The sequence below is a fragment of the Psittacula echo genome (genome assembly GCF_963264785.1).
Source record: "Psittacula echo genome assembly, chromosome: 3".
In the NCBI taxonomy this organism is placed as follows: Eukaryota; Metazoa; Chordata; class Aves; order Psittaciformes; family Psittacidae; genus Psittacula; species Psittacula echo.
This window is the reverse complement of record NC_137736.1, coordinates 111,930,358-112,218,715: the sequence shown is the minus strand read 5'-3', so window position 1 is coordinate 112,218,715 and position 288,358 is coordinate 111,930,358. Positions and strand designations below refer to the sequence as shown.

Below are 288,358 nucleotides of genomic sequence, written 5' to 3'. Positions count from 1 at the left end.
ACACTGGCATTTTTCTTCTAGCATCTGAAATCATCTGTTACCATGTAATACATATAATATGCGGCTAGATTTGCACATTGTCAAGCAGTACAACTGGAAGTATGTCATCTGCCATGCTGATACATTTGTCTGTGCTTTCAGATATTCAGATACTACCTTTTCTTATGAGGTCCTGATCATGGACTAAATATGGGAGTGTTCTTTCATGGTTACTGTCCAGATACTTAAAGTCAAGCTTGAATGTATGCATCTTCTGGACCAAACATGAGTTCATACACTTCTTGTGCCCTATTGTGACTAATTCATGTGGTCTACAGTACAAGGTTAAAAAGCCAAGTTTAAGCTTAAAATAAACAACTAAAATGCATTCCACATTAGTTTCTTTCTCTTATATGAGGTCTTATAGTTCTGAGAAGCACTGCCAAACTCTGTGACCATTTAAAAATAGGAATGTAGCAAGCATTGCACCAGAGAATTCCCTAGCATTTGGTGCAAAAACCAAAATGACATATAATTTTGAATGAAAGAGAAGGGTTAAGACCATTTCCACCTCTAATTCTGCTTTCAAGTCAAATTGCAGCTAAAAATCTGATGAGATTTAATAATAGTGGAAACTGACAGTAACTGCTCTCACAGTTTTGTTTTATAACAACTACTAACTAAATTGTGCTGCTGTTTAATGAGTTGGCTACAAGCCCGAACTTCAGCAGTATTGTTCCAGAAGTTGCCTTATCTCTTCATGAAACGGTAACATCAGTAAGATGTCTAATCATTATCCCCATTCTTAAATTGGTTTCTTTCCCAGTCCCACTCTGTAAGTCAGAGTGCGTTTTGTTGCTCAACGCTATAGATTTTGCTATTGAGCAAGGATGATGGATTTTATTTCTGAAGGTGAAAAGCACATATAGTGTAGAAAGGAAGAAAGAGAGAGGAAAATAACAGAATGGCGTTTCAAAAGTAAGTAACTCTAGCACTCTCAGCTAGTCTCCAATCAACCAGTGAGGGAGAAACATCTTTCCAACTCTTTATCTCAACTTGCAAGAACTGCTCATTTCTGCACCCCACTCTGCTCTGCACTCTCACTGATATGACCTCTATCACATCTCCTCCCTCTCACACTTCCAATTTCATTTAAAAGCTATTTAGCCATAGCTCTGCCTAGTTACTTCAGTCTGTTTCCATTATCTGTAACTACATTCCTTTGGCAGCAGTCTGAGCTGCTTGCTTGAAAGGCAGACTGAAGAGATGGGTAGGGTTGTTAGGGTCACCAAGCACCTCTCATCATCATTAGCCAAGTTATTAAATCAATGTTGATGAATCCATCTATACATTGAACAGCCCATGGAAGGTTTTATAGGGAAAGTACCTTCTCTCAACAGAACGCTAACAAACGGCATTTATTTCTGGCATGCTTTAAAATCACGTTTGCTGAGGCTACTCCATGTGTCATAGTATTTGTTCTTGGATTTTTCCATATTGTTTTTGCTTTACACTTGTTGTAAAAAAAAAAGAAAAAAAATCCCCATCACATTCTCTATTGTTTTCATTTGTATATTTATTGGTATTCTGTTATTTGACATTATTTACTATACACTTCTTGGCACTATGTGTCTGCTAGCATGGCTAAAGGCAGCTTTTGCGTGATATATTTCTTTGTGGGGCTGACAAAAATCCATGCACTTATCTAGAATTTTACTCTCAGTCAGAATCATAGAATCATAGAATAGTTAGGGTTGGAAAGGACCTTAAGATCATCTAGTTACAACCCCCCTGCCATGAGTAGGGACACCCCACACTAAACCATGCCACTCAAGACCTCATCCAACCTGGCCTTGAACACCGCCAAGGATGGAGCATTCACAACCTCGCTGGGCAACCCATTCCAGTGCCTCACCACCCTCTCAGTAAAGAATTTCTTCCTTAGATCCAATCTAAACTTCCCCTGTTTAAGTTTGAACCCGTTACCCCTTGTCCTGTCACTACAGTCCCTAATGAAGAGTCCATCCCCAGCATCCTTGTAGGCCCCCTTCAGATACTGGACGGCTGCTATGATATACTTCGCTCCTCAATTTTATCAGTTAGCCTCATGAAAGTTACTCAGAAATTTTTGCAATCTGTTGCTCTTACTGGTTTTATCTTGACTTAGTATATGAATTAAGAGGTGAAATAATTTAGCCATGAAGGCAGTTTCCTGATCTTAGCTTCTGTCCTAGTTGGTGTGCAGTGATAGCATATGTAAGAGAAGCCCCATCAGAAGTTTATAACATAATATACATTCACCTACTTTTCCAGACAGAAGGCTGCAGATCATCACAGCGTTTTCCAGCCTGAGGATGAATGAATGAATAAAAGCCCACACAGAAGTGAAATAGACAATGTCCAGTAAAGAATGTCCTGAGTGCCAACTGCAGTTTTAATATGGACTGGCCTTAATTTCAAGTGACATGCTGCAGCATGCTCAGAAAGAAAACTAACATATTCTGTGATAACTGGAGAATTGAAATTAAAATTATTTTCAAGAATGCTTTTTATATATTGTATCCCTAATTTAAGATTATTGGTAATTAATTGTTTATGGTACGGCTCCCACTGTGTTTGCTTGCCTGATATGGACAGTTGTGTTCAAGTTGGACAGCTGGTAAGTGAGACTGCTCTTCATCTAGTTCAACATCTTAGTTAGCCATCTTAGTTAAAAAAGGCTAATCCAGGAAAAAGATAGGTAACTGCAGCAGGATGGCTAAGCAAGTTAATACGCATAAAATGAATTGTTCTCTTGAATTGTCTGTTTCTCTCCAGGAGCCATGATGGTAGTGTTGGATATTATTAAATGTGTAAGGAAGTAGCTACAGGGTTTTCTTTTCTCTAAAGGCCTCAAGCACTTGTACAGAAAAAATGAATATATAGTAAAAGAACTTCAGAAAGAGGCTTTAGAAACATTCCTTATCTCCCAGTATCTCAGTATCTGCAGAGATTTACACTGAATAGTCTGGAGTTTGATTTTTTTCTGCAGATTTATTGATAGCTTTTAATGGTTGATGGAAAAGGTCATCTATGATTTCAGTGAATGTGGCTCAAACATTCAGTGACTTCTATGAGCTTGTTACATCTGAACACTCTTCGTAGCCCTTGTTGCCCTGAAATGGTCATCAGCAGAGCTCTGAAAGTCTTACCTTGATTCGGCCAGAATAAACTAGGACTTCTTCAGGTACAAATGAAACGCATGGGAAGTTTTCTTGTCCTTTGAAGATAATCTGAAAATTAAAGTATTTTTCATCTTTTGCCCGTTAAATAGCAGAAATCACTCTTAGCTTCCTGAGTTCTTATATGCGGTTGAGTGTGTGACCTGCCGCATCTCTGTCATTTTGCGAAAAACAAATGGCAGTTGGACCCAAGCTCTGATTGGAGTTGCCTCCTTCAGAGGAGATATGCTGCTCTCTTCTAGGGCTGGCAATACATGCTTACGCAGTTGGCAGTGTCACCTGCCAGACAACCTGTGAGGATGATCAGGGAAAGATAGAGCTCAATTTATCTCTTCTTTAAGTAGATATCTGAAAAGAGAAAGAAGATAGCCTGTGTCCTAGAAGTGCAAGTTCCTCTCTATGAGCTGTGCAAAAAGCTTATAGTGTTGTCAAACATGCCAGCATGGCTGGCACTGAAAGTTAAATGAGCTGAATCCCAGCATGACTGTGATTTGGCTATAGCCAGCTGCGAACAGACCTCTGGATATTTTTCCTTGAAATGCTCCTCTTATGCCAAGGTCAGAGTATTTATTACATTCTACCAATACTCTAAATTAATTTTACTTCTGCTAAAGTTGCACATACAAGATAACACAGCAGCTCAGTGTTTGTTGCCAGCTCTTTCTGAGACACACTTATTTGTTTTTTTTCCTGTTTGGAGGTGCCTGTGAAGCCTGGAGCTGTCTAGATTTGACATTAATTCTAGCACCTGAGACATTCCTGCCTGTGGTGTCAAATTAGATTGTGTTTATAATATGTCACTGTCTTCTTGAAGATGGATTCTCATAAACATTTGCTGGTAATCTTGGAAGCCATCAGGTATATAACACTAGAATAAAAGGAGAGGAGAAATTAGGCTTCACCTAGCATTACCATCTTAATCTAAAATAAAACCAAACGGTTAAGAAAGGATGGACCAGATTCAAAGTACTTCTGACTAAGAACTGTGTTATTTTACTGTTACTATGAGATTGAATCATCATCATAAGACATACAGTCCTTTTATTGTGGTAAGCCAGCATCCTAATGGGGGATCAAGGACTGTCTGTGCCTGACACTGTACATGTATGTACAAAAAAAGTCCACAAAGACTAGGCTGTCTGCCACTTAACATAAGTGTAATTGTACATACTTAAGGAGTAATTGTGTTGAAACATAGCTAATCATCATAGCATTTTAAATATGATTAATTTAATAGGTTGTCTCATGACATTTGTAAGGTATTTTGGGGAAGGCATTATCCCCTCATATGGTTAGCTGACCAGCCAGTCTTGCTACTCCTGAATGCTACTTCTTACTTGACCTTTGAGAAACTGTGATCAGTGCTGTAAATGCAGATGATCTGTTGGTGGAGAACAGGAGGAGCACTGATGAAGTGCTGTAGGGTTAAAGGTCAAAGTGAATAACCAGTTTCTTCAAAAAGTGAAAAGACAGGAAATGCAAGAATCTATAGGCTAATTAATGAAGAAATTAACTGATAGATAAGGAGAGAAAAGAGACTGAATACTTGGCATTAGCCATTAACCAGTACCGTATAAATCTGCTATCCTTTTTGTTCAGCACAGAATTGCACTTGGTGATAGGAACATATTGATGATTTCCATTAGATATGAAAGGCCAATAATAGGAATGTAGGGCTGAATTTCACAGTGTTTTGTAGCTATATTTGCCATTATCCTTCTGGTTCCTGCATGATGGGTAAATCTGTTTTAAATTACTTTCGTTATTCTAGACCTCATTAAGATGACACACTGTTTTGGTAAGAATAATACAGTGGAATTAGTTGTGAATTTTCAGACTTTCTGCTTCAACAAACTTCTAGGTGTCCATTTGAAGCTGATAGAGAATAAAAGCCACTTAGCTATAGGCATTTGCATTGGGGTTGGTAGACTGGGTTTCAGAGAAGCCTTGCAAGTGGCTCCTCAGGGGACAACCTCACATTCAGCAGAGTTTACAGCTGTCTCAAACCACCAAGAAAAAAAGAAAGAAAAAGAAAGTGCTAATTGTGATACTGACAGAAATAGAATATATTTTAAGAGAGGGTAAACTGGCTGATCAAGCATATTTGTTAGAAAAATGGGATCTGGTCTTACTTTCTCCAGGAATCTAACAGCCTAAGGGCAATACTGATGATAAATGTACTGAAACTGTCCCTTTCCCAGTTGTCAAGTTGCTGTCATAGAACTGCAGCCAGAAGATCCAATTTAATGAGCTCATGGGAGAAAACTAACCCTAATCTTCATTTTTGATTTAAACACTCGCCTACCTCTCCCCATTCATTTCTGGATGTAATTCAAGTTTCTGACTCACTTTGTTATCTGTGGCACAGGGCTATAATGAGAATGTCTTTTGGGGGCTTGATATCATTAGGAATGTTGATGTGACATTTGGGGTTCTTTTATACCATCCTATCTACTGTGATGAGCAGCCATGCAAATGCCTTTTATTTATTTGGACTTTTTTTTTTTTCATTTTGCTTGTTTAAAAGAAAATATTTCTTCTAAATAGGAAATATTCCTCAATATAATAGTAGTTTCAGATAAAAAAGTGCACCAGCCTGCCCTGGTGTCTGAGATTATTCTTCCCCAAGTGCAGTTCTTGACATTTCCCTTTGTTGAACTTCATGAGGACTCACCTTTTCAGAAACACGGTTGCCTAGCTAACAGATGCAGCAGCTTGTACAGAGCAGGGTATAGAAGTGTCCCAAAAACTGCATAGGAGAGCAAGTGGCTCCTGAACAGCCATGGACATGTCAAAGGGCATTGTCCACATCATCAGGTGGAGAAGCTACCTCTTTCAGGGGCATCAACTGTGTAGGAGGTTCAGAGGGAAGATATGGCCACCCAAGACTCAAGCTACAGAGCGTGGTTGGTGGAAGAATTTTAGAGAAAACAGGCGGCAGTGAAGTCTTAGGCATCTAAGCAGGCTGGGAACTGTGTTTATAGACTGCCCTGTTAGAATAAGGTATCTGTATTTCACCAAGTTTTATGCACCTAACACCTATTTTAAGACACGGTAGCACTGATCACAGCATGCTGTCATTCAGACATTTCTTTCCCATGTGTGGCCAAAGAAAGTTGGTCAGACTGGTCATGTTGGTTGTGCAAGACATGCTTCCTGAAAAGAGCTCTGTATTTCTCAAGCATACAAATGAAAAGATGTTCTCATAAAATGAAGCCTATATGCTAAAGGTCAAGTCATGTCCTCTTCCTTGGCTTTCCAACGCAAAGCCAAATGAATCTCATGAAAAAACATAATGTATTTTTGGGGGGTTTAGGGTTGAAGAATGTGACTTTGCTATCAGTGCAGCCATGAGCAGAATGTACACAAACCCTGGGAACATCTCAGAGAACAGAATTTATCAAGGGAACATAGGAGTCATAACAACTCCCACAGGAGCACCAGTCACCATTGAAGTGTTCATGTTGTGACTGGCGAGTGCTGATGATAGAGTATAAGCTTTTGTTTTTCCCATCCAAAATTTAAAGCCCTTTTAAACTAAATCAGTCCCTATATGTGCCACAGGAATATTTCCTTTAATTTGCTTTATTAGCTTACCATTCTTCCCTGGAATGTTGTACATTGTAAACTCATAGTTTCTCTGTAACCATATAAGCTCTGTTTTCTTGAAAGCGATGCGGAAAATTACACAGATGGTTTATCTCTTCCTAGCACATCCCTTTCATAAGATGATACTAAGTAGGAAAAACTGATAGAGATGGAAAAACTGATAGAGTCGTCTTCTGCCCTATCTGGATCTTATCCAGCATTCTGTGAAGTGAATGGAAAGATTCCCATCACCTTTCAGGGTACTTGGACTGTTACAAGAGCTGTGAGGGAGGTGGACCACTCTCAGACTTGGTCTGCTCTTCTCATAGCAAATGCAAAGCCAGATTTCTGTGAATGCTGTGCATACTGTACAGACTCTGTGAGCCCCTTTGAGTCCATTGCTGTTTATAACAGCTGATGATTATACTTCATTTTTCAGCCTGATGGTCTCAAAGGACATTGCAAACATCTGGCTGAACAGCAATCCCTAGATCAGCAACTGTTGCAATCCAGCTGCTACCAACTAAGACACCACAACTGCTTAGCACTCAGAGGCAGGAAAAACTATGGCATCTTTAATCATCAAGCCTCTATTTACTGCTGCTGTGTCCAGTACATTTTGCAGAATTTCCAATACATTTTCCAGGATTTCAGACATCAGAGAGCTCAGCTGGAGCAGTAGTTCCAAAAATCAAAACATCAAAAAGTCACAGAAGAATGGCTGCTCTGCATCAAGAACCCAAAATGAGGATCTACACATGGGCAGGCATTTTATCACTGGTCATCTGTTCACCTGGGTAATTCTAGGGAGAGAGATCCTGAAGTATCCACCCGGGTGGACCTGCCCCTCCTTGTTGGGGTGGCCTTATTGTCACCATTGAATTCTCTGATCTTTTATGTGACTAAGAATTCTATCCAGTAACTCTTGTATTTATCTCAGACAGCATTTAGAAAGCTGTCCTGTGTTGCTTTCAAGTCCCATTGATGAGAAACACTCCACAGTGGCTGATGTGTTGTCCCAGTAATTTATTATATTGTCTTTTAAAAAGCACAGCTCATTCTCGCACTAAATTTTGTTAATGTCTTCTTTGAGTTATGAGTGCACTGAATACACAGTTTTCACCGTAAATTTGCTGCAGTAATAAACTGATATTTGGTTTGCTTTATCTAAGGAAGAGATTATAAATGTTTTTTATTTTAATTTATAATCTGTTCTTGGAGTCATGGTCTTAAATAGGTTTAACACTTTGAAAAAGGGGATCTTTCCTAACTAATTTGATTAACTTGTGCCCATGACATATTTGAACAGATTTATGGCATCTTTGGCTATGTCTATGTAAGTCTATGTCTATATAAGTAAACTGAAGAACGCCTGTCCTTGGACTCAAGCACATTATATGACCACACGTGCTGTTAGACATTTGGCACTCTCCATTGCATGGGTTTGGCCTGAACAAACTGATTTTCCCTCTGAATAGGCTGGAGAATACTGATATTTCAAAAACACAAGGGAGGGCACAGGGAGAACATTCATAGTGTGTGTTTGTTTTGGAAGTCACTGAGATGCCCAGCAAGCTATTAGGCTTACTCAGAAGGAAGTGAAGGGCCTGAACACCTTTCCCATGGTGTGTGAATACCTGCAGCCCATCCAGAACTGCTGGTGAACATCTGACTGGGATGTGTGGTAGATAGGCCGTAGATGCATGGTTTATTTTTCCTGCTGAATGAATAGTTTTGTGCCTCTAGGACAGATCAAGCTTTCCAGCTGTGTACTCAGTGTGCTTCATGCTTCTATCTAGATGGGAAACCCCAGCTGTGTATGCAGTAGCCATAGGGATGCGTGCAGTTGTTACTGTCTGTCATGTGTGTTGACAGGATCAGTCAAAACATCCATTATGTTTCAGCGTTATGTTTTATATATAACACTCTACCCAGCTAAGTGCAGAAGACATATCCACAGAGGTATGTAGGTGCTTCACCATTTTTAGAAGCCAAACTCCCCCAGTTTCATAGGGAATAGATACCTAAATGCCTTTGTAGAGTGAGTAAAGAGCCCTAGAGGGAAAGTGCTTTTACTTTTTTTTTTAATCTTCCTACTTTCTCTTTGTTCTTTGTTTCCCTATTCCTATTGCATTGTTCTTACATGTAGCAACATTAACGTTTTTCTAAATTTGAATGAGTATGTATATAATGTTACTGTTGTATAACATTATTGCTATAGAGATTACTTTGGCAAGTAAAATTGCCCTCTACATACTGTAATGAAAGTCTAGAACATTTTAGCATTCACATGAATCAGATTTAAATTCCTAACAAGTTATACATTTAAAAAAAAGGTATTTCATAAAGAATCAACATAGTGCTTATTCAATCATCTGTTGCAAACATTTGCTGCTGATAAATTGTTTTGATTTATCATCCTTAGCCTGTTAAGTTCTGATCCTGTCCCCAAGGAAGTCAACTGCAATTTTATTATTCCCATCCACTCAAAGAAAGATAGAGACTTCGTTCAACTTAGTACTCAATTTAAGTTATAATATAATCTTCTTCCACTAGCGTGCAGTTAAGAGTTTAGTTTCTACACCAATGGTATTGTGATAATGTATTTTTTACGAAGTTCTATTCGAACATAACATCCCTGTCACGAACATTTTTCAGTCTCCTATTGGCTAATGATACTTTAGAATATAGAAGAAAAAATAGCACTTATGTACAAAAGTGTCTTGAAAGGTGTTGAATTACAGGCAACGACCTCTTTCAGGTGTCACTTATTTGGTACATCAGCCACGAGGTTCCTTAATATTTTTTTCTCAGTCAAATTTTTTTTCTTAAAGAGGTATAGTTAGTTTACATTCATGTAGTTTTCCTTAAGTATACTACCATCTTTTGTGTTCTTATGTTATATAAAACAACTATATATTACACAGTAATTTGAGTTTCTAGTTGCTACCTTAAAAATGTATCTGTGATGTCTACTTGAACTGCAATATTTTCCTTTAATCTTGTTTTAAAATCTAAATCTGTCTGCAGCCTATAATTAGAAATTAAAACCTTTTGTTTGCAAGCAGATCCTGTCCAGATATTTCAGATGAGATGCTTCAAGATTAGCTGATGATCTTTCTAATAAACCAACAGCAGGATATTTTCTACTTAAATATTTTAAAAATACTCATATGCACATACCCTTGTTCTATAGAAAGAATTATTTTCAAAAAGAATACAATACTGCTTTAGCTCTTCACTTATATGCGTGAATCCAGCCATATTATAGACATAAACACACACCTGCCTGAACAGATGTTATCATTAAATGTCTAGATAAATATTTTAATTTTGACAGCAGTGCATATTTTTCCATAAAGTATATAAGAAAAAGGGACGCCTCCTGCCTTCAGGGACAGCTTTTGAGGGATCTAACTTGAAAGAGGGCATGATGAAAACAAAGCTAAATGTATTAAAAAAAAGCATTAAGGCATTCATCTACTCCTTGCAATATTAAAAATTACTGAGTCTTCAGTATGTCACACCTTCCTACAGTGGGAAAAAGGAAGTTGATAGCTGTGCATAAATTAATGGTTATTTAAGTAAGTTTTGTAATGTACACACAGAAATTGGCTGTGGTTTATGATCTAAAGCACAGTCTAAGGGTATGTGACTAAAGCTGCTGTTGTCTCAAGCGAAAGTCCGTGTGTTAGCCCTAGCCTGGATCACACTAGTAACTGTGTATTTAGTGGTCATGACGAAACTACAGAGCTGATCTTGAGTGACAGAAGCTGAACACAGCAGGTTACATTTAGTGTTTGTAAAGTCCTTGGAAAGAAGGTGTCCTACAGCGAAGAAGATGCATCTGAGTTACTGTAAGAAAAGACATTATCCAACAGTGAGATTCAGGGATTTCATGGAACCTGCTCAGTAACTGCATTTATTGTGCTTAGGCAGACATTCAGTCTGCACTTCCAACCCTGACCTCTCCCTGGGCAAAGTGTATGTATAAGTAAAATAATTATAATGAAGTATTTCCACTCTGAAGGGAAACTAAATGGAAATAAAAGTTATCATGATTCCTGAGTGTGCTGATGAATCCAGATGAGGGTCACTGAGCAGAGGAAGAAGCTGCTTTTTCATTCTTTACAAGTTTTCTGCCCATTCTTTCCCATATTTTCTCCATCTCAAAAATTGATATTTTTATTTACTTTTCCAAGCAAGCAGTTTAAAATATATTAGTCTGTTAAAAAAAAAATAAACCAAACCTTGCCTGTTCCTTCTAGACAGGAACCTCCTCTCCACTTAATAGAAAGAGAAAACTGATGATCAGGTTAAGTCTGCCAGCCCCAAAGATCTACATATCACAGTATCACAGTATGTTAGAGATTGGAAGGGACCTCAAAAGATCACCTAGTCCAATCCCGCTGCCGGAGCAGGAACACCTAGATGAGGTTACACAGGAATGTGTCCAGGCGGGTTTTGAATGTCTCCAGAGAAGGAGACTCCACAACCTCCCTGGGCAGCCTGTTCCAGTGTTCCGTCACCCTCACTGAGAAGAAGTTTCTTCTCAAGTTTAAGTGGAACCTCTTGTGTTCCAGTTTGTACCCATTACCCCTTGTCCTATCATTGTTTGCCACTGAGAAGAGCCTGGCTCCATCCTCGTGACACTCCCCCTTTATATATTTGTATACACTAATAAGGTCACCCCTCAGTCTCCTCTTCTCCAAACTATAGAGACCCAGCTCCCTCAGCCTTTCCTCATAAGGGAGATGCTCCACTCCCTTAATCATCTTTGTCGCCCTGCGCTGGACTCTCTCCAGCAGGTCCCTGTCCTTCTTGAACTGAGGGGCCCAGAACTGGACACAATATTCCAGATGCGGTCTCACCAGGGCAGAGTAGAGGGGGAGGAGGACCTCTCTCGACCTACTAACCACCCCCCTTCTAAGACACCCCAGGATGCCATTGGCCTTCTTGGCCACAAGGGCACAGTGTTGGCTCATGGTCATCCTGCCATCCACTAGGACCCCCAGGTCCCTCTCCCCTACACTACTCTCTAACAGGTCGTTCCCCAACCTATATTGGAACCTGGGGTTGTTCCTGCCCAGATGCAGGACTCTACACTTTCCCTTGTTATATTTCATCAAGTTTCTCCCTGCCCAACTCTCCAGCCTGTCCAGGTCTCGCTGGATGGCAGCACAGCCTTCTGGCGTGTCAGCCACTCCTCCCAGCTTAGTGTCATCAGCAAACTTGCTGACAGTACACTCAATTCCCTCATCTAAGTCGTTGATGAATATATTAAATAATACTGGTCCCAGTACTGACCCTTGAGGCACTCCACTAGATACAGGCCTCCAACTAGACTCCGCCCCACAGACTACAACTCTCTGGCTTCTGTCCTTCAGCCAGTTCACAGTCCACCTCACTACCTGATCATCCACACCACACTTCCTCAATTTAGCTATGAGGATGCTGTGGGAGACTGTGTCAAATGCTTTGCTGAAGTCAAGGTAGACCACATCCACTGCTCTGCCATCATCCATCCACAATGTTATTTCCTCATAAAAGGCTATGAGGTTGGTCAAGCATGACTTCCCCTACATCTTCACAGAGTGTGAAACTAAAGTATGACACTTATTGCCACAGGTTGTTGGAGATGCTACCTGTTTAATTAGGATGGCAAAAGTTGCTGGAGGCATTATTGCAGGAAAACATACTTTAAAGTTGATCAATACAAAGATACAATTTTGACTCAGGAAGCCTCAAACCCGAAGTGTGCTGGAAACTGGAAGTGCATATAGGGTAGGTGTGCATCCACTAACTGCGTTTTCCCCTGGGCACAAATTTCTGTCCCCTTGGAGCATATTTCTGAGAACAGATGAGAGAGGAAGACGACTGGGAACAGTCAGCATGGGTTTGCCAGGATAAATCATGTCTGACCAATCTGATTGTCTCCTGCAAAAATATGTCTGGATTTACAAATAAGGAGAGAACACGGGATGCCTTTCACCTTGACTTTGGCAAGATTTTTGGTACTGTCACCCACTAGAGTCAGGCTGAGTGAGTAACCAGATGGGTAAAAAAATGGATAGGCAAGCTCACCAATACTGTAACAAAAGGTAGAGAAAATAATAGTGGTGGTTATTTCTTCAGGTCTTTCTTCCTTTTATTTTCATACTAGGACATCAAACTGGTGGAGACTGGGGCAGTCGCTCTCTAAGAAGAGGCTGGGGCAGCTGGACTTGTACAGCTTGGAGCAAAGATGGATTTTGGGGGGAACCTAACAGTAGCCACCAGTGCCTATGTGGAGGTCATCAACAGTATGTAGCTGGGTTCATCACAGCCATGTACACTGTAAGGACAAGGGACAATGAGCATTAACCGAAGCAGGAGAGGTTCACCCTTGATATAAGGAAAAACTTCTTTCCTAAGACAACAGGCAGAGGCACAGATTTTGCACTTCTTGTCCTTGGAGGTTTTCAAGCATCCACTGGATGAAGCCCTGAGCCGCCTGGTCTGACCTCAGACCTGATCCTGCTGTGAGCAGGAGGTTGAATTAGAGGTCTCCTGAGGTCCCTTTCACCCTGAAATATCCTGTGATGGAAGTTATCGTGTGATTCTATGACTCTCCACTGTTTGAAATAAAGAGCAAGGCAAAAGTGAGCTTTTGTCTGACACAACACAATTATTCCACTATTCTTCACTAACAGGTGAAGTAATGAGCAAATAAACATAAAGGTAGCTTTTTGAAAGTCATTTGTTTTCCTTGTTGGTTCCCCAATCTATGTTTCTTACTTCACAGCATTCTACCAAAATGTAGAAAAATATGAGGAAATGTATTTTGTGTCAATCACAAAGTCTCAAAACAAAAGTGAATTCTTATTGTGTGGTTTTCTTACACATCCTGAGAGGTGCTTACTATTTAGCCTAAGAAACACTATTAATAAGAATTCTTACAGAATTTTAAGAATGTTTTTATTTTTCTCATGAAAATAAATATATGCATCTCTTCCAAACTGCCTGAGTAGCAACAAGTATGTAATAATGATTTATCTGAATAAAATATATGGTACCAATAAGAGGCTGAGATACAGATTTGAGCAACACACCCTTCTTCTGATATCTTTAATCAGAAGTTTTAAGCTTTTTTGAGATCTTTTTATGCCCTCCTTGGAATAAAAGAAGAAAAAGTCCTTCAGGCTTAACAAAGTCACATGCTTGCTGCTTGAATAAAAAATGTAATTAGAATTTAGCCATTGTGGATGAAGAGGACAGGAAGACTTGAAGCCTCAGATTGCTATTTCAAATGTCAGGAAAGGCTGAGTGACTCTGAACTTTGGACACATTAGGTATGTGAGACCTGGGGATTGTTTAAGTTAGACAGTGGGAGCTATAATGAGTTCTAATGTAAGTGGGTGTAATTTCATTTCTGTAAATGAAGCCAGAGTTGTACTTAGCTCTGTATCACACTCACCTCTATATTATAGGCTATGTTAAATTAATGTGCTGCTTTTTATTTCCTGTTTTCTCTATGACCTTTGACAAGTACTTCACCTTTGTAGATTGCATTTATTTCACCTCATTTTGGCTTTTAACAGTTAGACTCCTCTCACAAACTGCACTCATAGACAGTGGAGACTGTAACTTGAGCAACTGCTTTTTGCCCAAGCACTTAACTCACCTGCTGGGATTGTTAACCCTTGGAGAGCAGCAAGGACTCAAGCAAGCCACCACAGACCTTCTGGTCTGACCCACTTCCACAGGGTAGTCACACTAGAAGTTCCTGGGTGACCTCACCTCTTTGCCAGCCATTCCACACACTGAAGTTTCAGTTCTCAGCAAGAATGCTGGCAGCACTGATGGTTAAATCAGTTTCCAGCTTCTTCTGTCTCTCAGCCCATGGGAGATCTTTCAACAGCTTTTCCACTGACTTTCTCCTCCCCTTAGTGCCCAGGCTCCAGCTTTTGCTTTCTGAAAGTATTATCTTGTTCCAGAGACTTTTATAAATAGTTAGGCTTATACTTCAAAGCACCATTACAGTCGGAAACTTTCTCCACTTAAGCGTAGAATCATAGAATAATTTGAGTTGGAAAGGACCTTTGATGGCCACCTAGTTCAACCCAGTTGCCATGGGCAGGGACATTTTCAACTACATCAGGTTGCTCAGAGCCCCATGTGACCTGGCCTTGAACGCTGCCAGGGATGGGTCATTTACCACCTCTCTGGGCAACTTGCTCCAGTGTTTAACCACCTTTTTGTAAAAAAATTCTTCTCTATATCTGGCCTGAATCTTCCTTCTTTTACTTTAAAACTATTACCCCATGTCCCATCACAGCAGGCACTCTTAAAAATTCTGTACCCATCCTTCTTATAAGTCCCCTTTTTATATGTGTTATTCCTAATTTAATAGGAAAACACCTGATGGGAAGGTACAGAGAAGGCTTCTCAGAGTGAAGGAGGAGAGACAAGAGAAACACATGACAAGAGAAATTTCAGTCAGATACAAGGGAAAACGAGCCTTTGCAATGGGGTGGTCCAACACTGTCATAGATTTCCAAGGGAGGCCATGGAGTTTCCATCCTTGGAGATATTTAGAACTTGATATAATAAAATATGAAATACTATACACATAATTTCAGAGGTAAATAATTTTGCACTGGACAAACAGCATTGAGTGGTTTGAAAATCATCTGGTAGAATTGTAATAAGTCTGATAATAGTCAATGGGACAATATTCAGATGATAACTAGTATCCAAGAGAAATGTGTTAACATCATTGAAATCTGGGTTGAAAGGGACACAGAGTTGTTCCTACCAGCCACTTCAAAGTAGAATCCACTTCACTAGGATTAGTCAGTGTGTAGGATAATCCGAGGCAGTCATTTCACTGTAAATCACTGCCTTTTGTCATTAGCAAAGCATTTAACAAGGCTGAGAGGCATCGGCCTTTCTCTAAGTATAGCACTTCTCTCCTTGCAGTGTAATGCAATCACACAGTGATGCAGTTATTAATGTCACAAACCCTTCTCTGAGTCAGAGACTGTCTTTTTCTTCATATTTATACAGTAACTATCAGTGTCAGATACCAGCCTGCTTGCATCTATGGGACATCATAGATGTGTACTACATATATGTACCATACCATGATTATAAGGTCAAACGTTTCTTCCTCCAAACATTTTTAATCTATGTTGCAAGCATTTTTTTTTTCCTTTCATGTTGTTTTTGTGATTTATGAATTTAGAAGTATGAAAAATCATATATATATGTTTTTATCATAAATATTTTCCAGGAAAATATATTTTAAAATATAAAAAAATGCAGTGTACCATTAGTCTCTCTTTGTGCATTACAATTTGCTCATTTTAAGTGTACTTTCACACTGATTGAAGTTAATGATTGAATCTTCTGTTTTAATTACATGTGTCAGAAGTAATTTATCATCGGAGAAGTAATTAATATGTGCTTTAATAAGCAATACCTCCTATGATCTGTAAAACAATTTTTAATCTGCTTTTCTGGCCCTTGGAAATCCCAAGGATATTTTAAATGAGATTAAGAGAGAACTGCATTTTCTTAAGTTATTCATGATCAGCTGTTTTTAGCTGTAGCTTTTTAAAAGAAATATGGTAGGAAATCAAGGCATTTTGATAGAAATCACGTATAGATTTTATTCATCAAAACACCAAAAAAAGGGGTTTAAACCTCTGAATACCCAGCTATTCATCAAGTTTTCAGCAGAGCAATTTTATATACAAAACCACAAACAGCACTGGTGCTATAGACATCTTTGTTCATAGAAGTGAAATAAGAAAGACATCTCCTGAAATTTGAGAAGACTGTTCCAAGCTATAGGTTGGTCCGATCCATTCATAAGATTAATGATAACATTACATTGAAGATGTCACTCACAAGGCTTTCAATGAAAGCCAATAAAATGACAAAGTTTTGCATGATTATAGCTTTGTTAACCAACAACAAATAGGACTTTTATATTGTAAAAGAGCAATAAATTAAGGATTGCTATAACACACATATGCCTCTACAATAGAATAGTATCCTGCTAGGAAATTCAATAGGGTTGCCTAATAACTAACTGCAATGAATAAATCAGGGATAATGAGTAATACTCATTCTGTTGCATGGCTCTGCAAAACAGAAAATGTATTTCTTAGAACAGCAGCCTACTTATTTGCTTAAATATTTTAGTGTTACCTTAAAATAAAACCTTAGATCTGACTAAAGGACTATTTTGACAAAGCATTTCTAACGCTGAGCAAAACTATATAACATTGTTTTATACCATTTGCTTGCAAGAAACACTTGCAAAACATGCCTTCCTTGCATTTTCTTGTCAAAATATGATATTGAAATTTAAAGGGCACTCATTGACTGGACATCTGTGAAAGAAAGATGATGATGATGGAAAGCAAGTTTGGAAATCATAGAATAGTAAGGGTTGGAAAGGACCTTAAGATCATCCAGTTCCACCTTCCCTGCCATGGGCAGGGACACCTCCACACTAAACCTAGCATTATACCACCACTTTGGTTCATTTTTTCACACACTTTGAAAAGGAAAGAACATGTAACATGAAGAACAATATAAAGCTTCATGCATATTTAAGAAAGAGCAAGCAGTCCTTAGATAAACTGTCCTCTCCCATTTACTGCCTATGACTTTTGTACCACAAGACTGCAAACTGCTACTTTAGGAAAGATGACCATTCATCCTAGCCAGACTTAGACATGGTTAATTTGTGACAGACTTTTACACATCCTTACATTATAAACTTCACTCAATTTTATGATACATTTTCCTTTTCAATAGAAATATAATTCAAAGTTGATTTAAAATATATGCAAACTGAACATCTTTTTAGCATACGTATTCATTTATTTCCTTTCTCTCTTCTTCTTTCCATGAGATTTTAATGGACTAAACATCTGAAGGCTCCCCTTCTCATTGAGACTACTAGGAATACTGCTTAAGGGAAGGATGTCTCCTTTTTTAAGCTGGAGGCTAACAGAAGAAATAGAAAAACAGACTGTGAGGAATAAAGAGAAGATTATCACATGAAGACTAGAGAGAATAGAAAGAGAAGCAGAGGACAAGAGCGACTGGAATCATGAACTGAGAGAGATCTTAGGAAGAAATAGAAGGAAAAAATTAGTTGGAAGGTGGATTTTAATTATCAGCTCAGACTCAAAGCTGCTGTGGAGCAAAGGCAAATCAGTTTAATGAGTGAGATGGGAAGAGAGTAAAAGTGAGTTTTTCAGCTGTGGGAAGAAGAAAAGGAAAGGGATTAGGAGGGAGATTTAACATGTTGGAGGTGGGGAGGGATTCAGAGCTGTCTCTAGGATGTCGAAAGAGCTAGGATTTGAATAAGAACTCTGAGATAGTGGAGGGACCAGGAAACACCTGGAGCAGGGGGAGAAGAGCAGGGTGCATTGGTGGAGGGCTGCACAGCAAAAGTGATGAGCTGGGAAGAGGTATGGGGCTGAAAAGAGCGATATTCAAAGAGTGTAAGGCAGGAGAGGGGTGATCAAGGCAGGCATAGACATGTGTTTCATTAATACAAATTGCATTTGTACCACTTTCAAAGAGTGTATGTTTGTATATTGTGGACCCTGCTTTTGTTCTTGTCTTCTTTTTTATGCTCATTAAAATAAATTTTAAATTACACGTAATTAATGAGAGAAAATAGCTCCACATTTTAGAAGATATGTTGTCTTATAAAAATAGAAAGAAATAAACAAGGACTATCTGTCTTACGTAGACAATATTTTGCAATCCAGAGCTGGTTGCTCTGGTAACTTTAAAAGATACTTTTTCCTCCTGAACTGAGAAACAAGCTGATTTCTAAAGCTGCTCAGCCAAGTAGTTCAAGCAGATGGTGAGTGACCCCAGCAAACAGAAAAATGAATGGATTATTGCAATTGTTTCTATTCGGTCTACAATATCTGTCTTCCAAGGGGCGTTTCTGAAGTATTTGTTTTATACCATTCAGTTTTCCTCCTAAGTCTGTGAATTAGGTCAGAGACAAAGGATCCTTCAACATCTTCTTGAAATGCTCTTAACTCAAATATCTGACAGAATCACTTGGCAATTTCTCTATATGGTACAACCTCTTGTTTCCACATTTGTGAATACAACAGAGAGTTAGTTTTGCTCTGAGATTTATAGAGCAGAACAGGGTTAAAACTTAAACAGGGGAAGTATAGATTGGATATAAGGAAGAAATTCTTTCCTGTGAGGGTGGTGAGGCACTGGAATGGGTTGCCCAGGGAGGTTGTGAATGCTTCATCCTTGGCAGTGTTCAAGGCCAGGTAAGACGAAGCCTTGGGTGGCATGGTTTAGTGTGAAGTGTCCCTGCCCATGGCAGGGGGGTTGGAACTAGATGATCTTAAGGTCCTTTCCAACCCTAACTATTCTATGATTCTATGATTCTAAGTAGAACAGAGTGTTACATGTATTTTGAAGAAGATAGAAGGAGACAAAATGATTCCTCATGTAGCTCCAGTGTGTTCCTAAGAGTTGCATCAAGGAAGATGGATAATACCCAGTGCATTTTGTTTTCATGTAAATGAACATTAAAATCCTACGAAAGACAAAGCCAAATTGAAAAGAAAAAAAGTTTTGTATTTACAATTAATGGAGATGGAGATCTGTGAAAAAATATTAAATACTATTTCTATGACGCTTATTTAATAAACATACAGAAAAGATAGACAAATACATGTTCTTCTTTAGGTAACTGTCAGATTCCCCTTATGCCTTGGCATTCAGGCTTTCGTTAAGGGAATTTTAATTGCCACAGCTGCTGTATTTTCCAGTGCATTTCTAAATGCTACATGAAGGGTGGTGAGAATGGTTAGTGCTTCATCTTTCCTTTCCATTTTGATGTCTCTACCTGGGGATTATATGGAAGATCATGTATCGCAGAAGTAAATCAGTATAGGCATGTGCTTGCATAAAACATGGATCTTTCTCTCAAACCATATTCTGTTGCTGTATTGGGTCTAGCTGAGATGGAGTTAATTTTTCCCTCCCCACAGAAGCCCTCATAGCGCTGTGCTTTGTACTGGTAGCTACAAAGGTGTTGGTAACACACCAGTGCTTTGGTTAGTGCTGAGCAGTGCTCACACAGCATTGAGGCTGTCCCTCCAACATTCCCCCTCACCAATAGGCTGGGGGTAGGTGAGATCTTGGGAGGGGACACAGTCAGGACAGCTGACCCAAACTGACCAAAGGGATATTGCACACCCCCAAACTGACCAAAAGGATATTCCACACCGTATGACACCTGCTCAGCAATAAAAGCTAAGAGAAAGGAGGGGGGCATTTATTATTGCAACGTTTGTCTTCCAAAGCAACCACTATGCATCCTGAAGCCCTGCTTCCTTGGAAGTGGCTGGATATCATCTGCTCATGGGAAGTTATGAATAAATCTTTTGTTTTCCTTCGCATCCATGCATGACTTTTGCTTTTACTGAATTAAATTGCCTTTATCTTGACCTACAATGTTTTCTTCCATCTTATTTTCTCCTCTTTCCTGTCCTGCTGAGGAGGGCAGTGATGGAGTGTCTTCATGGGCACCTGACCAAGGTCAGCCCATGACATCAGCAAAAAGGTCAGTAATGCAGAAACAGGGAAAATTCTTCCTGTTATGCTTCCCCCGCTGGTACCTGTTTCTCTTTCTTCTTCATCACCAAACTACTACTTTTGACCCAAGCATTCAAAAGCACAACAGTTATACCCCCATAAGTGGCAGTAGTTATGGCACCTCAGTAACCATAAGAATAAATTGGACATTCCTCTTAAGAACTTCTGATGGTTCCTGGATCAGGAATGGCCTATCAACCAACTGAAATGTACAGTACTTTCTTCTATGTATCAGATGCTTCCCTGTAGGGATTGACTATTTTATTAACTGTTCCTCACTACAGGCAGTTGCAGGATTTTTTCTGATGTTTACTTTATGCTCAAGCAGCTTCAGTTTTCTTGCATCTGACAATTACAGGTTTTGAGTTTATTCTTAAGAATCCTTTATGTCTGAAGTTTGCATTGGATTATAAAATCGAAAATGTACTCTTTGTTCTCTTGAAGAATATTACTCTGACTAGAAAGCTGCACAGACTATTGCTGGCAAGCAACATTTCCCTAGGAAAGAGGAATGACTTGTTTCTCACCTATATCTACATTTCTGTTAGCTTGCAATCATGGCTGTCATATGTGACTGATGATTTTAGTCCACATTTAACTTTTTCACCAGAAATGCTTTGAAGTGGTCTGATCGTGCCACTGTGTTAATTCACCTGCTGAAAATCAATCTCCTGTAGGTTACTCTAAGTAGGAGATTTCAAGAGAGCACTTCTGAAATACCATCTAATTTTGAGTATGTCTACAGTAGCACTGCAGTTGGGATCAGGGGTGTGATCTGGAAGCAAGTAGCCTTTCGTTCCAACTTTGGTTTGTGATCTTAACAGCACACAGACTGATTCTTCTAGCTAAGGCTAAACCAGAAGAGGAGCCCACCTCGGTGCAATTAGTGAGCCCTGAACTCACATGACCAGACCAGAGAAAGGTAAGTACAGGACAAACTGCTTTGGAAACACAAAGACAGTATTGATTTTGGGTCCTCAAATATGCTTTCTTCTCCAAATGGTTCCCATTATGTTGCAGGACTTCCTGGCCTTTGCTTGGCTTTTGACAACTTCCAGAATCTTAAAGAGTTTGAAGGAGTACTCCTTTCGGCAGGAAGGGAAAGAAAAGTTTAAAACCAAGGGCCTAAGCTTGCTCCTGAAGACTTATCCTTATCCTAGTTTTGACTATGAGGTGCTTTCAGGCATGATTCTCTGATGGCTAACTCGAATCTGAGAGGACCTGAATCATTTCCCAGCTCCCAGCTGTTTGCATGACTGGGAGCACCAACACTGTAAGACACACACAGCCTTTAGACACATTGTCTAAAAAGATGCAGCTTTGTGGGCATGTATACATTTCCCACTGACACCAGCATATTGACATCACTACAGTTAGCTTGATGGGCTACCCAAGTGTGAATGTGCAGTCAGTAGCTATTAGCATGTTTTGCATACAGGTATTTGACATGTTGTTAAATACTGGCAGCAGTTCCATGTCAGTCTACTGAAGGAATTCAAACACTGCTAATGTCACTGGTGCTGCTCCAATGTCAGTGAGAACAGGGAACTTGACCTTAAATAAATACTACCCCAAGTAGTCCTTGAAGATTTTCATAGTGCAGTGCAATTAGCTAAGTGCAATCTGACTGTCACTGTGGGATGTGTGACTCTTCCACAGACAGAACTGACCTGCTGCAGACCTAGCCCAGGGAATTATCCTTTTCTCTGCAGAGGCTTGTGCTTTTCTGTGGACATCCCTCATTCCTGTTTCAGTCTTTGATGGAAATAAAAATAATGGTTGTTATCTTGTCAACTGTAAGGTCAACATTCAGAAGTGGTGTAAATTATACTGCTGTAAATCAGTCCAAGAGAGTGTCAGATGTGTTTTGATAAAAATTGCACATTAGAGAAGTAAAAAGGTGGAAGTGAAGAAAAGGAATTGAGCAAAGTAAGATAAGTGGACTGTTATCCCAGAGAAGACTATACATCCTTGAATAAAGACTACAACGTGTAGCCAGAAAATTTTCTCCTGAGCAATCACTTGATTATTAATGCAGAAACAGGTAGTCATTATTAAGTTGAACCTTTTGCCATCCAACTTTTCTTCATATTCTCTTTTGAGGACAAAAGTGTAATTATGGAGTAAACTTTTTATTAATCATTTCCTTCCATACAGCTGCTGCTGACCCCTCTGTATTCAATTGTAACTCTTTAATATTGTTAAAAAAATAAATGCTGGCTTGCATCTGCATTCTCATATAATGTTTTACCATACAAAAGAGAATAATAAAATTAAGTTTTCTCAAAAATATATCAAAAGAGAAGTAGCTGTTATAGGTAGGTTTGCTCTGAAGAGTTTGTACTGGAGAAAAATATTCATCCCAATTGCCCAGTAGCATCAGGCTAACCAGGACTGTGAGAGCTATTTGTACATCTTTCTTGCTGTGTAGAATAGTCAAAAAGTGCAGGCAAGAAAAGCAGAGAGAGCTCTAGATGTCACATTAGACTGAACAATCAAATTCAAATCTGCACCACAGCTTTGTATTTTGTTCTCTGAATCTTCCAAGTGAGAGCATTCTCTGGAGCAGGTTAATTAAAATTTCCGAGCCACATGTGTGCACATTTGGATATGTTACTTAGATACCCAGCTGTTGGCATATAACACCCAGGGCTTCCAGTGATGTTTGTTTGTGCTTTGAAAGGGAAAAAAATGATCCTATCGTAACCATCTCACCACATATATTTAGCTTAGCTCAGTACCTCAGACCTGCAGCATTGGATGTTTGTTTTCTCCAGTGGAATTCTGACAAATCCTGATTGACAGAGTGAAATCCTGAGGAAAAGCACCAAAAAAAAAACCTGAATGAAAATTTTACAAAATTTATAAATATTTCTTCTGCAGAGAAAACTCATTGCAAGGTTACTTTATACACAGGGCAGAGCTGTATCTTTGGGCTTCATTTCCTGTTCTAGGTCATACAGACAATTTGTAGAATGTAAATAGAAGAGCTTGACACTATACAGGTTTACACTTTTTAATCACCTAAAAATGGAAGGAATAAATATTGTCTGAATATTATATTTGTTGCATAAAATATATTATACATATTTAATTCTTGTTATTTAAAAAGTTTTAACTAAAATGGATGTTCATGATCATAATTAGCTGTAAATATTCAAGAAGGAAAGTTGTTAGTACTTTACAAGTGGCTTTCCTAAGGAATTTTTTGTTTCAGAAGTAATTTTATAAATCAAAATGCAGCATTGTGCAAGGAATTTCAATAGGAAAATTTCCTTGTTGGTCTCATTTAGATTGCAAGCATACCTCATGCCTTTTGCATATGCAGCATTTATTGACCTTATCAAACATCATGGCAAGCATCATTTTCTACTATTGTACTAATTCATGTCTGCGAAGTTTGCTACTGTGCCTACAGACACATTAATATAAAATTCATGTAGTGGCTATGCTTCCAATTTTTTCCTCCAAACAATCAGAAAAAGACACAACATATTTTATATCCAGGCTGTATGGGCAATTTTGGAGTCCCAGGTTTCATTAAAAGCTTCTTGAAGTCTAAATGATTTTTATTTTACCTGTAAAGGTGCTGACAGAGGTTTGAGTGTCTCACTTGACTTCACATCCTTACTGAAATGGTATTAGATAAGCTCCTTTAATGTTTTAACTACATATATGGACAGAAGGTGATAAAACTTCTACTGCATATAAATTGCTTTTGACTTGAGGGAAGTAGATGACCAAACACAAAATTCTGGTCAGAAACTTTTTCCACTGTGGAGAGGTTTGTCATCCCTTCAGTCAGGGAACTGCTGCACTGGAGAACATCAGAGAACTGGAGATTAGAGGAGCTGTGAGGTAATGTCTGGGGTCCCTCCATGCACGAGCTTGTTGATTGAAGAAGTTAGTTTTGCTCATCTTTGTTTTTATTTCTGATCGTGCCTAGTAAGTTCAAGTGTCTACAATTAGAGTTTTCCAGCCAGCAGGTGCTGAATGTTATACTGAAATGTACCAGAGTGGGGAGAAATTGCTCTAAAATTTGCTTTGAAGTTGCTGAAGAAATCATCTGCCTCCTATTATATTGGTTAAGTGTAGCTTTGTAATGCAGCTTTAGTTGCCAGATGTCTGTACGATGGACTTTCAGTGTCAAGAGAAGCACTGAAAAAAAGAATAAAAGGTTTACTTACCACCATCATATGATGATAATTTTTTCTGGGTGAGTTCGAAGTCTGATTTGTGGTGTGAATCACAAGGCTCTACCAAGAGATGAGACACCTATCGTGTGACCCACTCTTTTAGCCTCAGCTCACCCAGCAATAGTTGTGAGCAGGAAGCTTGGAAGATCTCATTTTGGTTTAGTGTTGGGTATTTTTTTCTTTCCTAGACAGCAAGGAGCTTTCTGTTTCAAAATACAGTAAGTGTTCATTGTTTTAAAGTTCCACCTCTTGAAATTTATGCCTGAATTGTGGCAAGTGAAGATGATGGGTTAGCTTTCAGTCATTTGAATTTCTCTCCAAGAGAAATGCAGGGAAAAGGAGACTTAAAGTCATCTCATGTTCTGTTAGTAAGCTACAAATGAGCTCATTCTAGCTGAAGATCTGGATCCTCTTTTGGAATTATCTATACCAGAGAGAAGAAAGCAGACTTTTAGGAGTTCACATGAAAAACTGAGGACTGGAAAAGTCAAATTTGTTTTCAGACTGGAGTAAAGGAGCATGCAAAGCCAAGAGCTTGCAGGCTCCTAAAAAAAGACTTCTGGAAGTCTGACCTTGGTACCAATGAATGGATTAAATAATGTCATGATCTACAAATGACAAGAAGACATTTGTCCAGGAATGAGATAAGCACAGTCAGAAACGTGCCTCTGAGCAGAGCCCTGGGGCTGCACCCTCACAGAATAATAGGTCCTGCAATGCTAACTTCCTACGTATCACAAACTACCTCCTACGTAAACATGCTGATCCCTCAGCTCTGGTCATATTAATCAGCATAAGGAAATAGTAATTTATTTCCTACAAGAGACCTGCCTGGCATACTCGTTACAGTGTGATCCAGGAGGGAAGAATGATTCACATGATGAATTCATTGTATGCAAAATATAACTCTATGTCTCAGCTGGTGTTCAACAGCAGTTGGAAACAAAAAAAAAACAAAACAAACAAACAGCCATAGCTTTTGTGGTTTATATACTGGTCTAACAGATGTTCACAGCCCCTCTGCCTTTTTAATCTCACTTGAATTTCTGTACCACCACATCGTAATTTGTCATGGCATGTGTAGTCCAGTGGCTGGCCAAAAGGAAATACTACCACTATTCAAGATTCCTAACTTCTATTATAAATAACACATGACTATTTCTATTTTTAGTGGTAGCTGGGACTGTTACACAGGGACTACTGCACTACACAAACCAGATCTACTGCATTAAGACACCAGAGGAAAAAGCCACACTGACAGTCCTGCTATGTATAGTGCTGGCAGGTGATAATGTCAGATAGATGAATAAATAAATGTTGGTCAGAAGGTGGGAAGATTTGCATAAATGAGTTGAAACAGTACAGATGTCATGTTCTGCAGTAGTTCATTCCCTCTAGGAAATCATGCTTCTTCACATTGCCGAGTCCCATCTTTCAGTGGCACATATTATATCTGCACATTTACAGAAATGCTAAATGCAACTTCTGTATTATCTCACAACAGTTTCAGTTCTGAAGCATCTTCATTCATTAGAAACATGCTGGATTTCATCCCTCCTTATATCCCACTCTCACACACAAAATCATTCTCATTTCTGTAGCTCTAAAGTAAAAAGTTGCCTCCATCCTAGCAAAGATGAGAGTATTTTCCCAAGATAATTTTTACTGCAAAACTGACTTAAGCAACAAAGAAATGTAAATGAGCAAGCGTGTACAAAAGTGTTCCCCAAGACCTCTGATCTTCTTTTCTGACATCAAAGCAAAGAAACTAGAAGATGAAGGCTATTCCTGACAACCCACAGCAGATATCATGATCTGAATTGTTACTGTCCAGCTACAGGAAAAATCAGTGGCATAGGCACAAGTGTACTCTCAGTGCAGCCTAGGCTGAAGTCCAGAGGCATTCAGCTGCAGTGGCGACAGAAAATTTGCATTATTACATGGCTGTCAGGCGAACACGACAATCCAGAGTCCTTTCTCATGTGGCCCTAGAGGTGTGTGCCACAGGTTACCTGGGATTTGTAAACAGCTTGATCTTTATACAGTTTGGTAAGGGAGTGACTGGTGATTTAGATACCAAGGATTCATGGGTCTGTATGTGGGAGCATGCTAAGATATGGACTAAGGTGTGTCTGACCTGTGTTCCCAAAGGCAGTGCAGGGATAGCATTGAAGTTAGTTCCTCATTCAAACCGATTCATTTAGAGTAATATATTTTTCTTGAATGGTAATGGTTAAAACCAGCATTAAAGTAATAATTAAACATTTGTAACTCAGATGCAGACATTAAGGCTGAGGGAGGCCACCTTTTATGTTTCCTGTGGTTTGCCTCAGAGCCCACAGTACCACCATACTGAGATTTTGTTAAATGAGTTTGACTAAAGCTCACTTTCTACACAAAAGACTTTGAGTGATATGAATCATCATCACTTAGCTCCTTTCATAACATTATGTTAAATTAAACAAAGAAGAACAATGAACTAGATTAGACTTCAGGGACCACTGAATCGAGTCTCCTACTTTTGCAGATGAGAGTTTAGATGAGCTGCTCTGTCTTAATATAAACTAGTGAGGAGATAAACAACAAAAAAGATAACTTCTAAATCTTTTTAAAAAGGAATATTATTATACAAGAAAAAATCTCAGTGACTATAATAATGCAGTTGCAATTGTTATCCACATATTTATATGGGTGTATACAGCACCCCTTTTCCTGGTGCTATGGTCATGCTACAACTGCTCCTCTGACTCACACGTCAGCTTCAGTCTGGCGGGGAAGAGGAGTGGTGATGATTTCTCTTTATTCACTCTAGTATTTACTTGAGGTCATTTTCATATGATTTTTATCTCACCCACAGACTTTTTTCTTCATTGGTATACGGTGCCATGTTACGTGTAAATTTACTGTATATGTTGCATTTTACATATGGAAGGTTCTTGTTCTTTGTTACCCCGAAACTCAGTTTTGTTCAGCTTTACATCTGCAGTTCTTTAAATAACAATTGGTGACAGACTCCATTGCATAGTGTCAGCCATGGTGTCTCTAGTGCTAAGCTTGTACTCCATCCCTTAGAATCTCATGCTTGCAATCCTCTCTACTCCATCTGCAAACCCATTTTTCCAGGTTTGTGCTATCTGACAGACTGGAATTTCTCCACACCACATTATTAAATTATAATCATAAAGATTTCATTCTACACAGAATGCCTACTTGGTACTACTACTTATATAGAAATGAGAGTTTTACCGTATACAGGTAACCAACATAAAACCAAGTCAGACATGACTAGAAAAATTGCTGTTGTGATTAAATGAAAACAAAGCTTTAGGCAAGTCAAGAAAAGTTCAGACAAAGCCTTGCCAACTCAGTACAAACTTTGTGCCCCCTTACTAGTAATAGCAGTATTGTATAACTAGGCTTCAGGGCTACAGATGAGAAAATCATAATGATTGGGTCTGGAGCTTTTATTCTTTTGCCATTTTGGATAATTGCACTGTTCTTCAGCTGTTAACACTTTGGTTGCTTTTTTACATTGATCTAATTCTTGGTGTGGTATTGGGTTTTGTTTTCTTTTTATAGCATTTCAGATATACTTATGTGTATATGTAAAATGAATAGCAGAGTAATGGAAGGGTTTTTAAAGTGGGACCAAATGAATCCATTGTCAATGAAAGAGTTACACTAGTAAAGAATTTTGCTGCAGAGGTTTTAATTTCAGAACAAATTATTTTGTATTAAGTCCCACTAGAAATAATATTAAAATGAAAATGGAGTAATAGATCTTGTAGAAAGATCTAGGAGAGGACTAAAATTGAATTAAAAACAAATTAGTCAGTCCAGCTTCAATGAACACATGGATTTAATGTGATGAGTAAAGATCAGTGGGCTAATTCAATGCTCTCATTTGAGAGTTAGAGAAAGGTTTCAAGCTATATTACATGCAAGTCAATCCACTCTGCTTATGAAAAAAAGTATGAAAATGTTATCCCATTCTGTCTGTTTCCCTGAAGGAATAGATCTTGAAACTATTTAGTGTATATGTACATCTCAAGACTTAAACAGAGAATGGAAAATGTGGATAAGCAATTTATCTGGGTGCAGGCGGTTAAGTATGCTATTTATAGAAGGAGGAAGAAGAAAGAGGATGAGTAGAGATTTTTTGTCTCTGCTTCTGAGCCTTTGACCTGAAAGGGTGAAAGCCCACTCTTTGTGGGCATGTCAGGAGGAGATAGAGAAGCAGATCTGCTAGATTGTTCCTAGCACCGACTGATAGTCACCTCAGGGTTCAGTGCTTTCTATGACCTGCAGTAAAAATGTTGGTATTCAAGCTATAGCAGCATACTTAGAAGTAAGCATAAAAGAACTCAGAAAGTTCCTATTAAAAAAAAAAAAAAGGACGTGGTATATCTTTACCAGATTGCCTCAAGTCATAGTGCAGATAGAGATTCTGTAATGAAATATGGATGTGCTCCAAAAAGTGACTCCTAATAGACAACAAACTCTTCAGCAGCCTCATCCTTATTTCAGTTGACAGTTGTCCAAATAAATAATCAAAATCTGGGTTTTGTTACTGCTGGCAGAGTAGGCTGTGGTCTTGTATTTTCATAGCCATCCACTGAACATGGAATCATTTTACTGTAAAAGGTACCCATATTGGTTAGGCATGGTTTAACCTTGGCAAATCCATGCTGACTGTTCCAAATTATCTTTTTGTCCTCCATGTGCTCAGCAATGTCCCCCAGGAGGGCTTATTCTATGATTTACTCATGGACTAAAGTGAGGCAGACCAACCTGTAGTTCCTGAGATTGATCTGTTGGCCTGTTCTGCACATAAATGCAACATCTGCCTTCCTTTTGTCATTGGAAAACCTTCTCCCATCTCCATGACCTTTCAGAGATGATAGAGAGCAGCCTTGCAAGGACTTTACCATCTCTCTCAGCACCCTTGGCTGCAGCCTATTGAATGCAATGGACCCATGTGACTGAAGTCCTTGCAAGCATTCCCTGACTCAGTCTTCATCTGCTACTGATCATTCTCCTCTCTGAAACTCTACACAGTAAGCTTTGGAGAAACTGAGGCAAAGAAAACATTGAGTACTTCAGCTTTAACAAGATATTTAAAAGTCTACTGCAAAGTTGTTGTGTGCTCCACTGCACACAATTCCTGTTAGTTGTGAGAACATCAGTAAACATCATCTTCTCAAGACAATCAACTTGTAAGATGTTAGTTCATGCATACAAATTGTATAGATTTTTCACTGCCTGGCAGAAGAACGGATAGTGAGTTTGAAAGAAGCATTGCAAGGTACAGGTATATCAGTCACTATTACCCATTTTCTTGGACACATATTTTATAGCAAAATAAATAAGAATCATAGAATCACAGAATGGTTGAAATTGAAAGGCCCCCATAGTGATGATCTAGTCCAACAGCCCTGCTCAAAATAAGGCCTTTTAGCGCAGGTTGCTCCGGGCTATGTCCAGTCACACTTTGAATGTGTCCTAGGATGGAGACTCCACAGCCTCTCTGGAAAGGCTGTTCCACTGTTTGATCACTCTTGGGATAAAAAGGTTTTTTCTTATGTTCAGATGAAAAAAATCAGGTTGAATTATCTTTAGTCTTATTTTATGGGATTCTTCGCAGCTAATTTTACTCTGTGAGAGTTGAATGTCAATGTAAGATGCATTTGACCTACCACAGAATAAAATGAATCTTCTTTTAAATATCCTTCTTTCCACTGATTATGGAGTGTTACAGACAGATGACTTTAAAAATATAATGCAGATGACATGAATCCTAGGAATGATAATTTTTCCTCCATAACACCACACAAAGTCAAAAATGAAAAAAATCTAATAAACATGACACCCAAATAAAAAAATACTCTGGATTGGAAAGAACAATTTCCAATAGCTAGGATTAAAAATATGTAGCTATTCTGCTTTGTTTCTTTGCTTTGTTATGCTATGGCCAGTCAGCGTACTTGTAATTCCAATTTAGCTACAGGACATGATAGTTTCTTGTCTTGAAAATGGAAAGCAGAGAGAGAACACAGTGATAAGGGAATGACATGGGTATAAAGGGAACAAAAGAGATATTGGCATGTGATAAACTAGATGGTATCACAGGTATTCAAGGAATACAGAGAACCTGAGGATACTGCAGAAGGAGAAGTTGGGCAAGGATATAAGGCATAATATATGAGAAGTGAATTTCAGTAGTTCCACATTAATCCACACAGTACCTCATCTAGTTAGGAACTGAAATGCAATTGGCCAGGCTTCAGCCTGACAGAAAATGCCCTAATAGTCAGTTTCTGCTCTCAGTAATAGTGCTATAAAACTGGAATAACTCCCCCGTTTGTTATTTCATTCCTAGTTATCACAAGGTGACCCATCTGTTTACAGTTTCTCATGCAAAGCATGGTTATGGCAAATTGAAATTCCTATCAAATCACAATACTTTGCATATATTTAGCAGCATCTAAGAAACCAAGAGTTTCACAATGTCATATTCCTACTTGTCAAATAGAAGACTACCATCTGATTAACATTTTAAGTGTCAGAGTTGCTTGGATGACACACGCAGCAAGATGTGGAATAACTTCAGCCATATGCCTCAAAATACTATAAGAGAGAAAGGAGAATTAGCCATAAGTAGGAACCTAATTTATGGCCAAAATAAAAAGGGTGGGTATTTACATTTAGGTTCTGAAATCTGTAACCTGCAGCTTTCTCAAATTAATTAGTTTTTGAAAGAACTGGCAAACCCACACTACTCCAGATCCTCACATCTGCAACTGCAATGCAATGAAAGCAACCTGATTTGGGATCAGAATTCTTTCTTGAATTAATTTGGCTGGTGCTGACACATGGAACCCTGGTGTAATCCCTATGCTTTTCATCAGACAAGAGAGAAAAGTGCTTCATCAATCCTTCCCCCTAACAAGTCACCCATGCCACACAGCTTGGTGTCATCAGCAAACATGTTGAGGGTGCATTCAATCTCTCAGCATGTTGATGGCAAATAGGTTAAACAGTGACATCCCAATACTGAGCCCCGAGGAGCACTCCTTGTACCCCATCAAGCATTGGACATAGAGCCATTTACTGAAACTCTTTGAGTGCAACCATCCAGCCAATTTTTTTATCCACTGAGTTGTCCGTCCATCAAATCCATGCCTTTCCAGTTTAGAGTCAAGGATGTTGTACAGGACAGTGTCAAATGCTTTGCACAATTCCAGGTAGACGATGTCATTTGCTGTCCAGGTGGGCTTGGGCTTTCCTAACCTTGTCTGTGCACTCTTGGGCTGTGTCTCTATGTCCCTTCTGCGTCACTTCTTCCTACTTCCACATATTTCACGCTTTCTTTTTTGTATTTGGGTTTTGTCAAGAGATCTCTGTTCATTCACACGGTCCCACTGCTGTCTTTGCTTGACGTTGTACACACTGGGGTAAATCGAACTTGACCTTGGGGAAGAGAGTCTTTGAAAATCAACCAGCTGTTCAGGCCTGTCTTCTCCCCAGGGTCATATACCAATGGACTCTTCCAAAAAGATCCCCAAACAGACCAAAGTCTTCTCTTCTTAAGGGCAGAGTTGTGATCCTGCTATTTGGTTTGTTTCTTCATCTTGGAATCCTGAACTCCACCACTCACGCTAACTGAAGCCAAGGCTACCTCTGACCTTCATATTCCTGACCAGCCCTCCCTTGTTTGTAAGCATGTGGCCCATCTCCTCTTGTTAGATTCTCTACCACCTGTGTCAGGACGTTGTCATTAATGCTGTCCAGCAAGTTCCTGGATTGTTTATGCCCTGCTGTATTCTCCCTCCAGCAAATAACGAGGTGTTTAAAGCCCCCCATGAGGACCAGGGCCTGCAAATATGAGGCCCCAGCTACTTCTTGTTCAGGCAGTCTGTAGTGGATTTCTACCACACCATAACCCATGTCACTCTACCCTTTAAACCTGATCTATGAGTTAGTGTGTCATCTATCTCAGTCCAGGTCTGTTCTTCTAGTGCTGATGCATGGGACATACCTATAGCATAAAATATGTTATTTCATTAAATTCAAATTTGTTTTCTGCCACAGAGTCAGTCAGAGATACTATGTGGATGAGAGATGGAAAGAAAAGCCATACAGAAGAGCAACCTCTACTTTAACAGTATGACTGATGTGCACATATTTAAATTGCAATAAAAGGGAGTAAGGTAGCAGATTGGGGTGCTGCTTTCAGTTCATATTCACTTTGGAGGGGAAAACCTAACAGCTACTTTATATCAAGTTCTTACTGTTATCTCAAATGATAGCATAGTATCATGTCCAAGGAACTATATGGCCTCCCTCTGGGTTGATGGCTAAAATACTATCTCACAGACAACATCTGGCAGAACGACACAAGTTCCCTTCAGCCTCCTGCACTTAGAGAGAGCAGACTGCAAGTGCTCTCTAGACTTGCAAAGAGTTTAGCTAAAAAAAGCTTCAAAAGACATCTTATAAAACATGGTCTATTGGTCATTTGCCTCATTTCCCTATGAAAAGGGCTACCAATTTTTCTATCAGTTTTGGGAAGAGATGGTTGTGACATAATCAGGAAAGGTTGGAATCTGAAATATTTTGTAATAAAGAATTTAGCTGAGTTAAAGCTGAACCAGTCACCAAGATAATTAAGGTTGCGTTAAATAAGGCTGTTTTAGCTAAGATGTGGTAACATCTTTGGGCATAAGGACATAGTGAGGCATGAAACTTGTCTCTGCTGTGTGTGTAAATGTTAATTTCATCACACTCTGAAGTCCAGTGCCAGACTGAGGCCACAATAAAGTTTCCACCTTCTCTTTTCTTGACTGCCAGCTCTGCTTGCAGCTGTCAAATCTAAATCCAGCTCTGTTCAGTTGATAAAAGCTGCATTGATTCAAGTGGGAATATTCAAATGAAGAAGTCTGCTTGTATGAGCAAAGGTTCAAAGAAGCAGATTTCCACTTAGAAAACAGGGATTATATCATTATTTTCAGAAAAGTATTCTGTACATTTGTGATGCTTGACAAATTAGGCAATTTTGTTACTTGAACAGTGCTTCCCTCTTTGTTTCTTTAAATTACAATGTTTGTTTCATTTGTATCGAGCTTACTTTCACCTTGGAGACACTGCATCCAAGCTGGCTGAAGAGGGGCTAGATCTATGGCTAGTTCCATGGCCAGCATAACATCACACCCTTCAACATCTATTCCTCCTGTTAGAGAAAGACACAGCACTGCTACCATTCTTCCCAGTAGTTACATGCAGCTAAGCAAGAAACTGAACTCAGGCATTCATTATTTCCTAGGGACTTAGCAATCCAGTCATGTCTGATCAGGTTTGTTGAGCTCTTTGGAAAATAAATGCATAAATCTGATCACATACTCATGTAATACCTAGGAAAATGTTTCAGTGTTTCAGTATAAGTCCAATAGCATATTTGACTGTTATTTCTGCGGATGTAAGTATGCTTTTTCAGGCATTTGAGCAATAATATCCATTACAGCATTCTTCAGAGTTTTACAAGGTTGCGCTTATTCTTTTTCTTTCTGCTGTCATGTATTTAAGTGTCCTTAACTGTAATAGGCATGTTGCACCATATTACCAATATTTCACATCATTATTTAATAAACTGCCAAAAAAGAATTGTCAGCAGGATAATTATACTTTCACATTTCACTGTGCCAGTGAGGAACAATTACACTGCAATCCAATAAATAAAAAGTGCTGCAACAAAGAGTTGAAACTAAAACGTGTCAGCCTAGAAAAAAATGTACTGCTTTTCTACAGATAGTATAGAATCACAGAATCATTTGGGTTTCAAAATACTTTTAAGATCATCAAGTCCAACCTTTATCTTAGCATTGGCATGTCCCTAACCGCCTCATTGACACATCTTTTAAATACCTCAAAGGATGATGACTCCACCACTTCCCTGGGCAGCCTCTTCCAATCCTTCAGACCCTTTCAATGAAAAAAAAATCCTACTATATAATCTAAATCTCTTCTGGTGCAACTTGAGGCCATTTCCTCTTGTCCTATCACTCTTTACTTGGGAAAAGAGACCAACCAGCACCACATTACAACCTCCTTTCAGGTAGCTGTAGAAAGTGATCAGGTATTCCCTCAGCCTCCTTTTCTCCAGGATGAACAATCCCAGTTCCCTCAACTGCTCCTCATGTCTTATGCTCTAGGTCCTTCACCAGCTTTGCTGATCTCCCTTGGATGTGGTCAGGGTTGGAAAGGACCTTAAGGTCATCAAGTTTCAAATCCCCTGCCATGGTCAGGGACACCTCACACTAAACCATGTCACCCAAGGCTCTGTCCAACCTGGCCTTGCACACTGCCAAGGATGGAGCATTCACAACTTCCTTGGGCAACCCATTCCAGTGCCTCCCCACCCTGACAGTAAAGAACTTCTTCCTTATATCCAACCTAAACTTGCCTTGTTTAAATTGGAACCAGTTACCCTTTTCCTATCACTACAGTCACTAACGAAGATTCCCTTTCCGGGATCCTTATAAACCCCCTTCAGATACTGGAAGGTTGCTATGAGGTCTCCACTCAGCCTGCTCTTCTCTAGGTTGAACAGCTCCAACTCTTTCAGACAGTAGTGCAGATTTTGCTTTTAAAAACACAGTGGAAATTTCTATTTTTCAAAAAAAATATAAAATTTAGTTGCATCAGAGATCCGAAAGGGAGAGTTAAATCTGTAAGCAAAGTTCATCTTCAGGAAATAGCAGTTGACATTAAAACTGATATGTGTCTCTTCTCTGGGAGAAGCAAAGTGAGCCCTGTGGGTAGATGGGGGAAAAAAAAACAAAGAACAGACCAGTAAGAATCAGGTTAAAAAAGAAAACAGAAAAAGTGTCTGAATGCTTTACAATTGGAAGGCAGAAAGAATGAAAATAATAAAGGGCAATTGAGGTCATAATTTATTCACCTGGTAAAGAAGAGATCCAGGGGAAGAACAGAGACAAAGCAGGACAGTTCCACAAATATTCGCATAAACGTAAGTGCAAAGAAGCAATGAATTTTGCAATTATGAAAGAAACATCTAGGATTTGTTCACCCTTTTTTTGTTGACTCTTCAGTTTTGCATATATACAGATCTACTTACAGCTCCGGTTTATGTAGGTAATAACTGTCTGAAACTGGGACTCTCTGATGTTACCAAAATCCTTTACTTATGCTCAGGATAAAATGGTGTATACTGCAGGGAAAAGTGCTTTTTATAATAATTTATGTCAGCATGTTTATTATTGCATAAATAAATGTCAAACACATTGCAGATGATTACTAAATTCAGGAGATTTATCTAAAGGTTTAGGTACCTAAATTTAGGTATCTGTACGAGTCAGAAATTTAACTTTTGATGGTAGCCAATGGAGACCTGGCCAGTAAAGATATGGGCTCTGAAGAGCTATTTGTCTCCTTTAACAGCAAACACCTACATTTGGTCAGGTAAATAGCTCTCTACATTCTGTTGGCTGACTTGATTAAATCTCCCTTGATTATAGTAGGAGCTTAGATGCCTGGCTCAGAGGTTAATGGTGTTAATAGCAGTGTTCATATTATAATTAGAGAGAAGCCATTGTATGTGGCAGAACTGGAATATGCTAAGTTGCTTTAACAGCTTTTCTAATATGGCCCCCAGCTGGACTGGCACATATCTGTAGATATCTGAACCTTTATCTGAATCCTACCCTTAAATACAGAAATGAATGAGAACATTGCTCAATTCCTCATTTAAAAGAAAAAAAAAAAAAAAAAAGGAATTTTTATCTTATAATTTCAAAATCAAATAAAAAATCACACCTCCAATCCATTATGATCATGACTAACAGTAAGAACTTCTGGCAAAAGGAGAAAGCGAAAGTGAAAATAAACAGTGATAAAGACTTTTTTAGATCCAAGGCTATTATCAGACTTGATAACGAAAAATCATCCTTCCGTGAGGATTTTGATTATTTTTTTTCTTATTATTCACCAGTTGTATCCATTTTTTTATGTCTCCCCTAACCAGAACCTTATATGAAGCTTTCAATGCACAAGATGCTAATAACTGCCATAATTTTGTTCATTAACTAGAGGTATGGCTGACAGCATAGTTTGATTGGAGCTCAGCAAAGGCATACATGTAAACAAGATACAAAAAATACACACAATGCCAGTCCAGCTGCATATTACTTCAGAAAAGCTAGTAAAGCAACTCAGAACTGTTTGACATGCTATGAAGTGTCTTCTTCCTTAATTGTAATGCAAAGACTGCTGTGAATTTCTTTCCATTTCGTGAGTCAACTAGAAAATTTTTTAAAGTAATCTCTGCTTTAAAGTAACTTTTAATAAATTGCTATAATTATTTTTCTAGCTGAAACAATTAGTTAATAATTGAAAATTCCTTTTTGACGCCTTTCATCATTTCAATTATAAATTCATAAATGCACTGTTAGTTCTGGCAGCTTATGGTTCTTTTTTCCTCCTTTCTCCCTAAAATGGTTAGTGCTCTAATAGGCATTGCATGTTAGTCAGGTGTGAGCAATCAAGACTACTAATTTGTCAAAAAGTAGAATATATGAGTATGGGGGGCTCTCAGTATTTACTAGTGGTGTGAAAAAACAAGGATCTAAGGATCTAAGGTAAATCTTTTCTCTGGCTCATCACAAGCTAGATGCTATTTGAGTCAGGCCCAGCTTCATCAGAAGACATTCTGGTCATCAGATTTTGTCACTGCATGTCAAGCAGTCATATGAATAAAATCACAAGGTAGTGGTACCATCACAGCTGTGACATAACTGCAATCATGTCAAACTGAATACTATTATTTGAGGTAAAGGACCTCCTTGCATACCAAGCTGAATTTTGTCAAGTTGTTTTCACTACCCAGAATACTGTTTGCTTTCTTGTTCAAACAGATACATTAAGAAGTTTCAGAAAATTATTTCTAGCATGTTTTCAGAAAGAGAAGGTAGAGGTAGGCAGGTAGGCAGATAGGTAGGTAGGTACATGAAGTAGACATTCATCTAGGAAACAAGATTTTGTTGACAGTTAAAATTAAGAAAAAAGTATGGCACTTTCATACTTTGAATAAGCTTTTTAAACTCAGCCTTGTAACAACTCTGGAGTGGAACAATAATTTATCTAGGGATTTTGATTTTAACAATAGGGCTGTGAGATCTAGGTCCAGCTTGCATACCGAAAGTTTGGTATTCAATATGACTGCAGAAATCCCTCTGCTCATAAATAAATCAGGCTATTGGAGCCTATGGCTTGCCACATCAAAGGTAAGAAATTGCTCCCTGAAAGTACTTTCTTTCCTGGGTTTATGCAGCAACTCAGAGAGAATCAGAAATATTTGGACCTCCTGACCAATACTTCTGGATCTAAAGATACCTTGTTTTGAAAGTCAGAGGAAATACTTAGAAAAAAATCCCTATCAAGCACAACTGCATTGAAGGCATAAATGTTACTACAAAAATATCAATTAAAAGGGTATTTTACTGTCTCTTTTTATGTGCCTGTCTTCTCTGTTCCTCCCAATAGTGGAAGAACTCATAAAATTAAGGAAACTCTTTTCACACTATTTTTAAACAAGACACAACTAGAAAATCCTAGGAATCAAAGGAAAAAGCTTCTCCCAGCTCAGCAGATGCATAAGTTTTAAATCACCAAGGATAAGCACTCAGAAAACATCAACATCTTAACCTAAATGGGTATTGCCCAAGCTTCATGTTACTGAGATATTGGCACATTTCTTTATCTTATCTTCAGGAAGACAAACATTTTAGTGTTGTCATTTCCAGTTTTTTACTGAGTTCATAACCTTTTTGTCATAAAAAAACACATAGCCATAAATAAAGCTTACTCTTGTTACATATATATTTTAATATTTATTTCCCCACAGCTTTTCCAGTCTAGGTAAGGTCAATGTCATCACTCAACTTAAGCTAAAGTTACCAACTCAGAGCAAATATTAAGTAGACAAATCAATGACACTTAATTATTAAAGAAAAGCTGATGCGGCTGGATCTATGTCTTCCAATCTCCTTTCCACAACATGGAGATTGACATTTTCGAAACAATCCACATACATTATTCTCGGGTAACCTTGGGCTCTGGTTAGCTGGCATTTCCTTCCCAAAAAAACTCTCAGCCAGGCAGCCTCACAAGTGTGCAACTCGTGTCTCCTGTGCAATGTAGGAGGCAGCTCCATTACTGGTAGCCAATCCAAAAGATTCCTAAAGCGTGACTCATTAGTTCTTCCTTCCAAGTTTTATAGAATCAGATTGCCTTTCCATATGTACAAAACAGTACCTTCTTATCCATGCTGCAAACATTCCTGTAGGCTGCTTTTTTGGTAGGGAATCTTAGGAGGATCTCTGAAGTAGCTGAAGAACAAAGAGCTACAAGAAAGGGAGCTGCAACTTTCTTTATACAATAAAAAGAGTTTTTTAAAAACCTTTAAAAAAGGTTTTGCCAATTTCCCTGCTGTTTTCAAGATATCCAAGAGAAAGTAGGGCATAGTAGGGCACCAAGGAGAAGCTAGTTCAGAAGATCATCAGAAGGCATTTAGGGAAGGTGCCTACTAGTGCCTCCTGTCAGCCTTTTCCTCTGACCGATGGAAGAGAGTCTTGATTGATCAAAGAGACACGGTCTTGCAGAGGTGTATAGTGCTAATCAACACAGCTTGTTATAAGGGCTGTCTTCTGATCTGAAGGCTATCCTTGTCAGCTCCACTTTGACTGGTACTTGTTCCTCCTGGAAACTTTTATTATGTGTCTGAGAATGGGCACAGTGCCACCCAACAGATGGTCATAAGTGTAGGCATGCTGGAAACCTAATATGTACAGATCTAAAGCCAGATTTCTCCTCCAAATAGAAAAATTGTGTAAAGCTTCTCTAGCTAAAGTCATCTCTAAATATCCCCAAATATTTTCCAGCACAGTCAGAGTGACTTTTGGGCTCTAGTATAGAAAGATAAATTATTCCTGAGGGTGAGGGATGTGTCTGTGCAACAAAATGAGTCCCTATATAATGTGCATTGTTAAGTGGAAAATTAAGTTTTCTGTGGTTTTATAGTTCCTTCACAGGATAAGTATGCATAGAGGGGATGAAGAGTCAAATTCAGTCACGTGAAAAACTTCACATTTATCTCAAGATTTCATCCCTGTCATAATTATTCCACTTCTCTCCCTCTTGCTATAGGTCAGGAGGCTTTTTCCTCTCAGAACAAGTTACGATATTAAACAGATTTTTGTTATGCATAGCTCAGAAGCTGGAATCTAATTTATACAATGCGTACAAAAGAAAAAAAAATACTGTTAGTTTCCAACCAAATAAAAACTATACACCATTTTCTTTCAATACAAACAGCTATTTCAGGGCAGTTCATGCATCTTCTCCACTGCTAACATTTTGCTTAGAAAGAAACATTTTCTAAGAAACTAAGCTAAACTTTTTCCTTATTTCCCTGGACTTGGTTTCACTTTTTCCTCAGCAACTTATAGCTCAGAAAGTGATTTTCCTGTTCAATGCGTACTGCCATGAGTCTTGGGTCTTTTATCGCTTTTTTTTTTATCTCCCTATTTCAGTACCAGTATAACATAGCTGCTTCAGCAGCAATCACAGGTTCTACATGCCTTACAGGTTTTGTTTTCAGTCAGAATGCCCTTTTTGTTCTGCTAGCTGTCTACACTTCACGCCACACATTGCCTTTTTCTCAGATAGAGCTCTGTGATTTGATTTCCTCTGCTTTGCCACTCTTCTTTGTAGCTGGTCTAATCTAATGTCAGGTTCTCTTGGTGTAAAATTGATCTTGCCAGGCTGCTTTGTGGCTTTCAAGAGGCTCTGAAGAAACAAGCATGATCAAAAAGGGTGATAGAGGAAGTCAGTACTTCCAAACATTTGAATCCCAAATTGCTGGTTCATACCGTTTTAAAGGAGAAGAGATGGAGCTTCTGCTCCTTATGGGAGGGTCAGATTTCCATGGCCAGGGTTTAATACCTGCTATTGAAAGTATGTTTTCAACTGTCAGCTGATCTACATAAATGAGGGCACAGCAAAGATACTTTCTTGTCTCCCTCAACCATCATTCCCAGCTCCCTGATCTCTTCAGTGTCTGAAGCTTCTGGACAGTGTGATCAAAAAGAAAGCAGAAGGTGTCCTTTAAAGGTACTTCTAGAAAGTGTTAAAAATCCTAACCTGACTACCATCAGGTGAGGCTAGTAACAGCCAATTTCAGCAGCAAGTCATCTGGCTGAGCAAACAGAGAAAAGTTCTCTATCATTTAGCACAAAAAGAATCACGTCCTGGAGCCTTGAAAATTAAGTTTCTTTCAGGCTGACTAATGGGCCCAGTCATCCAGTCCCTCTGAATCTGCAACTCTTGTGGGCTGGCAACTTCTTGGACAGACACAACTTCAAAATAGAAATGGTTGCACAGCTGCACATGACATATAAAAAGATATAAAGTCACACAAAAAGGTAAAGCCCTCTTACCTCCCGCAGCATATCCATGACTAGAAACTCTTATAATGTCTCTACACAAAGGCCTGTGATACCTAGCACCAGGCATAGGGCACTCAGATGCAAAGTATAATATATGGAAGATTATGTCTTTTTTTTGTGAAGAGGTTATGCATGGCAGTTTTGCATTTGAATATAATCACTGAGTGAACTGAAAATCATGTAGATTGTGAGAACTATTCTCTATTGGCAAGTATGTGATTGTTAGATGTCAAGTTTGTTGACGTTACAGAGAGGGACTCTGTGGTGGGCTTGACCATGGTTGGCTGACAGACCCTCACCCAGCTGCTCCATCACACATCAACAGGACAGAAAGAGAAAATAGATGAAAAATCTTGTGAGTCAAAATAAAGACCGATTACTGTCATAGGCCAAACAAGCAGAATCTGGGGAAATTAATGTAATTTCCTGTCAGTTACTGAAAGGTCCCAAAACTTGCAGCAAACCTGCCCCAGTGTGGGCTCTTCTGTCCACGGGGCCACAGGTCCTGCCAGAAGCCTACTCCAGCATGGGCTTCCCATGTGGTGACAGCCTCCTTCAGGCATCCCCCTTCTCCCACATGGGGTCCTCCATGTGCTGCAGGTGCATATCTGCTTCAACGTGGACCTCCATGGGGATATTTTAAAATCTTTCCACCATTTTAAAAAAAAAAAAAAAATACAACTGAATTTTTATGATCTTAAGATACTGCATAGTACATATAAAATTATTATAACTGCAGCTGCTGTTTTTAAAAAAATGTTACTTTTCTTTCCCTCCTTCTCTTAAGGCCACACTGATGAGCTTCTGCTGCACCATGGATCAACAATTCTGAAAGTATAAACAGTTGAATATGGTGCTTGAAAAATTTTCTGCACTGAGATCCTCAGACCTAACTTCCATTTGACATTGCCTAGATTTTCAGGAAAGCATTGTAGCTCCACATCTACTTCAAGCCTCCTTCTGTAGAGAGGACCATAGGGATGTTTTCTCGTGAAAGCTAGCTACACTATGCCTGCTAGAAGAGACACTATAGTACTTATTGCAGCAGGTCTGAGACATGCTGTATGGGTTCAAAGGGAACCCAGACTCCCCCAGTCTAGAGTTTCTGTTCTCAAGTTTTACAGTGATGGGCAGTGGTGTCACACAGTATCTTTTAGGTGTTATCCCTATACACACAAATTCAGATATGGGGAATGGTAGAGCCATGGTAGCATGATGTTTGTTATATGGCCCTGCTTCCCAGTCTGAGAGGAAGGCTGCACTGATACCATTGTCCTGCTTTCCAGCAATGAGCTAGCTCCATTATCAAAACAATACACTACCATATCACCATGTATTTCTTCTCCCATGAGTATTTTAATCTAAGAGCATGGGAGAAGGAAGAAATGTAAGTCTCTCACTAAGTCTTCTTCCATATTGCCGGGCATATGAAAGAGGAGACCTCCACAACTAGCAGGTGAGTTCTTGTTTCTTTTTTTTGTAAACTACAGATATCAATAAAAAAAATTATGGGTTTGGTTTTTTTTTTTCAGTTTATAAGTTATACTTTAAAATTATTAAAGTCCCAGTATGCTGGCAGTGTCTTTGAATGGGCTGCTCACTACCAAAACATTTTTCAGAATATTCATTAACACTAGGGGTAAAATTCTAAACTTTAAAAACCTTCACAAACTTCAATTGAGTCTTTGCTGGTTTTCTGTATGGTAGGAGGGGAGCAGGAATGGAGAACAGATGCTTTTCACAGACAAGTCCTGAATTAAGTATTCTGCATGATAAACTGAATATGCAAAGGACTGAGCTGGAAATCCATTTGGTTCTTTTCTTTTATTCCTTTTCTTTCTCTATCTATGGCTTGTATTATTTGTGAGTGAATCTGTGGAAAACAGGAATTTGGTAGGTTTGCTTTCTTTAGGAGGAATAAAACATTCCCAGCACAAGGAAACAAAATTTAAGTCTCACTAAGCATAAAAAAAATGCATAAGAGAGTGATTGTGTATCATATTGCTCCATGCATTATCATGGAACAAGAACGGTACAAAAGAACTGGCAGAATTCTACCTACAAAATCTGTTCCCAAAATCTGAAATATGATAAAGTCATTTAGGCTATTCATGACATAAAAATAGAAAAACTTTAGACTGCAGAAAAGACGGTATTTGGACAACTGAAATGTAAAGTTGGTATGTACAGAAAAACCCATAAAACTACTTTTGCTTCAACAGTTGAATCAGAAGTCTGTTAGTTTTATCATCTAAGGAAAAGAAGCTGCATATCATTACAGATAGATTACTAGAACCTCTACTTAATGCATCACAGTGATGGGAAAAACCAAATGATATGTCAGGCTACATAAAAAAATCAATGGGGGAGAATACAGCAAAAGTAGCGCAATTATGTTGCTAGTTCTACAATATCAGCCAGAGTTTTCCAAGAAAAATTGCACAGAATTATTGAAGGCTTGAGAGAAGGGCATAATTATTAAGAACACAGAATAACACAGATTGAAAAGAGTAAAATTGTTTCCTTTTGAAAGGAGATGAATAAGAGGAGATGAGAAGTAACTATACTAAATAAAGAAGTGTGGTAGGAAAGGTAAATGGGGAACTTCTGTTTCCTCTCTCTTGCAATGTAAGAACAAGAAGGTATGCTAACAAAACTGAAAGCTGCCAAAATGAAAACTGATAAAATCCATTCCCCACAGCAGATAATTAGGCTGTGGAGCAAATACATTGATAGAGGTGCAGTTGGGGTCAAGGATTCTGCAAGGTTGAATGAAATTTGAATGGCTATATGAATTAAAGCCAGCAGGAATATCAGAAAGAATATAAAGCCTCAGTTTCCAGGGCTAACCCCAGTTTGTAACTTCTAGCAACAGGTAGAAGGCTCTCAGTATCAGGCTTAATTTTTCATATAAACTGTATTTCTCACTGCTATTAGTAAGATTCCCATAGTACGGTCAGTAGAATTTCTCACATAAGCCTATTTTGCAGTGTTGCTTGGATTGCATTTTAGGTCTGTTCACAGTAACATGACAGCATTGCAGATGGTGTAAAAGCCCATCTCCAAAAAAACAATCCAGTCATCACTTCCATTTCCAAAATCCAGAGATGAGTCATTTCCCTCCTACAGGTAAATGTATCTGTATGAACATCAAGCTCTACAAACTTCTATGTATATCCTCAAAGTGAAAAAGGGCCCGCAACCAAAGAGCAGAGTCCTTCTCTGTATTGATAAAATTCAGGTTTCAGCCCACTCTTAACCACTCTCCAGTTTAGCAGGTGCCCTGTCAAGTAGATGTATCTGAGTACCAAAATTGGTACAACACTGCAACACTAGATTACGGTAAAGGGAATATAAGAAGAAAAGGTTTGTAAGTAAAGGAATTAAAAAAGAGTTCCTTGAAGGCAGATAGCAGCCTTGCAGAGAGTTGCCACACTTCTTAGAGGACCACAGGATCACAAGGTGATTCAGGTAGTGAGGAAAATTAACAGTTTCTGGTCCAACCTCCCGCCCACATCAGGTCAGCTTTAAGGTCAGACCAGGCTGCTCAAGGCTTCATCCAGTTGGGACTTGGAGCAGATTCTCCTGGAAGGCATGCTAAGGCACATGAAAAACAACAAGGTGCTTGGTGACAGCCAGCATGGCTTCACTAAGGGGAAATCCTGCCTGACCAATTTGGTGGCCTTCTATGGTGGGGCTACGAAACTGATGGACAGGGGCAGAGCAGTTGATGTCATCTACCTGGACTTGTGTAAAGCCTTTGACACTGTCCCACATGACATCCTTCTCTCTAAATTGGAGAGACATCAATTTGATGGGTGGACCACTCAGTGGATAAAGAACTGGCTGGATGGCCGCACACAAAGAGTTGTGGTCAATGGCTCAATGTCCAGCTGGAGACTGGTAACGAGTGGTGTCCCTCAGGGATCGGTGTTGGGACCAGTCTTGTTCAACATCTTTGTCGGTGACATGGACAGTGGGATTGAGTGCGCCCTCAGCAAGTTTGCCGATGACACCAAGCTGTGTGGTTCGGTTGATACGCTGGAGGGAAGGGATGCCATCTAGAGGGACCTCGACACACTTGTGAGGTGGGCTGATGCCAACCTGATGAAGTTTAACCATGCCAAGTGCAAGGTCCTACACCTGGGTCGGAGCAATCCCAGGCACAGCTACAGGTTGGGCAGAGAAGAGATTCAGAGCAGCTCTGCAGAGAAGGACTTCAAGGTGTTGGTTGATGAGAAAATGAACATGAGCCGGCTTCAGTGTGCGCTCGCAGCCCACAAAGCCAACCGTATCCTGGGCTGCATCAAAAGAAGCGTGACCAGCAGGTTGAAGGAGTTGTTCCTGCCCCTCTACTCTGCTCTTGTGAGACCTCCCTTGGAGTATTGTGTGCAGTTCTGGTGTCCTCAACATAAAAAGGACATGGAACTGTCGGGACAAGTGCAGAGGAGGGCCACGAGGATGATCAGGGGACTGGAGCACCTCCTGTATGAAGACAGGCTGAGAAAGTTGGGGCTGTTCAACCTGGAGAAGAGAAGCCTGCGTGGAGACTTCCTAGCAACCTTCCAGTATCTGAACAGGGCCTACAAGGATGCTGGAGAGGGACTCTTTATTAGGGACTGTAGTGACAGGACAAGGGGTAATGGGTTAAAACTTAAACAGGGAAAGTTTAGATTGGATATAAGGGAGAAGTTCAGGTGGTGAGGCAGTGGAATGGGTTGCCCAGGGAGGTTGTGAATGCTCCATCCTTGGCAGTGTTCAAGGCCAGGTTGGATGAGGCCTTGGGTGACATGGTTTAGTGTGAGGTGTCCCTGCCCATAGCAGGGGGGTTGGAACTAGATGATCTTAAGGTCCTTTCCAACCCTAACTATTCTATGATTCTATGATTCTGTGACTTGAAAACCTCTGAGGACAGAGACTGCACAATCTCTCTGGGCAGCCCATGCCACTGACTAACTGTCATCACAGGGATGAAATGTCTCCTTATATCCAGCCTGATGGTCTGAACAGGACAGCTGTTTCACTTTAAGCCTGTTGTCCGTGCTATGTCTGTATGCTCCTGTGAGGCTGGTGAGACACTGGCACAGGCTGCCCGGAGAAGCTGTGGCTGCGCCATCCCTGACAGTGTTCAAGGCCAGGTTGGACACAGTCTTGAGTGACATGGTTTAGTGTGAGGCAACCCTGCCCGTGGCAGGGTGGTTAGAAGTAGATCTTAAGGTCCTTTCCAACCCTAACTATTCTATGGTTCTATAATTAATAGTTAGGCTTAGTAGGGAACTATGTCTGTGCTGTAAAACTACAGAATCATTTATCAGCCTGTGAGGAAGGAAAGTGTCTACTATTGTTTACTAATACTTTTAAAATGAACTATTTTAACATTATTATTACATCTCTCAAAGATATCAGTTATTTTTAGGGCTCCGCCATAAAAACTTTTTTAATTTTCTATATGTGAAGATAAGGCTTCTGCCATAGTGGTGCAGACACTGACAGAGAATGCTTTTTAGATAAACTGGTTTACTGAGATCTCTACATAGAATAAAACTCACAAGGGAAATTGAATCTCTCACATGGGATGATCAGCTGCTGTCTGGTTGGTGATGTGGGTCTGCAAGAGTCATTGCAGCAGCATCTTCAGCTAGATTAGGTGAGACACTCCAAACTCTAGTCATGGGGATTTTTTATATTCAGCTGTGCTATGGTCCTGCATGTTCACACTCACAAGCAAGATCCATTGCTATTGATTTTCTTCAACCATGTAAAAGCTTTTCCAATCTTAAGTGTGTACAAAGGACTTTCCTATGTGACCATTCCAGATGTGATCATCTGCAGAACCAGTTTCTACTGACCATAGAGGTATCTTGTACAGTTTGGTCAATTTTGATGCAGGAACAACCTCAGAGCATCTCTGGAAAGACCTGAGCTGCTACCTAGGATGTTACTCAGCATGCTGAGGTGAAGCAGGTGAAGCAGTTGTGTCTATCAGTTGGTCTATGCACAGCAGCAGCTGCCCAGGGGGAATCTGCAGATCTGTTCAAAATCCCCCCTGGAAAGCAGCTGTCAAAATTGGTCAAATGCTTCATAGCAAAGTCAGTAGGAGTTCAGCTTAGCACTTTGTTGCTCATCAGCTCATTGAACCAAGCCAGTCCCATGTCTCATATATGCAGAGACTGGCTGGGGAGTTCCTGGAACCCCCAGGGAATGAGTGACTGGGAAACGCATGCAAGCAAATCCATGCTATCACAGTTATAACTACAGGGCAAACTGCAATCTCATTTTTATATCAGACTAACAAGTTAAATCTTAACTTTTGCCACAGTGGATGTATTTGGTAACCAGAACTTCAAAGGAAGGACTGAGATCAATACTTGAGTCTTCTGTCAGATGCAATCTACTAAATTACTGATGCAAAGGAGAATCAAATAAATACCTCACGGTTTTCATGACAATATAAGGTTCTGTTTATTTCCCTGCATATTAAATCGCTACTTCTTTTCTCTCTACTTTTATTTACCTTGTTTCTTTTGTTCTACAGCTCATGCATAATTTCACACCTGCGTAATTTCTGAAGAACTAGGATTTTGCTTATCAATTTAAACAATAAAGACAGACCACTCCAAGAAACACACAGACAGCCACTTCACAGGCTGACCTGAAGGGGCCTGGGCTGTTTATGCCAGCAGAGACTTCCTTTTTGCAGCCTACTGACAAGCCTCGTACTCTTAATAATAATGTTAAAAGACTCAGAAAGCTAAAATCAAGTGTATAAAATTCCAAAAGAGATAAGAGAAAAAGTACAAAAAATTTAATTTGTTAGAGAAGCACAAACTGTGAACAGATCCTGTGATGAGTACCAGGCAGTTTGAAGCAAAGTGCTCTTCTAAGAAGTCCTTCAAGGGCATGTGTGATGCCTGTTTTCACGAGTCAAGTCTGCACACTGTACGGAGCTGATGCCCAGTCAGACATAGCATGGGCTACATGCAGACCTTCCTGATCAGATCCTACCAAGATGCCCAGTAGTAGTACTTTGGGAAAGCAGCCAATATACAAACATGGAAGACAAGCTTTCTCTGTTTCTCATGACACTGGCAAGCAAGTCCTGGTGCACATCCAGTGATGTTGATAGATGATGGTAGATGGTTAGGAGATTCAAAGGAGAAGGATCACTCACAGAGAGTGAAAAAGGGAGCCCTGCAGTCTCTCCAAAGATTTAATATTACATAAAGAGTCAAACATGTGCTGTTACCTTCCCTTTATCAGAAATAGGGATTATGTTGCTAAAACAGGCATTGTCCCAGACTGAATATAGGGTGCATCTGTCCACCTCAGTTCTGGAAAATTGTATTTTGGGGAGGTACTAGGGAAAAGGGGTCTGAAGCAGGAAAATGATACTAGGAAGCAGGGAAGAAAGGATGCTACAAAAAGCAGCTGTGGTCCCAGAAATCAGCTAACTTGACATTTGCCTAAGAGCTTGCTCATATTATGCGTTGTGTGCAAGACCATGCTTTTCAGTTTCCAGCTGAGTATATTTGATGCAGTGCCGTTTCTTCAAGGGCTCATGCCATCTCCAGGAACTGAGTTTACTCCCCCAGATTCAGGGCTATTGCTAAAAGGTGTTAAACATTTAAGCATCTTTGGACAGAAAAGCATAGCCTTTCAGACACTCTCCTGTCTATCAATCTTGTAAAGCCGTCTAGACTGTCCCGGGAGAGGGGGTGGAAGTGTAAATCAGATATATGTATAAATCTCGAAGTGTAAATCAGATTCTATAAGCATGCCTATGCAATATGACGTAGGGAAAAATTCACACAACTTTACCAAGGCAAAACCCCAACAACCCTCTTGGAGCTGTAGTAAGAAATTATTCTTTCTTTCTTTGGAACTCAATAATTGGCTGAAATCTTCTAGGATATGTGTTCAACAGTTCTGTGGCTTTGATACAGTGCAGCTTATACAGTGCTGAAGTAACAGCACAGCTCACCACATGAGGATAGGTCACACTATTGCAAAATAATTTATGCGAGGAGAAGCACTGGCTGGTACCACGGGCGTAATAATGTTTATTACCTGTGAGCCCATGGTGGTGGCAAACGTGCACTGCAATAGCTGTATCTCACCAACACAGGAGACACCCGCACTGCTGATACAGTCATGGTCATTTTAGGAATTACAGCAAAGTAATATCAGAGAAAGCCATAAAACATGTTCAAGTAACAGTACCTGGTGCATGGTTTCAATATTCTATTATTTATTATTTTATTTTCTTGAAATAAAAAGCCTGAAACATCATTTCCCTACCAAGGTTCAGCTGTGCCTGTCTTTACTGTGGTCCTGCAAGAGAAGACAATTAAACTTTCCAGTTTCACACTTGACTGATCTGAGTGCTGTTCTCTGTGTTGAAACCACAGACCGGCTGCAATTTTTTATTTTGAACCTTTTTTCAGACATCCAGTGTCATCTTGCAGTTCAGACAGTGCAGAAATTAGCCAGATGGACTACAGCTTTGGGATTGTTGTGGTTAAGTTGGTGCTTTCTAGAAAAATGCAGTTGAACCTGCAGAGCTCCATGCCAGTGGCTTTAAACCAAGCCTAGTTTGCTGTAAGGGGTTTTCTACTGAGAAGGGAAATATGATCCTGATGAAAAAATTATTAGATAAGGGGTTTTTTTACAGTTATGAAGGTCAGACTAAGTGATATGTATTCCTCTGGGGCTAGAATCAATAGGATGTAAAAGCATGTGCTGTTTTGGGGCTGCGTTCACATCTCCTGCTGCTGCAGCCACCCACCAGGCAGGGCTGCTTCTCAGCCTCCTGGCAAACAGCAGGCAGTAAACAGGCAGGGTAAGGAATTACAAAGAGCCCAGATATGGTTCCAGAGCAGATAACTTCCCTGCTGGTCTAGTGGCAATGCCAAAGGGACAAATAAGTCTGTTCCCAAGGCATCAAAACCTGTGATGCCTCTTGGTACACGTTAGAAAGTGAATTTGTGTCCTGGACCTTATTTTGTTTAAGATATTTTCCTGTTATGCGATTCAGCTCTTTGGACAAAATTTCATGAAGTGCTGCACCAAACTCCAGATCACCTGCAAGGCCTTTAAATCAATAGCCTGTTTGGCACCTTCTGACTTGCAATACTATTTTGAAAGCAATCAGTTGTGATGGAAATCTGTTTTCCTTTTTTTTCTCTTCACATAGTGATGTGATTTGCTCCTCATTGCTCAGTTATCTGTGGGGGCTTGTGTTATATGGCACTTATATTTTCACTGGCAGAAGACATATCTGTTTGGATCTTATTCTCTAGTTCTTTTTCACTTCATCCAATTACTTCCCCTGTATCTCTTTCTTTCAGACTCTGAGTATGCCAAGAAATTAACCTTTATGTTTTACCATTGTGAAAACAAGTTATATATGGCAAACTTTCTTTGTAACAGAAATGGCCACCAAATGTGTTGAACTAAAATATGGCACTCATAAGACATTAAAAAAAAGATATCAAGGATGTTCTTGGTCTGATTGTTCAGTAAATAATCAAGAAGTCAACATCTAAATAATAATAAAAATAATGTATATATCTGGTGGAAGTTGTTTCAGAGAAATTTGAAGAAAATTCAGCTCAACCCAATCAGGACCATGCAGAGAAAAGGAAAAAAAAAAAGGAGCTAAATTATGAACTGCGTTTTTCTGTGTGAAATGGCAAGTGAAGCTGCATTAAAAAAGAATGAATCTACACAAAAGATAGGAGCACATTTCCTTCCACTAGGAGGGCAGCCTTTCCTGTCTTTATTTCATCCTCACCATTTTCAGGCTGATGTGACAACGGGCTAGTCTCAACATGGAACAGGCTTTTCCTCACTGACTGTATTTCTCCCTGTCACCTGTTGCTTTCCTTAACCCTCTAATAGATGCTATTACAATAGCTCTGAACAGTTCTGTATACTTTAACCTTGGTTAACTGGATCCCTCTTTCTTCTTTTTTCCACAAATGCTTTGTTTTCCTAGCCTTTACATAAATATTTACTTCTTATTGCATTTCTCCACCACATTTCTCCTTCAAAGAATATTTTCTTCTAAGTCTATTTCTCCATTTACACCATACCATCTACTGAGGTGTGTGGGGAGGGCGGAGGCATTCACAAGCATGCCTGAAGTGCAATCAATGAGTCATTTCACTCTTCAATTAATTTATGAGTGAGATCCCACATTTTTCAAAATTAAGTATGTTGGAGCCTAATTAAGGAATTAAGTTCCTAACTGTATGGAGTGACATTGAAAATTGCAGCACACAAATTAAAGAAGTAATGCATTTTCATGGCATTAATTATTTACATAAGGAAAGAAAAGAGCAAGGATACTGCTATGATTAAGGCAGAGAAGTTCTCACTGGGCAGTGAGATGGGTGGTGAAATCCACCACTGTATTTCACTGAGTAGTAGCTCCTTGAATTCTCTTTAATCAAACAAATGCTGTAGCATTAACCATTTGTTAGAGAGGAGGAAAGTGGAGCGAAAAGTGGTTTTCAGGAAGAAAAGATCTGTTTTTTTTCTCAGTGATTATTTTCAGTGACTGCTTTTGCACCCAGAAGGAGCAGCGCAACACAGTGCTGCCTGGGAGCAAGCAAGCAACACATCACATTGCCTGTGCTTCTCCTGCATTACTTACCTGTCCTACTGGTGTGTGTTGCAATGTCCTCGAGGTCTTTCTAAAGCCCTAACGGGTCTCTGGGGCTTGTGGGGCTTGTGACTCTGCTAGGTGCTCTGAGCAGGCAGATATGAACAGCTTTTCTGAGTCAGCCTGGAGGTTTGTGTGGAAAGTACTCTGCTCAGAGACATGCCATGTACCCAGCTGTGGTGGGTTGACCTTGGCCGGACACCAGATAGCCACCAGAGCTGCTCTGTCACTGTCCTCCTCAGCTGGACAGAAGAAAGAAATAACTCATGGGTCAAGATAAAGGCAGATTAATTAAACAAAATCAAAGGTTGTGCTTCAAAGCAAAGGAAAACATAAGATTTATTCTCTACTTCTACTCAGCAGGCAATGTCCAGCCACTTCCTGGGAAGCATGGCTTCGGTACACATAGTGCTTGTTCTGGAAGGCAAACATTGTGATAGCGAATGCTCCTCTCCTTAGCTGTTGTACAGTGTGCAATATCCCTTTGGTCAGTTTGAGTCAGCTGTCCTGGTTGTGTCCCCTCCCAAGATCTCACCCACCCCAAGAGGTGGCTATGGGGAAAATAAATTAACTCCATCTCAGCCAAACCCAATACATGTTGTGGTTTAAGCCCAGGCCATAAATTAGAACCACGCAGTCTACTTCCCCCCCCAACCTTTCTTTCCCCCGTTCCTGGAGGGATGGGGAGGAGAATCGAAAGAGTGCAGCTCCCACGGGTTGAGATAAGAACAGCCCAGTAACTAAGGTATAACACAAATCACTACTGCTACCACCAATAATAATAATAATAAAGGAAATAACAAGGGAAGAGAATACAACACCTCACCACCCGCCGACCGATAACTCCCCCACCCAGCAGTGATCCAGCCCTTCCAGGGACCCTCAGTTCTACATCCTGGGCATGACGTGCTGTGGTATGGAATACCTCTTTGGCTAGTTTGGGTCAGGTGTCCTGTCTCTGCTTCCTCCCAGCTTCCCCTCCTCCCTGGCAGAGCATGAGACTCACAAAGTCCTTGGTCAGGGTAAACATTCTGACCAGCAACTGAAAACATCGGCTTTATCAGTATTATTCCCAGGCCGAAAGTCAAAACCACAGCGCTGCACCAGCTACTAAGAAGGAGAAAAGGTGACTGCTGCTGCTGAACCCAGGGCAATACAGCAATAGAATAAAGTTTGAGAGAAAGATCCATGTTTTATGCAAGCACATGCCTATACTGATTTACTTCTGCGATACATGATCTTCCATATAATCCCCAGGTAGAGACATCAAAATGGAAAGGAAAGATGAAGCACTAACCATTCTCACCACCCTTCATGTAGCATTTAGCAATGCACTTGAAATCATTGCACCTGTGTCAAACAAAACTCTCTTAATGGAAGTACGAAACTTATTTTTTAAATGAATTGCATGTTACTACTACTATCCCAGTTTGAGCATCATAAATTCTCCTTTTTGGGGCTGCTCCACACCTCAAAAAACCTGGAAAGAGACCTAAACCTGACAAATAAAGAATAAACAGATAACTCCAGCTGATGTTTCTTCCTGATGGAGAAGCTATCACTAGTCACAGCCCGCCACTGCCACAGAGGGATGAGAGCAGGAGTGGGCACCACCACAGCCTGCTACCTAGCCCCTCTCTGGGGCAAAGCTATAACCACTTTGTTGGCTTTGACATTCTACAGGGTATTTATCTTTGTCGACACTGATCACTCACCTTCTCATACTATTCACCACCTTCCCCTTCCCTGTGCTCCACAGAGCAGCCTGCCGTTGCCATGTAAATGTATAGCAATGCACAATGGAGCCACTCATCAGCAGGTGAACACCATGTGTGGCTGTTATCAGAGGCTGCAGTTGGTGATTAGCTGGTCATTTTAAGACTCCAGCAGGCATTTTCTCTTGCAGGCTTTGTTCTGCAAGGAAATTGCAATGTCCTCAGGGATGAGGATATCGATCAGTGTCGCCAGGGTCTCTGCCATGTTAACACTTAGAGCATGGTGGCTAGTGGGTCTGACAAAAAAACCCTTACAAAGTCTCCGCCAGGAATGTCCTAGTTAAATAAGCAGCATGGGAAAATCTCTAATGGATTTTTCTAATGATTTGCAGACAGTGAATTTATCAATGAACTAGTTAATCTTTTATAAATTAAGCTAAAGCTAAATATGTCATCCTTCCCTGACTACTGTATATTTGCCTCAAGAAACTGTAATTAAGATGATATTGATTTACCGTACACTTCTAGTGTCACAGATCAGTTATGCCACTGACATTTACACAAGCTCCTTTTGAGCTGAAGCATTCAGCAAATACTCAGCCAAGTGTCACAGATGATCTATATTACACTTCCTGTAGGTAGTGATCTGCTATATACAATTAAAATTGATTAGGTCTTGATTTTCCAGAGTATCTGAGAAATTCATAGCTTTTTCTGAGATAGTGAGAATTTTGCCTGATTGCAATATAAAATAAATCTGAGCCTAAAATGAAGAATAATCCTTCCCTTTTATGTCAATAATCTTCTATTTACTGGCAGAAAAAATTGTCTTCCTTCCTTGAATGCCAGCAAAGACATCAAGAGACAATTATTTTCTCTTTCTAAACTACAGTCTCCAATACTCAATCTTATTTTAAACCCCCACTTATCCTGGAATTCAAGGTTATTATTACTGCTATTGATGGGTTTTCAACAGCATATTTGTATAATGGGCTGTAGTATTATTCTTTCATGATTTAAACAGAATCTCAGCACCAATAAGTAATGGATTTCTGAACAGTTTTCTAAAGATAACAGCAGCATCTCTGCTCTTTTGCCCTTAGGAAGACATATCTAGCTTAATTTATACTCCATCTCATTCCATCTTCCATTTATTTCAAGACCTATTTCAGATGGATTTGTGTTCATTTCAGTTTGAGCTCAGATTCAGTTCTAGAAACTACCTCTGAACTAATGAACTCTAGCTTGAATTCATAGAATCATAGTATGATTTGGGTTGGAAGGGGCCTTGAAGATCATTCAGTTCCAGCCACCCTTCCCTGGGCAAGGACACTTTCCACTAGATCAGGCTGCTCAAAGCCCCATCCAGCCTGGCCTTGAACACTACTAGAGATGGGACAGCCACAGCTTCTCTAAGCAACCTGTTGCAGTGTCTCACCACCCTCACAGTAAAGAACTTCTTCTCAATATTTAACTTAAATCTACCCTCTGTTAGTTTAAAGCTATTCCCCCTTGCCCTGTCTCTATATGCCCTTGTAAAAAGTCCCTGTCTGGATTTCTTGTAGGCCCCTTTAGGTACCAGAAGGGTGCTCTAAGGTCTCCCTGGAGCCTTCTCTTCTCCAGGCTGAATAAGCCCAGCTCTCTCAGCCTGTCTCCATAGGAAAGCTGCTCCAGCCCTCTGAGCATCTTCGTGGTCTCCTCTGGGCTTGCTCCAACACGGCCATGTTCTTCTTATGTTGAGGATCCCAGAGCTGGATGCAGAACTGCAGGTGGGGTCACAAGCGCAGACTAGAGGGGGAGAATAACCTCCCTCCACTTGCTGGCTGTGAAGTTTTTGATGCAACCCAGCACACGGTTGGTTTCTGGGCTGCAAGCACACACTGCCGGGTCATGTTGAGCTTCTCGTCAGTCAATATCCCCAAGTCCTTCTCCTCAGGACTGCTCTCAATCTGTTTTCTGCTCAGCCTGTGTTTGTGCTTGGGGTTGCCCCAACTCGTGTGGCACCTTCCATTTGGCCCTTTTGAGCTTCATGAGGTTTGCAGCAGCCTGCATCTTGAGCCTACCAGGGTCCTTCTGGAAGTCAACCCTTCCTTCTAGCGTGTCACCCATGACGTACAGCTTGGTGCCATGTCAAACATGCTGAGAGTGCACTCAATCCCACTGTCTGTGTCACTGACAAATATGTTAAACAGCCTAGTCCAAGTACCGAGCTCTGAGGATCACCACTCATCACTGGTCTCCACTTAGATATAGAGCCATTGACTACAACTCCTTGAGTGCAACCATCTAGCCAATTCCTTATGCCCCAAGTGGTCTATCTGTCACATCCATGCCTCTCTAGTTTAGAGACAAGGGAGTCATGCTTAACAGTGTCAGTGCCTTGCACAAGTCCAAGCAGACTTTGAAACATGATACATGATACATTTAACGCACCATTCTTGGAAGACATTGTTATTTGGCCATATACTGCTTTGTATATAGACATAATGAGCAATAAATCAAGCCTCGTATGTAATGCAGCACACAGACCTGCAAATTTAAATTTGACACATCTGCATGTTTGCATTGCATAGCAAAAATTTACTGTGTAGGCTTCTCAAAGACTTCAGCCATCCCAGTGTTTTCTAAAGTCCTTTGAAATGGAGATATTGGGTATTTGTACTGCCTATGGCTTCAGTATACTTAAGTTTTATAAATGAAAACCTGAAACTCTTCTATGGGGAACTTACTGTATATGTACTACTTGTAAGAATATCTCATTTGGAAAAAAATGCAATTGAAATAATACAGTATAAGAGCAAAATACAGCTCAGTTAGGCAATATGCTTTTAAAAACAAAGGCTTAACACAGCATGTAAAAATACAAGTGTCCATGTCATCCAAAACAGGACAGTTGCTGTTTTGAACATATAGTCAAGGATTGTAATGGGAAGTCTTGTCCATCAAAATAGCCAGGTGCAATATATGAAGTTCTTACGAAATTTCCTTTACAAATGCTGACAGCTGACCACAAGTTTGCAATGAAGGAGACAAATCATAGTATGGAAGAGGGGATCAGCCTGCAATCTGAAAAGGTATTAATGTGAGACAAAGATGTGGCTCTGACTCCAAACTGGGTTCTCTCACCTCACATGGTGATGTTTCTATTGTTGGAGAAGAAGCAGTGTTAAATTTCAGAGCTTTTTCCCAAGGCATTGGTCATTTTTGACTGTTTATGTGTGTTAGTGAGAGAGCTGGAGAACCTCTGAATCCATTTGGGGGATTATTAGAGTCCAGCATATCTAGCACAAGATGTTTAGTTGGTATCCTGATAACAGAGTGCTTAGTAATGTAAATGGAAAATCAACTTCTCTAACACTGCTGTCTTCAGATCTGAAATAACTGGACAGGTCAGAAACTGTAAATGCATTTGGCACTCAGGAAAGAGAGGTGAGAAATGAAGCTAAGCACTTTGTCATAACTCATTATCCAGCTTAGCATTTCCCAAGGCAAATACCCGAGAGGAAACAAAAATAAAAGACAGAAAGAGATATGCAGTATTCTGTCCCAAAACTGGAAAGAAGTATTTATAGGTGTATTGGAACAAATAAATAGTATCAGTAACAACCTGTATGGCCAGTCCTGTAATGACCCTGGTGTGCGACAGCAGGTCTACTTCCTACCTGACACATTGCCAGGCTGCTGTCACTACTCAGGGACTATCTAAGATTTAAGAAACTCAGAGCTGAGCAGACACACACTGCCAATCACAGGGCTTTGTGACAGGAAATTGAAGATTGCCAATAACGTAGTCAAAAGTCTTTTCGGCTGAAGAGCCTTGCACTCGTCTTCTCATGTTGCTGCAAGAGTGTCTGAATACCACCACTGTCATGCGCAGCGTAATAGACTCTGACAGCTCCAGACAGACAACTCAAAGGCAGTATTTGTTCTTTCACCGTCACCATGGGGCAAGCGGTCTATCTAGATCTGTGCACTGTAGGATTATATTGATTTTCTGAAAGTAATTACAATGAAGCATGTTATACAAGAAATAACAGCTAGAGCAAGGGACTACTAATAGCAGAAATGAGATAGGAGGAAAAGATGCAAATTATATAATATTAATGGACTTAAAGAAACATTTTCAGGGTCAAATGAAATAAAGCAAATCACAGTTCTGTTTTACTTGCTTATACAAGTCCTCAATTCATTATATTACCATGTTCAGTATATTATTAAAACTCCTTTTAATATTTCTCTGGACCACATTCAAAGCTTTATTTCAGCATTTGTGAATGAACTTTAGTAAAAATCATCTTGTATGCTGATTAAATGAAGAACTCTGATATTAGTCTGGTTAGCTAGTTTTCCCTTCAAACAATGTGATTTTCTTTTTTTTCTTGGAAATCAATGATAACCTCAGCATGATGTAATTAATGCAGTTGCCTGAATACAGTGTCGTTTTATGTCATCTAAGAGATTGATGTGGCATCAGTGAATATGGTCCAGGATCCACAGAAGTGCTTCAGCCACTGAGGAGCCAGAGGCCAAGCAATGTGAACTAGGCATCTCAAATTCCTGTATTTGGGAAACTGAATCAACACCCTTTGCACAAATATTGATATGTAACTTTCACTCCTGGATGGATGGCCAAGTCCAAAAAGTGTTGGTGGAATCCAGTTAAATCCAGTCAGAGGCCAGTCATAAGTAGTTTCCTCAGTGCTTAGTACCGGGGCCAGTTCTGTTTAATACTTTTATCAATGATCTGGACTACGGAATCAAGTGCACCCTTAGTAAGCTTGCAAACAACATGAAGTTGTTTGGAATGTTGATCTGCTTGAGTGTAGGAAGGCTCTGCAGAGGGATCTGAACAGGCTGGATTGATGGATCAATGGATTGAGACCAATTGCATGGGGTTCAACAAGGCAAAGTGCCAGGTCCTACATTTGGGCCACAACAGCCCCATGCAACACTACAGGCTTGTGGTAGAGTGGCTGGGAAGGTGCCCAGAGGAAAAGGATTTGGGGGTGTTGGTCAACAGGCAGATGAACATGACCCATCTTGTGCCCATGTGGCCAAGAAGGCCAATGGCATCCTGGCTTGTATCAGAGATAGTGTGGCCAGCAGGACTAGGAAGGAGATTGTCTCCTGTACTGGGCATTGGTGAGGCTGCACCTTGAATCCTGTGTTCAGTTCTGGGCCTCCCACTTAAAAGGCATTGAGATGCTGAAGTGTGTCCAGAGAACAGCAACGAAACTGGTGAAAGATCTGGAGCACAAGTCTCATGAGGAGTGACTGAGGGAACAGGGGTTGTCTAGCCTGGAGAAAAGGAGGCTCAGGGGAAATCTTATTGCTCACTATAACTACCTGAAAGGAGGATGGAACAAGGTGCGGGTTGGTCCCTTTTCCCAAGTAACATGTGATAGAATAAGAAGGAATGGCCTCAAGTTGCATCAGGGGAGATTTAGATTACAGATTAGGGAAAAATTCTTCACCAAAACAGTTGTTGAGCATTGGAACAGACTGCCCAGGGAAGTGGTGGAGCCACCATCCCTGGAGGTATTTAAAAGACGTGTAGATGTGGCACTTAGGGGCATGGTTTAGTGGTGGACTTGGCAATAACGGGTTAACAGTTGGACTCAATGATCTTAAGTCTTTTCCAACATAAATGATTGCATGATTCTCACATTTTAAGAAAAGTACTGGAGATGGCTGAAGGTCCTTCACCTGGTGACATCACATAAAACGGGAAAAGGTACAGAGAATCACAACCTGAATCTGTCAAAAGATACACTAGATGGCAACTCAGCCTTTTGCATCTCCTGGCTGTATTCTTAAGCTGCATTACATTCTATCTCCTTAGTCTAACAGAGCAGCAAGTAATATGAGCAATTTGAAAATTTGATGATGCTATATTCATCACTCAAAGAAATATTATCACATCAGACACACTTAAAATGTTTTTATATATGCTTTTTAAAATATGCATGGTCCTCTGTAAAAGAAACAGGTTAATTAAATAATTATATTTTCCTTAGACTTTACCTTGCTGTCAGTCAAGGAATACACTAATTCCCTGAACACAAATAATCAGAATTACACACAGTATTCCAGATTTGATCCCACAAGTACCTTATACAATGACATTGATATTTTCCCATGCCTATCACAAACATCTCTCTTGTGGTTACATTTGACTTTTTCATACGACATTAGTAGCTATAATCATACACTTCTCAGACAGTACTCCTCCATTTCTCTTTCTTCTTCTGTCATTTCTAAATTATGAGCTTCCAGGTATTACAGGCATACCTGCAATTAATCCTGGCACACATTACTTATCTTATCATCCTACTTCTGTTTTATGTGGTCTGAAGACCACTCCATTCTTCCCTTATTTCATTTGGCTCTTGCTGTGCTGATAATAACTCCCAGTTCTGTGCCATTAGCAGATACCATTTCTTCACCTCTGCACTAAGGTCTGTATTGAAAACATGGAATCAAAATGGTCCTCAAGTTCAGTTTCTGTTCCACCTTGTTTGTGCATCCCACACATGCTTACTTCTTAGGAAGCTAGTAAAGTAGAACTGAAGTATGTGATATGTTCATATACAGAGTAGGGAAAATAACTGGGCTGTGTAGACCTACAGAGCTAGCTCCTTTATTCAGTACTATTATCTAATTTTCTCATCTCTGCACTGAAAGGAGAAATATTGCATGTTAGAAAACTTGATACTTTTTGCCTAAAGCTGTCACTGATAACGTCGCAGACTTAATCCTGCAATGCCTATGCTCCAGGTACTCAGAATCAACATACAAGGGACTGTTTTCCCCATCAAGATGCTGAAAGACCCACAAGTCTTTCTTGTAATACCAATTTTGGCCCATTGCTGGGTCTTCATTTATTTCCTTGGTCCACATGTTCTTTTTTTCCCGTAGGAATGGGGAAAGTTCAGTGAAAGATGAAACTTGTTTGTGCTGAGACATTTCAGCAGAAATCTACTTTTTTAATTTGTCCCCTGGCGAAGAATCACTAGATGGGCTTTCCTGCTCTGGCCAATATCCTTTTCAGTCTAAAATCCTTACCATGTATGCTTGCTCCTAGAAGACAGCCAACCTCTTTTACCCCTGAAAAACTCTGATGTCCAGCCTATTTCCACTGCATTACACTGTCTCCTCCTGATTCTCCCCTCACCCTTCAGATTGTCCTGGAATCTCTTCTTCCAGTGTCTCCCATATAAGCCTATAAACCCAGACCTTTTCTGGACAGATCCATGTATCCCAACACCTCATCTGCAACAACATCCACAGGGAATACTACACAGGGGAGAGCATAAAAAAGTGTTAAGAGATCTCTGGCTGGTACACTCTCTCAGACTCCAGCAGGAAAGGATCGGTGGTTTCCTCAGCTGACAACAGCATGCAGTTCAACTTGTTTAAAATCAGCTGATAAATCTCCCCTCCATCAGCTTTTCTAATTGCTTCTATTTTAGTCTCTGAAATGTTCTGTTGGCACTGAGAACCACAATTTGACTACACACTCTATAAAAAAAGAACGTACTTTCTCTTGCATTACTTGTTTTTAATCTGCTGCCTGTAACTTCATTACATGCCCTTAAATCTGCCATTGTAAGAAACACAGAATAATAATTCTCTATCCCCTTTCACCATGGTATTCAGAGATCATTATCATAGCAATGTCATTTCAAATCTGGCAATTCTTGTCTATTTATTTTCTTGAAGATATGCAACGGTTTTCATAATTGTTATCCTTCTATGTACCTTCTTTTATTCCTGTTGTATCTTTCTGTGATTGAATTATCTGAACTGCATATGGGTGTTAAGCTGAAGGCATTCCTACATCCATACAGTCACATAAATAAGCTTTATTGGGCAAAGTGAGATCTCAAAATGTAATGTTGTTTTAGTAGAAGAGTAACTCTCCCAGCTCAAGAGACTCCAAGAATTGTCTTTATCACAATTTCCTGGTCGGCATACAGTATTCCCAAATCTATTGTGGACCAGAACTATCATATTCCAGAATTATTCAAATTTCCATCTAAAAATTCTGGAATAATCTTCTGGAATAATTTTGAAGACAGGAATAGACAAAATATCAATCTCTTGCTTGGAAAGTGTTCACTAGCCTGAAAGCCAGCTGTGGGAATGGGAAAAATCCCAAAAATTTTAGGATAGGCTAGACCTTGCTTGGATTTAGCTCTAGCCACTTAAAGGCAAACACATTCTGTACTGAAATGCCAGAATCAAACTCTCCTACCAACATTCTGAATTAATTGAAATTCCATTTTCTTCCAGTAACACATTCCACAGAAAAATACTGTAACCAATTCTAGTTAATGGGCTTCTGTAAAAAACAGCAGAGCAGAATGAGTCATGTTCTCTGTTGGGGATATGGAAAAGATGAAGAAGGCACAAAAAAATGGGCAACACAAGCAGCATTTGCAAGGCTGACAACGTTACAGCATGCCAGCTCCTTTTGTTTTTGCATTGGTAGCAATGAGCTAGTATCCCGATTTCATTGTAATGTCATCTGTTTTGTAACTCTGCTCTCCAGGACTGAAATCTGGTTCTGCTCTGTTGTTCTACAGAACCAAGAACTGAACAATCACTGGAAGAAACTGGCCATTATAGTATCATTGAAAGCAGATGTTTTCTTTCCAGCAATCTGTTAAATTTAAGCAGCTCTGCCTCAAAACTCCAAAAGTTGAGTCAAGAACAAAGGCTTTAGTAAGGTTTTTACACGGCAACAGCTATGAAAACCAAAGCTTACATATCAAGGAATATATACACAACGCATATTTAAGCACCTAGCCTTTGGTTGTAACATATTTTACTAGTTTATTTTTAACAATGCTTTTGGATTTGTGGTATAAGTTGACATTTGAGAGCTAGGAGTGAAAAAAGGCTCTTTTCCACAAAGAACTTCATTGACTTTCCAGACTGTTTCACTGAATGGGGTTTTAGGATATTTTAATTCAGTTATCCATAGGTAAGTTTTCCACAGAAAAAGAGGAAATTTAAATGATTCATCATGACTTTTGATAGACTTTTGCATGATTTATTGATGCAAATATACTGGAAATAACTGGTTGGACATTAAAGGGCAAATGAACTGTTTTTCTTTAACAGACAATTTGGAAATGAACAGTATAAATAGAACATAATCATCACCACTTCATTTTATGTCATTCCAAAATACTGTCAATTTCTTTTCATATACAAATTCAACTTTTTGTACTCTTGAATACCTAGAAGTCTTGTATAATGAAATATGTTATTTACACTGTGTATGGCTCACAAATAATTACAAATAAAAAGTATATAAAATGATTAAAATGTATCATTACATGAAAAGCAAGGAAGATATAGTAGGTGTTCTGATTAACTATAAATGCTTACATCTTTGTACATATATTTCTAATCTGAAATTGCTAGATGATATATCCAGTGATTTTGATCAGGAATACTGGTTCTTATGCCTGCACTACTGGAGAGGAAGCAATACTTTCAGACATAATGAGCCACTTATTGAAGAAACATTAATGAAACTGCATAGGGTGAAAAGTAGTCATTTTAGAAAACAAAAATAAAATATTTAACATTGCAAAATATAAGCAATTTGGTTCATGCCATACAGGTACATTGTATATTAAACCAATACTGTAAGATGGCATTGCAAATAAACCATAGCAGAGCTATAACTTTTAAAAAATAAGCAATTCACATGACATTTGTTTCATAAAATAGCAGACGTAGAGTATTATTTACATTGCAAACTGAAGAGATAGCAACCCCATGAAACTGCAGCAAACAAATTGTTCAAAACATTAATCACAGACCTGATTCATAAAATATGTAGGAATGTGTGTAGAATGTGTGGAAAAATAAGTCCTTAGATATCTGAAATGCTGCATTAGATACTGGGTGTGAGACTCCCATCTAAAACCACCCGATGAGGTATGGCCACAGTCCACCACCTTTGCCCACATTTGCAGAAGGCCTGCCCAATGCACACTTTGTGTGAGGCCCCTGCACCTTTTAAATTACGTGTTCGCCAGACCAAATGCAGGACTGCAGCCTAATGGCCCATGTAACTAAGCTTTAAATCCAAATGCAGGTCAGGGGAAAGTGCTGTGTTTTTCCTACTTGTTACACATCAATGTGTTAGACTGTAGTTCTGTTTACAGACTGAGCGTTACCCAGCAAATGGAACTGTTGCAGAATCAGACCACAGATGGTTTTGTATAGCAGGGAGTGTAGGATATGGTTTCAATGCTCTTTGAAGACTTCTGGCCCCAACAAGGACTCTTATTAGGTATAATAAAAGTCACACTGTTTTACTTTGCAAGGATTATCAAAGCCTGTAACTGTTCAGAACGCTGAGTTTCTGGCATAGCAATACCAAGGTTTTGACTGTGCTGCAAAAGCCTACTTTATTTGTGAAGGCTTAGGGCTGCCACTGATCATTCCTGATTCACAAGAACATTCAAAATTCCTATCACAAAACCTTGTTGGAAAGTGAACCTTACTTGCCAAGTCCCAACAGTGTATTTGGATATTGACCATTTCAGCAACAAATATTTAAACAATGGTTATTAAAAAGGCTAGTCATCTCCTGCCCCATGGCAGTATTATAGCTACTCAGAATTAAATTTACCTATGGAAATTCATATACAACTCCTACGAGACAGATGATAAGTGTTGACCACTGTAATTGAATGGTGCTAGTTCCATATGTGACAATGGTAAAGAAGGTTTAAGAGAACATTAAATTTGATAAATGAGCTCTATCTCACAATCCTCCTCATTTATCTTTATTTTTCTTTTTTCTTCTTTTCTTACGCTCCAGATAGTTTTCATGACACAAGAGAGTAGGTGGTACAAATCATGTACTCCTGCTAACATCTGAAATTCCAAATGCTGCAACTTCCATGTTTTCCTCAGAATTTGCCAGACTGAAATGCATGACCATGTGTCTGCATCACTGAGCAATGTGTCAACATATGTTGTGCTACACACATCAACCCTTCAGCATGAGTCCAGTGCACTTGTAAAGCTGATCTGCGTTTACCAGTAAACCAAACATATCCATAGGAAGCTCTTCTCACCTGAAATACAGAATTATTCTGTACGTGTTTAGTGTGGCTTTTTATCCAGGTTTTCCAGACATTGGGCAGCCCACTTTAAGCTACTGACATGGCTGAAGAAATGTTAAAATATTCCAGACAGACCAACAAAGGTATCACGAAAGGATAAAACAGCTGTTTCTTCATGGGAAAGCAAGTCTGCCACATGCTACCAGATGCAGTCTTCACATAGGAGAACTCAAATAATGCAAAGACACAGACTTAACCTATTTTTTTATCTTTTTAAATGATGGAAGAAGAGTAATAAATACAGTCTGGATGGTATCTTCAGCACCCAGGAGTGTAATTGAACTGGTACATTTCATGTCATGTTATTGCAGCGTTTAGAAAACCAAGATCTATCAATGACTCTCAGTGACTTAGCTAAATTAGTGAAAGTCTGGACAGACTTGGCAGCTGGAATGTATTTACTAAGTAATCCATTGAGATAAAGCAGGGAACATTTTTATTTTGAAGCTCTATTGGCTTAAAGTGAGAGAACGTGAGGAAAGAAATAAGTATTTTACGAGAAACTGTTACATATATAAGCACAGTTTAATGACAGAAAAAAACCCAAAACTTAATTACTTCGCTATTGTATAATTTTTTAAACCAAATAAACATATTTATCATGTAAAATTTCTGAATTTGTCTTCATATTCTGTCTTTTTTTATCAGCTCTTCAGTGAATTAGCTCTGAAGTAGAGTTATCCTGGACACAATCAGGAACAAAATGTTCTTCAGTGGAATTTTTCTGAGGAAACATTTTTTCTGGATATTGTGTTAACAATATAACAAAATATAATTGATGTGAGCTACCTACAGAGGACTTCATCAGATAAGGTGAGAACTGTTTTGAAGGGAACCTGTAAAACTATTATTTTCATTTTTAATCCAGATAATTTCTTCATTACAAGTAGACTTCCAGATAAAATGGGAAGCAAAAATTAGAACAATTTTTGATGAAGGCTGGTGCCAGTGTCTATGCAAAAGCTTCATTAAATACGTCCATTACAATGACTCAAGAATCTTTGCGAAACTGAATAAGCAATGCAAGATCTTCAGAACTAACTCAGCTGAACCTCAAAGTGGTTTTGTTGTTTTGCTGATCACTAACAACTCATAAATGATATTTTGGATATATTAATCTTTATGAATCAGGTACTGTGCAAAGGTCATGAACTGAAATAGCTCATTACTTTTCCCTTTCGAATGTATTAATGGGGAATCAGAGTATGATGGATCCCATCACACGTTAATTAGAAGCATGAGCAAAGATTATTTGTTGAATAGAAAGGTTACTGTTAGTATTTAGACAACTGTTAGTATTTAGACAAGGCAAAACTTCTTTGCTTGGTCTTGTGAAGAACAATATAACCTGTATTTTGATTATAAACATTTATATGAATACTAGCCTAAAACTAGAGGCATTGAAATAGAAGATGCTGAGTATATTGTATATTGCTTTTCTTATAGAGTGTACCTTATGTTTGTAATATGGTGACAAACAAGTAAAATCTTTAAGGACAAACTAAAAGGATCTCATTGTAACAAACACCACTAGAGCAGGTTGCACTATGAAAGCAAGATATCAAGTCACAATGCAGTTCAAGCATGCCATTAAAAGATAATTTGGAGTACTCTTAAGAAGGAGGGTTTATCCTTCTGCTATCTGTTAACAGCATGCCTGCATGAGTTTTGTAAAGTTTTTTCTTCTTGTTTGAGGCCTTCAGTGGCTTTAAAATAGGAAAACTATTTGACCACAGTTACACTTTGCAAGAGTCATATCACCAAAATCTACTCAAAAGGAGGCAGAAATGGAAAATTAAGAAGTAGCAATAAAAGCTGGACAGAACAAGGACATTTAACAAATGATTTATTTCTTCTGAAGGTGGCCCAGGCTATTGGCACTGTTTGCATTTGCTAAAAAAAGGAAGCAGTTTAGAAGGAGATTCAGTAAACGGCTTCACTGATCTCTCCAGCCTGCAAGATTTACAGATGGCATCTGCTTTCCCATCTCCCAGCAACACATGGAGAAAGACCCCTTGCTGTATGGAGGCCTATGTAAACAGTAACTCACAAAACAGTGATTTTAAAACAAGAAGAATAAACTTTAGATATTTTTTTTCCAGAAGCTTATAGGGTCACAGCTATCAAGATACACATTCTGTTGTAAGAAGAGCAGTACAAATGTTAAAAGCTTTTAAGACCGCATGTAGTTCACTGCACGCACAATTTTTCCATGGCCTACACATATGGCACATCAATTTATTACATAGACTCATGCTCCCAGAGAGGGATTAATACTGAATTCTGCTGTGTTATACTGGTGCTGCAGCCTTGAATAACTTGCTCAATGACACAACACAGGCCTGGTTAGTACACATATTATGCACTTTAACTGCTCCCAGTCAGAGACATAAATAACAGAACCAAACTTTACTGTTTTGTTTTCAAGTAAGTCAGTCTTTGGTTAAGAATAAGTTCAGTTGGCTTGGGGAAGCAATCATAACTGAAATAGTAGTTTTCAATCAGAGGTACTTACTGCAACTTCCAGACCACTAAGACTGCCAAATGAATCCCCAGCTAAAAAAAACCAAAGTGCACCGTGTGATAGTTTGTACAGACTTTGCTTCTGTTGGCAGGTGGATTCCTCTGCTGAATAGCTAGGACAAGTAACCAGACTTTATTTTGCAATTACTCCCTTGGTTTCAGTGTGGGAAGACATTGATTTATATGCTTTGCTGAGCTTTTCTGTCCATGATAGCTCGCGATAAAACTGTAACCTGCAACATCCCTTCTCAGTAGATTGCAGGCTGGTGTTTTAAAATAATGTTCAGATTTACATAGCACTAAAATTAATCTTTTAACCATTATGTTCACAGAAATATCTAGGCACACCACCTTCCCTCCTCAGAGAAATACTAAAATGGAAATTAATTATCCTTGTATCTGCAAGAAATTTTATATTAACTGCTTCAGTTCACAAATATCACAGTGCTCTAAACCCTGATAGAGCTCTAGTATTATTTAATGACAACCAATATTAATACTAAGCATTCTTTGTTGATAATGCAAGGTTGTAATCTTATTACTTAGTGCAGAATGTTTGTACAAGTCTCTCCAGAGAACCTTTACAGGACACATTATAAGAGTACTACAGAATTACACAAACAGCATTTTCACTCAGGGGAGATAGATTGGTCCACTTCCACAGGAGTGCAGGCTATGAGGTGGGCAATATTCATATTTTAGGAATAGCAAAGATTTCTATCCAACTTGCGAACAGAGAAGTTTGAAACAAGACGCTCAGGAATTCCCAGCATTCATAAAGCTGAAATTAAAACTGCACTGCACTGAACTGCTCCTACCCTTTGTTCAGCTCTCAATAGATGACAGACCACTACTATGGGCTTGTAATTCCTACTAAAAATTGCCAATCCTAAAACAAAGCTGCATGAACTCAGGTGAACATCCATCTTCCTACAATAATACATGGTTTTGACTCATACCTAACATTTACCCTCACATATGTCTGACCCCATTATTGAAGCTCTTTTGTCACCATCTTAGACAGGAATCAAACTTCAGATTTTACATTGGCAACACTGAAATCAAAGGGAAAACTCCAAAGATACAACATTAAGGCATCAAAGATTAATCATCATCTACAGTTCTCTGCAGAGGAAATGAAGATGATCTGAATAAATTGCCAGTTAGATCACCAATTTCAGAATTGCAACAGGCTCCTGGAAGAAACTGTTAAACAAGTTTCAGCACTATGAGATTTTCTATTCATGGTTTCATGAATTTCATGGGGTTTTCCACTAGATGGGAGGGTCAGGATCACAGTGACAGACAACTGGACAATTGTTACCAGTTCTAGGTGAGATACTGCATGCAAAGTTCAATTTGCTCACAAAGGCTTTGGGAAAAGACTGAACTATGACTTCATGGGCTCAGACTCTGAAGTTCATGACAATAAAACTAGCTTGGTTTGCAAAAGTTTCTCCTAATAATGAATTTATCCCACTGAAACAAATATAAATGACCAGAATATTTTTAGTAACATTCAGTTTCTTTTTAAAGTTGGACACAGGAGCAGAGGAAAGTGGTATAGAGGATAAGGGCATTATGTGTGGCTATGAAACATGTGCTGGACTCTCTGGGATGGTGGTCTGAAACACCTTAACATTTGTGTGTTGCAGCAGTGGATTGCACAATCAGACTACACACAGCCTCTTCAAAATACTGTGGAAACCTGCAAAGATGAATTGCAGAATTCTAGTAAACTGGGAAAGATTAAAATCAAATCAAGAAGGATATGAAGTAAGTCCTAGCAGTGGAGCCCTGGGCTCTAATATAACTGAGTTGTAGTGACTACAGAGATAATAATGATCATGCCTCTCACTGAAGCAAGGATGGATGCCAAAGATGCATGATTTGATTCAATGCAATCCCAAGAATAGGTGACAATATATCCGTAATATCTCATGATAGCTATCAAACACAGCAGTGTCCACAGATTTTGTATTTTTTATTCCTAACTATTTTTCTACATATTTTACCAGTCATATTATGTTCTATAGATGTATGCCATGAAATGTGTACATAATGTGTAGGATATGCAAAGCAGATAACTGCTAGTGCTGTTCATCCTGATATTCCTATTTCACAAATGAACCTTAACACTGTAGTAATAATGGTGCATGGTGAATGACAGACAAATGGTATTGCAGCTAATTAAATCTCAAAATCAAGATTACTGTTGACCTTTCTTACAATGATAACCAAAGGCTTCTGCAAGAACTGAATACGCAAAAAAAGGACTCTATAAGATATCTGAAAGACAACAAGCATAAATAATTTACAAATGTTTTTCACAGTGATTAGATTTGCTGACAGTTATTATTTACACCCTACACTTGTCAATGCCTCAGATCTGAAATGCAGAGGCTTTATGAAAGATGCACAGAAAAGTCACACATTATAGAAAGAAATTCTAAAGAAAATGGTGAAGGTTATTCCTGAGTGATACGTAGGTCTGTTTCTGAATATAAAAGAAAAAAGAACTACTTAAAGTCTTAGTACAAACTGCATCCAGCTACTGACTTCAGCTTACAGAACTTTTCACCACAGAGGCTGAGGCTCCTTGTCTGTAGCGGAGTGCCATTCCTTCAAGGTCATACACAGTACAGCGGAATTGCTCTGCTATGGAAAATAAGTAACTGAAGAATAAAGAAGTGTTCTGTGTTTTTCTTTTTTTTTTTTTTTTTTAAGTTTAAGCAAGAAGTAATACAAATCCAGAAAAGGATGGCATAATAGGGAATTCTTTAAAATGCAGATGCTTGGTGTAATGAAAAATAATTACCCACTTTTTAGTAAACATATTCTGAGGTCTGGACACTTGTTTTTGCTGTAGCTCTGTTATTAGATTTGGTCTTTGGGAGTTTATTTTTTTTTTTCAGTTGAATAAGTTTAGCAATTATCCCTCTCCCTCCACTCCCCCGCTTGCAAAGAAGATTAAAATATTAAGCCAAAGACTCTTATTTTTCAGTATTAAGATAATGGCTTTAAAATAATGGCTCTCACTGCCTAACTAGAGGTACATGACTTTGAACAGAACTGTGGCCAAACTGACTCAGTCAATAAAGCAACAGCTGCAAGGTGGATCTGGAAGGCAAATAAAACAGAAACAAGACTAAACCCTGACATTCTTCCAGCTGGTGATTCAGATTATTTTTTTAATGTAATTTTACAGGTAACTTGCTTTGCGTTGAGCATTTTTTTGTTGCTCTTTCTTCAGATATTATGTTATTTTGATATACCTTCACCTTTGTTACTGAATTTATCCTTCTCTGGCAAGTGCATAATGGCTATTTTTAGCTCTATGAGCTACCAATCCAGTTTCTCTAACAACTGCAATTTGTTGGAAGAAATGACTAGTGTGACGTTGTCTCAGAGCTATGAGCCCATTTGAGAAATTAACTTCTTAGCTGACATTTAAAGTAAGTGAGAATAACGTGCCTGTGATTCCTCAGGGTTTGGATTTCTTTATCACAGCAGTGTGTATGAGACGGGATGCCCCTGCTGCTCAACTTTGCCTCTGTTTTGTTTTCCTGGTAATTATAGAAACTGTTTACTCTACATGGAAAATCTGCAAGTTTTCTCAGCTCTTGAGGACAATACTGTTTCTAATTCCTTTTCTCTGGAGAGAGTGACAGTTCACAGTGTGGAAGGACTGCATACTGTTGCTTCTTCCCGAGAAGAACTTTCCCACGGCCTTCCTAACCATGACTGTGGGGAAAAACACCACAGATTGGCAATTGCAAACAGAACAGAGAAGAATGAGAGCAGTATAGCAGAGTGGCTGCCCTCACCCTTTTTGGTTCAGAGCCCAACCCAAGATTCTGTAGGAGAATCTGGGTACTCTAAGTGAGTAACAACACAAGTACAATTTAGGACAGGTCAGACAGAAGCTGCAGTTACCATGACAGTGAGAGAACGTTCAGCCAGCATTTCCCCTTCTGTTCCCCTGCTCTTTCCCAAGTGATTGCAGAGACCAACCTATACGCTATTTCAGATAAAAAAGAAAGAGGTGAGGAAAAATGACCATGTCAGTGTTAAGAAAACCAGATATCTATTCTTGAGAGACATGGACTCCTCATGTAGCTTGCTGCCACTATTCTGAGAAGAAATGAAGTGGTAAATAATGTGAGATATGCTCAGATATGGTGAGATGGCTTTTGGTGGAGCCTGTAGGAGTAGCACACCAGTATTATCTTAGATCAGAAGTGGGAAGCTTGAAACAATCACAGATTGTTAGCTTTTAGTTGAAAGGAATGTTCTTTTAATTAGGAAGACACATTAGGAAGAGCATTTAAAGCCTTGCTTTGAGATGCAGTTTATCTCTTCATACAATCTAAAACAGCTGAGTTAAATCTATGCCTTACCTAGCATGATCTGCTTGGCATTTTTGCAGAAGGTGCTTGGTGCAATACTGCTTTCCCTGAAATTAACTATAAACAACTGCTGCTTGAATGTGCTTTGAAAACTCCATATATAGGACTGTATGAACTGTAGGTTGTATCATAGACTTAGTATCTTTTTGTTGTTATACAACAGGCTTCCAAGATTTCTTTCAGTTCAGGAATTTCTAAAAAATATTTACTCACAAAGCAGAAGACATTCAATTTTTTCTAAAGTGCTAACATTTAAGTGCTGTATCCCTATATACTTTTTAAAAGGCATTCTTACTATCCTCCAAATTTCTACCAGCTGGCCAAGTGCCTCACTTACACTTTTTCACATCTAATTTTGTATTGAGTATCAAAATTCCAGAAAAGTAAATGATAAAAAAGTGTGACATTCTTCTTTGCATTTTGCATTTAGAATTTTTAGACTTTCTCCCCCCTTCCCGATTTTTTTCTCCACAACTAGGCAGTCAACTTTAATTTAATATACAAAGCTTTCCCTCCTCTGAAAATAGTGCATTCTCACACAATTCCACTAAAACTCTAGATTATGGATTCTAAAGTTCATCCTAACGCCTTGAGAGTTCATGACATTACCTACAGCGCTTTCTTGTATTTTGCGTCATACCCAGAATACTCTCTGGGTCATCCAACTTTTAAATACACGAAAGCTGAAAATCAGCAGCATATCTGTGTACAGCAGCTCTCTCCTTCACACATACTTCACTTTCTTCAAATGCTTTCTCTCTGTTGGCTTCTTACCTATATACGTGCAGGACCTGTGAAAAGTGTCTGGAGGGGGATGCTTACACACTCAAACACTGGCAAACATGTGGGACTTGGCTTTGAGATGTAATGTAAAGAAAGTAAAACTTAGATGCAGCTTGACATTCCTTCAGTAGCTGATCTAATATGGATGGAGGTAGCTGGAGAGTGCTTTCTCACTTAGGATACTCCAGAAAGTGGAGTATCTTTACACCTTTATAAAGGTGGCCAATGAGTCTCATTCCTATTGAAGACCAGAACATTTATATGTTCACAGCAATGCATCTGGGACCATCACCTTGGAAAAAGGTGTAAAAACCTGCATAAATTAGATACAATTCCACATTTCATCATCCAGCACAGGTTAGCACTGTGAAAATGTACCTTTGCTGCTGGCTGGATATTTAGAATTCGCTTTTACACAGCATTTCAAGGGAATATAAGTAATATACATTATAACCCACACTTCCAAAAATTATTTAGGCATGCAGAACCTCAGGATCATTCTGCAAAGTTAGGTTCAACCCTCAGAAAGAGGTTGTGTTTAAGCAGAGAGAATGGGATTGAGAAGTTATGTCCCTTATTTTGAAAATTCTACCTCCTCCTTCTTAGCGAATACAAATAACCGAACCAGGCAGCTGTGAGCTTTGAATGTACAGTTTCAGAATGATTTCAAACAATCAGAAATGCCATATAAACTTTTAAAATAAATATACCTGTCCATACCTCTTTCTTTTTTCCGTATGGTGTTCTTTCAAGCAATGGCTCATTTTTAAAAGAACTCTCCATAATTATTTATTCATAACCATATTCTTCTCCAATAACTTCAGAAACTCTGATATTGATTTAGTAGAATGTTCCAGTCCCATTTAGGGAAGAAAAACCCAATCTCTTAGATGTACGCTGGTAATAAACAAATGCCAAAATGGATTAAACAGTATTCCTCATTACTGAGTATCAATTACTTTTACCATATATTTACTGTTATGTATAAAGCAGAAGTTATCCTTTATATATATCTGCCTGTTTTATGCCTCCTATTTATCTTGCATACATTACTGGTACTGCTGTTTCTAGGATGCTACTTCTACTGCTGCTTCTAGTCTTACTCAGTGGGCAGTCTTTAAAATACTCTGCTTATAACTAAAACTCTTTAATAATTCTGGTCTACAGTTCTGATTTTGATCTTCATTATTTAAGTCAGTAGCAACATATATTTTTAGAAAACTAACAGAAACACAACACCTCACAAAATCAAATTATTCCACTACATACTCTTCTTCCTACAGGGAACAGGATGGAAGGACTAACAATACGTGTCTTATTCTGCCATTTAATGTTCTGCTAAAAGGTGGTTTGTTAAGGTGATAGGTGTTTTACAACAATCTAAACAGAATAGATTAGCATGATTTATAGCTTCAAGAGTCATCATTAGTGAGTATTGCTATGGAATAATTATCTAGAAAACAAGCAGCTCAATGTGAGACTTCCTGCTAAAGGAAAGTTAATTTTGGGCTTACAAATTCACAAAAGTACAAAAATATATTTTAATGATAACCTGGCAACTATCTCTTTGCTCTTTAGAATTTATGTATTTTATTACCATCTTTGCTACAGGATAGCAAGGTTTATGTAGGCATTTCAGCATATAGTTCAGGTGAAGGTGGCACAGAGGTTTTGTATAACTGAGTTAGGAGCTCAAAGCTCAAAAGCTTTTCTAAATCCTAATGTCCTAATGGCATCCAGGAGTTACAAGGAAGAGGTTTCCAGAAGGAAAAGATTTCAAGAACTGCATCTGCCCCTGTTCTCAACAGCCCACGGCTACTCTGTAAATCCTGTATTTATTCTGGAATATGCTTATCTATCCTTGTGACACTTTGATTCAACTTATGTTGACCAATGCAAAACTCTGAAAAGCAGAAGGACTAGAAGATTTGAGACACAACACTCGGGCTGTTAAAAACTTAATTCAGTGGGATCAATCTCATTTATCTTGGCCATCTTGAAAAATAAATGTCTAATCTAATCCTTACATCCTGTTCCCCTGTCTAATCTAAGTTTGCCATCTGTGGTCACAGAGGAAGTTAAACAGTCAGGGATTTAGGCAGCCTCTTGCTATGTCTGGAGCAGAAGAAACAAGTGCCTGAAGCACTTACTGTCACTGCCTTCAGATGAAATTCTGTTCTTGGGATGCTTAAGCCAAGACAGCAGAAGGCAGAAGCAAGAACTGCTGCAGCTGAGGCAACCAGTGTGTTCTTGATGCCCTTTCACTCCACTACCTCCCTGCTATCCATAAAGCAGGGAAAACACTTGTTTCTCTGAAATTCATAAGAAGGACATGGAGCTGTTGAAGCAACGAGGAGGACCATGAGGATGATCAGGGGGCTGAAGCACTTCTCGTATGAAGACAGGCTGAGAAAGTTGGGGCTGTTCAGCCTGGAGAAGAGAAGGCTGCGTGGAGACCTCATAGCATCCTTCCAATATCTTAAGGGGGCCTACAAGGGTGCTGGAGAGGGACTCTTCATTAGCAACTGTAGTGACAGGACAAGGGGGAATGGGTTTAAACTTAAACAGGGGAAGTTCAGGTTAGATATAAGGAAGAAGTTCTTTAATGTAAGGATGGTGAGGCACTGGAACATGTTTCCAGAAGAAGTGATAAATGCTCCATCCCTGGTGGTGTTCAAGGCCAGATTGGACAGTCTTGAGTGACATGGTCCAGTGTGAGGGGTCCCTGCTTATGGTAGGGGTTTGGAACTAGATGATCTTAAGGTCCTTTCCAACCCTAACTATTCTATGATTCTATGATTCTCTTTTTGTCCAAAATAAAACACATTCAGCCTCACCCTGCCTTGGAAACTAAAATCCCAGGAGCAAACGGTTTAATATCTGCTTCCTTTGATCCTTTTGTTAAGGCTGCCAGCAAAGTTGCCACTTCGCATCACTAACTGTATTGGCCTCTCTAATGTGAACCCCATCCCACAGGGAAGAAGACTGAGACACCTGATGCTGTTTTTCAGAGGCCATTTTGTTGCTATAGTGACACAGTGATACTAACCTAGACCACAGATAACTGGAGGTGAACCCTTCCAAGCCACAGGAACGAGTATCTGCAGATTTGAGCTATCTGTTGCTTGTGACTGAGATGTTTCACTGTTTTGCTTGCTTTCCTGCATGATTAACAGCAAAGCCACAAAAGATCAGTCCTATATATGAGGATAAAGAGTTTACAGGTTTTTGTTATAAGGCTGTTCATGCATTGCAAATTAGTAACGTGGTTAAGGAGTAACTCCTAGCTGTACAGATAAATCTAGTGCTTGGGAAAGTTAAAAACATGCCATGGACTATTGTTTTACTGACTTCTCCACCCAAACCCACCAGTGACAGCTTGCATTATGGTCTTCCTCTCTAAGGATGTGTGTGCCTGCCATGTCAATGAAGCAGTTTTGTCTGTGCTGCAAAGAGAAAGATCAGCCCTTTAATCCCTGTTATTCTCTAGATATAAGCAGCCATGTCAACCACAAATGTTAGTAGGAACAATAACAGGAATTACTGTCTATGTCAATACAGGATGCTAAGAGTAGGAAAGTGGAGGTCGTTTGAAGAGCAGAAGCTTGACCTAGAGCAGGAAATAGAATGCAACACTAGCAGGAGACAATCAGCTCCTGCCTAACAAGTCTTCTGCACACTCAGAATCCTCAACCCTTCCACAGCCTCTACTGTCACTGGCACCCTAATCCCACTAAAGCACTATGGATAATGTATTATCCATTGAAAGAAGGGAACCAAATGTTTCTGAGATTGACAACTTATTTTATGCTTCTTTTATTGTCAGCATGTTGCTATTTCCAACACTACACATGTATAATTTTGCAAAAGATAACCAGAACTTCAAACAGAAGCCAGAAGCTCCAACACTGCATTAGGACAGGAAATTAGCTCTCCTCAGTGAGCTCTGAGCACTCAGCAGAGGTGAGGTAGTGGCAGGGGACTGGAACAGGAAAACCCAGAAAATGACATAAATTCATGATGCTGCTTTTGAATTACAGACTTTGTGACAGGACAGTTTTCATGCAGTCAGTGCCAGCTGAAGAATCTGAAAGCCATTCACCAGCTAAAGCTGCCCCAACAAATGGTGCAGGTTTCATAGTAATTTGTAATTCAACACAGCAGTTCTGGGTGTTTGGGTTTTCTTCCTTTTATTTTTAAAACATCTGGAAGAAGGATCTATTCAGTGTAAAAAATATACAATGTGAAATTGGTTGGACCAATTGAGTTTGAGCCTCAGCGCAGTGCTGATATTTTTAAACGCATGTAACATGTCATAGTTCTTCATTGCCTGCTTTATACAGAAAAAAATTAAAGAGGGATGTTAATGGAAAACAGATAAAAGGTAGTTATGCACCTCATACTGCTGTTGGGTTTCATAGGGAACACCATATGCACAAGAGGAGACAGCATTGTGAAATGGCATATGCACACACATGAGCTGCAGTAGGACTGGTTAATGACTCAAGTACAAAGATTTCTTTTTTGGAATATGCAATTTCCATACAAGATTTCCAAGGTTTTAAAAGCTTTAGCTTTCTGTTTGCAGAGGCATGTTTCCAGGCTCCAAAATGCCTTTCCAAACAGACTCAGTTCTGAAACTGGATGTGGGAATGAGTAGTGAAGCCAAAACCACAACCACAGTTAATGACTATTATCTCTTTGGAATTAAGAAATAAATATCCTGTGGGATCCTGCAAGAAAACCACATTTTGACAGTCCTGCTAGCAGCAATTCTCCCACGCATATGCTTTTGTCTTTGAATGGTAGATATTACCAGGGTGATGCAGAACAAGATTTATCTACCACTCTACCACTTCCATCACTATTTCCTTCTTGTTCTGGGTTCCTAACCTCTAGGCACTGTATCACAGAAGAGCCTGTGTGATGAGGAATTCAAGCAGATGGAAAAATCTGACACAAGATTTGTAAAAAGTGCTGGGGGGCAGGGTGAGACAGGGGGAATGACTGGTGCCTCTGTTTACTTAGGCATCATGACTTCTGTATGAGAAGTTGGCCACTGGGTCTGCATCTGTGGTCAGTCCATTGTGTCTAGTCTCTGCGAGCCTGGAGCAGAGAGAAGCTGCACAGAAAATGCCTGCAGCAAGAGACTGACGACCCCAGGTAGGGTCCTCACATCATCCTTCCTTTGCCTTGTACAGGTAATATACAGATCTCCTTCCTCCATCTTCAGAGAGGGTAGATTTGTCTTGTTCAAAAACTCAAGACAACAGATGCTGCTACTTCCAGATATGTGAAGAAACAGAGCAGTGTAAATTCTATATCAGAGGAACAAATGTGTTGCTCCCCTTCCAGTGATGAAACATGAACTTTGCTCCATTTATGATTCTTGCATTGTCTCACTGGTGTTCCCAGGAAAAAAATGCATGCTACATCCTGTGTAAATACAAACTAATGGCTATAGGCTAAAATGTGTCATCCTACACAGAAAATTCTCAGATCAGTAGTTTGGATGGAAATTCTGCAAACACAAGCTCAAACAGCTTTTGTTAAGTCATTTCTCAGATGGGCAGTAGAGTTGCAGATGTTTATCAAGGCAGATAAAAGATTAATTTCTCCAAACCCAAGGATGGACTAATATTGGTGGAAAAAATCTTTAACATCAGTGTTCCTTTAGAAAGTAAGGGAATTTCCATTCAAGTACATTCCTAGGCTAATTCCCATGCATCTACCCCCTTCAGGCAAGAAAAACACCACCCCTACATAATACGTTCAGATGTCCCCTACATGCTGAGGTCTGTATAGTTTCAAGAAAACGCTTTCTCATCCAGAAAGGCTTCAAGGAAAGGAAGCCTGAAACATGTTCAGCACAGGCTAGCAGTGTCATTCTGACTTGTTTCCATTCTGAAATAGGCTACTGCTCAAAGGGGAGAAATACAACACTGTCATTGCCTCCACAGAAAGGTATAACCAGATAATCTGGGCGTGGTGCAACTAATTTACTTATTTTCAAAAGATGCTTCAGGTTATGACTACTAAAGTTTCTGGTCTGGATTAAAGAAATGCAGATCTCATGCCTCCTAGTGCTGTTCAAAGCCTTACCTTAGATTTCAGTGAGCTTTGATCAGGCTCATGTAAAGCTAAGACACTTTGAAATCACTGCAAAAGTATTAGCTAACAGTCTGCAACAGCAGAACTACATTAGCCCACTTTAGAATGACCATAAGGATGAACGCCTGCAGAAGAAACCTGGCTGCTATTAGTTTTGCAAAGGAACACCTGAGAAATAAAAATGCCTGAAAATGTGCCTATTAGGGGACAGATCCACATCTTGTTTCAATTGAATTCATTGAAGAAAATAAAGCTGTATTAATTTTAAACAACAAAGAAATGGCTTCTCTTTTTTTTTTTTTTTTAATTGATATGGACTCATCTAAATCTTGAACTGCCATTTGGATGAAACCTTGGGAAGTGCTGCCTTCTCCTTTTCATTATTTTTTTGGTCTACATTAGATAAAATAGGGGACCATTCAGCCAATCCAGTAATAGAGGAAATTTCCAGATGAGCATTATTAATAAGATATGGGATTTTCAATTATTACTTTAATAGAAACACAAGTCCTATTAAAAAAAAATATGGAAAAACAGTATCCAGTGAGCTCTCAGTGACTGCTGGAATTCCTCAGAATAAGTTTTCACAAGGCTGGTTTTTTTAAAAAGTCCAGGAATTTTACCAAAATTCAATTTGGCCAATAATTTAGTGGGAAACAAGCTCGGAACACAACTTCTCTGTCAACACATTGACTTTCTACACTTTGCATTGTCCTGGAATGTCTGGACATACAGCACTGTAGGACAAATAGATACTGAATATTATTTTATATAAGCAAGACAATGCTCACCTAAAGCTTTTGCACAAACATCAGGTAAAGAGGCTTACCAAAGTGGTGGGGTTTTCTGTAAAATACTGGTATTTTTGCTGCCAAAAAAGTCAAAAAATGACTTTTCCCACTTGTATAACAATAAGGTTTGATAGGTAGAATGTATGAAATATACAGTAGCTTCTTCTGAAAGCTATCTAAGCTCAATCAGCTTACAGTATGTGGAATGTAATTATCCAGAAAGTGAAATATGTATAAAAATAGGTAAAATTACTACAATATTTGTATTGAATTATAATTCCTCCTGACAGGAAGGTTACAACAGGTCTACAGTATATGTATGAAATGTTTGCTCATAAAGTTAAAAAACATCATTACCTTACTGAAGAACACATTAAATGTAGGAATGCATAATCAGAACTGACTCTCAATTCTGCTTAGCTGGTGCAAATCTACAGAGAACCATCATCCTTTCTGCACAAAATAAAACCAACCTCTAATTTGAGAGTTGGGATTTTTCTTTGTTTTGTTTGTTGTTTGCCATAGAGGGGCCAGACTGAAGTTTATGAAAGAAATTCCTCTGGAAGTGGAAGTACGTTTAATTTTTTTTTCTCCCTATCTCCACTTTGTTACTGACAACGATCACCCACCTTTTTAAATGATTATTGCCTGACATTACATGGAGCTTTCACTGCTTGTTCAGAACATGGCAGTGAAACAGAAAGAACCTCCAACTCCCCTGTCATGACCCAGTTCTGGGCTTGTGCTTTTTTGACAAGTCTTTGATCTGCAGCAGGCCTCATAGGCTAGTCTCCCGGAGGAACATGGTGCCAATGTTGTAAGAAACCTTCCTCATTCTGGCAGATGAGATGGAGGGTTTTGGTGGCTTCTGACCACTTCTGACCTCGAGGAAGTAACAGATCCCAGGAATTTCCTTTGGAAAGTTTTCTGGAAGCTCTTCACGGGAACGAGGGATGAAAATAAAATTTTCTTCCTTTTTCAAAAGCCTGGAAAAAAACAACCAAACAAAAGGATATAAAACCTGTAAACCACAGTAAAGAAACATCTCTCTGGAAGAGACTGATCGTATGCATTCCTAAATAAAAAATGACTTGAAAGTATTATGTTACACCTAAAAAAGCCTCAGGATCCTTGGCCAATAGATATTAACTTAGCATCATCAACTTCAAGGACTTTGTTGACTGAGATCAGCTAAGGATATGGCTCAAATAACCACACTCTCTGAAAATCAGTGTCAGGATTCAGAAAGTCATATATCAGAAAGGGAATCAAATTCATAATTATTTTTATCCATAATGTGTCATTTGGCTCAGTTAAAACACGCCAGTCTTGGCTAGTTGTGCAGAAATCAACATTTCAGAGTGACGACTATCACCAAGTTTCCTGCTGGAAAGAGGGTATGAAGGTGATGGTCCTTGGAAGCTCTCACAGGGTGTCACTTTGTGCCCTTCTTGTACTCAGTAGTATTGTATTTCGTAAATTAGGTTCAAACACAGTAAATACTGCTTCAGTAAAACCCAGATTCAAATCTGACACTATTCATCAGAGGTACCCACAGGTTTAATCTGGGACTCCTGGTTGGGGTCAAAAAGGGATACAGGTTCACAGGAGCCATGAAGCAATGAAGTGTCTCGGTAGATCTGAAAGTTTAGGGCCTCTTTATCAAATATATTCCCTGAAACTTGTTGGACTTGTAAAAAAAACCCAGAATAACTCTATACATTTTCTTTTTGTTTCCAGTAAATTGAGTAGGCATATTCAATCCCTTGCAGCATTGAAAAGAGCAGTTTTGAGGTAATGGTAAATTCTGAGCACAGTTGGATATACCAAAATATTCTTCATATTTTCCATTCCCAAGACATTAATTCTTTCTCTAAATCAATTTGAAGATCAAAAACATCAGTGGGAAGATCTCTATTAGCTTCAGTGGATTTTGCAATAGGTTGCTTACTTAATGTCTCAAAAGATTACTTCTGGAAAGTAAATGAATGAATGAATCCTGTTGCCAGGCAAATTTTCCAGGATTCTCAGTGCATCTAAAGGCACTTCTTTACTGAGTGTTTTTCATGGGTTTTGGCTGAGACAATCTATGTGAGCTCATTGAAATATAAAGTCATTTTCTTCCCAGCCTTTAAATCATCAGTTAGTTACAAATCCAACAATGTTTCCGCCTTTGAAGTTCTGTGGCGATCTTTGATTAGCATGCAGTTTGAATGTCATAATCTATTTATGATCAAAATATTGTAATCTTTTCTAAATTGCATGAGAGTTTGTATAGGCCTCTACAGAGAAGCTTCTCTTATTTCTTCTCTGCAATACTTGCAGTAAATATTTTGAGTTTTAAAACTACAGGCTTAATAAACTGAAATAACTCTTTGATGCTTCCCAAACTAGTCTTCTGCAAGCAACAGTTGAACTTTTACAACTTTCTAAGTTAAATCTGCAAGCTTTTGCTGTAGTCATTCTTCCTCAAACTGAATCTTCGCTATGGAGCATCTAGCCTTGCTAAAAATCAATGGTTTCCTTTTCAGAGCCTAACATTACCTAATTGTAATGATAGTTATACAAGTCTGAAACCGTAAAATATAGATATATTCTTTGATTCGGTTCAGGGCTGGCACTGAGTTTAGTTGATACTTCACACTATTTTCCTCATGGAACAAAAGTGCAAGATATTAACTAAAGGTCTTATATTCACTTGTTTTGTGAATTGTAAGTTGGTTGCAATTAAATGTTCCAGGAGGGATGGGTGAGTAAGCAATTACTCCTTTGGAAATCCCTCCACTACTGTGACTTGCGATAGAATCCACATTCCTATATTAGGTATATTGTTTGAATCAGCCTCATACCATAAGAAATTGGCTAGTCAACCTTTACTGGGATAAGAAGCTACCAAGCAAGCATGACAAGAAACCTTCTCTACCAAATGCTAATGGAAGCTATTTGTGATCATACTCTGTCTTACTAACTTTAGCTCATAGTTTTAAGAAAAAAAAAATATTTGCTATCTCTTGTAATATAGCTATTAGAAAGACTTTAATCAGGACAAAAATGGCCTCTTGTTAACATTTTCTTAAAGAACAGGTTCTTCAGATTCCTTAAATATATTGGTCCTGACATTTGGTTTCCCAGGTTGAGAAAGAGGTAATGGTTCATATTTCTTATAGTTTTGTGTACACTACAGAAATAAGTTATCTGCTAATCTTCAGTGCATAGCAGTGAGGACATTTTTCTGCAGGAACCTTCCCTCCTAAATTTAGGCCAATTGTTAGGTTAAAAAAGAGAGTAGCAGCGGAAGGCCATGGCCCAGATCAACAGCCCTTGCTAAGTTTCTTGTTGTCCTTTTCATGGGTACGAAGAACCACAGATACTTCTGCCAAGGAGCTGAATGAATAATACACACTCTCAGTGAAGGCAAGGCTGAGCCACACAATCAGTTTTATCATTACCCCTCTGGCTCAGGGGAAGAGCCAGTACAAAACCTTCTGGTCTGGAAGGCTTCCTGGGTGGTGGCACCCAGTTCTGGCTGTCTGCCTCACCCTGTGGACCATTATCAGAATATTTTGTTGCGATGAAGTTGGATTGCTAGTTTTGAAAGTCTGAGACCGTAATCTATCCTTTACCTTGAGGAAATTTTATGGCAGCTTAAACTCTACATAATGTCCCCAGATTGTCCTATAGTTGTAAAGCTTAAATCGTAGTTACATAACCTCCACAGTTCAGCAATATGCATATAAAAACTATTCGGAAAATATTGCAATTTATCTCAGCTGTATTTCCTGCATCAGTTCTGTGGATTTCCCTTATAGCAGTATTGTAAAGGATATCCTTATAGTGGGTTATTCAAAGGCTGAAAATTCTGTGTTACAGTCAAGTGATTGGATATACAATTTACAATTCAGTGCTTAAATTGTCAGGATCGGGATACCTAAGCATTCCTATAAATTGCCTGGAACTATGTCTGCCCTCAGCTTGTCTTCTTTGTTGAAGTTTCAGGAGAAGAATTTCTTAAAGCTGATTTGTTGTTAACACCTTCCCTCCTAAGCCAAAATCTTCCAGAACTGTTTAAATTCTTGTTCTGCCACTTCCCTATTGGAAATGCTGAAGCTTTTAGACAAAAAGAAATTATATCTGAGAATTATCCCACTTCTTTCATCATTTTCAATTTGTTCATTTAAGAAAAAAACGAAAGTGTTCCTACAGAAACAGAAAATGTGGTTATTTTCTAGTGGAAAAAAGAATCATTTCAAGGTCAAGAGATCTGTGCATGAATGAAAATTGGGATCATAGTGGGAATCTTGAAGAAGCTTTTAAAAGCTGTAGCTCATTTTTGCATGGGTGATATGATGGGTAATTTTATTTCAAACTATTTTGGCAAGAAACAGTCACATCTACAACAGTGAGTTCCTGTATCAGAAAATGAACTAACAAAGACTTGTTACTGAAGAATAATTTATTGCAAGGACCTTTATGCTGAATGAATGCTTTCCACATGATTCTTGCTCTGTCTGTGCCCATTGGAAAGCAGTAAACCTCTTTATCTCTCCATCTCTCAGAGATGTCAGAACTTTGTACTTATCACTGGAAGCTGTGAAGATTAACTAAAACTCATACATAAAAAGTATTCTCAGACTCAGTAGAAAGGATGGCTGCAAATATTTTATGAATTCTTTTATGAAAGTGGGCTAACTTGCTCCATCTTTTCCCAAACAAGATGCAATCCCAAACTGGATCTGTTAAAAGGGAGGAATAAGACAGTAAGAGGAGCAGCTACTTAGCAGCCTGGAGTAGCAACTCCATTGGAAATACGAAAAAGACAATATAGTTTGAGAACTGTATTTTCACTAAATGATTACCACATGTGCTAACTCAGTTCTAGCACCAGTGCTGAGGAAGCATTCATCAAGCTTCAGCATGCTCCAATACCCTGAGTTACACCATGAGGGCTTCAGAGAACATGTTGCCTGAACAGTGCCTGGAAACCTTTGAAACCTCCTCCCCACTGCTGTGACTAATGGTTGCTGGACATGGCTACCACAGGTTGCCACACGCCAGCAAACTCTGCAAATCCCAGCAAATGAGATCAGGTTTCTCTGGCTGCAGAAGCCCAGCACAGTGTATAGTTTGGAGTGCTTAGGGGCCTGCCTTTTCTCTTGCCCTTAACACCAGGTTTGTTTTAAAAGCTACCTTCAGGCCATGCAGTCAGGCAAAATCTTTCCAGAATCAACTGATAGTAAGGAGCAAGCAACTGATCCCCGTGGTGATCCAGCCTGTCCTCAGCCAGGGCCCTCCTCTTGCTTGCCAACCTTGCCACTTGCTGTCACCTGACTGTAGGAGCAGTTCAGGAGCATCAGCTTCCCCTGAACAAAGTGAGGTATCTACATCTGCACAGGTTGCTCTCTTCTGTCTTCCTCAAGCCCTCCACAACATGTACCTTCCACCATAGTTCCTAAGTGCCATAAACTGATACATATATATGTATATAAAATATGTATTATATAATAAACTTCAAAACCATGTTCATATCTAATTAGATATGAGACCTGACAATTACAGCATTTGCTGCTTCAATAAACTGTGTAACATGAATATTATATTCAAGTAAGGTTTTAACAACAGCTAAATACTTATTGAGCGGTGTGTTTGCATATATACATTTTAACCTCTGTATAATGAAGTTCCACATACCTTAAATAATAGTCATGTTACCTTAAATAAGTCATTATTCCTGGGCTGCACCAAAAGGAGTGTGACCAGCAGGTCAAAGGAGGTGATCCTGCCCCTCTGCTCTCGTGAGACCTCACTTGGAGTATTGTGTGCAGTTCTGGTGTCCTCAACATAAAAAGGACATGGAACTGTTGGAAAAAGTCCAGAGGAGGGCCACAGGGATGATCAGGGGACTGCAGCACCTCCCATATGACGATAGGCTGAGAAAGTTGGGGCTGTTCAGCCTGGAGAACAGAAGGCTGCATGGAGACCTCATAGCAGCCGTCCAGTATCTGAAGGGGACCTACAAGGATGCTGGGGAGGGACTCTTCATCAGGGACTGTAGTGACAGGACAAGGGGTAATGGGTTAAAACTTAACCAGGGGAAGTTTAGATTGGATCTAAGGAAGAAATTCTTTACTGAGAGGGTGGTGAGGCACTGGAATGGGTTGCCCAGGGAGGTTGTGAATGCTCCATCCTTGGCGGTGGTCAAGGCCAGGTTAGATGAGGCCTTGGGTGACATGGTTTAGTGTGAGGTGTCCCTGCCCATGGCAGGGGGGTTGGAACTAGATGATCTTAAGGTCCTTTCCAACCCTAACTGTTCTATGATTCTATGATGGGATTTGGCAATTTGCTGAATCTGAGATAAAAAAGCACCCATTCAGAACTGAACTTCAATGCAAACTTTTTTCAGGAAAATTGTTTTCTATAGACAATTTGAACAATATTGCTGAAAGAAATACAATGCACTTCAATAAATGAGAACATGCATTGCCTTCTTAATTATTGTGTGCACCACTAAAAGCAAACTGGCCAGGTCAATCTTCTATAAATATTACCTTTCATAGGGATAGCTATCAACAGAAAAAAGTTTCTTTCCCCCCAACTCTTAAAGAACTGTGAAAACTGTAGCTAACCATGTTCACATACACCTATTCATTGGTAAAATTAGGGAAATTTAATGAATGGCTTCCCAGATGGGTTATACAAATTCTGTCTCCTGATGGACTGCTGAGCCCTTCCTCTGTGGCAACAAGCATTGGTCACTTCACCAGCTGGGTATTTGGTTTGATAGCATACAGCAGCTCATTTCTTTCCATATGAATTCAGGTTATAATTGTTATGGCATTCATTAGAAAAATTGGTAGGCTGCTCATAAAATACGCTGTATAAAGGTGCAAATATGCTATTGTAATGCCAAAAATCAGTGCACTTCTTTCTAAATCTAGTAGCTTTGAACTTTTCCCCTCAGTTTCAATACAAACTAGAAAGATCAGGAGACTGATAAAACCCCTGACTATGTCTCAATCTAATTAATATCAGATTGCACTTTACATTTTTTTAAAGTATGGAAATTCATATATTGGTGTTTTTCTTCATACATATCAATTGTAATAAGATTACAAATGGACTAGGTATGATATTTTTAATGCAATGCATTGTGTATCAAATGCAGCTCAGCACGGTGGATGTCGATCAGTGACTTTTAATACCTTTAATAAAACTTCTTCCATACAACAGTCTGTGAGATAACAGTTTAAAAACCTATTCAAAATTCTTCAGGTTTTAATCAATTTTGAAAGCTGAGGGGCAATTTTGGCAGATAAACCAGCACTGACTTCGCCCAGCTCAACAAGAAGGTACGCTTGGTTGCTTTCTCTCCTAAATCACATAAGGATATAGGACATAGGCTGTTCATTGTTGCCTAAGCTCAGGACCCAGGTTTATTGCCCAGAATGTAATAATGGAAAATATCTGCACCCAACACTTGATGCCAGAAGCACCTTCTCCACAAGGGAAATACATGCTGGAAAAGACCAGAGACGGAAAAAAGAAGAAAAAGAGAATTCATTTTAAATACAGTTACTTGACAAACAGCAACAATTGTGTTTACCTGCTTTTGATAACTGCTTGGAGATCCCAAGGCATTACGTTACAGGATGAATGTAGGTACATTATATTAATATCTGATAAAAGTCATTATTTAGGATGAAACAAATAATTTTAAAATATTTAATCTGTCTTCTGTGCTAAAGAATAGTCTCATGAATCTCACTGTCCTTACTTCCTGAGTACGAAAAATAGTGCAATTTTATTAAATTCAGATTAATTAAATAAACCTTGAGCTGGATTTGCCAGTTTGCTAAAGGAACAGAGAATGTTTTATTCTTCGGTTATTCCTTCCCAGCCACTTGTTTAAACTGGGACCAGTCTGAGATCCTCCACTCCCTCTCCAGTTTCCACATGTTTCAGTGGAAGTTTTATCAGTGCCGTTCCAGTGCTTTCATTTTACGATGCTCAGTGGTTCAAAGCAATTGGAGCTCTGTAATCCTTCAATCAAAAGACCTGATTCAAGAGAACTAGGTATTTTGAACCGAAGTCAGCTCTTATCCCCAACAGCTTCAAAGGCTACCTCTGTAAAAGGTGCTGTTTCACACCGCAGAGCTTTGCCCAGGCAGGTGTAACTAGAGCAAGGCTGCCCCAGGTTCACTGCTGCTGCTAGGCAACACCAAATCTTATATTTATAATTTTAGACTCTGATTCTTACATAGGCTGATTATGGGCTCACAGGGAAGTGTCTGAAACCAATAACAGGCATTCTGAAGCGCCATTATAATTTGAATGCTGATGACATTTTATAATGCATAATCTGCACTGTAAAATGAAAGCTGATAAGTATTAGATGTGTTGCCAGTATCTGCATGCTTTGTAAGCACAAAACTTTTTATCACAATTTGCATCGATGGCATAGTAGACACACATACTGATAAATGCCAATAGGTAATTGAAAATTCTGTCATTTCCATACTGATTGCAGAATTATCTACTTTGGAAAACACTGCTTCTTAGATAATAAAAATATTAACTGAGTACACAGCAGCACAGTATGATCAAATAGAAGCATTTGATGAAATATAACACATCTAAGTTTGCAATGAATCACTTTATTTATACACAGCAAATTATACACTCCTACAAATTATATGTAAGCAAAGTTATACACAGATGCATGAGATCCTCATTTATTTAGGTAGTACATGATGTTCAGACCCCCTAGATCACCTTCAGAAGCCCCGAATAATACCACAAAATAAAGCGCTTTGTAATTGCAGTCTCTCCTGACCACTATGTCAGCATGTCACCAGTGTCATTTCCTGACTTCTTCCCTGTCTGTTCTTATGCTTACAACCATGCCAGGAGGTACGGTTTGAAATAGCCTTTCTAAGTCTCCCTATGCACATTTATTTTATTTTCTTATATAAATTTTGAAGCATGCAAAATAAATTTGTTCCTTGCCTTTTCATCACTACTTTTAGCCATTCACAGAGTCATAGAATGGTTTAGGTTGGAATGGACCTTAAATATCATCTAGTTCCAACCTCCCTGCCATGGGCAGGGACACCTTCCTTGAGGCCAGGTTGCTCAAAGCCCCGTTCAACCTGGCCTTGAACACTGCCAGAGATGGGGCAGCCAAAACTGTGGGCAACCTGTGCCAGTGCCTCACCAGCCTCACAGTGAAGGATTTCTTCTTTATATCTAATCTAAACTACTCTCTTTCAGTTTAAATCCATTCCCCTTTTTCCTGTCCTGACATGCTCTTGTAAAAAGTCCCTCTCAGGATTTCTTGTAGGCCCATTTAGGCATGGGAAGCTGCTCTAAGATCTCTCCGGAGCCTTCTCTTCTCCAGGCTGAACAAGCCCAACTCTCAGCCTGTCTCCAAAGGAGGGTGCTCCAGCTCTTGGATCATCTTCATGGCCTCTTTGGACTCACTCCAAAAGGCCCACATCCTTCTTAGGGCCTAAGAGGCCCCTTAGGGGACCTATAAGGATGCTGGGGAAGGACTCTTCATTAGGGACTGTAGTGATAGGACAAGGGGTAACAGGTTCAAACTTAAACAGGGGAAGTTTATGTTGGATATAAGGCAGAAGTTCTTCACTGTAAGGGTGGTGAAGCACTGGCACAGGTTGCCCAGGGAATTTTTGAATGCTCCATCCCTGGCAGTGTTCAAGGCCAGGTTGGACAGAGCCTTGGGTGACATGGTTTAGTGGGAGGTGTCCCTGACCATGCAAGCAGGTTGGAACTAGATGATCTTAAGGTCCTTTCCAACCCTAACTATTCTATGATTCTATGATTCTTATGATGGGGACCCCATAGCTGGATGCAGGACTGCAGGTGGGGTCACAAGAGCAGAGTAGAGGGGGAGAATCACCTCCCTCAACCTGCCCAATACTGTGCTGGGTCAGTGTTTCTCTCACACGCTAACAGACAATTGTATAAATCTGTTTCTGCCCACTTCATGATTCAGTTTTTCTGCCTCTTGTTTAATCAGCTATACTTGCTCCTTTCTGTAAACCTGATCTCAAGTGAATGGCCCTTTCAGAAGAATGCAATTTTATTCACTAATTTGAATTACTTTTAACTTTAATTTCTGTCTCATTTATATTTTAGTGTATCAGACACTTCCATTCTCGGGTGAAGAAATTCCATTTAAAACTTTAATTTACATAGATTGGTATGGGGTTAAAATAAATACTGAGATTCACAGTTCTGTATAAGAAAAAAAAAAATAAGGAAAAGAGGTATTGTCTGAGCAATTGCATACAGATTAACACAGAGAAACAGTCTCGACACCTGAACAAAACCACACATCAGAAAATTACTTCAGATACAGAACACTGGAAAAAAGAGTAAGATTGAGATCTCCTGCCAAAAAAGTGAGTAAATCAGTAACAATGCAAGCAGCAGAAATTCTAATACTCAGGCTGTCAAATTTGAACAATAAGGAACACCTCTTTTTTATTTAGGAGGTGTTCCTCATAACCAGATTTAATCAAGCCTTATCTCTATTTGCATAATATCTTCAAAGATCTAGGGCTGGTGCTTTGCCATTTTTAGTCTTTTTTCCTACATTAAAAACATGCTTCTATCAAGTATCTCTTTACAGAGCTACATCAGAATTTTTTTTCAAGAATGCAAAAAAACTCTGAAAGCTTGGCTTCACTGGCAAAATTAAAGACTTTCTTCTGAGCCAATGGGAATATGCTTCCTTCCATGAACTGTGCCTAGCAAATGGAACTTAAATCATTAGGCTAAAGCCGTAATAATGCATAAAATTACGGTGCCTTGGGAGACATCTCCCTCTTCTTCCGTTACATGTTATTTTAGGCAGGAATGGTTGGCCTTCCTGTTATGTTTTCTTGCCTCACTGCCTGACACCTTTGAGTATTCTGATGCAAACCTGAGAACTGAAGACTGACAGTCCCATGCGACACCTCTTTCCAGTTGTCTTGGTGCCCTGATGACTTTCTATTGAATTTCATATGATGAGGACAGAGCAAGTTACGAGATCTAACTCAAAGCAGGTTGAAATAAAAAGAGTACGTAAAGGCTAAGAGGACTTACTGGTATGTGGTTGGACTGACATTGATGCGGCGTGGGTGACTTCCTGACTCAAACTTGCTTGCAAGGGTGACATTGTTCCCAAAGAGACAGTAACGTGGCATTCTTACACCAACGACACCAGCCAGCACTGATCCTGAGTGAATGCCTATCCTCATCTGGAAAAACATGAGAAGCCGTCAGTCTGTTTCTCTTGTGCTGCTCAGGGTAATGTCATTAGCGCTTATTGACAAGCCAGTCACAGCAACCCTTTCAAAGAAATAATTAACCAAACAAGAAAGATTGAAGGGGAAGAAAACATGCTCTTCCATTCGTCTAGCTTGGATCATATGCAGTTAAGAACAAAATATGGTTATCTTTTCACTAAAACTATTTGTTCTGTGCATGTTTGCTGAATACAAACAAAACAGGAATCATAAACAGAATAGGATAGGATCACTAAGAGTTACAGCAATATCAACCATCAAATTACAAAAATAGATACATTATAGGTGGGCATTTTTGCCACCTTTTCTAACACAGGCTTTAAAGTAAGATCCACATTTTCTCAAAATGGCAGAAAGAATAGCAAAGTGGAGTTAATGAATATGGTACTTTAATCTTCTTCATATTTTTTTTCTTCAAAATTACTCAAGGTCTAGTGTCTTTCTCACTTTGTCAGACTGAGATACTGCAATGGTAAAGACGCTGAAGATTAGGCAATAATTAATAAAATAATTGTATTGCCCTCAAAAGAAGGAGGAATAGATCCCAGCAAATTAAAAACAAAACAAAACAAAAAAACTCGAATGTGACTATTTAGCAATTATCCCCTGTAACTGTCTGAGATGTGGCGATTACATAGATGTGTAAAGCTTGGAGTCAGCAACCAATTTTCTTTCAGAGTGAATAAACAGAATTATTCTGAATACATTTTAGCAACCAATTGTGTTTGCCAAGAAAATCATTTTTATAAATAGGAAAGTCTTTTTTTCTTGGTAACTTTCAAACATTAAAAAAATGAAAGGAAAACATTTATACCTTCTGAGGATACTCTTACTCATAGCAACTGGACTGCTGCAAAATATGAAATTATGTAAAGAAAATAAATAGCAACTACTAAAACAGAGGGTCTGAAGGGGTCTGAATAAGTGACTTAACTAATATTATACTCAGTATTGTCACTTGAGTTAATTCACAGTTATTGCACTGCGCTTTTTGTCATTCAACCCCCATTTTTTAATAACACAATACATATTTACTCTAATACAATTTATTTTTTTTTTTAATGTTAAGACAAATGCCAGCATTTGATAACCTTGGTGTCCATAAAGTCATATAAACATGTGGGACCACACATCATTCCACTGACCAGATTTCTTCCCATGTGTTCAAGGTTTTTACCATGCAGCTAAGCACCCTTTTCATTTTGTTCCTCTATGTCATAATGGGTATAGCGTTATATCTGCTATACGCTAAGCCCATGTGTAACATAAGAGCATGTTCTGCGTTCAGTGTGATGCTATTTACAACATTCTCACAAGCAACATAAAATCTTCACAAAAATGCTGTTAATTACAGGCTAGGATTTTTTTCTTTTCTTTTTTTTTTTTTTAATTTGTAAATAAATAACACTTGAATTTAATTGAGCTTTTAAACTTTTACTACAATTTGGAAGGCAGCTACTGAAATCCTTCAAATACTCTATCCTGTTGGACTGAGAAGCACTCACAAACTTGCTTTGGCTGTGAACATCACACCTACATTATTTTGGTCATGTTTTGGGGCATGAAGATTTCCTGCTTTTGCTACAATGTACATTTACACACTATTGTTCATTTCAGTGAAAAAGGTGTTCCTGCAGTCAAGAAGTGATCAAGCAGCCCTTCTGCGTTTTGGTGAGGTCAGTATCTGCCCTCAGCAAAAGATTACAAAGAGAAGGTCTTGTTCACAGAAAAGCAAGTATGCTGTCAGCTTTTGATAAAGAACTTATTTACAATGCCTTGGTTTTGTGAGATGGGAGAAGGATCAGTTATTTTGTACACAATTTTAAGAACAGTTAATGTTATCTATTTGTTCCACTAATACTGCACATTAATTTAGGAATCATTAAAAAATCACTCCTGACCTCTTCTAAGGTACATTCAATGACATGTGTGTCATGGTTTAAGCCAGTCGGCGAATCAGCCACGCAGTTTCTACTCCCCCCCACCCCGGGAAGGATGGGGAGGAGAATCGAAAAAATGTAACTCCCACGGGTTGAGATAAAAACAGCCCAGAAACTAAGGTATAACACAAATCACTACTGCTGCCACCAATAATAATAATGATAAGGGAAATAACAAGGGAAGAGAATATGATACCACCCGCTGGAAATGAGCCCGACAGCAAAGAGGACGTGCCCTTCCGGGTAACTCCCAGTTACATCCCCGGGCATGACGTGCTGTGGTATGGAATACCTCTTTGGCTAGTTTGGGTCAGGTGTCCTGTCCCTGCTTCCTCCCGGCTTCCCCTCCTCCCTGGCAGAGCATGAGACTCACAAAGTCCTTGGTCAGGGTAAACATTCTGACCAGCAACTGAAAACATCGGCTTTACCAGTATTATCCCCAGGCCAAAAGTCAAAACCACAGCGCTGCACCAGCTACTAAGAAAGAGAAAAGGTGACTGCTGCTGCTGAACCCAGGACGATGTGAAGGCCAGATTGAAACTATAAAAAAAAAGCACTAGCTAAGTTTTGCTGTTGGAAAGTGGAAATGACACTGTACATTAGAGTGGAAGGAAAATCTGCTAGAAAAAATGTACTATGAAAATAAAATCTAATTCTGTCATATATGCAGTGAAAAGTAAAGTAGTTGCTTGCTTTTCTGCTTTCACTCCTGAAGTGCTTCTTTGTAAGTGTCTACATAGTTTTTTATCATTCAGTGTTTCAGTGGCAGAGGACTTCCCAAGGATTTCCAAATCCATGAGATTTTCCAAATTCTCTGTAGCAAAAGTTTAGGATCTCTTGAAGAACCCAAACCGCGCTCACTCAGTAAATACTTTCAAGACCTTTCCTCATGATTTTCTTAAAAAGACACCGGGGAAAGGCCCTTGTGGTTCAGACTTTTCAGGATGTGCCAAAGAAACTGAGACATTACACTGTCAGACTTGCTGAAAAAAAATACAATCTGATTTACCACCCTAACAGAAAATATTTTCCTTTGCAAGTTTAAGTGAATGAAGCTAAAGCCATGCCAGCTGCCATGGAAAAACTGAGGCTAGGAGCAAAAATAAATGGATATTTAAAATTTCATTCAGAAGTACATAGAATCATAGAATTAACTAGGTTGGAAAAGATCTTTAAGATCATCAAGTCCAATTATCTACATACATTAGGTCTTTTGCGAACTGAATGACTTTCAGTAGGAATAAGACAGCTTTTCTATTTAATATAGTGTGTATCTAAAGAGATTAAAAAAACCCCTTGGTTTGGCTGAGTACAGAACATTTTGTGTTCTGTAGTATTTTTGACTATTTTAAAAAACATTCTGCTACAATAAAAAATGCAGATGTTCTCACAAGCACAGGTTGAACTATGTACCACATACAGCTGCCAATGAGAGCGTCAAAACCTGAAGTTTTCATTGGGTACAAGAAAACTAATGTAGGTTTTCTCATTAAACCATAGCGTTAAATGTCTTATACAAGTCAAAATTGCACCACGAATGGCTTTCAATAAAGCCTCACTTCTGCTTCGTTATAGGGTTCTCTAAAAGAAAAAAGCCTGCAACAGTGGTGCTATTGCCATGAAGTATTCCATAGTGTGTTCTCTTATATTGAAAATAACCCTTATATTGGTTGTGTATTACTTTGAAGGGAAATATGCTTTTCATAAAAATGTCTTTTCAAGATTTCACTTCATCTGCAGATAAATTATTCTGCCTTTTTCCTCACTGAGTTAAAAAGTGTTGTGATAACAGTTTAAGGCCTTTTTTTTATGAAGTGAGAAAATGTGTGATCAAATTATTAACAAGACACTTACTGGGATACATCAGTCTCTCATATTTACTTTGCAGCAAAAGAAAATTTGCCTAGACAACTTGACTTAGAACAATAATAACAGTTACACACGTACACATACAGTTCCCAGGCTCTGTTGTATATGCAGCCCTTATCAATGTTTTCACAGAAAAGTTATCATTAAAGATTATTAATAACATATGAAATGCAAATTAGGTGGAACACTAGGGTGCATTCTTTGTCCATAATAGCTATATTTATTCATTTATGTTCTTTAAATACGTGTAACACATTATACATGTATTAACTATCTTAAATTGAGCAGTTTTATTAAAATTTATGCTCTTAATCTGTGACAATGGCTCCTTCATCTGCCCTTAGTTATTTGGCAAAATATAAAATGGCATCATATAACTGAGACGGAAAGTTCAGAGACATTACACATGCAAGTGGAAAGACAGCTCTTTGGAAACTATCACAAAGACAAAACTGCCATGGCAAAAATACCAACCAACCAAACCTAAAACAAAAAAACCCAGAAAATACAAGACCCCCATATTTACCAAACAGTGAAGAGATGGACAAAGGCAAATGATATTTCTAGAGCAGAATATCAGAAGTCACAATGGGAAATGAAACATGAAGCCACATGAATGAAAGGCTTTTTAGATAAAGAGGAACAACTTGAATTGGCTGCAACAGAAAGATTTAGAGTGGAAAATGACAGGGAGAATAGAGATTAATTAATTTCGTCTTTGCAGCAGCTGCGGTAATAGTAAGGTGGAGAAAAGCTGATGTGAGTGTCAGAGGCATAAAAGAAAAACAGCCTGCATTGATGAATGGAGGCCGAGAGGAAAGACATAGCTATGTGGAAAGGAAAAGAAGCTTCCAAAAATTTTAAAGAAAATGTAGCAGTATTTGGATATTGCCTATAGGATATGGCACAGGGAGCAGAAATGGCTAAAACCTGGGTGACAGGAAGGACAGTGGTTTTGTATAATAGTAATAGATAAAGAAGGTTCATAGGGAAAGATAAGGAGCACTGGAGCTATGGTCATCTTCTGATGGGGAAACGTGCCAGAAGTGGTATCAGTGAGAACTATAGTCCAGGCTGGGCTAAGACAGAAAAGTCAGAATGCTCCGTTCTGTTTTTCTGATGTACTGAATCTTAGAAGAGTTGTGTGTAACCCCTTTACACCTCCTTATTGCCAAAGCAATATTTTTAATTTTTATAAGTAAAAGTGCAAAGGTTTGTTTTTGCTGTGCAGTTTCCATCACTTCCAATAGTGGCTTCTTAGGCACAATATTGAAAACAGCATTCCTCCATCAAAATAAAGCCTAATCCAAGTGAGATGAAAGAAAATGCAACATTGAAAACTCACAACCCATCTACACTCACTTTACAATGGAGACGCAAAAATATTTTATAAGAAGTAAAGGAGCAAAGTGGTGTGCCTGAAGTAAATTTCATCTTTGCTAATATATTCCTCAACAGCTTTTTCTGTTAACCAGTATGTTCACAATAAGCAGATCCAGTAATTTGCTTTATCTTCAAAGCTCTTAAGCTTTTTTAGTTTTGAAACCCTCTTGAAAAATGCATTCTTATTTCCCCACATAATTTTCAAGGAAAAAACCTTTGACGTTAAAATGCAAGTGGCAAGGCACCATTCTGCAGTCTGAGAAGTAGCACTTGTCTCTTCAAGAAAATTTTATAAAATCTCCTCAAATCTAAGATTTTTGACCAAAATATGTCTGCATGTTGATAATCAACAGAACACATTAACACATTAAACCTCGTATTTCCCTTCAGTCAAAACTGAGACATTGCATTACAAGACTTAAAAATCTTCCTTTACTAGTTAGACAATAAAACAATGTTTCAAGCTGTAACAATTCCTCAAAGGAGAATTAACTTTTTTTTAATTACTCTTCAAGCTTCTTATGTACATGATGCTGTGCAAAAGTATCTGCAATTTTGTTCAAGGGCTTAGCAACTGATTTTTAAAAGCATAACCTGTGTTTAATTCAGAGAAATGACACATCAGAAACATCTTTCCTGATAGGTGACAGCATGAAGAATTGGAAAAGGACATGACAGTCAAGACTGATTTCTGAGCTGAACAGGCTCTTTGTGGACAGTATTGAAAGGTAGAGTTGGAGAAAGGAGTCTGTGGGTACCTCTCCTTTTGTCTTCCAGGAAAGAGTAGCTGATGTTACAACATGCAAGCAAACATTTCAATTCAAACCGAAGCTATGTGTAACCTGTGTTCTGGTAAGCACAGGGCAAAAATACATGCTCATTTTCAGAATTATTTCTGCCACTAGTAATTTTTAGTTCAGGGATTTCCTGAACCAAAAGAAACCCTTTTTGTAGAGGAAAGGTGTTTGTCCTCCTAAAGCTGTTGTCCCCATCCAGAACCGCTTTGCTGTCCTGCAGGGGGCTAAGAAGGAAGCACACTCACACCAGAAACAACCGGCTGATGAACTGGTAAAGAAGATCTCTACTGGTGCAGTGAGGAAAAAGAGGCGGGTCATAGTGGTAGGGGACTCTACTTTGAAAGGGACAGAAGCACTCATCTGTTGGCCTGACCCAGTCTCAAGGGAGGTGTGTTGCCTGCCTGGGACACGGATCACAGATGTTGCAGAGAGCCTGCCTGCTCTAGTAAGTCCCACAGACTATTACCCACTTCTAGTGATCCATGTGGGTGCTAGTGATGTTGATAGCAGTAGCCTGGTGAACATAAAGAAGGACTACAGAGCCCTGGGAGAGGTAGTTAGGGATGTCCCACACAACATCCTTGTCTCTAAATTGGAGAGACATCAATTTGATAGATGGACCACTCGGTGGATAAAGAACTGGCTGGATGGCCGCACGCAAAGAGTTGTGGTCAATGGCTCCATGTCCGGCTGGAGACCGATAACGAGTGGTGTCCCTCAGGGATCGGTGTTGGGACCAGTCTTGTTCAACATCTTTGTCGGTGACATGGACAGTGGGATTGAGTGCGCCCTCAGAAAGTTTGCTGATGACACCAAGCTGTGTGGTTCGGTTGATACACTGGAGGGAAGGGATGCCATCCAGAGGGACCTTGACATGCTTGTGAGGTGGGCTGATGCCAACCTGATGAAGTTTAACCATGCCAAGTGCAAGGTCCTACACCTGGGTCGGAGCAATCCCAGGCACAGCTACAGGTTGGGCAAAGAAGAGATTCAGAGCAGCCCTGCAGAGAAGGACTTGGGGGTGTTGGTCAATGAGAAATTTAACATGAGCCTGCAGTGTGAGCTCGCAGCCCAGAAAGCCAACTGTATCCTGGGCTGCATCAAAAGGAGCGTGACCAGCAGGTCGAAGGAAGCGATCCTGCCCCTCTACTCTGCTCTCGTGAGACCTCACTTGGAGTATTGTGTGCTGTTCTGGTGACCTCAACATAAAAAGGACATGGAACTGTTGGAACAGGTCCAGAGGAGGGCCACGAGGATGATCAGGGGATTGGAGCACATCCCATAGGAAGATGGGAAAGTTGGGGCTGTTCAGCCTGGAGCAGAGAAGGCTGCGTGGAGACCTCATAGCAGCCTTCCAGTATCTGAAGGGGGCCTACAAGAATGCTGGGGATGGACTCTTCATCAGGGACTGTAGTGACAGGACAAGGGGTAATGGGTTAAAACTTAACCAGGGGAAGTTTAGATTGGATCTAAGGAAGAAATTCTTTACTGTGAGGGTGGTGAGGCACTGGAATGGGTTGCCCAGGGAGGTTGTGAATGCTCCATCCTTGGCGGTGGTCAAGGCCAGGTTGGATGAGGCCTTGGGTGACATGGTTTAGTGTGAGGTGTCCCTGCCCATGGCAGGGGGGTTGGAACTAGATGATCTTAAGGTCCTTTCCAACCCTAACTATTCTATGATTCTATGATTCACAGCTCCTCCTGAAATATGAGCTATAGTAATATTTCATGGGAGTGGTAGTTGTACACATTCTTCACACTGCACACACAGAGAGAAGGTCCTTAGTAAACGGTTCTCAGACTCTGAAAAAAATACTCCCATGCTAGAAAGAGAAGTCTGATTGCTTCACAGGTTAACAGCATCCAGAGGGACTCGAAATTCATGATCACAGAAGTGCCTGCCTTACACAGATGTGAACTGAAGAAGTGAGGGCAGGCTGGGAATTAGGTGACAGTCTGGAAATCAGTTATGGGCAGAAGTAATGCCCCACTCAGCCAGCCTGGAGCTTCCCAAGCCTTAATAATGTGACTGACTGACAGAAGGTCAAGTCTTTGTGCTAAGCTAGTAGCAGAGCTCAGGGCTGACATGAAGTAGTAACTGTATGAAAATACTTCCAGACATATGGATGTCCCAGCAAAACATTTAAATACAATAGGAAGTGTTGTGGTGGATCAGGACTTTTGACATCAGTTTCAATAACGTACATGGATACCTGTACACTGCCATTTCTCAAATAAATGAAGCACCCCTCACTTTCTGCCCTAACATACCCAGTGACGGTCTGTGTTTCAATAAGGACCTTCTCCCTTCTGCCCTTGCAGTGTCCTTCAGAAAGAAAAAAGTCACCTCTCATGGCTGTCAGCCCATGACACACTGCCAGATCCTTTCAAAGAGAATGTGCCAAAGTCTGTACGATTTTATCTGCTTTAATATTTTATAGCAGCTTCTACAACAGTGCTATCTCTAAATCTCAACATACACAACACAGGAGCATTTATTTGTAAACTGTATTAAAGTAAAATAGACTCTACAGAGCTCAGAGGTCTGAAATCAGGGCCACACGCTGGTGAGACAATGTGCCTTTCTGCTCCTTCAAAGAACTGCAAGTTGACAGGACTGACAGCTTTGCCCTGACATATGCTTTAGTGTGTGGGTTATCTGTATTCTTAGATAGATTTATAAATATCACAGTGTCTTTCTGGAAGGGGACATATGACAGTACAGCTCACTACAGAATTGTTGCCAAGGAACAGACCTGCTCAGAGGAAAATATAGATCACTTTGAATTTCACAAGGTGTTCTACAGAACTAAACTACAGGATATATTTCCCCCATATTTGAACAGCATTCAGAGAAATGAACATTTAGCTTTTTTCTAATGAGAATTTCCTAGATTTCTTTCTCATAAACTTAGAATTATTCACCCTGTCTGAAGTAAAAAACTCAGCAAACTATACAAGTTCAATGAAAAATACAATAATAAACTAACAAACATTGAACTCCTTGCGACAGAGAAATAAATAAATAGTTATTCGGTAAAGCAATCATGTGGTTTGTGTAAAAGACATACAATTAAATCATAACCAATGTGATGAACATTGAATATGTACATCCCTGGACTATAGCCTTGGACTGCAGTCATCTCTCCTGAATGTGCAACAAGGTGCTACGAAGCATTTCTACATAAAGAAGCATCAAACTTGAAGGCTGAAATTCCTTTTCTATTTCCATTTATGTTCTTCCACTATGATCTAAGCTCTGATTTGAATAGTGGTTGGATTAGATGACCTCCAAAGGTGTCTTGCAAATTCTTTTATTCTGTGATTTTCTGATTTTATACCTCTGTGAGTCTTCATCAGCAAAAGGAAGTAGAATTAGATGAAGCAAAAATGAAAACAAAAAATTCAGACTAGTTTTCAATGCAAATTAAAGTTTATATTGGGGCAAGGTTTTGTGAGCCAGATTCTGCCCTGAGCATCACGTGAATTCACTTTGGCATTGCTCAGGGTCTAGGTTAGAAGAGAACATGTGTCATTTGTGAGAAAACATCCAACTTGAAGTGTTTTACTGGTGGGGGTTATAAACCATGTAAATAGGAATTTCTAGAGTTGCTGAATAGGAGAATAAGCACTGTACCCTTCCCCTAAGATTCCAGAGAAAGGATATTAATGTTAATGTACTTCTTCATAAACTGCTGCTCCCTCGCCAATAAAATATTGCATTTCGTTGCTGATGCAGCATTTAATGAAAACCATTTTTTTTATTGTTTTCTTTGAATAGTCATTGCCAAAGCAGGAATTTAATTACTGTGTGAATCTGTGTGTTCAGGCACTTTAAAAACAGCTAATCATTCAAGCAAACCCACATAGCAGTGGAGGATTTTTCCCAGCCTCCTCTCCAACTTACACACAAAAAAGAAAAAAAATCATCGGAAAGTTCTGTTTGATCCTCAGTGTAGGAGGACATCTTTGTCTCACAGTGCCATCATATGACATATACTGAATGGACTGGGTGATACTTTAACAAGGATAAACGACACATGTTCAAAATATTTAAGGGAACAAAAAAGCTGAATGCTAAAAAATAAGTTGGTCACAAGGGTTTTAATCCTAAGAAACAGTTTTAAATGTGTTTGCTAATTTAGTCATTTAAGGTAGATTTCGCCTAATTTCAACCACCCATAAGTTAAGCAGCTCATTAGAGCTGTTAGATTTCTAGACTTTTCTAAACCAAGAAGGTAGATAACATTAAAGCTGCAATTATTCACGTTCCAAAATTTGCACGTAGGAAGGGCTGGATCAATCACTACCAAAGGTGTCTTACCCTACTGGTGGAACAGAGAGGGACATTTAATGATAAGTTTAGCCTGGACATGTCATGCACAGACAGCTAAAGATAAGTGAGATTAATCCAACCGCTGGACTGGCAAAGTTGACACTCTTTTATCCTCTTGGCCTAAAAAGAGTGCGTAAATTACCAAAGAAACAGGTGTTGATGGATAGGACCCTGTCAGAAGATCATTCTATTTGTAGAACAGCAGAAATTTCTTCTGATATTTTAACATAATGGTCTTCGAATGTATCCTGCAAGCTTTGAAACTGTAAAATGAAATGACATTCCGCTTGAAAAGTCATACTTCATCTTTTGATCATAGTACATGCTTTTATATATAGATGAAATTCCTGTTGCTCTGGTTTGAGAACAGCTTGTCACTAATCAACAAGGATCTGCTGCCTAACAGCTTTAAAATCTACAGAAACCATTGACATACAAGAATCTTACAGTTTTACTATTAGAAGCAACCTTATCTAGCCTATATGCAATAACGATATATCTGTACATATCTGTATACACTGATAAGGAGACCTAAATTTTTGACTATGTCATTTAAATCTTTACCACTGCAAGATGCTTTAATACTTTTTGCACAGAGGAGATACATTTTAAGTGTGTAGTTTCTACTGGATGCCCCAGCTTCTTGCAATCAACACCAAGGCAAACATAATCAAGATAAAAAATAGATTAATCCACCTCCTTCATATGGACACAGTAGACATAACAAGCAAAACATTGGCCCAGAATTTGTAAATAGACCTGTTCATAAGTTTGGAGAAGTGGAGAGACTAGTTCCTATCACATTTCTCATTCTAACCATCAATATATCCGATTAAATATAGACAAATGCCAGAAACAAGTCAACATGGATCCTCTTTTGAAATATAGTAAATAAGGAATGACCACATGGAAAGATAAAAGGCTAAAAACATCACAATCTGTGCATAAGGAACTCAGTGTTGCAATTTATGATAGGTAAAAAATAGTTTGCTTCCTTGTGAAGAAAGGTAGGGCACTACTCCCATCATAGAGATTTGAATACTAAATGTCCAACATGACCACAACCACTGTTTCTAATGCTTAGCTTAACTAAAGAACAAATTAGCTTGTAAATTACAGAAAGTTTCCATATGACAGATGGGTGTACAGATAATTTATACTATGTATGTTCCAATGTTTGAACAGCTCACAGTATTAGACCATCCTTATACATCTCACTTATCTCTAAAATAGTAATGATGCTGTGTTGCTTTGCTTGTTCATCACTTCATTTTTAAGAATTTCAATTTCCATAGACTTAACATAAGACTATATAAGAGCTAGATGATGACAATGATTTTTATAGAATTTACCCTCCTCTAGAGTAAATCTCCACAAATCTAGAGCAAGTCTCCACAGCTAGTAGGCAATGGCAATTTCATGCAAAGAGAAAAGACGCTCTGTGATTGTATGGATCCTATAAGCAAGAGTGTAAGTCTTCAGCTTGGCTATAACTGGGAATGGGTTTATTGACACTCCTAACTGGCCTTTCTACTTCACTGTCACAGAGCTTCAGATATATACAGGGAAAGTGAATTTCCTCCTCAGTGAAATCAAAACACACATAATGATTTTTAGAAAGCCTTTCAGACAATCAAATCCATTGAGTAGAGAAAATCTACTTCATACAACAAAGTAAATGAACATGAAGAGAAAGGGTGATGTTTTGCATACTTTTTGAATAGTTAGAACTGAGGATTTTAGCAAAGCATTCACAGACTTTCATGATTTATGTATAGCCAGCACTTCAGCAAGTCAATCAAACTTTCTTGACACCACAAAACAAGTATAGCAAAAGCTAGCATCAGAACTCAAAGAGTATTCTGTACAGTTCTGTTGCCTTCACTGAAAATCCAGGTTAAAAAAGAGATTTGTAAATAAAATGGTTAATGAAAAAATCACTCTGTAACTCACATAAAATGTAACATTTTCTTTTCCTAGATTTAAGCTGCAAAATTGCAAGGAGTATCGAATCATTGCATGTTGGATGTGCCATTAATGCAAATGATATAGTATTTTACTTTTGTTTGAACTGCTTCAGATAAACTTAACTGCATTGCAGTTTTAAGAATATTTAGTATGAACTTGAATGGTTCAGTGTTTTCATGACTAGAGAGATTTCAACCTTATTTTCAAACCAATTAGCAAATCAAGACCTGATGATGTCAGGAATATGACAAAATCCAAACAGATGGAGACAAATTGCTCTCAGATGAAGGTGAATCACTTGTGGGAAGGAAAGAGTACAATGTTGAGTCTAACTGTTTTCCTTCACTTCATTCAGTGATCTCTGCCTCTGTGTCTCCCACTCATTCCCCTCTCAGAGACACACTGGTAAAGAACAAAGCATGGGAAGAGATACATCTGGTTTTAGCTTGTGCATTTTGTAAAAAATTGTAAATATATATATCTTAATTCCTTTTATATATATTATGCATTTTACAACCACAAAAATTCATACATGTTAATAGGCTTAGTTGAGTTTCCTTTGCCCATCTTCACAAGCTTTTACCTATTTATTTTTCTATAATCCACAAGCGTATACATATACAAATGAAAGCATATTTGTGCTTTTATTTGTGTGAGAGAGAAAGACCAGAAAAGAAAGAGACTTTAAGCTTCCATTATCCTTGCATGTTCTTTTGAAAATCACTAGACAAATTAAACACTAATTTAGCTTTGGATGAACTAGCTGATGACAGTATGGCATATCTATAACTTGATTGCCACTGCTGCCCAGCCAACCTTTAATACTGCTAATTGGTTGGATTTGGCAGCTGAAAAACCCAGATGCCTAGCCCTGGATTTTGCTTATCCAGCATTATCATTACTTGTCTCTTTCCTGCTGTTGTTCTTGTCCAATTGTGTTTTACTTGGAACTTGTCCAGTCAACTTCTTCACCTAAAGCCATCTCTCTTGGTTCAACCTTTGCTTACAGGAGCTCACAACTCCTTTACCTTTTAGTATGATTCTTTACCCCTTTCTTCAGAAATGCATTTTCATGGACAGAGTACCTCTATTACCTGGTGCACTATATTTTTCATATCCTAGATACATGTCATATATGTAATTGGTGTAACTGAAAACCAGGAGTAAAATACACAAATTCTTCTCCCCACAAATAAAAAGAGCAACAAACTCAACAATCCTTTTCCCTTAAATTGCTAACAAAACCCCCCACATATTTACCTTTAAAAGTTAATTCAAATTTTATTACGTGATATATGACCAAGTCCATGTGACAAAAGCAGAAAGAAACAGCAAACATTTGAATCACCTGAAATAAAATTTTTTCCTCACTGTAGAGAAACTGAGGGAAAAAAGGTAAGGGGAAAAGGATCTTTATATTAATGGGCTTTTTTAAATGAACATTAAAATTTATGATACTAATAAGGACTTTTTTCTAAGATGACATTTATTTAGTAGGTCATCTGTGGAGAGCATGCACCCAAGAAAAAAACCAAACAAATTAGCTACAGACCTTACTAATAAAATTATAGTTCTTTTAAAATCAATAAACAAGAGAAATTACACTGGAAAGCTACATATAGCTATGATTATCTACAGAGGGAAAACAATAATATTCTTGATATAATTGTTTCAAAGTCTATCTTGCAGCCTTAATAAATCAAGGGAAAACAGTTGGAGAGTAAGAAGTCATTAGACACCATCAGAAAATCTGGCTGTGGTTTTGTGAACATTTAAATCATGTCAATTTAATAATTTTTATTTGCATTTAACTTGCAATTAGATTAAATAGTAGATTAAATATTCCTGAAGTAGATTAAATATTCCTGAACTTCATTTCACCTATACTTGTACCTAGTAAATAAAAATAAATTATACTGAATTTTATTTACTGTGCTTGTTAATGAGCTGCAATAAACAACAGACTGCAATAAACAACAGCGCCAATAAACAACAGACATTTCAAGTTAACTCATCACACCAACTGAATACATCTAGAAATGCACTCCAAACTAAAAATACATGATTCAAGAGAAAAAAATTGAAAATTCTATGTAAGGTCTCCCGAATAAAGGCCAAAATGAACTTGAGTTAGCATGTGATCTGGTCACATAAAAAAGAAAAAAAAAAGTGCAATTTGGGGCTATGAACATCATATAACAGTCTAAGTCATTCCTTCTTACAGGATTCTACTTCAACTGCACCAAGAATATTAAGTTAAAATCTAGGTACTATCAACAGGAGTGATTTCTGAAAAGATTAACGATATGTTCAGATCCTTGAGAGAATTTGTTTAAGGGAGAAAATTAAGAAACAGTGCAAATATTCACACTTGGCTAAATATTACTCCATAGGGAGAACATGATAATAATCTACAAATATCTGTCAGGTGTCAAAGAGGGAGATATGGCAGATGGAAACACAACTAGAAATAATAAAATGGAAATAAAGACACAGACAAACATCTAGCTTCCCCAGGCCTAAACAGACTATACTAATGTCAGTGACAGACTCCTGAGGCAAGGTGCTAAGTTCCATCAGGAAAGTCTTTTCTTTAAGGTACTAGTAAAACACTTGAAAATATATTATAAGGATGTTGACAGAAAGGTGGACAGGATGCATTAATACATGTATGTCTTTTTCAAGTCTAACATCATACTGCATTTAAGGACAACTAATTAGAAAGTGGTGATACATTTGAGGGTTTCCAATGACTGCCAAAATGTCTGCCTTCCTGTTATCTTTAATAACACATGGGACAGGTGAAATATTTTTTGAAGTTCTGAAACCACCTAAAGAAACAGAACTTTAAACTTCTGTATTAAATTCAGGGGACCTATAAGGACGCTGGGGAGGGACTCTTCATTAGGGACTATAGTGATAGGACAAGGGGTAACAGGTTAAAACAGGGGAAGTTTAGATTGGATATAAGGAAGAAATTCTTTACTGTGAGGGTGGTGAGGCACTGGAATGGGTTGCCCAGGGAAGTTGTAAATGCTCCACCCCTGGCAGTGTTCAAGGCCAGGTTGGACAGAGCCTTGGGTGACATGGTTTAGTGTGAGGTGTCCCTGCCCATGGCAGGGGGGTTGGAGCTAGATGATCTTAAGGTCCTTTCCAACCCTAACTATTCTATGATTCTATGAGTCTAAATTAAGTAAAACTTGGTTCTCATTTCTTTAGAATTTTAGAAAATAAAGTTGGGCTGAATTGGATTTTAGCATTTTGAGAAGACATCCAAAAGAACTTTGAGAATCTGCCTTATCTTCTTGAACAAATCTATATAAATGAAGTTGTACTCTGCACCTACTACAAGCAACACTCAAAAGTAATTGAAAACAGTCACTGAGCTAGAGAGTTGTGTCCAATACTGAAATATCTATTTTGATGGTAATAGCAGGTGGGAGAAATAAATTTATGATTTTTAGCAAAATACAGGTCAGAAGATATTAAGAAATAATGATTCAAGTATTTTGGAAAGCAGAGGAGACCAGGATCCCAAACTCAGAAGCTTCAGCAGAATGAGCCCTCACAAGCTTTGTATCTTCTTAGGTCCTCATTGGGCAAAGGGTGTGGCTCCAGATACAGTGGGGAGCATCTGAGCTGGGTCTAAGAACACGGGAGCACAGCAGGGAGACTGGAGGCCTAAAACTTCCTCATACAAATGGGGATCTATAGACTTCAGATCTAATAGGTGAACTGAGGGTGATCAAAGGTTGTTAAATCCTAGAACATCAGGTGGTAACCACTGGGCATCAAGCAAGCTGTCATTAGAGTTCTTTAAACCTACATTTCCGGAAAACATCTTTGGTGTCATGGAATCAAAGCCCTGTTTTGTCAAAAAACTTCAGATGAGGGTATAAAATTAATCTAGTTGCTACAGGTGAAAAATTAAGAGTACAGCAATTGTGTTGAACCAATTTTACTTAAAATATAAACTGGGATTTTTAACCTTTTTTTTCATAATGTCACAATGATCTATGTCTAATGACATACTTTGCAGTATCAAGTACACCATGCATAGCAAATCAGTGCAGTCTTCACAGGGAGAAAAGTAATTTGATTTTTTTAGATAGTCATCCCTTAGGACTGTGACTGTCAGTTCTGTTAATATACTGCAATCACACACTGAACTAGTAATTTTATTTTGGCATTGGTCTGTTCCTCAACACAGATGATCACAGCTAAGTTTCTTGTGGATAACTATCAAAATAAACCCTTTCACAGGAAATACTTTGGCAATTGTACATTCAGCCTCCATGACGATGAGAAAAAGGATCACTTCACTAAAAGTGATCCAAATTAAAAAGAGGCCATGGGTTCAGAAACAGTGCAATTTTGAAGCACATACCCCAATTGTCCCTACTTATTCTACATTGCTTCACTTTGAAAAGTGGGTTTGGTCTGCATGAACTAGACCCCTGTCAGAGGAAATTAAAGAAGTAGCTGTGCTCAAGATGTACACCAAAGTCAAGGCATACTCTTATCAGCATAACAAGGTCCATATCAACATCTGGTCTTTCAGATCACATATGATGGAAGCATTTAAAATCAGTCCAAGTGAAAGCCTCAGAATGCATTAAGTGTAGATGTAAGGGGCTCAGCACAAACTCCATCAAGCCACTGATCCTTTTCTGTTGCACTGATCTACTTGATGAGCAGGCACATCTCTTGGATCATGAGTGACAGGCGTAAGAGAGCAAAACTGATTACCTAACATCAGCCAACCAAACCAACCAAAATTACTTTCTAAAATTCTAATCAGTGACTGATATTTTGTAACAATAAATTCATTAGTAAGTAAAAATGTTATGGCTGTATTAGAAATGTTCAGAATTGAAATGCAAAATGAAAACAATGACATCTTTAATTACAGCGGTAAGGCCCATAAAATTAAGAGATTCACTTACATAAAAATGCTGTAGATGATCCTTGAGTGAAATTAGTCAAAACACATTTAAGATTTTTCATTGCAAAAAATGTTTAATCCCAGAAGCTTCCTATATTAAGGTCTTGGCTTTCACACATTTCAAAGCTGTAGCACATTAAACTCCAACTACCTCATAAAAGGTAGGCAGTGCACGTACAAAAGGTACTTGCAACAATAGACTGCATTATGGTATGTCTCAAAGCTCGTTATAAAGCAGCTACTACAGTGGACTGTGTCTGATAACTCACCACAATTTTTCTTTGTTTAGTCTTACTTAGAAATTTATCTTGGTTTGTAAGCAAATTCCAAGAATCTTAATGCACTTCTAATAAACTCTATGGGAAAGATGAATAATGCCCTGACTACACGTTCCACAGATACTATTCCCCATTTTAAAAATGTGGGAAGAGTAATGAATACTCCTTTCCTCTTCTCTGAAGTCAATTCATTATTTTCTATATAAACAGGGGCTTTCTTCACATCAGCAAATTCACATAGCTGAACTTAAACAAATTTGAGCAAAGAGAAGCAAATCTTTGTTAAAACATGCATTTAATTAGTATCTGTCTAAATCACAGAACAGTGTACCTCAAAAAATGTGTATTTTTTTAAAAATTATGCCTATATGTGAAGAACCTGTTAACAAATTTCACTTTCGAATTAATCATGAGGAAATGTTGCCAAGTAAATGCAAGTTCTTTGTATCACTAATGATTGCCAAATGAAGAAAGGCTATTTTTCTATCTGAAATATCTTTAAAGATATTGCCTGCACTGTAAGTCTCAGTGAGGCACATAGACTCCAAGCTATGTTAAGATGAGCTTGCCCAGATCTGACCCAATATAGCCACAGAAGCACAGCACTGCTATTGGGCCATCCCAACGGTCCATAAGAACTACTGTCCTGACTCAAACCATAGCAGTTGTCAAAACCTATGAAAAATCATCAGAACATGACAAGTACAAAGCAATACCTTTCCAGCTTTCCTTGCTTCCAGCCACTTGTGACACTGGGTTTTCTGAGGTGAAAGATGCTCAGCCCCATGTTCGGTGATGCCCCCACTAGACTGCTACGGCTGCTTGAACTAACTGGTGTGAACCTGATGCAGGTAATTCCCATATTTGCCTCTACCTTAATTGTCAGCAGATTTCTGGTCTTCTTTCTTTGCTAGATTTTTCAAAGCTATGCAGTGGGTAGATTCATCAAAGATTCAGTTGGACTGAAGAGAGGCTTTTTTTGTAACCCTCAGCACTAATTAATGACAGCTTACTTGACTGCAGCTCCTTTTCCCTTTGTCTGCCCTCCTAGCTATTAAGATCAAGGTGATGATAAAACTGTCCTCTGTCTCAGCAGCAAGAATCTCTGTTCTCCTCTACAAATCCTTGAGTTTATTTGAGCAAACTAATTCATTAGAAAAATTAGCATACAGTAGATTTTAAAATATTTTTCATTGGAACAGGAAGAGTTCTGCTTAGCCTGGAGACATCTGGAAACTACCCCAAAAAATGATTTCTAAAAGTTTTGATATGTGTCATTTCTGTGGAAGTCACAAACGGTGCCTTTGACATAAGCTTAGTCCAATAGAGTTTGAAACAGAAGGTACCATCAAAGCACGTATTTTGGTTGACTGGATTTCCACCCAGTTTGCCCTATGTTGACAATAGCTTACAGCATGCCGCAGAAGGTCTGGATTACACAGAAAATAGTGTTTCAACCTTTTTAATGAACTGTCACTGACCCAAACTCTGCCTGAAAAAGGATTTGGGTCAAAAGCAAGGTAGGACTTCAGAGGGCAATGAAAGCTGGTGAGTCAGCAGTATGCTGTGGGATGGTTAGGATGCCTGGGTTTAGGAAGAACAGCTATTGGGAAGGAAACAGAGGGTTATAGCAGTTAAGAGCATGATACAAGATAAACTACAGTCCTCTTTCAGGGCATTTTTGGGAAGGATGACAATGCTGTTTATCCATATTAGTCCAAGGGGATTTTAAATGCTGTCACTACCAAATCCTAAAGACTACAACCAATATGCCTGGGCATAATCACATGGAGTAAATGAGAATCTTACTTCTAGAAAATGCCTTAAAAGTGAAATTCCAATAAAAGACAAAACAAAGGAATGGGAGAGGAGGGATGTGAAGAGAGGGGACCAGTGTAAATTAAGTTTTGATAGTGAGATACACCAGCAACGAAGGTGCCTATCAGGTTTTCATGCACAATTAAGATTTCCAGATGTGTCACAGCAAAAGTGGGAGAACTATAATTTCTGTAACAGCACTGGGCTATAATGGTATCATCTTCTGTTACTCCAAAGTAATGACAGAACACATGAGTCATGTTCTCATTTTGGAACCCTATCCCACTAAATTAGCAATACACTCAGGGAGTAGTTGTATCAGGATGTAAGGGCATTATTCCGAACATTGTCATTACTCTGCAAGACACATAAGGAGATGGACTTAGGAATGTTTGCAAGCAGAATTAATTAAAATGAATGCTTTATCTAGATAGCAAAATAAATTATATTCACGTCTGCATAACCCCTGCATCCTGCTGAGGAAACCACAAGTCCTGTTAAATATTTGCTTTTTTGCTGGTGTTCTTGGAAAGGACGCAGCAGAAAAACTGGTATCACAGCCCTCTCTCATGGAAATTTCCAAAAATTTCAGTGCTCATAAACCTGCTGTTTGGTTCTTAGGCACACAGATTTGCTGCTTAAAGGCGTACTATCACTTCTACCAATTTATTTGTATTGGATTTTTTTTTCTTCTTTTCTTTTTTTTGGGAAGGAGAAAGGGAGGATATGGAGAAGAACTTTTAGGAAGCTGTCAGGGTTCCATGTCATTTTCCTTTCTTCAGAAGACCAAACTAAAAGTAGTCATCTGTTGCAATTTGGTCGTAGCTCCAGAGGCATTTATAAAGTAACTGGGGGGAAGGGTCTACTAAATATAGACACAAGTCTAAAAAATGCATTTATTTCTCAATTTCTAGCTTCTTTAAAAAAACTTTTTGCTTCTTCTTACAAAACCTTGTGTAGAGCTTAGATTTCATTTTAATATTACTGTTATGTGGGCTGTGCATGATGATGCTTGTGTTAGCAGGAAAAACTTTCAGTTTTGTATAAACTGCAGGTCTTAAGCATCTTTTATGTGAAACAAAACTGAGATCCTTCAAAATATGAAATGAGAAAATGATGAGAGGCTCAAGAACAGCCATTGTGCTATTCTGGGCTTAATGGTACTCACTCACCTGGAGTGTGGGACGTTCACCTTTGTCTAATGTAACCCACAGAGACTAAGCAGGGTTTTCTACACTCCACTTAACCACTGGCTGCTATTAATGCCTTTTTATCTTTCCAGAAACACCATCCTAAACCATAGAACATTTTGTCCTACTAAAATGTCATTAAAACTGATGTATTTCACAAGAATTCTTGGTTTAATATATGCAAAACATTTCACCAAAAACAAAGAAAAAAGAAATCTCAGATAGGTCTACTTACAAAACTGTCAAAACCAACAAAAAGCAAGATATACCTGACACACACTTCTAAATCAGGTAAGCTGAGCAATATACTTCCACCATCCAGGATGAAATGGTCAGCCTCATGGAAAACTACTGGAAATTCTGCACTGTCTGCACTGAGATTGCAGTTTGTAGAATGTGGCTTCATAAGTTTGTGTAGACGTAAGTGGAGAGACAATTCTACTACAAGAATAACTTTTCTCTGTTCTGCAAAAGATACATTTGCAAACAATCATTTTGATTCTGAATGGTTGTTCATTTCTTTCTAGTCATGAACAATCAGACCAAAAAACTTACTGCATTCAATGGGAAACAGATCATTGCAAAATTAACCTCATCTCCTGTAAACAATAGTCTTCATGTATGAAAGAGTGTAGGCTTTATTATTTAGCTATTTGCCATTCATTCTCATGAATTAAAAGCTTTTCTTCTGTCCAGGAGCAAGAATGTCACATAATTTAGGTAACCAATGCACACAACACAACAAATGGCAATAATCAAGGAAGAGAAAAAGGGCTAAATATCGTTCAGCAAATGTTCAGAAATAATGACAGCTCTGAGAACAGAAGGATGTTCTGGTCTCCTCAATGTTTATAACTAACAATTTCACAAGCTCCCTCCAAGCCCATTGAAGAGGAAATGGCAGTGCATAAGCAAACCATGAGGACACAGTTTAATGGTGGATTTAGCAGTACTGGGTTAATGGCTGGAGACCTTAAAGTTTTTTTCCCAACCTAACCAATTCTATGATTCTGTGATTCTTTTTTATAAAATGTTGTAGAGTAACCAGGCTGAAATAGATACTATGACCTCAGCCATAGCAGACAGAATTTTTGCACTCCCTTTATTGTTCTTGTTATCTGAGCAATCCCAGCTATTAAATGTGCCATTCCCTCAGAAAAAGAAGTTTGACATTTAACTGCAAAGGTCTGTGACTCGAACAGGAAATAAATTAGACAAGAATGTAAGAACAACTGTACTGTATCACACCAAAAGACCATCTAACCCAGTACTGTGGCCCTGAAAGTAGACATACCCCTGCAACAGAGAGGCGAATATGCAAGGGATGGTGCCCTATATATTTGTCATTGCCACCAATATAGATTAGTCAAAAATCAGAACAGACTACTTTAAGGTAAGGTTTAGTAACAGTCTGCTTCTTTTGAATAAATCACATTGATGGTTCCAGCAGAAATGGTAACTCTAATTCTGCAAAGTGTTGTTCGTGGCTTGTGGCTACAGAGTGGGACCACCCTGCAGGACCACCCACCCTGCAGTAATAGCAGTAGTAAAACAGTAACGACAGCAGTCAGTTCTTTTCCCAAAGAACTTCAGAACTTATTTGTAGTTAAAAATATTCCTATTTTTAGGATTCTTTTTTTTCTGGTAAAGGGTTTTATTACTTTTTTTCCATCCATTTTCAAAATGTAGCACAAATGGACCTACTACAAAGTAAGCTGTCATAGAAAGAAAAACAAGTATTCTACACAAAAGTGACAGAAAAGAGACTTTTTTTTTAAAGGCACATAGGGATTTAATTACTCACTTTCCATTAACATTAATGTAAGAGGTGTTATGACTTCCACAGACAACGGAAAATTTACTCTTTTGTAGAGAACATGTTATGTCTCCCAGATGAACACCAAATATTAACAATACAAATATATCATCATATTACCTGGGTCAGAATAACTAAAGAGCCTGGTGCAGGCTAGGATCTGCGTGTCTGGGGAGCAGCCTTGCTGGATGGGGTCCCAGTGGACAACAAGCTGTGCAGGGGTCAGCAGCATGCCACTGCAGCAACAAAGGCAAATCCAATGCTGAGCTGCATCTGCAGGGGCATCACTATCAAAGATAAGAGATGTGAACATCTCACTCTACTCAGTGCTTGTCAGGCCATGCCTGGAATACTGTTCTAGTTCACACTTTTCAAGAAAGACATGGACAAAATGGAGACTGTCCAAAGGAGAGCCACGAAGATCATGAAGGGGCTGGAGGACCGGCCCTATGAGGAAAGGCTGAAGGAATTAGATTTATTCTCCTTGGAGAAGAAAAAGCTCAGTGGGACCTCACCACAGTACTCCAGTCCTTAAAGGGTAGCTACAGAGAGGACAGAGGTTCCCTCTCCACAAGGAGACACATGGAGACAAGGGGCTACAGGGACAATTTGCACTGAGAGAGGTTTCATGTTGAAAGAATTTTTTTTTAAACTAAGATCAATCAATCACTGGAACAACCTCCCCAGGGATGTGAATGACTTTTACCCTGGTTTAAATTTAAGGGAGACATTTGAACACAAAAGGCTGTCGCAAGTTTCTCTGAAGCATTGGCATTTTCTTCCCAAATACTCTATGTGTCATATGAAAGGAAGCTGAAATACCACTAAACATTTAGTTTATGGATTTATTTATGACAGGAAATGCACTCTTCCTCAGGGAACTAAACTATTCTGAAACAGTTGAACAATGTTGCTGAACTTGTCAGCTTCAAACAGAAGGCCAAGTATAATCTTCCAGCATCCGCCCCCAATCTGACCTGTTCACTCAAATATAGCACAGTGTAATGACTCACTGTTTAGCATAGAATAATGACAACAGTTATGTGATAGAGTTTTTAAAGTGATACTTAAAACTGCAGACTTTGACTTCTCAGAAGTGTGCATGTTGGAGGAAATGGGGAAGAAAAGTAGAGAATTGCCATTAACAAGTATACTTTCTTCTTCTTACTTTTGCAGAGGAGATGCTGGCAGCTGCTTCTAAAAATCCCATAACTGTGGATGCCAGAGGATGAAGCCAGATCTGCATAAAGGTTAATGTATCTACAAGATTACCCAGTAGGGCTGAGTAAGATGCTGTTCTCCATGAGACAATCCATAGGCAACTCTTCTAGAACTCTGCGCAAGGCTCTGTTTGCAATCCAGCGTCAGATAAGACAAGGGCTACTGAGGTGCTCTGCCTTGAAAAATAGAAAAGCTTTTGTGCCAAGGCACCTCTTTCCTCAAGTTAGCACAATCCACCCAGCAGAATTATATTAAAGGGACAATATGACTAATAGGTCACAGAGATGAGAGCTATGCCCTTTAAATATGTAACACAAGACATATAATATAAAAAAAATGCATGCAGCTCAGCTCTGGGTTTTTTTTGTTTGTTTGGGTTTTTTTTATTTTTATTTCCAGCACACCTTACCTAAAACTATTCACGAAGAAAAAAACAAGAGAGAAGGGAGAAGGAGGAGATGGTAATAAGCCTTTTCTTCAATCTTTCTCTCCAGCCTGCGTCAGAGCGAAAGAAGAGGGAGCTCTGCTAGCACTGTCACCAAGCGCATGAAGGCCCCAGTTGCATTATCCAGAAGGATCATAGAATCATAGAATAGTTAGGGTTGGAAAGGACCTTAAGATCATCTAGTTCCAACCCCCCTCCACACTGAAGGGCTCCTGAAGGCATACCACCATTTCTTTCTTATGGGGAAGAGTCAAATTAAAGGAGGAGGCAGATTTGCCCTATTCTATGATTCTATGATTCTATTTGCTGTCAAAAACTGCAATTTATGGAGTAATTATGCTCCCAGATAAAGTAAAATGTTTGGATTAGGAGACTTAACTGTTTGGACTCTTGGAAGTGAAAGAAAGAAAATGACGGGACAGGATTGATGTAACGGTGGTTCTGAAACAAACATATTGCCCAGTTTAGAAAAGAATGTCCATAACTGAGATGACAGTAATAAAATATCACTAGCACTGGACAGAAGAGGTTTCCTTCATTTCAGAGCAATCAGACTAAAAGGCAGGTGCAGACGGCTTGGTCACTGAAGGGGGAGGCAGATGCTGTAGCAATGCAGCACAGGGCAGCAGCTGCCTGGCAGCATCTCAGCAGCTGGAAACAGATGCTCAGGTAGCAACCACATCTACAGCTGCAAAGGGCAAGGCATTTTCCCCTCTAAATTCCACTCAGAGGCCTCTGGGATCATCTGTGCCTATTAATTCAGTGAGGTGGCAATTCAAGCATAGCAGCATTTTCTGTTCATGCTTATGTGGTCAGACTGCATAAAAGCCAATAAAGCACGATTTTAATGCAAAATCTGTGCTTGTTTATCAGTGCATTACTGCTTAACTTCTGTGAGTCCTTGTTGGTTTGTATTATCTCATATCACTATTTTTATTTATTTTTTGTTTAATGTTTTCCATCTCAGGAGATACGAAAAAATAGTCTTGTAGTTGACAGAAGAAACCTGACTTTTAATTTTCATATGACAGGAAGACACACTGAAGGAAGAAGAAAACAGGCATTTATGACTTAGGAGAAATGTTCATCACTCAGCTACCTTGAGTTCCCTAGCCTAATTCTTTAAACGTTCATGGATAACTTTAAAATATATGGCTTTATGTCCTTTTTATATAAATACACAACATCATTATACACATGGCAATTCTCACTTTCTAAAGATTTTAGTCCATTGTTCCCTTTGTAAAGAGTCATGTCAATGTCAACCTCCTGGAACTCCTGTGTACACCACAGATTTAATTATTTATTCACCTGGTGAGCTGTGTTGCTGTTGCTCTTGTTATTATTGCTTCCTTTTTGTCTGAATGCAGAGTCAAGTGCAACAACAACAATAGAAAATTTCAGCTTCAGCATGGAAGCTCTCCAGTGACTGGAACAGCCAGAACCAGAATGTGAAGTTCTGGCAGCTGCACAAAGTGCCCCAACGTAAGCCCTGGGGCAAAACAGTATCAGAGAATATCTTGCATCCTAGATAATTAAGAATGCAGGGTTTGGCGGGTTTGTGTTTTGTTTTCTTGTTTTGTTTTTTTGGGGGGTTTTTGGTGTGGGGTGGGTTTTTTGTTTGTTTTTTTTTTCCTAGGTGGCTGCCCTAGCAACTAATATATTAACTATTCTGGAGCAGGTTTTTCTTTGATCAGAAATTTACCAAAATCTGGTAAATTTGCTTGATGACAATGTGGCAAGACATTTCTATGGAAGTGTTTGGGTTCAAACATTCAGTGTTCTCAGCCATAAAGTGCTTTCCATGGAAAATTCCCAACCAGCTTTACTACTAGCCAGACATCTGGAGTATTACTTGAAGGCATTTGTGTCTGGAACAACTGCTGAATCGTGAGAATCAGAGTAGGGAGACATGTCACACCATGACCTTAAACCTAACCCCACCATCCAGCTGCACATCCTGTGGCCACAAATCCCATGCAGGAAATCAAGATCTTAAAACTCTTGCAACTTTTCCCTGTGCATGTATTTATATCACCTGGAGAGGGAATTGAAAGTATTTGCTCACTGCAAGGCATTAGTACAAAGTTACAAACTAGGTGCTGCCCTCATAGTAAGGTTATCTCTGCCTTAGGGAATAGAACATATGACTGCATTACAGAGGTGTTTCTATACTCAGCTAAATCTAAATACTGCGAGTCACTAAGAGTTCTGATCGTGTACTAGTCACTATGAACTTATAAACAGTGGAAAAGTCCACAGGGTGCCCTGAGTAACTACCTTGGTTTCTACAAACCTGCTTTATCTTTGCCATAAAGACAAGTACAGATAGAAAGGTGCTTGTGCTTCTTACTTGGCAGGACAATAATGTCAGAGAAAACATGGCATGAGAGGAGAATGGCCAGGTCCAAAGACAAAACCTCTTCCCAGTGGTCCTCAGATTATTAATTAGTTCTCTGCTTGTCTTTCAGGTATCTTCGTGCCAGCAGTCAGAAAAATAATATCTTCATAGCCTTCTAATTAATTCAAGTTGGGCTTACAGCAGGTGGCCAATCTTGATATCATGCCCCTGCCCTGCAATAGCGTGCACAACAGGCTGACCCTTATGTTGTAGCTGGTAACTTTGAAAATCTACCTTTATCATCTACCACAGACTTTACCTGAATACCGGACTAAAACAATAAATGCATGTTACCTGAAGGAACAACCAACTCTTTGGGAAACCTCCTTGTTTTCAGAATAAATATCAGTCTAATTTTTCAAACCAGCCTCTTCCACAAAGCTGCTGTTGTGCACCCACTAGTCATATTAAACCCCACTTACCCTTGTTATTTTAGCACAAACACAGTAATGCTGTCATACAGTGAGTGCAACATGTAACTGGATAAGAAAAAGCCCCTTCAAAAGAACAGAAGTTGAAAATCACGGGTGTGGTTTCGTCTTTTTAAAGCAATTGCTAATTATTGAAATCACACAAAAGGAAGCACTTGAGTAAAATGACTGGAGGGCTGAGGAAAGAAAATTTTCTCTTAGGGTAGTCTAACAAAACCTGCAGTTTCCCAAATGCCTTGGAAGCTGATCTTCAATACAGAACAGCTCCTCTCATTTCGCATTTCCAAAGGTACTGGGCTGAACTGAGGTATGAACTCTCCTCAAGTCCAGGGAGCCATCATCAAGGCTGACTTTAGCTCACCACCTCCCAGGCATGCTCTCAAGAAAAAGTACCAAACTTCCCCCTGAGACGTGCAGCTCTGAATGCTCTCCAAAGGACTTGTGCTGCCCTAATATTGCGCATGAAACTAAGAATTCTTGCACTGGTTTGTTGGTATTTTTTAGTAAAAAGTCTATTAATGTGTTTCTTTTGTGGAACTGTTCCTGATCTTTTAACACCAGGAAATTTCTAATTTGAAGTTATGCAGCTTGAAATACAATATTATATACATTCCAGAGTCCAATGTGGCTATTAAGTACAAGGCAAAGTTCTTAGGAGACTACAAATGGAGCAAGGAGCATTGCAGTAACTCGGCAGCTTGTCGCACAGGACTGCATCAGAAGTCAGCCTTTCACAATTTAAAACAAAGCAGACATCCTTTTACAGCTTACGTAAAGATATACATTTGGTGAGGACCACTAAACTGTTATAAAACCAACACACCACAATCTGAATTAGAAGCAATGCAAAAAACACTGATAAGGATTACAGAGATAACACTCACTAAACCATTCTTCCTCACTGTATGTTTGGGAATGGCCCCTTCATTTCAAAACTAAAAAACCCCATACATTCAAGCAAATTTGGGCACATTTATTCTACTTGTATTCTGGTCCCTGGGAATGGCCCCTTCATTTCAAAACTAAAAAACCCCATACATTCAAGCAAATTTGGGCACATTTATTCTACTTGTATTCTGGTCCCAAGTGCCACATTACTGTAATGCAAAGGGGAATACTTAATGAGTTGGCAGAAGATGCTACGTGCACTAAAATTCATCGCCTGTTTTCATGTTACTTAGAAAAGTGTGTCACTCTCAATTTGGACATGAGCCATTACAATCCACAGAGCCCTTTTGTCTCTTCTGTACCGTTACTCATGAGGCAAAGCCCATGCTTATTAAAATTTACCACTTGGCAAGCAGAGATTAGAGGTTTATTAAACGGGCTTTCATTGTCACAGTCATCAAGACTGCAGGTATTTAAATAAACAACAAACTGAAACTAATTCAGTTGCATGGCTGTAAAGTCACATGGGTGAGACATGTTACAGAAAAGGTTCCATTTGTAAAACATTATTTATCACTTATATATGGGAAGTTGAAGTATAGAAAGTCTGGATAACATCTAAAATAAAAATGAAAAGGCTGTGACTGAACAAAGATTTAAACCTGTATTTCAGTCCAGCTCCTTCCAGTATGATCATCCATCTGAGAGCTTATTAGCCTGTTCACCCTTGAGGTAGGACTTATCTGGCAAATATTCATTCAAATATTTCATTATAAAGTAGCCACTGAGAGCGTGTCAGATGAATACAGACTAAAATAGCTTTACTCTCTAGATTTAAAGAGGGAGCTACAGTAACAGCTTTAGATGTAGCTGTTCACACTGTCAGTGTTTGAAATTAGATGAGGTTAATCCCTCACATGAAGTGGTCCTTCTACCATGCCGTTCTTCCTCTAGCTGATAGATGAAGACCGGCTCTTGTGTTGATAGCGCTAATATCAGACTACACTGTTCGAATGCAGCTTATAAATCCAATAATAAAATAAGTTTAGCAATGCACATTTGAAAGGTAGAAGCTGCAAGTGCATCAAGCACTCTATGTTGATAATAAAGAAACAACTGAGCCGAGGACCAGGCTATGTGCCTTGCAGACACATAGCCAAGGACCTGACAAGGTCCCATCTAACTCAGCTGAGAATAAATTAACTGAATGTATATCACTTAGATATTCTCTGCACTACTGTTTAGACTATTTCATGACCTAGTCATTAGCAGGTGAGCAAAAAGAAAGGTGAGGGTATGTATTTGCTTGAGTTTTTGATTACAGTATTTATAGGCCTAATTCTAATGTCATTGTAACATAATCATTTAAAAGACACAGGACATCCTTCTGCTGCAGAGGAACATATTTTAAAACATGCTTTGAATTACTGTGGTAGGGCTCAATCATTATGTGTTAGACAGGATCACATTTACACAACAAATCTACATAATTGTAGTTAATTTCAGCAGCAGCTTCATGTAAAATGTTTACTTTTCTCCTGTGTATTCCCAACCCTGTATCACTTCACATCAGGGCACCTTCACGCACTATAAAAGTAAGCAGATAATCTTAAAGAACAACCTCTTGGGAAATCTCATTAGTCAAAACTAGGTATGCTCTGCCAGCACAGCCTTTTTAACAATAAACTGAAAAAGAAGCCTTTCTGTTTCTTTGAGATATATACTGCACATTAATTAGACAAGATTTGAAGCATGATAAAAAGTGATGCTGGCAATAATATCATGTGGGTTTTAGCACATCAAATGAGATCTACATGACCTTTATCTCTAAAGTTGAATGAGTTGAATGCTCTGGAGAATTCTTCTTACAGCATTATCTTTTGCTATTAAAATTAATGTACCTCCACTTTACATAAAAAAATGTAGTAAAATTGGAAGCATATCCTAAATTCAAGTAACACTCACTTAAATGTAGGAGGTAGTCTTAAATCAATATTTTCAAACTACAGTCATAGGGCAGTATGTATAATTATTTGTACAGAGCCTCAATCAAATGAGCACCTCTGGACTAAAGAGAGTTTCACTGAAAACATAGTCATAGAATCCTGGAATGCTTTGGGTTGGAAGGTACCTTAAAGCTCATCTAGTTCCAACCCCCTGCCACAGGCAGGGACACCTTCCACTAGACCAGGGTGCTCAAAACCCCATCCAACCTGGCCTTGAACAATGCCAGGGATGGAGCATTCACAACTTCCTCACGCAACATGTGCCAATGTCTCACCACCCTCACAGTAAAAAATTTCTTCCTTATATCTAACCTAAATCTCCCCTGTTTAAGTTTGAACCCATTACTCCTTGTCCTATTGCTACAGTCCCTGATGAAGAGTCCCTCTTCAGCATCCCTGTAGGTCCCTTCAGACACTGGAAGGCTGCTATATATATAAATGTACATAATATATATAAATGTACATCCAATTCTATTTGCACTGATAAGCCACAAGCCCTTCTTTTGTACTAAGGCCTTAGCTCATGCCAAAGTAATGGGATTTTGCCTCAAATAGAACTGAGTTTTAAAACATTCCTACAGAGACCCGAAGATTTCTCCATCACTCACAGAAGAATGATCAGCCCATTATCTGTTACAAATATTTCTTTTGAAAAGAGCAGACTGATGATAGAATTTGTGGAGGCTGCTATATCCTATAGCTCACTTTCTCTTTCTGCAAAACAATTTTTTCAGCACCTTGCAAATCACAGGCTATTCACACAAATATAAGGAGTGTAGTCTCGGTCTCCATTGTGTTTATGCTTTTCCGCTGCCTTTGGCTCTGCTGGAAGTGTCAAGTGCCTGAGTACATGTCAGCTGCAGACCATGGTGCTCCCAACAGCACACCGTGAGCTCTGACTCAGGGGTCAGGGGTATCACCTGGATATAAACCAGAGCTGCTTCATACACCTTGTTGCCATCCTGAGGTCCATCACTCTTCACTGGTCGCACAAGCATGGCTCTAAGGAGCAAATTTTTCATTAGGTGCACATGGTTGTACAAACAAGGTATTTTTGTGATTGCTAATGAACACTTTCAAATGATAACTCTGTACCCAGATAAAAATCTTAATTTGATCATCTGCAAATGCACTTGATAGGTGAAAATCTTACCCTAAATTCCCAGTTATGTGATATGGTATTTTTTAATTAGCTCATTTAAGTTTTTTTCCCGAGCTTTCTGAGTCACTAAGTGTCATTTAATAAGACATACATTGCTATCACAGGAATGAGCACATCAATAACTACAAAAAGTAAATAACTGCATTCTGGTGAATTTAGTCATGAGATGAGAACAAAATATATCCTAAATCCTATCCTAAATCTGAAGTAATTTAGAAAACACATATATTCCATAAACCATAATCATAAAGCTAGATACATCTAATTGAACAATCATCAAATACAAATCACTAAATTTCCTATTTGCAGTTAGGTTTCCCTAGAGCTGACGTCTGCAACCAGGAAAACTCAGATTCACTATGACATTGTCTAAAAAAATGTTCCCCCTACGTAATGAGCCTCTTAAACATGCATTGTATCAGTCACACGTCAAAAACCTAGGGAATAGCACTGAACTCGTGGTTTCCCTTGCTGACTTCAGAGAGCTTAAACAAGAGATATGCTTCTGGAAAAGAAATCATCTGCAAACACTAAGGAGAGTTTAGCATGTTTGCTTCGTAGTAGAAAACACAATCAGAAACAGAATAACTGCTGTAGCTATCAGCCTAATAAGAGAAATCAAACTTCAAATAACTGTGGTGTCATGTATTATATAAAATGGCTGATAATAATTTCTTCGTATTTAATCAGGGCTTATCAGCCAGTCTGGAAGAGAATGAGTAGAAGACAGAACCCATTTTTTCAGTCCTGAGATCAGAAAGTCCCTTATTTTCAGGAATTATGTTTTGAAAAATTGCCTCAGATTTACTGAAGTAATTGTCTTACTTTTCAAAATAGCTACTAGACTATCCTGAAGAATAAAGTTGGAATTTAGTCACAGCAGCTCATGAATGCTGTCAAAGATACCAAATCTTGGGCATGAGGAAAACTGCCCTCTGATTTCAAGTTCTTTTCAAATATTCAAATACTGATGCAGGGTTTTCAACACAAGAAAACAAAAGCTGTGTCAGCATTCTATATTCAACCTATTTGGCAAGGACTCAGGAAATATGACTTGTGCTTGTTTAACATGAATCACAGATAAGAATTAAGGTCAAAATATATTCAAAACACTGTGCTTGTTTTGTCATCCTATCAACAGGACCAGCCCAAAGTAACCATGTTATAGTACAATTTCATTGACTATTTAGAAGTCAGGCCACTTATAAATGTCTTACAGTCTACATTGTGCACTTTGCATCTAATGCTAATGAATATTTAAATATTTAATGGAAAGGCTCAATTGTAAAATGTGTTGCACAGTAAGTTCCTACTATTGGTCATGAGCTGAGTCCATACTAACTGTTATACATATATAGAGGTTCCTTAAACTTCAGGTAGTTTACAGAACCAAGTCCAACTCCTGACTTCATATAAGGCAACCCAAAAGTTAAATCACGTATCTAAGAGCATTGCCCAAACACTTAACACCAATCTGAACTGACACAGTTTGAGACATTATTATACACACCAAACATTTGTTAATGGGAATCTATGGCACAATGGGCATCTTCACATTTTTTTAAGTGAAAAGCTGGCAGCTAACAAAAATAGGGATCACTGAGATCTGAGGTAAAGTCATGCCACCTCAATTTAGAAATAATGCATATGTTTTGAACCACGACGATCATTGACATAACCACTAAGAAAAGCTATGCATTCTTTGCCATTTGTAGGAGGACTCATCTGACAAAGTGTAGAAGTTTATGCTGTAGACATCCACATTTAGGCTAAGTCCATAAACTTGCCTTACAGACAACTGATAAAACACATTTTTAGGGCATGATTCATCTCATCCTAGAGTAGACACCTAAACTAGGACGAATTGAAGTAGACTTCTCCAAAAGTCCTTATTTCAATTGTTTTACTGGGCAGACATACATGTGAGAGGAATACTAGACTTAATAGATTTTAAATCAAATCAAGATGCTGCTGTGAAAGACAAGCTTTTAAACACAATTTACCAGTCTAGGTACAAAAGTAACAACAGTCTATGATATCACCATCCCTTGCCCTGAAATCTATTGCACCTAAAATTGAAGACAGAACAATTAACACCCACTGAGGAGCTTCTCAGTACCTCTACTTTCAGCTTAAGTATGATGAACTGACGTTTTTCTTCTGAATTCTAAAAGAAGTTTATTAGTACTTTTGAAAATATTTGATTATTCTCAGCATTTTATTCTCTGCAGGCATTTTTCCTTTGAACTGTCCTGATAGTCTTTTTGTATAGGGTTTCTTATGCAGCCACTGAAATCAGGAGAAATTTTCTGAAAAGGTTACAGGTGGTAATGAAAACAGTCACAAACTGTGACTCTCAGAGTAAACCATACACCTTCAAAATTTCCCCATATTTGCAGCAATCACTCAAAAGAAAGTGAAAAGATGGAGAAGATCTGGAAGACAGCTCTTCCAGAATGTGACAGTGTAGCTTGAATGTATTAATCAGCTAGAGACACAGAAAAAATAGAGAAATCATCAAGCAATCTAGAAAATCTATGTAAATAGGATTAAATTAATACCAGCTTGAAAACACTATGCCTTCTTATCTTCAGATATTTGTCTTTTAATGCTTATTCTGTGTTTGATAAATGTCCACATGAAGCTTTAAAAAAAGTTTCTTCAAGATCCATAGTCTCAGACATTTTTCCGTAAGTTATTCTTTTGAATATGTGGACATTTTTTCAATAATCAATTAAGTATTTTATGTTGACATTAAAAATAATATCATCAGCAGCATTGATGTATAAAATAAAAATATTTCATCCAGAACTCAATATATTTGCATTTGAATATTTTGCTTCCATACTATACTTTATGGAATTTCTAGCTTGGTTGCCTTGCATCCACATTTTCCCTTCTGGGCAGCACAATTCATTTGGATTAAATATTTCTTAATTCATCATACATAAAGAATTCAAGGAATATAGTTCAAGATACGACCTAACTAATAGAAAGAGTTGGAATGCAGAATCTGATTGCTCAAGGAGCATCATAGTCACATCCCTGAATACATGTTTAAAAACTTTACCTTCTTTCTGTCTAGTTTTAAACCTTCAAAACAGTCTTTTAGTATTTGGAGAAAAAGAAAAAAAAAAAATCAGCAGCGTCCTCTTTTGTCAACAGACATGAGGAATATCAGTTTACAAAGTGCATTTCAACTATGGTGTAAATCATACGGGAAATCTGTCCAGCCTTCTCATCCATTCTCATACGGCTTTTGTTACAGGCTTTAGACAGTGCTGAATAATTGTTCCACATAATACCCACATTTTCTTTGAAAACAAAAGGGAAAAACAACTTAACCACAAATAGGAGTGAATACACTTAATGAAAACAATGTGTAAGCTAACTCTTGAAAAAGAAAGGCACATATATATCTCCATGGTTTTTCTTCTGTGATGAATCTCCATCTCTGACCTAAACAATACCAATTTCAAATACCAGAGGCTGCAAAGTTGATATAAGATTAAGAAAAGCAGAACACCAGTGGAACTTCAAAATGGCACAAAGGGACATGCTGTTTTCCACTTCCTGCTATATCCTATACCAGACTAGGAGAAGGAACTGGAGTAGCGTGGGAAGGAAGCACATTACAATTGAGAAAAAGCACCCAGTCTATACATTGTTCTTCTATACTGGTCAATAACTATTCAGAAAAGAGGCATGTGGTCCCTTAGAGCCACAAAACTCTGAGTGCCCCTACCCTAGTACTGAAGTTCAGTTCACTTCCAAACTGATTTCTCTATTGTCATTGTATACTGTATTTTGGCTTGTAGCACGGGACAGTCAAGGATCATGCAAATTTTCTTCTCCCACTAAACTGAATTGGAGGAAGAGCATCAGGAGTGCATTTAATACCCTCCAGCCACAAACAGGCATTCAACACATTTGACAAGGTGACAACTAGTCTGTGTGGTCTACTGGGCTTACTAAAGTAAGGCATATCTTACATGATTGTTGATGGGCACCAGTGAAATATATGTCCATAAAAAAGGACTGTGATATATTGATACAATTTTAAATTCTCCTAGCAGTAAACAAATTTCAACTGACAGAACATGACAGAATTAATCAGGTCTATGTACCTCTGACTACCTAAGAATAAAGAGCAAAGCTGTTACCTTAATAGGGCTCCCATCCGGAGTAAGAACCTCTTCTGAAAGCTCCATCATCTTCAGTGCCATGAGGGCAATGGCTTTAGCGTGACTAAGGCTTTTCTTATGGAGCCCTGCTGCAACACAGTACGCATCACCTATTGTTTCCACCTGCAGCAATCAGACAAATCAAATGTTCAAGTATGATAAAGAGAAGAAAACCCTATCATTACTTATCTGCAATCAAATATCATTGCTTAAAATGTGGGAGCAAAACATCCATAAAATAAGCAACTAGGCAATGGAGCATAATTACCTGAGTTTGCAAACAGGTGTAGTCAAAACCTGACATGTGATTGCATAGTGGTTCATCACCATTATAACCAAAGAAGATCATTACATCTAGAATAGTGTATGCCATCAGCTGAGAGATGACAACATTTTCCCATAGCAGTAATACAGAAAACTCTATTTTCCTAAATGAGAAACTGCTTACAGCTTTGACACCATCCTGGCTGATTTTGCTGTTGGGTAAGAATAGCACCATATGACTATAATTCATAATTATTGTTTGCTCTGCTCGAAAATTATATCAGGAAGAGAATTAGAAAAAGCAGAACATCACCATAAAAACCAGTGGAGAGTCTATGACTTCTCATTAGCAGGTAGGTTTTCTTTGTATAGGGATAATTTTCAAATAAATAGATGCTACTGCTACATACTTTTGACTGCACCTGTCTCTGTTATTTTCAAATAAGAATTGTGGCCTCTCTCTACTACGCAGGCTACCTGACTGAATTTCCTACCTTCAGGCATCAAGTTCAGTAGTATGATCCCTCTGGTCTTTTCAGACAGGCCTTATCTCTCTCTTATCCTTTATTTCCTTTTCCGTCAGGAGCAAGCGAAAGCAAAAGAAATTACAGAAGCCCACTGGATCCTGTTAAAGGCAACCTGAGAAATACTGAAGCCCTTAAGTTCTGCAGCTTTATTAGCAGCATTGTTTTGCACTCTGCTTGCCCACACAGTTGCAACATGCTCTGCACACAGTCTGTTAACACATGCCCAAGCAGACTCAGTCCTCACAGATTCATTTGGGTTTAGCTATGCAACTAATCTGGCTTTCACCCTGCCCACAGTGCTACAGGAATGCCAGTAAAGGCTTCAGCAAAGGCTTGCATGAGAAGAAAGCTTGCATGAGAAGAAAGCTTGCACTGAGGAAGGAGGAATAAATACAGCTTCTTCTTCTTTCTGCAGGGATTCTACTTATATTAGCAGATATAGGTCTTTTCAGAGTAATTTCCGGAACTGGAAATAGTATCCCAAAAACTAAGCATTACAGGTAAATGTACCCAGAGCATGAATCTAGAACAGCAATATGAGCAAGTACTTCCCATCATCAAACCTACAGAACCTGCTACAAGTCCATTGCCAAGTTTGGCACCTTATCCTTTCCTGCTGACGGTGCAGGAGGATATATATAAGAAGCTGAGGATTTCTCATGAGCTGAGAGCTGAGACAGCTGTTAGCACTCCCTCGTCACTTTTGGAAGCTCCTCACAGAAATCGTATATAGAAAAAAACATGTAGGAACAATCAATACTGCTGCCTGCCTCCAGTTTTATACATGGCATATCTCAGGATCTCTGGCCACAAGAAGTAGAGTTGCCAACTCCTGTAGTTTAGGAGGTTGTCTTTCCAAAGACAAGTGGATGGGCAAGTATATTGCAATGGCTGGTGAAAAATGTAGAACTAGGGAAGAAAATACACGGGCATAGTGAGAAAAATATCAGAAGTTAAAAAGACACTCTGTATGGCTAAGAAATTGTTGCTAAAAATATCTCTAAATCAGGAGGAATAATACTGGAAATCCATTGTCTTTCTTAAAAATTGTGGACAAATATAACCAGTTTGAATAGAAATAAAGCAGTTACTACAAAAAGTGCTGAATCTATGATGTGAAATACAAAAATTAAATACAAATGTTGAATAATTTAAATTCAGAATGACTTTTCCACTAGAGATAGTTGTATTACACCACTGTAAGCAAGTACAGATCTGGGACCATATCATGCTCCTGAAATGCTCATGCAAAAAAACTTATTTTCTTAGCTTATTCCCATTTCAAAATTTCCATAGCTGTGTAAACTAATTTAACAGCTAAATTGCATGCACTGAATGAGTTGCATGATTCAAGTTTCATTGTATGTATCACAGTATCACAGTATGTTAGAGATTGGAAGGGACCTCAAAAGATCATCTAGTCCAATCCCCCTGCCAGAGCAGGAACACCTAGATAAGGTTACACAGGAATGTGTCCAGGCGGGTTTTGAATGTCTCCAGAGAAGGAGACTCCACAACCTCCCTGGGCAGCCTGTTCCAGTGTTCTGTCACCCTCACTGAGAAGAAGTTTCTTCTCAAGTTTAAGAGGAACCTCTTGTGTTCCAGTTTGTACCCATTACCCCATGTATCTGTGTACTGCCAGAAAAATTGGACCTAAGCTGCCTCATGACATTAAAGTGCTTGTCCCTATGAAGTTCCTTTAGCACTAATACTGGACAACCAGGAGAATGGTTAGGACTGTTGCAACCAACCTGGTAGCTGAAACTGGATGTGATGACAGCTGATAAGGCTGTCTAATGATATATTATTCTGTGGCCCTGTTTTCAGTCATTACTAAGAATTTTCCCAACTAAGCATTTAAGCTGAAATTTCCATGCTGACTATCTATCAGACTTTAACCTTGGTTCAGTCCTCCTTTAAAATTAGATTTGACAAATTTTCCAATTTTTTCCACAACTACTTTTTGGGGTCTCTCTCCTCACCCTTCTTATAAGCCCATTTTATATATTGAAAGGCCACAATAAGGTCTTCCTGGAGCCTTCTCTTCTCCAGGTTTAACAATCCCAACCCTTAGCTTTCCCTCATAGAAGAGGTGCTCCATCCTGCTGATCAGTGCTGTGGGTCTCCTGTGGATCTACTCTTTCAGGTCCATGTCTTTTCTGCACTTCAGACCCAAGAGCTGGAAGCATCACTCCAAGTGGAGTCCTACCAGAGCAGAGTAGAGGGGGAGAATCACCTCCCTTAACCTGCTGGCCATATTTCTTTTTATGCAGTCCAGAATATGGCTGGCTTTCTGGGCTGCACGTGCACATTGCCAGCTCATGTCTAATTTTTTTATCTACCAATATCCACAGGTCCTTCTCTGCAGGGCTGCTCTCAACCCATTCATACCCGAATCTATATTAATTTTGGGATTACACTAACTGGGGTGCAGGACCTTGCACTCGGCCTTGTTGAACTTCATGAGGTTATATTAGGACATTAAAACAGAAACAGCAACGAGAGCAATATAGATTTTCATTGCATTTTAGAATTTCAGGCTGGGCCTGTCAAGTGAGTCAGATGTGCATGAGAAAGAAAGGGATTTCTCACGTCTTGGCTTAGGATCAAGAGTTGGACCACAAAAAAACAACACTGCTGATAGTTCATGCCCAGCTATCTTCTGGGTAGATCCTGGAATCCCTCTGCACACCGGAGAGCAACTTACTCTATAAATATTCAAGTAAATGTCAACAGAATTAAGAGAAAAAGAACATACTAACCAAGGTGGTTAAAAATAGCAACAGTCAGATCTGTTTGATGCTCTTCAAGATGATGATAGGCAGTAATGAAACTCGAGAGGAAATCTCTACCATGTGATAAACTAAATTCTGAGGGTTTGACATTGCAATGTGACTATTATAGTGCATTATTTATAATATATTTGATTTTTATATCCTTCCTAGATACATATGCAGGAAAATATATTTTGCACTAAGGTTGGAAAACATTATCCTGCTTCTTTTTAAAAATATATATTGTTTTGAATATTTCAGCCATTTTTGTATATGATTGACAGTTTAAACTTTATTAAGATTTAGTACATTTTTGTTCTAGTTAAATTATCGTTTCTTACTGCTCTTAATATTTCTAGCCACTCACTGATAGCCTGACATATTCTTACCTACTTTTCATCCCCTTTTGCTGATTTATCGTGTCCAGGTTCACTGGAGCTTTCATTAACTGGGAATTAATACATGCACTGTTGAACAGAAGTGAGGATGAACTTAGATTTTAAAATTAGAATAATCTATTGAAAAACATAGGATATAAGCTTTATTCTTCATTAACAAACAAGTCAGGAAACACTGCAGCTACTTACACTGCTATTAGAAAGGCCTTCTCTAAAGCCTTCTATAAACCCAGCTAAAGCCATTGGAAATGCCCAAAAGATTTTCAGTTAGGTCCTCAACAAATTGAATAGTTGTGTGTACTCTACAAATCAGAAAAAGCTTCTTGGTAGATATCCTGATGCTGCTGAATACTGTAAAGTGACAGTGCTTAAGACTTGCAGCAGGAAGCAAACAAAAATATCTTCTACTTTTGGGAAGTCATTTCCTACATATGCAGCTTCTGTTAGTCCTCAGTAGATACTATATGTCTCTTTTAGACATGAACAGTACTTATTATAGAATTTTAAATCTAAAGTTATTGTATTATAGACACATTCTTATTTATACCAATTTTAGGTGGAATATGATTTTCAGATGAATCTGTGTCCTGGGTTCAGCAGCAGCAGTCAGTTTTTCTCCTTCTTAGTAGCTGGTGCAGCACTGTGTTTTTGACTTTCAGCCTGGGGATAATACTGATAAAGCTGATGTTTTCAGTCGCTGGTCACAATGTTTATTCTGACCAAGGACTTTGTGAGTCTCATGCTCTGCCAGGGAGGAGGAGAAGCTGGGAAGAAGCAGGGACAGGACACCTGACCCAAACTAGCCAAAGAGGTATTCCATACCACAGCACGTCATGCCAGGGGATGTAACTGGGAGTTACCCAGAAGGGCACGTCCTCTTTTCGGTCGGGCTCATTTCCGGCGAGCGGTATCGTATTCTCTTCCCTTGTTATTTCTCTTATCATTGTTGTTGTTGGTGGCAGCAGTAGTGATTTGTGTTATACCTTAGTTACTGGACTGTTTTTATCTCAACCCGTGGGAGTTACATTCTTTCGATTCTCCTCCCCATCCCTCTGGGGGGGTGAGGGGGGAAGTAGACTGCGTGGTTCTAATTTATGGACTGGGCTTAAACCACGACAATCTGGTAGTCAGAATGCAATTTCTCCATTTCCAACGTGTCTAGAGAACAGAGGTTAATAAACTTTCCCCGGGCCTCTCCAACAGGTCTCTTCTAATTACCAGTAGCTAAACTTTGTGTTGTGCTATGTTACTTAACTGAGAAACTGGAAGTTGTAGCTCAATGATGTTATCCTGGTACAAAGTCAGGGTGTTGATTCAGTGACAGTTTAGAAGAGAAAATGTGGTGTATCAAAATAATATCACTGCTTCTTTACTCTTCCTTGTGAATGCATGAATATGCACCAGTCATTATGTATATGAACCTCTAGAAGCAATGAAGGAACTGAAGTGTCACACTTCATTTCTCAGGGTTGCACACATATGGGAAAGCACCAATTTGTAAGTGAAACCTGCAATGGCAAATTTAAAGATTTTTGTCGAAAAAGTTCAGGAATCCTAGAAGTCTCAGGAATCTTGCTAGCACCTTTTTCAAAGCACAGCTTGGAAATAAACATAAAAAAATGTAACCATGGGGGTCACTCTTGTGGCAATTCTAATCTGAAATTCTTACAGCAATAAGAAACATTACATCCACTGAAAGAAGTAGCTGGAGGGAGAACTGGCTCTAGTTTTAGCCCTGTCTCATTCAGCAGGGTTCCTGTAAAAGCCTGATACATAATTTGTGTTATAACTGTTACAGTGGAATACTCATTAGTATTACTTTTTTTTCCTTTTTTTTTCCACGTAAGAGCCATAAATGTGTTTATGGGTTGTTCCTTTTTTAACGGGTTAAATTATATTCATCTCAAGAAGGCTTCTTTGCTTATGATCAAAACTAAATACGTAAAAAAAAACTCCAAAGGGTCTAAAAATTTGAAAATTTATATCTTCCTTCAGGTAGAAAATCCACCCTTAACAGCAAGTGCCTTGTGGATCGTTCCCCTTCCTCTGAAGGCTACTTGTGTACTCTTGTTCCGATCCCCAAAATACTCATGGCAGTGCATAGGTGTTTATTATCTTACTCCTAAAGATTATAATATTTAGTAGCTATTCACCCTAAAATGCTTTATGCCACTGTCTCTATGGACTATTAAATGCTTTTTTGTAAAATAAATAAAATAGAAATAAAAAATTGTATTGTTTTCACTATAGAAATAAACACCATTAGGATATTGTCATCCGTAAAACAGAGCCCTTAATACAGGTTGCACTAGTGATTTTAGTTTGAGTTGGCTGTCCCATTGAGATAAAATTAACTGCTAATGGAGCCCTTCTCAAGCCAAATCCATTCAAGTGACATTCATCCTTCAGCACCTGCTTGATATATATATATATATATATATATTTAAAGACCAGATTTTTCTTTGTTTTTTTCCTCACAAGGCACAGGGAAAAAAAATTACAGTGCAATTCTGGATGAAGAACTACAGGACAGTTCTGTGTACCTTGATATTATACAAGTGAATACAAGATTACTCTAGAAAGTAAATACATAAGTATTACATAACCATCCTTTGCTCAAGGATGCTTTTCCTTTAGAAAAGAAAACTTTTCAGTGGTACATGTATGAGGAAAGACATTATGCTATCCAAAGTTTATTTGGTTTATTGTATTAGCATGTATAGATTACCTATATCACATATACAGACTTCACATAGAATAACTAAACCCAGCTATTCTTCAGCCATGCCTTGATTCCTTATCCTTCTTTTATAGAGCAACAGATATTTCTTCAAATTCAGTTGATTTTTGACATGCATCAAATCCTGCTTGTGGTCTCAAATGTTTCTGTTATTATAATCACCAGAAATATTTACTTCTGCTGAGGTAAGTAATGGTTCATAATCATTGTAATTTGAATTTGGCAGGAAAACTTGGAGTATTAAACTGTTTCTTCATGCTCCACACCCTGTTTACAGCCACAGTATATAAAGTGTATATGCTACATTTAGCTGAAGAGAAGCTTATTACTAGACTGCTTCTTATCACTTCTGAGGAATCTGCCAATAGCCTGAAACTCTGCTAGTGCTGGGAGATAGTCTCTAAAATTTAATTTTATAGAACTGAAATAATAACAAACAGCAGTTGCAATGATACGAATTTCCTCTTAAAAAGCTTGAGACTGATAAAAAAATAGAAATAAGCAGTAAGAAAAAGAGCTTAGCTATCACACTTCAGTGGTCTTCTTCCTTACTTAACTTTTCCCATTGAGAAAACTATATTTCTGGTTTGGGTGTGGGTTTTTTTCCCCACAAAGAGCATTATTCTCCATCTTAAAATACCTGCCTCTCCTTTCACCTGTTGCCAATGCATGTTGCCCCTTTCCTCCACAAATACAGACACTGTTCTAGGTGCATGCAATCTGTACTGATTGGTTAGCACCTTTCAAAATACAGTATGCAAGAAAACTATCTAGAATTCAACTGAGTAACTATGTCTCCCTTTTCCAACAAAATCTATGCTTCTTTTCCTGATAATAACATTATTTGCATTCTGATCAAGCCTGCAGTTGATACCACAGTGGGTGGGACAGTCTGTTTGCCATCCTAAGGGACATAAACAGGTGGGATGAATTGGCCAGCAGGAAACCTAAGAAATTCAACAGGGATATGTGCAAAATTCTGCACCTGGGAAGGAATTTCCCTGGAACTGATACAGCCTGGGGCCAACTTCTGAGGAGCAGCTCTGTGGGAAAGACCCTGGGGGTTCTGGTGGGCACTTGGGCCAGCAGCACATCCTGGGAGCAAAGATGGCCAACGATAGCCTGGGCTATCAGAACAGAGACTGGAGAAAGTGGCTTTTCATTCATTAGACACATTCGTTAGACAACACCTAGATATTGCATCCAGTTTAGGGCCTCTCAGTACAAGACAGAGATAAGATAAACTGGATCCAGCTCCGTGGAGGACCATAAAGATGGTGGGAGCTGAAGCACCTGCTCTGTGACAAGAGGCTGGGGGAGCAGGGCTTGTTCAGCCTCTGGACAAGCAGAGACAGCTTCAGTGGAACCTAAGAGCAGCTCCGGTGACTGTGAGAGGTCTTTGAGATGACAAGGTGGGCTCTTAATCCATAATCCTTATGGGTTAGGAAAGAGGGAAGCCTATGAAACTTATTGGCCATAAGGTCTCACTCAGATAAAAAGAACTTTCCAAGTTTTTAAAGAATAATCAAACATTTCTGCAGACAGCAAGGATTTTAATAGATGCTTCAGCAAATACAGTGATAAAGAACATAATCCTTGTATTTTAGGGCATAAATCTCAAAATGACAATGCTAGAACAAAGTCTGCCACATGTACCTGACATTTCATAAGTAGCTCATGGGGCTTTTTGTATTTCTTCAAGTATCCATGCTCAATAATGTCAAACACAGACCATTATGATGCACTAGCCACGGCAGTTTTTGCTGTAATCCAAATGTTAACTATTTGCTACACCCTGTCTCTCAATATACCTATTAGCTATACTGATATCTTTCTTTCTTTGTATTTTATTATAGATAACTTTACTGCTCAGTTGAGTTACAGAGTTGCATTGTTTGGGGCTGCAACACTAGTTTCCCTGGTGATCATCTAGCAGATTAGTATCTGCCAGAATGTCAGCCTTTCTTTATTGTTCTCCAGTGATCATCAGTAAAATTACCACGTCAGTTTCCTGGGTTGATGAAATACTGTTAATATTTCTCTTCTTAGCTAAAAGTGAATAAAATCAGCAGTAATGTTAAGGACCCTTGAATACTCCATTGCGTCTTACAGTCAATCCCGCATGTTATTGATTGTTTCAATGGAAGGGAGTAATACATAGTTTTTTGGACCACAATCATCATATCCATTTGCAAAAGTCATGGAAAGTCAAGCTTTGAATAAATCAGTAAAGTATTCTGAGGAACCCTACTGAAAGACAGCACAATACTCATGTTCTGTGGTGATGGGAGTTATTCTAGTGCCAATATAACAAAAAGCAATGAAATCAGGAAAGAAATAACTTGGGTTGATGCTGATTGTATGAGAGAAATTAAAATGCAGTGAAACTTTATTTTACTCAATCGAAATGCACTCTGCATCAAAAAACATAACATGGCATAAAACTATGTAATGTGATTAAATAACTAAAACTAAAGCATGTGAGAACTAGATGGCACAAGCAGGAAAGAAGAAATATTTCAACCGCATAGGCTGCAGGTTAATAAGATGTAGACTACATGGGTGAGATTCAGCTCACCTAACCAGAGATATCTCCAATATAGTAATCCAAATATGAATTATTCACTCTCAATTCTTTCCATAATCCATGGAATGAAATGAACTCTAGCAGTCATCTGACCTATGCTAAGCATCTCCTTCAGGAAAAGATGAATCTCAGACTAAAAATGATTCACACTTACCCTATAAAACCATACTTACCTCTGCTGACTGTGAGAATAGTTTGGATGACTACTTCTGTGTTATAAATAGCATTGTTTCACCTCTGTCCCAGAACAGCAGAAGAGAAAGAATGAACAAGACCATGTGAAGAGACATGAGGCAGACTGAATATGGAAGTTCACTGAGGCAGGTAAATTTTAGAAGTAGGACAGTGCAACTTCTGGGAAACCAAACAGTCCTTCTGGAAAATTGATTTTTAGATGGACCGATGAGCCTTTCTACACTCCATAAGACAGTTTCCTTTCCACTCTTAGAGATTAATCCAGGCTCAGAACAGCATTTATTGGAGAATATGAAGTTTACGTGATTCTTATGATTACATTAACAAGAAAATCAATGACTTCTAGCTTATTAATTTTGCTTTGAAGACCTGGAAATAGTTTCTTAAGCAACAAAGTCAGGGTATGTCCCTGGCTGTCTCTTGGAACAAAGTGCCATACATACTAGTCAACCTGGACTTAGAGAGCATATCTTAGCTTCTTGTACACCTAGGCTGCATTTCCATGGAGCATATGAATATTTAAGGAGGAGGTTTCTTAAGTCCCATTTCTCATCCCAGAATGAAGCCAGGATTCAGGATGGGAATGCACCTGGAACTGGAAGCCACAGACTGGGAAAGCTTAGTCTGTGAAACTCTCAGAAGACTCCAAGTGAGCTGTTACCATTTTATGCATGGCAGACCCTGTGATTTTGGAAGTGCACTACAGAGTGTATGTTCCTGCTCACATTAAGTAACCCCATACAAAAAAAAAAGATTGAACGAGTGTGTTGACTGCTAGTGCTAAGATACTGTTTGTCAGCACAACAGCAGGATTCTGTTTAGCTCAAAAAATCCTGTATCTTGGCATGCATATTTTGGCATGCAGGTCAGGGATGTTATTAATCACTAAGAGGAGGCAGGGCAGACATGAACTATTTTGGGCAGCTTATGTTAGAAAGACTTGAACAAGTCACATAACCTAAAACACAGATCCTAAGGAGATAAATGTCAAAGAAACATGCTGGATAGAAACTAGGTAAATTATTCCACTGAGAGATTAAGTGTGTGTGTCCTTTCTCTGGAGGTAGCAGCTACAGTTCAGAAAGGCCTCCTCTGAGCACAGCCTAAGTATACTTGATCCTGGGGTAACTTCCAGATCTACATTTGTCTATGTAACAAAGAGCGAATACTGACTTCTTTCAAACTAATAAACATCTGGTTTTGTGTTGGTTTTGTTTTTTTTTTTTTGGGGGGGGGGTTATGTTGTATGAATAGAAATTGAAGCTTACTTCTGTTTGCATTTTGAAGTATTCTGTATGTTTTTCCACTGCACAGATTTGGCAGAAAAGCTTTGAAATAGTTGAATTGTGCAACACTTTAAAGCTTAACAACATCTGTCAGATTAAATTACTTACATTTTTTTCTGAAATTAATTCTCTTTGGATACAATATTAATTACAGATTCCAAAAATCTCTGGGATACCTTAAAAAACCTCCTGGTTTTTAAAGGTTTTAAAAGTTTTCAAGATATGATTTGAGAATAAGACTATCTTCAAATGGATCAAAAAATCTCCTTCCATTTCTACCTCACTATTTGATTCTCTTAGGTTCTGTGTCTCAGCATTTCAAAATTAACTCCTAAGCAGTGAAATCATAAGCCTGAGTTTCAAGGTAACTCTGCAATGCTTTTATGACACTGCATTCTGCTTTTGGAAATAGTCTAGTGTATGGAAAATCCCTCCCATTTGAGCAGGAATGGATTCTGAGTGTCCACCTATGAAGTTCAGAAACCTGTTTATCTGGTAAAGCTATTTTTTTTTCAGAAGGAATGTCTTACTATAAACCTCAGCCCGTTTCCCAAGAGCCTTATTATGCAGCAATTGCTCTCACTAGGCCTCAGGGCATTTTATTTTTAGTGAGTTTAATGATGCTATATGCTGGCAAATTCAGGAAGACCTGTATTCAAACTCTTTCTGTAGCACCTATTTAGTCCTAAGCACAAACCTTTGAGTATCCAGTATATGGAGGAACTCATTCGTGTATGCTGTAATAATGTCAATGCTTTTCCCTTTATGAAAGGAAAAGAGACAAACAGTACTTGCTGTGGAGAATTATTACCTAGTATTTTAAAAGGGGTTTTTACTAATTAAAATAGAGACATGTTAGAAAACTTACAGTTCACATGATGTCAACATCAGGTTTTTTTCCACTCATGGAATACAAAAGTCACAGTGCACAAATGACTTCTCTGTGCTGTAAGGAGGTATGAAATTGGAAAAATCACACCAAATATGGCTGATGAACAGAAAATGTCCTGACTGGCATTCTTCCTTATGTGAGGTAGTTGCAAAGCCAAGTAAAGAACTGTTTAACAAAATAAGCAAATATTAAAACAAATATGCATAACTTAAGACACACGTTTCAGTTTAATGTGACTGCCTTTCTCCAGATGTAAGATTTGTCTTAATTTGATACAGGCATCCTCGTTATTAAAAGAACTACTGAACAACATCTTCCTCAAGGTTATGTAAGTTTTAATATATCTGTCTTGAAATTCATACATTGGCTATTTTCTCTTAACTTACCTAAGTGTCCTCCATATTTATTTATATCATATAAGAAATTAAGTTACAGTCATGAATGCTATTTGAATGACTGAATGACTGAATGACTGAATGAATGACTGACTGACTGAATGAATGAATGAATGAATGAATGAAAGAAAACGCTGCATCTTGTCATGCTCAGGTATATGAAGGACAGCCATATGCTGCCACAGTTGTGCTAGATCTGACGCAGTACTGAACTGTTTAGACAGAAATACCTTAGGCTGATGGAAAGTAAGATCAATTTTCTCTAGTCCCTTAGAGATACTAAAATTTAGAATGTACAAAAGTTGATCCAAGAAAACAAAGGATTTAAGTATTATTGGTGGGTTTTACAAAACATAGCATCAGGGAGACGTGTGTACTGCAATAGGGCATGCTCTTAGCCATTGTTCCCATATAGCCGCTGTGTCTGGCCTTGCTCCTCAATATGCAGCGGGAAGCCCCAGAGGAGGATCCCCGTCATGGTCCTGTTCAAATACAAAGTCAAATTATAGCCAAGGTTCATTCACACATAATTGAGGACTTGGGAACAACTCCCAGGACCTGCAAGCTGGAAATAGGTTCTAGGTCTCCCAGGAAGATTGAGGGAAATGGAGAGAGATGCTTTAAACAAATGTGTGCTCTTCAGGTAAGAGAAAAGTGGAAGGAGAGAGACAAAAGAGAAAGAGAGAAAGAAATAGATACAAGCATAGTATTCCTGAGGAAGAAAATATATACAGTAGCAGAAGTCCTATACTCTTTAGAGGATTCTTGAGTGATGAGTTGCCTCAAGCAGGGGAACACGCACAGATGTTTTAGTGCTTTGTGCAGGTCTGTATGCTTATAAAGAAAAGAATAACTCTTCTGGAGCCTGTGCGTCTGTTGACTGCATTTGCACATCTCACTAAAGGGAAAAAGTGTAAATCCTCCACAAGGCTGCAGAAAAATGAATGCTTAAAGTAATGGGAAGTCTTAAAATATCCTGGGGCTCTTGGGTGGTGATACAGCAGATATGCAGGGCAAATCCGAGGAATCTTTTGTGGGTTTTGTTTGTTTGGCTGGACTTTATTCCTTTAGCTTAACCCAAAAATACTTCTGAGTTCCCCCAAAAGATAGGTGCCGCAGCTTTCCCCTAACTTTATACTCGAGTGCAACACACCTGCGTGCCAGCAAGTCCATGCACAGCCAGAGAGGTTAAGGAGAAAGTCAGTATTATAGCCTGCTCAGAGAAAGAAAAGGAGGAAGGTTCAGGAGCCCTCTATGGTGGGACTTCAAAAGAACAGCATGCTGAAGGCCAGTTTTACCAGGCTGGTGGCACCAGGGAGAAAGCAAGCTTCTATTACCCATTTTGTTCTCTTACACATTCAAAACCCACTGACTTTAAATTAACAGGAAGAAACAACACCTAGTACACTAGTAGTCCCTAAAACACCTGTTCATCTTAAATCAGGTATATTATGTCATTTTATGTGTATCATATTGCTCATATAAGAGTACCAGAATTGTTTACATATTTTAATTGCATTTCATAACAACCTTCATAATAATCTTACAGATGCCTAAGCTGAAGCTAAAAGAATTTGAAAGCTTCTCAAAATGTTTAAGTAGCTGCACTGAACTTAAAAGGTTAAAACTGCAAAAGTGATGGAAAGAAGACAAAAATAGTGGCGATAGATTTTACATGAAAACTTGAAGACTGTGTTTCTTAACTGATAAAACATACAGCCTGGAAAACCTCAGAATAGCCTGAAGCTCATGACTCCTCTAATTGCAGTAATCTTTAGTCATTATAGCACTGATAGTAAGCTTAAGAACATATACATGAATATGTACAAATATCAGTTCTCCAGGAGGAATAGTCATAGCACTGAGAAAGTACTGGTATTTTCTGTAGAATGATACTGATTTCTGAAACCTAAACTACCAGTATAAAAATGTAAAGTAGTATTTTTAGAAAATGTGAATTTAAAATTAGGTTCCTAAAAACACTATATCACAAGCTCAGTATAAACAGTGTTTTTCAGAACTGGTGAGTATCAGCCTCCAGTGATTACAGAGCAGTCCAGACTTCCCACCTTTTTTTAGTCTCAGGTTTCTAAAACAAGCAAAAAATAAGGCTGTAGCCAGAGTTAGGTGTATAAAATCAGAAAAAGAGGATCCGACAGGCTAGCTGTATCATTCATGAAAAATAAAATATCATTCCGTGTAAAGTAAGTGAAATAATGTTGCCAGCAATAATAGCCAAAGAGAACTCCAAGGAAGCTGGTAAAGGACTTCAAAGCATTTGTGTGGCACCACTCAGGGAGTATCAATTTAGTCATATAATGAAACCAAAAGAAAGAAAGAAGAAATTCATGTAACAAGTTTGTGAATTATAACCATAAAATTAACCTGTAGAATTATGTTGTCTTATTCAATAAATATTCAATAAACTTTCAATTAAAATTTTGACAACAAAGATGTACGGCAAAGACATTTTGGCAGTTCATTAACAAAAACATTTAGGACTCCCTGCTTAGACATGGAAAGTGGAACTCAGCACTTCACAGAAAGTGAAGTTTATTGTTATGAGAAAATGTGCAAATGTCTTCAAGGACAAATGCTGCTCTGTCCAGAGAAAGGACAAAGAAACTAACGCCTACACAAGCGAGCCTGATTCTGCCCTATTTGGCTTGACTTTAATCAGCCAGCATACATAGTCACCCAGCCAGTGCATCCATGGCCAAAAGAACATCTGCCAAAAAAAGTACATGCTGCCTTTACTCCATGCAGTAGCGAAAGGGTGATGGAAAGAAACTGGGTTGTGTCAGAAAGGAAAGTGAGGGGGAAAGAGCTAACAAAGCAGGCCTACACAGGCAAAAAGATTCAACAAGAAAAAATACTTAAAATGATTCTATGTCAAAGACATATTACTTGGAAGGAGAAACAGAAGCTGCAGGAATTTTAAGCAGGGAAGATTTCAATCTGCACGGTTAAGTTTTAAGTGCTAGCAGCCATGGCTGCAGCATGTCTAAATAGCTTATTTGATAAAGAGATGGTTTAGCTGAAGCATCGTTTTCCAGCACTTGGCTCACAAACAGGAACTCACATACACAGAAAAACAGGTCCAAACAAAGACATAAATAATCGGGCCAAACAGTATTTATTTGATGCAAAACAATTGCTTTCAAAATTTACTGACCTCTCTCCCCCATTACTTCTGCTCCTGGAATCCATGTTTCTATTTGCATGTCCGCAGACACTAGCTTACCAAGCATGGCCCCTGCATTACTCTGATTTGCACTCCCTGCTAAACAGAATCTTTTCTCCCATTCCCCAGTTCCAAGCCAAATATAATTAACTCAGATAGTCAGCAGCACCAGTTTCCAAATGCACTGCCAGGTCTCATTTCTCTCACATCCTCTCCGTGCTGTGATTACCCCAAGATGTCTCTCTTGATCTTTCATCAAGGCTATATGTAAGCAAATTTTTTCCAAAGTTTCATTTTCCAAAACACAGATTCTTACAAATCGCTCACACTGTCACCAGGCTTATATCATCATGCATATGATTTATGGCAACGTTCTACCTCAGCCTGGACAAATATAATGTGTCATCTTTGATATCTGTTCAAAATGCTGCTGTGAAGTTCATTTTCTGAGCCCATTATCTCTATGTATCGTTCTTACCTATGCATTCATCTGTTGGGCATCCTTTCCCTACCTCATCAGTTATATCTACTTACTTTCCTTTCCAAGAATTTTCAAAGTCTAATTCATTCCCCTTCAGCCTTTCAAGAATTTCTTATTCTGTATCCAACAGCTCATTATGTTTGCCCTCTATGTCTGACTTGTTAAATGCAAGGATCTTTGTTCTTCTTTCTGTGCCGTACTTCTCTGTAAACATCCCTGAATGAATAGTATGAGACAATTGAAAATACATCCATTGTCTGAGTCCAAGATTAGAAGCACTGAGGTTCTGAATTCAAAATGCTGTTAACAGTAAAGCTGGGTGAATAATTTACAGCATGGAATTTATTCAATGAATTTTGCTTAATTTTCTGTTTACAAAATAGTGAATTTTGTATTCAGAAGTACTCGTCAAACAATCTTTGCAAATTATCCTTGCTGTGTAGCTTAAAACCAAGAAAATTTGAAAATTAATCTGTTTTGATGTGTATATAGATCACATGATGAATTTCTGTAGCCTGGTTACAGGAGTATATCTTAGAGGCAGGCTGTGGGTACAAATCCTGGTGATTACATATCTAAAATTCACTGCCTGACAATATTCTAAAATTATAGTTGTGGTGGTGGTGATCATTCCTACCAATACACTTGGCTTCCAGAATACCATATGAAACAAATGAAAAAGATATAAACACACAAGCTATTTTTGTTTTAAAAGTGCAAATGCTTTTTCAAAAGAATTGTCATTTTATTTTAAGTCTGATTCTCTAAGGAAAAGAAAAAGGGTTCATCGCCTGAGTTTTGTCTTTCTGTAATGTTCAACTGAGTCATTTTAACTCAACCCCACAGCAGCTTTTTTAGACTTCTGGCTAAAAAAAAATTACAAAAAAGATATCTGGGGAGAGAAAAAAAGGTACATAAGCTTCAAAATAGCCAGAGTACACACTGCCTTGCTCACAGGTGGGCTGTGGGGGGAAGCAGGGGATGTATAGGGAGGCTGAGGAGACATGGGGGAGTAGAGAGATGGAGGAAAACCCAGTATAAAAGGATCTGGGAAATAACTGGCTATATTAAGGTAGTAACAGTGGGGGAAAGGTGTTAGAGGTGTAAGAAATCCTTCCATACAAAATTAGGTTTTGTTTATTCCTCTGATGATAGAATTACATGGGGGTCTTAACTTTTTGGAGTATTTATTCCTTTTCTGAATGCATAAATCTTACACTACCCATCTCAGCAGCCATTATCTTATTTCATAGGTCAGAACAGTACTTCAATACAGTAACATTTTTCTGTCATCTAAAGCAGCACAAAGCTAGGTGAAAGGCAAAAGGCCACAGCCTAAATGATATAATATTCCTGACCTATGTGTAAATATTCCTTCTTAGTGTTCTCACAGGACTCAACCAACCTTTCTTCCAAACAGGTCATAGAGTTTTCACATACTTTATTTCCTATTCCCATGCAACCATGGTTTTCAACAAAGAATGTCCTGAATGCCTCAAAAAAGATGACTAAAATTATTCATCTGGGAAAATACTAACTACACCCATGTACCGGATACAGCATGTGAAACAGGGTCACCAGATATCACTCTTGACTGTGGGTCAGAAGTTCCTCAAGTCCTGCTCTCACAGCTGGCTTGAGATCAAGTGAAGCAACATCACATCAGTACGAACTGAGATCAAACTTCCAATCTTTTCTGACTATATTACAGACAAAATTTTCAAACAAGGGTTAGTACCTTCCATTGCAGTCCTCTCCCAACATGGCCTTTTGCTTCTGAACATTAGTGAAACAAAACCCTAAGCCCAGGAGCATAAAACTTATATACAGCTAGATCTTTTACTTTGCTCTACTGTTCTACCAACATATATCTACACCATGTTCAGTTCTATCTGTGGCATGTGTTGAAACTTTACAGTTGGAGTTGCTTTTTAAGTGCATAATCAATATTTTTGGGTGTTTTTTGAAGTGTAGTAGAGGCTAAAATTGAAAGATAAACCTTTCCTCTATAGCCTATCAACAAATACTATTTGAAACAGCTTGAAAACTGGTGATTTAGTTTGCAAGCATCAGACAAGAAATGAAGTCAATATATAATTTTACAACTACATTTTTTTCCTTTGGTGTATTCAGTTATAAAAGGAAATTTGCTTTTCTTTTCTATACAAAAATAAAGGTATTCCATATACAAAATATATTCTCTGTAGATTTCACAGGATAATTACACAGATAATATCTTAACTGCATTTATTAAATTCTACCTGCCCACTCTTTTCTCTCAAACACATAATGGACACCAAATCATCTGAAGAGAAGTGAAGGTGATGAGGTTGCTAACGGAACCAACCCTTGCAACATCTGCTTTTCTGAGGGTAGTAAAGGAGCATGGCACTCCAGTGCCATGTCCCACTTGTTCCATTTACTATAAATGGCCATCAGCTGTCTTCTTCAATTTTTCAGTGTAAATTTAAATCTCATAACAATTTCTTTTTAGTGAATGCCCTGCATTTTATAGAAAATTTGAATTCTTTCAGATAAAAGATGCCTACCTAAACACTAAACTATTCAACTTTCAGCTGAAACAGAATGCATTTGAGCACTATACAGGAGCTGCAGCTTGGGCTAGGATAATCACTGAGCACTTCATCATCCTTAGGACATTATGGCTGATGTGTCATCTAAAGGAAACTAGGCTATAATACAGAAGGAATGCCTATAGGAAAATAGGAATATGAGGTATATATGCAGGAACCATGATGACAGCTCAGCATCAAAGTATTTGATTTTCAATGGGTGATTTCAGATTTATTTTTTCCACACAAAACAAAAATGTTGCCTTCATGGTTTTACAGAGAAGGTCTGTGACTCAGAAAGATGGCTACTGGGTTGGGGTTTTTTTTCCCTTATTTTCAGTTAGATTTTGCTAACTTAGGACTTGAGCTATTACCTTGTAGATGTCCAGGAATCCACACTGATGGTCAAACCGCGTGTAGAGTTCATTCAGCATGCTGATGACTTGCATGGGCGTGCACTGCGCACAGATGGCAGTGAAGCCAACAATGTCCGAGAAGAGCATGGTAACATCATCAAACTTCCTGGCCTGAACCTGCTGCCCCTGCCACAGCTGCTGAGCCACTTCTTCAGGGAAAATAGAAATGAGGAGATCTACTGTTTTCTTCTTTTCCTCTTCCAGGGCTTGGTGTGTGCATTCTAGCGTTGCTTTCAGCTTATCCATTCGTTTTTTCAAGCCATCCTGGGCTTTTGCTTGCTCCCCAACCAATATGACATCACGAGTAGCATCATGGATAGGTATGTCCGAAAGATGGAGGCCTCGGCCCATCAGTTCATCCAGCTTGTCCACACAGGGGGAGCCCAGAAACAAAATTGAATTTGATTCTGGCACATGAATCATTTGTCCTTTAATTTCCATCACCTGAAAATCAAAAACAGAGATTAGAAAAGGAAAAATTAGCTGATAGAATTGCATCTCCATTCCACTTTTCCCATCCTTCATCTTCAGCTAAAATTATAAATGTAAATTGTAGCCTTTTATACAGAAGCCTCTTACACTCACATGTTCAAGCTATGGGACTCACACAGTCTACTCACCACGGTGTCAGAAAACAGCCTATACTGTCACAAAAGTATTCTCAGATCAGATGTTGGATTCTATTTCAACCCAGTAAAATAAAGAAGCAATCACAGTAACATATAATTCTCAGAATGGTGTCTAAATAATGCTTCTAAATTTTGCCCCTGGAAAGTAACTAGCCTTAAAAGCAAATTCCAGAGTAGCTCATTCTTTTTAACTTAGCTATAAATTATGAAAAAGCACAAAATTAAAGGTAAATTATAAATATGACCGCAGGTTAGTGAAATGGTGAAATAGCTTCAATTCTTTTTCGACAAAACAACTACTAATTTAAATGTGGCCAAATAGGATAGGACAGAGTGTAATGGCTTTAAACTGAGTGTAGATTTAGATTAAAGGCTAGGAAGAGGCTCTTTACTTCCTCTGTGAGAGTGGTGAGACACTGGAACAGGTTGCCCAGAGAAGCAGTGGCTGCCCCATCCCGGGCAGTGTTCAGGTTGGACGGGACTTGGAGCAACCTGGTCTAATGGAAGGTGTCTCTGCCCATGGCAATGGGGTTGGAACTAGATGATCTTTAAGGTAAGTGTGAATGGCATGGGAAAAGTTTATCAGTTCTCCTTTTTCCTATTTGCTTTCTCATACGTGCAGCAGGGTTGAAGGCTGACATTCTGTTAGAGTCTGCAGACTTCTTGGTGATACAGATTCGTGTCATTTGTATCTGCAGAATAGAAGAAAGAACGGTAGGAAAGGAGTAGCAGGTGCTTCATCATACTGGTTTATAGGTCTTGCGTTTGCCTGTTAAATGGCTTGAGAGCTGTTCAGTGGTTAATACCACTGAAGCCCTGGCTTGTTATCTCTTGCTTCATGATGGCAATCAAGCACAAAATTATCAGACTGAAATAGACAGTCGAAAATCAACTGTAATGATGTATCTGATATTTGGGGCTACATACATTCTGATTTTTATTAATTTGAGTCACACAAAAATAACTGTCAAATACTGCAAATGAATATTTCTCACTTGAATATTGTATTAAAAAAAAACCCCAAACCAAGCCAACAAACAAACAAAAAAAATCAAACCAACCAAACAAAAAAACTAACCAAAAACCATACAAAACCCACGAAGAAACAGAAAACTAAGATGAACATGTTTTGTTTAAGCAGAAGATAATTAAATCAGATAAACTTTGTAAATTCAGCCTGCTGTAGCCTCTGCCATGAAAAATAATCATTGCTAATGTTTTCATTCCAGGACTGCACAAAGATCAGAGCAATACTGTGCTAGGTGATCTAAAAAACCCACAGCCCTTACCCCAAGGATCTCATAGTCAAGCCAAGCACAACACACAAACTTTGTGAATCCAAAAGTAGTGTTAAGCACTGTAATGCCTTAACCTGTACTTTTTCATTCCACACAATCCACTGAAGTAAAAAGGTCTCCTGCAGTCACCCTTTCTTTCATCATGTAGGCATTCCCTCACTCTCACAATGATTCACTTTATCATTTAATCCTCCTTCCATCTATAATCCTTCCAAGCAAAATAAGAAAACCTCAATCAGAGAATCCAGAAGTGTCTGTAATAATGATATGATTTAAGCATCCAGAGGTCTGGAAGCTCCTGCTGAGCTGACAACCACCCCTACATGGTTTCTTCCATGTTTGGGGGAGATGCTGGGAAGTTCCTGTTTCCATTAGGGGTTTTTTACATCAGATACTAGGCTATCATTGCAGATCCTACTGTCAATGAGGGGACTTAGCTTATCCTGTCCCCATGCCCCTCTGCCTCTAGACACCACTCCACTAGCAACTCAACAAATGTAACTTCAGATGTCAGCCTGGGAACACAGCAAATGAAAGTCAATGAAAGCAACGAAAATTGTCAATCTTCCTAATTTATGTTTCTGTACACATACTAATATATAAATTTCTAAGCCTTATTTCCTCAGCTCACTTTTGGGAGAACCATCTCCATAAGAACTCTGGTCAGCTACCTAAATGGGCAGTTTTAATGCTCCAAGACTAATTGTTTTTTTAATTTTCAGTACTGTCCTGGGTTCAGCAGTAGCAGTCAGTTTTTCTCCTTCTTAGTAGCTGTTGCAGCACTGTGTTTTTGACTTTCAGCCTGGGAACAAAGCTGGTAACACTGATGTTTAGACTGACCAAGGACTTTGTGAGTCTCATGCTCTGCCAGGGAGGAGGAGAAGCTGGGAGGAAGCAGGGACAGGACACCTGACCCAAACTAGCCAAAGAGGTATTCCATACCACAGCACGTCATGCCCAGGATGTAGAATTGAGAGTGCCCGGAAGGGCTGGATCACTGCGGGGTGGGGGTGAGGTACCGGTTGGTGAGCGGTTGTATTCTCTTCCTTGTTATTTCCTTTATCATTATTATTATTGGTGGTAGCAGTAGTGATTTGTGTTATACCTTAGTTATTAAACTGTTCTTATCTCAACCCATGGGAGTTGCATTCTTTCGATTCTCCCCCCCGTCCCTCCAGGAGCGGAGGGAAGAAAGGTGGGGGGGGAAGTGGACTTCGTGGTTCTGATTTACGGCCTGGGCTTAAACCACGACAAGTACGTAAGGGCAACAGGTGCTTTCTTCATGCATGCAGCCTCAAAATTTCAAAGGCCACATAAGAGATTGTTTTAACTCTGAAATACAAACTGCCAAATGTGGAATACATTCTCTTCTTATTTTGTTCCTCTTTCCCAGTTTTTCTGTTCCTAGAACCTCACTGCTGTGCAAAGTAAATGTATCTAATATTATCACTTCTCTCTTCCACCTGTAGGTGAAAATAGGGTGTCAGCTCAGGAGGAGAGAGTGTGACCACAGACCCTCCCTGAGTCAGCCTGACCTGGGGGGCACGCTGCTTGTCAGGAAGGCATGACACCTGGCTCGGAGCTGTGTTTCTTCCGTTAACCTGCTGTGAGACTAGAAGGAAATTAATGCATCCCTCTGTGCTCCTGCTTTGCCTTTGGCAATTTGAGGTGTTAAAACTCTTTTATGCGATCTCTGTCCATGTGAATATATTGTGCCAGACCTCCCCGGGTGGATTCTTCTCAGGAAGCACTGATTGAGTGAATAACGTATTAAAGAGGCACTCTGGAGTCCTCCACTCTGCTTCAGGCAAATTATCATCTCTGTGTGCTTATCTGGCCTTTCAACACAGCAGGAACAACAATATTGACCACCCTACAACACACGTTGAGACTTCTTTTTTTTTTATTTTATTTTTTTTTCAATGATATTCTTCCTAGGCAACTCCTTAATTTCCTAAAGTGTCAAAGGTTCAGTATTATTTTGGCTTTATCTGCTGAATATTATTATTTCCTCTGCTCAACAGGAATTGTCGCTGCACCCTATCACTCCTTTCACATTACTTTAGTGATTCTGATGTCCTGCTCAGTCTTGATGACTGAGGAGTGTTTTAGAAAATGGCTTAACAGCCTTTTCAAGTTGCCAAATCAGGAAAATGGACAGCAGAAGCAAAGTTGCCTCAGGTTTCCTGGGGAGACAATAGAAGAGAAAAGCTAAGATTGCATAACTCTTCTCAGTTTTTGGAAAGCCCTCTCCAAAGAAGTTTCTGAGATTATTTGGATTCTTTCTAGAGAACTTCGTTCTGCAACTTGGATCCAGCATAACCTCCATCCATTTCTTTGGACTCTTCCCTCTTGGATCTTTCTCTGTATCTTAAAGTATAACTAAATGGAACAGGACATCAGATTTGCCTGAAGCTTGCCATAGCAAGTCACACTTCTGGGTACTTTCACAGAGCTTGACTGCTTTTACACATGGAAAATAAGCATACATGCAATCCAGATTATATAATCTATCTTTCTTATAAGCAGGGAAAGATCAAAACCAGTTGTATTTCATTGCTGCTACATTCATTACTTTCTTCTTTCTTTAATTATATTTTCACCAAATAAAATAATTCCCATGTTTTCAGAGGACGTTTTCCTCATTTACAATGGTATAAGAGAACATTTTGAAATGAGCAATTACACATCCTAATTTATGGATTATGTGTCTGTGAAATGATGGTGCAGCCTGAATTGCTCTAGGATAAAAAACAAAAGACATACCATGGAATTTTACTTTCACTGCAAACCCACTGCAAAGAAAAGGGAGCAACCAGAAGGGGCCCTGCTTCTTAGGAGCTCTTTCAACTTCTCTCCCCAGAGACCCACCAAGGAATACTGACATCCTCTGTTGTTGCTGTTTAAGAACATGAGAGAGTCTCCTACTGTGCTGTACAACAACAGCTACTTCATTAGGTACACAATATCCATCGCTCTGCATGCTCTGGATGGAAGCCATCCTAGGATTAAGCATGGATCAAAAGCTTATGAATCAAATGCCAACTCCACTGTCTAGTCTAAGGAAAAGCAGGGGCAAAAGCCTCATTTGTTGAGCTGATGGAAGACAACGCTTCTCTGTACAAATATAGGTTTATAAAAATCATAACAAAACAGCAGCTTCCATTGCACCTATGCTTTATTGAAAAATCTGAGAGAAATATATATCATGTCCACAAAAATTAAAAAATATATTTTCAATCAATGCCTGCTGCAACTGAATAAACTAGTCATCGTTCGCTCAACAAAACTCAGGATGCGCTCAGGTTCTTGCAAAATTATAACTCAGAGCATCTGCTTCCAAGTTTGGATTTCCAGCTCAATGCATTGTCAAAACACTATTAAACACAGTGGCAAAGTGACTGTTACAAATTTCTGGTTATTTATAGAAAACTCTGGGGTGTTACATAATATGCAACAGTCTCCAGACCAAAGAGACAAAATTTAACATTTTCTGTATGTCACATACTTCATGAGTATAGAATGTCAGCATGAATATTGCAGGGAACCCACCAGGAATATTTTCATATTCTATAACGTGAAATAGGGAAAAATATAATGACAGAATCATTAAAATACTTTGGTTTTAAACTTGGACCTCCAACATGATTTCTAGATATCAAAAGAGTTAAGAGTGTGGCGCATTAAAAGCAAACAAAATAAGGTTAGATAGGACCTTCTCCACATGAAGCATAGGTATGCATGTCAAATCAAAGCATGCAGCCATCTGTAAGTAAATGTGAATGGGGAAGAAGCAAAGGACATGGCTCCATCCTTTGCACATTAGTCTGTCAAAGCAACTAGACAAACAAAAGGAGACGGTGGTTACACCTGAAAAGACGATGATGATTTATAATTTCTATTTCATTGTTTCAAGACACAGAAATTGCTTTTAAGATGGTACTCCAGACTCCTCCTTGTTAAGTCCAAGATAAGTCCTGAAGCATAAAAATCATGGGGAAAACAATTTCTTGGAAGGAACCCCTGTCTTCAAAGGTAGCAAAGAGCCATAACTCAACCCTATGTGTGCCTGAGTCATCTCCCTCATAGATGCTCCAAAGCAGAGGAGTGTATTAACTCAACATGGCAGATGGGCCATGTACCTCTATCCATGGCATAGAGGTACAGAAGATAGTTGCTAAACAAGAGGAAGAAACTCACTAGTGTTCCCAAGATCATTTCAAAGTCCCTTTTAACATCAATACACTGAGATTACATTGGATTTTTTTTTCCATTAATAATAACCTTCATATACTTAAAAATGATCTGTGAGGGTCCTGAAGGCACTATTGGCCTGACTGTCCCTGCCCAGCCCCACAGGGCTCCCTGCACCCTGCCCATGGCCCAGGACCCCATGTCAGCCCCTGGCTCAGCAATACTGGTGTGGGACTGATGTCCGGCTCTCGCAACTGTCCGGGCGATGCTCTTAGTCACATGGTTTGGTTTTGGGTAGTGCTGTGAGGACTAGGGAGTTGGACTCAATGTTCCTTATGGGTCCCTTTCAACTCAAGATATTCTGTGGTTCTCTGTTTTTCCTTTCACTGCAAAACCTATTTAATCCCTTAAGACTGCTTTAAGGTCCCACGCATTTATATTAGTGTGGTAGATTTTTAGGTATTGATAATACAGTTCTCTGATGCTTTATTAAAAGCCAGGATACCCTATGCAGATGTACAGCTACTCCAGCAACACCGAGTTACAAATTTACAGCATCAGGGTTTAAAAAAACCTATAGAGGCCTCATGCAACTTCTCTGTGAGATTTGTATTCTTGACAGAAGTTTAAAATGGACTGCTCTGAGAAGCTGCAGATTCTGGGGACATTCCAGCTTACGGGATATTTCACCATTCTGTCACATAACGTTCATTCAGTCAAGAGTCTTATTTTAAAAACTCCTGAAAACCAGAAGCCAGTTGCTGCTGCGTGACAGGAGCTGTCAGAATGGTGGTAGCAATAAACATGCTCCAAAAGGGAGGTCCCCAAGCCACACAGTTGTATCAATTTTCATTTCAACCAAAGCAAAACGCAAAATGAAAGCAAAACGCAAAATGTAGTCAAAACCACAGTTTGATCACAACAAATCAAAGTGTAAGGGAAACTTTCCATATTTAATATTCTTTCTGGTTTTATGAACAAATGGAAGAGAATTACATTACATTTACAGGGAATGTATGTTTAACACTGCTTATTTTAAGTCTTTCCTGGGAAAAAGAAATCGATTATTTTTGTTGCATTTTTATTTCCATTTTTAAAAAGGAATAGGGAACGAAAAACAAGAATGTAACATGTGAGAAAGTCAGTAAAGCTTTCTGAAAAGTCAGTTCTCCACTTCAAGCAAATCTCCATTAGCCTGACAAGGCAGCGAGACGGAAGGTGACACAACGCGCATTCAGATTGCCAACTTCACAGAGGTAAAAATCATGCTTGTTAATTGTTAGCAATTAAGTTACCTGAAATAATTATGCCAAAATAATCATGCCAAAATAATAGGTATAGTCCCTGAAAAAAAAACACTTTTCATGTCTCTTTCTGCACCTGCTTATATTTTAGGAACATTCATATGCATTATCATTTATAATATCACTTATAACAGTTATTCCTTGGCTTCCAAAGGTTTCTTCTGTGCACAACTGTTATACTGTACTTAGTCAAAAGAAAATCCTGTAAATCCTCTAACAAAGTTATGAGCCTCAAAGCAACACATTTTGCTTTTGGTTGGGCGGGAGCACAGGGAAGAAAGAATCTATGAAAAAATGAAACCATGGTTTCAGCTCTTGATTCCTGGACAGAATGTGAAGAACCCACAGCTCCTGACCAGAAGCAGATTCAAGGGTCTGTACCACAGCCCAGCCACTAGCTAGATGGATGTTCGTGGGGATAAGCTCAACACAAGTAATGATGAGTTTCTGGCTCACCACTGGCTTTACTGATGCCCAGGTTGGTCCCTACACAGCCTGGGCACGGCCTTTACAGAGACAGCTCTGAACATGTCAAACTACAAGCAGAAAATTCCACTTCTGAACAGAAAATAAAGTACTGTCATTCAGTACTTTTGTCTGCCCAAATGTCGCTTTGAAACTGTGTCCCTGGTTTTGGGGAATTATCTTACAAAACAGAACAATGACCAGCATCCAAAGTAAGGTAATGCTCAGCTTATTCCACTAGACCAAATTTTACAAAAAGTCAAAGCATCTGCATGGAAATCTTTTTATGGTATGTCTTATTTGAATTAGTAAGAATAATTTAAGATTGCCTTTAAGTTATGACGTTTTGTTGTTTAAAAAACCCACGTAATTTTATTTTTACTTTTTGTTTACATCACTCAAACCCAGTATCAGAGATTTTTCTGTTAATTTGAATAATTTAACAGAAAAAAAAAGAACAATTGAGTTATGCAACAGCAGTAGCAGCTGATTGAAAGACACTAAAGGATGGGCTCAGTCCTTCTTATAGCTGCAAATTCATCCTGTTCCATTTTTGGGGGGTTGGGATTTTTTAGTGCATCTGTGTGAAATCATGCCAGGGCAAAAGAAATACTCAGGTCTGAAACTTCTCCAGAGACACTACCCTGAACTTGGCACTTTTTTCCTTTATGTTGTGTAACCACACCAAATCACAGTTTTGCTTTTCTACTGAGCTTGTACTGCATCATTGTCAACTGAACACTCAGGATCATGACACAAGTGAAATTATCAAGACTATCTATCTGGTTAAAAACAGATAGATCAAACCTCTAGTTATCTTATGCCTGAAAAAACCTGTATCATTGACTAATATAATTTGTTCATTTGTTAAAGACATTGTTAAGGATATTTTTATTTATTTCTATCAATGTCAACCAAGCAAGATTACAGAGGAATGTGCCAGTACACAGAAGACTCCCGTTTTCCACAGCAGTGTTACTTTTTGGATTAGTTCCTACTTTCCTCACCGCAAGATTTGTGTAGATCTTACACCTAGTCCTTCCACTAGCAGTATTCAGCTCCTAGCAAAAGCTTGAACACAGTCTGTCTCAGCTGCCCAAGATGACCTGCTAGCAGAAAGTACTCTGTCGTTCTGTGATATTTATTCCTAAATATTTTTCTTTCTCAGATCCAGGTTAGTTTGTTTCTTTGTGGAAATTGCTTTTATCAAAAGGTAACAAAATGGTTAACTGAGAGTACGTTTATTCATGAGAACAGCAGGCAAAGAGCAGCAGCAGAAGCTTTCCCCTTTGATCTATGCAGAACAGATATATACAGCAGTCATTAGGAAATGTGCCATTTCATCACCAACCTAGATATCTTAAAATTCCTGCGATTAAAAGATCTCTTAGCCCATGCACTAACTAGCTTGAAGACATTTTTCTCCTTTAGGACTTACAGGCTCGAACTCTCATCTTAAGTATATAAACTGCTCGAAATTCCTGCCAGCACCACAGCAAGGAAACTAATTAGATGTGGAGTCCTTTGTTGGTATTTTTACTTTGTTTTTCTGTTTATTACCTCATATATCAAGTACTTTTGCAGCTTTGATAAAAGACTATCATTAGAATTTGATATTGAAATTAATCAATCCTGATCTCTTGGTGCAGTGTAAATTTTCAGAACATTGGGAGAAGAAATTTCTTTTCCTAGTCCAATCATTCTTAAGTTAGATATAATTAGAAAGAGTCATACTACCTCTCACCGAAGTAATTGTAAAGATATTCAGCTGGTATTAGTGGGAACTTTACCAGGCCTTTAAAATTAAATTTCCTGTATTTTTGTTTAAAAGGTTTAATTTCTTTCAGCATGCTCAACACAATACCTTACAGCACTAAGAGACCTTCCATCCATAACTTTCTATTTGCTACCATATTTGACATGTACAAGTCTTCAGCTGGAGTCTCTTACAGGCCATGTTGAACATCTGAATTTGGGAAGAATGCATTGGCCTGGTTTAGTAGTTAAGATTGTCATTTTTAACAAATTGCACAATGTATATATTTTACAACCTATAAGAAATGAAAAGAAAAAAATCGTTAAAATGCCTTTAACTTAATTATAAACAGAACATATAAGAGTGTGAGAGGGAACAGCCATGTGTAGTGAATATTCACATTTCTGAGTGCATTAAAATACCTGTTTAGCTTCCATTTTCTTCACTGCAACTAATTACTTTCTCCTTGAAATGATAACAAAGGAAATTAGAAGAATAAGATGGAAGGAGGTATTCTGAAACCACAATATGGTCTCTGTTGTCTTGATCATTCTAGCACAGATTAAAGACAACATTTAAAACAAGTGGCTTCAGTGACTCAGGTTGCAAGATAGAAATATGAAGTGGTCTCCAAGATCTTTGCTGCTCAGCATTGCTGCCTATGGTCTACCAAAGCCTGGAGGGAAATGGGGAAAGTGAGTGTGGATGAGAACAGGAGGCCCAGCTGCTATGGCAAAGAAAGACATGGGAAGTAGTCAGTCTAAAACTGATTAGAACTGCTATCTTAGGAAGCTGCCCACTCAGCTTGCAGATTTCTGTCCTTGGATACCTTAGTGGAGGTTTGCACAACTCCTCTGTACTTGCTGTGGGCAGGCAGACCACGAGCCAGCCCTGCCCCAGAAATCACAGGACTGCTCTAGCACAGTGCTCTGCTTTGGCTGCAGCACCCTGCAGAGGAGCAGACAATATTTGCTCAGGCACAGCATGATGCTAACACAGCTACCTTGCTTTTGGATCAGGGCCAGCTTATCCACGACAGGCTGAGAGACGTAGTGGAGCTAATGAAATGCTGTCTGTACACACACGAGCAGGACCAGCTTCATCCAATTTATGCAGACTGACCTGCAGCTAATTTGGAGCTGTGAATTCCCACTTGATGGCTTCCCAGTTTTCAGCATTTTTGAGTATTAAAGCATTTAAGACTAAAATTCTGGTTTCAAAAATCAGTTTTAAGAAAAAGATCTGGATTCCTTTCAAAATGTCATGCTTTTTCTGTTCCTTTTGGAAGAGCCAGAAGCACTTTCCTTCCCATTCATGACTGCTGAGTTCCCTATACTATTAACTGGGAAGTTTTGCAACAGTTCCTAGGGCATTTTGTTGTAAATATACAAAAACAAGGAAAAACAAAACACAGAAAAAACCAAACCCAAAACCATTATAAGATGATCCTTCTAAGTTTGTGAAAAAATCAGAAAGGAATTCCTTCAGGAACTAAAGTCCTTCTGCTGCTGCCAACAGCAGGGCACTGATTGCTGTTCCACATTCACAGCCTCATTCCATATCACATCTCAACAAAGGTGACTAAACTCAAGTAACAGTCCTCTGTGCTGTCTGATCAAAATACAAAGCTGTGTGCTGTATTTGCAAAGGCAGTAGTTACACAGCACGGATTAGACAGGAAGGGTCTTAGACAAAAGTTTTCCAGAGACACCAGGCTGCTGCTGAGCCTCCCGCTCATTACGTTTGAAACTGACACCTCATCTGTATTGGGTTTGTGTGGTGAGGTTTTGGTAGCAGGGGGCTGCAGTAGTGGCTTCTGTGAGAAGCTGCTAGAAGCTCCCCTATGTACAACAAAGCCCATGCCACCCGGCTCCCAGAGGGACCCACTGCTGGCCAGGGATGAGCCCATAGGGATGGTGGTAGCGCCTCTGGATAATGTAGTCAGGAAGGGTGGGTAAAAAGCTGTGCAACAGCAACTGCAGCTGAAGGAGTGAGAATATGTGAGAGCAACAACTCTGCTGTAAAGAAGGAGGGGAAGAGTTGCTCCTGGCACCGGAGGCAGAGATTCATCTCCTGACAGCCCATGGTGCAGACCATGGTGAGGCAGGCTGCTCACAGCGGAGAAAATTCCACCTGCAGCCCTTGGAGGACTCACTCTCTGCTGTAGCCTGAAGGAGACTGTGACCCTGTGGGAAGCCCGTGCTGGAGCAGGCTCATGGCAGGACCTGTGACTGCATGGAGAGGGGAGCCCACACTGGAGCAGATTTGTTGGCAGGACTTGTGACCCTGGCTTATGGGCCTAGCAATACACAGTGTTGTATTCAGTTATTTTGCACCAATTCCAGACATTGCTAGATTTTTGTCTAGAAATGGCGTCCTCCAGAATCTAATATTTCATAATCTTTTAATAAAGTATTAAGAGTATATAGAGCCCTTTAAAGAATATTAAATGTTATTGTGTTATCAAGGTGATGAATCTATGAAATAAAATTCTAACCCTCAAAACTGCAGTGGTTGGTTTGCTGGGAGTACAGAATATAGGACCTCAGCTTCTCATGTGTGTTCATATGATCTATTTGTAACACTAAAATAAGTAAAAATAAGCCACTTCTCCCAAATAACCTGTTCTTGCACAATATTCTGTCAGAAGAATAATCACCCCCAAAAAAGGACAGTAAAATTTAGCAGTTATTAATCACACTTCAATAGTCTTTAATTTAAATCAATGAGATTATTCACAGATCAGTTGATTTCTTTAAAAGAAGAAACTATTCTTGTATTCACTGAGGAAATGAAAGAAAACTAAGATGATTATCCAGCTTCAGGTAAGAGGAAATGGCACAGAAAAGCAGACTGCTGACTGCTATTTCTATGTTAAGACACAGAAGTTTTCCAACTGCATTAAAAATGCATGGCTCTCTGGGATGGATGCTGCTGAGCCGTAGAAATGGAAAGGCCTGATCTGAAGTTGTATGAAGTTAATGGGGAGGCTGTTTCTGACAGCAGTACACTCCAAGAGTTAGGGTCACAAAAAAATACCTTCTCTTTCAAATGATCAGAATACATGCATCTTTTATTGGAGGAAACAAAAGATTCTAGGTTATACCTACCAACATATACTACAAGTATATCTTTTGTTAGTTTATTATAATAAATGGAAACAGTCTGGCATAAACAATTCTCTGATGACACTTGGTGTTTCTCAGTCATAGCCAAACAGTGTAACTAGCCATTTTCCCCAATTTCTTCCCACACATTTGTGAAAGGAAATAACACCCTTTGCTCAACAGGCAAGAAAATAAGGCATTGTTTACTGAAACTCATTTTGATGTACTTGTGGCTTATGAAAAGATGGAAGAATGAAATCTCTCTCCATTCTGCTTTGGTTTATGGCCCCTCAGTCAATCTAAAACACTTTTGTATTTCACACACAATAACCCAACTGAAATATCTTAAATGACCACAGATTACCAAGGCACTTCAATTATATTTAAATCTCTAGAATAAAAATCCTAACCTGGTGAAATAAATGGCTAAAAAGCCAACTTTACTATATAGAGAACTCCACTGCAGCTTCTTTTCTATGTTATGAAATTATATACTATTTGAACATCGACAAGCGTACATAAAATACATTCACAACACTAAGAAATGCTTGTATTTCACAAAAGCAGCTAGAAACTGAAGTCAACAGAAAAGTTAAATCGAAATTTATTCTGTGAAAGCTTTCCAGAGCACAGCTTCTGTAAACGCAGAGCTGTCTTGCTCACTTCAGATCGTGAGAACCCTAAATTCTGCAGAGCTTGGTCAAGTTTCAGTTTCATGTGTGTGAATCATTGAAGTCAGGAGATTTGTCTCACATTCACACAATAAGAAATTTAAAAACAAAACCTAAAACAACCAAAAACCGAAAACCCCACCCCTCAAAATCCTCTGTATTTTCAGATATATCAATACTATCAGATTGAAGTTAGGTTTACGTTTCAAAGCTCTCTCTTTGTGATACTTGAACCAATGAGAACAGAGCAGCATAAAGGAATTCCAGTCACTCAAGCCAGTAAGTTGGCTTCATCAGGGGTCTAACTGAAATGCCTCTATGCAAATGCACATAGCATGGGGAATAAACAAGCAGAGCTAAAAAATGGGCACACCTGCAGGGCTATGATCTTACTGGCATTACAAAGATGTGGTGAGCTAGCTCCTATGACTGGAATGTTGGTATAGAAGGATGCAGACTCTTCAGGAAGGACGGGCAGACAAAATGGGGGGGAGGGAGGGGTGGGAGGTCACCCTTTATGTGGTTTGGCAATCAGTATCACCTTTACACACTTTCTGATGAGCCAGGCCAAATTCCTAACACAGAAGTAATGATTTTCCTATGCTTATTCATACATCAACCTTGGAATACAAAGAATCACAGAATCACAGAATTGTTTAGGTTGGAAGGGACCTTAAAGACCATCTAGTATTCTTTTTAGAAAGAGGTCATGCTGGCTCTGTGACAGCACTACAATTATAGTACTAAATTTGCTGTATTAGACTAATCCATGGTCCTTCTATTCTCCTGTCCTCTGTCTGCTATTGATCAATACCAGACACCCCAGACTAAGCCACTAGGGCTGCTGATGTATTTTGTGGATGAGGAGAGGTGTTTGGTTTTAGGGGAGAGGGGGGGCAGAGGGAAGGGGGTGCGGAAGTGGTTGGGGTGAGGGGCACTTGGTTTTATTTTCATTTTGTTTCTGTTGTTTTTTTTTATTTTCAGTTTGGCATTTTTTTTCTGAAAGCTACCTTGAGGAAGTCTGAAAAACTTCTGCTTGAGTTGAAGAGGAAGAGATCAGGACTTCAAAATCACCTAGATAGAAACCCAAATACTTCACCATGGAATGCTAATGACAAAGTCACACTGGGAACTCTGAGACAGCAAAACCAGAACTTCTCTCCCAGTTAAGCAGGTTTGCTGTAAAAGGTTTTCAGCCTTGCTTCAATGCAGTTAATTTTTGGTGTTTTGTAATCTGGTTCTGATTTAGACGCTAGTTGCTTTCCTATTCTTATAAAACCAGTTAGAGAACTCTTAGTGGGATTACTGTTGTTAGCCTTTGTTCATCTGTGGGATTACAGGTTTTCTAATGCCTTCTTTGAATCTAGTTTCATCTTCTCGCTTACTGAATTCTCCAAATGATCTGAAGCCAATTTCTAAATAACTCCTCTCTCATTATACTGGTAATCAACAACAATCTGTTGTCTGTATCATCTGGCAAAAACATCTTTAATCTGGAAAGGGAGCTTGCTTTTGTAACACTCTTCAGTCATCACCCTTTTCTCCAGCCTGCTATGATTCTGTTTTCCTTCTTTCATATCATTCACAGTAATCGTAAACACATAATCCTAATGAAATAAGACTAAGGACTAAATATGAGTAGCAATCCTAGTCTATTTACTGTAAGCTCTTGACATTTGATTTTAACATGATCTTCTGTTTTTGTCTTCTTCCTAAACTCTGGCTTTCCTCTTAATTTTGTCTAGTGATTTCAGGAAACATCATGTTCTCATTTTCAGTAGTACAAATTTAAAATTAATGCCCACTGCAGTAAACTAACTTATTCCAAGTGTGCAGCAGTCTAACAGAGAAACACTTGATTTATAGCTGCTTCCACAAATGGACTATGTTAGCTGCCACTAAACTTGATGCATTTTCATTTCTTCATGCAAAACCCAAAAGGAAAAGCTTTTTTTTGCCAAGTTTCAGTTTGATTTTCCTTAATCTTTCTTAATTTTAAGTGTTCCCATAAATGTACATGTATCTCAGAACTCTGACATTTTACAGGATTCTTCAACTTCTTTCTACTTTCAATCATGGAACATGGAAAGTCCTTTAATTTGATGGAACAGAAAATAAAATACACAAGATCTGTGCTTCTGTTTTCATTTACTCCACAAAAAAAGTCTCATCTGCCTCCAGAAAAATTAAATCTTCTAAAAGAAAGGTGGTCACAAGAACTACGATAAAAAAAAAAAATAGAAGAAAAAAATTCTAAAGTGAGAAAATTACCAAATTCTCATAATTAATTGCTTCTGGCCACCAAGATTTGAAATTTTAGAAGAGAAATTAAATTTCATGGATGAAAATTAGGACCTTTCAAATACTTCACATTGAGCATCTGCCATCACACCTGTGCATATTGATTCTCATATCCACATCTTCTAACCTTATAAAAAATAACAGAGACCCACAGTGTTGTGTCCCATTAGTAGACTGAAGCTTCCTCAAAGATATAAGCTTTTTAATGATGGATCTCATTTTGAAATAATGCTACATTATTACAGTAAACTATTCTGGATGTGTATTTCACATTCATATTCTTTGTAGAACCTCATTTCATTAGTGAAATGTTCATAATAAGGTGTATGAAAACAAAGATCAGAAATTAAATTCACTTCATCTTTCCTTTTCAGGTGGAAAGACTGCCTTATTAATTTACAAAGAGAAGACAAAATTAATAAAATGGATTACTATTTCAAAGGAGTGAATAATTTAATGTTTTAACGTATATAACCTGTAACATTATTTGAAGTCAGTAACACTTATTCATTTTCAGCAGCCCTGGGTGTTTTAATCTGTTTGCATGGAAGAGAAGCTGGTTCTACAAAGAGAAGAGCATATATTATCTTTAAAAGAAATGGAAGTAAAAAATTGTTAAATACAATAGAAGCTTCATCTTCGTGTGGCTAGGAGTCCTTTCCTTTCAATACTGGATGATTCAAGACTATATTTAGTTTGTTTTCCTATATTCTAGCGTAATTCCTCCTTTTCTGGAATTTGTGCAATATCAAGTGTAAACAGATACACTACTAAAATGCAGTTTCTGACGCACATGTACAACCACATAACAAATCTAAACTTGGCTTGATCATCTTTTCTTGCCATATCTTTGCGTATCTTCCTAAAGCAGCCTCAGTAATTACTGACATCATGTGCCACAATTATGGACTTTGAATCAAAACAAAAGGCAGCAGATTGCAATAATTTTAGATGGTAATGAATCTAACATTAGATTACCAGAACCCTAATGAGAACGAAGGTGGTTTGAAATGGCATGTTCAAATCAGAATTAAATTTTATATTCCTTTTGTAAAGATGAATAATTTAAACTTCCTGAAAGTGCTATAATCGCTAAATAACAAGGTGCAATGACTCTTGCCTCACAAATAACGTATTTGACAGGAAATACATGCTTAATTTATGTTGCATGAATTCTTAGACCACGTGTATATAAATGGGAAACAGACAGCTAAATACATACATACAGAAATCTGCCAAAATATAAAAGAGGAGCCAAGTACAGTAATCAGTGCCACCTTTAGCTATTTTGCATACCAGAACTTACAAGAACAAAATTATCTTTTCCTGTCTTTTATTATTTGAATATATTCCAGATTTCTACACACAGTATAAGCATGGTCCCTTCTTGTTTGGAAGAACTGCAGCACAAATAAGTATGTCAAGGGTCATATAAAAAATCCATGCCAAGTAAGTTCTTGGCTCTAAAATATAGTAACTCAGATTGCCTGAGAACTCCCAGATTATCACAGCACCCACTCAAATTGTTTTTCCACAAAGTTAAACAATATAAAGGCTCCTTTCAAGATCTCATATTGACACCCCTTCTGTTTAGAAAAGACCTCCTTTCCTCTTTTCTTACAACTATCTAAGCTACTTTTTCAAGCTAAAATCCCAGCCTCAATGCAACTATAAGTATGTGAATTTTGTCAGAATTTTCCTGTCTTTCATCTGTTATCTTCATATTCTTCACTTTAATTATCCACAAGTTGTCTTAGATTCAAATTATGTTTCTAGATTGTCTATCTATAGCACTTTTTGAGTGCTACAAATCACAGAATCACAGAATGGTTGGGGTTGGAAGGGACCTCTGGAGATAATCTAGTTCAAATCCCTGCTAAAGCTGGTTTACCTAGAGCAGGTTGCACATGATCACATCCAGATGGCTCTTTAATATCTCCAAGGAAGGAGATTCCACAACCTCTTTTGGCATCCTGTTCCAGTGCTCAGTCACTCTCAAAGAAAATAAGTTCTTCCTCATATTCAGGTTGAACTTCCAGTTTTTCAGGTAGTGTCCATTGCTCCTTATCCTGTTGCCACGCTCCACTGAAAAGAGTCTGCCCCCATCCTCTTGACACCTGCCCTTACGATATTTGTATGCATTGATAAGATTCCCGCTCAGCTGTCTCTTCTCCAGGCTAAACAAGCACAGCTTTCTCAGCCTTTCCTCTTAAGAGAGATGCTCCAGTCCCCTGGAGCATATATAAACAGCATAATGAACAGCACCTTCTGTGCTTTTTACTTTAGGATCCAACCCTTCAAACAGTTATGATTCTGTCAGCTGTCATGATGTCCAGGACAGTTAAGCAACAAAAAAGAGCAATGGATAGCAATAAATGTCATTTGTTGCTATTTTTAAATTTCAGGATAAAAGATTGAAAACTCCAGCCAAATAAAACCATTTTTTTCTGGGATACTGTACCTTTCATATCTATTAGAGTCTAAGATACATTCCATCTGTTTCCATACAAATACTGAAAAAGAAGTTAATGCTGGGAAATTCTTATTAATAGAGCCAATTATATAGTACATTGCCTCACTAACAAGAAGCATGAATGCAACTGGGATAAATCCTTCTCTCATTTATACTGATCTCTACAAAAACAAGCGCATTGAGTCAATGCAGTTAGACCAGATTTACAGCACTGTGATTGAAAGCAGAACTCTTCACTGTCTTGGATGAGTGAAAGAGGATTTGGCAGGAGAAAAGAAACAATCATGAAGCAAATTCCAACTCCCTTCCTACTAAAAAAGTCTCTTTAACTTCAGTGGAAATAGGATCAAGCCAGTGTTCAAGCTCGATCAAACTGCTCTTTTTATAATCTAGCAATTATTCTCACATTGTCTGGAAAAAAACATCTATTAAAAGATTATAAATGTTCAAAGGAAAATTATAAAATATAATCTCTGCAGCCATTGAAAAGGAACTATTAATTTTCTTGAAGTCTCTTTAAAACAATGACTAATGAAGAAAAAGATCTGCAAATAACAAATACACTTTCTATCAGATGATAATATTGTCAATATTTTTCCTCTTGGCTGAACTCTGAAAGTAAATTTGTACCTAGGAGACATAATAAAGAAAAATGAGAAATTATATCGTTACTGTTAGCCAACTATGTCCAATTTCATACTAGTCTTCATCCAGCAGTGTGTGCCACTTATATTAAAAAAAATGAAGTTAATTTGGCACAGCCGGTAGCATGTCTTTTTCTCACAGGACAATGCTGAAGCCATCAATTCCATTAGCCAGGAGGTTTAAAAATCCAGAGACTGTTGCATTTGGAGTTCAAATTGAATAGCCAAATTAGGGAGTTAAAATGCATGACAACATGGAGAATGTCTTTTAGTAGCCTGACATTTATATTACAGAGTGCAAGAAGGAACTACATTAAAATGTACATTCTGATTTTATTGTAATGTCCCTTAGTTGTTCTGTTGTCACTGATTTACAGAACTGAACCAGGAAGTTGGTTTTCATCAGCACACGTACTCTCTCCACGCTACAAAAAGCATAGCTTGAGAAGTGATCCACAAAATCATTATCTCTGTTACCTCAGTTATTATTGCTGATCAGTCAGACAGAACCACAGGAAAGCTTCAAAGAAAGGATTTGGACATCTAAAACAGCACTTCAGCAGCCTTTTAGCACAAGTCTTCAACTGCAACCAAAAAGGCCTCACACAGCAGTTAGGAACACAGAAGCTTCCTGAGCATCCCCCTGCAGGTTCTAAACACACTATAGGTGCCTGAATACATGCCCCAGAGGTGCTAAAGCTGGGCCCATTAGCAGCCAGCCACTTGCCTGAGATGTAACAGAAGGCAATAAAGCACCAAAGCCCAGACTCTGTCCCTACAGTCTCACAGCGTGAGCGCTCTTCAACTACCTGATGTCATAGACAGCACTGATTCCTCACCCACAGACTCTGCTATCTTAAAAGGTGGCAGAGGCAGTTGCTATGCAGTGTTTTGCACAGTTCTCTAGTTGTAAATACACTTGGGAGAAGAACAGATGTTGGCCCAAGCTCTCACTGGCCCTTGGATATTAAACTGACATGTCTTTGGGAGCAGATTCTATTTTTTAAATCCTACTGAGGCTCCACCTTTACTCTTCCTCCCCTGATTTATGCCTTTGTTTCCAGAAAGATGAGACATTTCTAGTGATTCCCTTGCAGTCTGCGTTTCCTGCTGCTTCACAGCAATGAAGGTCTCATTTTGGACCCCTGTCTGCCGCCTCCTCCTGGGAGCCAAGGCATCTCTCCCAAGTCTGCTCCCAGTCACATTCAAGAAGAGAGGGATTCAGGCCTGAGTTTTTAGTCCTTTTCAGCAGCTCAGAGCAGGTCGGGGCTTTTCATTACCTGCCTGAGTGTGCAGCCAGCCCAGTCCCATGACGGACACTGCAGGATGTGAGGGAACTCACTCTGGATGCTGGCTCTGCTCTCACGTGAGAGTACAACTGAGGAAACATACCACATGTACGGGATACACAACACAACAGAGGGAGATCTGGGTCATTACATGTTCTTGGCAATGATATGCTCTTTTTAAACTCACTAATGAGCTGGTTGTCATTATCCCAGATGTGAGGTAAATAAATAAATGATACCCGTTCCTAGCTGATAGATCTGCTAATTTCTCAAATGAATCAATCTGTAATGACTCCTGAGCATCTCAGTATCTTTTTATATTTGAGTCTCACCTAATTTTAATATTAATTTTTCCAGAGCTAACCAAGACAATTCATCAAACTGGGCTGTTACAACAGGAAAATTAAAACCCCTGGTAATAGTGCTTTTATGGTACATTTAACAAATGTATTTCAGTTTATCTCCTCTGAAAGAAATATGATATTCCCACAGATAATAATAGGTATTCATTATGACCTCTGCTATTCATATGAAGCCTAGATGGCTTCGTGATGGTATTATTGCAAAAATATATTTTTAAAATGTCACCATTATTAGGATATGCTAATGGAAGTGGAAGTGAAGTATTCTGCAAATAAGTGTCTCGTTCTGTTTGCGTTTTACAGATAATGAAACATGCCAGGCTGATGTTTTCCAAACATGCAGCACTATTTGATTCTGTCATTAATAACAATGATTGACTAGTGATTTGAGCCTATCATTTGTTACTCATAACAAAAATTGTATTATCTTTTCTGTAGGAAGTAATTTAAACATGTTCTGATCTGTCCGGTTGATGAAAGAGTCAACACACCTCCTTTCTGTGCCAACTGTATTTGGAGAAGGAATAATATTATCTGTGGTCAAACCCTTCAGTTTTGATGCATTCATGACATTTCATCCCTTTTCAGGGAACCATTTAAGCATATCCAAGCTATATCATAATGCTACTGTGAAGAAGTAAGACTGTAAACTAGTAATTTAGTGAAGGGAAAACAAATAGAGGAGAAGAGATTTCACTAAAAAACTAACAAACAAACAGCAACAACAGAACAAACAAAAACCCCAAACATAAGCTAATGGTCACCAAAAGAGGATGAAAAAGGAGTAAGAAAAATGGACACTTCAACAGTCACTAATATGACAAATGCCTACTAACTACTCGTTTGAATGCGTGACGAACCATCATCACAAAGTGTTATTTTATGCTACAGTAAGAAATAGTGCACCATCTTATTTCACAGTGGAACACCAGTGTCTTCAGTGTAGCTAATAGTATGAATTTTAGGGTTATACACAAATAAGGATTTATACATCTAATAAGCATGGTGCCACAAAACATGAAATGTAGGTATTAAATTCACTGATTGACACGCTCGTATTAATAGAATTGAGGTGCTCTGTAGTACCACTCTCTGCTTCCTACTGCTGCTCCAAAAGAGCACAGGACTCCCACACCTCCTGCCATCTCTCTTGTGAGGACCAGGTTTCTCTTGTGCCTTAGGGTACCTCAGTCATACCACATGACACAGTATAGATAACTGAATCAAGCCCTGGGTGCCTGTTTTCCCGTATGCTGCATGGGGAGTTGTGCATGCCTCAAGAAGGTAATTGGAAAGCCTGTATGTTCAGAATGTAGCCAGACTGCTAGAACAGTGATATATCTGAGATTTCAGATTTTTCCTATTTGCAGATACTCCAGCAAGGTATTTTCAGGATTTAAAACCAACTACTACTTCTTTAAAGATCCGGGTTCATTTGAACTAACTTACTACAACTTTCACACTGATATTGGAGCCTGCACAGAAAAGAATGAAAGGTTTATACAGCTCTTCGCACAATAATTAAGTGCAGAATGACTGAATTATTTAATTGTGTAATTAAAATCATAGATTCAGATGAGGCAGCATTATAGTGTTGTAATTTGGATTGGGATCACACTTCAGAAGCAAAGTATGACAGAGGAGCCTTTAAGAGCAGACTGCTCTTAAAAGATGATGAAGGAAGTGGAACATCTCCCTTATGAGGAGAGGTTGAGGGAGCTGGGTCTCTTTAGCTTGGAGAAGAGGAGACTGAGGGGTGACCTCATCAATGTTTACAAATATGTAAAGAGTGAGTGTCAGGATGATGGAGCTAGGCTTTTCTCAGTGATGTCCAGTGATAGGACAAGGGGTAATGGGTGTAAACTGGAGCATAGGAGGTACCATGTGAACATCAGGAAAAACTTCTTTACTGTGAGAGTGACAGAGCACTGGAACAGGTTGCCCAGGGGGGTTGTGGAGTCTCCTATGTTGGAGATATTCAAGGCCCAGCTGGACAAGTTCCTGTGTGATGTACTCTAGGTTACCCTGCCCTTGCAGGGGGGTTGGACTGGATGATCTTTTGAGGTCCCTTCCAACCCTTGGGATTCTGTGATTCTGTGCTCTCCAGGAGTTGCCTGCTCAAATCCATATTCCAAAGGGCAGCCAGCCCACAGGACCAGACTAAAGCCTGTCCACAGTAAAACCTACAGAAATACAAATAATGTAGGTGCTGAGTACTCAACAGTTATTGTTTTGCTCCCCAGACCTGTCCCTAGCACTCCACAATGCTAGCGTAGATACAGTCCTCGCTCATGCCTGGGTCTGTTTCTAAACCAATGTTTATATAAAGTAAAATTCATGAATAATCTCGGGAGCTAATTTTATGTCTGACAATCAATCTGACATATCCTTTCTGGCATCCAATTTAGGGCTCCTGAGTTATGTCAGTTTAATTTTAGTCGACCTGCAAGCATACCTACCTAAACTTGGAAACAGTTTGGAAAAAGCTACAAAATGGTCATGACCCCAATTCTTCCTTGCCTAGAAGCTCAGTCATCTCATTCAATTGCTAAATGAATGCAGCACATCTCTGACAGACTGAACGTCACTTTACACAGGTTTGAATGTCCATGAGTGATCTGCAGCAGCGGGGAATCAGGCCCTGCACCATTTCTGTTTGTCAAATAATCATGCTGTCAGTTGCAATTGTCAAGTGCTGTTTATCACAAATATGTAACTGCTGCAGAAAACAATCTATTTCTGTGATTAACTATTTCTATTTGTTTTATAGACTACAGGTAGAATTTTCAAAACTGTAGACATTCTTTATGAGTACAAATCCTGTTAATGACTTTGGTCCTGAAAATGCTGTTGCATTGCTGTACATCATGTAGGTTTTGGTCCTTAACTCAAATATCGGTTTGTCATACCGTGTTCTGTCTTTGCAAATAATAGAAGTAGTTGCTGTTACCTCCTCAAAGCCAGCTACTTCTGCAATTCCTGAATTATAATGAAGTCCATTATGAAACTGGTATTCAGTTTTTAATGTTCCAGCCCTTCAGCAAGGCATTATGTTGAGACATAGCAGAATATTTTTTTCCAGATCACATACAGGTTTACATTTCAGTAATCTAAGTTTTTAAAAAAATATTTTTAGAACAGAAGTTGTAATTCATCGTGAGCCCCGTATGCTTTTTGCATGGTTATGGAGACCTAAAACATGACAGTCTAATTCTCACTGTGCCTTTCACTAAGGCAGAGTGGATATAAAATGCTCATGGCATTTTATGTGCACTTTTCAGTCCCTTTCATTAGTTTGCTTCACAGGTCATTAAGGATCTGCCACTTAATTTTACCCAGTTCCCTGCTGCTAAAGACAATCACACCACATAGTTCATTTTCCTAAATGCATGAATTGCCATTTTTGAACCAGATAGTTTTTTGAACACATGCTGCATGTGAGCCCCACGTGCTGCATCCTCACAGGACACCCAGGAGAGCACAGGCATGATAAGAATTCTTGCCACCATCAAACCAAGAGCCAGCTATGCCCATACCAGATGGTAGGCAGCTTTCCAAATCACCCAGGTTAGTTTCTTCATCCTCTCACACTTCTATTTGTGGAAGGGAAATGAATTCAGAGGTCTACCACACTGGCATGTGGTGTAAAACATATAAAACTCTTCACCAAGGAGAGTAAGGATATTTTCAGGGAGGTGAGATGATGCTTTTGTAGTAATTTTCTTCACACAAGGAGTGCTGAGAAGCTCTGATTAAAGAGGCAAAGTCTGAGAAAGATATGTCAGAACATCTGGTACTAAAAAAGAAAAATGGGTGATTAAATAGCCCCAGCCAGCAGCATCAGAAAGTCCTCAATCTGTACGTTCTTAAGATACCAACTTTCGGCTGAGTTAATGAAGATATTGCATTATTTTTTCCTTTCCTGTTAGCAGCTCGGTCAGCTAAAAAGCTTTATGTTGACCACATGAATTCTAGGCAAGTAGAACTTTTACTCAGTCCTAGCCAGTTCATCCATGATGGAATGACTGAGAGGATAGAATTATTGCACACCTTGAGAGGCATAATAGAAATTAAATAGGATGGCTTTTCCAGAAGAAAATGAAATCCTTTCGGAAGGAGAAGTCAGCAAAAGGTGAGAGCATGTATAACATTTAAAAAGCCCTTGGTAAAGTTTTTCATAAGAAGATAATAAAGAAATATAACTTCTGGATAGGATAATATTCTGTCAGTTCAGAAGTCGGGTAAGGGAAGGAATGGAGAAGAGAGTGATCATTTTTTCGTAGGAAGGCTGTTAAGATAAGGAAATTGAGAGGAATTGCATTTGGGTTTTCCTTAATGATCTGGAAAAAAAAACCAACAAAACAACAACAACAACAACAACAACAACAAAAAAAAAAAAAAAAAAAACAACACCAAACCAAACAAAAAAAAAAAAAAAAAAAAAAACCACCAAGCAAAAAGCCACCAAAAAACCCACAGTGATATTGAGATGGCATAACTTGTAACAGCTATAAAGTAAGCAGCCAGAAGGGCTTGAGGGGATCTGTAATAGGGACATTAAAGGTATTGAGCTTGTAAGTTTAATGATCCTCACTCATAATGAAGGAGGAAGGCAGGCAACATTCAGTGCAAGAAGAAAGAGAATAAAAAGCAGGAGAGGCCGTATGCTTTTTATTTAAAACTGAAAAAGATAACCCTGCTCAACTACTGAAAAGAGTCATTCAGGCAAAGGATTTAGTAAGAGTTACAAACCAATTAGTCCCTTTATATGGATAAAGAAGACATACAAAGTTAATTCATGAAAGATAGCCTTCACACCTCACATCAGATAGAAAGTCAGAAAAAAAGGCCCCACGAAATATGTTAGTGTGCATTCCACCTTTTAACTGTCTCCAGTTATATTCTGCCAGGCACAAAGAGAAACAAGATACTGGATTAAACCACTCAGTCATATGGTACAGACAAATGATTGAGAAATACACCTCTTGCTGATCTTCAGACCATTATATTCCCTGAATGCAACCTGAAAATAAAAATGCCTGATAATCTTTATATTCCAGTAACTCAGATATCTTCAGACATCTTGTTTGTAGCTAGAAGGCAGATTTATGGCAACTTTGGCATTACCCTCATTGGTAGGGGAGGAATCTCGGGAACCTCAGATCGGAAAGGACTGTCATGAATCTAGACCTCACAACAACAGACCTGTGTGACAGCTGCGTGATTCAGAAAGGCCCAAAGAACGTGCATCCCACCTCACACTAGGCACTTCATAACATCACCTAGCATTAGACAACAGACTTAGCCCACCTTACACCTGTCCTAAAAACAATGCCACTGGAAGAGAGACATAGGGGTGGAGTCACCACATTTGGCCTCAGCTTTTTTGCCTTCCTTTCTCCTCAATATCATGTTCTAAGCCATCTTTCCCATCCCACCCATCTTTCCAACCCTAACTATTCTATGATTCTATGATCCCAAACAGACATTTTAAGCTACGGTCAGAAGCACTGACAAAGGCACCACAGGCTCAGGTATGGGGCTCATTAAGTAACCTCAGAGAATTAAGGCACCCCAGTGAATGTAGCACATATATACACCTATGCTGGTTTGCCAGTGCCTTGGTTTTTTTTTTCAAGGGAGGAATTTTAAGTATGAATGTAGTCAGTAACTCAAGCTATCAACACAGAGTTATCTGTGTCCTTATACTGTGAGGAAAGCATTTTTCTCATAAACATAACTTAAGCAGATGGCAAAGGCCATAATCTACTTCATTAATTACACCTGGGAAGAACCATTCACTGCCATAAACTAATACCATCTGAGCATTTCAGTTACATTACCTATCCTGAGAAAGTTAAAAACCACTGTGACTAAAAGCTGTTCCTTCTGCATCATAAGCAATATTACAAGCCTCTTCCCTACTAAAGGTGTCAAACATTTCACGTTAACAGATCTCATTTTCCATTGCTCATAACTTTGTCATATTTGAACCATTCAGGCTGAAATTTTCCATTTCCAGTGTCTCCCTCAGGCTATCATGGCATTAGAGAATTTACACCAAAACGGTTTGGGGCCGTTTAAAAAACCAACCAAACAAACAAAGTCCCCATGGTTAAAGTAAATCAATCCCAGTGAAGTAGGAAATAACAACCCTTACACTGGTAATTCCTAGTATTTTTGTGCATAAGACCGTGAATTTGAAACTTAGCATCTGTACCAGGCATGTGGTTATGCGATTCTGTCAATTCATCCGAGTTAACAAATGCAGATACCCTTTAGAGATGTGTTTATCAGGCAGCTGGTAACATATTTCAGGAGATACATGCCCTGTGTGCTATAGTTCAGGGCTGAACAGACATCCTGCAATTCCAGATCCTGGGTACTACACACACTGCTGGGTGAAAACACAGGGAATGAGATCGCTTACCTTGTGTCATCATTACTCTCCTTTCAAGACTGAATAAAGAGGTAAAGTGAAAACATAATCCGTTTTACCAGTATATAGATAAGATAAAATCTACCTCTTCCTAAAGAGATATTTTTAGGCACGTTTCTAACTTTTAAGGAGCAATGGCATCTTGGCTTTGCTCAACAGCAAGCTACTGTTCTTACAAAATACAAATATTATTTATATTTTTGGTAGGTAACAATGCAAAGCTCTAGCTTTCAAATTTCTACCATATCACAGACAAAATCACTCCATACCAGAAGCATTTATTGACAACCTTTATAAGCAAAAGCATGCAAGACTTACTAGCAGTATAAAGTTAAAAATTAAGAACTATTAAGAATATTACTGAAGATGTAGTAAGGACCTATGTTACTTCTAAGCTTTTGCCTTCGATTTTTAACAAAGTTAGGTTAATAGACTTTATAGCAAAGATCCAGCTGAAAACACCAAATCAATGACAGTCTTTGAGAATTTTGACACGAGTCCAGTATTTTTGGAGATTTTCCCTATGTTACATATAGACGGTGAGCTTTTTTGTACTAAATTCTCACCCTAACCACAGAAATAATAAAAAATATCAGCTTTGCATTAATTGTGAAAGTGGCAATTATGTAGTAAGCTTGGAAGTCACCTTTTCCAATTATCTACAAAAGCCACTAGCAATTCAAAACTCCTGAAGCAGTATTTATGCAGAGCCTCTTCTTCCAACTAGACCAGAATTTAATCACTCATTTCTATAATGCAAAGTCTGCACATTAAGATTTTTCTCCATATTTCATCTACTATATTGAGTTTCAACAAACACACATACAAAAAAACCTGAAAAAATTCCTTTAAGTTGCGAATCAAGACAGATTCTTCACTGAAAAGTTAACTGTGTTGCACTTGAACTATTCCAAAGCTGTTACAGAGGAGTCAGTAGGAATAATGATTTACATGTGCAATGCTGTTAGAACCACAGTACATCTTCAGTAGTAATCATGTACAAAAAATGGATAAAGATCCTGCCAGAAGATTTGCATTGAAAAGAACAAATGAAAAGAAAATGGAAAATTTCAAATTGGTATAAATACAGCAAAGATTAACTTTTCCATGTGAGAAACCAAAGTAGCCTGTAACATTTCACAGGGCTATGGCACACTTGTATTTAACAATCTATAGGTAGACAAAACTGACATGTTATTATCCTGCTGAAGGAATATTCATTCTCTCTTTTAAAATACATATGGAGTCTCAGAAATAACAGATTTGGAGCCAAGTCAGACATATAGAAATGGCTACAGTAAAATATTACCATGAAGAATGCAGCTGACATGCGATAACCTACGCTGCAGGATGTGTTTTACCTTGCAATTATTCTAAGGTATGATACTCAATAAAACTGTCCAAGCTGCTTTATAAAACTGTCCAAGCTGCTTTACGCTTCCCAAAGAGTAAGGGTATGCAGGTGAACTGTTAGGTTGTCATAGTGTATGCCCTATAAATAATACTGGCAGTCCTATGGAAGCATTTTCCTGAAGCTGAGAGATGACACCACGTAGCTGATCCTTGTACCTTTTTACCATGGTCTCCAAAGTAATATAAATATGCATGAGTGCAACACTCACGAACAGGAAGGCATTTACTCAAATTGTAATAAAGCCTTGAAAGCACTTTAAAAGTCAAGAGCATGGCCATCTTCAGGAGGGTTCCCTTTGCATTAGAGGTGTCAGGTGCTGCAGGCAGAGAGCAGTTATAAAAGCAAGCTCTACAGAGAAAGAAGAAGCAGCATGGGCAGTGCAATAGAAAGTGAGTAAGAACTGAAAATTCACGTATACTGCTATTTAATAAAGACCCTCAGTAAGTAAGAAATGTACTGAAAATGCTCTGTAAAACAAATATATGCTGTAAAATGCTGGTTTAGCCTTACAGAAGCAGTGTGGATGGGATGTCATGATACCACCTTTTCTTCAGAAGGCAAAGATGACAGAGGGCAATGCAAGGCACATGGAAAGGTATTTAACAGTGTCACCATAGGAACCATTTTGCAGAAGCGTGTAGGAGTAAAACAGCCTGAGTGATGGAAACATTCAGCCAAAAAAAAAACCACCAAAACAAAGCCAGTAACAACCCCCTGAAATGTATAATCAGCTACAATGTACTATGACTAGAAGACAGCTGAATCCGTCTAGTGCCTGATACACGGCTAAATCAAGATTAGAAGGAAAGCGTGGTTCAATTCAAGGCAAAGACACTGCAGATGCAGAGTGAAATATGCATTCATCATAGAAGGAAATTTTAAAGCAATCCAGAGGACTACACAGTGAGAAAAAAATACATATCTTCCACACATGGTGAAACCAACTGGCAGAGGAAGCAAGCTGTGTTTCCTTGGAAACATCAAAACAAAAGTTATGTGACTTTCAGTCAGCAATATTTTTTGAGAGAGCAGTAGGACCTATATTAAAGGCTTGATCTCAGTATTATGTACCTTTTATCTAAACCAGAATAATTGCTCTGAAGTGAGTAGTCATTCTGGTATAAAATCAATATAAAATAAAAAAATTGTTCTTGAGATTGTGATTGAGATTGTATGGAATTAGTTTTACGGAAATTGTTTTATATGGAATTAGTTTCATTCACAAAGATTAATTTTTATTATTATTTGGGTCTCACAATGCATCTATTCAGATCCTTAAATATTGTGGTTAATTATATCACAAATCCAATCTGGGATTTTCAGCACATACATGCAGCACATTAAATCAAACCTTACTGGTTCTGAGTTACCCTGAATCTCATAGACTTAAAATGTTAGGGCAAAATGTTTAAGCTAATTCCTAGCAACAAAAAACACACAAACAAATACCAACCAAACTGTGCACGGAATATGGCCTTTAAAGAACACAGCAGTAGCAGCCAAAGAAACAACATGATCAGTCACACACTTAAAGCAAAGCACCTAGAAAGGCGAACTCGTGCAGTGAATCTTAGCTTTCGCATGCATCATGTCAAAGCTTTGAGCTTTGAACAGGCTTAATGGGTTGTGATATAAAACCAGTATAGGCTAAGCTACGATTAAACAGAAGAGGAGAAAAAACCTGATCACTCCCATAGGTCTCATATGTCATCCGACAGTCTTTTACATTAATGAAATCTTCATCTCCCTAGGGTATGGCCATTCATATTTCATATCTCATAAGAGAGTTCCCATCAGGACCTAGATTACTGTGATTCAGGAATACCTTCAATACTCTCTGCACAACAATAAATGCGCGCAGGCTAGCAACAAATACATTTAAACAGGAAATTAGAGAATGTCTCCAAACATCAGGGGAGTAAAGTATTGTGAAAGTCTTGCAAATTAGAGAACTGGAGGCAAAATAAAATCTAACCGATTTAAAACAGCACTTGATCATGTTATGAAAAAGTTGCCTGCAATCACTGGAAATTGGGCTCTTTAGGGTCCTAAAAATATGCACTGTTACTGGGATTATAATGAAAAACAGTCAACACAAAATGAAAAATTAATTTCAGCAAAGTTAGAAGTACTGAGGAAACAGAATTGTTAAAGAAGAGGAAAAGGGAAACAGAAAATACCTAGAACAGTAGAGAAGGAGTATATTACAGATTGGTGTAATAGGAAGACTACATAAAAGTACTAAAATAGCTGATATAGCTAAAAGGATGAAGAAATGAACTGAACACAGTGCTACAATCTTTTAGATATGTTACTTACCTCATAGCTGTGAGCAACTAATTTACTCTTTCAAAATTACTTCTTTGTTAAGCACAAATGGGACTAATGCCTATTTTACTAGACAGAGATGATGTGAAAAGTAGCTAATGCCTCTAATGTGTCACATCAGTCTCTAATTTGCTACAGAGAGACTGTAACCCAAATCCCCAGTTTTGAAAAGGAAGTTTCATTAGTTCTGAGGTTTTCTAAAAGCTGGTTTTTCCCCAGAAAAGAGAAATATGGTGGCATTACTAAAACATTAAATACAATTTAAATCATAAAGATTTCCATGGAAAGAGTCCTGAGTGTTCTGCCTCCTAGAAAGATGGAAAACACTAACTGCATCAACTGATATTACTAAAAGCAAGGTAGTACTCAGAAAATGTGAAAGGATGAGCAGGAAAGCTAAGATATTTTTTAAATGGTGCCAGGCTGTATAGGTCTGCAGATGGTGGTGTCAGGGAGTCATAAATACTCTTCTGAAAATAGATTCAAATGCAGGTGCATGTGTGGTAAAATGAAATCAGAATGGGTGCCTTCAACAGAGTAGCATGACCCTCATGGACAGTAAGAGTCAATGATGCTCAATAACAGCTGCTTCAGCCAGCAACCCAGGAAACTGTTTACTGATATCAGCAGACAAGAAACTTTTGTGTTGCTAATATTAATGAATTTTGGTATGAGGATCAAAATGCTAATTCTAGTGTGCCTAGGAAACTAGCTAATTACACTGGTACTTTGTTGTGCTATGTAACAGAGAAAAAAGATGATCCTGCCTCTAAGAACATAAAGTCCACATTAAGTTTAGGTTTTTTTCTCTGTCAAATACGAAAGTCAGTGGTTTATGTTAAATTCCGTTTGTTCCTTTTTACTCTGAACTGGATCGTGCTCCACACAGTCATTAACTATCATCCACAAATATTCTTTATTTCATTAAAACAATTTAACTTGAACAAAGAATTAAAGGAGAGTTTTCAGTTCAGTGCTATAAGTATGAAGTGCTATAAGCTTATGTGAAGTAATAGCTATAAACAGAATGTGGTTTTGTGCCTTTAAGACTCAATTTCACTGTGAGAACACCACAGACCCACCTGAGCGGGTTGTATCTCAGCAGGCTCCTTCCCATAAAGCCTGCAAGGAGCTAGAATTAGTGACACTCTTTGCATCCTCAGTGTAATCTGAAAGGTGAACTACTTTAATCCACAAGCAAAAAGTTATTTCTGTGTACTCATCTTCTTCACCCCCATCAAACAGTACAACAGTTAAGAAAATTCCAAGATCCAGATAAGCTAAGCGTGGGTTAAGGTAATATTTTTATACTGCAGAAATGGTAAATATAGACAGTGGATTATGAACTAAATTGTCAGAGGGGACAAAAATAGATGCACATATATGCCCCTCCACATATTCAGTGCCTCTCTTTAGAGTAAGAGCACAGCAGGGCACACTGCTATGCTGTTCATGATTTCAGATGTCATTTCTGGTTTTAAAGGATTGCTCTTGCAGACAAACCTGCAAATGCAAAATACAAAGACCGTTTCTTCTTTGTGTTTCAGAAACATTAGATACAATTTTATGATGCATTTTATTTAGCTTTTTAATGCTTTTTCTTTTGACAACTTCAGCTCTAAGGAATGACTCTGGGCAGCTGCCACTGCTATGCTTACAGTTCAGAATGTATTCTGCCAGTGCCACGTCTGGCTGGCTGAAGCACTTCTCTACATGCTACTGATTTACTTGTGCTTTCTAGTTCTAGCATTGTCTTACAACAGGTTGTGGTTTTTTTTCTAATACTCGTTTGCCTTACAGATTAAAATAAATTAATAGATCTTACTGGGTTTAATCTTATAATATTTTCTTAGATATTCTTAAAGGCTTTTTTGGAAGGGCTTTCTACTGTCCCAGCAGAAGGATTCAGTTCAAAGTCTCGGTTGACTGCACCCAAGAAAAAACTATAAATGGTTTGGACTGTGAAAATCATATCAGGACTGATGGCTTGGCCTTATGTCAACACATAGCATGGCTTACCATGTGATGTTGTATTTAGCCAACAATTTCATGCCAAAACAAAGAAAACATTTTGTATTTATTAGCTATCTGAAATGGCCAAACACATCAACTTGCTTGAACCCCAGCAACATATTTATTACTACAGCTTATCTTCCCTGTGAAAGAGTCCATTAATAAACAAATAATACTTGGACAGTCACATCATAACTGACAAAACACATAAAATGTCAAATGTTATAACTTCACTCTAGTTATCAAGTTATACGAAAAAATTTTTTAATAATAATTTTTCTTTGTTTCTTGTACCCTTCCTACCTACAGTGTCAATAAATGCTTTACTTAGAGTCAGTGAAACTTCAAATATATATAACACAATAGAGCAGCTTGTGGCAGACCTGTAATGTGGACACAAAGAAGCAAAACCATTTCACATTCAGAAGCTTCAGCTTTCTAATTTGTGGTGCACTAGCAGGTGCCTATAGCCATACAGACAGAAGTATCACTGAAGTCTCAACAACTCATCTACTTAATACCTTACAGAACTGCTATCACCCAGAGGAACGTGGGTGCTGAGCTTCATGAGTGAGTCCAAAGGGCTGAAGCTTTTCTCCTGTCAGTCCTCGTTCAGAAGATGGCAGGATTGCCACTGAGAAGTATATAAAGGATTCAGGACTTGCTTTTCATACAACCAACATCTGTTAATACCTTGCTTTAGATTTCAAGATAGCATTAGAATAGCCCTACTCAGTACTGAGCAGTGTCTAATATATACAGCCTCTTAATGATTTATGCATCATTCTATGAAGATTTTGAACTTTACAAGAAAATCACACACTACATGGAATTCATATGACTCAAGACACTTGTGTTTCCAAAAATATCAGAGAAGAAAACATTTAAAATCTCTAATTAAGACTAACTTGCACAAACATTAAGGAAATTGGGCAGCCAATAATAACAGAATTACAAACCAGTCCCATTTGCCAGGTGACAATGGAACTTCCAGTGCCATTTGACACTTCAAGGGTGCTTCCTCCAAGGCTTACTTTCCTGAACAGAAGTCTAAATTACTGGGAGGTAAAATCTTCTTTCATCTAAAGAACACTTCTAATGCAGTGTATCTCAAATTGATCTTCATGTTTTAAATATATACAAAATAAGGTTTCATTCAGCAAGATGAATTCAAAGAAAGGAACCTTTCATTTGACACTGACAGGTAGACACTTCAAAAGTAAAATCTTGCAAATGCCAAACAGGACACAGGTACACTACACATGCTTGCAATGTGAACTCCTAAAACCTATGTTTATTTTTCTTTTATCAGTGCTTTTCCTAATACAAGTATATGGAAATAATTAAATATATGGTATCACTGTCCAGTGTGCAGTATGTCCATGTCTCATCAGAATATTTACAGAAGGTAGTGTTGTGATGTGCACATTATGATTACCTAAACAGCATTGTATAATGATTACAGATATTACACTTTTCTAAAAGCCAACATGGCCACATGACATATTTTCAATCAATTAAGAGACCTTTTTAGAATATAATATTATTAATATTATTAATTAATTCAGAAGTTGGGAAATTCTGAATTTCCAAATATCCACAATGGTATAACAAAAATACATACTGATGACTTTATTAATGTATTTACTCTGCAGAAATCTTTGAAGTAGAAAATGAAAACGCTTCAAAGAGAAATAGAAAAATAAAATCAAGCAAACTAGTATTCTTAAAAGTACATTGATGGATTATCAACAGCATTACATTGCACAAGTAAAAATATTTCTTCACCTCTTCTTTTCAGACTCCTGTGCAAAGCAGATAAGAAAGGCTACCACATAACTTGTTCATTCAGTCTTAAACAAAATGCAAGATAACAGAAAACCAGACTTTCTGAATTACAATTTGATTTTAGTTATACAGTATGGTGCTTCTGTAATTCCAGCAATAGGCTACTCAAAGGAATACATTTTTGTGCCTTTTCACCTTAGCTAAAATCCTGCCTCTTTTATAGTAATTTGAACAAATGCTGATGAATTTAGTGGAGAGGACTTCTCTTGCAAAGAAGATCAGTGTTAGTTAAACATCTGTGTATCAAGCTCTTGTGCAAGCGCAGCAAACATTCTGTCTGGCTACCTCAGCCTCTCATTTGTCTACATAAGAGCTCATTTGTTTCCTTTTGCATTTTAGCTTTTCCCAAATCCCAGCGTTTTAGCAGAACACATTTGTAACAAACGTATTAGCAGTAAATGGGTCCCAGTAACTAGGGCACTCAGGTAAACTTTTCAGGATGTTTCTGATCCCAGTTTAAAACAATCCTTCCCCTGTCCTCTGGGAGAAGCTATTTTAAATCTAGATCACTTTCATTAACAAGAACAGAGTTATATTTATTAGGTTCTTCTCACAGATCTGCAGTAGCAGATTGACAAATATCCCTTACTGGTACATTTCTTCAAAGGGAATAAACCTACAAATTAAACTCATTTCTCAGTCTTACTTCTGCTAAAAGGAAGACAGGTTTACTCAAGTCCTTTATAATATGCTGTGGGATGTCAGTCTTGCTCAGCAGAATGCCTTATTTCTGTTCATTTTCTCTAACTAAACTGGGAAAGTACCAGACTGCCTTTAGGTAGATTACTACCTACAAATATAAATGCTTGAAGGATTACACAGGGAAAGATCTGTTAATCTTAAACTCCCAAGGCATTTTTTTTATGATTCATACAGCACTTCTTTCAAACAAGTAAGCCTCATGCTTTTTAATCTAGGCAGGGATCAGAAACTATCTCTTTTTTTTTAATTCCATAACATGTTATCAACTACTGATCATCTGTACAATTTTCACTCCAGCAGCCACAATTCATACATGCAGATAGCTTAAAAATGTTAGTAACTCTTCAGCTTGTTAGAAGATGGAATCTGTTTTTCCTTTGCATGTAATCCTTTTGCTTCCCCAGTCATGTGCAAAAGCTCTGTTTGAACAGCAGCCACTACTGCTTGCTGTATAATGCACCACAGAAAGCAATTAACACTTGAAAGCATAAGGCCATCTCTAATCTGGCAGCTAGCTATTTCTGACATAAATCAGAATATTGCATAGCCAGGAAATTGTGACAATAAAGTCTCCTTTCAGAAAAGGACCCTAAGTAGGAAAACTGCCATGCATCTGCTTAGAGGCCTCCTGAGTGTCTCAGCCACTGTGAAAACTATTCATGGGGGTAAACATTTGCAGTGGTGTGTTCATTAATTTGGATGCTCACTGCCACAATGGTTTTCAAATACCAGAGCTAACATAGCTAAAGGGTTGAGGCTTCTCAGTGGGCTCACCAGGCAAGCATCTGAAGACCCTGAATAACCACAACTGTGCTTTGTTCCAGGAGAAACAGATTGCCCACAGAGAGGGGAGAAGGACTTTCCCCACTCCAAACTGCTCACGAAATGCAAACAAACTGAAGGAGATTATAGACAAAAGGATTAGGTAGTCTCTTTGAGAGGAACATGTCCCAGCATATTTTATGCAAAAGCATCCAGTAGTCATAAGTGATACCAAAAAGCAATTCCTTCTCTTGAGAAATTCTTCTTTCTTTCTCAAGAAAATACATTCCATGCATTTCTGTCATATCCTCGCTGAAGAAATTAAACTACAAGCCCAGAGGACCTATGTCTTATAGGCCCCTTCAGGTAAGCACCAGGAGGAAGATGGCTCAAGTATAAGTTCTGGGGGTTTCTCTCATGGACAAAAGAAGGTAAAAATTACTCAGAAAGTAAAGACAGCGACATTCATTAAAACAAGATAACAGAGTAACAGAGCATATGTAATAAATTTAATGATAAATGGATATTTTATAGACAGGATCCTAGCAAACTGGGCTTAAATTGCAAACTGAACATATATCATGACATACCAAGATGTTCTTTTTTTTCCTACACAGTGCCTATCTGTTTAGATTCTGAGCAATCCAATCTGGAGACTATGTCACCCTTCATATCTGCATACGGACATGAACTATGGACCTTTTTGGGTAATGCTTAAGTATAAATATCGAAAGCAAACAGAAAAGATACGCAGGGGAGTTTAGCTGGAGGACTATTTGGGCCTTTGCCAAGATCATGTCCACTTGCATTCACATTAAGGATCCTACATTCAGACTGCAGTTTCAAACCAAAAACCTTATCTCAGATACTGTTTCCAGCACACAGCTTGTCAGAGACTAACTGATCAACTCCCAAAGAATGCCACAACTGATTTAATGGTGTTTCTCTGCAGACTTAGAAAAGGTATCGGGTACTGGATACAAAACAGGACAAAAGTCCACAAATAAATGTTTAATTTATTTTTCAATTTTTTAAGAATAAATATAGTACTGTGATGGGAAAATGGTGCTATGAAGTATAATGGACTTCTGTAACTATGGATGAGAACCAGCACTGCCTGGCTGCAGCACAGGCAGCAAGGTGAGATGGTTAGGGAAGAAAGGAATTAGAATACGAAATGCAACATACAGGCATCTTTTTTGAGTGAAGATTCAATACCAAGAGCTTTGGTGACAGGGTATTTCGTCCAGAACATTTTTATCTCTGCCACAAAAAAGCCAACAGATCAAACTTTCATGATCTCAGACACCCCACTTGGGTGCTGCTTCCCTCGGTAGGCTGCAAGTTAATTCCCTGTATATTATGATTTTGTAAAGCTACGCCTGCATTAGATAATATTAGCATTCATTTAAAAATCTCTATTTTGATTAAAACATCTTAAGACAAAATCTTAGATCTGTCCTATCCTCTTAAGTCATTTCTTGAGGAAAATCTCCTTGGTTTCACATAGAATTTATTTATATCCTTACCCAGCAGTTACCCAGACCAACATCCAACAACTTCATTGTAAGATCTCCTAGTGAAAGGAGCCTACAAATAGCCATTTGTAGCTGAAAACAAACCCAGAAATAAACACTAGAGTAAGTGGTCAATCAGTTCCTTCAGCTCGTAATTTTGTAGAGGTGTACTTGGGCATAGGTGGAAAACAACGTGTTAGTCATTTGTTGTTATTAATTCACTAGTAATTTTGTGGACATTTCCCATAATAAATGCTACAATCTCTACTTCTACAGTTATTACAGGAATGAGTCTTAAAATGTCAATCAAATTAACACATACAAAAAGATAAAGATAAAGCTTATACAATTCTTTAAGTCACAATTCGTTGAATGGTAAACTAATCTTATAAGGAAAAGGGATTTTTTTTTTCCTAAAAAAAAAAAAAAGGAAGATTATTTATAATTGTGTGTCTCTTAAACTAAAAAAAAAATACAGCAATACAGTTGACGAAGTTAACGACTCCTATTTAGAAATAAAAGTCTAATTCCCTGAACATGCCATATGGATAGCTTCTGTTACCAAAAGAGTTTCATGCTCAAGACATTTGTAGGAGCAGTCACCAAATACTGTGTTTAATGTCAAATCAGAATCTATTTTGCTCTCCTTACTCAAAATAAGCACCTTCTCTCAAAGTAAACCTCTAGAAACTAGGCTGATGCTAACTGGTGAGGCAAATCAAGAATTAGCATCTTATTTATCCTGAGCAAAGGCACCAGGGTTTGGGATGATAACCTACCAGGATTTCATCCCACAGTATCAGGATGATATCCTTAATTTAGAACTGTAACTTGATTTATGTTATCAGTTAGGGGTCAGGAGATCCTGACCACATCCGCTGACACTTCTCTTGGCTTTTATACTCCCACACCTGACTACACCAATGCTCACACAGTGAATGTTTTTTAATTGTTACAGTCATTTCACAGAACATCCTACCAAAAAAACCTGGAATTTCTGGACAATACAAGCAGTGGCCCGCTAGGGCAATCTTTCAAGTCCTGCTAGCCCGGTATGGTACCCTGGTGTACTCAACACATTCAGTAAGCCCATGTATGATTATATGACACCATGGAAAAACAGAATGAGAGCAAATAAGTCAGTTATTTTTAAATACTGTCATGGATTTGTCAGTGTTATTCCCATGTCCCTGGAATTCTCTGTGGAATTCCCCATCACCCAAAATGGCTCTAAAAGCTTTTCAGGACCCCTAATGCTGCTGAACATAGTTAGGAGACCTCTCAGATGTTTCTGCACTTTTGATGATATAAAATTTTCTCAGCTATTTTATCCCATATTCCCAGGAACAAATGCCAGAAGCTGCATGTTCAAGACTCAGAACAGAAGTTATCCAATAACTGAATTTGAAGCCTTCCTGAGCAAAGAGGAAAGACTGAATCAGCAGTCCACTGAGATGAGTGAGAAAATTTCATGCCCTTTAAATAGTATGCTCTTCCACCTGAAAATTAAACAACACTGCCTATCTGCACAGGACTCACATAGATGCTGCAGACAGTATTTTTATTGCATATTTTCCATTTAAAATTAAAACATAAATAAAATTCAATGAAGCTTAAGAATTAAAGATTTTTCAGTATGAAGTATCTTCTTTAAAATTTGCCAAGCACTGCTATTTTTCCCCTTGGGTTTCAATGGAGCTGAAATAAACATAGCCTTTTCTGTTCTTTTATTGGTAGCTCTCCTTTATCGGCATAACAGAACTTTGGGAATAGGGAGTCTCTTCATTCTTTTTGCCTGACTTTTACCAGGTGCAATGTCCATGAAGGCAGAAATGACTTTCACAGAGGAGTCATCCAAAAGTCCGCACTGCTAAGGACACTGAACCACAGCAAGCACAGCCGAGAATAACCCCCATGCTCAGTTCACCCTTTCAAACATTCCCTCTGCTGGATGCCTTGGAGGTACCAAAGCAGAAAACACCGAGGGGTTTACAAAAAAAAAGAAAATAATAAAAAATAAAAGGCAGTAACTCTTTTGCATTTAAGATAAACATTTAGAATATCATTAATTTAGAATCCACTGGGCATTCCTCACAAAAGTTTTATGCTGTAAGCTTGTATTTTATGAGTTTTCAGAAGCAGTTCTCTTTGTAACATGTCAATGTTAGCCATCTTTTTTAAACATTTCAGTGATGTTATCTGTACTGTCTGACCTGTATTTTCAACAGAACAGATATTTTTCAAGCTACTTGTTCAACAATTGAGGAGTGAAGTACTAGACTGAAGTACTGAGAGGTGACATAACCAGACCTTACCAACTTCAGTCACAACAGCAATCCACTAAAGAATCTGTAATATTCCTAGGAAGATGCTGTCAAAAAGACATAGCAATTAATAGCTAAAATCCTTATTTATGCAGATCAAACTATAAGTTCACAGCAGAGTTGCACAGACCTGCTCTGACAGTAGTCCTAGAAAAGAGAATCATTACAGAAAAAGCTGCTGTCCAGTGTGAACGTGACCAATTCCAGTTCTTAGAAAGAAGGAAATAGAGTAACAAGCACGTGAAATATATAAAACTCACAAGGCAGATGGAAACTACATTGGTCAAAATGTTCAAAATAATATTTAAATGTTCCTTCATGTAGGACTTAATTTTAGAATGTTTACCTCTTTCTGAGGTGTCAAAATGCAAGATGTTTATTACTCATTTGCAATCTGCAAACAGGAACAAGTTTATTTATTCTGAACAAATACACAACAAAAATTATGTGTTAGGATTATCTTAAATGCCTGTCCCACATCTGTGGAAAAATAACATCTATTTCTCTTTTCAGATACTTATTCTAAATCCTCACTTATAAAAGCCAAAGGTTAGTGACAGGAACAAATAATATAAATATTATTTTATGGGTTAACTTATTTCACTTTATTTAATCATAATGATACAAAGGAGGTGTTATACTTTTCCAAAGGAAATGTATCATAAATAGTTTTAGCTGGAGAGAATGTGAATATATACAGTTATAAAGGGCATGTTAAAGAAGAACAACAAATAAGACAAACCACTTGAATTCAACCATCCCAAGAAAAATGGCTTTTATTCACATCGTGCCTAATCAGACTATAGGACTGTGATGCCATGAAAAGCAGTCAGTCAAGAGCTCACATAAGCAAACGAGGAAGAGGATAAAAATGTATTTTGAATAACCAATACTTAATTTAGTCACTAGAAGAGAGAGGTAGGAAAAAATGCTTCCCTGAAAATCAAACTAAGATGTGCCTGTAATGTAAAAATTAACAAAATGTACTGTTTTGTTTTGGTTGTGATATAATTTAGAAACTCATTCAAAAGCTTTAAATCCAATAGAGAAAGTGAGACATTTTCATGTGCAAGCAGCTTCCTTATCATGAAAAAAATATAAATCATAAGAGGGGATGGTTCAGCACAGAGTCAAATTGCTTTAATAGCCACTTAACAAACTAATTTCCAAACTGCTTCTTTGATTTTCAGATAATGGAAAAGAAAAGAAAGTATTTTATCTTTAGACTGTTACACTTCTCAGTCCTATCATTGAAAACATTTTAAAAATGACATTTTCATTGGCCTGTCTTAAAGAAGAAATATTTAAAATTCTGGGCCATTTTCTCGGTGTTACTAAAGTTCTCTGAAGCACAACCATTAGTGAGATAAGAAAGTCACGTCATCTATTGTTTCTTATAACCCATCACAGACTCTAGAAGCAGTCAAGCCAGCCAAACCAATTCATCTTGAAAACCATCAAAGTCCAAACACATTTTGACAAGCAAATGGTAGATTATTAGCATTAGCGGAAGCAGAAGAAACACTTATTTTGAGAGCTCCAGGAGCCTGCAAAGCAATGGGAGCTTAGTGTCAAAGGCTGACTGACTGTGAGTAACCCAGCTCTGGGGAAAATTAGAATTCCTTGATCGTAAGTGACAGATGTCCCTCACGCTAGAATGACTTTCACGCCACTTCATTTGAATTTTATTAGAAGAGGAGAAAAAACACAGTTACAGAGCAAAAGCAAACCACTTCAAGATTGTGTGTGGTGGGTTCTAAATTAGTCAGCCAGTACCAGGGCTGCTCGTTTCATTCAGTTGGTCCAAAATAAAAGAAAATGTAGCAGATAAAGAATAGACTCTCAATACGGAAAAGGAGACAATGTACCTCCTGGATTTTAAAAAGTGTCATTGTTATGCACTTTTTAATTTCCAGTGGTTAACAAATACAATGGGAAAGTGCTTTGCTGAAGCAATGGGTAAGCAGGCTACCTCACCAGGTGCTCCACCCTGCACACTATGTCCCCACAGACCTGGCTGCAAGTGCCGCAAACCAGAGAGTTGTCATCTTCACAGTTTCTAGTAAACACTAGACCTCGTGTCCACAGGATGCCACAGAAGCCAACTTTCCCTGGTTCAAGAGGTGCTAGAGAAAATTATGGAGGTGTAGTCCTGGATGTGGCTATCTGGTGCCACATCCTGCATGCCACTGCAAGAGGATGTGCTTTCATCTTGGAAGAGGCAAAAGTTGGGAGGGTATATTACAGAAAAGAGCACTGCAGGCTTAACTTTTTCTTATATCGTTTATTAAGCATTGTCTGTTGGACATTGTAAGAGTCAGCATGCTGGACTGGATGGACTTTTGATCTGATCATACGTGCCAAAACCACAGTTGAGTTACTGAAAGGAAATACTTGACCCAAAGATGACGCTTCCTCATACCATGGAAGAGGAACTAGAGGAATAACTGCACCATAAAAACAGTGGAAATGAACGGAGGAAATTCCCACCAGCTTCCACTGAATCAGCCTGCATTGTAAAATGAAGAGTTGTTTATTACTCATCATTTAAAAAAATACTGCCATTTACTATGCATCTATCTATACACTTTAGAATCTAACTTTCCAGATATAGTTGGTTTTAATCTTGGCTCTGGACTGGTTTAATTTTACTTATTTTGCATTTATCTAAATCATACACTGGGACAAATTCCTGCTGGTGCTGTCTAGGTCATCTACCACAAACCTCTCTTCCCCACTGACAAGATGAGGCACTGGCTCAGCATGCACAACCAGTAGAGCTATAAAAAGCTGACACTACCATTTTGCTGGACATTTTATCATTACAGAGTTCATGTTTCTTGAAAATCTGCATTATATGTTGTATTTGGAACTTCTTACAATATAAAATTTTCAGAAAATTCTTTTTGCCAAACTCAATGTTTCATATTTATATGTTACATTATAGCCTATAATCAAAACATTTTTCCTAATAAAAAGTATTTTGTATCTAAAATTATTGAACAAAGCTGTTTAACACAATAAAAGTAAATTATTTTCCAGAACACATTTTGCCAAACTACTGCAGAATTTGTGGTTTTGATAAAATGGCATGTTCAAAGAGAATACATCCCAACAGAAAAGATCTGGCCACCTTCACTAATGCAGTTTTAGGTGCCAGCTTTATTCTTAGACAAGTTCTCCAAATTAAAGCGTTCACAGGCCTAACAGTAAGTCAAAGGCCAGTGAACACCCTTATAAAAAGTGATTTATTTCAAAGGTGGAAAAGGGTTGTTAGTCTGAGCAGGACAGTGTTAGTACAAGGAAAATACAGCTGCAGAGTATATGGCAGGGAATCAAACAATTTCTTCCATAATTCATTTTCACCTTTCTCACTTACTGCTAAGTCACAGTTTCAGAAAGGTACCACAAGCCAGTGCTGGCAGGGCTCAACCTGTCAATCTGTGCACTGACAGAACTGGGTCTGGATCACAGCCCAGGGGACACACAGGGTCCCTGCAAGAGCAGCCCTGTCTCTAGATCTGCCTAGCACTGATGGTACAGGAGTGGCACATGAGGAAGACGTTAGCTAGGAGAGGAAAACCAGGAGGGTCAGTCCTTGTCTTCCTAATCCAAAAAGTAAAGCAGCTCTAGACATCCTACTGTACTCTCAAGGCAAGCTTTTACATCATGTCACAGGTGGCCTTCTTCACTAATATAGTCAGAAAACACTGTTATTTGGAAAATCTGATTGCATGCAATTGAAGGTCTCCAGTTAAACACAAAAATAGCCCTGGATAAAAATCAGTGTGAAATGTGAAAAACAACAGAATGTTTGTAGAAGTAGAGCAACAGGGCCTAATACTCGCCATCTGAGTAGTATCATACTGTAAACAACAAACAATAACAAGAATTCAGCTTCACGGAAAGACTGGAAATCTCAAAAGCAGATCATATTCAGCTTTTAGGCATCTGAAGAGCTGTATGCATACTAGGAAACCTGATCTAAAGACAGTCATAACTGTGCATATAGACAACTTTGGACGTGCAGAATAATCAAGAAAAAAACCAAAGAATCAATGTGGATGACTTGATCAAGAAGGAGGGAGGAAAGAAAAGCTGGAAGCAAACCATCACCTCCTGCTTTATTCTGGATTAGTTTGCACAATTTGGTTCTTATTCTCCATAGACTTACAGGTGTGTTTAGTTGCAAACTTTGTTAATTTCAGGTAACATCAGTGAGACTGCTCATCTAATAAATGTATTCAATTGTTGCTTACTATTTTGCAGAGTAAATTCTTGCATTGTCCACATGTGTCCATTGCATAATGGAGGCTGAAATATCAGCCAAGTAAATATCAAAACATTAGAATTATGATGCAGGAGTACAGATAGTGTCGAAAACTGGGATTAAAACTACAGAGTCCATGTTCTTTGGGTAGGGAGTTCTTTTGCCTGTTTGGCCCCTACAATAATGGGATCCTGTAAATGCTCAAAGCTCCAAGGTGATGTTTCAAAATTAAGAAAAACTTTGCTGAGATATTGGTGCATTGACACATGACGCTGTGCTTCCACAAAGGTGTACATGCATATTTGCAGGAATTGCCACCTATCACCCCATCCTCATAGGCCTTACATCAGAAATTTAGGATGGTGTTATAAAGCGAAGTCATTTACTTCAGTGATTCAAATCCCAGTAAATTAAAGCACATAACTGAGCACTGAGCACACTGAAAGTCAGGACAGATGGTTTTTATAATTTGCTTCTGGGTGCTGAGTTAAGGTAATAGCATGATTTGTGACTTACTGTCATCTGAACACACAGCTGCTGTCAAGACTGAATGAAAACTGTTTTGCTATTTTTTCTCGTTGCAAGCCTGAAAAGTTATCTAATTTACGTATTGAAGATAAAAGTGCTTTGAAGAGAGGCTGAAAGGTCCTCTGCACATCTCAACACCTTTTAAAACATCTTTTATTTCTTGAGGAACCACTGAGATATTCAAACAGCTTCAGAACTGCAGCAGAGTTGTCTGGGTTGCATCCCTTCAGCTGCCATTTAAAGCAAGCAATTCTGAAAGTGTTGAGGTTATTGCAGAGTGAGAATTTTCTTTAAAAATAAAGATAGTTTTAAACAGGATGTAATGCCAGTGTGAACTGAATAGAGGTGCGTGACAGAGAAACATGGAAATACCAAAGTCAGTTACTGCTGACTTTTAAGTAGGGTCATGCTTATAGCCACTGACCTAGCCGCCTATTCTACTTGTAAACAAGTCCTGGCAAATAAAACAATTAAAAAATGAGCTACATGTGTGACATGAGTGCTGAGAAAATAATACAGCATGCAGTTCCCAAGGCTCAATCTGTTTTTTTAATCCAAGAGATATTAAGGACTTGAGCATGACATAACAGTATTGCCATGTTGCCCCTCTCAAAATCTATGTAAGCAAGACAACCACAACCTCTGAATCTGTGCTACCTTTTATTTTAGAAAAAAAAAAAAGAGGAAATATCTAGCAAAATTCATCACATGCTGAGCTCCATTTAACTACTCACAAAGCTTCGTCTAACTACTCATTAACTTCAGAAAGTGCTTATAAAAAGGGTATATAAAATCTTATATAAAAAAAATATAAAAACATTTCCAAATGAATTCCCATGCCTGCAGCAGAACATTTACCTCAGGTCCCCTGCACCTCACCATCACCCTTTTCTCTCTCATTTACACCCTACTGTTCAAGACATTTTTTCTTCTAACTGCTGGCAGGCAAAGGATTTCCTTTATTTCCATTCCCTTTCATCTGCTTATCAAGAAATTCTGAAATGCTACTACAGTGCTAGTGCCGATACTTGTTGTTCAGGCTCTGACTTTAGGAAAGACAGGGTCATTCTCCCATGTGAGAGTGATATGTGGCCACCACTGATACAAACCATTATGTACTGTAATGACACATGGTACAAACCACAGCAATAACACAAGGATGCGCTAAAAGCTGCACAGCCTGATGCTACAGAACAAGCTTCCAAAATTGGAGTTGCTTCCCAAGCTGGCTGTAAAACTTGCCTCTAGCAAGCTGTGCTCCCTGCCACCTCTCCTAAGAGCAAGCCACAAGCATATGAAACCTGCCCAGGTAAGAGAATGTTTTGTTTGTTTAACTTGTAATTAGATAGAAAAAAGTTTTAAAACCCTCCCCACCAAAACCTTCCTCTTCAGAGTGATTTAGAGCAGATTCATGCAGAGCAGAATATGGTCAAAGGGCTGTGCATCTACCCCAGGACAGAGGAAGGTGCTCAAGATGGATGGGCAAGCTCTGAGGAAGGAAGAAGCATGGCACAAGCCTCTTTCAATGGAGGAATGATTGTGCTGAAAGGTAGCTGAGAGTAAACACCTCCAAACTTTTCACACAACATTTCCTTTTCATAATGAAAGGCTAGAGTGACTTTGAGGACAGATTCTGAAAAATAAACTCCCTTTGGTTTTAAATAGATTGAATTCCATCAATTCATACAAAATTAGAAGCAGTAGTTTGCATCTTTTGGGGGAACATGCCATTTCCAGGGGAAAATAAAGCAGAAACAAGTTTACTGGTGCCAAAGAGCAGTGCCCAATTAGGAGAAGAAAACATTGCTGCTATCAGAAATGGCTATATTTTGAATCATCATAGAATCATAGGATGATTTGTGTTGGAAGACACCTTAAAGATCATCTAGTTCCAACCCCCCTGCCATGGGCAGGGACACCTTCCAGAAGAGCAGGTTGCTCAAAGCCCCATCCAACCTGGCCTTCAGCACTTCCAGGGATGGGGCAGCCACAATTTCTTTGGGCAACCTGTGCCAGTCTCTCACCACCCTCACAGTGAAGAGCTTCTTCCGAATATCTAATCTGAGTCTACCCTCTTTCAGTTTACAGCCATTCCACCTTGTCCTGTCACTACACACCCGTGTAAAAAGTCCCTCTCCAGATTTCTCGTAGGCCCCTTTAGGTACTGGAAGATTCTCTAAGGTCTCCCCGGAGCTTTCTCTTCTCCAGGACAAACTCTCTCAGCCTGTCTACATAGTTGAGGTGTTCCAGCCTTCTAAGCATCTTTATGGCCCTCCTCTGGATTTGCCCTTCTTACACTGGGGCCCCAGAGCTGTACACAGTACTCCAAGTCTCACAAGAGCAAAGTAGAGGGGGAGAATCACCTCCCTCAACCTGCTTCACACCAAAAAGCCTTCCCATAATTCAAGGATATGCAATGAGACAAACTCCATCCACCCTTTGTAAAGGTCCGCTCTAGAAGACATGTTCACACCCAACTTACCTGGTACGCACTGAACTCAACATACGGCTCACTAGTTACGGTAGGTCTTTTCTAAAACACTGAGGGAAGAGGCAGTGTAGGAGGACAAGTGCCTATTTAAGTGACTGAAAAGCACTGAAACTGGCATAAGCGATACTTGGTGCCACTTATAGCTCTGGTTCCCTTGAGTGCAGCGTGAGAGATAAGAAACACAGAAGAAAGCGGCATTCCGAAATAGGGAACTAGGATATAATAAAGTGGCAATGTGAACCCTGCTGTGAGAGTCTTTCAGAAAACATACTGAAACCTATTTCCTATAAAATGGCTTAATAACTATTATTGTTATATCGTAATATAGCTGGAGTGAAATTAATGATTAGATATCGGCATTTTGTAAAATTCCTCACCTTTTTGATTTAAACACTATTCAACTCCACAGCGCAGAATTTTCTGAATGGCAATGTCACGATTGCTACATCACTGGCAAAGCTTATAAATAATGTAGGAAAATATTCACTTGGCTGGGTAATACCACTTAGCCTCTGTTTGCAAGGCATAAGTGAGCTTTCCAGAGTACACAGGACTTGCTTCTCTCTGAGTAAATAACCATCTCCCATTGCACACATATACACACATCCCCTTCCAAATCCATGTTCTTACCTTATCTTTATTTTCAGAGCCAGAATCCTCAAGTTTGGTCCGAATGACAAACGGAGTAGATAACCTTAGGAGAACTCGTTCAAATGTGGCACTGGTTTTAGGAGAAACTATGTCAAAGCAGTCTTGGAATTTCAGAGTTTTATGAGTGTCGCATCTGAGCTGTTTCCTAAGACCTTCTCCAAGCTGGAGAACCAGCATGTTTGGATCAAACATCAGGTGAAAGGGGAAAGCTCTGCAGAAGGTGCTGATGCTAATCCTCAGGTCTAAGGGGGAATGGGAAGTTCCCGGTGGAAGTGCTTTTGTGATATTTGCATTTTCATGTTCTTTGATAATGAAAGTCAGACAACCGCAGTTACCTGTGTTTGTCCCCTCTGAACACAACTTATCATTTGTGACCTGTTCTACTTCCACTTCCAAGTGGTAAATCTTCTTTGCCGCTGCCTTTATCATTCCCATCATTGCAAATCCCACAATCTGATGTGGGTGAAAGTAATGAAGCATGAGATTGCCTTCAGGGAGCTCTTTGCATAGGAAAGAAGGGGATTCCAGGGTGGCCTGTCTTCCAAATGAAGTTCTAATGTGCTCCAGCAAAGCATCAAAGCCATTGAAGAAATCTTGAAGAGTCCCACCTACAGCTCGAAGAACTCTTTCATTCTCATCAAAGCAGATATTGAAGAATTCCTCCCCAAACTTTTCTTGCATTTCCTCAAATTTCAAACCTATAGGACAATGAGACACTGACATTAACAACATAGTATTGCTACTGTATCACATTTTCATAGAATCATAAAGTTGTAGAATGATTTGGGTTAGAAGGAACCTTAAAAATCATCTAGATTTTTAGATCCATGGGCAGGGAAACCTTCCAGTAGACCAGGTTTCTCAGAGCCCTGTCCAACCTGGCCTTGAACATTTCCAGGAATGGGGCATTTTTCCTTTGTACTCTGCTTGCACAGTATTCTACGAAGTCAGTGAGAGTCACTTTTTACTGGATACCTACCCATAGGACTTTTGTTTTCTCTGGTGGTTGGGATTAACCCTAGGAAGTCATTTTTGCCTGTTATTTGAAGTACTCATGCTTTCAGTTTGCTGTCCTAGGTGACTACTTGTGGGATTTGCACTAGTCTGTCTCCCTTTCCCTGCTGAAAGCCAAGACACATTACAATTTCCCTGACTTTTGCATGTCACATGCAGTCCACTGTGTGAAAAGAGGTGCATTCCTTGCATTGTTGACCTAGCCACAAACAAGGCTTTACTTTTATAGCCCCCCTGTTCACTGCGTCTGTGAAAGATCCAGCTATCCCCAGCCTGAATAACAAGCTACTGAAACTCCAGCCTTTGGCTTTCAATAAGCAATGTAAAGCTTTGCAGACAGATGACAATTTCACAGCTGGGGGAGGGGGGTTTTGTGTTTGGTTTTTGTGTGTGGGTTTGGGGGGGTTTTTTCAAACAAAATACTTTCCTCATTATAGATATTGGGCGCTGCCAGAAGATACAAAGGAATGATTACTCTTTTGTTGCCTGTAAAGGAGAGGAAAGCTTTTCCATTTTAGGTTTCTACACTCCCCCATCTTTAAAAAAACCCCTGCCTCTTACAGCAATCTACACTGCTAGTAGATGGGACAGCTCTGTGATACCTCACAATGCCACTTCAAGACTTCATCACAGAAATTCAAAAGGTTTGATCTACAGAGGTGATAAGGCTTATGTTGCTGAAGGGATGAAAAAATATCAGTGATGGGAGCCCTTGGATACAAGTGTGTATCATATCCTATTCCAGTTTGTTATTTACCATTTTAAGGATAACCATAAAAAATACTAACTTAGGAAAAATAATTTTGAAATGGTTGTTAAATGTTTTCTTCTGACTTATTTTAGGGAAGACATGCTCTGTTAATTTCCATCTATATATAATCCCTACATCACATAGTAGAATTATAAAATTCATCAGATGTATTTGCATTGTTCTCAGCTGTAATAAAAAAAAAATTTTGAATCAGCTGCATGTGAATTTGTGAGTTACAAATATCCAGCAAGAGTTTTCAAATGAAATTAAGACAGGAATTAACAACACAGTTCCTTCAGTGTATTGAAGTCAAATCAAATCGCATTTCAGTCATATAGTCAAACACCTTAAAATTTAACTTTAATTCTAATAGACACGAAGGCAATTTAATTTCCTAAGTGCACAACAGGTCCTTTATTTTAATATGTATTCAGCATGCTTTGTAACACTGATAACATTTCAGTGTATCACTGAACTTCTTGTTGTTTGTTTAGATTGCTTGTACACTCTCAAAGTTAGAACAGCGTGATTAGTGGCTTTCATGCCCAAGAGGTATAACAAGTGACAGAAGTCATGCGTCTGCAGACAACAACCTTTGATCATCTCAAGGCAGCATCTGATCTGCCTGTGCACATAGGCATGGTTATAACGACCAGTATTCAGAAGGAATCAGAGCATTCCACAGCTTTGCAAACTATCTGCAATGATAGTTTTGTTTGGACCTTGAATATGGTTAATAGCAGATTAAAATGCATAAAATTACATCTATAAACAGCAAAACATGACAACATGACAAAGCATATTTTATAAACCAAGTAATAGTTACAATTTAGGAAAGTTCATTCAAATGCCATTACTCATAATCAAATTTGGTCACTAAACTAGGTTATTACAAAAATATTCCCAGGATCTTTTATGACCACAGATGGTCAGATCTGCAGTTAAGCCAAAAGAAAGTACCACTGGTACACAATGCCCCCTAATACCCTGACTCAGAGGACAGTGTGCCAATTCCTGACTCATTACCTCTATGTCTACATAACATATTATTGTAATATCTTCCACAAAAATACTCACTATAGCCCAGAAAGAATCAAATGCTTACCCATACCAATAACCATTGTCCAAATAAGACAATAGTCATAGTTGGATATTAATAGCAAGGAGGCAAGAAATTATCATCTTTGTATGTATACAAAACCACATATACATACTTTTAAATCTCATTGTTCCACAGAGGGAACTGTGAGTAACTTTAGAAGCCTGTGTGTAAAAGTGAGCAGTCTAGCAAGGGCACCCAAGGCTGTAAGATTGCAGAGGCCCTGAAAGTACAGGAACTGGACAGCGTCAGAAATCCCTGGGCTGTTCACAGAAATGACCAAATACTGTTACAGAACTTTGTAACACCCCACAAAGCTGCCCAAAATGATAGCATAGACTAGCTGTCTTTAAAGTGTATTATAAAATTACAGTAAAGCAGTCAGTTGCCCTGGAGCCACTAACTGATAATAGGGTACGCAGAACTGATCACTCGTGCACTTTACAGCTACATAAGTAAGCATTGTCTCACTATCGGTAACAAGAGCTGTGTCTCAGTATTCAGCCTAAGGTTTTGTGATTATCTTAGGTCTCGCTATCCACCCTGGAGGACTGGCTGTTCAATGTGGACACAACACACTGACTCCAAGCAACATGAATTATACCACAAAATTCAGGTCAATGACCCAGCTCAAGGACATCCCACTACTTTTAAAGTACTTTTAAAGCATTTTAGCTTTGCATTGAGTTGCACACAGTACAAACAGAAAATCAGATTAGCTCAGAATATAAAAATGGGTATGCTTAAACAAACTGCTGGTCCATCTTAGCTGGGAATTTTCTGTCTAATAATAGACACCATGAGATAATGATAAAATCAAGCAAAGTGAAACAACTTTCTAAAACAAATGAGTATAACATACCTATCAGGAAAGTTTCTTTCTAAGCCTCATCAATAAGATGCCAATTTTTGCTTGAAGCATGATGGGTTTTCTTTAAATCAAAAATCTTTATCACACAATTTTTCCGTATTTCTACAAAGCATTTGCTTTCAGTGACATGCATGTTGCACAAAATACCTCATTTGTATTTTAACTGACTTATTCCTGCCTTTCTTATTTCAAGAAATGATGAACAGAATCACATATTTATCTAACACTAACTCTATATCTTTCATCATAACTTTTTCATTTACTGCCATATAAATGATCCCAATCTTTTCAATATCTTCTGTGGAGTTTCTCTATGCCCCTTTCTCTATGCTTATATCTGTTTAGCTTTCAAGAGACAACAGAAATGACCATCATCATCACAGGGAGAGAAAATGTCAGACTACATTACATTGCTATTCAAATGCTCTGAAATCTTGTCTCAGCAGTGACTGGTACCAGCTGCTTTAGAAAACTTGCAAAATCTGATGGAAAATCATAAAAACACATGGGTTTGAGAAAGCTTCTCACTAACTGCTACAGTAAATGTTTGGCTTATTCACTGAAATGGATGGAAGTGCCAGATCAGGAGACAGTTTTACTACATATAGAAAAACCTGCTTGTTACAAAAATTCCCAGAATTCATTGTCTCTGCAGTGCATGCTTTACTACGTCTGGAGACCTCCATGGGCTATTTACTATCATTAAAAATTACATTCAGTATTATTTCAAATTCCAAGATATTCAGTATTTCCGTTGGGTTTTTTCTTTTGAGAAAAGACCAAAAACATCTTCAAAATGGTCTTCTTATAGCCTTCAGGTTATACATATATATAAACAGTCTAATCTTTTCAATCTTGTCTCTTTCTCTGCATCATACTTCTTTTTTTGTTATTTTGATTTTGCAGTGGAATAATTCCAATTGAATAATTCCAATAATTCCAAATAATTCCAATTCACTGAAAATTTGAGTCAACTTTAATCAAATCAATGATTTGCTATTCCTTTCTGAAAAGCTGGAACTTCCATTCTTTTTTTCCCACTGTGGACATGTAATCAAAATTTTCATTCAGTTGCCCATTAGAAAAATAGGATTTCAGATCTGTATGTGTGCCCAGCACTTCCAAATGCAGAGGTCAATGTGCTCCTCACGTGTGACCTCAACAACCATAGACAGGCTTCCTAATGGGCACTAACTTGCAATCAGTAAGTAGGAAAAGGTCCTCCTTAGTTCATAGAATCTTAACATCATAGAACAGTCAGGGTTGGAAAGGATCTTAAGATCATCTAGTTACAACTCCTCTGCCATGGGCAGGGACACCTCACACTAAACCATGCCACCCAAGGCTCTGTCCAACTTGGCCTTTGAACACTGCCAGGGGTGGAGCATTCACAACTTCCTTGGGCAACCCATTCCAGTGCCTCACCACTCTTACAGTAAAGAACTTCCTCCTTATATCCAATCTAAATTTCCCTGTTTAAGTTTTAACCCATTACCCCTTGTTCTATCACTACAGTCCCTAATGAAGAGTCCCAGCATCCTTATAGGCCCCTAATTTCACTAAGACACTTCATTAAACGGTACTGACACAAACCAAAATTTATCCCAACACTCTTTGCTGTTGCCCAACTGAAGTAATTTGTTACTTTGAGCTTCTGCTATTTACTGACCTTTTACTAATATACTGAATGAAATTCTAAAAATTCGTCAGTCTCAATTTGCTTTCTTCTTGGAAAGTGATCTACTGTGTTCCTACCACTTAATCAACTCCTTTGAGAGGACAAATCACATGTCTTAACTCTAATAAGTTTGGGTTTTTTCCATAGTAGTTTATTTTTGTTGCTTTTCCCTACAATGCTGTTTTTATTCTAGCCCATACTGGATAGAAATTAAATATGCACATTGTGGAAGGACATTGAGGCAAAGCAACCATAGAATGAACATATTGCTATGGGCTTCCACTACAAAGCAGTTTGGAATCTATGACAAAAGTGCTATGTAAGGACTGTTATTATTCTCTGAAAATGTGTCTCAATGACATTTAGAGAAAGAGATCCTATACTTGTGAGCCAGACCCAAAATTACCAAAGTCGTTAAGCATAAGCTCAAATTGAGTACTTCACTGAACTGGAGCAGAAATAGATGACTTCATTCTGTAATAACATGCTAGTAAAAGGTCTTTCTTCATCTTTTCAGCAGTTCCTGTAAACTGCGAATCCCCTACAAAATGTCAAGGAACTAATACAGTATTTCTAAGAATTTTGTACATTACTAAGTGGAGAAATTAGATAGGAATCTGTTCCCATAAAGAAAATCACAATTCACAGGATCTTCAGAAACAAACAGAAGATAAAATATGTGATAAAAACGTCAAAGTGAACCATTAACTTCCAGAGCATGCAGAAGCAGTTACAAGCTATCCAGTTCTTCCTTCTAGTAAATCATGGAGGAGATGATTGCAGTGTGGTCAGCATCTGATTCCTTTGGCATAGAAAAATACCTTTTTTCCTGGGATACCCATTAAGTGTCTGTAAATGTCAAACATTAAGGGGATGAGACAATTCAATATGCAATTCCAGAACTCATACTGTGGACTGAAGCAGAATTTGTCATCTTCAATTATAGCAAATATCTCTTAAACGTTTTTGGATTATCAGATTTTTGGCGTGAATGAGCTCTTTTCCTTACACAGCCTTTTGGACAGAAAGGCAGGTGGCGGCTCAGAATTCCAAAGCATAGTTTAAGATGGTAGGGAAAGCAATGTTTATTCTCTCAGTAAAAAAGGTTTTGATGTGCACAGGCTAATGCTGAAGGTACATTAGATGAATCATTTGGTTTGTAAGTGAGCCTAGCACCAGTATCTAATTACTGTATAAAAGACTTGGATCTTACTTCATTATGATGGTGAATTTATAGCAACCTATGTAGATATAGGAATATAGATAGCATTTTTGTATTACTCTTTTCAGTGTTTTTTATATACTTACAATAACATTATTTTATAGCTTTACATATGGTTTTGACACAACTGTAAAATTTGTACTATGCCTCTCCTATAGTGCCATACAAGGACTCCATATATTTCAAGATTCCATAAAATAAACATGAGAATTACTGTTAAAAAGAATTCCTCACACTTGCTCACCTATAGTACTTGTTTTATCCAATTATAATGAGGTGGTTTCTTTCCTTATTAAAGTGAGGGTCTCCTCTAACAAATGATGCTTGGAAATATCATTGTAATTACCACCTCTTCGTGAGGACCTGATCACTTGTGCTCAGCATACATGTAAAAGATTCTATTCCAAACTGCTGATACAAGAAACTCAGCTGAGATATTAAGAAAAGGCAATGTTCTTTCACACACACACACACCCTTTCAACTCTTTCAATAGCAGCCAGTTCTTCAGGCAAAGCCAAGCTGTCTGAAGCAAGGCTATCATCATTTTATGTTGCACATCACATTTCTGGAACCTCACTTCTCAGTTTTGCATAGGGTTTATTAAATGAAAACTGCAATAACTAGGTTGGTGATTCTTAAAAATAAGGCAGACCCATTTTGTTGCATGTTCACTCTAGAGATCAAACAGCAATAAGAACAGAGTTTTTTCATTTGCTTTTGTATTAAAATAAGCATATATGTCTTTGAGCTGACATTGGAGGTAGAACTTCACTTTCTGGAAAGAATAAAATTGCAATGAAATTTAAAAACCTTTCCCATGAAATACAATATCATCTCTCATAATTCCTGACATATACAAAGGGCTCAATTCAGCTAAGTATAAAAATCTAATCCTACTTGAGTCTTTGTAAGGCATCCAAGACATCTACAAAAGGACTAACAGATAGCTACAGTTGCCAAGATATGGGACATAAGGAAGACCTGCACATTTGTGAAGGTTTGACAGAGGCCGCACAAGATACCCCACAGCACCTAAAATAACGCCAAACACCTACATTTAGTCAATGAATCACAACCAGAATGTCTACTGCTTTATAAATAGACTTCTACAAGATGTTATTGTACATTGTAACTTCAAACTGATGACTATCTACTGGTAGTTCCTGCTTTCTAACAATAAATAGCTCCAATATGAGAAGAGTGGATGTCAAAGGCCACTTGGTATAAACATTTGTCCTTTTCTAATTTAGATTTGAAATCACATGAATTATGTGATTTTGTTTAGATTACTCTTGTATTGCCAGTACGCTGTAACATCTGCTAAATAATAGGAGTCCTGTGTGTATAGCTTAGACTCCCCAGGATAGAGTTTCAAGTATTATTAAAATCCATTTGTATTGCAAGTCCTCTGGGCCATGTAACATTTCCTTTTATGCCATTTGTAAACCAACAACTTTAATTATAAATCAGGCCATGTATCCTAAATTAGTTGCATCCTAATGACTATCTGCAGTTCTTAGCTCAAAGGAAAAGGAAAGTGATAGTAATTTACGTACCTTCAATATATAAGCATTTATGTAGAGTTTCAGACACTTGCTGAACAGAGTTCCAAACCCTTGTCCATCTTTTCCAGTTGTATCACCTGGTTTAATCTCATTGTAGTCTAAGATCTGTCCTGGCTTCTCCTTTTCAACATATATCGTGCCTCTTAAATTGTAGTATGTGGTGTTACTATTTAATACTTACTAGAATGATTGCAAATTTATTCCTTTTTAACTATACAATATGGGTAGAAGCTGAGATTTTCTTACTTTCATGACATAGAATTGTGGAACAGCCCTGCAAGATATATTTAGGCATGAAGTAATTTGCTCTATATGAAGTAGCCTACAGCACATAACTTCTTTGGTGGTAACAAGCAAATGTCACCCAGATCAAGAGGTCTCTAAACCTCTACACCAGCGATGGATTCCACCTTCTCCTCATTGTCTTGGGGAGGCTGAATTCAGAGACATGACTGATCTCCCTGACGGGACAGGGCTCTGGGCTGGGATTCCACATAACTTTTTACCGGGATATTCAGGAATCCTCGCTACTGCGCCATATCATCCTCCAAATGGAAGATGATAAGAAAGATATTCACTTAGAAATGACAAAGAAGTGAAGTCCTCACACCACTCTCAGAAGCAAAATCAAGAGGACTAGCACTATTATTAACCTGTAAGTTAAGAAAGCCTAACAGAAAAAATTCTTACAATACATCTGAGCTGACTTAGCCACTGATGCATGCTGTGCATTTTTAAGGAAAATGAGATAAGTGTAGTAAGGTTTTAGGACCCAATATATTTATAACAGATGAATTCAGTTGTACAAGTTAATTTCTTGAATAAAAAAATGGAAGATAATGTTTTTCTGTATCTTAAGCAATGGAAAGTCAGATAGGTGCAATTATTTCTCCTCCTTGTTGAAACAACTATCTGGTATAAGTGCATTTGTAACTTTGGGCTGTGTGCCCAAGGTTTTGCAAGTGTTATTTATGCAGTATATATAGCATGGCGCTGCAGTATATGAAATTTAGATATTGTAGTCTAATATTCAAGTCAGCTTTCAAAGAAAACATTTCTTCCATGTGGTTCAAGGTTACGTATGAGCACCTATCTCTGCTTTGCAAATTTTTCATAACAGATCTTTTTATAGACATTTATGAATTTAGGTTACTTTTCATTAGTTTTACTGTTAAAGTCATAACAGATTACAGAGTTCCTTAGCAAGATAAAACAGGTAACACCCTTCATGAAACTCCCTTTCTTTTTTTCTGTGAAGGATTGAAGTAAGAGTGAAAAATACTTCGTGTCCACAAAGGATACATAAATTGTGTGCTGTGTTTTTAAAGAATGTTTGGAGAAGGGGAAGTGAAGGCTGTACAGTTTTTATCTAGTTCGTGCATTTGGGACGTGAAAAACAAAATTTCATATATCAGATGTATCAGTGGGTTTGGAAAATGGAAACTGGGCACTTGAAGCAATGGCAGATGAAGGAATAGATTGTTCCATAAAGCTCAGTAGCACAGACCTGCTTGAATATCTGACCAAAAGATAAGCAGGAGACAGGTCATGAAGGCTTTACGTCACAAAATAAATTCCTTACAGTAGGAATTACTAACAGAAAAAGTTTGCATCCTTATTTTCCTCTTGCCAAAGTTTCAACTTGCAGCTAACTGGAAATTTTCTCCTTTATTCTGACTAGCTGTAATTAACTCTAATATTACTTGAAGTCAAATAATTTCAAAATATAGGGACAAAAGCAGTCCCAAACAGGATTTTCCTGTCATTGCTCAAAATGCTGAATATACAAACGGTACAAAAACACCTTCCTTTTAAGAAGGCCAAAATCTGAATACAACCAACATGTTTTAAAAGATTAAGAATAATCTTTTATCTCCAAAAATGTTATCTCCATTATGCAGATAGGAAATTGAGGCACAGAAAGAATAAAAACTTCCCAAGGTCAAATAAGAAGTCTCTTCAGATGCTATCTTTCTCTCTAACATACCCCATTATAAATTTATAGTTATTTGGAGAAATATGGTAGTCACCAACATAATATACTTCATCATAGGATGTTTTTTCTTATCATTATATCTAAATTCAGTTCAAACTAACACCAACAATCTGCTCTGAACACAGCTTAGTGAGCCAGCTAAAAGCAGTATATGTACCAAAAGGATAAAACCAGCCAGCATTTAGTCTTCGAAATACTTTATTTCCAACTAGGAACTTTATAAAGACTCCCTGTAGAAACAGATTTCTATTTTTCCCAACTTCAGTATAATTTCATGTGCTTTTCCTTTGGATGATAGGACCAGGGAAGTGATCGTCTCCCTCTACTAGGCACTGGTGAGGCAACATATGGAATACTGCGTTCATTTCTGGGCCCCTCACTCCAAGAAAGATATTGAAGTGCTGAAGCGGGTGCAGAGAAGGGCAATGAAGCTGGTGAAGGGTCTGGAGCACAAGTGTGATGAGGAACAGCTGAGAGAACTGGGGTTGTTTTGCCTGGAGAAAAGGAGGTTCAGGGGGACCATATCACTCTCTAAAACTACCTGAAAGGAGTTTGTAGCAAGGTGAGGGGTCAGTCTTTTTGCCCAAGTAACAAGGGATAGGATGAGAGGAAACATCCTCAAGTTCACCAGGGAAAATTTAGATTGCATATTAGGAAAAATTTCTTCACTGAAAGGGTTTTCAAGCACTGGAACAGGCTTCCCAGGGAAGTGGTTGAGTAACCATCCCTGGAGGTATTCAAAAGATGTGTAGAAGTGGCACTTTGGGACACGGTTTAGTGGTGGACTTGGCACTGCTGGATCAACACTTGGACTCAATGATCTTAAAGATCCTTTCCAAACTAAAAAAAATCCCATGATTCTATGATTCTATAAGCTTATGAAGGACATTGTAAATGTGTGTATGCACCAATTAAAGAAAACTGAGTCCATCATTAAGCTGTCTGGACTATTTTGGAAAGGATACAAAGTTAAATTAAATATTCCAGCCTCAGAAGCTGTCACTGCAAAGAAAAGCTGTGTTATTGATCTGGCATCAGACATGGTTTACAGCAGGTGAACATGATGGACGTGACTCCCTTAATTACAGTGAATCAAAGCAGGAAGAGTTCTGCTGATGTCTAGACTTGTAGCAGGAGCAACTCAGCAGAGCAACTCAGCAAGGAGACAAGGGAATCAGGTCCTCCCACTTCAGGAAGATGGTGTCACACTTTAGTGATGACTTGACAGGAGGAAAATTCCAGTATTCATACATGATAAATCACATGCATTGAGCTCAGCGTACAGCTTGCAGTCAGCACTTTCCTGTGAGCAGTGTAAGCATCAGAACCATGCGGTGAAGCATCTGCTCACAATTTTCCAAGCTTACTAATGATCTCAGCATTTGCTGTCTTCAGATGAATAAGGAATGCCAAATGACTATTTTAGAGTCAGTTAAGAGGGTCAGGAGAGGTGAATCATGTTGGCATTATCTAAGGTAAGAGAGCAGGAAGTTGCTTCCAATCACCTTTAAGAAAACACTTTCTTCCAGCCACAGACAGCTAGTCCCTGGTACCATTCATATAAATAAACCTGAGAGCCAGATTTGGTTCAACAGTTTCTCTAGCCTCCATCACAGTCAGATTCATTCTTGTCTCCTGTCTTAGGGGTGTCAATTGCTCTGGGTACACAGCTGACTGGTTACACCCTTCTTGCACAGAAGCAGCTCCCATTAACTCTTATACAACCAGAAAAATAGCTGTGTATGGGAGAATTAATTACACAGCCTCCGTTAATTATTTACCTGTTGTGACAGGAGGTGCAATTAAAATTAAGAAGCTGGTTTTACTGCTCATTCCTGTATGCTCTTTTCCCAGATAAGGAGAAGGAACAAAGTACTGCTTTTAAATTGTCTCAGTGTTTTGCTTTTGCTCACATTGATTTTCTTTTTCTTTTCTTTTTTTTTTTTTTTTTTTTGCTATGAGTTAGAATTTATTGTTGGAAAGGTGAGCTTTCCCAAGGGTAAGTCTCTGCCAACTTATTTTCAGCAAAGTTGACTTTAATAATTCCCCAAGACAGGATCCTCCAGACATTATCCCTACACTGCTATCCCAGCAGTCTGGTCTGGCTGACACACATGCTCTGCATGGATAACACTGAAAAAGCAGTCTGTACATTACTCAGCCATGCTATGAGGCCAAGACTAACACACTGACTTAAAAGCACTCTGAAGATGAAAAAATATCCATAACTCTAGGACACATATTTTGTATCATGGTGAAATAAGTACTGAATAGCTGATTTTTTTTAATAATATTAATAGGCAAATGATAAAATGAAAAGTCTTTGTTTTCGTGAAACCTGCCTTATCAATCATAGCATTTGCTTCTGAGCATTAGCATTCAATTATTTTAAAATGCAAGCCAAAAAATATGGCAACTAATACTGGGTGTATTGACAATTTAATTTGTTCTAAATTCTCTCCATGACCAAATGTGCCAAATGCCAAGTATCGTCCTTTCCCAGCAGCAGTTAAAGGCAGCCAGAACCTCCCTGACAGCACCTAGCATCTTGCAGAGCACAGCACCTGACACCAAAAAAAAAACCCAAAGCATTTTGAATGTCAGTGAAACACAGTGATCTCTCAACTAGAACATGTGAGCTGTTTCACAGAGCGTACCAAATCTGTTTAACAGTACGAGACAGAAAAGACAGACACGCAATGCATATACCTCTAGAAGGATTTTTAAGTCAGCAGGATACAACAGTCCAGACCAAAGAATATCACCTTACCATATTCCCCTGGCATGGAAGGTAAATCATACGTTTCATTATCATACAAGACCTGATATCAGAGTCGTGCCTCTTATTGAAGAAAGTCTCTCTAACTGCATAATTCCATAAAAATATCACGTTTATATTGTATATTACCAGCTGAAAGGAAACTTTTATTGAAGCAGAATGCTATAATTCATGCCTTCCACCCCAACTTCAGCAGTCTACCAAAACCTCAAATGGAAGAGCAAAGAGGGTTTCAACATTACAAAAAATATAGCCCCAAGTGTTATAAGTGCTATATAAAAGTTTAGAAAGAAAAGCCCAGTACTCAACTAGCAAAAAATGTCACTGTGGTATGAACAGCTGCTTCATGTTAGCTGGGCCAGAACCAGAGAAGCTTTCAAGCTGAGTTGCCTGGTTGTTCAGGCCAGGTTGTTCATGGCTTTACCCAGTTGGGGTTAGAAACCTCCAAGGACAGAGATCACGCAGAGGTTGCTTCTCTGGGCAAACTGTGCATCTCCCTGACTGTCCTTATCGGAAAAAAGACCCTGTCTGAATGTCTGCTGTTTCAACTTAGGGCTGCTCCCTCTCCTTGAGGACTTCCCCACAGGCACTGGGGTCCTCGTAGGTCTTTTCAAAACCATTTCTGCTCCAAGCTGAACAAGCCCAGCTCCTCCAGCCTCTCCTCACAGGGCAGGTACACTAGTCCCTACCAGCTTGGTGGTCTCAACTGAACTTCCTCTGGTTTATCAACTTCTCTAAGGTTTTTGGGCTCTCAGTATCAGATTCAGTAATCCAGAATCAGAATCAGAATCAGAATCAGAATCACCAGGTTGGAAGGGACCCTCAAGATCATCGAGTCCAACCCATGCCTTACACCTCGACTAAACCATATCACCAAGTATCACATCCAATCTCTTTTTAAACACATCCAGGGATGGAGACGTGGTCTATCAAGTACTGAGCAGAAGTGGGTAATGAATCCCTTCAAACTGTATCTCTGCCATTGTCCATATAGCCCAGGCTGCCATTGCCATCTTTGCTACCAGGACTCACCTCTGGCTCATGTCCCATTTGCTGGCCACCAGGACACTCAGGGCCTTTCCCACAGAGAAACAACTGGAACAACTCTTCATTTGCAAACTCTATGAAAGCAGCAGGCAGCAAATGACAGGGCTCCGCAGCAGACACCAGACAGCAGTGGGCACACAGCTATGCTAGTTCAGCCGCTGTGCTGCAAGCAGTTGATCTGTGGTTACCTGACTTCAGGACTGAGCCCAAATACACATAATACTGGTAAACACACATCAACCCACATGACCATGTTGGTATGACCTTCCTGTTAGTAGATGGCATAGTTGCATACAATTAATATATGAGAACACTTCAGATCTTAGACCTTACTTAAAGACTTATTGTCAATTGTTACAGTCCTGGAAGCAGAGCTGTGTAACATCAACTTTGATATTCTGCAAATGACTATCACAAATAAACCAGGAATTACCCCTTTGAAAAAATTATCTTTGAAAACAGTTACTGATTTTTCTCCGCACAGTTCGCTGTAAAGTATAGACAATTGCCCAGTGGTTAAAGCTCAATGTGTAATGTTTACTCTAAACCGAAGTATATGATCAGTTTCATAGAAATGAAATACTTAAAACAACCCCAATCAAAAATTAAGTTCTCAGTGTCAAGCTATGCATTTTCCTTTTTTGTATTTTTTTGGTAGATTCGTATCAGCAACACAGGTTTGACTGAAAAGCAGTAAAGCTTACTAACACTTGGGAAGGAGAATAAGCTGGATAAATCATATGAATGGCTGCAAATAAACAACTCTCTCATTTTGATACCTATTAAGACAGTTGTACTTCAATGGTGAATGACATCATTTTGACATGCAACATTTCTAAAAGTTTATTGCAGCAAGTATTCTTCAACATGAATATAAGCTTCCAGAATATTTCATGTCTCAGGTACATCCTGCTCTGTGTTTCTCACACCCTCTATCCACCAGGAGCATAGATGATAAGAGTATCTCTTGTTCTGCGGCACCCCTATAAACCACTTCAGATAATTCCAAGACCAAGGCCTGCACAGATGCAAGTCTGTCACAGATGCAAGTATATTTGGACTCAAAGCCTTTGAAACTTCTCTAATCACTTTGTATTGCACAATAAATCTCCACTGCAATATCAGGCCAGATTGTCTCAAAGGCACAAAACATATGTAGACAAATGTAGTAACAGTGCACAGTTATGTAGCTGCCTACATCCTAAATTTCATTTGTTGGAGCAAGAATTCCTTGGTTCATTAGGACAGTCACTAAACTTTCCTTTCAGCTAAAGGAAACAAAGTCCCTTGAAAGAGCACATACCAAGTACATTTGCTGTACACTGGAGAATTCCTGAGACATCTTCAGTTTCTTCATTGCCGGAGCAGTCTGTATAGGAGCATCTGTTTGATATATTGTGAAAGTTCTTCTCTGCATCCCTGTAACTAGTGAAAAGTTAAAAAGTTATAGTATCTCCTTATACAAATGCAAGGTCAACAAATGTCTTTCAGAAGTGGTGGTAAAGGATAACTTCAGCTTCCTTTCTCTCCGCCTCCCTTTTCTCCCTTCAATTTCCTCCCTTCCATTCATGCATTATCACACATAGATGACACTGCATTAGTAGCTTAGTATTATACTAGAATCTGGAATATCATCTGTAATGTGAATGAATACATTAGAATAGAATAGTGCCAAAGGGCATACATGTCTGTCCTGTATATATCATTCTGACTAGGATTTTGTGTTTAACAAAGTTGTACAGTAAACTCTAAGCAAAATGTGAGGCAGTGGTGAGTATCTAATAAAAATAATAAATCCTCCACACCACGTTAGATTAGCACTTCAAGTATAAAACTTAGTTTTCTTCATAAATGAACTTCTGAAAAGATCTCAGAATTAAGGACATCAAGCTGCAACTCAGTATGCTATCAAGAATAAAGTTTGTGTTATAGTCTGCTTGAGAAAAAGTTAAAAAGAATCCCACCGCTGATGGAAGGCACAGAGCAATGGTCCAATCAGCAAGAAAGCAGCTGCCATCTAAATTATTCTATTTGACTTGGTTTTGCTGGATTGCTTTTCCTTAATTCAACAGAAACAGAACAGAAGCTGAAACTATGTTTAGTTATCATTATCACCTGCTTTATGCAGATGATAATAAGGAGAGAAGAGGGAATACAAGTGAAGAAAATATTGCACCAGAGTGATAATGCACTAGCCAAAACACACAATTGATTTAGCTCATTATACAGAGAAAAGCTTGACTGATAAGTATTTTATTAACATTTCTGTTACTTTTTCATACTTTGTTTATACTTCTTAAATCATGAATAGCAGTTTTAAGGATTTGACTCTTCATCTGGTTAATGTCTGCATAATCTCAGCACCTGGGTTGCCAGCACCTGTGGAAAAAGACTAGAAAGGCTTCAGAGCTGAACATCACATTACCCCCAAAAGGCAAAATGGTTCTCCATGGGGAGTAATGCATATTGGGAAGAGTGGGCTCATATTAGACACAGAAAACCCAGTGGTAAGAGTTGGTGCACTTTGCAGTGAGCTGCATGGTCTGTTCTGCTTTCCAAGTCCTCAGTGATGCCAGGCCACATACCTGACACACTGTCCAATCTGGCCGAGAGCCCAAAGTCATGGCCCAACCCCACCACCATGCCAAGAGGCATGGTCTCTTCAGCCAGTGTCACTGACTCTGTGAATGACACCACAGCCACTCCTCTCTTCTGATCTGGAGGTTCAACAAGGCTCAGTGCTGTGTCCCGCACTTGGGTCACAACAATTGACCATGCAATGCTACAGGCTTGGGGAAGAGTGAATGAAAAGTTGCCCAGAGGAAAAGGACCTGGGGGTGTTGGTCAACAGCTGGAAGAACATGAGCCAGCTTGTGCCCAAGTGAAGGCCAACAGCATCCTCACCACACCTCAGATCCTGTGTTCAGTTCTGGGTTCTTCACTACAAGAAAGACATTGAGGTGCTGGAGGTGGTCCAGAGAAGGGAAGTGAAGCTGGTGGAGGGTCTGGAGAACAAATGTCATGAGGAGCAGCTGAGCTTTCTACAACTACCTGGAAGGAGGCTGTAACAAGGTGGGGGTCAGTCTCTTCTCCCAAGTAATAAGCGATAGGAAGAGAGGAAATATCCTCAAGTTGCACCAGGGAAAATTTAGATTGCATATTAGGAAAAATTTCTTCCCTGAAAGGGTTGCCAAGCACTGGAACACGCTGCCCAGAGAAGTGGTGGAGCCACCATCCCTGGATTTATTCAAAAGATGTGTAGATGTGGCACTCTGGGACATGGTTTAGAGGTTGACTTGGCAGTACTGGATTAACAATTGGACTCAATGATCTCAAAGATATTTTCAAGCTAAAAAATCCCATGATTCTATGACTCTGTGGTTATATCTTGACCAGGACAGATCTGATGAACACTTATGTGTTCCCCGGGCTGCTGGCAGAGTGGCCACAAGGGCCGTTGTAAGGAAACCCATGGGCCACCCCATGCTGAGCACAGCCAGTGCCAGCTGCTGCCTCTGGGAAAATGAAGACAGGGCAAAACACTTCATGGAGGTGTGAGATGTGAAAGAAACATCCGTGCAGACACCCAGGTGAGTTCAGGAAAGGAGGAGGTGCTCTGGGCGCTGGAGCAGAGATTCCTCTGCAGCCCATGGTGTAGCCCATGGTGAGGTAGGCTGTGCCGCTGCAGCACACAGAGATCCACGGTGGAGCAGGTGGATGTGCCCTGAAGGAAGCTACAGCCTTTGAAAAGATTGTGCTGGAGCAGGGGAACAGCATATTTGTCTCTAAATTGGAGAGACATCAATTTGATAGATGGACCACTCGGTGGATAAAGAACTGGCTGGATGGCCGCACGCAAAGAGTTGTGGTCAATGGCTCAATATCCAGCTGGAGACCAGTAACGAGTGGTGTCCCTCAGGGATTGGTGTTGGAACCGGTCTTGTTCAACATCTTTGTCGGTGACATGGACAGTGGGATTGAGTGCGCCCTCAGCAAGTTTGCCGATGACACCAAGCTGTGTGGTTCAGTTGATACACTGGAGGGAAGGGATGCCATCCAGAGGGACCTTGACACGCTTGTGAGGTGGGCTGATGCCAACCTTATGAAGTTTAACCATGCCAAGTGCAAGGTCCCTCACCTAGGTTGGAGCAATCCCAGGCACAGCTACAGGTTGGGCAGAGAAGAGATTCAGAGCAGCCCTGCAGAGAAGGACTTGGGGATGTTGGTCGATGAGAAAATGAACATGAGCCGGCTTCAGTGTGCGCTCGCAGCCCAGAAAGCCAACTGTATCCTGGGCTGCATCAAAAGGAGCGTGATCAGCAGGTCGAAGGAGGTGATCCTGCCCCTCTACTCTGCTCTCATGAGACCTCCCTTGGAGTATTGTGTGCAGTTCTGGTGTCCTCAACATAAAAAGGACATGGAACTGTTGGAACAAGTCCAGAGGAGGGCCAGAAGGATGATCAGGGGGCTGGGGTTCTTTACAGTGAGCGTCGTGAGGCACTGGAATGGGTTGCCCAAAGAAGCTGTAAATGCTCCATCCCTGGCGGTGTTCAAGGCCAGGTTGGACAGAGGCTTGGGAGACATGGTTTAGTGTGAGGTGTCCCTGCCCATGGCAGGGGTGTTGAAACTGGATGATCTTAAGGTCCTTTCCAACCCAAACTATTCTATTCTATAACAGCATGAGGAGGTTGGAGCAGCAGAGAGAAGTTCTTATGAACTGACCACAAGCCCCATCCCCCTGCACCACTCAGGGCAGGAGTCAGGAGTGCTTTTATATCAACCAAAAAGCTTTTTTCATCTTATTATATAGGACATCTACTAGGGACAGATGCTACTTTAACCAACTCATACTGATGTTCACAAAACTTAGTGTACTGTAAATCACAGGAATTCCAGGTTTTCAGTGTCCCAGTTTTAAAGTTTGTCCATTTAAAAAAGTAAATCTAAGCCACATGTGGCCATAAATAAAAAGCCGCATTGTTATTGCACACATGCTTCCCTCAAGGCACTGTATCATCCTCTGAAGTCTCCGAATATGACACTTGAAGCAATTTTTTCAGCAACTGAAAAAATTAGCAGCCAGAAGGCTTCTCCCTCTGCCTTCTCCCATCACAGCTACCTGCCGAGACAGGCTCCCTTGCTGCCCCCAAGTGCCACCAGACTGCTAATATTGCAGATGTCACCTCCATGCTAGGGCTCCCTGAGAATTTTAACCAAACATTAAGAAACCAGAAAGGACAACTCCCTCCAGTGCACTGAGATCTGAAACTGTGTCATAAATGCTAAAAAGACCCTCATTGTAGCTTGGAAAATATACCAAAACCCAAACAAACCACAAAACCTTACATCTGTGTAATTAAATTCAGAGGGCAGCATTCTTCATTTGTCATATGGCACAGTCATTGAGAGGCTACAGACATACAGCCATTCTATTCTGTCTGTTAGGAAAAGCAAGTTATCTGTGACAGTAAAATATTGTGCAGGTAAGTAAAAGGTTGAAAGGAGATTATTTTAATCTGTAAGGGAATTTCTTAGGTTTTCATGCTGATAGTTGCTATTACCTTCTTATTCCTCAGTCATCTATTAATTTTCTAAATGAACTCTTAGGAGGTGGCTTTAAGCCCTGTTTCTGCAAAATCCTGGAAGTATGCAACAGTGTATGTGTGTGACAAGCACTGATGCAGGATTTTTCAAGATTTGGATCCTCAGGTCACGGAATAAATAACATTCTCAGCCGGCTATGTGAAAAGCAAATTGGTATAGATCTTATACTTTTACAAAAAGATTCCCTATTTTCCTCATATAGGAAACATTGAGCTCTGATGCTCTGAGAATTTGAGAGGAAAAGTAGAAAGCTTGGCACGCAAGGCTGCGAATTGTGAAGTACAGAGCAAAACACTGTCACACGCCTTTCATTACCTCACATTAACACTTACCCAATAACTTGATGCTCAAAATACTGCAGTGTCCTTTGAAGAGTTTGCCGAATGGTCTGGGGCTATGGAAGAATAATACAAATTGTAAGATTAGGGAAGTATAGTACAGTTTAATTAACAGATATTTTAGCACACTATTTTTCTACAGTTTTACTCCTCTTCCATCTTCTACCTGCCAGAGGTCCACCTCAATGATATTCATTTTCAAATGAAGTATTTTTAATTCCTTGTATGTTACTTCACCATTTAAATAGAAGGAATTTTGCAATGTGACATAATTAATAGTGCTTACAAGACTAGTTGTGCGTAACAAAGGAGCTGCTTCACTATTAGCTCTCAAAAATGATCACCCACCAATTATTTCATTTATTAAAAATAATTATTTTTAAATAGTCTTCAAGAAAATGCTATTATTTTGTGATGAAATTATCATCAGGAAAAGGCATTTGGCTTTTAAACTTTGTATGCTCCCTAGGGCATTTTGTACTAAAGAATATGTCATGGTTTAACCCCAGCCAGCAACTAAGTACCACGCAGTGATGCACTCAGTCCCCGTACCCCTTTGTGGGATGGGGAAGAGAATCAGAAAAAGGTAAAACTCATGGGCTGAGATCAGAACAGTTTCACAAATTAAATAAAATATTATAATTATTATTAAAACAAAGATAACAAAACCAGAGAGAAATAAAGCCCAAAAAACACAAGTGATGCACAGCAACCACAATTGCTCACCACCCGATGACTGATACCCAGCCTGACCCAAGCAGTGATCTGGCCCTTCCAGGTGACTCCCCCAGTTTCTATACTGGGCATGATGTGCTGTGGTATGGAATACTCCTTTGGCTAGTTTGGGTCAGGTGTCCTGTCTCTGTTCCCTCCTAGCTTCCCATGCCCCACCTCACTGGCAGAGCATGAGACTGAAAAGTCCTTGATCCAGGTAAGCATTATTTAGTAACAACTAAAACAAACAAACTCAGACTAAAGCCAAAACACAGCACTGCACCAGCTACTAGGAAGAAAATTAACTTTATTCCAGCCAAAACCAGGACAGAATATTATAAAGATGTGATTTATTTTGGCTTACATTCGTGACAAGCTGTGACTCTCCAGTAATCTCTTAGATTATTTTATTTTATCTTATTTTATTTTATCCTTACTACTACTGCCAAGGCTATACTTATTATTTTGAATGTGAGATCTCTGGGTAAATAAAGCAAATGTGAAATCCATGTAATTCTATTTTGAATTTTCCGTCACTTATGGCAAAAACATCATTCTTTAAAAAAGACTAGTTTGTACAATATCTGAGGTTTTTCACATGTCCATTTTGCTCTGGTGCCAGAGGTTAGACAAAGGTACACAACTGGGATTTATAAGCCTTCCTTTTGCACCAGAGGCCCACAGGGATATTTTGATCAGGCCTGCAGCAGCAGACACTCAAATTTTAGAGATATTTGGTACTTCCCTACTTTTTGGAAAGGACATCTAATTGTTTTGGGAAGTAATATCCGAAATGTCCCTGAAATAGACTAGAGGAATTTCATTCTAAAACTGCCATCATCTTTGAGAGTCTCAGATTTTGCTTACTGCTATACAAATTCTGTACAGAACTGTGTAGTTCAGGAGGTGAGCTTTCTACCTACTCTTGCTTCTGAGTTTGCAGGAGGAGGTACCTGTTTTGATGACAGCAGGAATGAAGCAGTGTACAGTAGGCTGTGCTAGGTTTGTACAATAATAAAAATTTCTTTTTAATACCAAACTATAAGAACATGTCTCCCCTTTTGAATTCAAATGTGTAGAAAGGCATGCATTTAACAAGTGCATGAGTGGACTCATAGAAAAATTTTAGGCCCTTTTTAGCATGGCCTGTAAAGATAGGACGAGGAGTAATGGTTCTAAACTAAAAGAGGGTAGATTTAGACTAGATATAAGAAAGGAATTTTTCCCAATGAGGGTGGTGAGGCACTGGCACAAGATGCCCAGAGAAGTTGTGGCTGCCCCATCCCTGGCAGTGTTCAAGGCCAGGTTGGACAGCGTTTTGAGCAACCTGGTCTAGTGGAAGGTGTCCCAGCCTGTGGCAAGGGGCTAGGACTAGACGAACTTTAAAGGTCCCTTCCAACCCAAACCATTCTGTAATTATATGAACAAAAATATAAGAAAGAGTTACTGGGTTTTTCTAATTCTGTATTAGATAAATACTTCTCTTCCCTGTGAGAGCTAAGTTTCATGTGCTAAAAGGCATTGGAAGTTACACGTTCTCTTGGAAAACACAGTGGAAACACCATATGATTGAAACCATCATGTCTAACCTCCTTCTCAGTGACTCAGCGGGTGTTGAAGTCCTTTAGGCTCTATGGGCTACTAAAAGAGATTCAGCAGCTTTCCTGTTATCAGCAGGCAGAAAAATCCAGTCTTCACATACAGAAAAGATGCCTTTTCCCTCACTAGCAATGAAGAAAATCCAAATGGCATTAAGCAAAGAGGTCCATAAAGCTGCCATGTCTCATCTCCATTCAGCATTTTCCTCAGCCCCACTCTCTACACACAGGACATTAGCACTCCACCAGCAACTCCTCTGACATGAAATAGGTAATGGTAGAAATGTTTGATCGTTAAATTAAATCTCCCTTCTGGCTCTCCCTTTACAGCATGAGTGTGGAAGGCAGCAATGCTTGGTACCACAGCAGAGAGTAAATGAATAGCTTTTTATCTTCTCAGGAAGTTTTGGAGCTTACCATACCTGAGAAATCCTCCAAGGACTGTCTTTGCCTGACACACAGATGTTGCACTCCTTACCCAGGGAATAATCGTTTTGGTTACCTCAAGGTTAGACCATAAAAGCAACTCAAGCCCTGAGCTTACATCATCTGTAGGCCTCCCTTCTCCTGAGTGCTGAATGAAAGCATAAAAAATACTCCATGTTAACTCCCTCTTCTGAAAGCTAAATCAGCTGCCTAGCTGTTTTGAAACAATTTTACCCCGTAAACTCATATCCCTTTTCACCGCCATTTCCTATCAGGTCTTAGAAATTAAGTGCAGACAAAAAATAGGATTTATGATTAAAACACTGGTCATAAACAGAGCTCTATGCAATGTGCTCACAGCCAGTATGATAACCAACCTGAGGAGTCACAAAGTCTTTCTTCACTTCTGACAAGAATTATGACGGCATGTCACTGTGCACGGTTCAAAAGCCACTGTGCTCATTTTCTCAGTTTGCTGTATTTCATCTGTGGTGAATGCCATTTTGCTCTAGATGTAATTCTGTAACTATGGCCATGACTAACCAAAATCGAGATAAGAGATATGATACCTGTTCATAGCTGCCTACAAGGGTAGTTTGCTGTACTACTTCTCCCATTACTGACTATGCATTGCCCATGAGAGAGGTGAGCAGGAAAACTTTTCCACCTCTTTTCTTCATCCAGGGGCAAGACTGGATGGAGGAAAACAGCTAAACCTTTTCCTAGTAGCATGAAACACATAACATCCCCAAGAAGAATAACTCTGCTGTTCAGGGAGCTAAAAGATAGCTTATAACGACCTTCCCCACAGCTATATAAGTCTGTGCCACACAGGTACCCAGTGACATTTACTGGAGAGGTTTTAAAGCTTCATGACCACTTAAAATGAAAGACTTAATATAAATATAAAATAGCAACTGTTGCCTAAACCAGTAAATGTTACAATTCATTTTGATAACAATGATTTACTAATATTTGGTATGCATTACAAAAGGAATAGTCACATCAGCTCAATGTTTCTAAGAGCAAATCAAATTGTGACATGCCAGTATTGCTACTGTTAACTGTAAATTAATCCAAGAATTGCTACATCAAATCATATCCAAACTCCATCTGCAATGATGATATACAAGGCAGAAAGGAACACTGAGGATATTCAGACTGATCTCTTGCATGGCAGAGGCCAGAGGACTTCCCTGAATTAATTCAGAAGCCAAACATTATGCCATGGCTAAGCCTAATGTGTCATAATAAATAGTAATACATCACCAAATCAATGAATCATACAGGTTTGATGGAACTTCTGAAAGTCTTTCCTGCTCAATGTAATTTTTCACCCCTGTGAAAAGTCTGGCTCCATCTTCTCTACACACCCTGATTAGGTGGGTGTAGATTACACTAAGATACCCCCAAAACTGTATTTTCTTGAAGGCTGAACAGACACAGCACCCCCAGCCTCTCCTCAGATGTCAGGTGCTCCATCCCCTGACCATCCTAGCTGCCTTCTGCTGGCATGCGTAACAATCTCTGAGGCATATGCAGAGGTAACTAGTTGCTAATTCAACTTTGTGACTCTGATAGCCACCTTTTGAGCCATCAGGTCTAGTCAATATTCTGCACACTTATCTCCCCCTTAAGCAGGCTGTATCTCACCAGTCTGGCTCTAATGACACTATGGGAGACCATGACAGACTTTTCTAGAGTCAGGGTAGACAACATCCCTCCATCCACTGAGCCAGTTATCTCAAGGTCTCCCCTGGCTGTATCACTGGTGCCTATAATGCATGAGCAGCAGAGATCATAGTCCAAGAGACACAAGCTTTGGCAGCCTCTTCGCAATGCAACGTCCCAGCTCTTGGCAAGCAATAAACCTCCTGAGGCAGCAAGTCAGACTGGTGAATGAGTGCCTCTGTCTCTTTAGAAGAGAGCTTCCGATACCTACCACCCTCCTTTTCTTGAAGCCTCTAAGGGTTGAGGCTTAGATGGCTCTGATGCCCCATAGCAAGGGAGGTCACTTCTCCCACTTATTTCCAGGGCAGTGTAACTGATGAACCACTGATGGAAAAGGGGCCTTAGTTGTGTTGTCAGAAGTAACAAACCTCCAGCCTTCTCCACCTCAGAAGTTTACACCCTTCACCCTCAAGGGTTATCTCTATTTTTCCCTCCTTCCTTCCAACATGGGGCTCAGGTTCTTGGCTCTGCAAGACCTCTGGAAAGACTTGTCCACCCTCCCTGATGTGTACAGCCTGCTCACCATCTACTGCAGCTCTTCCACCTGGCACCTCAATGCTGTAATCAGAGCACACTGCTATTGCACACCAGCAGGCAGCATCCCTGACCATTGCAGCCCTTGCCATGGCAGTCACTGTTATTCCACCAGCCACTGCTGTTTGCAGGATGCGCTCATGGAGAGATCGCCCTTCTTGTTAGATCTCACTCTGTTCTCCAGTAACGTGGTTTCAAGACCTGAAGCTAGAGGAATAATAGCTCTTCAAAAGCACTTTTATGACTAACTGGAAAAAATCTTTATGAAGATACTTGTCTAAATGAACTTGAAATTATCCTTTCTTTTTTTTTTTTTTTTTTTTTATTCGGACACCTTCCTTTGAAAAAGGGTTCCAGTTTAAACACTGGGTGAAATTTGGGGGATTTTTTGGGGTGGTTTGTTGTTTGGGGTTTTTTTAGCTTAATTTTCCCTTCCTTTAACTTCATTGCTGCCACTTTTAGAGACAAAGGGAAGAAGACTTCCACTTTAATTGCATCCTTTGTTATAAATGTCTTTCCTAAGGCAATCAAAAGTAAGCTTTCTAATCTTCTCAAAGGACAGAGATTTAAGCCTATTCCCTAGTCATTCTCTGTTGCCTCTGAAATGTCTTTCATTTGATTGCAACACCTTCAGAAATAAATGGGCTCATCTGCCCAACTGTAGGCACCCAAAGTGATTCATTTCATCCTATGGTTGGTATCTAATACACGTCTGAGGACTCAGTCTTTAGAAATACCTGTTTCTTTCTTTTGTCTAGAAAATAAGTTGAGTGACTGCTTTAGACTTAGACATCTTTTACATGTTTAAGTAAAGACAGACAAACCCCATCCAGAGGTGGCAGACCCGCACACAGTGTCCTAGATGACTCAGTCTAAATTGACATAAATGCAGTTTCAAATTTTCCATCCCATTCCTTCTGCATCCTAAGATAACCAAATAGAATTAGAAAACAAAGGGACCGTACAGAACAGGAAGGTCTGAGCCAAGAGAGCAGCCAGGTACACAGACAGCTTCTCCTCAACCCTAACAAAGACCTTCAAAGGAAGCTAAGTGGCTCCTAGCTGAGCCTCAGAAGTGCTTCAGCAGTCAGGCTTGTGAAAAATCAAATGCTTAAAATTTTAAACATGGAAGTTGAAGCACTGAACAGCGTAACAGGCTCAGCAAGAAACCACTTTGCTTCTGTCACAATTTCTTTGCGGAAGTCCATTGGGTCAGGGGGCTCCTCCAGACTCTTGTGCCCTGGGGAGCGGCAAAGTCCTTCCTAGAAGAATCCACGCTTCTGCATACGGCAGACGCACATAACCACAGACCTCAGCCAAATCAGCACTTCGATGCTGAAAGTTTTACGTGCTTCAAATCTGTAGTGTTCAATCACTAACGGCAGATGTGCAAGACTTTAATTGCCAGCTTCACTGCTGGTGATCATTCATTAATGAGAAACATTTCTTTTTTCATATTGCAGAACCAATTTTAGTCAAGTCGTTCTGCACAGGTGATTACAGATCTCTAAGCACACATGAGTAGGTGTGCACCTGGCTCATCCTGAAGAGATAACTGGCAAAAATAGTCATTTTCACATCCAGTCTGGGCTCTTTAATATTTACCCCATGATCATGAAAGCAGTGGAAAACTGTTCTTCCCCTGTCCTTCTGGTCACCAAAATAATGGTGTTAATGGCTGTAAACAAAGGCTCCAGCTGATGGCAAACAGTTATCACATTCCCAAATGCCAGGAGTGGGGAGATAAGCACTGAAATTGATACAACTAGGGAAAAGAAGAACTGAAAAGAAAAGAAGGCTCCTTTGGCATTTGAGAATTTTCTGATGATGGAGAAAGAAAGAAGGCTCCCTAGCAGGTCCTTGCAGATCCTGCACAACCAGGATCCCTCCCTGTGCCCTTCCCAGTAGCTGAAGAATGGTAGGAAAAGGCACAGAGATTAATCAGAAACGCAGAAGCAGGCTCCCAACATAATAAAATCAAAATTACAAAAATCATTAAAAAAAACCTCTTTTGAGGTTTAATAGTGCTTTTGATAATATCAGGAAAAGAAATATTTTTACTCTCTAGTTTCTGAACCTTTAGGGTGCAGTCCTTTTTTTCTCTGTAACTGTATAAGCTAAAAGTGTATTTTTCATCATATAAACCAACTTCCTGATTCCAGAAGTTTGTGCTTTAGATGAAAGCACCAACTGCTTGCAAAGGATGACTAGTGCCAGCTTTGGGTGAGATGCAGAAGAAGATGCAGAATCCCCAGGAGGGGACTGTTTGGGGATCCAGAGCAGGATGACTGACAGCTGGAGGCAAAACAGGCTGCTCTGCAACAGCTCACAATGATCCAGACAGGTCCAGGCAAGGGTTTAGCACCTGAGCTCCGCACCACCTAAACCTGAAACCATTTTGTTCCTCAGTTTAAGTAAACTGGGCTACTCCTCAGAGTATATACTTGTGCACATCACAGAAAATACCTTAATTTATTAAATAACATTAAAACTAAGAACTTTATGCCATATTATTTTATGGCTAGAACAATTAAACACTCTGAAGAAATAAAGCAGACCTAAACAATAATTAGAAATTGTAACTCCCGCATGCCCAGCTGCCTTTCAATGAGAAGAATCAAACATTATGGATGGAAATTGACTATTACATCATCTAGTCTAACTCCCTGACAGCGAAGGATAAATATCTCAGGGTGCTATCCATTATAATACTGGCTGAGATCACTTTGTTCATCTTTGAATTTCACCATGTCTAAAATGGATAGAAGATTTTGTCTGCGCTGCAGAAAGAATCTATTCAGTAGGTGAGAATATAATAGATGATCTACTGCTAATGCTACCTGTTCATGTTTTAATGCACCTCACATCTACTACATAAAATCGACAGTGCTACTCTAGCAGACAGATAGGAAATAAAGGCTTTACATGTCAGTCCTTCTCAAGGAATTTATTCTTCCGGGATAGAAAGTAACCAATTTTCTCAGTATGACAGAACCTAATTTCATATGCAGAGCTGCAAAGTTGCTTATCCCTTGAGACCTATAGACAAACCACAGATTTTTTAATCTTCATTTTGAAACTTACAGTTTGAGAGTTAGCAAGCAGACGTGTCTAGAAAGAATTTGGATATGAGATGGAACAGTTTTGTTTACTCAAAGCATTTTATAACAGCCTTTAACATTAGCACAAGAGGTAGAAGGAAAGAGAGGGATTTCCTCTGTGTTAACATTACAGTTTCGCCAGGAGTATACTGGACCACTTCGAAGTGGAAACTGTCTCTGCTCAAGCAGCTGCAAAGGAAGGACATTCACCCTCACAGTGATGTAGCCATGACTGCACACTGCTATTAGGGCATATACTGATGATTATAACATTCCCCCCTACTTTACATCTTTCTCTACTATTTGGTCTAAGCACTAAATGTCAAATAAACTCACCCTAAATAAAATTCCATCAGGGTAAATACAATGGCTGCAGAGAGTTGGGTGCAGCTCAACTAATTTGTTTAATATTTCATTTGCTGAGGTTAAATGAGATGTCAAACTACCAAACAAGACAAACAAACAAAGCCCACCATGGTGCTCATATTGATAACATTTTCCAGAATGTTCCTGTTTAAGACACCTTAAACAGCTCTGTTCCAAGGTACAAAACAGCAGATTGACTGGCTGTGGACTGCTTGTGTGACCTTGTGTATAAATGGTTTTTCTCTCTGTTAAGTTGAAAAATACTCAGCAAAAGTCTGATTTTATTATACTTTATCAGCAAGACAGCCAGAAGGTATTCCTACAATAGTAGAACTGAGATATACTTGATGGGTTGAAGTGAGTCATAAGTAGCTCAGAATACTTGTGCAAAATGTTTTCAAAATCTCATGTAAAATCGATTTGTTACTTCTTCTGCTAGTGGCAACAATTTGTTATCACTACTAAAAAGAGTAGTTATCCCTCAAGAGTAAGTGGTAGAGGTTTATGATAGAGCCAAGTTCAATTTGGGCTGCTATATTGCAACTTCTCTGCCTAAACCACACCAGCACTCACTGGAGAATTCACTTGCAATTAAGCAATTTAAAGTTACAGCAGTCCTGTGACATAAATAATAGCCTACATGCTAACATAAACGACTGTCTTCAGGTTCACTTTTCTTTCACTGTCAGGAAAAAGGTTGTATTCAATAAGACAGTTCTTCAATTCAAACTATTTGGTGGCAGCCAGTAGCAGGTTTGTAAATTAAATAGGAAAAAAAATGTTCTTATTTTAATTTGTCTCCAACTGGGCCTTAAAAAATAGCAGGAATAATTCTGAATGAACAGAAAAGTATATTAGAAGCGATTTTCACTTAATGTTTCTAGTTCAAGCGATGAGCTACATAAGCCATTCAGAAAATCAAATGGAAATGTAAGTCAATTTAATGTTGTGTGATGTTGTAATTCTCTTTCCAGAATGATCACTACAGCACTCGGGGGAACGCAGTCTCTGAATGCATGCACAGTCACTTGCAGCTCCTTCAGGGTAGTCCATGCCCCTTAGATGGGAGCAGAGTATTTGACTGTTCAAATCAGTGATTTTTTTTTCTTTTTTCCCTGATTTTGATTCTATTTTCAGCCTGGTATTGGATACAAGTCAAGATAGAACTGGAGCAAATGTGAAAATTGCTGCAAGGAACTGGAATTCAGTAAGACACTAAACAATAAAACTGTGGCCATAGATGCCAGGATATCATTCCTATACAGTGGAGCTCTTAAAGGCAGAAAAAAATATGCTGATAATGAATAGCATATACTGTCATCATCTTTAGTTATAGTTAACCAAAATTTCTATCATTGTGGGTGCAAAATTCATCCTTTAAAATGGAACACAACAACAAAGCTGGAATTAAAAGAAAAATTTATCATTAAATTTGCTTGTGATGTACATATAATTATTTTAGTATTTATCTCCAAAAACACTAAACCCAGCCTAGTGAGAAGAGCACCTGTTGTTTTGACAGCAGTGGGATCTAGCTCCAGATTTATTTGATCGAGAACATAATCAAAGACTCTTTGATGGTCTTTCAGATGAAGGAGGACAGAAGAGACATCTGTGCACAATCAGGAACATGATTTAGGAACATGTTAGAGTGGATAGGAGCTGCCTATGCACCTACAGGCTCAGCTTTGTAGGAACATCACAGGGATGAAGGGCTGTGAGAAGGCAGAGGCAGACATGGGCAATAAGCATGGAGCACCATTGTCTGTGATCTTGTGAGCTAAAGGAGTCACAAGAGCTGAGTGTGTGTAATGCCAGCATTATGGCACTGAGTAACTAAGTTTGGTGCCACAAAACATCATACTCAGATGTCGAGCACACCATGGCTTGGCACAGTGTCCCTGACCCTTTGGACAGCAGCACCTGGCTGTGCCCTGTTGCTGGGAGACCCTCAACCCTCCTGCTACCAGTGCTCCTGCTTACTCAGCAAAATGGTACTTCAGAGGGCAGAGGGGCAGCAGCTGGATGTGATGTTCAGCATACACACGGTTAGTTTGTTGAGTGCGGCTGTGACCAAGAGTTGCCTCTCTTCTTGCATCACAGCTGCTCTGCCTCCCGGCCCAGCACACCCTGCTTCCCTGACCCTCCCCAGCACACACAAATGCCACCAGTAGGGTACATGTGGAGATCTGCTCACCCTCCTTGTCACCACACGCTTTTCCCCAAAATATGGGGCTGTTTTGGTGGGAGTTGAGCCCTATAGGAACAAGCCTTCTAGTTCTGGCTGTTAAAAGAAGAGAAGGTTCGGGTTAAGCAAGCTCCAGATGAACAGTGTCCAACCTTCAATCATCCAGGCACATCAGGGAACATTTACAGATCCACAGGGGCATAAAATGACCCTGTGCTGATTGAGGATCAGGGGCCGACATCCTTTAATATAACAACTGCAGGAAAAATCTCTGAAGAGGTATTTAAGAGAAAAGTTGGAAAATCATGTGTGCTGGAAAGTGCTAGAAGCTGTTCTCTGCAAGTAAGCAGAAGGGGTTGGATTCAATGCTGCAACACAGCAAGGTTCACTTTTCAGGTTTTTTCCACAGGTCCAGAAAAAGTAATATTTGTGCAAAATACTCACAGAATGCAGTAACTTCTTTTCAGTGTACTGCATTACTGCATATTACTGTACATAATTACTTTCCATTGATGATTAGTACAGTTGTACTAACTCATGAATGCATTGTGCTGAAGATACTAATATTTTCATATACATTTGTGCACTACCACTCATAAGGCCTAGCTTGCTTCCACAGCTTTCCTGCCATTTTCCCCCTTGGATGCCTCTCTTGCTCAGTTTCTTCACACTTTGGGTGCTCCTTCTGCTCAGTTCACAGCTCCCCACATCCCTAGAGCAGCTCTCGGTAGTCTCTGCTACCATCACACTGAAACACCACCAGCCAAGAGATCTCTCTTCATGCCATGGTAGTGTTAAAGACACACACAGAAATTTTCCTTGGTGAAAACACACAAACCATTTTCCTCAGTATTTCAATCCTAGCTGTTGCTGAAGGAAAGCACAAAATTAAGGCTAAAGAACCTGTAGCATCCTTCAACTTTGAAACTGTTCAGCACTGGGGTGGGGACAAATTGCTGCTGCATTCCTGCTGGAAAGGAAAACATCAAGCCATTGCAGGCAATATAGATAGTACATACATTCACACACACTCCTATGTATGTATACGCATGTTTATATAGTTACTGGAGACCCATATCTATAGCATCATAGAATGAAGATATAGCTAGAGCTTTTTGTTCAGAAGGAACATGTCAATGCAACCTTCAGGCTTGCCTTTCAATTTCACAAGTAATAGAAATGAGTCCCATTTGACACTAATTTTATAGGCAAAGTATTATTTTTTTTCTTACTTCCGATTAAAGTTAATTCTGATTTGTATTAGCAGATATGCAAAAAATATCAAGGCACGAGACCTATGGTAACTTGACTTGTTGCAAAAAGGCATCTATTCCATATCACAGAACACATTCTCAGTAAAAAAAGAATGATGAACCTGAGCAGTGATTTCTCAGAGTGAAAAATGAAAAGTCAGCAGACTGATACTCTTTGTGTACCAGGACTGTGACAACATGACTTTTAGACTTAATCACATTAATTTATGCCAAAATGTGTAAGATGAGAGTGAAGCACCAGTTACGATGCCAAGATGAAAAGGGCAATTTTAAGCAATATATATCACATTAAAATTTAAAAAGAACACAGTTGTTCAGCAATGAGGATTGCTATAATTAGCTTCCAAGGAAACCATGGAAGCTGTTGTTCGGGATATTAAAACCAGGCTGGATGAAATTTTTGCATTCTTAAATGAGATTTCTCTGAGAGCAGGGAAGAAAGAGGACTGCAAAATCTACCAAAGTTTTCCTTGTCTTTTAATTCAAAGAGCATGCTTATTTTGAAATCACATTCAACAATCCATCAAAGCTGGAAAACTGTAATTGTCTTTTACAGCAACTTAATACAGGTGGTAACAGTCAAAGCCAGGAAAATACAAATACTGAGGTTATCTAAAAATACTGCACTGAGCTACTTCAGAATAATTCTAATATTTTGGGTAACACATGCTCTAATTATACTGTTGCATTATTATAAAATTAAATAGTTTCTTTTTTTTTCTTTTGTACTAAAACAAGATGGGTCACCTGAGATATCGTCTATTAATATCAGCATTACAAGACCAGATTCCCGGTGGCAAGGGAAAAAATCAATGGGAAAGAAAAGTCTTCACTGAGGCTGGACGACCATTAGCTATGTAATGCTCTGCTAACTTCTCCCATTAAACAGCTTGTCTACTCCCACCCAAACAGGTCAAGAAACACCCCAAAAAAGAGCGCCTTAAAACCAAAGCAAAGTGACAGCTGATAGTGAGGAGACTCATAATTTCCAAAGCTGGACAACACCAGGCAAAAAGATGATCCAATGCCACAGTAGCAACTGTTTTACAGATCAAGACTACTTGTTGCCGTTAATGTTTTATACCTAAATACATTAAAATATCTCAGAGACCAAAGAAACATTCAGGTGCAGCTGAAACTTTATGAGGAAAATGTAGTGATGGCATTTACACAGGTGGAGCACAATCATAACAGAAAGGCTGGAGAAGGACCTCCTGTTTTACATTAATCTACCAGAACTCCCGAGCCACTGATTTCAGTCATAGAGTGATACAAGCGTACATTACGGGTTCTACCCAAATTCACTTCTTTCAGCACACGCAATGCTTCACTGATTCTCAAATACAGGTGTAGCTACCCAGATAATCGTTAAGTCACAGATTTCAAACTACATTGTGGATACACTGATCTCTCAGAATGTCAGCGCATCCGGGAGGCACAAAGAAATCTGTTGCTGAAATATTTCTGAACACAAAGTCGAAACTTCTTTTTCTCCCCTATTGAGTATAGAAAAACCCTGCAAATGCAAGAAGTTGACATTTCCCCTACGCTGAAGGAAGAACGTGCATGCCATGTATCACAGAGATGTAACTTTTTATACGAAAATGTTGTTAGCACCAGATAGAGATAAGCACTTCATGATTTTACTGCTGTAATTTAGAGACTCGGCGGAAACCACAAACCCAGCTAAACCGGCAGCGGCGCTTATTTGTGCCTCCCGACCCGATTTCCAGCACCGGCCTGCCGAGATCCTCACCCCGCAGGTTTGCGGGGCCGGCCGGCAAGAGGGCCCGGGCACTGCCGCCTCTGCCCTGACATACACCCTACCCCCGGAGCTGCCGCCGGCAGCAGGGGGTGCCGGGACGGAGCCGGGCGCGGGGCACTCACCGCGGGGGCCGTTAGCCGGCGGATGCTCTCGCCCAGCGAGTCGAGGTTGACCCGCCGCCGGCGAAGAGCGCGGCGAGCCCCGGCGCTGGCTGCGGCGGCAGCGGCGGCGGTGGCGGCGGCGGCGAAGGGGTTGTCGGCGTGGCTGGGGGAGCTGCGGCTGCCGTTCCAGCAGAGACGGGACAGGGGACACTCGCCCTCCTCCTCAGGGCTGGTCTCCGGGCAGTCCGAGCCCAGCGAACTGAAGGACTCCGAGGAGATCTTGCGCCGGGACATGGTGCCGTGGGGCGGCGGCGGTGGCTCTGCTCAGCGCGGGGCGGCGGGCAGCCGCGGCGGGCAGCGCCGAGCCCTGCGGCCGCAGGGACGGCCGTCTCGCATGGCCGCGGGTGCCCTTGGGCGGGAAGCACAGCTCGCGCCGCTGCCCGGCTCCGCGCTTCGCCGCGCCGGGCCGGGGGAGCAGCGGCTGCTGCGCGACGCCGCGCCGGGAGGATTTAAAGCGGTGGCGGCGGCAGCTGCCCTCCTCTGCCTCGGCCGCCCGCCCTCGCTTCCCCTCCCCCGGCTCCCTCGCTGCTCCGCGGGAATCACGTGTTGTTCGGAGCCCTTTCCCCCTCCTCCTCCTCCTCCCTCCGCCTCCCCCCGCCCCGCTAGCCGCCTGCCACGCTCAGCCACGCTCGCCGCGGCCGCAGCCGCCCCTGGGCCCCGCTCCCCGGCGCCGGGGAGAAGCGGCCCGCGCCAGCACCGCCCGGGAGGGCCGACGGCCGAAGACGGCTGCAGGGAGGGCGGGCAGGGCTCTCCTCTCCTCTCTCTGAGCTTTGGAGCTAGGGGAAGGGGAGCGGGGAAGGGGACAGATATCCCTTCACGGCTCCGCGAGGAGCGGTGGTGCCCGCGCAGCGCTGGAGCACCCCGGGGTCCTCGAGGTACGGCCGCCCCAGCTCTGGCTTCGCGCTGCCCCGGCCGTCCCGCGGGGTGCTGGACAGCTCCCTGCGCCTGACGCCGCGGGAAGCCGGTGCTCGTTTCCCGGGCAGTTGTTGCCGCCAGCGAACTTTCCCGGCCGGCGTTCGGAAGCTTAAGCTTAGGAAAGAACTGGTTTTAAAAGCTGGGAAGTCATAATGATGCCATCGGTTTTCAGAGGCAAAAGTTCGTATCTTTGTGAGAGCACTGCTCCCACGGAGTCATGTCCAAAAAAGAAACATAGACGTGCGAGTCATGTCCAAAAAGGAAAAGAGGGAACTGGTTTCTTTCCCCTGTAGCAGCCATGTGCTACAGCCTTGCAGAAGGAGAAAGGAGGGGGGTAGAGGACACACAGCAGAGGAGCTTGGATAGAAGATGGCACCCTTTAAGACAATGCAAGGTGTCTCCTTCCAAACTTTCCCTACCAATGGAGACGGTTTAAAGACACCTGGGAAGTTTCATGTCAATAACGGAAACCCCACATAGACCTTTCTCAGCAGAAAGGCTGCCAAGAAACGTGATTATAGCTGTAATGGTTTGTCCTACCTTCAGGGAAGACAGCTTGTCATTACCTTTGTTCAAACAAAACTTATTTTAAAGGGCAGCGATTTTAAGACAGTTTTTACTGTACCTATCCCATGTATTATGACATATGTTTTACAACCTTATCCTGTTAAATGTCTAAACAAGAACCCACTGGAGAGACTGGGAAGATTTGCGTGGGTAGGAAGGAGCTTTTGAGCCTGGCCCTAGGCAGCCCAAACCGTGTGTCTCCTTTCAAGAAGGGGCACAGGTCTGCGGCTAAGCATGCTGGTTTTAACAAGGGCACAACACCCTTTTGCCAGGGTATTGCTTTCAGTGTTGCCATCCTTGTTTCTCTTGACTCACACAGTTTCTATTTCTTTTCTTTTCTTTTTTTTTTTTTTTTTCTTTTTTTCTTATAGAAATATATATGGAGTAAGATAAGCAATGAATCTCCTTTCATCTTGCCATACTTTCTAGGGCTTGAAGCCTTTGTCTTGAAAAGGTGTATGATAAAGTCAGAGTGGTCCATACTACCTTCTGTCGCTTTATTAAATATTATGCCTGGATACAGAGACTTTCATTCTGCAGTCCTGGTGATGCCCTCAGCAACTCTAGGACAGGAACCAGACATGACTTCACCTGGAAGTTAATTCACACATGAGCTTCCAGATTCAATGCCCTCCTCTGTCTTTCCTCTTTTAGGGAATAAACAATATTCATCAGTGCCTGAGTGCCGAGAGATGAGACAGTTACTCTGCCTTTTCCTTCTTCCCTATGAAGAAATCATGATTTTAACAGTTTCTTTGAGACCTGTGCCATAAGCCCCTGCCTGCTCTTCAGCCAATCTCCTGCTATTGAGAGGATTCAGGAATTAAGGGGTCTGGAAGGTGTCCTTTGGTGTTGAACACATTCCCTAGCACAGGGTACTCTGTGTTAAGATGTCATCTCTCTTCACATGCTTCAGTTTCCATTAAACTCCCTTCCTTCTTATTGATCGTATCGTGCAGTCCTCAGTGAAGCAAATTTCAACTGGTTTCCTCGCTGATGCAGTGACAGTGACAACTGGGTAAAAGCTACATAGCTTAGCATTGAAAATGCAAATACATATTTATAAGTCTAAACTGCTAAACTACCAAAGTGTCAACTGGTTCCATGTGCAGTACTTCAGCTGTAGGGTAAGCAACTCGCCTGTGGGCATATTTGCATTTTATTCAGCACTAGGGAAAAATGGTTTTGAGATGACAAAACTGACACTTTTTAAGACTTCAGTTTCCTCTTCATCTTAAAGTAGCACTTTCCAATGCAAGTTATCATTAACATTTGACAGAACTCTTGAGTTACCCTTGCAGCATTAAAAATTCATGCCCCCATGGCCATATTCATTTTATGTGTGTAATGTATACCCCTGAAATAGCAAGGGAAGTTCTTTGCCTCAGTGACTATTTCTCGGGTCAGGATCATTATAACTGCATGCACTCATATAGCAAACTAACTCTTCTCAAGAATGTAAAAGACGTTTGCCTTCAGCATCTAGATGGTGAAGTTCACCATGCAGAGTAAAAAATGCAATTAGGGCTTCAAGTCTTCTATTGCCTCAGCTGAAGCAGCACTTTGAGTAAACCCAGGCACAGTGTCGCTGTTCACAAGCTGTTCTGCTCAGCTACGATCTTTAAAACTTGTGGAAGCAAACCTGGTACCTGCCTGATCTGGTTACAAAGATGTCAGTAGTCTGCATACTGCAACTCTGTTTGGGATTCATGGTATAAAATACAGAGAATTGGATAAAGGCACCAGCTGGAAAAGTACCGAGCACCTTCACAAGATGTCTTGAGCTAAATAGGAATGGACAGCAGAAGATCCAAGATGATGCTGGTCTGGAGGCCAGTCTGGTGAGCCAACAAGTCATTCAGACCCTGGTTAATTATTCTAATTTTGTTCCCCCTGATCTAGATACAGCCTTGGCTAAAGCTAAATACCACAGAGGGTTGGGCTGCTTCATCTGACAGTCAAATGCCTTTGACAACAGATAGACATAGGCAGTTACAGCACATAAGAGAACAAATGTTCTTTCATATATGTCTCATCAGCCCAATTTTTTAGTTGGCACATTACTGGATGAATAGAAGTGTCTGCAAAATGCATAAGGTTCATCAAAATAGTGCCTATGTAACCTTTCAATAATTACAACAGAATGCAATGTGTGCATGTATATGCATACTTTTAATTCTTTTACGATTTCTAATGCATAATTGCTTTTCTAAGAAAATTAGTTTGAAATACACAGGGGAAGTTTAGATTGGATGTAAGGAAGAAGTTCTTTACTGTGAGAGTGGTGAGGCACTGGAATGGGTTGCCCAGGGAGGTTGTGAATGCTCCATCCTTGGCAGTGTTCAAGGGCTGGGTTGGATGAGGCCTTGGGTGACATGGTTTAGTGTGAGGTGTCCCTGCACATGGCAGGGGGGTTGGAACTAGATGATCTTAAGGTCCTTTCCAACCCTAACTATTCTATGACTCTATGATTCTATGATTTTATACATTTTTATCTGTTTCCAAAACTTCGTCTTGGCGCTAGTAAGCAAAACTCACAATACTGGGTTCAGACAGAAAATACATGGTCTTTACTTGCCATTATTATATTATTATGTTATTACTTTTATTTACAAATGCTGTTTTTCTGCAGTTCATAGAGCCTTGGAAGATTAAAATAGCAAAACCAACTTCATCATAGTGCACTGCATTGTCCTATCTGCATGTGTTGAGAAAATGTTAGTCACGGAGCTGCCAGAAGAAACTATTTGAATTAATCCCTCTTAGGAATTAGTTGCATATATCTCATACATCACATATATAATTCATATTATTTCACCTATTACAAAGCATGGCTTTTTATAATGATCTTTTTATAGTACTGCAGTTCCTATAAGTACTTAATTTTCCTTTATTAGAAAAGATTGTTGTCCCGGGATCAATGTCTCCCACAGAGAAAGTAAACATCTGTTTTGCAAAGCATTTCTAAAGCAGCAGGAGACCATTATCCTGTGACAACATTCTATTACAATTACTTTATTGCAGTCAGGCAAAAAGAGTGATGTGTAGCAAATTTATTCTTTTTTCGCATTCTGCCAAACATTCCTGTTCTTTATCCAATGACTTCCATCTGGAGTATTGTCTGGAAGGATGGCTGGGGCATTCTGCCATTTGTCATTAATGTTTTGTTGAATTATGATTGGCTTAAGGAGCAGATCAATTTTGTGTTTCATCTGCTCAGACATAAAGTTTATGTGCAAGATGCAGCAGATTCACATTGGCCAACGCTGATGTCTCATTAATCAGGTTATGTTTGAGTTCATCGCATTGCACAGTGTATTACTGGAGAGTAATGAATCTATTTTGAACTGCAAGATATTACCTAATGAAGGCAGAAGAATCTGGGTCTTAATGCTCAAAAAATCCCTTTAATTTGTGACCCTCAGCACACTTTCAAAAGTTTGGTTCTTGTGGATGAGTAAAGCAAAGCAGTGGTGACTGATACCATGAGTCTCACATTACACAGCAGATCAATAGCAGCATCAAGAATTCCTTGTTGCCTAATATAAGTTCAAGACAACTTTATTCAGAATCAGTTGGCTTGAAGCATGAATGGCCAGCATCAGATCCATTCATAATTGCAGGGATTTCACTGTATCATCTTCTCAAAGAACAATTGAAATGAGATGTCAAGGCTGTGGAAGGAGATATGTTATATTGACATCATTGCTATTCCACAACAAACAAACAAAGAAAAAAGGTGGAGGAAGCTTTGCTGAAGGAGTGAAAAAACAATGAATAAAAAATGCCCAAATACCAGTGCTTTGACTCAGATGATTAGATCAGTTTGAGACTGCAAATCTCAGGGAGAACTTCTAACTGCACACAGCTTCAATTAATTGTCTAGAAGGAATGCACAGCTGGCTAAACATTCAGACTTAAAAATTTATAAACTGTAAAAGGAAATAATATAGCACTGCACTCAAAACTTCTTATTTCCATTTCACTTGCACAGAGAGGCAGATTTACTGAATTCAGTGCTGGGTAAGGTAAATTGAACCTTTTCTTGATGAGCATTTGTTCTGTGTCCTGAGTATTTTACACTGAGGACAACAGCTGATGGAGGCCCCAGGTAATAGAGGTCCCATGAGGTCTGCCTCAGTTACTTAGAAACTCCACCCAAATTCATTTAAAACCAAAACAAAAAGATATTGATGGGTATCTTGTATGGTCTAGATCTACCACACCACAGCACTCTTTGCAACTTAGTTAAGCCATTGTTATAGAAGAACAGCTTTCTACAGAAGCCACTTTGTTTTCACTCTCGCAACCGTATATAACCCAGATAGACTTCCCTCTATGAGCAGTTTCTGTAAGGATATTGATGTCACCAATAAGGTTAATCCAAAGAAAATGCACTGGTAGTTACATACAGGATTCAAGCAAATTTTCTTTCAAGCATCCTCTGTTTCTTCTAGACTTCTGTAGGAGCTCCCTGAACAAGAGCCCAAGATGGCAAGGACTTTAAGAGCATCTTATGCCCTGCACAAGAGACTGACTTAAACCAGGACCCTTATATTTCTGAAACGGCTTCTAGGACTGCCTCCTGTTCCAAAGAAAAACAGATCTGATGCCCATGAGGCAGGGTGCTCCTGATGTCCCTGTGTTCTGGCTTGCTTGTAGAAATTCTACTTGGTGGTCTCTCACATAGCATATAGTGGTTTCTAGGCAGCGCTGTGGGGTTCACTGGCCTGGGAATGGGCCAGGAAAGCATAGAGCAGCACCTAAAATGAAGGCAAGGAGTTAGCTGATTAATCCTGGGAAAACTAGGGTAGTCATGAAGTGCTGACCAGGTTTTACCGGGTTTGCACCTGACCTCATGGAAGAGCAGCTTGCAAGGCAAGCAGTGCGGCACAGCATCTGGGAGAAGACCAGCCTGCAGCAGAGCTTGTATGAGGAGGGTTTTTTCAATCAGCTCATTCAGGACCTATCTGGGAGTATGATAGCAGGTTCTACCAAAGGAGGCCAAACCAGTGTGTGTAGTACATAGTGTTGCACTGCATCTTTTTCAGTGTCATCTGAGCAAGCTGGTCTTTTCCACAAATATTATACTTTCATTACAGTTCATCTCTTCACAAATTGACACCTTCTACCTGATATTTTCCAATTTAAAAACTTCAAAATTTATATCATTGTCATTAATGTACTTTTGCCAACTGGCCTAAGATTAACTCACACTGACATCTTCTCTGATTGCCTTTTTCTTTTTTTTGTGTTCTTAATGGCAGGAAATCCCACAGTATTTACCCATACTTGTTTAAAAGTGAGACCTCATATTATACAATGAGTGGGAATATTTTCTTTTAGGAGCTTCTTTGCATCCTATAATGGATGAACTGATTAATAAATTGTCTGCAATGACTTGCTCCCATGAAGCACTAAAAGGAATAAAGAGCGTATACTTATATACAGTTTCAGAAACAAGAGAGAGAGAGAACATGCTCATACCTGTGGATGAAGATTATAAGAAACCATTAAGATAGTACTCGAGCAGATAAAAAATATCTACAATATCTACCTACAGGATATTATTCATAGAACAGAGTCAGCCAAAATGTTGTCCAAATGAAAGATTCTATTGAGCTTCTAGATAAAATCAATTGTAATAAAATCTACTCTATTTCACCCAAAGATGGCAAATGAGCTTGTTGCAAAAACAATTTCTGCAAGCAGGAAAATGTATTGTACATTGCTCCTACAATGCTAGTACGACTGTCCTCGCCTCTTTCACTAGTTATACCTTCAAGTGAACTTCAGTCTGTCTCTGCTTAGTAGTGCATAGCAGTTTTAAGTATTTAGTAGTGTTCAGGAACCTTCCCAGATGTTCAGCTATCTAACCTACTGATGTTGTGGCTGCTTGTGTAAAAAGAATGCTAATATTGTAGAGAAATTTTTACAAGAGTTGCAAAAAATGGTGACTTTAATTTTTAGCATCAGTTCAGAATCCACTTTTCTGTTTCTTCCATTCTTCTATTGCGCCTTTAGTCCTTGAAAACTTAACTGCTCTTTTTACCTCATTCTTCACTTTCACTTGGCTCCTTCTTACAAAGCTACAGGCAAATAACAAAGGTAAATTTTTTCCCTCATTTAATTCTTGTCACTTTGTTTTGGTGAAGGAATACAAATATCAAATATGAGCACTTGTGCTACTCAGAGCACTGTCACTCTCGCTGATGTAACTTATCACTACTATTTCATGTTCCAAGGTTTCTTGTGTTCTTTGCAAAATAGATCATTGGTTCCCAGAGGAATATATCTATGCAGAGAGTAGTGTGAATGCTAATGGGAAAGCTGTGCACTGGAAGTGTTTAAATAAGTATATTTTATAATGGTGACACAACTGGAAACTAACAAACAAATATAAATACATGTACATAATTTCAGCCTCAGAATTTGAGTTGGACCCTGTGTACAAAGTTCTGTTGAGGGAGAGTGGGAGGAGACAAACATACAAAAAAAGGAAAATATAAGGAGGAAAAGCACAATCCTTTTGTTTTTGAAAAACTCCTAGTTGATTCTCAAGTGCACTTTCATGTCCATCAAAGGTAGGTTACTGTGAGGGAAGCACGTATCTGGAGGGGGCTGCAATGCACTTGCCATAACATTAATATTTCACTTTTGTAGCATGTTTCATTCCAAACTTCTCCAGGCTATTTGCAGGCAATTAGCAAGTGAATCAGCTTGAACGAACAACAGCATTTTCATGGTGGACTTAAAAGCACTATGGGCCAAATCCAGTAAGTTTTGTCCCTACTGATACTGGCTGAGGTGCTCATCACCTTACAGGAATTCCTCAGGACTTCTCTGATTCATGCCCTGGGTGAATCAGTCTCAAAATCTTTTACAAGAAAATCCACAGGCAAGGTACATACTGCTGTAGTAGGAATTTAACTGCTGTAACAATGCAAAGATAAATTCTAGATACCAACAACATTTGCTGTTAAAGGAATAACGTTTTGAAACTGGTCTCTAGATAAATAAAACAGATATGCAAAGTATTTTTACAGAAAAGTACCATTGAGAGCCTGAAACAACAGAACTAAGTCTTAAGAGAATGGTATTTAACACAAGCTGGTAAGTAAACCACATTTTGGTAATATTTCTCTTCAACGATAAGGTAGATCTAAGCTGTCACAGCAGTGGTGCAGCCTGGTTTGCAAAGGAAGTGAACATTGCAGTTCAGGTCACTAGTAATTTGTAAAGTGAGTTTTTCACTTCATTATTCATTTAGCAAATGCTAAACCACATAAGTGAAAAATACATTCCGTAAAGCAATGATAATTTGATTTCAAAGAGGTGAAAGTGCTGAAATAGTTGGTTTGAACTATTTTTAGTACTAATCTATGCACAGTACAAAGTTCCTGTAAAATACCATGGCTTGCTTTTACCATGAAATTGGATGTGTGCCTTCTGTATCATCTCAAACTGTTTTCCCTTCATTCAAGGGGGTCATCTTCAAATAATGTCATACTTTTCATCCACTCACAATAATTTAATGCTTTACATGATTAAAAATGAACAAAGTGTCAAAAACTTTAAAAAATAATTTCTTTGTTGGATGGATACAAATCAAATGCATGAAAATGCATTCTAGTGGAAAGAAGCAGGTTAACATTCAAAACATCCATACTACCTGTCCTGGGTTCAGCAGCAACAGTCACCTTTTCTCCTTCTTAGTAGATGGTGCAGTGCTGTGGTTTTGACTTTCGGCCTGGGGATAATACTGATAAAAACGGTGGTTTTAGTTGCTGCTCAGAATGTTTACTCTGATCAAGGACTTTGTGAGTCTCATGCTCTGCCAAGGAGGAGGGGAAGCCGGGAGGAAGCAGGGACAGGACACCTGACCCAAACTAGCCAAAGAGGTATTCCGTACCACAGCACATCATGCCCAGGGATGTAACTGGGAGTTATCCCGGAATGGCACGCTCTCTGCTCTGTTGGGCTCTTTTTCTGTGGGTGGTATCATATCCTCTTCTCTTGTTATTTCCCTTATCATTATTATTATTGGTGGTAGCAGTAGTGATTTGTGTTATACCTTAGTTACTGGACTGTTTTTATCTCAACCCGTGAGAATTACATTCTTTCGATTCTCCTCCCCATGGGGGGGAGAGTAGAAACTGCGTGGCTGACTTGCTGACAGGGCTTAAACCACGACAGTTCTTTTTGGCACGCAACATGGGGCATGAAGGATTGAGATAATGACAGATCTGACCGGAGTGTGTCTAATCGTATTTGTGATAAGCATTCAGTGTTTTGGATTAATAGTCACTCATCACAATGCTGATTTATTGACTTTCAAAGTTGTTGGTTTTGATCTCACAGTTTCAATATGTTGTAGCTTACTTAAAGCCGGTATTTGTTGTGTTAGTGTTTTTCAAGTGTGGGGTTTGGGCTAAGGTTATTGTCTCATTGTACTTTATGGTAATGACTTGTAATACAATAGAATCATTGATCATGAAGCTGATCTGGCTTATGTTCCCAGTGTGGTCACCACCTTTATACTTTGGGAAGTATATAATAGAAGTGCTTAGCAATTACACATCTTTTTTCTCCTTCTCAGGTGGTCAACCTATGAAGGAGACATTCTTTTACCCTCCCAGTGCCCCTCCCAGACCGTTTACAGCATCGTTTGAGAGCTTTGAAGTTTTTGAATGGCCTTTAAATACTGTTGAGACCTGTTTGCTGATTGTGATGGGGATCACCATATTGGCATGCATACAGAGTGTGTTTTGTCCACAACCACTACATCTGATCTCAAGAGTTAAGCAGAGTCAGGTTTGGGTCTTGTCTGGGGTTAGATGACGATATAGGAAGATCGAGAGATTTTCCCCGAGGCTGGACAGCCATGAGTGGCAGGGTGGTGGGATAGTATGGGCAAGTATCTAGGTCAGTGGGCCCCTCCATTGCTTTGGAATTTCTCCACTGAACAAGTGCAAAATCCAGAAGTATTAGTAAAACACTTAAATGAGGTGTGTTGTCATCCTGGTCATACCAGAGAGGGACAAATCATGTCAATGTGCTGGGGCTTGGCCTATGCTTACGGGGCCTTGTTCAACACTATCCAGCACCTTCAAAAGGAAAAAAATGTCCCTGGATCTAAGGGCAAAGCAGCAAGTAGCTCAGCTACTCCAGCTCCAAGCACAGCAGCTACACCACCCCCAGCAACAAGTACAGTAGCTACTCAAGCTTGGACTGCAACAGACAGCAAAGCTACCCCAGCGACAAGTACAGCCACTACTCAAACTTCGACTGCAACAGACAGCGAAGCTACCCCAGCGACAAGCACAGCAGCTACACCACCCCCAGCGACAAGTCAAACCACAGTCATAATGACTGCAGCTAAACCAGAGGACCAATTCGTACCAATATCGATTGCCCCTGTACGCAAGAGAAAAAGCGAAAAAGATGCAAGAAGGGTGAGGCAAGATGAAGAAACAATGTATTCACCACCCAGGCCACCATCTGATCAGGAGTCATCATCACATGACGAAGAAGAGGTGACTTCTCGACCTTGGACCTCAACCGAGCCACGGAATATGCGAAAAGATTTTACCCGTCAACCAGGGGAGCACATCATCACCTGGTTGCTCTGATGCTGGGACAATGGGGCCGATGGTCATGAACTAGGAGGTACGGAAGCCAAGCAGCTGGGATCACTTGCTAGAGAAGGGGGAATTGGCAAAGCAATTGCAAGAGAGAAAAAGTCCCTCAGTCTTTGGAGGCGGCTCTTGGCAGCTGTGAAAGAAAGGTTTCCATACAAGGACGATGTTATGAGTCGTTCAGCCAAATGTTTTACTTTAGACAAAGGCATCCAGTCTCTGAGGGAATCAGCTGTCGCACAGATGATCTGTCATATCAAGCCGAATAACAGGGATATACCCATAGACCCAGATGAAGTCGAATGTACACAACCCATGTGGCGAAAACTTACATGGAATGCACCATCATCATATGCCCATTCATTGGCAACAGTAACCTGGAATGACGTAGTACCACTAACAGTGGATGAAATGATTCATAAACTCCAAGAGTTCAAAGACAATCTCACCCCTTCCATCACCTCAGCTGTGGAAAAACTGTCCCAGGATCTCAAACAATTGAGGGATGATCTACCTGATTTATCCAGCTCCTCACGTGTACCAACACACGTCTCAGCTCTTAACAAAAGACGTCCTATTGTTTGAGAGAGAAGATATAGAAGGCATACGCCACGGGCCACCCTATGGTTTTACCTGCGGGATCACGGAGAAGACATGACGAAGTGGGATGGAAAACCTACTTCAGCTTTGGAGGAAAGGGTGTGTGAATTGAAAATAGGAACAAGGGTCAAGACTAATCATCCCATGAGAGCTGCGGCTTCAGTCTCTGGTGAGCAGGTTCCCAGATGGAGCGGAAGAGCTGATTTTACTCCAGCTCCTGTGATAAAGAAGAATAATCCCTTTCAACATGACTTAAGTGTCCAACGTTGTGATGACTGTTAGAGGGACCCTGCCTCCAGCCAGGTGGAGGTAGGGGACAATCGGATTTACTGGACTGTGTGGGTCAGATGGCCTGGCACATCAGTCCCACAGAAGTATAAAGCTCTCGTAGATACCGGTGCACAGTGTACCCTGATGCCGTCAAGCTGTCAAGGGGTGGAACCCATCTATATTTCTGGAGTGACAGGAGGATCCCAAGAGTTGACTGTACTGGAGGCTGAGATCAGCCTGACTGGGAGGAAATGGAAAAGCACCCCATTGTGACTGGTCCAGAGGCCCCATGCATCCTCGGCATAGATTACCTCAGGAGAGGGTACTTCAAAGACCCAAAAGGGTACCGATGGGCTTTTGGTATTGCTGCTTTGGAGACTGAGGAAATTGAGCAGCTGTCCACCTTGCCTGGTCTCTCAGAGGATCCTTCTGTTGTGGGGTTGCTGAAGGTCGAAGAACAACAAGTACCAATCGCAACCACAACAGTGCACCGGCGGCAGTATCGCACCAACCGAGACTCCATGATTCCCATCCATAAGCTGATCCGTAGACTGGAGAGTCAGGGAGTGATCAGCAGGACCCGCTCACCCTTTAATAGCCCCATATGGCCAGTGCGAAAGTCTAACGGAGAGTGGAGACTAACAGTAGACCATCGTGGCCTGAATGAAGTCACACCACCATTGAGTGCTGCCGTACTGGACATGCTAGAACTTCAGTATGAACTGGAGTCAAAGGCAGCCAAGTGGTATGCCACGATTGATATTGCCAACGAATTCTTCTCAGTTCCTTTGGCAGCAGAGTGCAGGCCACAGTTTGGTTTTACTTGGAGGGGCATCCAGTACACTTGGAACCAACTGCCCCAGGGGTGGAAACACAGCCCTGCCATCTGCCATGGACTGATCCAGAATGCACTGGAACAGGGGCAAGCTCCAGAACACCTGCAATACATCGATGACATTATTGTGTGGGGTGATACAGTGGAAGAAGTCTTTGAGAAAGGGAAGAAAATAATCCAAATCCTGCTGAAAGCTGGTTTTGCCATAAAACGGAGTAAGGTCAAGGGACCTGCACAGGAGATTCAATTTTTGGGAATAAAATGGCAAGATGGACGTCGCCAGATCCCTACAGATGTGATCAACAAAATAACAGCAATGTCTCCACCAACTAATAAGAAAGAAACACAAGCTTTCTTGGGTGCTGTGGGGTTCTGGAGAATGCACATCCCAAATTACAGTTCGATTGTAAGCCCTCTTTATCATGTGACCCGGAAGAAGAATGATTTTAAATGGGGCCCTGAGCAACAACAAGCCTTTGAGCAAATTAAACGTGAGATAGTTCATGCAGTGGCCCCTGGACCAGTCCGGAATGGGCCAGATGTAAAAAATGTACTGTACACCGCAGCTGGGGAGAATGGTCCTACCTGGAGCCGCTGGCAGAAAGCCCCAGAGGAGACCCGAGGTCAAACCCTCAGCTTTTGGAATCAGGGATACAAAGGATCTGAGGCCAGCTATACCCCAACTGAGAAAGAGATACTGGCAGCCTATGAAGGGGTTCGAGCTGCTTCGGAGGTGATTGGCACTGAAGCACAGCTCCTCCTGGCACCCCAGCTGCCCGTGCTGGGCTGGATGTTCAAAGGCAGGGTCTCCTCTACACATCATGCAACCAATGTGACATGGAGTAAATGGGCTGTACTAATTACACAATGAGCTCGAATAGGAAATCCCAGTCGTCCAGGCATTCTAGAAGTCATCATGGACTGGCCAGAGGGCAGATTTTGGAATGTCACCAGAGGAGGAGGTGATGTGTGCTGAAGAGGCCCCACCATATAATAAACTGTCAGAAAGTGAAAAGCAGTATGCCTTGTTTACTGATGGGTCCTGCCGTATTGTGGGAAAGCATCGGAGATGGAAGGCAGCCGTATGGAGTCCTCAACGACAAGTTGCAGAAACTGCTGAAGGAGAGGGTGAATCGAGTCAGTTTGCTGAGGTGAAAGCCATCCAGCTGGCCCTGGACATTGCTGAACGAGAAAAGTGGCCAGTACTTTATCTCTATACTGACTCATGGATGGTGGCAAATGCCCTATGGGGGTGGTTGCGGCAATGGAAGCAGAGCAACTGGCAACGCAGAAGTAAACCCACCTGGGCTGCTGCACTGTGGCAAGATATCGCTGCCCGGGTGCAGAACCTGGTGGTGAAGGTACGCCATGTAGACGCCCATGTACCCAAGAGTCGGGCCACTGAGGAACACCAGAACAACCAACAAGTGGATAAAGCTGCTAAGATTGAAGCAGCTCAGATGGACTTAGATTGGCAACATAAGGGTGAATTATTTTTGGCCCGGTGGGCCCATGACACTTCACGTCATCAGGCAGAGATGCAACATATAGATGGGCCAGTGATTGAGGGGTGGACTTGACAATGGATACCATTGCCCAGGTTATTCATGAGTGTGAAACGTGCTGCAATTAAACAAGCCAAACAGTTAAAGCCTCTTTGGTATGGAGGACGATGGCTGAAGTATAAATATGGGGAGGCCTGGCAGATTGATTATATCACACTCCCACCAACCCGCCAAGGCAAGCGCCATGTGCTTACCATGGTGGAAGCAACCACCGGATGGTTGGAAACATACGCTGTGCCCCATGCCACTGCCAGGAACACTATCCTGGGCCTTGAGAACCAGATTTTGTGGTGACATGGCACCCCAGAAAGAATTGAGTCAGACAATGGGACTCATTTCCGGAATAACCTTATAGACACTTGGGCCAAAGAGCATGGCATTGAGTGGGTATATCACATCCCCTACCATGCACCAGCCTCTGGGAAAATCGAACGGTACAATGGGCTCTTAAAAACTACATTGAGAGCAATGGGTGGGGGAATTTTCAAGCATTGAGATACACACTTACCAAAGGCCACCTGGTTGGTCAGCACCAGAGGATCTGCCAACAGGGCTGGCCCAGCCCAGTCAGAACTTTTACATATTGTAGAGGGTGACAAAGTTCCTGTGGTGCACATGAAGAATTTGCTGGGGAAGACAGTCTGGGTCACTCCTGTTTCAGGTAAAGGCAAACCCACTCGTGGGATTGCTTTTGCTCAGGGACCTGGATATACTTGGTGAGTAATGCAGGAAGGTGGGGAAGTCCAATGTATACCTCAAGGGGATTTGATTTTAGGGGAAAACAGCCAATGAACTCAATTGTATGCTGTTGCCTGCTATGTAATACTTTTATAGCCCATCAACTAGAAGTCTGCAGGGCACCAGCGACTGGCCCTGACTTCCCTCCGACCATCATCCCAACAGAGAATGAACTTTGATAGAACCAGATGAGTTCTGTGGTAAAGGAATGATCAGCATCAGCAGGCAATGATCCAACACTGCACACAGCCTCTACTGCCCTGAAAGACTGTTACAAGACATGGAGCCCAACATCATGGACCTAATGGACTCAGTAGCTTTACAGGGATTGGTCCGTGCACTAAGATAACAGTGCACTGAGATGAGAGTGAGGGTATATTGAAAATGTGGGATCTGAGCATGACGTGAATGGTATGGAATAAGGGGTGGATACTGTCCTGGGTTCAGCAGCAGCAGTCACTTTTTCTCCTTCTTAGTAGATGGTGCAGTGCTGTGGTTTTGACTTTCGGCCTGGGGATAATACTGATAAAAACGATGTTTTCAGTTGCTGGTCAGAATGTTTACTCTGACCAAGGACTTTGTGAGTCTCATGCTCTGCCAAGGAGGAGTGGAAGCCGGGAGGAAGCAGGGACAGGACACCTGACCCAAGCTAGCCAAAGAGGTATTCCATACCACAGCACATCATGCCCGGGGATGTAACTGGGAGTTATCCCGGAATGGCACGCTCTCTGCTCTGTCAGGCTGGTTTTGAGCAGGTGGTATCGTATCCTCTCCTCTTGTTATTTCCCTTATCATTATCATTATTGGTGGCAGCAGTAGTGATTTGTGTTATACTTTAGTTACTGGACTGTTTTTATCTCAACCCGTTGAGAGTTACGGGTTCTCCTCCCCATCCCTCTGGGAGGGGCGGGTGGGAGTAGAAACTGCGTGGCTGACTTGCTGACAGGGCTTAAACCACGTGTCCTGGGTTCAGCAGTAGCAGTCAGTTTTTCTCCTTCTTAGTAGCTGTTGCAGCACTGTGTTTTTGACTTTCGGCCTGGGAACGAAGCTGATAACACCGATGTTTAGACTGACCAAGGACTTTGTGAGTCTCATGCTCTGCCAGGGAGGAGGGGAAGCCAGGAGGAAGCGGGGACAGGATGCCTGACCCAAACTAGCCAAAGAGGTATTCCATACCACAGCACGTCATGCCCAGGGAGGTAACTGGCAGCTACCCGGAAGGGCACGTCCTCTCTTCTGTCGGGCTCTCTTTTCCGGCGGGCGGTATCATATTCTCTTCCCTTGTTATTTCTCTTATCATTATTATTATTGGTGGCAGCAGTAGTGATTTGTGTTATACCTTAGTTACTGGACTGTTTTTATCTCAACCCATGGGAGTTACATTCTTTCGATTCTCCTCCCCATCCCTCTGGGGGGGTGGGGGGGAAGTAGACTGCGTGGTTCTAATTTACAGCCGGGGCTTAAACCACAACAGTTCTTTTTATAAACAGTTGCATGTTGTCAGAAGTAGGATTCGAACCCCTGGCTCCAGCGGAGACTGTGACCTGAACGCAACACCTTAGACCGCTCGGCCATCCTGACAGCCATTAGGGTTAGGGTTAGGGAAAAGAGAGCCCGACAGAAAAGAGGACGTGCCCTTCCAGGTAGCTGCCAGTTACATCCCCGGGCATGACGTGCTGTGGTATGGAATACCTCTTTGACTAGTTTGGGTCAGGTGTCCTGTCCCTGCTTCCTCCCGGCTTCCCCTCCTCCCTGGCAGAGCATGAGACTCACAAAGTCCTTGGTCAGTTTAAACATCGGTGTTATCAGCTCTGTTCCCAGGCCGAAAGTCAAAACCACAGCGCTGCACCAGCTACTAAGAAGGAGAAAAACTGACTGCTACTGCTGAACCCAGGACACCACGACACTACCACACTTCCCCAGATTCTGAGAAGCACCTTGAACTCATTGCGGGTGAAAAGTATGAAGAAGTTCATGGCATTGCAGAGTTAACCTATGCAGTTCATCATAAAGCAGAATAATTTTCCTTACCACGATCAAATTAAAATGGCTTAACGCATACAAGATTTGAAAATGAAAGAGAAATATGTGAAACCATATTCACACAAATTAGAGAGACTTGAATAAGAAACACTGATTTTATTGCAAGTTATAAGAAAATCAAGAATCTGAGTTGCTCTAAAACTAGTACAACCCTCAAGTGCTTAAATAAACAATTTTTTAAAAGAAATCCATAAATAAATAACAGAAGCACTGTGCTACTACTGCCTGTTGTAACTTCCTGCTTGTCCATCCTTTCCTGTTCTGTTCTGCTCTCCCTTATTTATAAAAAGAAAATCAACATATAGATCATTAAATATTGGAAACAATAACATTTCTGTTCAAGCAGACCTGTATAAGTGTACAGATATATAAAAGAGAAGCGAAAGCTATTATTCTCTTATTAGTAAGGCAAGTGAGCCTATTATTATCAAGAAAAGCAATTTCATCATAATTTGAACAGTTGAGATATATATAAATTTTCAGGGTAATTGGGTTTCAAATAATATGTAGGGTCTTGTGAGGGGTCTTTGTACTGAATAAAGTTTCAGCTTTGGTGGAATAAAAATACAAATGTTAGAGACAGGCAGAGATAGATTTGATGTTACAAGGGGCATGTTAGAAATGGAGAGGTAACTATAGATATAAAACTTATCAAAGAAGAAATTTCTGCCAATTAAAACTTGCCAATCTTGAGTGAACTTCTCACGTCTTCTATATTTTATTGGAAGATGCCAGATTCTGACTTTACATGGAACGAGAAGCTACTCCAAGGAAAGCTCCAAGGAAGCTGCTCCAAGGAAATCCTTGCTTCCCATAAACAACCCATCATCTTTTGTGGGCCCGACCAGAAGCTGAGTAGCTGCTTGTAATTCCACATCAAGAAATCTAGCAGTATAAAACTTAACTTTGTGAGCAAATTCTGGGAAAGAACTAGGACACTGTAAACTTCGATGAGCATTGCAACTCTTAGGTTCTCCTTAATTTCTTTGACTTAAAAAGAGAAGTTGACTAAGAAAGGGCCACAAGATTTGTGTTCTTCATTTCTTCTGAAATCTTTTGGATTCTTTTACTGTTGATGGGAGAGCAATGTGCATAATGCATGCATAAGACTCTATATTGAAGACAACACTAATAATACAGTTTCATTATTTTAGAAGACTGGAATTTAGGAGGTTGGAGTGGTATTTTTCTGGGTAAGAAAATGAAGATGAGCAACAGAAGGAAAGCAAGGCTCTACTGGGAACAGCAGGACTGTTTGTAGTTTCTCGCTACTCGTGTGGTGAGGGACGGAAGCACTAGTTCCCTCCGAACTAGGGCTGAGACATAGAGCATTCACAGAATGAGGGTCATCAACGATTTATTGCGCAGTTACAATTCCTTATATTTGCCGCCTAAGCACCTCCCCAGGGTCAGCTGGTTCCTGTCCCTCCTGGCAACCTCCTGTCCGTGCACCAATCCCTACATTTCCCCCGCCTCAAGACTAGAAAACTCAGGGTTTTAACAGCTATTCCAGATAACAACTTATAACTCTAATTAACTAAGTAAGAAAGGTTTGTGCCACTAAGTATTCACACACAGTGCGTATTACATAATCAAACAAGAAGGAAACAAACATCCTAATGCTAATAAACACAGAGCGTCAGCCTAAAGGGACCTAGACGCAGGTGTTTCCGGCCTGAGTGATGTCGTATTCAATGGCCGGCTACAAAGTTCGTAAGGCACGTCGTGACTGGATCCGTGAGTGAAGTCATCTGGACACATAAGGGCCATGGATGTCATTTCACACCTCTTTCCATCACTCTCTCCCAGATACAGCCGAGCGCCAGTCACCACCTGTGAAATATAGCTCAAATACAGACTTACAGACACAGCTACAAATAGGGTAATAATCATTTTGCCAGTACCCAGCGCAGCCCAGTCTCACCCTCTACACAGGCATAGCCCTGCCCGTGAGCACGTAGGGCAAATGGACCTATCTTACCCTTTTCCAGATCTTTCACCCGTACCTGTGGATACGGGGGTTTGTCTAGAGGTGAGGCAAAGTGCGAGCTCACTGGGGATTGTTCACTTGATCCATGCGAGAATTGATTTAAACGAGTCAGAGCAGAAAGGAAAAGTCGGCGCACACGGACTGCGGGAGTTTCTCTGGGTACAGACTCCCCCGCCTCAAGACACACGAAGGGAGCTTTCAGAGTCCGGTGCACACGTTCGACAATAGCTTGGCCAGTGCTGTTATAAGGACAACCGGTCTTATGTTCAATGCCCCACTGTCGTAAAAACGAAGCCACCAGTTGACTTGAATATGCTGGGCCGTTGTCTTGATCTGGCTAGGGACTCCCAAAATCGCCATGACCTCGCGCCAATGCAAAATGGCCGCCTTAGCGTCTTGCTTGCGTTGTGCCATAGCCAAGATGACACTGCTACAGGTATCAACCGTGACATATATATAATAGCACATAAAAACTGGAGCGCAACAGCCAGGGACTGGCAGACCTTGTGCAACACAGTCTGCACTATTGTTACCTTCAGTCAGGAGTCCAGGGATGTGCAAATGACTATCACCAGTGTTTCGGGCAAATTTCAGCAGCTTGCTCAGACAAAGCCTGAAAAAGGACTTGTGAGACATCGTAGTCTCAATGGCCAATGGGGTCCGCAGATCACTGTCGTAGCACAGTAGCTACAGTATATGCTTCCAGAAATTGAACTGCTATTGGCTAGACGTAACCAATATAGATTGTGATTGGCTCAGAAGTGCAGTCCACACATTTTGAAGCAGAAAACAAGCTCGCTAAAATTATCCATTCGCTACCTTTCTCACATAACTTGCAGTTTCACCATCCCGCTCCCACATCTTGTTAGCCTTGAGCAAACGCCAAGTTCCTTATTCTACTGCACATAACTGTCCTTTAGTAACCTAAGGCTAGGCCTTGCAGCCTGGGTAACTTGAATTCAGACCTTGCAACTTAACTCAGAGTTTGGCTAAGACCAAACAGCTGGGATTGCTCACATGTCCATTGTTCAGCTGTATTCGTCATAACCACCATCTCCTAAGGCTAAGACGTCTGGGTTGGTCACGAAACGTCCACCGTCCCTCAGCCACTCCACAATTCCCTCTTTTTGTTTTTGAGCAAACCAGACGGATGTTACATTTTTCTTAACCATAGATATCACACACCGCAACATATAACTTGCTACTAATACAAATAAAACTAACACACATAATAGTTACCCCATCCATCATCTTTCGTTAGCCTTTTAACCCCCTCTTTCAATTGTTGTATACTCTTATAAATTGATTCCAAATGATCTGACAAATTCATGCAGCACATCCCCTCAAATTCAGCACAACCATGCCCCTGTGCCAACAATAAAAAGTCGATTGCTGCCCTATTTGTAAGGTGGCATGACAAACACTATCAACATCAGTCAGAAGCCCACTTAGTGCAAGCACAGTAGCATTTGTCAGTTCCTTCTTATCTTGCTGGGATTCCTTCAGCTTTTGTTGTCCCTTGGTTCATGTCCGACTCCACGTAGGCACTTGCTGATCTGGGTACATGGCTGTTCTTTGCCAGAAAGTCATCCACATCTCCGCCTTTTTCTTTTTATACAAGCCAAACATGCTTTGTAGCACTCAACCATTCCTTGGATACATTAAATATACACAGCAACAAAATCAAAATTGTTAAAATGACAATAAACACCATTAGTCCACCTTTTACTAGAGCAACCAGCCAACCTGTCAGTCCCCATTCACCTAACAAATTGTCCAGCCAAAAGGCTTGCCCATCCTCATACACCATGTGTAAGATCTTAGCATGTTTCCATATTTCTTCAACATAGGTCAATCACAGGCTGCTGGGTCTGCCCTTTTTCTCCTGGATGGCTCTCTGATAACAGGGGAGGCCATCCCCTCACATCAAGGTCTGGCACAGCATGTGTCCCCATCGCTCCACGCCTGCTGGGTTGCAGCCAACAGCAGAGCTAAAGGTTCTTCTTGGTGGCAAACACAGAGGCCAGCCCAGTCTTGCCCTTGACTGTGGTAGCAGGCATTTGGCCAACCTTAGTTCTTGCACCTCGTTGTCAATGCAGAGTTTCACCTGCTTCATCCAGTAACAAGTTGCTACTGTGGCAAAGCATACACAGATTTACATTACCAGAGTAACTATTACAGGTTACAGCAGCACGTTGAAAATGCTGATGGCAGTGAGAAACCAGCCAAAGAACTTGCTTACCAGTGGAGCTCTCCTACTCTCTTAATTTGTTCCATTACCTGCTTTATAACACTACCATCATATTAGAATCTTTCTAGCTTTTGCCGTAGCATTTTCTAGCAGCTGCTGCAAATCTGCATGCTCTAAGATCTCTTTTACAAGTAACAAATCCACACAAGGTATAGTTTCTCATTAGCAACTGGCTAGTAAATACAGGTGGTTTTATACACAAAATCACAGCCTCTAATAATAGCTACGTTACAAGCACACATATTCAAGTTGTTACTTTTCAGTTGCCCTCAAGTGATGTCCTGTAATCATTTATTTTTCTCCTCCTCTATCTCATTCTGCTCGGGGTATTCACTGTCAGCTCCTGTAGCTGAGGCATCGAGTTCCTCCACTTGTCTGTCCAGCTCATAGCACAGCTTTGCAAACTTTGCAGGCAGCTGCCATGGACCTGTAGGTAGGAGAACACAAACATACCCCCTCTCCCACGCTATCAGCTCTTGAGAAGGAGGCCCGTTAAAGTGATTCAAAGGCATTCTGATGGGAAAGAAATGTGAAGCTACAGCTGCCTGCCTGCTTATCAGCAGCAGTAAATACCTGCCAGCAACAGCACTTTGCATTAACCCTTTCTTGTCCAAAATGTTCATCTGCTACCCATTAAAACTTTTACACAAACCCAACAACAAGAAATATACAGAACACTGTCCGCCCTCAGCACACACACACAACACATATGCATCGGATCCCACAAGCAAACGCCATACAATCACAATATTTGAAACACAAAACCTAGACAATCATTATTCCCACTACACGGTCCCTCATACAGAACGTGGTGTAAAGACCCTGTGAAGACAATCAGGAAACCAGCTCCAAGAAGCATCATCATCACAGTGTGAGGTTGCAGGCTCAACTTTAGCGGGCGTCCCCGCAGAGGCTCTGCCCCCCCCACATCGCACGAGCCTTGGGCTTTTACACTGACCAAAATGCACACTCATTCCGATGCAGGTGGCCAGCCTACATGGGAAGAAGTGGTCAGCAATATCCATAAAAAGTCTCCAAGGGCTAATAGAAACATGGATATACATGGATATATATTTGCCAACTTCTAGTACATGTGGATCACAGAGAGACTATCAAATGAGTTGTATATGGGGTTTCAAGTCCACAGCCCACCACAGCACTCACACACCGTGTTCAAAAGGCTGTAAGGGTACCTTTTTTTTTTTTTTTTTTTTATTTAGAAAATCAAAACCAAACTAAACACTCTGGCCTGGTAGCCAAGGATAAAGACAATGTCATTAGTAGGGAGGATTCCCCCAGGGTAGGCTTTGAGGGTTGTTGTCGCTCATTGTGCGGAACCCCCCTGTCCCCTGCCCTGTCGCACAAAGGGGAGTGTTGCCAGGGCTCACAAGACTCCACTTCCCGTTTTTTTGCTGCTGCCGTTGTTGCTGTTGCTGTTGCCGTGGTTTCTGGCAGTCTCGCTGCAGCTCCGGCGCTGCCCGCTCGGCCGCGTGGTCCGGGAGCTCCGGCCGCGCCTCCCAGGGCACCTTCCTCCACAGCTCCCTCGCAAAGGTCTGCACCCGCAGCTCCTCCACTCGCAGCGCCTCCGTGTCCCGCAGCCGCTCCAGCAGCTCCTCTCCTGGAGACACCTTTCTCGATGGCACCCCACGTCTCCCCTAGGTCTCCTGCTTTCTTTTCCCCAGCCAAGACCGCTTCCAAAAGCTCTTGGCGGATCCGTCCCCATCGGGAGGTATCTAATACGTCCATGGGGGCCTCCACCGCCCCCCGGCCTTGCAACCATTGGATGCAGTGGCCCGCTGGCTCCGAGTATATCGCCTTCGGCAACCCAGCTTGCTGCACGAGGGCCTCCAGTACCTGTACCACGTGGCTCACATCCATCGCTATCATGTTGAGGTCACCACTTGTAGTTTCTCGCTACTCGTGTGGTGAGGGACGGAAGCACTAGTTCCCTCCGAACTAGGGCTGAGACATAGAGCATTCACGGAATGCGGGTCATCAACGATTTATTGCGCAGTTAGAATTCCTTATATCTGCTGCCTAAGCACCTCCCCAGGGTCAGCTGGTTCCTGTCCCTCCTGGCAACCTCCTGTCCGTGCACCAATCCCTACACTGTTAACATGATAGAAACAGGATTTTAAAAGATGAGGTGATAAACATTTTAGTGCTATGGAGGTTTTCATAATCTTGGTGGAAATGAGAAGAGCAACAAGCCACAATGCTTGCAAGGAAAAGGTCAGAGGCAGCAATATTAATCTTCAGTCCTGGAGAAGTAGAGTTGGTGGATAAAGGAGATCCCACTCCCTCAGTATCAGGGAGCACTACTGCTCAGCTCAGCGTCACAGCTGAGGCTGGGGATACAGTTCGGAGCCAGGTCTCAGAAAGAGAGATAGGGCTGTTCCTGCTTTATGTGGCTCCTGGAATGCAAACCCACCCATGACTACCACAGCACCCAGCACCTTCCAGCTACCCACCCAGCACCCTTACAGGTGCTGCAGCCTCGGATGCCCTGCTGTATGGTTCACACTGCCAAGCTCAGTGCAGCAGAGGGAATGGAGAGATATCACTGCAACTCTAGGGGAAGCAGGGAAAACATCAGGATTCCTGCCCATTCCTGCTCATCAGCTCTTCTGCACTTTTGTGGCTCTCAGAAGATTTGACACCGTGTACACTGTATGGCTCTCCCAGGAAGGCTGCACATCAGTGTGAGACCCACAGCCTTCATATCTGTATATGATCCTATAATGATAGTATTACTGATTTCAACAGAGAAAGACATCTTCTTTTCAGACTTCATCTTTCTTTCCGAGAAGAGAAAGAGATTAAAAGTTATATAAGTAAAATGGACCTGTGCTTGCTAGGGGAGCCACAGCTGTGGCACACCTTGGCACATACACATCTATGAAATACATTCCCACTAAATCCTCTTCCCTCTGCTGTCTCCTTTGCCCTATCACATTTAGCACATAGACAAGAGCCCTCAGTAGACAGGAAAAGGACAGCTCAAGGCATAATGTGGCCCATACCCATAACATTTAAAAGCATACAACCCTCTAAGTGGGGAGCAGCTAAAATCTAGGTCCAGAGTCAACTCCTAGGTGTTTCAGCAAGGCCAGGATGTAACCTCATCAGTCATCAGGGAAATGAAGATACCCAGACTATAGCAACTGTAAAAACACTGGAGTAAAATGTGATGTTCTACAATTGACAATATTGACCTTATTGTGCAAACAAACCAAGGAGATCTTTTCTGGAATACATTTATGTGAACATACATCACATTTAGTGTAATGTACAGGACTCATTCAGGTTCTGAACAGTTTAAGCTTTTATTTTACAATGCATATTTCCATCTCTCCTGGCTGTGAAGATAACCTTCAGGCCAACACAGGAGTTCTGAGAGTTATGAACTTCCCCACTTCCCATTACTCCTACTGGCATACTGCCTTCAAAGTCTCAGTAATATTTTACTGACTTGTATTAATTATTTCATTGAACAAAATTTCAGTAAATAAAAGATTAGAAATTGCTGCAGAGAAAAGGAAGAGGCATATACCTATGGGAAAAAGAGAAACAGAAAATGAAGATATGAAATGCAGAGATGAAATGGGCAGAAACAGCAGCCCTTGGTGTGAGCATCCTTGTGCCCAAGACCCACACACTGTAATGTAATGGCCTGAGCCAGTAACAGGTAAAGATAAAATCTAAACATCCACTGACTCATTTGGCCAAAAGCAAAAGCCTGCAATGTAGGCATTTACCCTTCAGCTGATACCTTCCCTGCTCCTTGCAGTGAATGCACAGAAATAGGCACTTCTGGAGGAAGGGAATCATGTAATCCTGAAATACACGGCTACAAATAGGTCAAGTGAATCACGTCTTGAAAATACTTACATCTCTTGATCAACTCTGAAAGGGACCTAGGGTGACTCATTTCATTGTATATGCCTATGCCAGAGATGGCTGTAATTGAATGAAATGATCCTACCTACAACCACTATGCAAAGACAAGATCCTTCTCTTCATCTTTATATGCAGCCTTCATGAGGACAGTGGAAGCTCCTTTGTGGATTTTTATTGCAGGTCACAGACTGTATTTTGATCCCTTCCACCAAATAAATAGCATTAAGAATATTTATTGGGTAATAAAAAATTATATTTACTGCAGTCAGATACTAGCTTAGAACCTAAAAAATAGTATAATGCCAGAGAAGATGTTTTATATCAATGAAAATATAAGTACCCAAGACTCCATAGTTCACATATGGTTAGTTTAATGCAAGCACTATAAACATGCAGAGAAATATTATGGTAAGTACTGAGAGAGGATAAGATTTGGGGCACAATCATATTTAAAATCTCTCTGTGGATGGAAATACTGACATTTTGTAAGAAAACCAAACATTTGACCATTGGTAGGTGTTGCATTTTAACAGTGACACTCAAACACAGAGACTGATGAACAGTATGAAAGGGAAGGCTGCTGGGTTGCTCCTACTCCCATTAAGTACATTTTGTACTTAATGAAGTGTCAAGTCACTTGAAGCAGCAGCCCTGCTGTTTTCTGCTGTTCTAGCAATTACTGGGAGAGAGGAAGTTTTGTCCAGCTACTGCCACTTGGTAAGGACTGCCCGTCATTTAAAGCAGATCAGTAACAGTTTTGAAGCTGCTTTGTCGTTAGATAACGTATGGTGGCAAGCAGCATCTCTGAAGCAAAATATCACCATCACCATTCAGCCTTGCAGCCTGGCGTCCACACAGCTTGTTTTGGAAAGATCAGCATGCCACAGCCAGTTGCCAGGAGAAGCTTTTCTGCTGTCTTCTGCTGATTTCATGTGCTCTGAAACGACACAGCACAAGCTCCTTCTTGCAGCAAAAAGGAGCTTGAGACATCCACATCATGTTGGTGCTGCTGCCCCTGGCAGCTGCCCAGGGCAGGTGGGCAGCAGGATGGAGAGTTACCAGGATGGAGAGTGACCAAGCTGCACTCGGCCAGACTCCCACCATGGTGCATGCACTGCGGACACTGGGGACAGACAGCTGAGGCTGGGATAGCCCCCAGCCCTGTGATCTCACCACAGCCTGGCAAAAGTGTCCCATCCTCCTACTCTTCTCCCAGGTGGCTCCACGTTGTTCTCTGCTGTGGTGATGCTCTTTGCCAAGTTTTCCCCTAAGCTGATAAAGACCCATTTACTATTTTATCCTAGTGACAGAGCATATATCAGGTAATATCAAGTAAAGATCAAGCAAAGGACCAGCAGGCAAAAAGATGGAAAAAAGCGTGCCTCTTTCCCTTTCTTCAGTGCAGGTAGATATCAGCAGCTGAGAGGAGGTGCTATGTCAGGGAACAGTCATTTTCCTTGGCTCACATTAACCTTCCTGCCAGCTACTTCCCCGCACATGAGGGAGCTGCAGAAAAAGAATCAGCCAAAGAGGCAAGTGACAGTGTTTCAACAGCCTTCATGTTAGTGGGAACAAGAGAATGCTTGCAAGCAAGGCAAGGCAGGGTTTGTGAGCAAGAGGACAACAGCTGACTATGGGAGTATTTGGCTGCATGACAAACCATGTAAAATTAAATAGATGGAAATGGGTGGAAGGAGAAGGAGAAAAAGAGAGTAAGAATCCCTAGGAAACAGGAACACTATTCCTCAGTAGGAAAGAGAGGTCTCAGTTTCCAGACCAGTGGCAGGGAAGAATCAGAAATGAAAATACGGCTTCTGATAGACAGTAACACTTTTAATTTCACAGAGTTTCAAGTGAACAAGAAAGGGGAAATATAATTTCCTGGGTTTTTTCCTATAATTTGCTTTTAGGATATCTATTGCAACTCCCATCATCATGCCAGTCCTAGAAAGGCTTTATTGCCTTGGTGCTTCATTGTATCATTGCATAATGATGACATAAGCACACGACACAAAATCTTTTCTACTCTAAATTTATTATATTCTGGGTCACCTCAGATAAAAGCTCAATCATAAATTTATCCAAAGCAAAGATTCCCATGGATTTGAATGGTCTTCATCTTCTGGATCAGACTCCATGTATATAAACTGAGCTGGGGAAAACAAAGCAATACTAGAGATAAGCATATTTGCAAAAGGAATCCCACCACAGGAGTGTTGGGAGCATCAAGGCTGAGCAATGGAGCGATTTTGAATTATAACTGAAGAGCCACAGAGAAGCAAAGAGGAGAGGGACATGACAGGGAGGGAGCCACAGGTTTTCTTTTCTCCTCCCACAATCCAGTAACAGGTTTAAAACCTGAGATTTCTGCAGTGTGTATGAAAAAGGAATTAGAATAAGTAAATATTTTGCACCTGTGTACCATGTCTTTCCATTTAAGGTTCCAAGATCAGTCTTAGAGCTTCAGATAGAGCTGTGAGTATTGCAGGCTAATTAAAACCAAACCAACAAGCCTAAACTTCAAATCTTATTAAAGTAACTAATACGTTATAATGCCATTGTCCAAATGAACCACTGCCATGAGAAAGACAGAAAGGTACTCAGGGTTCATTCATACTGTCATTCCAGCATCGTAGGGCACAGTGCAAGTTCCTTCATGGACAACCAGGGCAAATGGCACAATATTCATATTAATAAATGCATTTCCTACTTGATGGAATTCCCAGCTACAACTCAAATATGATAGGGCCAGACCTGCTTCTATGGGTGTGTTGGAGCCACCACATGTTCTGTCATCTTCCTGGGTGGGAGAGCTGCTGGAGTAAGACCCAGTGAGGGCACAGAAAGTCATGCCATGCAGTCATAGTGGTGGAAGATTTTGAGAACTGGTCCCTACCAGGCAGGTTATGTCTTCAGTGTTGGGACATACTAAAAGGATATGACTTTTGTAGGATTCAGATGACAGCAGCCCATTAAGTCCAACCCCTTGGGCATAGATGTCTCACCTTTCCACAAGTGTCAATGGGAGCAATCTCTCTATAACAGTAGGCTTGCTTTTGTACAATAACAGTTTAAGAGCAAATTAAACCTATTAGATCTATGTTAGAAGGAAGTCAGATTGACTTTAACAATGTAGGATTATGGTGTAAAAAACTAAAGATGTTTTGGTGAAGTTTGTAGGAGTTGTAAAAATGAAGGGCTATTTTTAACTTCATAAAGTCCTGCAACAGAGGCAGAAATTTAATTTGTCCTAGTCAGCTGAGATTTCCTTGAGGAAAAGGAGGTATCATTTACATGTGCCTAAATACTGCTGTATTTTCCCTCATGCCTCAGTCAGGCAGATAACACTTGCTGCTGTCCAAGAAATGCTCATGTATTTGGTACTTCCTTGGGCAGAGAAGTGCTCCAAAATGCAAGTGATGTCATGCTTGTGGATATATGTGGCTGACAGAGATCTGACAGACTGCAATAGCGTGGAAAATGTGGATACTGTGATATTTGCCTTTCTAGGTAGGCAGTTCCATTCTGTACTGCATCACACACCCCCATCTGGCACACCATAAATTGTCATCATCTGTTTGTCCCTGGATGAGTGTCCCCTGACTTTGTGACTGACAGAGCACAGAATGCCAACAATGAAACAAACACCTAAAACAGATTGATCTGGCTTTTGCCTGCAGCAATTAAAAATCAGCAGAGAGCTCTGAGCCCAGCAGGAGCACAATGAATCACAGTGAAGCTCCTTGCCACTGGGAGGAGATGCAGCTTTTCCCCCTTTTGTGCTTGGCTGCATTCTGCATGGCAGCTTTCACCTGTATCTGGCTTTTTGTCACGGAATTACTAAAACACACCCAACCAGCCACCACCAGCAATCAGCATGCTACACTGGCAGTGAGCTAAGGGCAAACGTACAATATGGAGGGAGATGTTAATATTGAAGGAGACACCCTGCATCTCACAGCCACGCATTAGGCTGATGCCACGTTTTTTGAGAAAGGGTATGCCAGGTGAAAGCAGAGCTCTTCACCATGTGGTGCATACAGCTGAGAGTGAAAAGCCCCCAGGTAAACTTTAACTATCTACTGGCCTGCTCTGAACATTAAAATATCGTTTGACAGTGTATGAGACCAAATCGGGCCAGCCAGCTGGGGGTCACTGCCCTGCTGCAGGTTGGGTCATCCCTGCTGGCCACCAAGCATCAGATACTCCTCATTACACTTGTTCCAGTTTGTGCTGGGGGAATTCTTTTTGCCTGAGTAAAAATCGATGAAATGTTCTCTCCGCCTTGGTTTTACCTTCCAGCTATTCTCTTTTCCCTGCTCTTCACAGTCGGATCCCCCCAGGCTCCTCTGTGCTCATTTTCTGTTCCCCTCACACCTCCCCTCTCTTCCCACCTCAGACTCCCCCTGCAGTGAGACGCTGCTGCTGCCTGCCTAAAATCCTGCTGTCGCTCCCCTATCCCCTTGCCATCACCCCAGGCTGTTCTCTGCTGCTCACCAAAGCGGAGAGTCTGGTGCGAGGGAGGAAGGAGGGCTCTGCCTGCCACAGGCTGCAGGGAGGGTGAAAAGCCCCCATGCCACCAAAAGTACTGACAACCTCAGTAAAACAAAGTAATGCCAGTGCCCTTCTTCTGCTAATGGCTTTGCAAAGATCCCTCCAGAAGACTGTCAGATGGAAAATGTCTTTTGTGAGTGTCAGAATGTCACCAGGCATCCAAACCCCAGCACTCTCCTCTTTTTTATGGAGCCACAGCTGTGGACTAGCCTCTAGAATGGCACCTTTCTCTTGTCTCTAGGTGTTTTAAGTACCCAAACATCTGCTGGCATCTGACTTTTGTGCTGACACATCAGCAAAACATGGATTACAAGGGGGACACACTTCCTCTGCTGAAGTAGAAGCCTCAAATGGGACTACAGGGCTATGGCTGACATGAGTTCTGGTATCAGTGAGGAAACTGCTCTGCAGTTAATTCAGCCTGTAACAACACTTTATAAAGCAAGTCTTGGAACAGGAGGTGCTTAGAGAGAGGAGTGAAGAAAGCACAGTCCATACTGGTGGTGCAATAGAATATTACCTGCCCACATGGACTACGGATCTGCAAGAGGATTAATTAAATCAGACTAGAAGGCAGATCCTGTGGATTTCTAAGTGAAGATATCTACCAGCTGCTAGATATATATGACTGAAAAATGTCTTACACCCTGATTTGCTGTTTACTACTTCTGCGAAAACAGGAAAATTGTTTCCAAGCACATTACTTGGCCAAGAGAGAATTTTGTCTGCGTTTCCTGAGATGAAAAGTCCCAACACCTCAAGAGTTCATGCCCTGAGCTGTGTTTGAAATAGGTGGAAGAGTGAGCAGAGGTGATATGGGGGCTACTCTCTCCTTCCAAGTAAATCTTAATAGAAGGTGGGTAGCAATCCATAGCAAAACACCTTGAGAGCAGTGAGCTGCCCAGGCATCTCTCACCTTGGGAAACAGACCATGATGCTGAAATCATGCATTTGAGAAACAGTCATCAACTAGAATCTTACCTCTGGAAACCCATCTGAGAGCTTTGCTTGTTACTGCAATAGCAATTTGTTAGCCTGATTTTCAAGTAAGGTATGTCACGTACTATTGCATTGTCTGTGTGAGGGTGTGAACCTCCCTATGTCTCCCAATAACCTGTGAACCCAGTGGCCAGTTTTTGACAGATAGGAATTGGAAAGGGCACAAAGATGTCATGGAAAAATGCAGTTTGGCAGAGGAGGGAGACTTTGCTGGTGCCCTGACCAAGGCAATGAGAGCTCTAGGGCTCATGAATTACTAGTCACTGCAGATTTATAAGTCAGCCTTCCTCTGTCCTTCTGCTCACACTATTACTTGTTTTGATTCTGTGGCTAACTGTAATACACAGTCTATGCCAAAATGCTGTCTTCTCTAATCTCCCTTCAGGGCTTTAGTCAACCTTCTGGTCAAGTTGTACTGATACTTTAAATGTATTATATCTGATCAGCATGTTTAGATGATGTCCCTTACAGGCATAAAGTTACTTGTAATGCTGATGTAAGAGCCGGGAATGAGCACATGCTAGGAATATATGAGACTTATAAGAGGATGCATGAAAACAGCATGGTAGAACAAACTTTGAACATTATGCATGAGCTCATGGAAATGGGCTTTGTGCAGAAATACAGCCTTTGTGCTCATGAGGGCTCCATAAAGCCCCTGGAGCTCCTGTCCTGTGTCAGGACAGCTAAATGCTCTGGGGGTAAGGGATGACTCTCATTTTTAGACAGGCTGGCATGTCCTATGCCTATAATTATAAGCAGCAGTAGGGCCAGAGCTGGTGCAAATCCTTCCCCAACAACCAGACAAGGCCTGCTTGTTTGGAGTCAAAGTTATTCGTGCGTTATCCCTTGCTACAAGGATAAGATGAACCTGTAAGCATCATGTGGGTGTTTCTGATACCTGAAATTGTCTGAATTGTCTATGTTTAAGGAATGGAATCACAATCCAAATAACTCTATGTCATTTAATTCATCCAAATAAAGGCACATAGTACCAGCTGAGATGCATTTAGATGCTTTTATCTGAAAAATAACCCATTATTCAGTGTCTAACCTTACAGCTGTGGTCTAGACTGCTCTCTCCATGCTCATCAGGAGCAGTCCATAGCCACAAAGCCCTTCTAACGGCAATCCCACTTCTGTGAGCTGTCAAAAACAGCCCAGGCAAACACATATGAGGCTACCACATCACTACAAATTCAGCCTACCCAATCAGCTATCTCAGCATCTTCCAGGCACTTCCTCATCCCACAAAACTGTAAGCTCCAGAGTCAAGCAGGGAAGGGCATCAGCATGGGGGATAGGAGATTTGCAGGAAGCCAGCTGAGATACATTAAAATTTGTCTTTTTCCATATCCCATAAAAGGATTATTTCCAAGATACAGTCTGAACTGCTGTTCCTGGGCCATTAGCGAAAAGCAGACAAGGCAAATACTCTGCTGTAGGCACTGCTTCTTCCATTGCTTCCATAGACCTTTCCAAACTTTCTTCCTTTTGTTTGCAAAACGGGAATAAAAGTAAGTGCAGGCTGTAATGGACAGACCCTGTTACCAAAAGAACTGAAATATTACTGTTCTACACTAACGTTGTCTCATTTACTTTGTGCATTACTTGTAGATACTCAGCTGCCAAGAAGTTATAGTTTAAATTCAACAGCAGCAGTTCAATAGCTATTTTGTTCCTTTAACTCTGATTGGCTCATCACTTACAGGCCTTCCCTGCTCTCCTGAGGTGCAGAAAGTCCAGCAGAGCTTGGCTGGCTTCTTCATTAGAGATTGATAGAGCGGGTTGGCAAAGGAGGTGTTCTTCCTGCAATTTTGGTAAATAAAGCTTGCTACTGTGGAAGATCTGCAAATGAAACCTGGCTTGACCTGAATACACAAACTCTTCAACTAAATCCCACCAGGTTTGCACACACCACCCTACGGGAGCCTCATTCTGCAAGTGGAGTGCTAATGCATCATGAAGAGTTGTCTTCCCTCTTGATTGGTCTATGTTTATTCACACTTTGAATGCATAAAGGTTCATGGAAATAGAATGCATAGACCATTTCCAAATTAATCTCCAGACTCCCATTAGCCTTTAACTTCAGTTCAAAAAATTGATCAACACTATCCAACTAATGCAGTTAAAGTATTCCTCATTCCTAATTCATGTCATTGCATCTTTGTAAATTCATGATGATGTTCCTAGTAAGAACTTTAATGCTGCCATCCAAATATGAATAGAAAAATGGTCTTTTTAGGAAAATCCAAGTGTATCTGTTAAGAATTACTGTTAGTCCATTCTGAGAAATGGTGACATGCCTTGTGCCAGAATCAGATTTATTCTCTTCAGTAAATTAAAAATTTCTGCACTAATAAAAATCAGCAATAACAAGAATGATGGAGACTGTTGAAGAAAAACACACAAGATACACTAGACTCAGTTCTCACCTCAGCTAAATATAAGTAACCTTGGAATACCCCTGTGGGAACCAGCTAGGTTACGACAAGGCTGTTTCTGCAGTCCCCAGGCTTCACCTGTAGGGTGAAGCAAGCAAGGAATGATCAGCATTAGACTTTGCTCTGCCAGCCTCATTCTCTCTTGTTCTTTTCCTGCAGTCAACAGCAATTCTGAAGAATCTTTCAGGAGACACATGGCTCGCCATTGGTGGGTGGAGGGCTGTAAGCCAAGCCAACATCCTTACAGTACTGCATTCAGTATCGGTATCAGACTTTGGGTTTGCAACTAATAATTAGCCTGCCTGCTCTTGGGAGGTGACTTCAGTGGAAGTCCTGCAAACTGGAGGTTAAGTAGTCGTGCATAACTTGAGTGAAGTTCTTCTTAAGTTGACCTCTATTGAGTTGTTCACAGAGACAAGGTGAAACTTGTGCTGCAGCAGCTACAGTTGAGTGGTTGCAGGATTTGGGACCACGTGAAATCAGAAATTGGTTCAATATTTTCACAACGCTTCACATTTTTACACACACACACAGACGTACATATGCAACCACTATCAACTTCAGAGGATTTAATAGTGGTTTTTTGTCATGGTTATTGGCAAGATAATAACTATAATATAAAAATACCAATATAATTATAGCACAAAAAGTACAAATCTCTGTAGACTTTTTTTGTCAAACTTTCTTACAACCCTGCATGTTTTATTTGTGTTAAATGTGAAACTTAATTAGCAATCAGAATTCCAGGTCTCTCTTTTTAATTCTAAACCTTCAGTACAAAATATTTTTAATATCTTTTGTTTCCTTCTTTCCAGCATGCAAAATGAGCCATTGAAAATTCAACCTTATACGTGATAGATCTTTCTTTAAAATATGTTGAGAAGCCTATAATTATTTAGATTTTAGTTCATAAGTATTTAAATTACTGAGACATAAAAGATTAATCATATTTTGACTAATGAAATACTGTAAAAGGTGATTTATGATGTCTGCATATAAATGCATATACTGGTAATTTAGGATAAGTGAATGGTTTGCCATAAGAATCAAGTTTAAGAACAACAAGCAGCTGAGAAAAGGAAAAAGGTTAACACTCTGCAATCACCAACAAGCCCTGCGTTAGTCAGGTCTGCAACAAGGGGAGTTCAGCCCATGGGAGTGTTCTTGTACCTACAGATTGTTCCCATGCAAATGCAGAAACAACAGCACCATGGTTAATAACAGTGTCAGTGTGACCCAATGTAAGCTGCTACTCACAGGCTGGAAATCACATCAAGTTCATGACTACATTAGGGTAAAAATATGTTCTAACCTGTATAAATTCTTGCCTTACATTTTCCTTAGTTATCCACCCCTCCCTGCCGTGGACAGGGACACCTTCCACTAGAGCAGGTTGCTTCAAGCCTCATTCAACCTGGCCTTGAACACTGTCAGGGATGGGGCAGCCACAGCTTCTCTGGGCAACCTGTGCCAGTGCCTCACCACCCTCACAGTAAAGAGCTTCCTCCAATACCTAAAGGGGGCCTACAAGAAATCTGGAGAGGAACCTTTTACAAGGGCATGTGGTGACAGGACAAGGAGGAATGGCTTTAAACTGAAAGAGGGTAGATTTAGATTAGATGTTAGGAAGAAATTCCTTACTATGAGGGATAGTGAGGAATGATTGCTTCCCACCCAAATTCTATTGCATTTACTAAGAGTTAACATGTTAACTTTATCACTGGGTTCCTCTGATATCAAAATTGCCTCATTTTTGTCCTTTTCTTGGGAAGGTACTTGGTCCTCCGCTTAGGCCAAAGGTGTCCCAAACAATTCATTCGTATTGTCCTCCAGACATCCTTCTTGTCTCCTTCTGCCTTCCCCTGTAAAGCAGAGGTTATGCCACCCCTTCTGCTGGTAAGACTCATGTTCCCCTGGCACCATTCTCATTCCAGCATTGACACTCCTCACTCTTAACCCACCTTCCTCATAGGCACAACCACAACCAGTGAGTGCACAAAGCAAATTCCCCTCTATCAGAGCAGTGACATAAAACACATTTGTGTGAGAAACGATATAAAAGACTGAGCAGTCTATCCAGGTGATGTTTTGTACTTTGGTGTTCTTGTCCTCATATGGTTAAATGCCTGGGGAAAAAAAAAAAAACTATTGCCGCTGCTACTGACAAATGATTAATAGTTATTTCCCCAGTGCTCCTCACAATAGTATTTTGAAAGAGAGATAATGAAAATTCTCCATTAGCTTAAGTGCTGGGGCTCCTCTTATGGGATCTGAAGAACCATTGGTCAACTCCATCTCAGCAAAGACAAGTTCTTTGTAAAGAAACTCATGAAAGAAAGCTTGAAGACAAGTAACAGTAACCTATTCAGCACTAAATGCAAGTCACATCATTATTTTTAGGTCTAGTTTAGCATTCCTGATTATAATCTTCTAACATTATCAGCTTGTGCAATTCTTTAGCTTTAGGGGGAGGGGTGGGAAGGAGGAAGGCTATAAGTAGACTACTTAGCAAAATTGTAGTTTTGTGGTTCCATCAACATGGAACTATAAGCAAACTGAGGGTTGGGTGGAATTTTCTTCACATTCCCCTCCCTCTGCATGCATTCTTTTGCTGCAAAAGCAGGAAAATGTTTTGAAAATATTTTGGAAATGGCATTTTTAAAATTAAACATTTCAGATTTCCAGGAGTGTGTAAGTAACTGAACACTATTCGAGATTTAATACCTTTTTTTTGGGGGGGAGGAGGGAGAAGGTTGGGGGCAGGGGACAAAATTCCTTTTATAATCCCTTTCACAAACACCCTCACATTTCAGGACCTTTGGAATTTAGAATACATGGGAAGTTTGGCATATAATTATGTAAATTCCACATATAACTGATCCAATTCTTTTTTGTTGGATGAGATTAACATGGGAATTCTTCCTTCATGAATTGTAAGAAACAGCTGCAGTGAGAATCAGCATTCTGAAGACAGATGTTATGGGATCTTCAACGACAGATGTTATGGGGTGTTCTAACTTGTATATAGATAGATGCCTTAGAATACAGGGTGAACAGAAGCTATTATTCCCTTTCCCGCTGTCTGAGTGCCCTGTCTATGAAGTTTAGTGAGTTGGATATTCTGGTTTGTTCTCTGGCCCAAGAAACATTAAAGTACTGACATGAACTGGAACAGCTTCACCAGAACACATGAGAAAAATCCACCCCCAGTTCTGACATTGAAAACATTTCTTAAGGATGTGGTTGACCAACACTGCAACTGTGTTCTGGCTCCAACAGAAAGGAGTCTTGAGCTCAGGTTTCCTCACTCAAAGCCATGGCCATCCTTGTCATATCAGGGCACCCTGTTCTTACATGATGTATGTTTAAATTTCATTTATAAATGTTATTTCCATGACTCCAAGACTTCATAGTATTTAATCTAAGACTGGAGGGATGCGAGCTTTGGTCTTCGCACCAGGGAATTCTTAGTTTATATTATGTAATTATGCATTTACCCAGTTATGCGTAAATAGTAACAAATACCCAGTTACTGAGTAAATTTCACAAACATGCCTTAGTGCAAAAAAAATACTTCAAGACTTCTCTCTATGTTAATGTTGTGACTATTTAGCAATAAAATCATCCTTATTTTCATGCTCTAAGATTTTGATCCAGTTAAGCTTCAGTGCTCTCTGATAGAGAGGTACATATCTGCAGGAGCAATTAAAAGTAATTTTTGTAACTGAGCTTGTAGTCTGGTAGTTGGAGCAGTTGCCTGTAAAGGGGAAAAGGCAGATTGTATCCCTCTCGAGCATTTCCTTTCTGCCTCCCCCACCATGAGCAATAGATCTATGCAGAAAGCAAGTGCTTAAGTGAAAGCTATTCATAGATCCAGAAAGAAATAGTGACTGCTGCTGAATTTTATATAGGATACAATTCTGACAATGTTCATAGACATGATAGACTCTTCATTAGGGACTGTAGTGATAGGATAAGGGGTAACGGGTTCAAACTTAAACAGGTGAACTTTAGATTGGATATAAGGAGGAAGTTCTTTACTGCAAGGATGGTGAGGCACTGGAATGGGTTGCCCAAGGAAGCTGTGAATGCTTCAACCCTGGAAGTGTTCAAGGTCAGGTTGGACAGAGCCTTGGGTGACATGGTTTAGTGGCAGTTGTCCCTGCCTATGGCAGGTGGGTTGGAACTCAGTGATCTTAAGGTCCTTTCCAACCCTAACTATTCTATGATCTATTATCTATGATCTGTAACAACATGGTCTGAAAATCTTGATAAACAAGGAGTCTTAGGGAAATCAAGCTAAGGATTTTCTGTATCACTTCTATGCTTGTGCCATTGCTGTACTCATGTTTAGATTCAAGTTTACTTATGCACTTGGCTTGACTTACTCTCCTCTAGCCCATAGCAGCTGGGTCTCTACCACTTTTTGGTAGGAATAAAGTTGGCTTCTGCAGCTCTTCCAACTACCTTTCCACATCACTTTGACAAGCTGTTCCACTTTACTGCCTGTCTACAACCCAACACAGCTCATATTTTCCCCTCAGCACACTTTATACAACAGGCTCCAACTCAATGAGATGACTGGAAGATTTCAGTATCAAGGCTTACCAAGTCTAGCCAATAGAGATAATCAGGAGAAAGGACTGGCATTTTAAACAGTCACTGAAATGACAAGAGTGAAGCTCCATGTGTTTGGACTTCTTACGGAAGTCAAGAGGATCACACTAAAGACTGCCCTCACACAAGACGTCTGTTTCTAAACATCATGCTCTTCCTATAATCAAATAAGATAAAGGCCTAAACATAGATGCTTACGACCATTGTAGATGTCTCAGAATAGGCTGGCACATGTATTGTAGGTTCTGTGGAACACACATCCTGCTGAACTGTCACCTGGAGGCCAAGAAGGTTTGCTTAGGGTATCTCCAATGGTGCTAGACACCTACTGTGCTCAGTTACACTCAAACTGTAGAGAACTGGTGGCCATTCTTCTCCCTTGACAGTAAAGTCAATCTATACCTCAGACTTAGATGCAGACTCCTGTCCTGTAGGAGTGAACCTCTGATAGATGAATTCCACCCAATATATGGGTTGCCAAGAAAAATACAACATTTAGATCTCTCTCTGTTTACAATTATTAGCTTATATGCTAAGAAGCCAAGAAAAAGTTACAATCCAAAATCAAAACAAGATAGTTAAGCAGCTTCTGTCTGATCTATCCCATATACCATCAGGAAGAAAATACACTGCTTAAGAGTGCTTGTGTTTGCCTGTAGTAATGAGAACAACATGACTGATAGGTTTCAAACGTATAAAGTATTTGGGTGACATTTCAGATAGTATAATGCCACACTGTTAGGCAAGACAAAACTGAGACCATTTATGTACCTTAGAACACACTTTTAATATGAAAAGGCTTTTTTGAAACTCTTTTTGCAGTGCTTTTAAGAAAGCTCCATTAAAAGAAAGGTGCCACTCTGCTGGATGAAAGGTCATTTTTTCATGCTGAGTCAAAAGCAAACTCCACAGACCTGACTACCGGGCAGTCAGATTTTTTCCTTCAACAGAGATAGACATAAATGTATAGCAGGTATCTCATGGTTAGACAGTATCTCAGAAAGAGGCATGAAAGAAAAAGTGTAGAGGTAGAAGTATCAGAAAGTACATATAATTGTGGAATTGTTTCCACCATCTGAATGGCTGCTCATATTATGCAGGCTGACAAGCAATATTTCAATTTTTCAATATCTATATCCTATTTATCATCTTCTGTCAGCACTCTACTATAAATCTAAAGAGCATCAAAATTAAAAGGCCAAACATGAGAGAAGATATACAACTTCACCATGTTTTATAGCAATAAGAGGGTATTTTTAATTTAACCTTTCCTACTCTGTTCTGATATTACACTTTGTCATATATTAAGCCAAGCAGTTCAACCCAAAGGAACTGATCTTGGCCTTTATTATTACAAAGGTCACATGTAAAAGGTGCTAGAATTGCTAATCCAGTAGAAATGTAGCTTGCAGCTACTCGCAGAGGGGGTAAGAAAGTTATATCTCCCAGTTCTTTATTTCCTATTTCAGAAATTTTCAGCCCAGCTTGTACCAATACCTACTTCAGAAAGTGGGATGCTAATTAAAAGAACTCTTCCTTCTCGCTGCTATGTACCCAATGCAACACACACTCCCAGTAATTCAAACACACCATCCTTTACCAGCACAGCGTGAGTCAAGGGCTGTGATTTCTCTTTCCTTAGGGACCAGTAAGATTCCCCAAACTGAACAGACTGACAGTCCGACTGATAACATCTACTCTATTTTGCCTGTTTTAAATAATTTCCCACTCAATACTACTCTCTATGTGGGAAGAAATCATACACCAATTCATTCACTGGTAGAGCTTCCACAATCGCCTTAAGATGTTCCCCAAATCTAATATTTGGCAGAACAGGAACTCTCAAATGCTTGCATGCCATGACTCCACACATATTTGTTTTCAATTAATCATCTTTTTGATAGTCAATTAGTTTTCCTAGGGGTTTGTAGATTCTTGACACTAGAAGTTGGCAAATACCCTTGGGACAGATACACGGTACTTCTCCAACACACAATGAGGACTAACTCCAGGATGTGATGTTCAGTGTAGAAGTAAAAAGCAAATAAAGCTAAACTTGAACTCACCCCTTTTCCAGCACCTGACCTGACCTGAAAGAAGAAGCAATTTGTATGGCCTCACTGTACATCATTTCTATGTGCTTGTTGCTGTGTAATTACCTGTGTATAAGTTTTCAATGAAAACAAAGTCATTGTGAGAACATGCCCTAAACTGAACTTACTCTCTGAAGTGCATCAGCTTATCTTTGTAAAATGCCACATCTCCTTCTCACTTGACACAATAATAAGTGGTCAAGTAAGGGATAAATATGACTCCTCTTGGTGATGCCAGCGAGTCTCTTAACCTCAGCTGGTGGACCTTAGTATTTCTAGCACTGGCCTGAAAGTCTTTAGTTTCGTAAGCATAAATTAACAAAAGAGGAATCCAGAGACATGTCTGAAGCCCAAACTTCCCTTACTGTTTTCTCTACTTCTCTTAATTTTATATATGTGTGTATATATATAGAGAGAGAATCATAGAATCATAGAATCATAGAATAGTTAGGGATGGAAAGGACCTTGAGATCATCTAGTTCCAACCCCCCTGCCATGGGCAGGGACACCCCACACTAAACCATGTCACCCAAGGCCTCATCCAACCTGGCCTTGAACACTGCCAAGGATGGAGCATTCACAACCTCCCTGGGCAACCCATTCCAGTGCCTCACCACCCTCACAGTAAAGAATTTCTTCCTTAGATCCAATCTAAACTTCCCCTGTTTAAGTTTGAACTCGTTACCCCTTGTCCTGTCACTACAGTCCCTGATGAAGAGTCCATCCCCAGTATCCTTGTAGGCTCCCTTCAGATACTGGAAGGCTGCTATGAGGTCTCCACGCAGCCTTCTCTTCTCCAGGCTGAACAGCCCAAACTTTCTCAGCCTGTCTCCATACAGGAGGTGCTCCAGTCCCTGATCATCCTCGTGGCCCTCCTCTGGACTTGTTCCAACAGTTCCATGTGCTTTTTATGTTGAGGACACCAGAACTGCACACAATACTCCAAGTGAGGTCTCACGAGAGCAGAGTAGAGGGGCAGGATCACCTCCTTCGACCTGCTGGTCACGCTCCTCTTGATGCAGCCCAGGATATGGTTGGCTTTCTGGGCTGTGAGCACACACTGAAGCCAGCTCATGTTGATTTTTTCATCAACAAGTCCAGGTAGATGACGTCAACTGCTCTACCCCTGTCCATCAGTTTCGTAGCCCCATCATAGAAGGCCACCAAATTGGTCAGGCAGGATTTCCCCTTAGTGAAGCCATGCTGGCTGTCACCAACCACCTCCTAGTTTTTCGTGTGCCTTAGCATGTTGTCGTGGTTTAAGCCCAGGCCGTAAATCAGAACCACGAAGTCCACTTCCCCCCCCACCTTTCTTCCCTCCGCTTCTGGAGGGATGGGGAGGAGAATCAAAAGAATGCAACTCCCACGGGTTGAGATAAGAACAGTTTAATAACTAAGGTATAACACAAATCACTACTGCTACCACCAAAAATAATAATGATAAAGGAAATAACAAGGAAGAGAATACAACCGCTCACCAACCGGTACCTCACCCCCACCCCACAGTGATCCAGCCCTTCCAGGAACTCTCAGTTCTACATCCTGGGCATGACGTGCTGTGGTATGGAATACCTCTTTGGCTAGTTTGGGTCAGGTGTCCTGTCCCTGCTTCCTCCCAGCTTCCCCTCCTCCCTGGCAGAGCATGAGACTCACAAAGTCCTTGGTCAGTCTAAACATCGGTGTTATCAGCTTTGTTCCCAGGCTGAAAGTCAAAAACACAGTGCTGCAACAGCTACTAAGAAGGAGAAAAACTGACTGCTACTGCTGAACCCAGGACACATGTCTTCCAGGAGAATCTGCTCCAAGAGTTTGCCAGGCACAGAGGTGAGACTGACTGGTCTGTAATTCCCCGGGTCATCCATTTTCCCCTTCTTGAAAATGGGGGTTATATTTCCCTTTTTCCAGTTGTTGGGAACTTCACCTGACTGCCATGATTTTTCAAATATGATGGCCAGTGGCGTAGCAACTTCATTCGCCAGCTCCTTCAGGACCTGCAGATGGATTTTGTCAGGTCCCATGGACTTGTGTACGTTCAGGTTCTTAAGATGGTCTTGAACCAGATCCTCTCCTACAGTGGGCCTAGGGTCCTCATTCTCATAGTCCCTGCGTTTGCCTTCCAAGACTTGGGTGGTGCGGTCAGAGCCTTTGCCAGTGAAGACTGAGGCAAAGAAGTCATTAAGAACCTCAGCCTTCTCCAAATCCTGGGTAGCCAGTTCTCCAGATATCTTCCAAAGGGGGCCTACGTTGTCCCTAGTCTGTCTTTTACTCACTACATACCTATAGAATCCCTTCCTGTTATCCTTAACATCCCTAGCCAAGTTCAATTCTAACTGGGCCTTAGCCTTCCTCACCTGGTCCCTAGCTTCCCGGACAGCATCCCTGTATTCTTCCCAGGCCGCCTGTCCCTGCTTCCACCTTCTATAAGCCTCTTTTTTCCTTTGAATTTTCCTGAGCAGCTCCTTATCCATCCAAGGAGGTCTCCTGGCCCTCCTGCTGCACTTCCTTCTAGTTGGGATGCAACACTCCTGAGCTTGGAGCAGGTGATCCTTGAATAACAATCAAGAGTCTTGGGCCCCCCTGCCCTCTAGGGCTGTGTCCCATGGAACCTTACTAAGCAGGTTCCTGAAGAGGCCAAAGTCTGCTCTCTTGAAGTCCAGGGCAGTGAGCTTGCTGCACGCTCTTCTCACTGTCCCGAGGATCTCGAATTCGACCATCTCATGGTCACTGCAACCAAGGCTGCCCTGGAGCATCACATTTCCAACCAGCCCTTCCCTGTTGGTGAGCACGAGGTCAAGCACGGCACCTCTCCTTGTCAGCTCCTCTGTTACTTGCAGAAGGAAGTTGTCTTCCACACAATCGAGGAACCTCCTGGATTGCTTGTGCCGGGCCGTACCTTCACTCCAACGGATGTCAGGGTGGTTGAAGTCTCCCATGAGAACAAGGGCCTGTGAGCTTGAGGCTGTTCCTATCTGCCTATAGAGCACTTCATCCACAGATTCCTCTTGATCAGGCGGTCTGTAACAGATCCCCACAATAATGTCCCTCATCGCTGCTCTCCCTTTAACCTTGACCCACAAACTCTCTGTCGACTGCTCACCCGTCCCCAGACAGAGTTCCATACTCTCCAGCCTATCCCTAACATAAATAGCAACTCCCCCTTCCCGCCTGCCAGGCCTCTTTTCTGTAGAGCCTGTAACCTTCCATTCCAACACTCCAGTCGTAGGAGCCATCCCACCATGTTTCTGTGATGCCTACTATATCATATTCCCGTAGTCACAGTATCACAGTATGTTAGAGATTGGAAGGGACCTCAAAAGATCATCTAGTCCAATCCCCCTGCCAGAGCAGGAACACCTAAATAAGGTTACATAGGAATGTGTCCAGGCAGGTTTTGAATGCCTCCAGAGAAGGAGAATCCACAACCTCCCTGGGCAGCCTGTTCCAGTGTTCTGTCACCCTCACTGAGAAGAAGTTTCTTCTCAAGTTTAAGTGGAACCTCTTGTGTTCCAGTTTATACCCATTACCCCTTGTCCTATCATTGTTTGCCACTGAGAAGAGCCTGGCTCCATCCTCGTGACACTCCCCCTTTATATATTTATATACACTAATAAGGTCCCCCCGCAGTCTCCTCTTCTCCAAACTATAGAGACCCAGCTCCCTCAGCCTTTCCTCATAAGGGAGATGCTCCACTCCCTTAATCATCTTTGTCGCCCTGCGCTGGACTCTCTCCAGCAGGTCCCTGTCCTTCTTGAACTGAGGGGCCCAGAACTGGACACAATATTCCAGATGCGGTCTCACCAGGGCAGAGTAGAGGGGAAGGAGGACCTCTCTCGACCTACTGACCACCCCCCTTCTAATACACCCCAGGGTGCCATTGGCCTTCTTGGCCACAAGGGCACAGTGTTGACTCATGGTCATTCTGCTGTCCACTAGGACCCCCAGGTCCCTCTCCCCTACACTACTCTCTAACAGGTCGTTCCCCAAGCTATATTGGAACCTGGGGTTGTTCCTGCCCAGATGCAGGACTCTACACTTTCCCTTGTTATATTTCACCAAGTTACTCCCTGCCCAACTCTCCAGCCTGTCCAGGTCCCGCTGGATGGCAGCACATCTCTAATTCCTCTTGTTTGTTTCCCATGCTACGTGTGTTTGTATAGAGGCATCTGAGCCGAGCTCCAAATGAAGCCGGCTCATTGGCTGGAGCGGCTGGAATATCTCTGCATCACTCCGAGCATTTATTGTAGGTGCTGGCAACTGACTGGGTGTGTTGGGATGGCACGATGCCCCCCTCCGCCAACACATCTAGTTTAAAGAAACCTTGACCAGCCTGGCAAGCCTCCTACCAAAACCACTCTTCCTCTTCTTTGTCAGATCAGCTCTACCAGCCCCCATTAGACCTGGCCTACTAACTTGAGTCCCGTATTCAAAACACCCAAACCCCTGACTATGGCACCATCCTTTTAACCATTTATTAACTTGGCCAATCCTCCTAGCTTTTTGAAGGTCTCCCCCTGTATCCTGAAGAATTGATGAAAAGACAATCTGAGCTCCAGAGCCCCTAACCACCTCTCCCAGGGCCCTGTAGTCCTTCTTTATGTTCTCCAGCCTACTGCTGTCAACATCGCTAGCACCCACATGGATCACCAGAAGTGGGTAATAGTCCGTGGGTCTCACTAGAGCAGGCAGCCTCTCTGAAACATCCCTGATCCGTGTCCCAGGTAGGCAACACACCTCCCTTGAGACCGGGTCAGGTCGACAGATGGGTGCCTCTGTGCCTTTCAGAGTCCCCTACCACTATGACCCGTCTCTTTTTCCTGGCAGCACCAGTAGTGATCTTCTTTACCGGTGCACCAGCCGGTTGTTTCTGGTGCAAGTGCCCTTCCTTCTTAGCACCCTGTAGGACAGCAAAGTGGTTCTGGGTGGGGACAACAGCTTTAGGAGGAAGCCCCTTGTTTTTAATTGTCCTCTTCCTCCTTTTTTTGTTGTTACTATTTCCCAGCTTCCTGGGTTGACAGCCTCCTCCACTCCTCCATGAGCTTCAGGGGACGCCTGAGGCCCCTGCACAGTTTGGGCCTGGAGAAGGCAGTCCTGCTTCCTCTCAGCCTCCCTGGTATCTTGCAGCCTATTAACAGCATCCAGCAGCTCAGCCACCTGCTGCAGGAGGACCTGCACCAGGGAGCACTGAGTGCAGCCCTGTCCCTTTGGCACCGTTTCCTCAGGAGACCAGTGCAGACACTCTCTACACTCTGAGCTCTGCACTGCAGCCTCCCCTCTCATCGGCTCTGTCTGGGTGCCTACGCTGGCTACTGCGGGGGCAGCCAGAGCAGAGCTCCCAGACCGGGCCCTGGTCATACGGCGAGTGCTCACCATCCCGCTCGAGCTGCCGCACAAACTGCCTCAACCCGCCCTGGTCGCTCGCGCTCCCTGGGCAGGTTTTTAACCAGTCAGAGCTGGTGCCGCCCCTCGTGGCTCCGCCCCCTGTGAGTCCCTGCTCGCGTCCGCTGAGCTGCCGGCTCCTGGGCAGGTCCTGCCGAGGACCTGAGGCTCCCTCGGTGGCTCTGGCCGCTCTGAGTAAAGGCTCCTGGACGCTGATCTCCTCCCTGCTCCGGTGTTGAAGGCGTCCTCGCTCGAGCTACTCACCTCAGCAATTCATATATATATAGATTAGCCTTATAGAAAGTAAGCTGTGTAAAAGGATCTCTTCATACCAATATGTTGCTTGGATAGCTTTCTTGCCACAGCTTTCACTGCTATACGTGCCAATGCCAATTCATGATCCTCCAAGGACTAGTCTGGTTCCTGAAGTTTTTATCATATGTATCCTCTAGACTCTAACTCCAGACAGCAGTTCTCCAAGAGTACATGCTGTCTCTTTACACATTATTGTACAACAAATGGTACAGATAGGATTCTATTCACAAAGGGTGCACTTACATTTTTGAAATGCAGTATATTAACCAATTTTTTATTAAAAAAAAAAAAAATCCTTTCACTATGGACATAATTTCCATATTTTTATGGCTATTGAATTACATATGTTTTCCTATGTCATTCAATGCCTGCACATCACTCTTAAGGAATCCTTTTATTTATGTCCCAGATCTTTCCTCCTTCCACCTTCAATTTATGTTCAGTTTTTTTCTCACTTCAGGGTAGGAATGTCCTCATCAGGAAGGTTAAAGGATTAAAGGAAGGTTCTTAAAAATACACAGGTGGATTGGATCATTGCTCTCTTGAAAATCCTTGTAATCCTTGTAAACTTAACACTGAAAGTTTGAGGCTCTTGGTTTACGATTTTTTGGTAATGTTAAATGAAGTTTCAGGTCCTAAAAGAGAAAGGAAAGAGAGGCAATTCTTATGTTGTCTCTCAATTGTCATCAAGTAGAAGTGTTGATTCTGTAGGTGGCACTATGAACAAATGCTTCCACACAGCACTGGCTACAGTGCCACACAAGAGACCATCCTTCAGAAGAGGTGCGTGAATAAGATCCTGACAACTTTGTGGGTATCAGTAGTCTCAAAGCACTTGCTGCAAGAAGGGAGTTGTTTATACAAGTGAATTTTCCAAAATGAATCAGCTGGTATCCACTGGCAGACATCCAAGGGAGTCCAAGCCTCTTGTTCATTTTTTATTGAGTGAACCATAATCTCTCACATTTTTCTCAGAGCTGAATATGACAAGAACAAAATATGGATTATATGCCTTTCATTCACTTTTTACATTGTGCAGATACTAACAAAAGAAGATTTATAAATATACAGATATAGAAAAAAAATTAGGTGATACAGAAAATAAGTTTCTTTTTTCCAGTATCTTCAAGTCACAGTGGCTGTTCTTTGCTATATCTGGAATAGGTACTTAGAGTTATATTATGTTCCCTTGGAGAAGATCAAGAAACAAGCTTTTGCAGAGAAGAAGGTTTCTGGTTTCGTTGAATACTGCTTTTGGTTTCTCTATGACAGGAAAGATCTGTAGGGAATATCAAAGGTTACTGGGACGTCTGTCTGAAATAGTTCTGGCAGTTGACTTTGGGAAAAAAAGGCAAGAAAGTCTGCGTGGTATGAACAAGCTGAGATTGCCGGGGAACGTCACCTATTCCCACGCTGCTTGCTTTTCCACACATTTTTCTTATTTATTTATTTATTTATCTATCTATTTATTTAGCTGCTTGCCTAAGGATGAGGCTGAACCATGGAAGAATTATGCCTGTTTAGTAAAAGAAACTGTTATTTTGTCAGGATTTTGAAGCAAATTCAGGCAAATTAACCTGGTATATAATAAACAAGTAGATATTTTGAAACCAAGCTTTCCAGTGGGAAGGTGCAAGAGTGTCATTTGGCCAGACATTTCCTTTTGCAGAGTAATGGTTGGCAGTCATGTGCAAATCAAGGATGTTAGAGCAGTTGGTCCTGTTACAGGTATATAAAGAGAAAAAGATGCTGTATCAAATGCAGCCTGAGCTGCTCTTGGCATGTGTCTACTAGAGAAGTGAAGGCAGATTTAGAAGTCAAAACATATTCACACTGATTTCACTGAGAACTGTCACTGAGATTGAAAATTGAAAACTGCTGCTGTTCTCCTCAGAAAGACCAAGCATTAAAGAAACCGATGCTCCAACCATTCTCAAAGGACTCTGTCTCAATCAGTTGCTTAAAACACAGTAAGAGTCTACACACGCAGCACTAAAGTTACCGAAACTGAAGAATTTTCTTAATTCTTGTCATTTTACATTGTTACATTTTCAGGGGATGCTGCATGTTCTCCATGGGGCACTTCACACAGAGGCAATCCCCAGAGAAGTGCTGCTGGCATCTGGCTAGGACCAGCAGAGAAGGGCCAGTGAACTTTGGAGACTGTCCATTTAAGGGGCATTTCCTTAGACAAATAAACAGGCTCAGGGTACAATTTGCTAAGGGTTGGCTTTTCACTAAGTACTCACTGACTGTTTCGTTAGCCAGCTGGTCACTTGATAGACAAAGGAGTCCCCAGCAAATGGTAACTGAGAGGAGCTTCAAGTCATCAAGGAAGCTCGAGCAGGAGAGAAGAGCTGAGGGATCCACTTTTGCAGAAATGAGGTCATTTTCAATGTGGAAGCAGCTCAGGAGGGAGGAGATGGGCTACAAAAGACACATGTGTGACTTGAAGAAGAAACCATGTGCAGAAATGCATTGTCTTTCCCAGAGGACTCATGAACGAGGAGGGAAATGGGGCGTTGAATTGTGTACAGGTGTTTTACAGCTCAGTCTCGATCTGCACAACTCTGAGTTAAAAGTGGGGCTGTTTGTTTGAAAGAGCTTGCAAATCTTGGGCATAGTTTGCTCTTATGCAGCTGTCTCTGGTGAGAAAATTGTAAATTCAGAGTGCTCTTGGTGCAATCTCTTGGAAAAAAAGTGCATTTAAACTTCTGGCAATCTGAAGAGATGGCTTCAGTATAGGTGTCTGAGGCTGCCGGGTTGCAAATCCTCATCTCATGAGAAGAAGAAAGGCAAAAAGCCTATTCTGAGCAGAGAAGCCAAAAGGATCAGGTGAGCCACAGTCCAATAAAATGAGGAAAAACTAAAAATATGGATCCAGTCTGCTGTGACCCAAATGCAGCAGCTGAGTAAGATTTCCCCAGGCACAATGATTTTAAAATGCAAAAAAACCCAGCTGATTTTTCAACACCAATAAATAAATGTTCCTAATGAGTCTGGCCCTTATCTCAGTTAGCAGTTTTGCAAAGCAATCCATATAATCCATTACTCCTGAGTAATTTTTAACTGGCTGATCATCAGTAATGTGTGCCAATGGGTTTTTGGACTCTGTGGTTGACCATATAGAGCAGGTGATGCCAGCTATGCTCTCTGCATGACACAAGGGGAGGAAAGCAGTGAATATTAACTAATGGATACAAAAAGTAAATATTCTTGTTCAAAAATAGATTTTCTTATTTTCATACAATGTACAAAGGACATATGCAGATATGCTACAGCAATTTCTTATTTCTATTTCATGGAAGGGTATAAAGACATAACAGCTTGGACATACTCAATCTGCAGAACTACAATAAAACCCCCCACAGTTATTGTTCTGTTCAATGCAGGTTTATATTAAATAAAAATACAAGAACTTCCACAGTAGGTCAGGTCAAATTTCCTCCAAGGCAGGTCTAACTAACATGGCAGAAATATTGATAGCCATCCAGTGACCCTTATATACCCTTCTGGCTTTCTGCAGGAACAGGCTGAAGTATTTATCTTCTGGGTGACAAATAGTAAACAAAAGTATTGTCTTTTGCTGATAATGAGAATTTTTCACTAGAAGTTTTTATTGGAGAATAAAAAGGGGTGTTGAAGGCAAATATCTTTTTGCTTGGAATAACTTTGACTTTTATTTAGTTCTGAAGAGCCAGACAGCCCATAAATGGTGAGATAAATATTCTGGAATTAGAAGACATGCAAAATAAAACCTGGAACTTTCTGTTCTGCTTTACTGTTAGAAGTGTTCTTAGAAATTTCAGGTGTCAGTGGCTGTTTTCTTGTCATGGGCCATATTCTACAGGTCATTAAATGTCCAATTTTACTCCTTGAAAGGTAAAAGAAGTGCTCAAGAATGTTTTTTTTTTTTTTGCTGTTTCCAAAGACGATAATACAGCTGTACAGACAACACACTTAACTGTGATGGAAAGAACCTGAAAGTTTTCTTGTACAAAACCTGCAGTGCCTGCAATAAAATAATTTCTTAATTCAGGCCGGTCAAATCCTTACAAGTGATCTCATTTACAACAGACACACACTCACCTACCACATTCACCTGGTTTTGATAACCAGCCCCAGTGTACACCACAGTTCTAGGGTACACATCACAGGCTGCTTCTAATTAATTAATTCAGTACAGACTCCTTTTAGCTTTTCATTGAGAAGACCTTGGGTGACTGAGAAATGTGAACAGTATGAGAAAACACTTCTCAAAGAGAGACAGGGAATGAGTGTTTCATGTATTGATCTTAACTGTCTGGATTAAAAAGTAATTTTCATAGAACTATAAGGGCAAGCAAATCAAATGTTGGCTGGCACTCAAAGGAAAGTTCTTCCTGTTCAAAGTCTTCTAGTAGCTGGTCATTAGGAGAAAAAATTGACATCCACAGCTGAAACCTGCTGCATTTATGTTGCATAACCCAAAAATCTGGTCTGCATTCTCTTTGTTTCATTTTTCCTAAAACACAGTCCAGCATCCTTAAACTTCAGAGCTCTGTTGAGTTATGCAATCAAATTCCACAATTCCAGAATTTTTAAGCAAAAAGCACACAACACAAATGGTTCAGCTGTCAGGGTTTGCTGTGATCTGCCTTAGCAGTTCTATCCAAAGGTGTTTCTGAGACATGTCAATGTGCACAACAGACACAATACTTTAATGCAAGAACAGTTGAATCTTGCGTGCCGTTGGCCATTTGATCACTTGTGTTCTTCTATTTTCACCTCCTGGAGCAGCTGCCTGTCTCTCAAAGAAATGACCTAATAAAAGATCAAAAAAGACATTTCAAACCCAAGATTAAATAACTGTGGGACAAATTTTGTTTGTTTGTTATGAGACAAATTCACAATGCTAAACTACCATTTTACTCCCCAGGGCTACACAGTTGCACACAAGAGGAGAATTTAGTGTTAGGTTGGCAACTATAATTACCATTAATTAAGGATTTATTGTCACTAATAATTGTATTAAGTGAGAATATACTTACTATTTTGAGGGGGGGGGTTAAGTACAATTTAATATTGTTGTTGAAAGGTTCTCTGTATACAAAGCAAATGCTGTTTAAGAAACATAACTGCACCCTGTTCACACATCTCAAATCCTTCACAACATTCCTCTGGGTGGGGAAACATTGCCAGATCTGTTTTACAGGAGGAACTTGGTGTTAAACTGGGGATCTTGATTCTAGCTGCACGAGAAGGCTTAAAGAACCTCTGGCCACCTGGCTCAGGGATACAAACCTGGACTGGCCTCTTGAAACTCCTCTGCAGGGAATGAGGAAGAGAGGAAAGCACCTACAACTGGAATTTAGATACTCGATGTTTCCTTTGCAAATGCTATGGTCTAGTCTGAAACAAATTTAAATCTGTTGCCTCTCTACTGGGGTGCCTAAGGGAAGCTGAGATGCACCCTCCAAAACAGACTTCTGCTCCCCAGTTGTTACCTTTCTGCTGAGTACATGACTGCCTCATTCCCTGGTTTTAAGCTGAAGGTGATAGAAAAGGCTGGTGGTCAGAGCGATTAGCCAGGGAGGGGGAGACACAAGTCTGAGCTCTCTTGCCAACAGAGTACCCAAACCCTGGGATGACATCAGGGCTGCCACATCACTTTTTCAGTCCTCTTGATGACCTCTGTCCTCTTGATTGCCTGGGCAGATTTGAAGAATCTAAAAGTAAATTAACAAAGAGGAGCCCTTGCAGTCCGTTAAAGAGGGTAGAGGATACAGAGAGAAACCTGGATTTCAAGACCTTATTCTTGAAATGTTTACCTGGTTTCACCTTAAACTATCAGCAAGTGAAATACAAAATTTAACGTTGGGAACAGTCAAGCATCAAGCTCTGTATCTAGCAACAAGAGATACAGCTTCACAGTTTCTGAAACACAAGGAATGAGGAGTCAAAGAGCACAAGCTGGAGAGCAGGATGGTCTTGCTGGGGAAGGCAGCAGCAACGCAGAGAAGCAGGCAGCAGTTGGCAGCTCAGATCACTCCTGTTTGCAGAAATTGCTACTGGAATTATTTGCTCAACTCAAGGATCTGACAAATAATCAGAGATTTTTTTAAAAAAATATTAATTGAAATAACTTGAGGGCTAGGGAGAATACTTCACTAAGCTTAAAGCACTCATTGTGGTTCCTGAATCAAAGAGGAGGTTTGAGGGTGATCTAACTGCAGGGATCTTCAGTACTATGTATCTTCATCTTGCACAGAAAAGAATGAGTTGCAGCAGCTAGATACTGATTTCATATGCATTTAAATTAGAAATAAGGCATACAATTATCACAACAAAGATGGTTAACCAACAGAACAAATGACCCACGAAAATGGTTCTATCCCTCTTTGTAGTTTCACATGAAGATGGCTTTTTTTAGCATAATTTGTGCAAAATGTTAAGTCCTACTGTGATCAAATGCAAACTGCTGGGTGCAAAGCAGGGTGATGTGTCCTGCCGTATGCAGAAGGCCATACTCTGTGTCAGTAATATTTATTGAACAGCAGCTACTGTTAAGTGCATATGTTATTAAATGGACATAAGAAGATAACCCCCACTGGCTTCCTTTGTGAGCACACAGCACACAGCAAACAGCACACAGCAAACAGCACACATCATTGTGCCCTGCTGTTGAAGTCAGGCTTTCTTGGTATGAAAATCAGGGTGTAGGGGTGCCCTTCCCTTGACTAGGATGTGAGGTGCAGTCCAAGCAGAGGCCAGTGTCTACCACCCTGGAAGCTTAAACATAAACACTGAAACTATGACTGTTCATGACACAGTGAATAAGGAGAACTCAGGAGGCCCAGCCCTGATTATTTTTGTATTTGAATATACCTCTTTAAAAACAAGGAGGCAAACCAAACAGGTGTTTACATAGGGAATGAGGGCTCCTGTGTAATATTAAGCTCTACATTTGCTTATTCAGCTTTCATGTGGAAATGTCCTTTCTGTGGGGTATGTTATGGTCAGTCAGGATACCTGCTGGCTAATCAGAAAAGATGTGCTGACAACAGCACTAGCGGAGAGAAGTGGTGCCTGAAAAGGGTAACATGGTGTGGTGGCTGCAGTCCTCGTCAATCCTAGCCACTTTCTTGATAAAGGTTGTGATACCACAGAGATGATACCGCTGCCTCTTGGGGTTGAGAAGGAGGAACAGGTTGAGATTCAGGCCCAATGTCATACCACAATGACGTGACAACACACTGCCAGAGCAATCTGAAGGACACGGGAATCCATTCTTGTAGACACCCGTAGCACACGGTACCATTCAGCAGCTAGACCCTGAAACAAGTGTTCCAAGACTTATTACTGCACATGTGAACAGTGACATCAAAACTGGTGGCAGAAAAAAGAAAACAAAAGATAGAGAAGGAATATCCCACATGGGTATCCTCACAGCAAAAGCAGCACAAAGGAGCCCCCTTTGGAGGGAAATGGTTAGCTATGGTTACAGTGTAAGAAATACAAGTTTTCCTTTGAGCATTCATAACATTTTCTTTGGTTCTTACAAACTAAAGACAATTAGTACACGCAGCAGTTGCTGAAATATAATGCAAGAAATCCACATGGGACATGCTGGCTTCTACCAGTGATGTCTGTTGCTTCTCAGTAAGCAGGAAGGAATAACTCGTCATTATAATATTTACACCCCATTTTGCAGTCTGTCTTTATGCTGCTTTCCAGAACCATAAAAAATCCTCAGGCTCTCAAGACAAAACTTCATATCATTACTCTAATTTGCCTTGTTGAGAAATATAATGATGTGTCAACACACTAACACAAATGTAATGCCTGCATAGCATACAAGATAGCTACTTAATGTCACTATCCACAGGGTTTTATACGTAGCTTGAAAAGATAACTTTGCATCCATGTTGGCAGCTGGTAGTTAAAGTTACGTACATGTTTAGTCTCAGGGGCACATTTTCATCCCACGCTGTACTAGATTAATGCAGATAATACAGACAAGAATATGATGGATAAAATCTACAGCACATACAGTTAGCTTGCAAAGAGAGGGAGATATTTTTTCTGTGTGCTCAGGGAAGGAACTAATGCAGCCAGCTGGTATTAGCCTCCTCCTGTGCAGGTTGTGCTGTGCTAGGGGATTCTGCTGTGGTGGCTGCAGTGTGACCTCCAGCTGGGAGCACAGGGGGAGGATGGGAGAGCTGTTAGTCAGCTGGGGGGGTCTCTCGGGCAGCACAGACCATTGGACTTCATTGTGTGTGTAGGACTTCATCTTAGCCAGTGAAGCACAAGAGGTATGGGCCACTTCTCATCTGTTGCAGGTAAACTGAGTTTAAAGAGATTTGAATCTCCTCTGTGCAAAAGTAAATGAGAAAGACTTATGAAAAGGCTCAATCAACAGCTACAGAACAGATTGCCTGCTGTCACAGTTAGGTCAAGCTCGAGGCAATGAGAGCCCTATGGAAATGTAAGCAGCTTCTCAGTGAGCAAAAAGAAATAGCAACCACTATCTCTAAATCTTTACAGATCCTGGAAATGTCTGGTTATGGTATTCTCCTGAATGGTGTATGCAAAGAGAGTTTACTGTGTTTGTACTCATCTACACAGAGGGAAACCAAGTGACCCAATATGCAAAAATCTCTCATTGGATATGAAAGTACCAGCTTGAGTCTCCACAGAGAAGGAAAACACACTAGTGAGGTCTTGTACAATCTCATGTGTTTTATATGCTCTGCAGTAGATGTGCCTCACAACAGCTAATGGCATGGTCACTCATGTCAGACCAGGACATACCAGTGACCTTACCCACTGCTTGTGAGCTCAGCTGTACCTGGCATGGATATCTTCCCACTGGAGCCGGACAGCTCAGGGAGGGTTCTTTCACTCTTCCCATTCCCAGTGTCCTGCAGGTCATGGGGGCTGACAGCTGCCAGCCCTCCTGCGATGGGCTTCCTTCCAAAGCATCACCACCTGAGTCACAGCTGGAATTTTGCTGTTTCTGGCACTTCCGACTTGCCCAGGCAATAGCACAGATGAGCTGCAGGTCTAAGGACTTGCTCCCAGCCAACACTTTCCATCTGATCTTCTGAACAGAATGTGGGTTTTGGGGGGTAAATTAATCACACTGCAGCAGGACAGAAAGAATGCAAAGACAGACGTGCTCACTACCTGTCAGCTCCGAGCTGGAGTTAGTTAAAATCCCCCAGCTCCAGCACAAGCTGAAACTATCAGTGGCTGATAGACTGCAATTGTCATCAAATCTACAGTCTGCATTTAGTGGTGGGGTTTTGTCTTTGCGGAGTTCGACCACTGACTGCTCTGAAGCAATGAGTGTGACTGAAGTAAGTCCCTGCTCAGCAGCCCTTGGGTTTTTAATTAGCAAAAGCAAAGCTTTTCTGGAATCATTTCATTTCCTTAAAACCTCTTTTGTCATTATTCTCCTGCCTTTGTATCCTATAATATATCAAATTGGTCACCTGTATTTGATGCCTGTGCTGTCCTTTGCTCAGGTAGTGAGACCGAAAACCTTTTCTGCATCTTGTACAATGAAGTGGATACAAAAGAAAAACAGGCAAACTCTCTCCTGACGGTGCTTTGTGACACTTCTCATTCATGTCTTTGACCCTCACAAAAAGCAGACCAAACCCTGTACTTACATAAGCTCATGTAAGTTTGATTACACTTGACACTGCTCTCCAATGCATGATCATGGCTGAGCAATTGCCCTACCTTGGAGGAACTGTTTCTATTTCTGTGGCTAGGGTTTTTTTTCCAGTCTAATAGCTAAGACTGCTTTTTGCCCCAGTGACAAACACCCTGTAAATAGGAAATAGAAGCATTTGTCCTCTTGAAATTGGGAAGAGAGGTCATATTAACTTAACAGGTTCTAAATAATGGCCTCAGAAAAGGTGTTAGTTGGAAATTAGTTTCCATTTCTACTGATCTGGGTGAATTTCAAAGTGCTAAGGTCTTCATAGCAGCCTCCATATGTTCACCCATAGCTTGAGCTATTCAGTCACCTCTGACTATTGATTTTTGGTCCTAGAATACTTCTGTTCCACACAAACATGTTATCCAGCAACTGTTCAATACAGTGAACTTTTATTCTTGATTCAAATGCTGAATTTTGTAACAAGTTATGGAAACATTTAAATCAGAGGGATGAACCTTGTATAATTGTAAATATCTTCCTTTACGTGGGTTTGGGGTTTTTTTGCCATTTTTCAGGTTTCTTCCTCCTGGTTTTTCTTAAGACAAGTGTTTCACGTCTGAGCCTTGGCAGGTCTGTGGGCTATGCTAGTACAATAAGGAACACTTTTTCTCCTTGAAATGTAGCAAGCAGGAAAGAAAATACTTCCAACAGCTATGGACCCCCAAAGGAGGCTTAAGTACCATTGTGGGTAATTCTGCCTGGAGAAATTTATTGAGAAGCAAAGGCAATGCCTAAATATCATTTTATTTGTATGTTGCTCATTTGAATAACATCAGTGTAAACACCCCTTTTACTTGAGCTTCTTTGTCTCTGCTGATAGATGGGGGTTTTGGAAGAGGCAGGGGGAGCACCATGTTGTGGTACACTGTGCAACATTCAGGCACACCAAGGGACCTTTTTCTTTTGGCACAGTATGTAGCAAAAAACATCACTATAATTATCATCAGGAAGTGAATAAGATAGAGCTGCCTTAGCCAGATCTTCAAAATCTGCATCCCCCACAATGAGCTAGTGGGAATCTCACAGCACAAACTGTGTTTTCCTGAGGAGACTGCTGGTGCTGAGCACACAGCAGGAGAGCACTTTCTAAGCACAAACCTGGGCTGCTGCAGTATGCTTGATGCTTACGTCCATCAAGGCCCTTCCAGGCTGACATAAGAGGCAAATAGATTTGGAATAGTTTTGTTCTTTCTGTGAACCCAGTATCTTCAGCTATGCCTGGAAGTTTCACACCCCCTGCCTTTTCCATTAAATCCCATGGAACACAGCATCTCTTTGTTCCTAGAAATGTTGTTACCATGCAGGGGGCAAAACCCAACACCGCTGCGCTCATTCTTTGCCACTGTTAGCAGCAGCAATTGTCTTCCACTGTAATCTTTTCATTTTTTTCAGATGCAAAAGGAGCCCAATCCTGCAAGACAGCAAAGAGTGTCCTTAGAGGGCTTGAGCACTCCCATTATTCATCCAGCTCATCTAGAAAGATTTTTTTTATATTTCACTGAGAATAAAAAGTCAATTACTGTCATTCAGCTGCGAGGCTTCTCTCTGATGCTGGTGTAAATAATATATTCAAACAAGGGCTTTCTTCCATATAGCCAGATTCTTATGATCTCACCTTGTAAAGAAATCATAATCCTTTGTTACGATGACTGGTCTGCTGCCCTGGTAGCTAAAACAATGTGCATTTTACTCATGAATAACAAAAAGCAACCTTCAGTAAAACTCAGAGGAGTAAAAGATGCCTCTACTATTGGAGGATGAAAAGACATAGCACAGGCTTCTGCTCAGAGAGGTCACATTACAGCAGCATCTGTTTGACTCTGGAAGTTAAGGGATGAAACGGACAAAGTTAGAGGGATTAGGAATTTGCCAAAGAAGAGGCTTTTCAGAAAAGAGGCTGCTTTTGTGTTGTGTAAATCATCATTATCTTTCAGCATAACTGTGAGATCGATAGTGCCATAGAAACCAGTAATGGGTAGTTCTCATGCTGCAGCTCATTAAATGCTCTTAAGGTGTGTCCACACCAGTTCTTCATTTCCAACCAAGAACACATGCTGCAGTTGCCCCTTTTCCTTCACTTTGGTTTACATCATAAAGTGGGTCTCAGTGGATGCGAACTGGAGCAAAATAAAGGACCACAGGACCGTGCCTCTTCTTTCCACCATTCCCAGTGCCTAAAGCACCAACACTGTATTCTGAGAGCACCACCAGAGTCCCTAAATGTCCTTGGCCTGCCAATGGGAGCAGAGAAGTGGGACTGCAATTGTATTTCTGCCCCACAGTAACTGGAATTAAAGGGTACTCCAATAAGCACGCAGAGGGTGGGATTGTTCTTTGTCATAGGCCACAGTAGGGAAAGGTTTCTAAAGCTACTAACACGTACTATGTCTGTTTCAGGAAGAAGCAAGTTACACATTCTTTTCCTGTCCTTGGACTGTAGGAGAAACCTACAGACTGACTCACATATGAATATCTAAAACTAGGCCAGATAATTTCTATCTTTTATGGCCAGACATGCAGAGACCAGAAGACAAACTGACTTGCCTTCATATTTAGCCACATCTATGAATAAAATGTTTTTCTTGCAGAGAGCACAGGGACAACCACAGCCATGGAGCCAATGCAGCTGAAGGTGCTCAGGACCCCTGAAAACCTGGGGGTCTCTGAATCACAAGATGGGTAATGCCATAGCAACCTCAGTCCTGACTCGGATGTTGTCTAAGAAGGTTTATGGGGTACTCCAGCTGCAGGCTGACAGTAACTGAGCAGGAGGTTTCTAGCAGGAACAGGCTTTAATGCATTGCAAACAAGTTCTGTTGAATGGAAGCAGCAGATTGATTCACAGCAGTCTTGAAAAGTATGTATTTCATGGTGAAGTTAAGTTAGCACTGATGTTGATAGCTGGGCTCTGTCTTGCCTCAAGTCATTAGGCAAAATAGGCTTGATTTAAAAAACAGCATTGTAGTTCAGCAAAACCTTTGTGCTACTGGGCAGAATGGAAGCTTGTGTTTTGAAAATGACTGCATTTCCAGCCTCTCAGTCAGTGCACCCTAGCAATTCTTCCTTAGAATTCTGTGTTGGTTAGGATGACATGCTTAAATAATAGAAAATAAAGTGGTTTTCATTCAAAGAAAGCTGTAAGCATCTGCCACAAACCCCGCCAGCAATGCAGCACCGCTCAGAAATGGCAAATTTACTCCTGGATGTACTGGAGCAATTTTCTCCCCTTTCTGAATGCATTCATTACCAATGTGTTGCAGCTGGTCCAGGCTCACCTGCCTCACTGCAGATTGCACCTACACAGGTGTCTCAGGCTTCCCTCCTGGCTGAAGGACCCTGAGGTGAGGGAGGTTTGAGCAGCTGGAGTGGCAACTGCCAGCGAGGCAGCCTGTATGGGGACAGGGCAGAGCATCTCTTCTGCTGTGGTCAGCATTCACACGGTTGAGTGTATCAGACAGTCGTTTATTTTTCACCTCATGCAACAGGCTGTCGTGTACTTGGTTCAAGGTCACCGGTGTTCCACTCCACCTGATTCTTCTCATCAGAGGAGAGAGCTGAGGAATTCTGCTGTGATTAATAACTGCATCTATCCCTCTGGGCTTAGTTTTTTCCCTCCATTTTTAATTTTACGTTCTGCTTACCAGCTGTTCTTGTTCATTAAAAAAACAAACCTTCCCTAGTTCTCATTAGCACCATATGTCTTCTGGTTATTTGAAAAATGAATGCAAAATACATTTAAAGTATTAGTCAAATCATGATGGGCAAAAAGATTGAAAGGTAAAGCTGAGAAGATGCACATGAGACTGTATCTTCTTACTGCTACTCACTGCTACTCATGCTGTCCACAGCTAAACCCAAAACCACATCCCACCACAGTTCTCCCTCCCTGTTCCGTTAGTGCCTCCACAGCTGCAATGAAATCACAGCGATGTCTCTGGCTCTCATGTATTCAACAGCAGAGATTTTTTCCTTCTCATTCCTTCTTCAGTCAAATTACCACTGATCTAAAACCAGCTTTCAAATATGAGCCCAGAGCTAAAGCTAATTTGAGACAGTTGTTTCTAAAACACTTGCAGAGTTTCACAGGGCTGTTATGAACATTCAGAAACCTGTGCAACACAAAACATAGCAGGCTGCTGTTTAGTGCTTTCCTCCTTACAACCCTCAACATGTGAGTTTGAAGCACATTTTTCCTGAAATCTCTCCATGATTCCACATCGAAACACAGTTATTTAATTTAATCTGTGAACACAGAAAATCAGTTTTCTTTGGGACATAATAAGGCAAAATATCTAACCTATTTCTTTTCTCCAAGATCTTCTGTCATGCAACAAATCCTATTGCAGTATTTATGTAATCAGTCCCCATCCTGACATCCTGATTGGTAAAGGAGAATATAAACAGCACAGAATTTGGCTTAACGCCTCTGCACTTCTTCTGAGAGTGTGACATGTCATCTGATGTGCATTACCTCTGGCAGCACACAATCCCTTGGCAAAATGAACGTGTCCAGATTTCTTAGCCAATCTATTACCATCAGACCCAGAAGCAACAGAGATGCTGACTGACACTTTTACAGCACTGGCACTGAAATTCATTGATTAATGCAGATCTGCAAATGGCTATGCTGACAGGAATGGAATTCTATATATTTCTATATCAATATAGAGAGAAATTTCCACATGAAAATCTATGTATTTCCTCTGGTAATTGAACTTAGATTATGAACATCATTGTTGATGATGGTCGTTTGTTTGTTTGTTTGTTTGTTGTTTTTCCATAGGGAAAAAATTGCAAGCCATTAATACTCTGAGAAGAGATTTCCTGCCCAGAGGATACAGGGAACAGGAATGGCTATAAGTGGATCTTCCGCTGCAGAAAATCTTGTTTAGGGTAATAACAAAAACTTGCAGTTTCTCCTGAGAGGCTGAGCATATGCTGGAGGTGGGTTACTTTCATTTTCCCCTGAAGAACACCTGGAAAAAAATGAAGCACATGAGTCACTAAAGATAATGCATGAAAATGTTGAAAAGGCACGAAAATATCCAATTCTTTTGATCACTCACTCAGCATGCTGCACAGAGGACTTCTTACAATCCATTACAGTAAATTTAAGCAATAGATGGATTGCAATAGTTTGGAGGAGTGGACAAAAACAGTAAGGTAGAAATGGCTTACAGTGGGTGCAGCATGATTAATAAGGTGCTCATACTGGGCATGGCGGGAAATACATTATAATATTTGGATTTAATGGTTTATAGCATCAAATCTTCCAAAGGTTCCCATAAAAAGTACTTAATAGCTGGCTTGTGAGGGATATGAGGGAAAGCTCCAAGTGCAATTTAATTGTATTCAAATTATTTCAGACCATACAGTTAATTTCTGAGGCACATGATTTCTTCTTTATGGTTCTATTATTAGTCTCAGCAAGGTTTCACTACCCCTGCTCCAGCCCAAGGGTGTGGGTAGAGACCTGACTCCTGACTCCTGCAGGGGGCAATGTGTGCAGGAGCAGGAGCTGTATGGTCTAGATCTGCACCAGGCTCCCCCTCAACACTGCACCAGGGCCAGGTTTGCCTGGAGCAGGCCCAGGGAAGCAGCAGGAACCCCAGGGCTGTGTTGCACATTCAATCACTCACCCCTACTCCTGCCTCCCTCCTGGGCCTGGGGCTCCCTGTGCATCCTGGGCAGCCAAATCCGCCTGAACATCAGGCTCACCAGTGTGAGCCCCAGCATCAGCCGTGGACTCAGCACTGCTCTGTGCATGCTCTGGGCTAGCTAATATTTTAATCATAGGCAGCAAGGACATGTATACTTTGCCTAACTACTCCTCTTGGTAAAAGGATTGCCGCTTGCAGGAGGGAGAGCAGCTGTACATGATGATGGTAATTGGTTTATTAAAATCAACATATTAGGGCTTAAGTTGTAGAGATTTTAATTTGATCTGTTTATGGGGGAATTGATAGAAAATTTGAAGAATGTGTTGGATAACTACAGCATCAATAACAGATGTGGTTAACTTATGGAGATCTGCCTGCCCTCTGTTACTTTCAAAAGTGCATCAGATGGTTCCCCCCTGGGAAAACTGTGGTGCAAAAGGAAGTCCGAGTTCTAAATTTTTTCAGGCCTGGATTCTCAATGTCTAAGAATAACCAATTCCCTTCCAGATCAATGTGGACAGGCACCTTATATTTTTGTATAGCCATGGCTCAGTATTTTACGAGCAGTCTAAGCTCCTGAGCAGTTGTCAATTCGAGTGACTTCCCTTCTCTTCAGCTTCCCTTCCCCTCTACGCCCCTTCAGCTTTCCTTCCCTTTCCAAAGCATTTCCTACAATACATTTCTTCAGTGTTTCCCAAAGCATAAAGTTGTTGGAAAATACAAAGCTTTTGAGACAAACGTTTCACTCTCCCAGGAGAATGATGATGCATTTCCAGACAGTCAAGTCTCAGATAAACTTTTCCATTGAATCTTTGAAAAAGGAAGGGTAGTTAAGATAAAATTAGCAGTAAAAGGTACCAAGTGTACCAAAGCAGTAGAAATCTTATGTCAGAACCGTGATTAAATACCACTATTAGCATGTGTCAACAGATATTACAGGAGTTTGTAAATTAAGCTGCTGTAGCTGTAATTACTGCAGAACTGTTCTATCTTAAAACGTTCTTTCAAATTGACACGAACCCACTTGGAAATAAGATTCAATACCAAAACCCTGCATCTCCCATGGGCTGCTGCACTAAGAGGTAGTTTGGGGTCTCTGTTAAAAACCGCCGTCCTCCCACGTGGCAAGAGTGAGGATTTAGTGCAGATTTCTGCTGCGATTCTTACACAATTGAAAGCATCCAAGCAAGACTGCAAGATGCTGTTGTGACTCCATTTGCAGGACCCTGCTGGAGAGAGGGCATTATCATGTGAAATCATTCACTCTCT

General features: G+C 40.0%; 1 protein-coding gene across 1 annotated transcript; it reads right to left on the bottom strand.

The window, feature by feature from the left end:
* Positions 1 to 80,083: 80,083 nt before the first annotated feature.
* On the bottom strand, positions 80,084 to 226,241 carry GUCY1A2 (guanylate cyclase 1 soluble subunit alpha 2; the record flags this gene model as incomplete). The annotated part of the gene is made up of 8 exons (XM_080613839.1): positions 80,084 to 80,291; positions 90,415 to 90,569; positions 125,672 to 125,815; positions 144,363 to 144,848; positions 192,164 to 192,882; positions 207,511 to 207,632; positions 212,144 to 212,205; positions 225,969 to 226,241. The coding sequence occupies 8 exons, from the start codon at positions 226,239 to 226,241 to the stop codon at positions 80,084 to 80,086; spliced, it is 2,169 nt and encodes a 722-aa protein (XP_080469965.1).
* Positions 226,242 to 288,358: the final 62,117 nt, after the last annotated feature.